Below are 288,358 nucleotides of genomic sequence, written 5' to 3'. Positions count from 1 at the left end.
TCTTGTCCTTTTCTGCCCAAGAGCTCTGGTTAGTTTTTGATGGGTACTGTAGGCAGAGATAGACTGTTCTAAATACTTGATTTATCAGGATCCCTGACCTTCCTGTCATCCTCTGCGGCTTGCATTACCTTTGGATATTGAAGCAAATAGAATCATTTCTCTGAAGTGCTGTGCAATTTAACTCCCACAACCTGTGCAAAAGGCACCAGATGTTTCTGAGGTCCCAGGTTTCCCATCTCTGCTTTGAACTCATCTCCCTCCCACATGGTTATTAAACTTTGGTTACAGCAACAACAGCTTCTTTTTGAAGGCAGTGACAGTGTTGTCTGATGCTCTTAAATTCTGGTTTAAAATACCATCTAAACCAGTTAAATGGGCAGCACATCAAAGCATGTCAGGAGCTGTAAAGGAAAGGCTGCTGCCTTTTAAGGCAAAATGATAGCAAGATTAGCATATTTATAAGCATAAATGTTTAGAGGACAGGGTTTTGTCCTCAGTTATAGCCCTGGAATAACTTTCTTTGTCATTCAAATCCGAAAAAAACATTCCAAATAGAGCAGCCTTAGGGGGGCCTAATTCAGGAGAATTAAATATCGGAGAGCTGAACCCACAGTTTTTTCTCAATATCCTATACCCATAATATGTTTCCTATTTCTTGCTAGAAATTGACTAGAAATGATCCATATTCCAAACTCTCTCTTTCTAATAATTGATTGCATTGAAAAATCTTTTCATCTGGGTGGCTGAAAAAGTGAATTCCCTGTGTTTTTTTCACTATGAAGCTTTAATTTTATCCTGTGACATTCCATATGTGAGTGATAATGATTTTCTATCTCACAGGGAGGAAAACAGCCAATAATAGATGCAACCATGCTTTTTAATGTATTTTCTTTAATATTAAGAATAAAAGATGGAACTAGAAAGAAAGAGGTCATTCATCTTCTGTCAAAAATATAAATGCAGGAAGAGAAGGAACATATATATATGTGATTTGGTTTTATATCAAAGATGAATGCAGCACAAATGCATAATAGATAATAATGCATACTTCACTGCAAAGTACTATGGAAAATCTACATTTTTCAGAAGTTTCCTATAATTCCAACTGCTTTTTACTGAAAAGTAGAGACCTGGAAAGCTTTTATGAACCAAGATGTTTACTACTGATATTATGAAAATTTCTTTTCACAGAAGTAATTTGCTTGAAAACTTGTATGTGAAATTTCTTCCTCTTTAGCTACTTTAGGCCAGAATGTAGCAAATTAAATTCAATAGGGAATAAAGGATAAAACAAGTGGTTTCTGTGTTCAAGATTGTTAGAGTAACCTTACTGCTCCAAGGAGGATATAAAAAAAGTAATTGTCTTTCCATTGCAAAAATTCTTCCCATGTAAGTGCCTCATTTTTCTTGAGAAGCACAGCATTGGTTGTTCACCTCTGCATCCATTAGCCACTTAAACATATTAAAGTGCTTTAAAAAAAAATTTACAATAAAATTTAGGCTTTTACTTGACATTGTTCATAACAGGTTGAAATAACCCTTTTTATTCTCTATGTATTTTCTTGTATTTCCCAGTTCTTATCTTTTGTGATAGAAAAAAGGTCACTCTTTTTAATGACATGAAGTAATAAAAATCAGAAGTTGAACCTGGGAGAATAAGTTCATAAACCTTGACTGTAAACCTTGTGAACATTAATGAGTATATTCTATGAAAAGAAAAATCTAAACAAAAAGAGATTACATGATAGTAAGATTTTTAGACTGCCACTCTTTACTATGAGTTAAATCTCAAGTGGTTTCTATGCTTCTTATCAGCATTACCAATGTTTTTACCTTCAGTTCTTGGACAATGTCATAGCAATTAGTAGAGCAGCAGTCTATGTGAGTGCCTTGGTAATTCCTGCTGGCAATAGGAGGATTATACATGCATTTCAAATTCAATTTAGCTTTAATCCAATTATTCTCAATTTGGGATTGAGTATCTGCGTTGTACAGGCACGAACAAACTTCAGGGTTCACCTGCCAGCTGAGCTGCTGGGAGTGAGTCTGGGCACACTTTGGGCTGTCCCCAGAGGTGACAAGAGCACTGCTTCTCTCTTTGTGCTCTGCCATCTGTGACCCAGGGGCTTTCAGCTCTCCCTGCAAGCAGTGACAAATCTGCTGCTCCTGGGGCTGCCTCGCTGCAGTCAAGTGTGCTGCTCTGCTCACTGCCTCCATGGATGTGCTTTTTGAGACAGCTTTCATCATATAGGGTTTTGCTATGGAAAAAGAAATAGTTGAAAGAGCAGTAGATAAGCTTGTAATTTCAAAGTTTATTGACACTTTGGTATTTTTCCTCTCTTCAATGTACTTAGGGGCTGAATGAGTACTACTGTTTGTGTTGGCTTCATGGAATCCTTTGTCAGAAAACTTTTCACTTCTTTCTCAGCATAATGGTACTGATGAGAGAGATGTGTAATTCTGGTGTCTTCATGGTCAATTAAATTCATATTCAAACATGAGCCAGTGTTACTCACTTTCCCACATAATTTGTAATTTTTAATATTTTGCACTTTGCTATGGTCAAAAAGGAGGTCAGAGGAGGTGATGGAATAACACAAAATTCATCAGAAATTCAGGCTAAAAATACCAATAAGAACTGGCATCTGAAAGCCCTTGCTCACATTATTAAATATTACTGATCTTCTGAGTGTCTCTTCCTTCTTTAATTCCCAGTGAAGTGATTTGGCTGTGAGAAACTGTGTGGGTGCTTTGTGTGGGAGAGCTGACACAGCACTCACAGAGCCCTGCTCCATGTCCCCACTGAGACACTAAGCCTGCTCCTGGTTTTGTATGGGCTGTCAATATTCTCCCATTCCAGCTCAGAGTGAGCAGTTTGTCCCACCTAAGCTCTCCCTGCATTGTCAGGCAGTGCTGGAAAAGCTGCTTTGGCTTGGCACCAGGAGCTGTCACACAGGTGGGTGAAGGGGTTGCCTTTTTCTGTCTTGCAGCTCTTCCTTGCTGCTGACAGATGAGATGCAGTGCTAGACTTTATGCTAAATTAAGTACAAAAGGAGCAGGATTCAGGAAGATCATGGAAAAGCTCTGGATTAGGGCCAACATCAGTCCAATTACTCAGCACAGAGTTTATCAGATAAAACATGTGTCTTGTGGTGTGCTCAAGTTTAAATGAACACTACTGTGTGAATCAAGAAGAGTATGCAGGTTAGCAATTATCAAGATAATATGAGCAAGGTAAGCATTTACCAAAATTCTAAGCAGGAAAAAAATCCAATATTTTCCAAAGGCCTTCTAATGTTTTTCTCTGTATGCTTTTTCCTTGACCTCAGCTGTCCTGTAAGTCACTGCCTTTTGTAAGAGGCAGTGGAATTCCTACTATAATCTATTGCACAGGTGCATGGATGCTCAATAATGCTTTTGCTGAACTTGCTGTTCAACACAAGCAAGGAATTGACAGGAAGGGTTCTTTTTGCTTAACAAGGATTAATGAGTTTTGATGTCTCTGACTGGGAGTAGTGCAGATATAAATTGTTTATTCAGCTTAGGGCATTCATTCCAAAATCAGAGATACACAGCCTTGAGACATCAACTCAGACTTGCATGTTCCCATCATATTTGTCATTTAATTGTCTTGATTAATATTCAGCTTGTCAGCCACATTATTTGCCCAAGCACTCCAAAAATCAGTAGCTATGGTCTGGTATGGCTAAAACTAAAGCAAGATTCTAGTATGAGCTGAAAGCATCTGCCATTTAAGTATATTCTGGTGTTCAGCAAAGCATGACCTGTCACCTTCGAGGTGTAGCTTTTATGTTTTCATTACTTGATAGTGATTTCTTCTCCCTTCAGCCTGCTTCAAGGCACCTAAGCAGAGGCTTGGAAATGTGAAAATATGAAGCTTTGGCAGTGCACTTGGAAGAGAAAGATTGCATGGAAAAGCGTTAAAAAGCACTGCACAGCTCCCTGGTCTCTTTTTCAGTCCTCTAGTTCTTTTGTGGTTTTCTATCATGCTTTATTTTTAGTCTTCCTCCTACCCCACCCTCCACTTTACTCTTTTGATAGCATTTAACATTTCCTACTGTCTTCCATAATTTCTCAGACAATCTTGTCCCTCTAGAATGAATAAGCCTTCCTTACCCTAGCACCTGTGGAGTTCTTCAAATTAAGCAGAAGTACAATTTAGCTGGAAGATTGATGTAGCAGCAGACAGGCAGAGTAAGATCACTTAAATTGCAATAAGTAGACACCTCCTAGCTAGAAGCAGGAAAGGGAATTTGTTATATGACAGTCATGAACTCGGGCACTTTGTAGTAATGGCATAAGGCTTATTCAGTGCATTTTTCCATGAGATAAAAGGGTGATGGGATTGATTGCATTAGCATTTACTAACTAAAGGGAGTTGGTTTGTTTTCTTCATATTTGGACTCAGATCCGTGGAGTACTGCAAATATTTGCTGTTGGGTCAGAAATGGCAAAGGCAAGGGATATTGCCCATAAGCTCCTACTGCCTTAGGGGGAAAACACCTACAATCATTTTAAAAACCTTGGGTGCTGCTGTAGCTGTGCAAAGATATTTTTCTCTACTCCAAACCGCTTCTGCTGTTACCAGTATGTGACAGGAAGCTTTGTAGCATTTGGGTCATCAAAGCCAAACTGATCAAACACATATAACAAAAAAAAGTGAGAGCATCTATAGTCTGTGTCTGGAATCTCAGGAGAGTTTTTGAGGGAGTTCTGTATAGCTGTCTCCAATGCTCCAGTCTACTCTTCACAAATTCAAAAAAGATTTATCTAGATAGGTCTGTTTGTGAGAATATAATCTGGTTTTACATGTGGGCAGTTTACAATAAAACGGGAAATGGAATCCTATTTTCTCATGTTCTTTGAAATGATGCCATTACACTCCACAGGAGTCTTGTTTCATGAAATAGAATGAATTCTCAGTTATGATGAAATTTGTATCAAGTTCAAGCTTGTAGCTATTTTGGTCTTTACTTCAGCATCTCTCAGAGTTTTCTGAGAAAAAAGTGGGTGGTGGTGATATATTATTAAGGCTATCCCAGTGCTTTAGTTCGTGGAGATTTATTTTACATTTTGTATATTGATGGGCCTGTGTGGACTGTACACAAAGAATTTTTGAGGAAACAAAAAAAAAAAAAACCCAAAAAACAACAAATAACCAAACCCAAACATTTCTATCCTTTGATTCCAAGGCACCTAGTTGTGAAATTTGGAGCTGCTTCCACAATCACAGTTACAAATCCAGAGGGTACAGTCAAACTACTTAAATTTCAGTGAGGCTTATAGAATATGTATGGTTTTTCCATTGAATATGAACATCTTTGTTGTCAGTATTTCATCTCATATTGGTTGTTCTTTATACTAAAGAGCCCTTCTATTTCAGCTTGTAGGCTAGGTAAAAAAAAAAAAAAAACAAAACATGTCACAGCTGTTCTTAAATGATTCTGTTTGGATTTGTATGGTTTTGTTTGCCAAGAATTTGCATTGGAAAGAGCAAAAGAGTTGGGAAGAAAACCCCTTATTTGGCTAGATTCATTCGTGCTGATCCCTTAGGAGGTTTCCTACTTTCTTCGCCAGATTCATTTTGTCAGAGGTCTCTGCTCTGACCCTATTCTGTCTCAAGCTGGTTGAGAACCTCAGTGAGCTCTCCTCCAGGTTTATGCTGTCTCTTCTTCTTTGCTGCCATTGAGCAATCCCATATGGAGCCTAATCCAAATGTCTCATCCAGTTGGAGTCAAGGGTTCTTTGTTTCCTGTTAGTTTCTGAGAAACTGATGATTTTTCATGTAAAATGATTTCAAAACAAGTTTTGTTTATGTGATTAAGAACATGGACAAGGTTCATCTTTTCCAGAATGAGCTTGTGTGGACCTAAGATTCTCTGAAAATTCCAGTGACAGAAAATATATTTCTTGAGTGAATGTAACCCCTACTATTCATCTGTCTGAGAGAATGTCTCTTATAAATAAAGGCTAAACAGTGTAATTTTTCTTTCTTGTCAATAGACACCTCATATTTTTCAATCCTGTGTGTTAAATGGATCACTTCAGAAGAGTTATAGTAAAAAAGCTGCTCTTTGCGTGTCATGAGCACAAAGATTTACTTGAAAAAAGTTTTGAAGGAACTTAGTCTGGGCATTAGTAGAAGAGGTTTGGAGGATTTTTTTTTTTGTCAAATGGAAATTTAATAATTTTCACTCTGAAATGGAATTCTAGTTTTTAAGATTTTGAAGTTCCTTATTTTATAAAAAAACTTCTGCCCTGGCCTGAAAATGTCATTCCTATTTAACTAAGTGGCTTAATGTGAGCTGGAAAAAGGAGAATGAGTCTGAGGGACTATCCAGTTGTGAGGCTTGCCACAAAAGTGGGAGGAAAAGCATCTAACTAAGCAATAAAAGTCTAATAATGAAATGTGTTTGTGTATTACACTTCTGTATGGCACTGTAAAGATGTAAAACACTGTGTAATTGTTGTGATTTATTAATGCATTTGTGTATTTTTGTAATAGCTCTAGTACTTTCTAATAACAACCAATACATTTATAAACAGATTGTTGGCAAAGCTGTTTTAGTCAACCAAGTACTTCTGAATTTATGTAATTTTTGAGACACTATTTTAGTATGCACTTTAGAGTTTTCTGCATATAAAAAGCTCCTAATTTCTTTTAAATGGGACCTTGAGGAATTCAAGCCTGGGAACAAGTTTATTTAATGGCTTAGTGAGTTGCTAACACACACTGGTTTATAGCTACTTGAAAGTAGTAGATGATTTCCCTTCTCTTTTATGAGATGGATTTCAGCTGTTTTCTTTTGTGGAACTCAAGGTTTAACAACCACCAGGTATCTTCCCCAAAGAAGTGTAACCTCAGAAAAGGGAAGTTGTTCAAGTGGGATAAACCCTGTAGTCTGCACAGACTGAGCAGAGTTGTTTTGTCCAGTTTTTCAGTGGAACTGAGCAGATTTCAGGCTGCTTTCCATTTCTCAAGCCCAGCAGGTTCAGCCTGGCACCAAACCCTGCTGTGGCAGCTGGAGGGTTTGCTCTGAGATCCCCAACAGCTTGTGACAAATGCACTCTCAGCAAAGCTGTGGTCACAGCACAGAGAAAAGAGCCAACTCTTCAGTATCTTCTCAACCAGTCAGTTAAATTTAAACAGAAGCAAAAATAATACCAAAACATTTTGGCATGAAAAAAATGGAAGCAATATTTCCATTTTGAGCACTAGCCTTATTGAGAGAAATCTGATGAACGCATTTCCCAGGTGTTCCTGGTGATTTTTGTTGTCGTGTTTATTTTTGGTAACTCTAGTATCTCCTTTCTGTAACATTTCAAATCTTGTTTTACCTATGTAATATTAGCTTTAAAACATGGACCTGTATTTCTACATTTAATCTCATTGCTAACTCCTCCGGAGATAGAGAAAACCTCTTTCTTCCCTGACAGATCTCTTGTAGTAGAACTTACACTCTTTTTTTCCTCTTGAAAAACAGATTGATGCTTACTAAAGCAAATTTACCAATCCATTCTTCTTTGGTCTGTGTTTTATGTTATTTTTTTTTTTTTTCCTGGGGAACAGGGTTAGCAAGATGTTAACAAAACCTTAAATGTTATCTCTAAAGGCACTTTAACCTAGAGATTTAGATCAAAGGGCATAGTCTGTAGCTTTAAAAGGTGTATTGGAATTGTGTTTTGACTCTTAGCTTGGCAATATGTAATAGGCTTATCAGAGTTGAATCCAGGAAAAAAATATCCGGAGGCCCATGTGTCTCTCTTTAAATGTTTCAAAATGAGTCCTATTTCTTTTCACATAAAGGTTGAAATGGGAAAAGAATTGAGTCTAGATGGGAAACTTTATTTAGACCATAAATTGAGATTTATTTTTTGTTCCTCTCCCTCTGTTCAAGATCTTGAATGTTCAACTACATTTGCTACAAGAGGTTTTGATTACTCTCTTCCAAAATAGGTTATAAAGAATGGTAAGGGAAATGGGATGTGATGTGTATTACAAATTATTTAGAAATGTGAAAAGCAGAAACCATTAGAAAATTCAGCCTGACTTGTCAGCTAGAGAGGAAAGAAGCTGTCCCAAAGCTGAGAATGATCTGGGGCTGATAGGCATGGCAGATGCAGGGGGCCTATCAGCTGCAATGTGCCAGTACAAGTTGCTAATTCTGGGCACATTAGTCTGAAGGAACAAAGGGCTGTGAAGTGCTAATTACACTTCAGGACACCTGCTCACACTCAGATAACTTCACCCCATTCCCATTTGTGGGATGACTTTTTGCTGCTATGCAAGTGTAGCTAAACATTGTCACAGAACATTCAATTGCTGTTTAGTGCTATCTGACATGATGTCATCTGACAGGATCACCTTTGGCCAAGTGAGAATTTGCTGTGTTGCTCAAGCCTCAAAATAAAAATTCATCCTTTGTATGTGCTGTACCTGCCAAGTTGGCTCCTTAACCTGAGTTAATTGTCCCTTCATATATAGCACAGTAACCATTCCATTTCAGAGACATTGGAACTGTAGCCAAAAGTTAATGCATCTAAATTACATAATGATCATTTTTCAGTGTACAAAAATGACCTTAATGAAATGGGATGAGTAAGAAATCTCCTTAACACAGTCTGTTCCCAGTTTCTTGCATAGGGCCCAGTGGAGGGACAGCACCCCAGGATGGGATCCCCTGGGGCCAGGTGTCTGTCCCAAGGAGGGTCCTGGCAGCTCCCTGTGCAAGGATACAGAGGGATGGAAACTCAGTGCCCTGCTGGGATGTCACCTCCACTCCAGCAGCAAGGGGGGGGGGGGTATTTACCCCACACCTCTGGCAAGACTCCCTTATTTGAAGGCTCATCTCCTTTCTTCCAAAGTAAGTGTTGTTGAGCCCTGCTTTTGAAGAAGGTGCAGATGGAGGAAGAGCAGAACATCTGGGATGAAAGCTCTGTTCTCCAGTGGAGGGGACTTGGCTCCTGTACCCACTAGGGGTGCTCAAACCAACCCCTCCTGGCCTCTGGGAGTGTGCTGAGCCCAAAGGGCTGGGTGCTCTGCCTCAGTGTTGAGCTGGGGTAGAGGGGTGCTGTTTGCGTTCTTTATGCTTTTGTGTCTCAAGAGCACTTCTTGCATATGCATTACTTTAGAAATTTCTTGTAAAAATATACTGAAGATAACCTGAAGGCTCTTGGCAGAGACTTTAGCTTCATAATAAATTATTTTTAAGACAAGAGGTGATATTGCATGCTATTTTAATAAATGTCAGTGAAGGCATAGCATCATGACAGAGGGGCTCTCAAGCTCTTGAGGTAAATGCTTCACCCTATGGAAATGTTGCTGTAGGAGTCCTGGTGATTTTCTGCACTCTGGAGGGACTTGCAGGCAGTTCTTTAGGGCTGAATATCTTTTCCAGCCCCAGTTAGTGAAAGCAAAGGCATTCCTTAGTCACAATTATCATGTTCAGGCCAGAGTGTGATGGTACTTTGAGCCTCTGATACGCTGAAATATGTTTTCACTAATGAATTGCTGAAAAAACTGAGCAGGCTCCAAACATCTCTGTGTCAACAGGATTGACAATAGGATCAATAGGATGTGACTAGGACAAAAAGAAACAGTATACAGAGCTTTCCTTGGAGTATTTATATAGTATTTTGTAGCAGTCCTCCATTTATTTTATGTGTTTCAGGGTCAAGAACATTTAGCTCCTGTCTTTGTGAGCAGAGGGCTCTTCTGCTTTTTGAGCAATGCCTGATGACATGGTGCAATGGTTATCACAAAATGATAAAAAGCACTAGCCATTGCAAAGCCCCAGACTCACTTAATAAAAGCAACTGTGAATAATTACAGCTTTATAAATGGTTTCTCAAGAAAAACAATTGTCAGAAGAATGAATGCAGGGAATCGCAGCAGAATATTCAAGTGTGTTTTCAATTTCTTTAGAAGTTATGATTAATAGAGTCAGCCCACAGAATCTTTTATATCTGTTCCTGGCCTGCAGAAAGCACAAGGCACCAGCATTGTCTGAAGCCATTTGAATTATGAGAACTGAACTCTGCATTTTACAAGACAAATGAACTTTACTTTTTAAATTGCTTTCAGTCTGAACTACTTCTTGTGTTTAACCACTGACTGCAGTGTCAGGGAAACAGGATATAGAGTTTGCCTCTAGAGTGACACAATGAATTTAGCAGAATTAGGTAGAAATTTGATTTGGTATTTCAGTATTTATCCCAAACTTGCAGATCCCAGTGGTTTTCTCCATTTTTCTCCCCTTGTTTTGAAATTTTGAGCAATTCCCATTGATAGAAATTTGAGTTTCAAATGCTTCTTTTTTTCCCATAATGTTTTGCTATTGACAGATAAAAATGAAAGAACCATTTCCTGAAATATTTTGTTTCATTTCTATTACTGAAAGGCTGAAGGGATTTTATTTAAACTCAAAAAAATTTAAAAAGAACATTGGACCAAAATTTCCCCTGTTCAACCATGAGTTATAGTTTAGAGAAAGGTAATATACAGTACAAGCTTGTACAAGCTGAGAAGGAACTTATTTCTTTCTCTTCATTAAAGTCAAGAAGAGACTTTGTTTATAGTCATAGAGTTGATTCAGATACTGAACTTCCTTCCTGATTAAATCACTGGGATTTGGCAAGTATTTGCAATTTCTTATCCAGCAGGTCTGTAATATTCAGAGCTGTATCAAAGTAATTAAAAATAAATATGTGTCTGAGGCTCAAGTGCTGCTATGTATACCTGAGTGTATGCACACTCTCAAAGTGAAAAACAGGACATGAAAAACATCTTTTACACAAAACTCTTGGTTATCTTGTGCCAGCGTCAGTTTTGTTAATGTTATTATTTCTATAACTTCAATGAGAACGTGGAGCAGTCTACTCTGAGAATGTATTCATCACTTTGTACACAGAAAAACAAAAACAATCCTAATAACTGATAGCCTGTTATTCTCAGTGGCAAAAAAGCCTAAAATATTGTAAGGTGGGTACCTAATTGATTTCACTCCATAGTTTGCTGATCTTTCTAAAATGAATGAACACTTTGGGAAATGTGCTGGCTGTTTAATGCATTTGGAAATGATTATGAATTGCAGCTTATTTTCCTAAAAGAAACAAGCTTGTGCAATTCTGTTCAATTAGAGTGATCCTATACCCAGTAGTTTCCAGTTAAGTAGTTTACAGAAATCTTTTCTCAGTTTTGGTTTCCAAGCATTGCCTCTATTTATCCTTCCCTCAAAGTTTATCTGAGTTATGAATTCTGGAAAGAAAAAAAAAATATCAGAAATCGGTAAAAAAATAATTTCCTCTTCCAACTAGGTAGCTTCTGTTCCTCCCCATCTTCAGCCAGGATCAGTTCTCTCATAATTTTCTGTTCTGATTTTGGCTGACTTATTCTTTCTGTTTCTGGCTCATGCGGACAAACAGGCCCCCAGATATTGCCCAGCTCTAGCAAAAATGCTGCTCCTGATTGCTCAGAGTTCAACTTTCCTCCTTGCTTGACAGAGAGCCCACAAGGCTAAGCAGGCAAGTTTGGTGGCTGTACAAACAGGGACAGGAGAAGGGGCTGTGACAGTCCAGGGACTTCACTGAGAGCACTGAGCTCTGTCCTCTTCTGCATCCACCAAAATCAGAACAGTTCCTGCTTGGGTACTGCCCTCCTGGCCACACCATTTGTTCCTTTACACCAGGATTTCACACAATTTCCAAAAGTCCAGATCTTGGTTTCCATGTCTCCCTGCAGTATTTAGTCAGAACATGAGTGTTTTTTTAGCAGGACCATCAAAACCAGGTGTCATTTCTTGTCATTTCATGCACACTTAGTCCCCTGAGCTAGAAAATCTCCAGAAAATCAGCAGCAGGTAGCAGAAGTCAGCAGCTCCTGGCTCAGGGAGAGAGCCACAATGGAGAAACCCCACCCTGCAATGCTCTGCCCTAGCCCAGGGAGCTGAGTCACTGCTTTCCATTTCTATTGTTTTCCTTTGTAATGCTGCTTGAATTCTCTCTTCCCAGATGTGTTTTGAGATGCAGTTTAGAAAACCCTGCTTTCCCAGCTGTTTGGCACTGTGGGAGCAGAACTATCTGCCCTGGGGCTGGCTCTGTTCATCTGTCACAGGCCCCTGAGACCGAGAAACTGAAAATTTCCTTTCAAACAGACTCTGTGTGGGGAATGCTCACATCAAAAATAAGAAAAAAATCTGGAGAAAAAAATTAATTTAGCCTAATGGTTGCTGTTTATGTGAAAGATCAATTTTTGTTAAAGACACAAGCTCACAAATGTCTGGTGAATGGCAAAAAGATTCTTATATTTAGGACATTTCTGCTTTTCTTGACCCTTCCCACAACAGTAGGTTTTCTAAACCCTTCTCTCTTTTTATTTACTTCTTCTGAATAAAACGAAATTTATTTCATTTCCTAGGTCTCCAGGCATTCCCAGGGCTGACTTTGTGTTAAGACAGATGCATTATACAGAAAAAAACTTGGGAATGAATACAGATGCATGAAACAATTCTTGTAATACAGGATCCCCTAATGCCAAACCAACACTCCATGAAAATTCTGAAATATCTAATTAAATAGCCTAATTCTGTCTACTTTCTGTCTCAGGTTCAGGCCAAAACAGAAATGTCATTGGAGTGGCTTTTCTCAAGATAACTTATATTTCAGTTTATTGGACTCATGAAGCTTGATACTGGGTGTCCAAATTAAACTTTAATTCACTACCTTTTAAGCTAAAGAAAACAGTTCTGAAAAATTTTGTAAGGCTTGTTTTGCTTTGTTTTTCCTTTATTCAAGAAATTTGTCTTCCCCTCTCCTCCAGAAAAGATTGTTTTAAAGAGAAATATTTCAATATTTTTGGTATAGTTCTCCACATTTTTATCATGCATACAAAGCTGAAAAAAATTCTATGAATGAATCCTCTAGTAAGGAATATCCAATATTTTTCTGGTTTACTAAAATATTTGAATCTGTGACCTGTTTATTAGTGTCTAGTGTGTGTTGAATGTGTGCCCAGTAGACTTCTTTTCAGTGTCCTGCTTTTTGGAGCAGATGGCACTGTCTTCATTTTCCCTGTAAAACAAACGAAGAACAAATTTGAATATAACAAATTTGTTGTATTCTTATAACAAATAAGTATAAATCATCTTAGAATGTATATTTTCAGTTTTTCATTACATAGCTTTCTCATTACAAATCAGACAGGGATAAGATAGCCGTAGGTTAATTTTCTTTTTAAAAATACTTAGGATTTCTGTACTTCACAGTCTTTTGATTTGAAGAAAATTAGAAAGAGGAACAGATTCTTTTCTTGGTGTATCTGAAGCTAACATTGATTTTGCAGGGAGCTCTCTCTTAGGGTATTAGTCCTGTATTGCCCCACCTCTTGAAAATGCTGAAGGTGTTCTGGTGAATTCTACTTTGTCATGGGGAAAATTAAATGCACTTGCCCACCTTGAGGCTTTAGAAATACTACAAGTATTTTTTGGTTCAGTGTTCCCAGTGGCAGATATATTTAAGGATAGTACCTAAAACAGGTACATTTATGTCATATCATATTTTATGAAAAATCCCTTCGCTAGGATTTTTCTGAGAAGCCTCAGAAAAGAAATGTAAAAAAAAAATAACTGATTTCTTGGAATGTGGTCTGGAAGTTGCTTACCAACAGGTGCATCTTTGATTGGTTCCATGTGAACTGTTTTTATGTAATGACCAATCCCAGTCCAGCTGTGTTGGGCTCACTGCCTCTGTCACAAGTTTTTATTATTCATTCTTTTCTAGCCTTCCGATGTCTCCTTTTTCTTTAGTATAGTTTTAGTATAGAATTTTCTTTTAATGTAATATAATATCATAAAATAATAAATCAGCCTTCTGAGAACTTGGAGTCAATTCTCATCTCTCACCTCGTGCTGGGGACCATCATAACACTGCAACAATTAATAACCACACATTCTGAAAAAAAGAAATCTATGGTTTTATCAAGGGCTGGATAAAACTCCTCTGGAGTCAACAAAATTCTTCTGTATAGCTCAATGGGACAGCAAGGTCAGGCCTTCAAAGAATAATTTGAATTTCTTGCATGCCCAGAAAGGCTCAGAGGGACCTTGTTCTGCTCAGTTAGGTTTAATGGGGGATGAGTAACTCTCTTGTTTTGCAGCCAGGTATCTGAGAGGACACGTATTACAAACTGTGGTGTTGCAGTGGGATGTGGAAGTTTCTGTGGAGCATGTGATGCATTGCAGGACATCAGTGCATCCCAGATATGCAGAGATGTAATTGATGCTGTTTCTTCCATGGATTTTGTACTTGTGGTGCTGCAAGGGAGAGGCTGAGTGTCTTTACTTCTGACCTTGCAGAATCTGCTCACAGTAAAGAGAGGAAAATGGCAGGGTCAGAGCCCGGGGGAGCCCTCTGTGGAAGAGTTGCTGAGGTGATGTTTCCTTAGCTAGGGGAGAGAAGCAGTGGAGCAGCAAGGGCTGGAAGCAAGGCAAAAGCACTGGAGACTGCAGGATGGAAATCCCTCACTGCCTGACAGCATCTGTGCAGAGCTAATGCTCAGGACAGCAAGTACTTTCAAAGATGATTTCCTTAGAAAAGAAGGTTTGATACCACTATAGATAAGTTCTGCTGAGATCAGTTCTGACATGAATTGGTGTTGGCTTTTCTTTCTCCATACAAGCAGGTTTCCTTTTTTCTCCCTATTGTTTAAGAGCAAAGTGCAGCTTTGGGGGATTCAGTTAATGCTGGCACTAAGAGCTCACCATATGGCAGTTCCATCACAGTTTACATTCCCTCCTACAGAACTCTCAGAAGAGGTGTTTTAAAAATTCAGTATTATGCTGTTATTCATCCCAAACAGCATTTTATTGTGTTGTCATGATAGTTTAAAAGAAGATATGTGTTCACTTATAATTAATGAAGAATGAAATTAATTTTTTAGCAGCACAGCAGTGAGAATCTTTCCACAGACTACAAAGTTCTCTCAAGCAATTCCTCATTTCAGTACTAGTTTGTGGTACTAGTTTTGCCATACTAAACCTAATGAGAAATAAGCAGCAGAGAACTGAAATTTTTATAAAGTAGATCTAAGCCATCTGGTTCCTCAGCCTGGGAGAAAATGAGCATAGAGCACTCCTGAAAATTCCATATCCACAGAGTACAAGAAAGAGAGGACTTTTCACATTCTAGAGGCATGAAAGGTTTCATAGCGAAACATTTCAGAGGTTTTATAATGAAAAATCTTCAAATAATTACAACTTCTATATATACTAAATTATTGTAAAATGTTTTTCACATAAATAAATCTCTTGTGCATGCACTGTTTGCTTCAAATCTCATTGATGGAAGTATTGATATCTTGGGGCCTAAATGCCAACTGTTGTGCTGCAGCCTTATAATTCACAGGGAAATCTAATGGAACCCAAACCTCGACCTCTTATTTAAAGACTACCACAAAGTTAAGGCAGCAGACAGAAGAACCTTTACACTGAAGAGAAACTTCCTCTTCATATGTCACATACAGAGAAATGTATGTTTCATTAATTTAACACAATAGTTTTCAAAGACCTGATAGTGATTTATTGACCATAAAGCTTGGTGTATGTATTTTAAAAGGGTAAATCTATGATTTATTTTTATCTCACTTGGTTCCCATTGTTTCTAAAGTACATGGTTCTTTTGTGGGTATTTTTTTTTCCTGAACATCACTACTGGATATGATCCATAAGCAAAAGCTATCTAAATTAAAGCAGAGTGTGTTCTGAGGTATGTATGGCTTCATGCATCCCTCTGAAGTCAGGAATATACACTTAGAAACCCTGAGCTAAGCTTTAAATTTATTATAAATGCTTTAGAGGAACTAGGAATAGCTGCTTTATGAAAAAATGAGAAAGTCCAAGAAGTCCAAGTTAATTTGGTTACAGAGCATATGAAGCATATCGAGTGTGCCTGTAAATCAAAAGAAAAAATTGCTAAAGCACATATATGGAGAGAACTTAAATCATAGGGAGTGATCATATTTAGAAAGTTGATTTCTCTCATTTCTGTGTTATATGTACTCTGTTGTTTGCAAAAAACCCTGCAAAACTCTCTCTTCATTCAAATAATTTACTGAAAACAATATTTCCGTAAAGTCTTGACCAATGCTAATGGATGGGTTATGAAAATTTTCTAGGGAGGAAAGGGGGGATTGGAAATTTATTTGTCTAAAATATGTTCAGGATTGACACCTGGACAGGTGGTGTTATGATCTTGATTTATTTGTTGGTCTGTGCATATGTATGAGTGACCACAACCAAAACACAACTTTAGACTAAATTACAATTTACAAAGCATTTCACCCTTTAAGAGAAAGCAGCTGGTTATGCTTTGGCCTATTCCACATTTTTCAAATAGAATTCCACCTAAAGGGTTAATTCATCATTGCACACTGGTTTCTAATTTTAGAATGATGGAGGGAGAGGGGGGTGGAATTTGATGTTAAACAGAATTGGAGGTATTTTTTTGACAGCTGTGTACTTTCATCTTGGAGGCTTTTCAAGTGATCTTTCAGTTCTTCTGCCTCTGATCTTGAATTTAAATCTGAGTAGTAGAGTATTAATACATAACATTTGCAATGGTTGTGTCCAAACTTTTGCATCAAATAACCTTCATGTTAATATTGTTAATTTATATATCTTCCCTTGAGGCTATACCATGAGAGATCCATATGAGTCAGTGAAGCACTTCTCAAAGTATTTTTCAGATTAATGTTGAAATTAATTAGCAATTAATAATGAGATCTCATTTCCAAGATTTTGAACAGCAGAAAAGAAAGAATTACACAGAACAGAGGAAAGATTCAAAATTTTATAAACACAGAAACCTCTTTGTTTCCACAGTGACGTGGTAGTACTTGGAGTGCAGCAATCTAAAAAGTAAGGAGTGTTAGACTAAAAGAAACAAATGAGACTGAAAAAAATCCACAGAATGTAAAAGTGGAAGTAAAATAATTATGTAGAGCCTTAGTGTAACTTCATCCCACAAGAGTCCAAAATTTAGTAACGTAATAGGTGCTTAAACAGGAAAAACATCAAGCAGCAGAATAATATGAAACCAATGCTCTGATTCATGTTATGCTTGTAAGCAGTAATTAAATTTGTATGAACATCTTACTTGGGTATCATTATGTAATAAATCATGAATTTTTCTCCTTGGAATAACATGATGATTTCTAGATACAACAGTATCCTCCTTTGTGTTCAGGGAAAATAAAATCCCCAATGAGGCTCCAGATCCAAACCATCCCAGTCCACCATTTTTAACCAGGTGAGTCTGAAACCAATTAGGAATGACAGACATAATTGAATAATTTAAGGTTTGCCCAGAAATTTAAGGGTAGGATTAATGAAAACAAAGTTTATTCCTTTGTTTTAGAAGTGACTTGGGTAGGAATGCTGTAAAATAAGGAATATATAAAGGTATGAGTTATATTTGAAATAACCAAGAAATTTTAGTACAGCCTTCAGAGAATTGTGACAACCTTTTAGATTAGCAGAAGTTGTCTAAACACTGAAAACAACACTGGATTTTAAATTCTCCATCTGAGAGCAGAGGGTTTATGCATCATCAAGAGGATGGCCAACCAACTCACCAAAACCCCCCCAACCAAAATGAAAGTAATATTCTAAATCTGGAGATAAAAGTGAAAGTATACCTCAAAAATGTAATTTCTTTTAGTCAACCATTATTTAGTAAACTAAAATCAAGAAAGATGTAGTTGGATATCCTTTAAATATAAGGATTGTAGAGAAGAAACACCACCAAAATAGAATTTTATTCTTTCCAAATAGAATAGTGCATGCTTGTTTGAGGAGTATGGCACTCACTAATCACTAAAATCCTTCTGGGAAGGGAAGCGTTACTGCCCAATTTAACAGAAGGAAAATAAAATCCTTTAGTGACAGAGTGCACTAATCCTTTATTCAAGCACTAATTCCAAACCCACAAGAACAATTCTTTTCAGTACATACTAAAACTTGGAGTCCTAAAGTCCTTGTATGGTCTGTGCTACATAAGTGCATCCCTTTTTTTCCATGGTGCTGTTGTTCCTCAGCACATCCTGCAAGTAAACAGAACCGAAAGTATGCTCCAAATGGAATTTAAGCCTGGATCTTTATTGACACTTTCCTGTCCTGCATTTACTCAGCATAAATCCTAGAGAAGCTTTAGAGCTGAGATGTTTAAATTGAAGACAGTTCCAACTTCCAGGAGTTTTCCTATGAAATGGTGTGTGTTTATGCTGCTGCCCTCTTGATTAGGCATGGTTTCAGAAGGATGAAAAAACTTCCCAGAATATTCTGATAAGAATATTTCAGTGGAACTGTTGCCAAAAGCTGACACTAAGGCTATCAAGTGTGAAATGAAAATTAGAAAGTCATTGGACATTGATTTGAATTAACTCATAATGACCTGGTTTATGTTTTTGGTCTCTGGAAAGATGATTAGAACATAAAAACAACTTTCTGTGAAGGGCATAGGAATATTAATGAACTATTCATGTGAATATGAGCAGGAAATGTCTTCTCTTAAGGTCCTCAGGAAACAATCACCTTGCTAAAAAGTTGAAGTAGACACTGGAATGGGATGGAAAAACCAGAAGAGTCTAAAAGGGAAATGCTTGAATTTCAGAAGCAGGAACAGTGGCTTATCTATATCAAAAGCTTTTTCAGCTTTAAAAAGTGTAACTTAATCATAAACTAAGAGATAAAGCAGCATATGGTATTGTGGATTGTATCATGTTGGTGCCTCTGCAAACTGACTGAAGGTCAGGCTGTAGGAGAGAGGCAATGAAATTCAGTGTTTTTCCATTTTAACACTCTTGGGTGCCCCCTATAAACATTTGTGTTGTCAGTGGTGCTGTAACAGTTGGTATGGACTGAAAATCTGTTATGTCATTGTGGCTGTGAGAACGTTATTCTTTGGATATTCTCTGTAGGAATTAAAACCTGAAAATCATTATGTACTCCTGGAGATATTCTCAAGAACTAAAGAGGAAATTGGGGTTTATTTATGGGCTGCACCACAAATTGCATTTCTTCAGTTTCATTATCTTTGCATTTGTTAGTGGAAAACTAACCAGCCTGAATGTAATGATAATCGAACTCTTAGGGCCAAGTGTCTAAACTGGATTTCTTTCTTCCATAGTATTCTAGCTTCGAGACGATAATGCTCTCAAGAAAGGGAGAAACAATAGAGAATTCAAATGCTGAAATAAACATGTAATTCTGATTATTTAAGTAGTGTCAAGCTTAGTTCCTTAAAAGCACCATCAGTTGTATTCATAGCTTCTTATTTGAGGGATGTTAGCCTAATTATTCTTCAACAGATTCCATGAAATCAGATTTTATAGAGACTATATACAGGCATTTTAGAATTTCATACATATGAATGCTTAGTTCTGTGTTTTCAGTGGATTTTGATGTAATTTTTATAGGATATTTTTATAAAATCTATATATTTCAGGAAAAAAATGAAATTTTAAAATTAATTTTAAATACGTGTAATATTTAGAAGAAAAGATGTTATGGTATCTGAGTTACAGTATATTTTGAAGGAAAGAACAGCAGCTTTGAAAAGCAAGGCAATCTTTATGGGATATTTCTTTTTAGATATTTGGCATTGATATGCTGTCACTAGGAGGGTCTTTATTTGAGAGAAGAAATGTTTGAAACTAATAGCCAAAACTTCTCTAATTGACCCCTGGTAATTATAATATTGATTGAATGTTAGTCATGTTAGTCATTCTGCTCTTCTTTTATTCATGAGTTATATGGTGAAAACAAGTGTTCCATGTAAATTTCTCCTTAACAGGCAATCCTTAGTGTTGAAGAATTTATATGTTATTGAGAGGATGTCTTTTCAGTACTTGCAATGGGTAAAAGCCCTTAAATCTCCAGCCCTGGCAACACCAGCTGGAGATTTAATTCTTGTGCTCTATAACCCTGAAGACCTTCTGGAACATTTCCTCTAGGTCACAATTCCCAACCAGAGCACTGGTGAGAGCTGTAAAAATCCAGGGGTATTGCTGAAGCTCCACTCTATAGTGAGCTGGTAAATCAGCCCCTCCTGTGATCAGAGCATCTTTAATGGACTAAATGATGTTTAGGATTTAGTTGTTAGAAAAAGTACCTGGTTTAAAGTGACAAGAAGTTCTGATAGTGGGGAAGTTCTTACCTGCAACTTAATGAGGCCTTTAGCACTTGGGGGTAGAATGGAGGGAGCAGGTGATTGTAAGAGAAAGGATGACTATACAAACATTCAAAATGTGGATTTAGAATGTTACTATCTTATGCTTTCCTTCTCTGGGTTCAGATTATGGCTCAGGATCTCTAGCAGAAGCTGACAAATTCATTTCACAGGTAGTAAATGTGGCTTAGTTGCAGTAAAGTCAGTTAGCTTAACTCAAACTGCTGATGTGCATTAAATGAACTAATCCAGCAGGATTTTGCATTGTTGTGGTGCTCTTGTGTTCTCTACTGCAAGCCTCCCCTGTGGGTGTTGTCAGATTGATGAGCAAGTAAATCATGAGCCAAGTTCTGATTTTTCTACCTAAATACTTCATAAAGCATCTGTAAATGCTAAGGTATTTAAAACTATTTTGGGTATATCTGTTCTAAGAAACAAACATCTTTTGAAGGGGAACTTCGGGTTTTAAAGTTTGTTTCTTTTGTGCAAGCCTCCAAGAAAAGAACATTCCAAATAGAAATAAGTATGCATTATGAATATTGGAAAATATGTGGAAATACACACAACATATATATATTGTTTGTGTGTGTGTGTGTCTCTACCAATACATGTTGAGGATGGTGTTATGTGATGGGGCATGGATTTCTCAGTGTGCCATTCTAAAATTAAAATTTCCAGAAGGGCTATTGGAAAAAACTATTCTCAAAATCAAGAAAATTTATTACAGACTGCACAGGATATTTCCATATACAAACATTACTGCAGAGTCTATCTAAACTGAGGCTCACTGTGCACATTTTATTAGACTTCTTTTAAAATAAGTAAGATCTTGAAAATGAAATCTTATTTCAAGACCAGCCAGTGGTGTATTTGTTTGTGATAAACAGGAGAAGAACACCCTGGGATGCTCTTTCTAGCACAATTTCTAAATATGTTGTGGCTGAAATTAGCAGGTGAGGTGCAAAGGTGGCTGAACAGGTGCAGGGTGCTCAAGAGCTCTGAGGTAGCAGCAGGGCTGCCAGGGCTGCAGGCATTTTGCCTGGTTGATGTCTCTTTATTAATAATGCCCAAAAGCTTAGGGAGATTCTGATTTCTCAAAGGTGAAATTTTCGATAGCCTAGAAATCTCTGCTGTATAATTCCCCACTTCTCTTTTTGGTGATGGTTTTTTCTCTTTAAAGATAATTTCATAATAGAAAGCTGATCTCTGTTCCTAGTTAGTTTTATTTTTGTGTGTTCATTTAGCAATGCAAGATTGCAAACTCTAAGAAACAAAAGCAATTGTAGGCACATCTTTGGGGGTTTATTTAACCTGATTTTTCATGGTGTTAATTCCTTAGTAAAGGCATCTCACCCTAACAGTGTACCTTGAAGAGAGGTTTTTCAGAAAGGCATAATCTAAAAACCATGTTTCTCTATTAGAATAATGACAAGAATGGAGGGAGGAGGCAGTTTTGTACTTTGGTTTGAGACCAGTAGAGCTTACAATTCCTAGGGCTAACTGTTCAACATGATGGCCATTTAAAAAAATTGATAGAATTCTCCTGCATTTACTCATAGGGTATTTATTTAGATAGTGACCTTGGATATTTATTTAGGAAATTTCCTCTGATATTTATTTAGGTATTTTCCTTTGTTGTTTATTTTAAAAAGGTATGGGCAATATTTTGTCTAGTAGTGCAGAATTGCATATAAGCCACCAACATAATGTTTAAAATGGCAATGGATGAATAACCTGAACAACCTGTTCCCCTGCTGTGCTAGTCAAGGTTTTGTACTTGGATAAAACTGAAATAAATACTGAAGATCTGCTACGAAATGAAGTCTAGGACCTAAAGGTGCTTACAGTAAAATATAAATTCAGTACAACCTAAATTATGTTCACCAAAACTTCTCTTACTCCAGATCTTCTTGGAGTGAAATTTCTTGTGCATCCTGGCTGAATTTCTCTTGGGAATTTGATCAAGCAACAAACTCACTAGAAAGACCATCAGTTCAAACTGAAATGGCACCTTCTGTGCAGAAGGTAACGATGATTCAATTTTAAGATAAACTGCCTGTTACATTAAAATAGCTGAGGGATATTTGGAGGAAGTAAAATATAGGATTTCAGCCAGGAGAAACAATTGGCTGCAGCATCAGGTGTGTGATGGTTCAGAGCTCTTGGTCCCGTGTAGGAAGGGCAGAGGCACTCCTCCCGTGTGAAATAACAAAGGTGGAGCTCTGAAGAGGCAGCTTTGGAGAGTCAGTATGGCTGAGAATACTCCTGACCTAGTCACCTAGTCAGGAGACTCTTCCACTGCAGGCCATGGCAAAAAATTGGGGTTTTCTCATTTTATGTGCAATGGATGCTGGTTGTGTTCCTTACTGGACACCATAAGGATACAGCTCCTGCACAAGGATTGTTCTCTGAAAGGGAAATTTCTACTTAATATAAAATACAACAATTCTAATGAACACTTGGGAAACTTTGCAGGTGCAATTCACTGTCTTTATCCTGATGCAGGGAGAAAGAGGAGCTGTTTAGTCTGTAGAAACTATTTGAGCTGGCACAGTTGGGAAAAGAAAAGTATGCAAACATCTATCCTTATTTATTGATAAATTCCTGACCTTGAAAGTTATTTTCTTTTTAAAACTCATAGTAACATTATAGCAACTTTAATCTGAATACTGTTTTGCTACAAAGTGGAAAATTTAAGGGAAATCTTGTTTGCAAAAACAGAAAGCATTATTTAACAAAAGAGTTTTCATTACTGAACCTTCAAAATATAGCCCAGAACTGTTAACTCACTGCTGGATGTTTTATTCCTCTGTATTTAAAAAATATGTGTTGTCTAAGTTATGGTAATTTTTTTTGTGTTATGGATGATATTGAGGTATCATTCTTTTATTTTTGTTTGGTTATTATTTCAGGGAGTAGACTTTACATAGTTCTCCTTTTTCTCTTTTAGAATTATTTGGTTGTCCAGTCAAGAAACTTGGAGGGATTTTGCAACTGCTATGAGTGACTCATGGCGAATATTTGTGGTGGGAGCATAGCACTGAAAGTAACCCATTTTGTATTGTATTCCAGAAGGGAGTGGGAAGGCAATGAAGGGAAAGGAACTTTGCCTGAAGGGAACTTTCCCTGAGGGGCAAAGTGAACTGATAAATGGAATTACTGTCTCAGAAAGGACATAAGGAAAATTACATGCAGCCCACAGAGGGAGATGTATCCCATAGAAAGCTAGATCTTAAAGGTTGAGGGACTATCAGAATTAAGCAATAATTGTCAAGAGAAAAACACAATTGTATTTTAGGAGGGAAATTAAAACTGATTGAATGATATTTTAGTCATAAGATAAAATGATGAGTTCATGTTTGGACAATAAGGGTGAGATTGGAGCTGATCAAGATATTGTGCCTGAACTAGAGGAATACATTACCTCAGTTTCCAGCCAGGGTGATAACATAGAGCACAAGGATGGAGGCAGGATAACTGCTGAAATGAAAATTACCATACCAGGAAAAATAGGAAATTAAGTGTCATTATAGGGATGAAGAGGAGATAGACGAATTCCATTCCAGAATACTGAAACTGCAATAAAACTGCTCTTTGAAAAAAAATAAAAAATAAATAAATCTATCAAACTGGATATAGTATTAGATAAAAATTTACTGAGGTAGGAAGTTATTGGTCTGGTTTATTGAAAACTGTAATATTATAACAAATACTTCAAGAAAAAAACTTAGACTGCAGTAAAGGATGAAAAGAGAATTACTGGAAGCTGATGATACAAGACTGCATGGATTGTAGATTGGACAGAAAATTAAAAAGTATGAATCTCATGCCAAAATACTTGACCTGCATTTTTCTGCTGAAATTGACTCTAGCATCTAATATCATCAGCCTACAAATCTGTAGAAAGGAATTCATTACCTAAGTAATGCATTATTTCATGTATACTTTCTCCCCCCATGCCTTTTAAATTATCTTAGGCTAAAAAAGAAATAGGGCCTTAATATATTTATGTTACATTTATGACTTGTTACATTTATGTTACATTTATGACTTGTTCTTATGCTTTGCAACTGTAGAACATAGCTGTGTTCTACATTTTACTACTGTAACTCTTTAGTTATTAAAATTATTTTCATTTTTCCAGGCTCTACTTATATATTTTTCTTTAGCACAGAGGCAGTTGTAGTTCTCAGAGCTGTGCTTGTGTAGAGCTATCTGCAATTATTAATTGCTGCAAGAATTAGATTTTTTTCTTTTTTGCGTCTCCATGTCAGTTTAACAAGTATGAAAAATAAAAGTAGTTTGTTGGGGGTTTGTAGAACAAGTGTATTACAAAACATGCAAAAGCTATTTTACTTTTTTTGTCAATAAAGGTGGTACCTCTCCAAAGGGAACAATTAACACACTTGTACTACAGAGAGCCAAGAGCAAGTCAGGCTTTTCAAACTGAACACAGCTGACTGCTGTATTTATTGTAGTAAATATTTTCTAATTTTTTCTCCTTATTCTATAACTAAATCTCACTTTTTTGTAGGAAGTTTTACTTTCCTTCTGAAGGAGGAAACCAAGGGAATCTATTTTCTTGACTATATCTCTTCCTTTTTACATTTGATCTTACAAACGCTGATTTTCCTTCATTTTGCATTACAGCTTTTCTGTTTTAAACAGACTTGTGGATTCTGTTTCTCTCAGAAGTTAAGATTTTACTAGTTAGAACAAATCAAATGGGGTTTTAGCTGTCTGATAGTACACAATTCTCTGCTTGGAGATTTCATGGTACCCAAGTGCTTGATTTGATGGTACCTTGGCATGTTGTGTTGGGCACACATGATATTAAACACATGGGGGAGTGTCTCCAGCACATTAATGCTTCTCCCAGGCTCTCATTCCAGAGCTGCTAATTTAACCATTCCATTTGCTTTGAGCTGCTGCTTGTTTTTCTGAGAAGCTCCAGCATGAACCACTGCAGTGAGACATTTCCAGTTGACCTTAAACCACATCACTCTTCATACTCCGTTTTCCTAAATACGTGGTATTTTATTTCTAATTGTGCTCAGTGGTGGCACTGTTCAAAGAGAACCCAACCCTGCCAACCACAACACTTCTGCAAACATTCTGCTGCACAGTGCAAGGCTCTGGTCCTGCTGGGGCCACCAGCACGGTGGCAATTAATGGCCCCATGGTGTTTCCTCAGAACTTGCTAAAAGGTGGGCTCACAAGGGCCCAGGACTGAGATATGGTGATGCACAGCTAAATATTTAATCTGCTGAATAGTTTATGCCTGCTGCAGAGCAATGGTTGTCAAGCAGACTCACTGCAGAGCAGAACTGCTGGACACTTCCAGTATATTCCTGGCATTTGTATTCATTTCAGCTCTCTGCACAATTTTTATTACATTGTCACCTGCTGTTTTTCAAATGACAATTTATTGGTAAGAAATTCATGTCCTGCTAAGCACCATCTCTCTCTCTTCTTCCTCCTCCACACTTGCACAACTTCTCATTTTTTTAATGTATCTTTTGATGTGATTTATAAGTTACATGTACATGTTGAGGAGAGCCAATCTGAAGTGGCTACAAAGCAGCAGCTGTAGCTGCAGCTGTTTCTTTCCTTGTTTACCATTGGTTTTTAATCTAGTGAAATTTAACTCAAAAAAATTGACAAATTAAATTAAATCTCCATTAATGAGTGCTCTATACTCACTTTCTAGTTCAGAGGGGTACATAAATATTCAAGCACATATTTTAAATTACTACCATGCATTACTTTTTAATTAATGACTCTGCAGCTGTTTAAATTTGAAACATCAGGTTCATGATTGTTTGACAGAGGAGTGTTAGCTTCAAGAGAGAGATCAATACATAAACAAGATTACCCAAATCCAGTATATCAGCCTGCTGATGAAACCAAAGTGGCAGCTGGTGGTTGGGTTGATTAGCAGTGTTCACAAGCCATGACTCCAGAATGTGTGTGAAAAGGATGAAAAAACCATCCACAGGGCAGATGACCAAACAATTAAAACAGGTTTTGTTTTTTCTTTCCCTCTGAAAGAAACCCAGATGAATGTTGAACTGATATCTGTTTGACAGAGGGGGGAACGTGGGGAAGCAGGAGTTTGTTTTTGTTTCGTACCATATGTGTACAGGGGGACAGCTGACAAGGTGCTCACAGGATCTCTGTGTAAAGCAATCTCTCAAGTCATGTTTTCACTCAGTCATTTATACAGGATTACTATTTCCAGTGTCTGAACAGCAAGAGAGTATCAGGGAAACTTCCAAGTAAAATAAAGACAGCTTATAAATAGCCAAGTTGTAGGGCGTGTTATCCATTTAGAAAAATCCTAGGAAATTTTTTTTGTTTGTGTTTTCCTAATTCCACTTCCCATCCAAGTGTCAGTTTTGTGCTGCTATGTCAGTGCAATTCCACAATTCTTATACTCATATGGGAGATTGCCACAGTCCTCGTGCCAACCTAGTTTTTAGTGGAAACTGTATCCAAGTAACCCAAATATCAATATTTTTCTGCAAACAGTGAGAAATAGGAAAAAATATTAAATCTATTAATGTACACATGTAGTATTTCTATTCTTCCTGGATAAGATACCATGAAAATTGAACAAATCACGAAACTGCAGTTGCCTGTTCAACCACCAGGAAAGTGTGTGTCAAGTGAAGAGACTGCTCCTATTGTCCTGAGCTTGCAGAGATTCTATGGCCCTGCCTAATCTGTGATGCCTCCAGTTTTCAAAACAATATTCTGGACAGATAAAGATTTACCTTCCTATTATAAAGAAAAAGATGGCCTAAGTGTTCTTGTGGAATTCATTTTGCTTGCTGCATTTATTCCAGCTGAATACAAAACTGAGGAGAGGGAATGGGATGTAGATTTTGGGGATCCAACACACATATCTATCCATACCATAGAGAGCATGAGACCATGCAGAGGCTGAAGCTTTTGGTTTGTGGCTTTATAGAATTAAAATCCATTCCATTTTCTAATAGTGCTTAGACACAGCTCTCCAAGCTACCTTCAGTCTATAACATGGGATTCTAAAGGGACTGAGTAAATGTGAATTGAAGTAGGAGAATTTGAGTTTGGTTTATTACAAAATATTAATGGAAACCAGCTCATTTAAGAACTTGCATATCATTAGACTAGTGTCTTCCCCTAGGCAATAGCCTGATTTTGCTGTGGATTAATAGCACTGCAAGCCTTTGCCAGTTTATCCCTGTTCCAAGCACCCCAGGTTAAATGAAACACCAGCCATATGCAGAATTATAAATCAGTACCTAAACATCTTCGATTTAAAAAGCCTATATTAACTTTAAATTTAAGTAATGCACTATTCTTTTTAGAGTTAGAATTTGAAAAGGGGAATAACATGATACAGTCTAACAATGTAATGTGCATCCCAAGAGGAATTGCACAAAAATTTAAATTGTGGATTAAGGCAATGTGATGAAATGTTTAGGTGCCTGTGTTCCATCTCTCTGCAGCTGTGTGGGTTAGATGGCAATTTCTATCTTCTGATTCAGCTGCTGATTCCTATGGCTTAAAGTGTGAATTTAGCTACAATTTTTCTCATGTGGATCAGCATGAATCACCAGCATGAGTAAATTAATACTTATGGCAGAAACACTCCAGTTATCTACTGTGTGAGCTAAATATTTAATAATATCATCTGTCAGTAAAGGACTGCTGTATCCTCACTGTGGATTAGCCAAGAAAAATTAATATATAGGATGTTGATTTGCTGAGTAAATTCACAGATATAACTTTGTTTCACATCATCATATCTGAGCACAAAGGCAAAACAATGACTTCTTAAGAAATTAAAATTAAACTAGTAGCTCTACAGACATAACATAGCAGATACCAGGTATATTTATTTGCTGGAATAAATGTCAGTATTCTTATTCCTTTTTCTGTACCAAAATTATTAGTAGCATCTTAATGTCCTTTAAAAGAAACAGAGAGAACAGGAAACTGATAATTCTTTTCTTAGGTGAAGTAGATAAGAATTTTCCTAGATTATAACCAGTGAGATTTAATGATCTGATTAGTTTGCCCTACGCTTACACCAATTACTTGGAAAGTGTCATGTGTTGAACACCACTGAAATCAGTCTGAAAGCATTAAGCCTTAGATTTTGGCTATGTTTTGTTTCAGAAGTATTATTTTTGCTCTACATGCAAGAAACAATCCTTAGAACCATCAGGTGGGAATGGTTATATGTAAGGCTGTATCATAAATGTAACAGAACAAAGTTTAAAATTACTTTATTTGACTTAACTAATCAGTACTAAGATGTTATAGAGTTTTTGTAACCTTGTCATGGAGAGATAGGACGTGTCTTTTAATACATGAAAAATTACTCTAACCTGGTTTGGTAATAAATGTTAAAGTTTTACTGTTTTCTTGGTATAGCTCAGCTATAACAGCTTTCAGTCTGCCTTAAGCTATTGAAAAAAATTACTGTCTTCCAGGGTTTGCAATCAACCCTGAGGTTTCCTGCAGCTCTGGAACATATCTCATGGAGTGGAGATTTGATCACATCCACCTGGTGTTTGCTGCTTCTCCAGGTATGGACACAGGCAGTAAGGCCACAGAGAAAGGGAATCCTGTGTGCCTTTCAGGGAACAAATATTTTTGGTTTGTTTGTTGTGGTAGGGTATCCCCCACAGTGTCCCTTAGCTGCTATGTAGCCCTTGATACGCAGCTGTAGTGTTGTTTTGATTTTTTAAGATTTTTTAAGCTTTTTGATGTTTACATTCTTGTAGCAAACTTTCTTACACACTTTCTGTAAATAACTTATTGTTTTGCATTCTTTTATACAAGAGGAGAAATTTGATAGACTGTTAGTTTGTCCAGTGTAATTGGAGAGATGGCACTTTCACCCTCCAATCCACTGTCACTCTTGGAAAACTATAAATGTTGGAGTCAGAAAATAAACTTCCCTTTTTTCTTCACCTTGAGAGCAGCAGTGTGTGCACTTGTGTTGTTTTCTGTCCTGTAGTGACACTGTAGCTCAAGATGAGCCCAAGATCCAAACCCTGTGCAAACTTGCTGTGCTGGTTTCACACTGGCCTTGCAGCAGCCCCAGCTTCCTCTAGCTCACTGAATCCATCAGCCTGCTGCAGCACAGAGTGCCCTCAACACAGCTGAATTAATTGGAAAAATCAAGTTATTAGTTCTGTTTACAGCAAAACCAGCAGAGTCTTGCCCTTGGTATGACTCTGAATTCCCAGTGAAAAACAAGATTGATGATTTTATAGAAAGGTTGAGTGTCTGAACAGAAGGGGTGGCCTGTACAGACAGACTTTTTAAGGAATATCTCTTCTGCAGACCAAAGCACATATCTGGATTCTTTTACTCAGAAGAGCTATTAGCTTGTTCCTGGAGTGTAGTTATTTGTTTGGAATGTGACTGCACATACGTTAAATACAACACCTGCCAGTTTCAGGTCCCTGCTGGATGTTCACAGCCCTCAGAGACTTGGAGTTATGGCACAGATACTGAAGGGAGAGCTGTGTATTATTTCTCCATGAGGCTCTTCTGATCTACTGTGATGACAGGAACATTACATTAAATTCTCCTCTCACTTTCAGTTTTCTGAGCTGTTTGAGAAACCTCAGTTATTGTTCAGAAAATTGGGGCTCAGTAGACAAGGAGCGACTACAACAGAGGAACATGCCAGGAGGTTATTCAAAAGGAAGCTTGTGATGGAGGATTTTATTATTATAAAGTACTTGCCTCAGAGATTTTTCTCAGCTCTCAAAGTTGCAGAAAAAGGGACTTTTGCTTGAGTTCATCCAAGGTAAAAAAAGGACAGCTTTGTGCACTTTATTTGCAAATAGTCTCATTTTCCATATTGAAATTTGGTCAATAACTCCATTTTTTTTTATTGTGCCCACTTTATGCTTTTACTCATATCTTCTGTTTAAAGTGCTGTGTGGAAAGACTGCTATTTATTTGGAAAACTGCATGGAATATAAGTGTGGTAGTCCAAACTCAAAGGTTATTTTTATACTAATGAATACATGTATTTTCAAACTATTGGTTTCACAATATCTGGCACAGTTACATACACAATTTCCAGTAAGCAAGTTGTACTGGTGTCATAAACTGCAGTTGTACATGGGCATCAAAAATTTCCAAAGCAAAAAAAACTCTTCTGTAAACTTATGCTCCATAGCAAAAACATTTTACCACCATTACAAGAATATGACTTGTGGAAAAGCTGCTAACACATATCTGGAAGAAAAATTTGCTCTTTAAAACTGAAGAAAAAAAATAGTGCTAAAGGATTTTGAAAGCTGAAGTGCAGCAATACATCATCCAACTTGCCTGCATAGTCTCCTTATTTAGAGAGGGAAATGAGGAAAAAAATAGATCAGTGTAAACAAGGATGGGAATTCTCATTTATTTCATGCAGAAAGTTTGTAGAGTCATTCCCAAAATCTTTGTGGGAATAATTATGTCTATCTTTTGTGATCAAAAAATGTAGGCACTTCAGTGAGAGATTTGCTGGCTCACAGCACAGGGAAGATGCTGCAATTATAAAATTTGAATTTAAAAAGCAGATATTTTAATCTTCGTGTATTAATGGATCGAGTTTTTTTCAGAACCAAGACAAAATGTGTTATTTTCCCAAATAACTTAAAGGAGCAACAATTAAAACAGTCATAGAGCTTATGGGAGGAAAAAAGTGTTGTCTCACAGGGTGTTTTGGGACTGGGAGAGTCATACCAGCAGGGATTCTGGAATTTCATTTGGTATGTATGTTTTGTTTGCATTTAAATACATTTAAACTAACCTATTTTTCCTATATACAACTATGTTTTTCAGTTTGGGCACTGGGAGGTGAATAGCAGGCTGAAATTAAGCAGGTTTTCTATCCTAAACAATCTTTTTAGAATCATAAATTGCCTGTTTGCATCATGGCTGTTTTGTATACTTTGGATGGTTTGTTTTCTGTGCATGACTATTTACACATGCTTTGTATGTCAAAAAATTCACTTTTTTTAACATTTTTTTTCTAAGTTTGAATTCATGTGCAAACCCTAATATTTTGTGTTGTTTTGTCTTCTTGGGATAGACTTGGGATATGTGCTCTCACTGACTTCATGGGAAAAGTTCAGCTTGAAAAGTGAGAGCTGCCCACACAGCAAACTTTGCCCTTCAGACAGGCAGTGTGAACACAGCCTTTTTCAACCTCCTGAATAAGCTGTTTTCACAATCACAGGAAAGAATGAAACCAGCACATTGGGGTAATTCTCTTATATTTTATTTGTCCAACTTGCACCTTAGTCAAAAGAAATTCTCCCTTGTGAATTTGACGGACTTTTTTTGTTTCCTTTGGGACTGGTTCTTTCTTCTTAACCATGTGTAAATATTGTTCTCTGACTCCTGAATTATAAGGTGCTACATTTCTTATTTAAGCTGTGGTGCTACTTTCAGAGAACTGGAATAAATGCTGTGTCTGCTTATGTACTAGTTTGAACTCATTTAAGAATATCCCAGCTGACATATTTTCAGAAATAAGAGAACTCTATTAGGAAAGGAGTTGCTGTTTTGGTACATGGGTGAACTGGTTTTTATTCTAGCCACCAGTCTGCCTTTTTTTATAGAATGACTTGGCTTGGAAAGGACCTTAAAGCCCTTCCATTTCCAACCACCTGCCCATGGGCAGAGACGCCTTCTGCTATCCCAGGTTGTTCCAAGCCCGTCCAACCTGGCCTTGAACACTTCCAGGGATGGAGCAGACACAGCTTCTCTGGCCAACCAGTTTCCTGAATATTTCTCAGGAGTCTGCTCTACTTCTCTTCTTGAGAGGTTTTTTGCACGTTTTGTGTGTTCTGTCAGCAGCTCAAATTGATGCAATAACTCTCTGTAGCCTAAAGTATTTATATTTTTTTGAGGTTTTGCAGCTCTTAAGGCAGAGTAGAAACAAGTCTCTTCTGAAATGACAGTATAACTAGGCAAACTCATAGAGTAAACCTCTGGCTGCCTTAAAATAAATTAATTATATAAATAAATAATTAAAGCTGCAAAATGGATAGCTTCATGGTGATGCTGATGAGCCAGTTGAGTGCAGTGTTTCAGCACTTGTGTGCTGCAGATGAACCTGATGACTTAAGGCTTTTCTCAGGCTTGTAGCTCTTCAGCTCTATACAACTTTTTCCAGTACCTCAAGACAATGCAAATAGTTTGCGCAAACTGATCCTTATAAATACTGCTCTAAAATACTTCTCTGTGCCCCTCAAATGGGACAGTTATTTAGCTGGTACATACAGATCCCCACCAGAGTCTGGCCCTGAGATTAGCTCAGGTGGTTAAAGCATGGTGCTATTAACAGAAAATTTGTGGGTTTGATCCCTCCATATGGGCCATTTATCAAGGACTTGATGGTCCCTGGGTGGCCTTCCAGCTCAGAACATTCTGTGGTTCTCTTCTGTACCAGCTGGGCTGTGTTGGTGGGTTTGAGCTTGAACAGCAGCTCCTGAAATCCCTACCAGGACAGGAAAAACCATGACACAGAGAGCTCCATTTGCAGTGCTAGAACTTCATTTTCATGGTCTCTCAGCAATATTGCTCAGTCTCACTGCACACAGTACATGTTCCTTTGAGAAACAGGCTGTAAAACTTCACTACAGATTCTCATCCTCTAGTGTGAAAGCTGGTCTTTCAGGCTTTTGATTATGTTACTTCTATGTCTTGCATTGAAGTTGAGTGATTGCTAAAATCCATTTTTATTAAATCTTGTGGTTTTCTCTAGAGCCAGATCCCTGGATTTTCCTGCCTGACCTCTTTGTAGGTTGTTATCTGGAACATTTAATAGTAGTCAATAGTTTTTTTCCCTAGTTTTTACAAAGGGGTACTTCATCCAGCTTTATTCAACTTCTCATTTGTTTCTGCTTACAGTAAATCAATTTATATCCTTGCTCAACTTTAAATTAGGCCTAATCTTAACTTGTAAGAGCAACTGCTTATAGGTAAACTCGGATTTCTCTATTCACCATATTCTGTCTGCATCCTTGAGTGTAGTGTTGGCAAACACTGTGTTTTCTTTCCCCAGTCTGTTTCGAGGCCAAGCCCACTGCCAGAGCTGAGTTCTGAGGACTAACAAAGAAATACTAATATCTCTTCAATCTGTTTTTACATTTTGTTTGTATCATTTTACCTTAAAGTCTGAACCAATGTTAGAGTGAAAACAAAAGTATACTTCCTTGGTGTCTGAGTTTCTTTAGTAGCCTAGGTAGTTTTGCGCTATATTTGCACTTATTCTGTTTTTAGTGCATGGAATGCAGTCATGATTCAGGTGTCAATAACATTATTTCAAATCAGAGACCTCAGAAAACGCAAGAAATAAAGTGAAATACAATTACTGAGCATCTAATGAGTTGTGCAATTCTGTATTAACTACCAAACCAACCAATTTAATTACTATCTCTTTACCTGTGGAGCACATTCTGCAGGTGATTGCAAAATATCCCAAGTATTAGCACCTAAAATTAGCCAAACCAGAAAGACTCCAAATAGAGTGGAGGTTTCAACCCCAAGTAAAATGCAAAATTTAGTGTAGTACAAATACATACCAGTAATTATCCTTATCATAATATCTTAATAATTTTAAATAAAATTTTTTGGTTTTCTCTTCATAATTATTTTTAATTAACCATCTGGTGCTTGGCCTGTGCTCTCTGCTGATGGTACTCTGTTTCTATTTTTAATTTTTCTGCTTACAGTAATGGGGTCTGGGTGTGTGTGAAGAGTTATAATAGGAGAATTGCTTTACTTGACACAAATAAATCACAAGTTCAACAGAATATGATGTTGATGTTGACTCAAAAGAAAAGATTCTTGAATTGTAACAGTTTTTAGAAAAGTTTGCAACTTATTTTAAGAGGTCAGCACTAACTTCTAGAGTGTGAAGTAGTCTGTGGTGGCCATGGAGATTTCTTATCACTTTCACACAGTTTTTTGCCTCATTATAACCTTTGTAGTTCAGTGCTCTCAAGAAATCGATGTGGATTTAAAAATGAATGTACATACCTTAATGAATCATTCAACTGTGTTTTAAAAGTTGTTTCACTTTCTTGTTTTTGTTTTTTTTTTTCCAAAAACATCTGTGTGATCTGAAACAAGAATTGTGGAGAAAAATAAAGTCAGCACAGGGAAGACTTTTATCATAAAGTTTTCAAAGTCCGCTTGGCTGAAGTAGGACAGAATTCCCCCCTGGGAGAAGCTGAGTTATTTCCCAAGGTCCATGCTGACTGCAGCTCTGCTTCTTTATGAGCCAGTCCTCATCAATCATATTTATTGTTTGCAATCCAAGCTGTGTGTGTAGTAAATTAACCTCTTTTCAATCCTCTTTGGCTAATCTTTTACAACACTATCTCAATGCATAAACTGGGTATTAAATAATATATATTTTAATTCTCAGGCTGAATCCTTACAAGATGCTGATGTCTTAAATCATACTTCTAAAAGCCTGTTGAAAAATATGTGATTTTTGAAAAGTAGCAGAAAACAATTGTTCCACTTTGCCTTTCCATATCACAGGAGGAGACAGTGATCATCTCTCTTTGGAGAGCACTTTCTGATTGCATTGGCTCCTGAGCACACCAGATGTCCTTTTGGATACCTAGTGGCAATAAAAATTAGCTGTTCACCTTCTTGAGAGAGAAGAAGTAAAAAATTGTGCTCCCAAGTTGTATGCTTCAAAATATTTCTGCATATCACAGACCTCTTACTATTTTCTCCAACTTCAAGACCCCCTAGGGTGGGTATTCCACCAGATTCCTACCACCCCTCCCATCAGTGAAAAAAGATTTATGATCAAGATAAATTCTTACAATAATGCTTGAAACCAAGTTAGGAAACTCATGGAAAGCCTTCCCATTCAACAAGTGTGCATCTGTGTGCCAGCAGCAGCTTTAGTGGAGTTTACCTGCCTAGAATTAGACAAAACTCTGAGTGATTAAAAAATATCTTCAAAGAAACCCTTGATATTCAAACTTGAATATCAAAAACTTGATTTTCAAAAATATCAAGTCATACCTTGAAAAGGCAAAACTGTAGATAGGCCTGAACCATCCATAATTTCCAATGCTCCCTGAAGCTGCCTTTTTACATTGGCTCTGTGTATAAAAATGGGCCAGGAACTCTAAAGTGGAGATCACTTTTAGCTCCCTCACAAACTCTTTCTCACAGTGTGATTCAGGTTTTGTTTCTCTCTCTTGGTTACTTGCATGGATTAATCTCTAACAAAAAGACTGAAAAGAGCAAGAAACCTTTCTTTTTGTTCTAGTAGGTGTGGCAAAATTCATGTTCTCCCCTCGCAAAAGCAGCTGAGATACATGTACCTGATATCACTGAAGGATTTTACCATTCCTCAACACAGTGCTACTTTTGGGAGCTGCTGAAGGAAATGGCACTACTTACAAATTGAAAACCTCTTTTTTCATTCTCACAGACAGCAAGGCTTGGCTTGCAGAAATGAGCTGGGACATGGGGAACCTTACCAACAAAGTGCTGCAAGTTTTCCTCACCAGTCGATTTCTCAAAGGATTCCTCTGTGTATTTCATGATCAAGGCCATTCCTATAGGGGGATGAATAAGCAGAAATACTGTGGAACAGCACCCACAGGTCTAAATTACAATTTAAATTAGTTTTAATTAGGTCTGGATAACATATGCATGTTATTTTTTTATCAATAGAAGGATGAGCAGGTGAATAGGAATCAACTCTTACTTTCCTTTCAGATGCAAAAAAACACCAAGATGCATTATGAATCCAGCTAATGAGAGATCCAGACAAATGGAGTCTGGTGGTCTTTAACATCACAGGTCTTTACCTGGGGAGGTCTATGTGGTTTGAGAGCAGGGTTGAGCTAGCAGGCTTCCTAACCTAGTATGCCTGTTCTCTGTGACAGACAACACCAACTTTTAAAGAAAATTCCATTATTAATTATAAGTTCTTTTGAAGCCCAAACTCCAATATCGAAGGCACACTTTCTTCCTATTTTTGTTTTGAAAATACAATTATATATGATATTGATCAATTCCAGTCTCTCAGTAGCTGACATTTAATTTCTTTTGTGTCTTTTGCAAAAGCATCAATACAGTGTTCAGCTCTGAGAAATGTAGTTCTTCAGATGGGCTCTGTTCTGCAGTTCTGAGCTATATAAGGTATTTTAGACAGCTTGATTTTTAATAAGCACATTTTGCTCAGATGTGGATGAATGAAAGAGCTGTAAAGAAAGACACTTTAGAATGCATGGGAGAATCATATCTCCATGAATTTGATAAGTTCTTTAAAGGAAGGCAAGATATTCTGTGACTTTTATATTTTAATTAAAATAAGGAGAGACCAAGGTCCGTCCTCCCTCTTGAGTCTTCTGTCAGCTGCCAGGTTTCATGAGACCAGTGAAGTTAACCCTTTCCTGGAGAGTCAATGACAGCTTCTTGAGGCTATCAGTATTGAATCTTTCTGAGTTCCTGAAGGGGACGGCTGGGGCAATAACTCACAATTTGCTTGAACTGCAGAGCTTGCATCTCTCACAAGAGCTTTTCTATAAGTGTGCCTGAAGCGAAGGTACTTGCAAAATGTTCGAAGAGGAGAGGCATAACTGCTCACAAAAGACCTCTGCCTTAGAGTACCCAAACATTCAGGATTCCTGTTCAGAAAGGAGCTGCCTAACCCCACCCAGATGTGCTGTGCAGCAGCACTGCTACAGCCAGACATAAATGAGCACAATGAAAAATGTCTGACACAGGCCATGTAATTAAACTCTGAAAGCCCAGATTTATTCACAGAAGGAAAACATGCATCAAAGAATGCCAGCTTACAAGGCCACTATCTCTGGCTGAGAATGATTGAGCTGAAGTTTGTCCAAGGCAGGAAATGTATCCTCCTGTATCAAAAATGTCATCTATTGAATGTCATATCACAGGTGAATACTATTCAAAGCAGTGCATTGCAAATGTTATTGAATTAGGACAGATCTTATTTTTCACTTTCCTACTTTTCAACATAAATTAAGATGATTATGAGACAAGTTTTTATATGGCATTATCATACCTGAGGCAGGCAGGGATCTCACAGTCATGGGTCACCACCCAAGGCAATAGGGACACCGTTCTTCAACAGTGTAATCTGACTTGTGACCTGCCATGAATTTGTGCTCACTTTCTCCAGAATATATATACTTCACTGTATATATTCTCCACTATATATAATGTACTTTATGTACAGAAATCAGAAAGTTTCATCATCTCTGTGACAGTGAGCTCCATGTCACCACTTCTTCTAAAAGCTGGTAAATTGAAGAGATGCAGTTTGATCCCATTTTATCTCTGCTTATGCTAGTGAAGGGTATTTTTTCTGATAAATCAGCTTCAGAGTGAGACCTCTGTTATTTTCTAGTGCAGTGTTTCATACATGCAATCACTTTAACATGTTTTTCCATTTGATTCATTAGCTGTTAAATATATCTGAGTAAATGCACCAATTTTCTCTAAAGCTTGAATCACACTCATTAAAAACCTGCAGTTTCCCATAAGCAGTTAGCAGGGATTGGTGAATTTGCAAGAAGCCCTTACAGTAATGTTTTGCACAAAACTGGTGACTGATAGCTGCTGAATAGAGGAACATTTTTAGTCCAAAGTTGTGATCAGTGCTTTCTGTTTCACAGGTTCTAAGAAAAACAAGATTATATGATCAAATAGAGGAAGGAACTGTGTTTAATTCAAGTATAGGAGGTTTTATATCCTTATTTACAGAAAGACACTGTAAAGTAGACAAAACCAAATTTGAAAAGGATCAAGCAAATCCTAGAAATAGAGGTTATTTTGCAGTATAAGTACATGATTTAAAAGTTGAATGTAACCCTCCAAGTCTCTTAGTAGTTGTAGATGCAATCCTAAAGCAATAAAAAAGTTGTTCCCAAGTCCAGAGCTAAATGTAATTTCAATATATAAATCTCACTCTTGGGGAATTTGCATGTTTTAATTGTTGTTATGCTTGCTTTGGATGAAGAGTGGGCAACTGATGCCAAGTTTTGTCTTCATATGGCACCAATTAAAAGAGAAAGGTTTTGGTGACCTAACAAGAATTACTCCCCCGAGTCTATACATACATTTGTTTATGCTGATTGGGGGGGAAAAAAAGTATTTTAATATAATAAACAGAATTTCTGATGTTCTTTCTCTTCATTACTAGAAGATAGGATGGTTGAGAGGGACAATTACTTGTAATGTAATTGTGTTACTTGAAATCACCACTTTTGCAGTGTCCTTAACACTGGAGCATCTAATAACACACAATTTATTGGATCTGAAGTTAAGTCAGCTGAGTGGTACTTGGGTAAAAACAGCCTCTTGAAAAGCCATAGTACATTATAAAAGCAGTAGAGTCAAGGGACACCTAACCAAAAAGCAAAGCTGTAACAAGTGATAAATTCACTTACAGGCTTTCATCCTCTTAGGGGTGTTTATGCACAAGAACAGAAGTTAAAATGCACAGGAACAGAGATTTGCCTGTAGTATGACATCAGACTCTCACCAAGAGTCACCCAACACACCACACTCAAGCCCTTGACTAAAACAAGACACTTGTCATCCCACAGGAGCAGTGTCTTCCACAGGCACTGTCACATCAAAGCCACTGTTGGAGCAGCCAAAAAAAGATCTGCTGAGCAGAGCTGAAATCCTACACAAGAGGGAATCTGGAGATGTCTGTGTCTGGGAAAATTGTCTTTTAGGAAATTTTTGGAGTGTGAATTCATGTGCTTACAGAATTGTTGTGGTTTTCATTATGTTTAATGAAGTTTAATTTTACTCTCCAGAAAAACAAAGAGAGATCAGTGTGAACTTTTGGCTTGTTCTTCAGTCATTACAATTTTGCTTGATCTTTATACGAAATGGTAGCTCTTAAATTTGATGCCACTGATGCTGATGTAAGATTTTAAATTACTTGGATTCAAACTATGGCTACTTGCATTTTCTGTGTGATTCTAGGGAAACTTTTTTACTCTCTATCTCAACTTATAGTCATAGTGCTGGCTTACTGACTTCTGGGGTATTTTCAAGCAGGATCGGATCTTCTGCTTGTTTTTAAAGTAGTTTCACTGGAGTAAGAATAGTCTTCATCATGTGAGGATATGGTTCTGTGTTATTAACCCTGTGCTGGGACAATGATTGAAATGCCTTGCTTTGAAGTGACAGTAAGATATCACCCAGCAACTTAGAAATGCATCTAAAATGATTTTAAGTGCATTCACCTTTCCTTTTCCTTTTTTTTTCTTTTCATACAAATCTAGGAATGTGCTCATGAGATACCATCCATTAAAGTGCTTTTGTACTATTTGACAGTAGAATTCCACTTTTTAAAAAAGCTTTCCTAAATGGAAGTGCTGGCATTTTTCTGATAGCTCTGGTGATGTGGAAATTGGAGCTGTTTTCTGCTCTCTCTCATCCCCTCACTATTCTAGTTATGCAAGAGCTAATTTGTGTGGAAATGAGAGAACTGATAGTCTAGCCAGCTCATTAGGTGCAATTAAAAGAAACCCATCCCTCAGGGCCAATGAAAATCACCACCAGAGAAATAATTGTTCATGTTAGAGGGCTGTCTTCCCTTAAGCACAATAATATTGTATTGGTGTGTATTTGTCATGCATTTCTTATGGCTCTACATGAAATAACACTTTCTTGCAAGGGTCATTTGAACCTGGCCTCTGTCTTTTCTTATAGGTAGAAGTTAACTGCCACAGATTGGCAAACTTCTTTAGGAAGGTGATTTTCCAACATCGCTTATGTAGTTTGATAATTCAAGTTTTTTATTAAACTTTTCTTTTCAATGAAAATTTCTGTTACAGAAAATAGAACATTAAAGAGTATAGTATAATAGCTGGGTGAAGTTAATGATTGTGTAGACTTACTGAAAGATAAAATTTTGCAGTATAGATTGTATTTGCAAAATACCCAATGCAATGATTGTTGAAATCATTCATCTGAAATGATTCTTCAAAACAAAATTATGGAAGCTATGCTGGGATCAATTATACTGAGACTTTCTTGTCTTCCAGCACAGGAGTATTTTGGAGCAGTGAATATTTCTGGATATGCAGATCAATCTGCTGCATCCATCCTTGAAACTCTGATGTGTGCCACAAGTGGCTGCTTATTTCTCTATTTTCTCAGATATTTAAAAACACAGCACTGATGCATTTTCATCATTACATTCAATATTGACTTGCTTGTTGTGATATGCTCTCAAGTGTTGATATTCTATCAGTTCTTGTTGAATGGGCTGCAGCCTTTTCTTCAGGGAGACTCTTTAGAATTTAGCAGATCTCAGCATTAGTAAAATATTCCCAGTGATCATCTTAAATGTTTCATTTGTTCTCTCTCACACTACTGCCTCAAAATTGTCTTCTTAGACCTTTGTCAGTGATGTCCAGAGATCTTCGGAAACAGCCCCAACTTTTTGGGTTTTTTAAAATCATAAAAGATGATACTCTTCTCTTATGATTGAAGATAATAATAAAGAGCATTATTCTAATTTCAGATTCTCCCCTTTTTCATGTTGTAATGCAGTATTTCACAGAAAGAAATGATAGGTAACTTTGAAGAACTGAAAATAATTGCTGTGATACATTAAATACTTCAGTATAATTGCCATCTGAAAGCCACAAGCAAACCTACTTCATTAGTTTCTTCTTTGCAACAAAAGACTGACACTTTCCAGAACATCAAGATGACTTAATTTGCTGTATAATAAAGAAAAACATTTGTAAATGACAGATTTCGGTTTTTTCCTATTGATCAAGGCTGCAATTACTAAAGCAATTAACTTTTTAGATCTCCATTAGGGTGCAAATGAAATCTAAAAAAGTTTTAACATGACAGGGAGTCATGTTATTTTTTTGAAATAAAATGGATTTTAATTTTCAGTTATTTTTTTGCAATAAAATGGAATAGCATTAGTTGTCAGGAAGTTTAGCAGTGAATCATGTTCTGATATGCAGACAGAAATCATTCTGTCCTTCCAAAATATATGTGTGCCAAGTACAGGAAATAGTATCTTGAGACATTATGTTACCATTTTTTGTGTTCTTCTATTGAAACTGAACCAATTGGTCTTCAGGTTCTTAATTTTTTATTCAGGTAAATCAGTTAACAGAATTTTACACAGCTGATGAATGGTCACATTTGACCTTAGTTTGCATTCATCAGTATCACTGTGCAAAAACTAAGTTCTGTGATTAATATTTTATAAGGCCCAATGTGTATTGTATTCAGGTGCTACATAAGTTTACAAAAAAGTAGCTTTAAAGGAGCAATGTGATGAAAAACAGAATGCTTTGCCCTCTATGTTGTCCAAGGTAAAGTAATTTGAATTTGATATTCTACTTTTGCTTGTGAGCATGAGGTTTAGTTCCACTGGCTCTGATTATCACAGATTTTCTCCTTCCAATCCTAAATGAGGGTTATCATGGAAACACTGAAACTAAGAAATGAAAAAAAAAACAACATCTTCTAAGAGAAATATGAATTACACTAAGAATGTCCATTAGCATCATTACCTTGAGTAGTTCTAAATAAGTGGTTTTCAGAATTAGGAAGAAATGTCAGCAGAATGCCTCATTCTGCTACTTACTTTGTAATTATAGATTAAGAGTAACAGTGTTACCCACCTTTCCTCATGCCATGATGTCTAGCAGGACTGTCCATTAGAACAATAAATATTAAATTAATGGGGGGAGGAGGAGAGAAGAGAACTAGGGAAAAAATTACCCAAGGATAATAAAAAAATGATATACTCATATGGATCTTATATGACCTTATGAGTGACACAACCTTCTATCACCTCTCAGCACCCAGGGGAATTTTCTGGTCAGAATCCCTGAAAAATAAGGATGTCTGTGTGATTATCATATATAACTTATTTGGAAGTATAATGGTGGCAATTTTTCTGATACCTTGATCACTTTTTTTACCTTATCTGTATCTCAGATGAAACTCATGGTGAAACTAACAAAATTTAGCACTTCTTGAAAAGGTTATTTAAAAGTTTGAGATAGAAAATGAGAACTAAATATTCTAATACAAGTAGAGAATGTATCTAGAAATGCAAAACAGTTGTTGAGACTGGAATGTGGTATTTTATGCTTTGCCAATGAACTGATTTGGTTTTTGAAGTGTTTCTTTAAATTCTTTTTATTAGTAACCAAATTCAGTTCACGTCACAGACACAAACCCAATATTTTGGCCCAAGAGTAAATCAGTCAGGAGTCAAAAAGATCACTGAGACAAATGAGAGGGAAAATTGAAATCCATTTAAATTATTTTTTTTCCTCTAAAAAATTATTACAGTACTAAAGAGTGACTGGAAGCTTTACAGTTTTGAGAATTCAGGCTACACCACATTAAGAGCCTTTGTAGTCTTAAATAAATGGGAATGAGAAAGAGGAGAAAAATGTAGGTAAACAGCAGCAGTAAAATTGAAAATTCAGCTACAGTAATTCAATAAATTAGTGGCAAAATGGGAAGTACAGATCTCACAATCACTAATGAGTCATTCATTAAAGTGAACTATATTTCAATTTTTATTTTTAGGTGAAACTCACACCTGAGTTATTTGTTGCTGTCAAACGTGTGCTTGTGTTCATTTCTGGCATTATTTTGGTTGAGCTGCCTCAGCTTTATCTGTAAGTAGTTTCTGAAATAAATGCCATTCTTCACAAACAGAGATACTGAAAGAAATGAAAATGCACATTCCTTGAGCTGCTGGTGCTGGTAGACAAAGGAATGGGAGAGGAGAAGTATGTAATGTATAAGGTCATTGAATTGAAATGACTCCCCAGTTGCTTAAATTTTTCTGGAAACCATCCCATGTATAAAAGAGATCAGTTATAATCTAAATGCTAAGGAATGGTTTCTATGGCCAAGAAAAATTTTTTTTCTTTAGTAACTAGGATGCTAAAGAGTAAATTTCCTTATGATTACTGATTAGCTACTTTGCCTTCTATCTAACTGGTTCTGTACTTCTAAGCTTTGCATATTTTAGTGAGGAAACAAACAGTACCATGGTAGCAGTAAGAACATTTTGTATTTCTATGATATTCTGTATATTTTCTTTCTGTGGTATCTTGTCTTTGGGCTTAAACTGCAAAAAGGCATTATCAGAACTACCATTATTAAAATGCATGCAAGTCTTCAGCTCTCAAGAGATGAATGAACCAGTTTCAGGAAACTGCTGAAACAAAGCAAGGAAAACTCACATGGAAAGCAGTGCTGGAGGCTCAGCATATGTCTGTGACAAAGGGTGTTTAGATTTGTTACAGTGTGTGTTACCTCTGCTTAGAGAAATTTATTGCTCTCAGGTAATGAGAGCTCCTTGGGAGCACAGGTTTAGTAATTGAGCCATAAAAGATTAAAGCATGAACAAACCCAAACCCTCTTACATTTTGTATTCTTTGTGACTTCCAAGTGACTGCCGCAGCAGTAACTGCCTTTTCCTTTCCTAATCTGAAAGAGTTTCTCAAGGATAAATCATACTAATCATCACATAACCATTCCCTGCATCCACTTCAAAACCAGCAAAGATGCTTTGATCACATCAATCAAACCTTAATGTTTGATTAAGGTTTTTGCATAACAATGCAGAATATTCAATTTTTGGTGAAGCAGAAAGCTGAGGCTTTTCGGTCTGTTGCCAAAAAAAAGCCTGGCATTTGCCTACCTGGGGAATCATCTTGTATTGGATATAAGCAGTCACAGGGCATATGGTAGTCTATAAATGAATTATTTTTCCAGACAGTTTCAACATAAAAAAGGTGAAAGACTGAGTGGCTTGAAGGAGGAGCTGTTGGTGCATGACCAGAGTTTTTAACTATGTGTTTCTCATCAAGATACTAAAATGGTTGTCCCACAGATGCCCATTAAATGCTTGTAGATACTTTGGAAGAATTCATTTTGGATTGAATTTTGCAAAAATGTGGATACTTGAGAAGAAACTCTTTTAAAAGGGAAAAAGGTTGTTTCTTTGTTATTGGATTCTCATCTGATAGTATCAGTCATGTCTTGTTGAAATAGACTCTGAGTGGGAAAAGTATTCAGTAAATTCTAGTTTTTTCCTCACATGGATACTAAAAAAGTCTATAATTTTTATTCTGACTGGCTATTTCTTCTCTTTAAGAATTAGGGGATCACTTTACTTTTGAATCTGTTCACAGCAGGTGAATCTGCTTTGGCTACCTATCCCATAAGAAAAAAATTCTGAAGTTGTTTTCTTTTCTTCATTATGGATAGCAAATTAAGAAACAAGTAACTTCAAATTCCTTATAATTACAATAAATATGATTTTTGTACCAGGGTTTTCTCATGTAAGACATAATTCTACTGTGTTTGTTTCCTGCCCTTAATTTGGTTATATTCTTTGTCTTACTATCAAAACGGTTCAATTGTAAGTGAAGAAGAGTCCTAGAAATTGCAAGGTCTTTTGAAGAGAACTTGCTGTGCTTTACTACAACAAGTAGTAACAAGCAGTGCTTGACCTCTTTGTATATAGCACAAGCTGGGGCAACAAAGTGGTAGCAAGATCTACGAATTATTGATATTTTTCCTGCTCTTTTTTCTTTTCTTTCTGTTAAAGCATTGATCTCCACACATGGAGATGTTCTGTTACTGCTGTATTGAAGGCAAATTACTTAAGAAACTGAAACTCTCTAGTTTGAGTCAGTGTTTTCCTTTTTTTGTTTTTAATTAGTCATTGCCAACAAAGATAGGGAGCAGGTGGTTATGGCAATGGAAACCACTAAAATATCTATTGTTCCTTTGTCTCTGTGCCAGGATCAACAATTGCTGGTACTGTTAAGAAGCCCATAAAAACATTTGCTCTGGGAAGAGGTTGGCAGTGAGAAAATATTAAGGTGAACTTTAAGCAGTGAAGAAGCTACTGAAAACCCTAAAATTAGCCTTAGTAGAACTGGAGACATTTTATGACTTAGTCTGTTTCTGCAGCGTATTTCCACTAAACTTTGTCTAATAACATGCTTTACTTTTCTTCCCTCACCTCCAATTTTAGTTCTGTTACAGAACACAGATGCATGCTCTAATAAATAGACAAAATTGATGCATAGATTTATTTCCTTTCTTATGTAACCTGGTTCTCATGTAATGCTTCTTATCACTTAGTCAGTCTTTTTACTCCACGTCCTTTCTGTTCCATGTCCCTGTGCTCACTTCTAGCCATTTATGAACTGGACAGAATTTAATACACAATGAAGTGGTTTGTGTTTATTAAAAGTATTTCAACCAATACACAATCAATTGAAATATTCAAGGTTAGGAGCAGTTGAGCAAAGAGTATTTATTCTACTCACTGGGCTAGGAGCAGAAAGTGCTCTTGAGAATTTACAATATGATTTCATGGAAGATTAGGAAAAGGGTAGCCACAATATCTGAATTCACCATATCCTCTATAAATTTAATGCAGATATAACAGCCTTTATGTTATTACTATAATTTCCCTTAATAGAATATTTAATTTAGTTATCCAAATAATACAGTAAAAAATTAGGAAGTTTAAATAATATTCATTGTGTCAAAAAAAACCCAAAATGTAGAAAATGTGTCTTAACCTACACAAAATAGTTATGATCTCAGTTAATAAGTCTGTGATGTCATCCTGAGTACCACAATAATTATTTACTCACTGCATTATCTACCATCTTGAAACACAATAAAATAATTCACTTTCTTGGCTTTTGTTTTGAAGTAAATAGTTTTCCATTACAACAAAAGAGGAACTTTCCCTTTTTCATGAATTATGGTCATTGGAGCGGACCTTAAAAGATCATTCTTATCTCTAATTGTGGAAAGTGAGATGGCTACTGCTGTTTTCATGCAGCATAAATACAGGTTTACTTCAGTCTAGGCAGAATTCAGGTTATACCAGATAAACAGTTTTGCACAAATTTGACCTATCCATTTTTCCTAATTTAAATTATTCACTTCAACTAGGTATTTAGTAGCTGATAATCACTTTAGAAAATGAAATTTTTACACGGTGTTGTTTTCCACCAAATAAATTCAAAGCCATATCAATTTGTACTCATTATACTGCATTTCTCTGCAACTGTCAGAAAGTTACTTAAGCATTTCAAGTTATACCAGCATTATGGTATTTAAAAAGTTATTCAAAACATGTACCATAATAGATTGTCATTCAATCTTTGATTAAAACTCTACAGAAGATTTTTTTTTCATGAGCTTACCAATGCACAAGAAACTTTTAATGCAAGTTTTCTTAAGCTCTGTCACCATCAGCTGCTCTTAGTTCCACATAATCTCAAAGGGTTTTGTATGGAACCAAGAAACTTCTCAAAATCAGCAGTTACAGGGCCTCCTCTGGGGGGGTGTTTCAGAAAAAGTTAATAAAGGAAGAGAACTGGTCAGCTGGTGGGATGAGCCCTTAGGAAGTGGCTTCCTTCAATCTGAGCATCACCTAATAAAGTCAAGGAAAATGGAAGGGTAAAAAAAAGAGCAATTAATGAAGCAATTGTGTATCTCAAGAACTCATGCTACCAAATAAAAAATCTGGGGAGATGACTTGGTGAATAATTCTGCAACAGCTGTAATTTCATCCTTCATATAGATAGTCCAATTATACAGGAGATCAATAACAATTAAAGGGTTATCAATAGTTCCTATGAAATCAATTGGACAAAAATGAGGAGCACTGTGAAAACAGGGTGAGGAGCACTGTGAAAACAGGGTGGTTCTTCCCCTCCATCATCTTCACAGAGAGAGAAGTCCTATTCCTTAAAACTAAAAGTCTAGCATCTTTGAGTGTTGTTTTCATTCCTGTTTCAAAGCATGATATGAAAATAGACAGTTCTATCTCTTCCCATTTTGTAGATTGTATTTATCACAAAATTAGATGATCTTGTTTTTACAGCACATGCCAAGTAATTTTATAATAACATTAACTCATCTTTCTTCCAGTGAAATATATGAATGGCACAAGCATTCTCTTCAAAGAGATGACATTCTCAGAGTAAAAGCAGTAATATCCAAACAATGCTGAGAAGGAATATGAAAGAGACCATTTGTATTTATTATTCTTTGTGTGAAATTAAAACTAGCAAACACAGCAAAAGCAGCCAGCTTAATGACAGTATCACATAATTAGGAAATGCTTGGTGAATGAATAAAATATATTTCCATTATACTCTGATCAAACTGTTCTGATGGTGAGCTCTGTGCATATAGAAGAGGAGAAGTAAATTAAAAATGTGGTTTTTCTTCACTCTTTTCCATGTGGCATTATTAGTGTTTTACCAGTAAATAGCCCTTACATTGTAGTACCAGTCTGGGTCCCATTGCAGCATTCTTTTACCTTTATTTCCACAGTACTGTTTCTACAAAGATATCAGCATTTCATTAGCATGAAACTACATAGATTTTTTCAGATTTGGAATAATGTGTGGGCTGATTGAGTTTAGTAGCTTTTAAACAATTTGGTTTTGTGATATGTCTTCTATCTAATGGAAACAAAATGACTGTTATGCTCCAGCTCAAAATGCTGGAGGCTGATAATCTTTCCTGGTTGTAATACCATTTAGGGATTCCTTGGACACCTCTCAAGATACCCAACAGATTTTAAGAAGCAGAATGTTAAGACTATGGAATCAAACTTGCAATTGGATTTGAAGGAAGGAAAGTGTTGGTAACTCCCTTGCTACTGCAGATATCATTAATACTCCTCCCTGCGTTTCTTTGTAGATGTTTAAAAAATACAGGAAAAACACCCTCAAATTAAACAGGGGGATTATACTGGATGTAAACCCAGGCTGGTAGCATAATTTTCATTAAACTCCTGGCCAGACTGAAAATAATTACATTATGCCACTGGTTTCCATGAGGGAAACAGAGTGCGCCCACACTGAGTAAGATTTTATAAAGAAAATAAATTAATAAAGCTCTTAGGACTCTGTGTACTTTGCATGTACTAAACTAACCTGGATTTTTTTTTCTTTGGTTTGTTTATTCATATGTTCATACATTATTTAACACTGGGACTAACAAGAATTGATGAATCTTGTCATGCTTTTCAGAGCCTGAGTTATGGGAAGTGACACCACTGAAAGTTATACTTGTTTTATGTGGCCTACAGGCTTCATGCAGAGTGCCATAATATATTTTACTCACATTTCTATAATATGACTGTAAACAAATACTAGTTATGAATGTGGTCCCTGAGAGGAGAATTTGTCTGGAGTCTGTGTGTGAAGGATTATTGATTCCTGCTAGAGCTGAAAGTGAGTAGCAGGTATGGTAAATAAATCAGGAATCCATTATACAGGTGCATTACTGTCAGAAACACTTGCTTGAATTTTTTTTTGTTGTTGTTTTTGAACACATAATTATTACCATCAAGATATTTTTCTTATTGCTTTTACAGTGTTTTCCACTCCTTCACCCTTGGGAGCAGCTGCAGAGTCCCCAGGGCAGGGCTTCATCTTCTGACCAGGAACAAGGCAGAGAACAGGGGTCCATGACTCTGATCAAATTTTCTAGGACTGGAGAAGTGATGGTACCAGAAGGAAAAATACAAATTAATTTCTTCCATCCTTCCAGAGTCTTCCTTCTGTGCTGCTCATTAAAGCAGCAAAAACCAAGGCACAAAAAGGAGGCATCTCTCACCCTGTCTAACAAAGCTGTCCACACTGCTCTGGCCTTCAAAGGGCTCCTCAGGTCCTGAGTATCAACCTTCTTTCTACTTCTTTGCTCTGTTTTCTTGAACATTTCCTCTCAGTCTCAGTCCCATATTTGTTCTTGTGCTGTAAGGATACAAAATAATAAAAAGGTTTAACTTGGGAGCTTAAGACTTTCTTTCTCAATTTTTTAGGAATTACTGCTTTTCTAAATGTAATTCAAAACTCTTGTTCCCAGGTGGTCTTGTAAAGTCTGTGAAGATTGTTTTCTTTCCTTGATGCAATGCTATTTTATTCTAACCTATCTCAAGTCATGAGGTAGAGCCCTTGACTCAGCTCTAGTGAATTTTACTTAGCACCCAGAGCAACTGTCAGCAGTGGTCAAGAAAGCTGCTTTGGCATTTCCTTCTGGGATCTTCATCCTGTCTCCTGCTTCATACACTTACCAGCTTAGACCCAGCCCCTCACACACTAACCTTCATCTTTTTTCAACTTTTCAGTGAAGATTTTCCTCAGCTTTTTGCTTCTCCACTCACTGCTCTTCCTTCAAGGGCTCTCTGTTTCATGCTACTCCTTCACCCAAAGGATTTGCTGGATTTCTCACCTGATTCTTCAGCCCTTTTTGCTCAGTGAATCAGCTGTCACACTCTTTGTGTCTACTTGTACCAGCTGTCCCCCAAATGCTCTTGTGAATAACTCGCTGTTTCCTGCCCAAACACAGTAGCAGTCCCTCAGCTCCTCCTGCTCAAACCATTCTGCTCACTGCAAACTCTTCTGGACTCTGCTGAGGAAACCCAGACCCTTCAGCTCTTCCCACTGATGTACCTCAGTGCCTCACCCAAACTCTGCTTCTGGAGGTAATCCACAGAAATTCCCACCAAAATCTTCTCAACAATCTGAAAATATTTTTGTTTGTGAATATGGAAATCAAGCCTTTGTTCAAGATCAAGGAACCTGTGAGTGTTATCTTTTTTTGTAGACTGAACAAGAGGATGTAGGGTAAAAACAGAGAAGGAAGTGAGCAAGGCAATTGTCTCCTTCATGTCATCTCCATTATTTTGGGGATCATCCTTCACAGGCATGGGAAATAATCAAGCCTAGGCACTGTTAAAAGTGGAGGAAGCAATAAGTGCTAAAGGGATTTTAAACATGAATGTAGTAGTTCAAGCACTGGATAAAATTAATTCTACTGAGTGGTATTTACCTATCTCTGGAATAATCCTCCACCAATCTGCTTCTAATCAGAGCTGGCTTGCATCAGAATGTACTTGAACACTACGAACAACCAGAGCATCTTGTGAGAATTCCACCTACGTAGTGGAGACAAACTGACTGCAAAGATGAACATAATGAGGTGTTTCTAGAGCCCCAAGAAATGTATGAAATCTAGTTATCAGAGCACTTCAACATTAGCACCAGTGTTTATCAGGCAGTGGAGGGCTGCAGCCCTCTGTGCTAAGTGCCGTCCCCTGGGATGTGTCTGGAGGAGCAGCGTGTGCTGGTTGGGGTGCTGATGTCTTGTCAGGTGAGCCCGTTGTGGCTCAGGCACTCAGGTGAAAGCAGTAACACCACGAGTCACTGAGCCACATCCAGAGCAGGGTGACTGCAATTGTAGTCTGCTCTCTCATTCTGTGTAAAACCTCTTTTCCACGTGTTTCAAAACAGTTTTGTGCTGATATTTGAAACCTTGATTCTTTGAAAAGTGACTCTTAATCCCGTGAGAAAGAGGTGTCTGGTTCGTTTTTGTTTTTGTTTTTTTTCTTTTTTTTTCCATATTTCCTGCTATTTGAGGACCATCACACCCTCCAGGTAAGGCAGTGCCGGTGTGTCCGGGGATGGGGGCTGTGGAGTCCTGTCTCCCTCAGGGACGGGCTCCGTCCCATCGTTCTTCCCTGAAGAAGGCAGTGCCGGGCCGGCCCCGGGCTAATTGCGGTGATTAATTGCAGGTGAGCTGCGCGCGGGCCAATCGCGGTGATTAATTGCAGGTGAGCTGCGCGAGGGGTTTGTGAGGCAGGCGGGGCCGGGGCGCTCCCCATCAGTCCCACGGCCGGCCCCAAACGGGGTTCTGCGGGAGCTGCTGCGCTTATCTCCCGATGAAAAGGTTCGGTTTGTGTTCTTTGTGTGCTTTTGGGTATTTTGTCGGGGTTTTTATTGGTTGTTTGTTTTGGTTTTTTTTTTTTTTTTGGGTTTTTTTTTGTTAGTTTAAGTAAAGAACGAGGGCGGCTCGAAGCCCAGCAATCTCCAGGTGAGCGCAGTCCTGTGGGAAGGAGCAGGGCTGAAGAGTGATTCACCAATATTGCCATCAACTTTTTACTAAGCACCTGAAAAAACTAATAATTTACTCACATGCCTTTATTTATTGTCTTTCCTCAGTGTTATCACTCAACACGTGCTGGTGGAGGAGCTGCTGGAACAGCCACAGCCGATGGGAAAAAGCCCATGGAAACCTCAGGAACCAGAGGTGCCGTGCCCGTTTTCAGGTCAGGTGTGCATGGAAATAAGGTTTTGTGAAATACTGCAAATGTTGGCTGCAACTTACTTTTACTGCCCTTTTTCCACCCTGACAGACTTTGCTAACTGTGCTCGGTGGCTCAGCTGATGAGGGTAGTAACTAATCAAATTCTTGAATAATTTGGAGTTGTTGCATCTGCTGCATCCTGATAGGAGAGGAAGCAGAACTGTGTGTGCCTGGGAATGAGTTATTAATGAAGTGGTTACAGAAACAATGGTTTTGTTCTGCTCTGTACCTCATGAAAGCTGTTAGCTTTTCTGAGGCAGGAGGAGGAGGAAAGAGATGGTTTCATTAGTAGCTGCCAGCATCCCAAAGTGCTCCTCGGGTATTGCAAAGCAGAACAGTATGAATTGCAGCAGAGATAAGGGATGGTAGAAGCCACACAAGTCTGCTCTGTGCTTCTCTAGATACCATCACAGTGTGTTATGAGTAAATTAGGGTAGCAGCATCTGTTTGCCACATATGTAAACTGCTAAGTAAACGCCTTGAAGGTAAGAAAAAAAATGCTTCTGTTTTGAGTATGAGAACAACTTTTTGTCTAGGTGTTAATATAATAAAAAAAAAAGAAAAATGAACAGTAACTCACATAAATATTTGAACAGTTTCATCACTTTAAGTAGGCTTTAGGGAGCATTTCTAGTAAATAGAGTAACTTTTGTGTTCATAAGCACAGTGCTACAACAGTCTGACCTCAGCCTGGGTTAATGGGAAATTATAGAACGAATGAAAATTTCAGTTCTAGCATCAGATGCAATATAAGGGGTGGTTTTATTCTCTACCTAGTCCTGAGAGACTGGATGTGAATACTGAGTGTGTTTAGCAGAACTGTGCATTGCATTCCAGTTAATCATTAGAATAGAGCAAAGCATTTATTATTTTCCGAGAGAAGAAGTAAAACCATTCATAGAATATTGATGAGACAATGTGTTTAAGGCTCAGGATTTTCTTTCCTGTGCAGTTTCCAAGACAGTCCATGAAAATCCCATTCCTTCCATCCAGTCTGGCCTGTGAAAGGCATTGCTGCTTCAACTTCCTCTTGTTCTTTGTGGTTACTGATGATGAAATGATTAGATAATTACAGGTTATCTTAGTAGAGTTCTCAAGAATTGTGCTGGACAAAGTTGTTAAAGGAGAAGTGTTGCATAGTGGTTGCTCATTTGTCTTTACCTATTTTTCCCTCACTATAAAAATACACAAAAATTGATAAACATTGACTTAATCACTTCTGACCAACCCCAAGGCCTGAGTGTGTGGACTGATCCTTTCTTTTGCTGTCCCTTGATGGAATCTTAACCAGTTAGGATGTTAGTGCTTTGCAGAATTAGGCATCAAAATTGGCCAGACTGACTAAAACGTGGATTTATAAAGTAGAAAGAAAAAAAAAAGGTTTTTCACCAGCTTTTATCTGGCTACATTTTTTTGTCTTGCTGGGGTTTGGTGTTCTATTGTCTCTTTGACAATAACCTTTTCAAGGCTTTTCAGAAAAAGGGCACATAAGCATTGGAAAGAGTTATTTGTTCACAGCAGTAACATGATTCAAGAAAAATAGGTATGTTACAGTTGGAGAGCAGAATTTTATTTGTATTTTAAGATAATGCCATGATAATTAATATGACTATTTCAATTTCAGCCTTTCTTCTACTTCAGTGCTGTGCTGCATTGCCATTAACAGGCAGGATTATGCCCAATAAGTTGGTTTGAACTAGAGTTCAAACTTTAGTCTGAGACTAATTCATTGGATAAGAGTGAAATCTGTCCAGCTTGTAACTTAATGAATAAATTCCATTTTTAAATTTGGTAAAATTGTTCTGTAGTGAACAGCACTTATTTTTGTTCTGTAATGACTTAGTAGAATGGTTTAAGAGGATTCATTGTCAAGCAGCCTCTGGTAGAAATGTGGTCTGTTTTTCTTGCAGTCAGTTTTGGTGTTCCCCTGCCTGAGGAATGAGAGTTTAACTCCCATGCCATGAATAACATTGTGAGGCAGTGTGAACTTGGGAAGAAATGGTACAACGTTTATATCTCTTAGTTAACATGTTTTTTTAAAATAAATACACAATGGTTGTATCACATTTAGAGAGCCTTTGTACCAGCTGATAGAGATTCCTTGATTGAGCAGCTGATTTCTATAAACAGCCCGTGTGTAGGCAGGGTAGCAGGAGGGCTGATGGGAGGAGTAGGATTTAGGTTTTTATTGCTGATCGTAATCATGTAGTGACTCTGGAGTGTGGGGGTGTGCAGAAAAGGCAGTGAAGAGTTCCATGGTATTTCTGAAAGCAATAAGAGAGAAAGAAACCTCCAAAAACCACTGGGGTAGTTACTATACAAGAGGAAACAAGGTGACAAAGGCAAGTTTGCTGGTCATTTTCAGCTGCAAGTGCATTTAAAACACTTTTGTTTGTTTTTAAAGGTTTTTATAGTGGCGATGAGGGCTTGCAGATTTGAGAATTAGCTAAAGGTAAATGGAGAATTTAGATGTGCTGTGAAAGAAGGAAACTTAAGGTGTTGCTGCTGAAACCTCACTACGTGATCCTCTCCCTTTTGTTTGAACAAGATTGTTGATTATCTTTACTGAGATCAGTGAGTTGGGTGAGGACAGCAGGGTGCATGTGATTGCTGGAAACAACAGGAAAAAGCAGAGTGTGGGAGGCTGGGAGATGTAGGAGGATGTCCAGCTTTGGGAGGCAGGGAGTTTTTAGACTGATGAGCATTTGAGCTGTGAAATGCAGCATGGCTGCAGAAAATGTATTGCATTGTTAGAAGGAAAAGGCAGGTTGTTCCCCAAGAGAAGAGAAACCAGGCACAGTAAGGCAGGCAAGGGAAGTGACAGCCCCACATTCCTGCCACTAGCAAGCAGGTTCAGAGGACATTGAAAAAGCAAGGAGTCAATGGAATATCCTGTCTGACCTGTCAGCAGTGAGAATTTCACAGATGAGATCACTGGATCTTTTATAACATGAAAAACAAGAGTTTAGTTAAAGCTTCAACTTCAGTGCTGATGGCTCAAATCTGGTTGCAGTTACTGTCTTGCTCTCCCTCAGCTTCTCAGATTAATGTCTACATTTGTGCCAGCTGCTTTCTTTTTCCACTCTAAGTGTATCTGGAGGTACAAAATGTAGTCCCCTGTCAGAGACTGTGCACACAAAATAGGCCAAATGAGGGGTTTGGGCATTTCACTTTTAGGGGTGGACTTGGAATGTAGCTGCCAGCTCAGAGTTGCCTTATTGCTAAACTAATAAAACACATTATTGAGCCAGGTTTCCAGCCTGGAATGGGATGGTTTGGGTTGGAGAGAAAGATCACCCAGTGGCCACTCCCCTGCAAAGGATCTTTCACCCTGTGTGGGTAGGAATGACCATACCACCCACCAGATCATTGTGATTACCTTACTAAACCTTCAAATGAAATGTGCCTCTAATGTTGTAAAATGAACCTGTCAAGTTCAACTGCAACTCTGAGTCAGTAGGGTTTTGAATTTTTATTTTTTTTTAATAATTTTGACTTAGATTTTCTGATTCTAGAGACAATCTTGAGCTACAATCCCAATACAAATACTTCATTACAAATGCCCGCATTTGGATGCATTGCTGTCTGCCTATGGAATGGTTGATCTGTGTCATATTATTCTGTAGCACTATACTTGTAAGTTTTCAAGTCCCTTCCCTAACAACTTGAATTAATCAAAATGTTGCCAAATAAGGCTCCCTTATCTAATCTAATGACTTGTTCATGTTAGTTTAAATACTTGCTGTGTAATCAAACTACTTAATAGAGATATAATTAAGTATAACTTTAAACATTAACCACAAGGTGTGATTTATGCTGTCAACCTTTTGCTGAGGGAGAGTAAAACTGCTCTTATTCTAAGGAATTCCACTTTTTTGCAGCTTCTTTAAGCAATTTAAATCAGTTTTCAACTCACTTCTGTGTTTACAGAAGTTTGCCAAAGATCAGAAAATAGATGGCAAACATTGCTTCTCTTGTTTCTCACAAGAATTAGTTTTCTCTACTAGTACCAATTTGTAATCCAATTTTTCCTACTAAAATGTGTGACCCAAGTCTGAGAAGACATTAGGAAGCAAAATTGAAGACTAACAATGCCCTCAAATTAAAAAGAACTCTGAGGAGAGGTCGATGAGGGAAGGATATATATATATATATATATATATATAGGGAAGGATTTTCCGAAGGAGATAATTGAGTTGTTCATCCTGTGCAGGCTTGCAACTTTTTTTAGTGAGATGGCCTGGAAAAAAAAATTATTTGTTTATATTTTCATTTCAAAATTAGGCCTGAATATCCCGGTATGTCTAGAGCAAGAGTCTGCCTTAGCTGTGAAGCAGCAGCATGGTCTCTGTGGATTTCATATCCTATTTTCAACTTGTCTGTGTGTGCTGCACTGCTTTACTGCATCCGAGTCACTTCACACTGGGTTTAAACTCCCAAATTAGCAACAAGGAAGCTGGAATGCCTGGAAGATGGTGGGGGGAAAAAGAAAACATGGATTACGTCTTAATCAAAAGAACATGCTGAGTGAAAGGGTGATGTACATCTTGTAGTGATGTACACCTCTACTTCCCATGCAAGCTATTTTTGTTTGCCTGTTTTCTGAAAGTAGCTTAAATTGGTAACTAAAGGAATGCAGGAATAAATATCAAATTTCATACTGCTTTTACAATTGTTTCCATTCTTTTAGGAACTTAATGTATCAGTCTTGTTTTTTTCCTCTTGTTGAGAGAAAAATTGAGGGGATAGACTGGAGAGGTGAGCATAGTTTTCTGTGTTTTGTGGGTTTTGTAATGAACAGAGGAAAAACACTTCTGTGACTTGCAGCTTATGGTGCAAGATGGAGAGGAAGTGTGGTGTTCTGCATGTTTTGACTTTTAAAATGGACAGCAATGTGTTCAGGGGCTAAGTATTCTCTTAACTTTCATGTTTTACGTCATTCAGTGGTTTTATGTGATAGGCATGAACCTTTGTTCAAAAACTTTGTAAGCATTTAAGTATTTATCCAAATTTTTGATGCCGTGTTTTTTCACTGTGCACTATTTATACTTTTAAAAATATATAAATATTAAATTTATCACTTGAACTTGTTTCATCTTTTACAAGGCAGAATACAATTTGGAAATTGTTGAGTTTTAGCATTACAGGAAATGGCTCAAGCTATGACTTTTACCATAAACTATGTTTGTAATCATTAGCACTTCAGTTTCTCTGTTAATAAGCACCAGTGTGGAATTACTATGTATTTTTTGAAACCAGAAAGTATGGATTCATCTGTTGCTGATTATCATGTTACCACATGTTAATTATGCCTGGCAAAAAATTTGTTCTTTTCCATTATATGTTTGTGGAGAAGCCAGTTAGTTCTGCTTCATTTCAGCAAACTGGGCTGATGCCCAGACAACTATTAGCAGCTTCATTGTCATTATTTATACTGAATGGCAAAATTTGTCATTATCAGGGTGAACTGTGCAACTTGAAAGGGAAATTCTTGGCCAAACATGTTTGTTTCTTTTCCTTTCTAGTTATGCCATGGTCAGGACAGCTATGTGTTCACAGGCCCTGTTGTTTTTATTGGGTATTTCCATCAATTAAAAAAAAAAACCCTTCATTTTTTGCCACTAGTCTTGGTTATAAGGCATCATGGCCATGTGAGGGAAATCTGTTAAGTACCTGAGGAAAACACCAGTAATGCACTCAAATTGTGATTCAGCTGTTTTTCCCTGGGGTGAATCTGCGCAGCCAGGAGTAAAACCCATCTTAGTGAGTAGCTGTGCTACAGTTACTCTGTGATTGTTGCTTTTTAAAGTAACAGTTGTATTTCAGCACCACCTATAGGTATTTAAAGGAAATCTATTTAGCTCAATGGCAGGATTCACAAATGGGTTCTGCATTAATTGAAAGCGAGGTTGTTTGTGACAATTGCATAGCTGCTGTTACATTTTTCATCTTTAACCTTGGCTCAAAAATGTAGTAGCATGCTATGTAATGCCTATGAGATACGCTATGACATTAAATTTGTTTGATTGAAGGAATATTTAGTATGAAACTGCATGATCAGAGGCCATCAGAGGAAGCTTCATGAGATGCAGTTTTCACAAATAGTGTGAGTTTTGCAGGTTTTGTCTTTTAATGTAACAAAGGACTGGGAGAAAAATTGAAGGTTTTTAATAATGTCAGATTTTCTCTGGATTCACAGGTGGGTTTTCTGTACTTTAGGAAGTGTTTTTATTGATTAAAACTAAAGAATCTGCCTTCATTGTTTAACTTACTCAAATATGGCTAAGATTTATAAGTACCTGGTACTTATAAAAATATAAATTTTATAAATTTATAAATTTTATAAATTTTTTGATCCAGTGTCTCTTTATGAGGAATGATTCAGTTTTTTGAATTGGGCATGAGTGGCAGAATTACTGGCCTTTTGAAAAAGAGAAGATATGAGATATAACCTGAGTTCTTACTCAGGTTGCCTGGTTTTCCCAGAGAAAGTATCTCAGAACTCACAAATGCATGAGATCTCTGAAGGCAAAGTGTCCCATTATGCCAGTGCCCCCTGAATTTCATTTTAATATTTTATGCAGAACCTTAAATTTACATATAGTTTAAACAAAGGGCTTGTGTTAGGTTTTATGGTTTTTTTCTGTGTGGTTTTTTTTTTTTTATTCTCTGTCTGTAATGGTTGCAAAGAGGACAGAAGTGTTTGTTCTTCCTAGTCAAGCACTATAGGCAGTAGAAAGAGAATTTGTCAGGACCGTAGAAGGAATTGTCCCTTTTATGACAGTGAACAAGACTGATGGCAGATGATATGAGGAAACATCATTGGCAGATCTTTGTGTTTTCTAGTAAGTGATATTTAGTTATATTAGCTGTTCCTGCAGCTTTCTGTAACAGAGACACCATTTGTTCCTGCAGGTATCTTTACAATTGTACAGATACTGTTCTTGTATTGTGCTTTATATTTGCCTTTGGACAAAAAAATTGCTGTAAATATTGCTACACAATCTTATGAATTGGGAAGGCATTGAAGAGACAGTGGAGAAAGGAAGAAACAAAAACATGAAAAATCTAAAAGAGGGATTGGCAGCCCCTGCTTGTTGTGGTTTTGTTTATTTTTAATAGATAAATACAGCGACAATGAGAAGTTAAGTGATCTCTCCAAGAACAGTCTAAAAAAGATATTATTGTCCAGAAAGAGTCTATGACATTCTGCAACCCAAACCAGAAGCACTCCTTTTGCTCAAGCTCTCCAGTGTGTAGTTAAGAGCAGATGTTGCTGTGGGTGGAGTGGGGAGGGTCCCAGTGAGGAGCCTGGCAGGATCAGACCTAGGTTATAAACCTTGGGCTGCAGTCCAAGACTGAGGAAGAGCAATGCTGGAGCCTTGGGCAGGAAATCTTCTGTTCTGCTCCTGCTTTAATGCCTTGGCATGAGTAAGACTTGAAAGATGATATTTCTGTTGTGGAGCTCCTCATGGCTTTGGTGCTGCAGGAGCCATAAACTGCCATAGATTGACACTCTCTCTTAGTGAGCTTTAGCTCTATTTCTGCAGGGTTTGTCAGTGCCTGCCCTTTCCTCAGATCATGGCAAGCAATGGTGCTTGTCTAATCGCTCTTTGAGGGTCACTGGGGCTCGTTATCTATAATGAAATGCCAAACAATTAAAACATACACGATTTTAAGGTCAGAGAGAAGTAAGTTGGTTTCTGGCCAATAAAGCTGCTACAACAGTGATTAGAGGAGTTTGCTCTCATTAATGGTGACAAGCAAGAACCAGAAAGACTTTGCTTCATAAATGTAATGTCTGCTGAAGTTTCCAGTATTTTTACTTAGATTATGTGAAAGAGCCAGCAAGGAGCTAAAGGAATTACCTTATAGTGTGGTTGTGTGTGAAGAATGTTGTTCTTGACATCCAGCCAGCAATGTGAGCACATTGTTCCAAACATGCTTTGTAAGAAAAGCCAGTTGGGGAAAATGGCCCTGCTCCCCTGCTCTGTGCTTCTGGAATAGAATGTGTGTTTTATGACCTTGGGGAGCTTGTGGAAAGGAATAACATACTGGTCCAATGCAAAAGCAAGTTTCCTGAAGCTGTGCTGCAGTTCCCCAGGACCATATCACTGTAAGCCTCCTCCCTTGGCTTGAGAGCTGTGGGGGCTCCAAGTGACTTCACTCCTTGGCCATCAAATTGCTGTTTCTAACCAGGAATGCTGAAAGCAGTGCAAGGGCTCACCCTCTGCACAGCAGCAGAGTTGAATTGCCTTGCTTTGGGCTTAGCTCCATCTACATCACGTCCTGTCTATGGATAAAATTGCTTAATAATGACTTCAATTTGCATATTTCACAGTGATTGAGAGCCTGTGGTACAATTCTTACTTTCAAATCCTGTTCATGCAATATAAGTCTGTTCTGTATTTTCACAGCAGCAGATAATGCTTGAAGGGCTAACTTCTTAATTCCCCAGAGGCTATAATTTCTACTTACCCTCTTATCAATGGTTATTTTCTTTTCTTATTTTCTCTCTCTGATTTATTTTGTCTTATAAAACTTTATATTGTATTAACAGACAGGATAACTTGTTCTATAGCTTGTTAAATAACTCTATCTTGCCGAAGTTAATCTTAATTAGGTCTGGAATTCAAAAGCCCTAAATTGATACACAGTTTCTGAAAGCCCCTGCATTATCCCTGGAAGCATGGAATGCTTAAACAGCTCATTTTGAAAAAAAAAGAAACATCAAGAAGTGAAAATGGATTCTAATTAAATGATTCACTTAATTTGTTGCTTCTTAAAATAGACTGCTGCAGACCCTTTTTTTTCAGTTATAGTATTTCTTTTTGCTTAGATTGTTCACAGAGATGTGTCTTTTCTAGAAGTTTACTCTGTGTATCACCTGGTTTACCTCCAGACAAAGAGCCTTTATAACTCAGACTTAGAAACCTGAACAAATAAACAAAATTAAAACTAGTCCAAAATTACAGTGACTGGGCTGGAAGAGGTTGAGCACTCAGCAACTAGGAAAACTTGTTCCTTGATCCCCTTTTATGTTTCAGTGGTGAGTTGGAAGTAGCTTGAATTCAAGTCATCATTGACCTTCTTTTGTAGCACATAAGTTGAAATCTTTCAGCTCTTTCTTATCCTAAGAAAATAAGTTATGCCATACGATATGCTCATACATTTTGGGGCAGGTTTTCTGCTGTTAATCCAGCAGCCGTGGATGAGCAGAGCGCCTCATACAAAATAAAAAAGATTCCATTCAGGTATTTATTTCTTCATCTCCTGTAGATGCAAAACCATGGGTAGGAACAGTTAGAAAAAGGTCATTCTACCAAGAGGTTTCTCTCTTTAATGGGAACAATAAAGCCTTTGTCAGCTACCAGATGTGCAGGCAAATTGAGAGGTGACCTGTGGATTGATCCTGCAAGACAAAAAGGGCTTCTATCTCCATTAGCTGCACCATTCATTTAGAGTTTTCTTTCTGTTGTCTTGGATTTAAATCATCATTTTGGAACAGAAATTTGACTAAAAATATGCTGGAAAAAAACCGTCTTTTATTCTGTACAGTAGGATTCACTGCTGTTAGATTAAGAAATTGTTTTCTTCTTTTGAAATGATTTAAGTGATTGACCTAGTGGATGTTCCATATGTGGGGGCTTTGTGTGTTTGTGTGTGCTTTCAAGAGCCATGAATTATAATTTGACATAATTTTGTAATTAGTCATGACATGTGCTTCATGTTTTCTTGCGGCATATTCCAAAGATCAAGTCTTTATAATCAGAAGCATTTGTTCAGGTAGGAAACTGCTCTGTGTAAAAAGCATTGACTGTATTGCAATGACTTTGATAACAACACAAATGTAGAGACAAATTTAGGACAGTGAGATAAATTTTTATAGAATTTTCTCGTGATACTGACCAAAGGAGTGAGTAACTGTTGTATTTCTAAAGAGGTACAGAAGTTCCCCTGGGAAGCTTTTTAAAGCAGTAAATATATTATTGAGTACTCCAGAACTCCAAGCAGAGCAAATGTGAGTTCTTTACTACTGAGGTCTGCAAAGATACCCAGTTTTCAGGTTCTGGTTTTTGTTTTCAAGGCCTTAAAGCTAATACCAACAGCAATAAGTAAAGTATAGTTTCCCATCAGGTTGTGTTATCTGTGTCATCCCACAAAAAAAAAATTGTATTCTAAATCCTGGCTAAAGCTTCTGCACACTTTAGGCTTTGAGATTAATAGGAACCCCTTGTGCACAGAGAAGTTGAACCTCACAGGTTTCTGTACGGTTCAGGTTACTGAAACACCTCTGCAATTCAATTAATGTGTTACTCCAAGAAGGTATAGAAAAAGCAAGTGAAAAAATGGAAACTAATGAGCATGTGAAACAAAACTGTAATGCATCACATGGTGGCCATGCAGTGACACAGCTGAATCCTTGGGAATGCTTCCTCCCCCTCTAGTGGTTAAACTGCTTTTCTGAGCAGTGGACTTCCAAAATCTGCCAGAGCCAAACACTTGCAGATGTGCCAGAGAACATTGGAGTATCTCCAACTGGGAGGTGGTAATTATTGAGCTTTCCACTTTGTTTCAAGTCTGCTTATTTTGGAGGAGAAGAGATGTTCTCACAAGTAGCCACTGTAATACCAGAGAATTAATGTGGTTCTTTACTGTACAAAAATATACTCACTGGAGGATTGACTTTTTTCCCCACAGCCATTGCTTGGTACCACATACAGAGAATATTTTCTGTGTCACCTATAAGTGGGGAAAAACAGTTGGCAGCTGGTGTTATGAGGTTTTATTTGTTGAGGGGTGTTTTTGCGAGTTTGTTTTTTGTTTGTTTGAATCCTTATATTTTAGAAAATCCAAGCATGTGAACAAAACAATCTTCACATATCCTACAGTGGGTAAACAAATCACCAATCCTATTTCCATCCAGAAACATGTTGTACTGTTTAACCTCAGATGTGTAGATTGTGTTGGGGCTGATGATGCTACACTGAGCAGGCTGTCCGCTTTCAAGGTGGTTTTGAAATGAAAAGTAATGGGATCTTTGCAGGCACAGCACAGGCATTGGTATAAAACATCAAGGTCCATCTGTGAGCTGGGGGAGAGCTCCAGGCTTGGTTTATAACCAGCCCTGCTGGTTACTGCAGAGCTGAAGGAACTTCCTTGGATTTCACAGGCACAAGGAGGAGTTGGACACAGCAGAGGAATAAATGCCATCTTCCCTCTTTGATAGCAGTAAAAACTACACCTAAGTCACAAATGATCCTGAGAAAACAGCAGCAAGTAATCAAATGGAATATTGTTAAGTTTAACCATTTTCACTAAAGAGCAGCAACAAGCCACCAGGAAACTCTTTCCATGTTTGGTGTTTTAAGCACCTGAGCCTTGATAGGCCTTAGAGCCATGCCAGGTCTTGACAATAGATCATTAATTGATTAATCAGCACTCCTTAATTTCATAAGTAGAAAGAGCTGGTAGTTTGTTATTCACACAAGTATTTGGGTTAAAATTTTTCAGCTGTCTCTTGTGAGAAAAGCATTGATAGTTGAGGATGATATTTTGGTCAGAAAAATGAGTATTCCCTTTAAAAATCAAAGGACCTTCTTTCAATGATGTGAATGTTTTGCAAAAAGAACTTTAGTTTCAGAAAAAATCCTCTTTACTGAGGGAATACATATTTTAGCATGATTTTTTTCCCCAGAAATACTTACAAAGTCACCCCAGGGATTCATCTTTAAATAAGTGTCTCTTGTTTGGAGCAATTAAAACTTTCTATTTTTTCTTTTTCTTCTGTTTTCCAGCTGGTCTGTCCACCTGCTTACAGTTTGTATCCAAAAAGCAAAGTTGAGAAACCCATAAGATCTTTCTGTTTTAAATGGAACAAAACAGTGATAATGCCTGTATTCTTCATTTATTTCTACAATGTTGACTTAATATGAAAAAAAGTAAACTAAAGCATACAAACCCAACCAAAAAAGCCCCAATTTGTATCCTGATTAATAGCACTAATTTAATTGTCATTGTTGTGTAAGAAAGAAATTCTATAGTAAATTCCAAGATGCCTATGTTGGAAATGGTTAATTATAATAGTACACATTCTCATGAATAATTTCTTTTTTCTCATGAGTAACTGATAACTCTGAAAGATATTCAACTTGGCTTTCTTGTTATTTTTGACCCTATCATCTGTTCCCTGCACTACAGTAATAGAAACAAAGAAACATCCTGAAATTTAAAAATACTTTTGCCTGTATATGTATTACTTCATATTCTGTGGAACAAGTCCTGAAAAACTTTATTTTCTCCTTCCATTTCAGGGTATGAACAATTCCAACCCTAGTCTGGGTCCGTAATCTCTTCAAGCCTCTTTTGCTTACAAAGCTACCGTACTTCTATCTTTGTCAGTTCAGTAGTAAGGACACTAAAAATAGGAGAGAAGTTTACCATTTGTCACTCTTGTGAAATGATTTAACCTCAAAACTTGACATCCTCTGTCCTGACCGAGTAGGAAATACTCTGTGTGCTATTACAACTCATTGTAAAATAAACCTGGAAGGAACAACTGAATGAACAGAGCCTTTTTAAAGGAAGCTGGTAATCACAATCTGTCCTTCTGCATATATAGTTCTTGTCTTAGTTTCCATTCCTGGCTGGAATCTAACCAGTGTATTCCAGAACTGCAGGGTGGCAGGGGAAGGATCGATCTATCTACTATACATGTTCCTCAAAATATTTTAAATTGGAAATATTTAAATCTATCTATTAATTGCATGCTTTCTTTTGCATCTAGCATCAAAGTAAGGTGCTGCTTCTATTTATTACCTTTGTTGTTTTTATTATCGTTACAAAGCATTTAAAGGAAAAAAATTAATTTGGTCAAATTATATGTGAATATCTTGATAGGATGAAAAGCCCCCATGAACACCTTGTATCTATCTAAGCAACAAATTTTTAAAATAGAATTGGAGGAATAAAATCTGTTGGGGGGAATATTTAAGCATCTTTAATTGAATGTGTTCCAACACAGCACTCTGATTGTAAAAAATCTGTGTTCAGCTAGTATTTAGCTATTGAGAAGAAACTGTTTCTGTGCTTGATTTACTGCAAGTAGCTTGTATTAAAAGCTTCTTTGAAACATAAGTGCCAGCAATTGTAGCTTGTTTTTGTGAGGGTTATCTGTCAAAGAAATTTATATGTGTCTATTAGAAGAGTTATCTGTGCATTAGAGCAGGGTGTGTGTATTACAATGTCTTAGCTCTGGGCAAATTTTCATACCCTGTGGTGTAAGCAAGCAAAAAATATCACCCCAGCTATCTCCCAGGCTGGAAAGTAATCAAATAAGCTGACAGGGTTCTGTCAGAATCTAGTGGAGATTTGTATAGTGTTAGAAATAGATTGCAGAGGATCAAAGAAAAATATTGAGTAATTCTTAATCTTCTTTTACCAATAGCACACAAGGTTTATGGAAAATCCTCCTTCGCTGCCTGTTTTCTTATTAAAACAGGCTAATTCAGGGAAGATGATGAGAATATTGCAGTGAGAGATTCTTGCCAGTTAAAAATTTGCCACTCAGCAAACTAGGATTTTACTATAACTGTTTGGATTTTCCCATAGGAGCCACACAGACTTCCATATGTTGTGAATACAGCTTTTGTAAGCATTCTGAACAGTCCTGTTAAACTCTGCTTTACTAAGGATGCACTTAGCACCCAGGAAACACCTTAAATACTGGGTTTCTTTCTTCTAATTCTAGCAGGATCTATTGCATTGTTCTCAGTCCCCCTGACTTCTCAGATTCTTTCTGATTTATCCTCTGGTAGCACTCTGAGTAAACCCAGCATGAGAGCCATCATTAGCTCATTTCTGTTAGAGCACTGCTGTGGATACAGTTTAAATTGCTTCATTCATCCAGTTACTGAGCAGAGCAACATGTCTGAACTTGCTGCAGGAGACAAGAATGCAGCATCAGGAAATTCCTCTGCAGCAACCTGTTGTGCTCTTCTCCTTTCAAAAGCACTGCCTTATTCCAGAGTTATGTTTAGAGTTAGGCACACACTTGAGAGACTTTGGCTGCTCAGCATTCCGGATGTTTACTCTTTGTTTTGAAACCAAAGTGCAAAACTCTTGTGGAAGGCATTATGTTCCATTTTCTGTCTCCTGGGGGAGGTGATCTTGCCAAGGATCTGTTTTGGTTTGCTGTTGTTTGGGGTGTTTGTCATGAAACAGTTGCATGGAAGAGATGTTTTGAATCCAGCATCTTCCTTGCAGTAATTTTGTTTCTGACGAAAGGAGGAAATGATTTTACCACTGACTAATTTGATGGATATCAGTCATCTAAGGTGGCTCTTGCCTAATGAGTTGGAAAGGGCTTTCCCACCTGGAGCAGTCTGACAGGACCTGTGACACACAACTTTTATCATGTCATAAAAGTTTCAATACCACAGTGTACAGAGTATTCCATGTTTGGCACAGTCTTCTCTTGATTGAATAGTTTGGGACTTCAAACAAGATTTTTTTTTCATTCATTTCTAATCCAGTACTTGTCCCTTTTTTGAACTGCAATCTGGTGTTTAGTCTTCTTCCACGTGTCCAGTCTCATTATTTATTATTTTCTATTGCCAGAAAAATAATATTAAATACTAAAAGAGTAAAAATCTTTTTCTCACTGCTAGGCAACATAAGCTTTGCTGAAGATGGATTGGTGCTCTGTCATCTATGAAACAAAATTGTTTCCAGTTTCTTGGAGGGCAGGAACTTGATAAAGGACTGGCAATTGTTCTGAGAGTTGTAAGCTGTGAGAAATGGATTTGTAAAGAATTTTTAGAACTTGATAGAAAGTTTATGCAGTTTTGAATATTTGTATATAAATATTGAGAATAAGGTGTGTTGATTTAGGAAGTAAATAATTTATGCTATTATTACTTAATAGCAGCATTGTGTGGTAAAAGCTAATAGGCTAAAAAACATTTTATAAAGTGTTGTAACCAAAGAAATAAGATAGCTTCTGATAGAATGGCATTGAGTTTTACATTTCTTGTGTCTCACTCTTCATCGAGACTGCTAATGGAATAAAATCTTTCAAAACACCTCTCAGTTGCCCCATCTATAAAAACGAAAGAAACCAGCAGTAAGCACTGTGTAAAGAGCCATTCCCTGGTGAGCATGTGCACTGCAGTAACTCTCACAGGAACAAGTGGCTGGGTTTAGCTGTCTAATGACTTCTTCTGAAATGTTGAAATGTTTGTTTTGCTTAGAGATGCTGTCTTAGATACTGGATAGCAACTGATAAGAGACAAAATTTGGGTGGTGTTTTCCAAAGGACTTTGCTGTCTCTGTGATTCCTAGAGAAGCCTTTTCCTCTCCAAATGGAACAGTGCAAGTCAGTGGTCTGGGGAGGCAGCAGCCAGCCTCAGGAAGGGCAGGTCTTTACCACAGTAGTTGTCGGTAATGCTTTATTTTGGATTTTAGCAGATTGGAAAACAGGTTTCCTGCTTGGGTGCCTGGGTTGCCTTCCTGTGTCTGGAGCATGAGCAGGCAGGAGGTGATGGAGCAGAAATGACAAGTGGGGCAGGGGTGCTGGGAGGCACTAGGGTACCACGGTGGGGCTGGGAGGAACAGAAGGCAGCAGGCCTGGCCCTGGGGCAGCTGGGGCTGGGTCCAGCTCTGTCTGCCAGGAAATGCCTGTCACGGGCTGCCCAGGCTCCCCAGAGCTGGCAGCACGTGGTGGTGTCCTCAGTTGCCACCTCCTTCACTTAACCAAACCCTTAAAATACTTCCCTGAAAATGTTCTGTGGGACTCCTGCTGCTGCTCCTTATGGCACGGCTTGTGCATCTCCTGCACCTGATTTATTCACCAGCCACCACGCAGGGGAAGGCTCAGCCTGGGGGAAACTGGCACAGTGCAAAACCCAAAATGACACACAAGGTGGCCGGGGTGCAGCCTGGAGGAGCAACTGTGACTAGTTCCTCCCAGTCACATCCTCTGAAAAGAAAATAACTTTCACTTCTATTCACCCTATGCCAAGACAAAACACAGGCATGCTCACAGCTTTCTGAGAAATCAGTAGAAAGTCCAATGAATGGGAAGTTCTGCTTGTTTTGTGGTTTTCTCTCTAAAAGCACAGTCTGTTTAATTTCAATTTGTTTCATTTAACCAAGAGTTAGAAACAGCTAAATAATACTGTCAGAGTATATCTCTAATTGGTGGTTTTGGTGCTGCTAGAATACATTTCAAGGAGGGTTGGAAAAACCCATATAAGGAGTCTCTGACAATGTAAGCTACTTATATACATGCTGAAGTTAGTCAATTTTCAACATTCTGAGCATGTAGAGTTGTGTTTCTTGTACTATTTAGCCTTTGCTCAGTTTTGTTAAAGCAAGAGATAGGTATTTTAGATAATGCAATAGTCAATCATTTAAATTTACAGCTTACGTGAACCTACCAGGAACTATTTTTGAATGATTAAGGAAATATTATATCAATTTCATCTGTATTCATAAATAAGTATATTATTCTGGTATGGTGTGGGTATGTATATATAAGTAATGGCAGGAATATGTATACTGTGCATACATAAAAAGATATACAGAAATAAATCTCTCATCAGAGCAGTGGAAATAAAAATGGGCACACAAATTTAAAAGGAAAGATTTTTAAAAGTTTAATGGAATATTTTCCCCTGAAAGCAGAAATTATCCTCAGGCCTGAATATTTATAAATATTTAACTTATGATAAAACTCACACTGACTGCAGCCTGATCAGGAATGCAAACCAATAATAGTAGTAATAAAGAATGCATAAATACAAATGTAGGTTCTGGCTGTTTCCACATAGAACACCAAAGCTCTCAGTGCTGCAACAGTGACATCCAGTGACTGAGGCAGCCAGTCCTGGGCTCAGGCTGCATTTGGAATGAGCACTAAAGGACATGGATAGGAAGGGATGTTTGTTTGCTAGGATCTTTAGTGCAACACTGGAATCATTAAGAGGATAATTGGAAATGCCATGGGAGAATGAACAGCATGATAAATAGGTAATCAAGAAAAATGATGTGTTGAATTAATCCATATCTGTTTCAGAAATAGGCATTTGCTGAGCCAAACAAGGAATGTATTGTTTTAAAACAAGTGCTTTATCCAGTGAGGCAATTTGTTCCATGAGCCTACACACACCCCCTTTTTTATTATGTAACAGAATTCAGTAGGTAACACTTCTACTCTGTTTTGCTGCAGATGTGATCTACCTCAGATCTAAATTCAGCTGTATGGTGGAAAGTTCTTTTGATTTTTCAAATAAATGAAATAAAAAGACCAAAAAGAAATAAGAAACCTGCCTTTTGTAGGGAAGGTAATAAAATGCTCACGGTCCTTTTACATAAGACATCATTTTCTCTGTTTTGGTTGAAGATATTGTGAGGTTTAATGAAATTCACACTTCATAAAGCTGCTGGCTCTAAAACTGAGTGGCATTTGATTCTGACCTGACCCCCTACTTCCTTACTTATCCTTTTTTTTTTTTCATTGGGTAGGAGTCTTGAAAATCTCCACGTTATTCCAAATGTCACATGATATCTGCTGTACTTTGATTCCTGTAATTGAACTACAGAAGTAGCTTATCTGTGGGCTTTTAAAAAAGGTAGTAATGGGAACTAATTTTTTAGGATTTCAACTTCAAAGCATGCTCCAAGCTGCCCACATTTTACTCTTAAGAAACTGAAGAGCTAAAAAAAGGTATATGAGTTATATAAGGTCATAAGCAAAAAGAAATGCACAGAAAAATGAATTAAAAGAATTACAAGGGAAACAGCTGCCCAGATGGAAACATGAAATGGGAAAGTTTCTCACATCTGTCTTCTACCAAGAGGCAGTAGTTTGATTGTGATACAGGAAAATAAGAGAAATTAAATCCTTAGGGTTACATTGCTTCTCCCTGCTTGTTCTAAACAATATTCAGATTATTAAATACGCTGGGTGTTTAATCCCTGATTCATCTGGTGTCAACAAATGCAATGTTATATTCTGGTGGTATGCTAATACTGGGTTTCTATAGGGTATAAGATGACATAGTGTTCTGCCTAATAGAAGGAGAGCCCTTTTGGCATTTTTTTAAGCCCTGGATTTGGTGGAGGGAAAATTTTATAAGTTCAACTTCTTTCAGGAAAAAGAACAACAGCACCAGCTGACAGCAGAACCTCTGTACTTCTGCTGGGCAAAGCAGAAATTTAATTTCAAGAGAACTGACTGCTCACCATAAGACAGCTGGGCTTAGAAATCAGAAAGGTAGATGCTGAAAGTATTCCTTGCTGCTGCTCAAAAGGTTGGGTAGCTCAGCTTGGGAAGATTTTCAACTAGTAAGAATTTGATCTGATAATCACTTTCCTCTCATCCATCACTCAGTTCCTCTTCTCACCCTTGAAGAAAAAAAGCACATTAGGATAGTCCACTTACCCAATTTACCTTTGATAGCCCTGTTAAAGATTTGACTTTCAAAGCACAAAACCCCAAGAAAAAAACCCAGCAAAAATAAATTTGAATGTTAAGTGTTGAAGATTCTCCCTTTTAAAGATGCTTAAATATTTAGATGTCTAAAATTTATTTTAAAGATGTTTACATACTACATTTCCATTAGTAATGGTATGTGTTATTTAGTTATCACTAGTTTGGAGTGAGGATAGAAACAAAGCCTGAATTTTTGTCCTCATTGTATTATCTCAATGTTCTGCTTTCAGGAAAAATAGTCACCTTCTATGTTCATTTCAGTTTCAGTCTTTAGAAAACCCTTGAGATAGCCATGGTTTTTAAATAAGATCAGAAAGTTACAGGAAAGAAACAATAAGAGTGGAGGAGTGCATCAGAGAGACAGCTCTTCCAGTCACAGCTGCTGGATTCTGATCTTGCTTTCACTAAAGGAAGATCTTTCATTTTCACTTCCATTCATGTGTTTTTAGTAAGCATTGAAATATTTATTACTACAGAGACCACTAAAATGGAACAAGTATAAACCAGTAATAGAACCATTTGTAAAACTCATGCTGAAAGGCAATTAAGCTATGTTCCTCTCTTTCTCTATGTTCCCCCTTTAGAAGCTAGCTAGGATTTTGTGTGGCCGTGGTGACAGTGACTGCCACATCTTGGCTCTCACTTTTAGGCTCTCTGGGCTGAGCCAGCTGTGCTGGTTGTGGTTCTCCTGCCAGATTGATCTCAGGTTCCTTATCCTTATGAGGATTCAGAAATGCCCGTGCTGTCCCATCTCCTAGCACCAGTAGGCGAATTAAGTTATGACTCAGTTTGTTGGAGCAGGAGGCAGACAGCTCTCAGCTCTGAGGAAATTTGTAGACCGAAGCAGTGGGAAAATCAAGTGGCATCGCTAGAGGGCAACAAGACATCACAGACTTTGTGTTGTTAAAGCTCGAGCAATGTCACACCCTCACCGAGGAACAGCTGTTTGAGGAGCAGCTTATGTAAACCTTTGTGTTTTCCCAACTGTGTGACATAGCGAATCTTGCTTCAGAAGTGATAGAGCTTAAAATATTAATTTTTTTATATCTGCACAAACAAAATTTATAAAATAATTTTGTGTTGCTTTACCTCTGTTCTGGCACAGTAAAACAATTACAAGATTGGATGTTTGTGCATAATTTTAATTTCTGAACAGCATATACTTAGGGCTATGGTGGAGTATAACATATTCTCCTAAAAACCCATGCACTATATACAAATAAAAATGTACAGGTTAGGAAAACTTGTATTTGTAGTTCACTGTCTTTCCCTCCATCCCTTTCAGTCAGCATGAGCACCAACCCTAACTGGTAACAGACATTGCAGGGGACGGTGCTCCTGCCCCAGGCCTCTACAGCTTTTAGGGTAGTTATTAGTTCTTACCTTCCATTTCCTGCTGGCACTAACAGCGTTGTCAGTGTAAAGCCAGCTTGCCACTCTGTGGTAGAAATGTAGGCTTGGAAGCATTTTGCACATGACAAGACTTTCAGCACTAGTATTGTCATCCTTGCCTACCTTGTGCAGGCCAGCAGTCAAGACAGAGCTCCAGGCTAGGGGTTTTTCTGGCATTGCACATTGCTCCTGTTCTGGCTCTTGGAAAGAGTGAGGCTGTCACCAGAAGCAGCTTCATTGTGAGAGCTCCCAGCTGACAACATGGAGTAAAGGGATTTTTCTGTGGTCAGAGGGTAGCTGGCAGTGTGTCTTTTTAAGCAGAGTCTGTTTGTTCATCAGGCTTGTAATGATGCTGACCTCTTCTACAGACCTTCCTTTTCTAATTCCCTCATCTCCCACCTTGTTGGGAATAATTCTATGCACTTTCAGAAGACTAAATTCTAATCACCTCAGCTTTGGACTCCTCAGAGCCAAGTACTGAGTACTGCAAGTACATAGAAACAATCTTTTTCATGGCACCTCTGCTTTAGTTGACTCTAGCTGAACTATTGTATCTATCTGCATATTCGTACCTCCTCAGGTAGGGGCGTTTTCCACTGTGGACAGACAAGAGTTATCAGCAGGCTTCAGGGCAAACCAGGGATTAGTGTGATTGTCTAGGCCAGGTCAGAGCTGACTGGAATTCTCTGTTCACACTAAAGGTTCAAATCAGTTTTGTTTTCGTCTTCAAAGTCTTATTCCAGTTTCAACTGAAACTTTTATGTTGCAGTGATAATACAAACTCAATTAGAAGGACAACTGAATTAATTCCTGGCAACTAAATTAGGAGGACTGCATGTGGGAGCTGGAGAGGCATCAACAGAATAGAAAGCAAAACTGCTTATCTGAAAATGAAATAGTTTTCTTGGAATTTTTCTTTTGAGTATGCATTCCTTGAGCACATGGTGGCATTTTTACTATCATCCCATTTTATTATTTTCCAAAGACATTTTTAGTCTAACTTTTAATCAAAATAAGGGTTTCATTCTCTTATATGTTATTTAAAGTACTTTTCTTTATATGTTTTTCTCCTCTTATTTAAAAATAAGATGTCAAATGTGTTTTAAACTGTAGCTTTTCCCTTTTATTTTTGCATGTCTGTGTGGACTATATCATTCAGAATTCCTTTGAGTTACCTGAATACGGTCTTGTGAGAAAAAGACTGTGTCAGTGAGTTAACATCAAACTATGAAATTTTTTTTTTGTGGGTGTTCATTAAAAAAAAAAGCTCATTAAAACAGCCACAAAAAATTTACTTGGAATTATGGCCAGGCCCGATCCCAAGATTTGAAATAAATTTGCATGGACTTGTAATTTCAGACTATTCAGCATCCAGTACAACTAAAACTAAAGCAGGTTTCTTTGGCAATTTCTTGTAGAGTGGAGCAGGTTTGAAACAATCCTCACAGATTCTTGTTCATCCATCTAGGCGCATTATCAAAGTGGAGAAGTATGTACATTTTTTGAAATCTATTGAGTTTTGTTTCTATTTCTACATTTCTAAAGGAATGTACAGACATTTCTTTAAAGTCATGGTGTAATTTTAGTGCATCTGCTTTGGACTGTCTTTCTTGTGACCCTCATGGATAGCACTGATAGACACTAATTCTTAACACAATGATTTTCATTTGCTGTGGTGTGACACAAATGACAGAGTGCCCATTTCCTTTTCACTGACCTCTGCAGCTGGCTTGCCTCTTGCTTTATCTGAGCTGGTAATTAGTAACTGCAGGGTAGAACCTGGCCCCCAGCATTTGAACTGTCCCTTTACTTTGGGAGTGCTTCTATTCCATTTCAGGACAGTTAATCCATCTGATTATTGACCCAGTTAATAGTAAGTAGACTCAGCTGACTACTGGCTTTGCTCTGAAAAGTATTACAGACATTTTTACAGTCAGGAACAACAGCCAGGAGATCCAAGGAGCTGCCAGGAGCCCTTCTGTTTGTGTCAGAGATAGTTAATCCATTAACTGGCCAGGACAAACTGCCAGTCTGTTTCAGGATGGTGATGAACAGCTGAACATAACCTTCAATGAAAGTGATTTAACTACCTGTTTGTCTTTGCCCAGAAATAATTAAAATGAGTTACAGCTACTGACTGTGTAGGTTATTGTGCTTCAGCTGCTATCTATGTCTCTTACTGTTTAATTCCTTACCTGGGAAGTTCCCATCCTGTGTGTCCAAGACTGAGATGCTGGATGTGTGTCTCTATATGCACAACTTAGAAGGTCCCTGAGGGTCCCCATCCCTATCATCAGCCACGGCACTCTTAATGACCCTAAAACTCGAGTTTTAGCACGTACTGGTGTGCTGTTTAAATAGATGGGATGTTGTATAGCTTTTGTGAACAGCTCCAGACAGCCGGGTGAGCAGCGTGGCTTCGTTTAAAAAGGATAAAATGCTGCAGTCCATCACGCCGCCTCCCTTAAACTCGCAGGGAATAAGAGGGCATCCTCACGGGCCGTGTCAGAGCCTGCCAGGGACAGCGACTGAATCGTCTCACAGTCCCTCACTGTGTCAAGGTGCGCTTCATTTCATCCCGTGCTGTTTGGCAAGCGGCTGCTCCCAGCCCCGGGCAGATGGAGCTCCCAAGGGGAAGCATTCCCGCCGCTCCTACCCGGGGATCTCTGCCCGCTGCCCGGAGCCAGCCCGTGTCGGAGCTGCGGCTCCAAACCGAGCTGCAGCAGCTGAGCGATCCATCCCCCGGCAGGCAGGCAGGCAGGCAGGAGCCCGCAGCGGGCAGATATCAGCTCGCAGCCCTGCCTGTGCAGCTCCACACCACACCCCTCCAACGTGGATCGCTAGGGGAGGATCACACTCAGCTCTGATTCAGGAATTCCCTCTTTCTTCAAGAGCTGTTGCTAGGAGTTGGGTGAGTACTTTGCAACAGACTTTCGGTTTTAACGGAGTAATTATTCTTCCTTTAGCTGTCGAAAGCACTCTCAGCTAGTGGCTTTTCTTTAGATGCAGTCGTCAGATGTTTAGATTCAAAGTCCAGCAAAGAGTGCTGTAAAAAGGGAGAGACTTCTTTTCCTTTGCAGATTTGAAACGGCAGGATAATGAATATACTTGCATGGTTAATACAACTAACATTTGGTTGCCATAATCTCAGTCTGAGGTATTTTAAGCTCTAAATCGGTTCTTGGAAAGGAAGCCATCCTAAATCTGAACAAGCTAATTCTGATCAATAGCTTGAGTTTGAAGAAAAGTTTTTGCTTTTTTATGGTGCATGTAAGAGAGGCTCGATTCAAGCAGACTGGTCTGCCAGGCTGTTTCAAATCAGTCTGAGGCACCCAACTTCTGAAGCAATTCATATTTTGAGAAGTACAGGAAGATTTTAGGAGAATCAAATTAAGCTGTTAAGACAGAAGCCAATTTCACTCACAGTATATTTGAAATTTACAAGAAACTAGTGAATGAGGCATCCAGTCGTATCAGTGTAACAAACACACTGCACTCCAAAAAACCAGAATATTTTTGGAGACTTTTGTAATATTTTACTTAGAATAATTGATGCAGACTTCATTTTTAGTAACTGTGTAAAACAAAGAAGTAATACTAGCCTGTATTTTAAAATATCGCTAGAATTGGCTAATATGTTAAGAAAATTGCAATTTTAATGAGGAAAAAGTTCATAACAATGGGAAATTAGAGGTAGGGAGAAAAACAGCAATTTGGACTGGGGGAGGAGTGTGTGGCTGGTCAGTCTGACTCAGTGCTCCAGGAATTAGCCATGAAAGTGTCATGGGAAACATGTAAAGATATAAACCTTCCTTCCTGAGTGTCTTATGGGCAGAGACAGGAAGTGCAGCTGTCAGTGCAGATAGGGACAGCAAGGGCCTGCTGGAAGAATTGCCAGGCACCTACTTGGGCAAAGCTGTCAGCCTTTGCCCTTTGGAACCTTCTGCCCATTATTTAATTTCACTAAGAGACATTTATTACTGTCTGTGAAGGCAGCGAGTATCTGTATCCACAGCAGATTCCTCTGAATTATTCTTTAAGCTGAATTTGAGAATTATAATCAAGTTTACTTTGGGTGTAGTGTACACAGAACACAGCTGAGGAGGTAAAGGTGATTAAAGCACATCCTGCTCTGGCCTTTTCTCCTGTCAGATAATGCCCCAAGGGAAATGGTTCATTAAAAAGCAGTCATGTGGCCAATTGCTTGATGAATCCATTTATTTGAAAATTTTATGACTTTTATGCCAGAGAGTCACAGACTGCCCTTTAAATTGCCTTTCAGTAATCTGTGTGTTTGTCCTCACATTGTGCATTTCCAAGTTTGTAATTTTTGAGTTTTAAAGCATTTCAGCTCTCTGGTGTAGCTATGTGACATTTAAGGAGCGTTAACTTTTTAGTGCAGTGCCCACTAATATTGCTCATGAAAACTTAATTGTTATTAATTCAGTAATATTTTAAGTGCTGAATTAGAGTATTATGTTTCTGACTCAAGACAGATAAACTCAATGCCATTAAATTTCTATTTATTCCTAATCTCATTGGAGAGCAATTTTGAAAGCCCAGTGGTAAAACTTTGGCTCTTTGGTGTCTATTTTAGATCTAAAGGGAAGTGAGGGACAGCACTCAAAAAGGAGGCAGTTTTCTGGGAAGAGGAAATTTCAATAAATAGGAGGAAAAGTGATCTCAGAAACAAAGCAAGGGTGTAAAAGAAGGAGCATCCTGGTAGACTCAGAATCTGTCCAGATCCACAGTTAGACAAGGAGAATTACTCAGCTCCAGTTCTACCTGCAAGGACTGTCTGTTTCTCAAATAACTCTTCCAAGTGCATAAACAGAAGCTGATCCTGGTACCCAGGTGTTCACCAGCACAGGACCACTGATATTTTTTATGCTATTCTGATTCTGTGCACCTTGGATCACTTTTAGGGCACAGAACACAGACTTTTCCCACTGATATATCAGTGGGATTAGGATTGTTTCTGGGAAAAAAAAAAAAAATCTCCTCTGGGGAAAAAAAAATACCGTTCCACAATCTTTCACATTCTGGAAAGTTACTTTAATATCTACATTTACTTTAAAAAGGTGATTCTGGCAGTAATTTTAGTCTGCATTGTAAGATAAGGTGATATCTGCTTTAAGTGCTTTTTTACTTTCATGATTTTGTTGTCATTCAGTTAATTCTGAGAATGTCTGCCAGAAGGACTCAAAACATTTGTATAGGGAAAAGAAAATAAATTTTTAAATTAAAAAAAAGAATATCAGTAGAACTTAATAGCATAGAGGTTTACATGACTGTCATATCTCAATTGTGGAGCAAAGTGTTTAAAATCTGTCAAATTCCATTAGTTACTGGTGTTTGTTTGGGCTGCATTCTGAACAGTCATATTTTATCTCTGGAGAGTCAGGAGAGGCTGATGGGCTCTTACCTATCTGCAGTTGTTCTTCACACTGAAACCAGAGAAAAACTGTCTTTAAAAACAGGGACAAATTATTCACTTCTGTGTGTTTGTCTTATGAAACCAATTTAACTTTACAATGGGGACAGAGTACCCCTGGGGACAGAATGAAGCAAAACCATATGGAGAATTGTATAATTCCTTTCCCCTCGTAGTTACTTCACAGCAAAATAGATTTATTTTGATCCTTTTCATTTTCTCTCACAACTCTGTTCAGTTCCTTAATTACTTCCTGTGCTGTTAATACAGATATTTATTTCCCATCCTTAGTATTGCTGCCACCTTCCCTGATGAATAACTGAGTGAAGCTCTGAATAAGGTAATTAGGTTTACAGTTTAGTGAGAAATTAAAATTAGGCTTACTCTAGGGTATGAGTTGGATCACAAGAAAGTTCAACTTTCTTTCAGAAAATTGAACCTTCCTTCAGAAAACAAAGCATTCCAAGGGAACTGATTTTAATGTAGCTACATTGAAAAGAGTAGTTGCAGCCAGTTAGAAATACAGATTTTATGTAAAGGAAGCACTCAGTTGGTATTTTTTTTTATGAAGGTCAAGGAAGCATGTTGGCATTTGCTCTATGTCCAGAGGAGCTGGCACGGTGGGAGATGAAGGGAATACAATCCTTTTTTTCTATGGCATTGTTATTTCATGTTGGTTTAAAGTGGCTATAGGCTGAGTCCTGGGTGATTCCCACTGAAGGCAGTTTCAGCATTTCTAACCTGTGTGACCATCACAAATCCACTGTAGGAAAAGTGTCTGTGGTGTCTCCAGCTGGGAAGCCAGAGCAGGTGAGCTCAACTTGCCTGACAGAGCAGGGAAATTTGGGTTTTGAACCTCTGTATGTGTGAAAATGTGATTGATGTGATGGTGAGGTTACAAAAGGTGAATGGGTATGAGCAAAACCAGTCACAAGAGGCATCACTGTGGCAGCAGTTTCCTCCTGTGCCTGCCTGTGGTATTTCCAGCACCTGAGTGTGTGCAAATGGGAAATTACACACCACTGGATTACCTATGTATGATATAGTGCTGAAATTCCTCTCCCCACTAGAAAAGCAGATTGTGCTAAGTTAATTGACACTAAATTCACTTCTGTTTATCCATAAGGACAGCTTAGACTTGAACACATGGGCTGGACTTTTCCAGTCCAAACTGCTAGGAAAAAAAACCCCAGGTTAGACACTTTATAGTGCTTAGATGTAACTAATACTGCTGCTTGTTTGTTTTGCTAGTGGATCCTGTGCTCTGGAGTGGTTTTTATTAGGATACTGAAAGCATTCCCTGTTTGAAAATAAGATCAGATGGCCAATATTTTTGCTACCAACGGGGAGTTTCTGTCTGAGCACTTCAGGCCCGAGTGTAGTGGGGTTGTTTTTTTTACTAAAATTTATGAAATTATGTAAGCAAGTTATTGCTTTAGTCCACATGTAAAAATATTTTGATAGGAGCAAAAGATTTCTTTTCCCTGTTGAAAGCTATATCAAAATGAAAATGAGATAGTTATGTGATTTGCTGCAGACAAACCCAGTGGTCCTGTGAAAAGTGCAGTTATTTTAACAAATCAGTCCTAATTTCAGAAGTTATAATTCCCTTTGACTGTTGCATCAGGTGCTCTGCACTGCTTGGTCAGAGAGGAAAATTGTTTACAGGCTTCTGTCGACAAGGGTTACTGCCCCTACAGCCCTGCCTAGCTGATTATATCCAGTTCCCTGCTCTTGGGTCATGGATACCATGGATGGGACACCTGACTGAGCCAGGCAAGAAGGAGAACTCGGGGGAGGAGGAGTTTAAGGTCTGGAGCTGTGTCACAAGAGAAGGTGAGTGGAGACATGATGGCAGAAGTACCTAGTGTCAGATGTGAACAGGCCAGCAGAAGGGAAAAAATAGGTCCTGGACCTAAGTTGGGAAAATGGAAAAGAGTTTTAAAGCAAGAGTGAAAGAAGCTAACAAGGAAAATGAAAAGGTAAGAGGTCCACAGGCATATAAGGAAGAAGGGACTCCTTGTGCTGGGTTTATTAATTAACTTGTTATTTTATATTTCCATTTCAAAATATGACAAGGTTTTTACTTTCTATTATTTTATCACATCTTCTTGAAAAGCAGCATTTATAACCTTCATAAAAGCAGAAAGAAGGTGGGAATTTAAATCTGAATCAGTGACATCAGGTTATACAACTTTTTAGCAAAAAAGCTAATAAAAACATTAGTTTTCTCCAAATTTTCTCCATAGTTCCCAGTTTTCACTTCACTTTCCAGTTCTCACTAGGTAATTTCAGAGACTGGAATAGTGCAGCAGCAAAGCATTTAAGCTAAATGGTGAAAGGCAGGTAACCAACCAAAATTCTCTTTCATGACAAGAAGGAATTTGAAGTTCTTGGAGGAAGCACATGGAGTCCCTGGTCCCAGGACTGACACAGACTGAAAGCTGCCACAGCAGGGCACAGATAAAGGGAGATAATTTGGGATGGGAGGTGGGGTTGCCATAGCTTTTGCTTTCAGTCAGTAATATTTGCATGCTCATGATTCACAGTGCACTCCTGAACTTTGAAAGCTGCTGTGCCAGCACAAGGCTCTGGTGGCAGTCAGTTTAATTGACAGCTCATCATTGACTCGGGTACCACCATCAGAACAGAGGTGGTGGAATTCCTGCTCACTCCATTCTTCGTATTTACAGCTGAGGGAATGGGAAAACAGCTCCAGACCAGCACATGTAATAAAATAATTTTAAAGAGAACACTGACTCTGCCAGCTGGGAGACAATGCTGCAAAGGAGACTGATGAGACCTGTGTCACACAAGTCCTAGGAGGCAGTGCAAGATATCAGAGGGCAAAGGCAATGCCTCTGAACTACAGTGACCTGAAAAGGGTCTGCTTTTATATCAGAAGTGCTATAATCCTGTCTAGTTAGACCTTTTAATCCTTCATTTTAGGCCGTGCTAAAATGGACCTCTGGCCATGCACATCCTACCTTCTGCTATTAATTCCTCTACTTAATTATATCCTCTGCCTTTTTGTGTGTGTGTGTTTCTGTTTCCTGGGCTGTCAGTGTGAATGAGTCACTTTTACCATCATTGCAATGTCACTTTAGGCCTTTTTCTAAGGATGTCTTTTTTTGGCTACTATGGGAAATGCTAGTTTTATTTTTCTTTTTCCAGTTAGTGTGTTAGAGATAAATGCTACACTGGAAAAAAAAAAAAAGTTTGTGACTAAACATTCAGGGAACTAGAGAAATTGGTGTTGAAGAGACTGCTAGGTTAAAAAAAAAAAAATAAAAGTCCTGTCTCCAAAGGCTGAAAACTGCATGAACAAGATATTCAGTTTTATACTTTTCTGGTTTTGGCAAAAAACATCTTGAGATCCTCTTTCTATTTTTGTTTTGGGTGTCAGGAGGAAAAAGTCTTGGCTATAAGGCCAGGTGTAGTGAAGATCTGTAACTGGGAGCTTCCTTGATGGCTTGTGGTCTGCCTTGGCTACCTGTGTTTCAGCCTGAGGGAAGCTAATGGCACCAAATGAAAGCGTTTAATTAAATCAGTGAACAAATCAGTGCCAATTATTATCCACCGACCTTTGATCTTCTTTGTCAAGTAAAATTCTTGTTGTCTGTTATAAAATGTCTCATTAAAAGGTGGGGGAGTTTGGGAGCAGTAGAATGCCAGTTCTTTAGGAGTTGTCTGTATGAAATATACATTAATGACACCATGATGGAGAATATTAATGCTGGACTGACACCTGGCTGTCCTAAGCTAGAGTCATTCTGAAGGAAAAGGCTTTATTTGCTCTCACAAGTTTTCAGAATGTGGCTGAAATAGTCAGACAGTTAAACATTACCTATTTAAAATTGAAACATTTCCTAGTTTTCTCATGACACACAGTTTTTCACCATTGTGTGGATTTATTTTACTAGCCAGATATGATAGTTAAAGTATTTTGAATTTTTTGCTCCATACAAATACAACAAAAACAAAAAATCAGAGTGCTTTAAAAAATATAAAAAAATTATAACAGTATCATAAGAGGCTTACAGCTTTAAAGTTCTGTTACTGGGCAGCTGAACATCCAGTCAGAAAACCTGTACTTTTTCTAGAGGGTTTGGGTTTTAATTGAAAATCCAGTGCCAAGTATGCTTTGATCTGGGATTTCATTCTTCCTTCAGGAATAATAAGAAATAATTAGACTATGGAAGGATTTAAGCATTTTATTACCAAAACCCTCACCCCACTCAGCCCACCCTCACCCAAACCTGACCCAATGTTCTGGGACTGTGTGGCCTGCTGGGAAGGATAGCAGGGAGATAAAGGAGGTTGTGTTTGCTCAGGAGGCTTTGCAGCAAGGCAGATATGCTGCTGCACAGCCTCCATCATTCCTGTTGGGAACTGGCCCAAGCATGGAGATGCCCAGCTTTTGACACACTTGTGACCCTTCCTTTTAGTGGAAATGTAGGAGTTGAGGGGAAGAATAGAAATACTGTACTCTGGGAAGGGTTTTGTTCTCTGTACAAATGCAGTCATTTGTCCTCATAAACACACAGTGACAATGCTGTATGGTAGCTCATGATGCACACAATTCTACTTCCAAATGGAAAAGAAAATAGGAACTTATTAAGGATTTCCATTTCTGCCTGATTGCCTGTGTTCTGCTTGGGGAAAAGCTTTTGAGAATATGGGATAACTGACTAAAAACTGATTACTAAATTTTGCAGTGTAAATCTATACTCTGTGGATTCCTGGAAGAAGGAACCAAAGCTTCAGTTTGAGTGATAAAAACCCAAATTCAAAGAGAGTTTTGCTGAACTAGTGAGAGTTTTGTGGCATGTTTGGAAAAACTCAAACATGGAAAATGAGGGCTCAGGGACAAACATCGAATTAATCCATGGGTTACTGAGGTTGTGGATAATTAGCAAGTTCCTTTATGAAGAGCCACAATTGGGCCAATGATTATTTCTAAGAAAAACAATGTGCTAGAAATTTGCTCTTTCCCATGTAATTCAAAAACTATAAATGTATTTTGTAACTTTTTATTCCAGTGACCTCACTGGAACCAGGCAGTTTGCAAGTTATTACTTTATATCTAAGTATCCAATCTGAATATTTGATGGTGTTTTTGCTTTAAGTGAGCCTAGACCATGTCAAATGATCGCCAAATTTTTTATATTGTAACGATAATTGTCTGTGCAGTTCTTTGAATTTTTTTACTTAATGTTTCTCCCCATATCATCTTTATTAGTTGTGGATTTATTTTAATTTCAGCTGATGTCAAACTAACATCACAAATCAGATGTCTCTCAAATCACAGAGACAGTCTTGGACACTTGGACAACTTCAGGTTGCCATGTACAGAGTTACTGTCCATTTTAAAGCATGACTAGACTTCTTATCAGGGGTGAATTAAAAGACTTCTTGTGACCCTTTTTTTTTTTAACATTTGGATAAAAATGCATAATTCCTCCAAGGTCAGGTATTACAAAACTTTGTATATAAAGGATTGTAAAACTGGAGTTTCAGTTGGAATTATGATAAAAAATGCTAATTTTATTTCTTTGAAAAATACTCTAGCTCTTGCTCATTTTTTCCATTTAGGGACTATTTCAAAACTTATGCATTGGTTTCTAATCCAGGAGAGGTTATTCTATCTCTGCTAGAAAAACAATGATTTCTGAATTTGTTCACAGAATTAAAAAATAGTTTTGAGGAAAGATTTTTATATCATGATTAAAAGCACAAAATGGGATCTATATTAGTTTGCAAAATGTTTTGCCAAACTGTATGTGGATAAAGCCTTTTATCCGTTCCTGTAGAAGTTAGGCTAAATAATTGAATCTAGAAGGAATCAAAGACATGAAATTTTTTGTTTGTTTTGGCAGGAATGCATTATGATGTGGAATTTACCATGGTCATATTTTCTGGCTAAAAAAGAAATTCCTTTAAAACCAAAACTCTTGTTCCATTATTAAAAAAAAAAAATATAAAAAAGGAAGAACTCTCAGTAGTTTTCCCTACATTATATACTGAAGCCTTCTAAAGGGCATTGTCAAATTAAAAATTACCTAAATAGTTAGTGCTGTTCATGATTTCAGCAAGTTATTTTTAAGAATTAATTTCCTTTTTATTACATGCTGCAAGCTGGGAAAACACTGAGTATGCAAGAGGGAAAAATTGGCAAGTTTTCTAGAGAGAAATGAGAATTGTGGCCCCGATTTGGTGAAGACCACTCTGTCTTCACAGGCATGTAAACAGAAACACTCAAGACCAAAGAGTGTCTGAAGGTTAGAAACTTCCTAGCCCTTAGATTTTAAGTTTTATTTACTTAATATTAATTAACATAGCAAAAAGAAATTCAGTACTGTACTTTAAGAGAAGAGGGTAGGGAACTCCCTTCTATTCCCTATTATGAATAGGGAATTGATCTGTTGGTAACAAAGAAGACATTGGATCTATTTTCTAATTAAAATCCAGAGACCCTTAAGGAACTTTTAGTTAGTTGGAAAATATGTATTTCTAAAAAAGTTAAAGCAAAAGTTTTCTGAAGTTAATTTCATGTGTGCGTGCATAACCTCGTCTTTAGCAACCTCAGCATGACAGCTGCCATGGGATAAAAGTGTTTTTCTTCTGTCAGTGATTGCACTGCTTCAAAGTGAAAAATAATAGCTCTGAACTCAAGTTTGGAGGTGAGGCTCTCAGTATTAAAGAGATGTACAAGATAGAAAATCCTGCAGAAGGCGCTGAAGCCTATGCTGCAAAAAGTTCACTGATTACTCTGAAATGGTATTTAGTAATTTGGGATCCTGCTAATTATAAAATGATTAAACATTTGTTTGAAAATCTTGTGGTAATGAATCTAGGTTCTGCAGATGGAATAAGACTTGGAATTATTTGACTTGGCAAGCAATGCTAATTGTGCAATTAGCATCAGGACATTAAAAGTACCAAGTGTTGTATTTTCTGTCATGATGTGTTCCAGGAGGTGATTTCAGTTGGGGCTTAGATTAAAACAGTAGCAGTGCCTCTAACCTGGATTGGAGATGGGACGGGAGACTTGCAATCCTTGTCTTGTGTTTCATTGTGCTGACAAGAGGTTTATGCTAAGAGAGCTCACATTATCTCCAAAGCTCCCAGTTTGTGTGTCTGCCCATAGGGCTGTGCACTGCCCTGCTAATAGCTTTTGCAGAATGCTCAAGGAATCTGACTGAATTTGTCAATTCTCACTTTTATGTTATGCAGGAGAAATGAAGGGAAGAAAGAAGGGACGTTCCTCACCTTCACCCTTTATCTTGCTGCTCTTCTGTATCGCCGAGCACGCGACTGCTGAGCTGGATGGCAGCAAAGAAGAGCATGTTGTTGGTAAGAGATCCTAGAAAACACCTAAAACTCAACCAACAAAAACCAAACGCTCAAACAACAACACCCACTATGTTAAAATGCACTGCAGGTGTAATTCTGTACTTGAGAACTTTTGTGGGAAACGTTTGAAATTAGGACTCAGCTAAAAATGGTGTCTAACTAGGAGAGAGATGCTTATAATTATCTATTAAGCTTTAGCAAAATTGCCTTCTGCTGGGGCTTCTGTTTACCAAGCTATTTGCAGCATCTAATCCTAATCAAACACTGGGTTAGATGTCAAGATGATTCCTTTAAAGCTCTGCTCTAGCAGCATGGAAAAGCTCAATATTCAGGCAAGGAAACATAGAGCGGGTTACTCAGGCTTTATTTCCTCACACAGAAAAAGCAAAAATATGATTAATACCGTTGTAGATTGATGTTGCTCTGTTCCATGCACAGATCTCTTGAGTCACAGTTAATTTTCAAAGTTGGCTTTAAAGATGATACAATTACTGTCCTGGTAGTTTTCCTGGGCCTTAAGGAAGGTCTTTGTATTGCCCAAGTGATTTGATATCACTGAATAAATAAAGGAATTGGACTTGATCCTTGTTAATTCCTTCCAACTCTGGATATTCTACAATTCTATGACTAAAAACTCACTAGCTGAAAATTTTTGTTAGAAAAGCAGTGTGACTGTTAGAAATGGGGATGTTCTTGATTTTTCACCGTGCTAAGATCATTGTTTACTTCACTGAAATTAAGATCTATCAGAATTCGCGACTGGCTATCATTGTGAAGGACATTTCAATTTCTTCCCAAACAATTCTGAGAAAGATGAGGGAAAAATACACTGCTGGGGCCACACTAAAATATTACTTTTTCCTTTGAGGAAGTGACTTGAAACTCTGACCACTTGCCCAAGTTGCAGAGGACTCTGAAGTGGATGCTTTTGTTTGACAAGTCTGATTTTGAAGCGCAAATGAAAGTGCAGCTAAGGGGAACCTTTTTGTTATGTTTTGTCCTATTTCCATCCAGATTATTTCTCTCTATCAGACTTTTGCAGCAGTGTTCTTTGAGACAGAAATAGTAGTTGGGCATAGTCATGGCTATACTAAGACAGGACTGTGTCACAATTAGTCACTAAAATTTAATATATGTGCTGTTCCAGGTTAAGTGTATGACTAGAATGGCTGTGTAGTAAAGACTGGTTCATGCAGAATAAATTGTTTCTTTTAAACTCTGAAGTACAAAAATGCCCTTTTTGTTTGAGGGCAAAGCCACATTTATCTTTGCCCCACAACTCTTAGTGCTGTATAAATTCTTAGCCAAGCTTGTAGGTCGTGGAGGCCAAACCAGCTTGCACACTTTGTCACCATAACAAAAAATCTGATGGCTTAATTTTTTCCTCTGTTTGCTTTGTTTATAAAAGAAAATGAGTAAATAATCTCAAGGAAATTAAATAGTCATTTTACTGGGGATTATTTTTCACTGGTTATTTTGCAACTGGTTACTTAGGATTATGTGACCACTAACTGATTTAGCAAGAGAAACAATTCTGAACTTCTGGCTTTAATTCTGAAGTAAAAACCCATCAGATGTGAGGCTTAGCTATTAAACTAGGATCCTGTTTTTGTGACTACTGAGGACTCGGTTGTAGTGTTTACAATAAAAAAGCTTTTGCTGTACTGTTTTCACTAAATATTTAGATTGTTGTTAATTAAAATTTTATTTGTGGTTTCTCAAGATTTAACTTCTGCACTCAGACTTTAAGTGTTGAAATTTTGTGGGTTGCAATATCATTGATAACATTTGTTTTTGAAGTTAGATGATTATAAAGCAATGACATTTTACCCCAGCATTCCATAAATTTCAGGTATTAAAGGATAAAATTAATTCTGTGCAGCCATTATTTTTAATGTCATACTTTTGGATCACATGGAGTAGAAGTGCTTTGTGAATTTAAGAAGTGGGCTTATGTCTATTTTAATTACAGTAATAATCAAGATTGCAGGGTCAAGCCCAATGTAATAAAAATATTTTTAATTTGTTCTCTTCCAACAAAATCTGTCATTTTTCCATCAATAGATAAGTGTAATAACAAAAATGAAGTATAAAAATAACCAGGTTATGCATATTGTTCATTCATCCCTTATGTGGTAGGCAGCACTGTAGCTGATGTTCCAAAGCCCGAAGAAAATGACTCACAAATTGAATGTGCTTTTTATTCATATGTGAAAGCTTGCCAAGAATAAATGTGCCTGCCTATAAAAAAATGTAGGAAACACAGGGTAGAAGAGCACTGAACAGTGTGTGGGTGGGAAGCTGTCAAATTGACAAAGATTGAGAGAAAAGAAACAGCTATTCATTAGTGACAAGGTGCTTAGTATTGATACCACTTATCAAAGGGAGACATTGCCAAGGAAGGCTGGAAAGATGACAGCATATCTTTATAATTAAGGATAACCATGGAAATTCTCATAAAGTAAAGAACACATAACCTAAGCAAACTAAAACAAAGTATTTTTACATAAAAATTCAGAAATACTTGTGATCTTTATTCTCCCAATTCATATCTCTGTTCTGAAAAGCAACTCCTCCATAACGCTTACCTTTCATACTAATCGTGCTTCAGGTGCAGTGTAGAAATCAGTTCATTTTCCTAATTAAAGGGAAGTCTTTTTTATCAAGCAGCCTTGCAGATTATCCACAAGAGTCTGAAAGCCAAATTAGAGTCTTTTGTTATGCCTACATCCAGAGGAAAGGTATTGTTTTCACTTGTACTAATGTAAGAGGATTAGAGGCCTCATTCACCACTCCTGCTTTTGTAGCACTGCCCTGCTTTCTAGTGAAGTGATAACAGGGCCTTGCCTGGATCACCTGTGCTCAGGGCTGCATCAGGGCTGGCTGCAGCTTATTAAAGCTCTTTCAGTGAAATGACTGCCCTGCAATGAGGAGTGGTGTCCCCTTGAGTGGCAAAAGTTGCCATGAGAGTGACAACAAAGGGGAGAATGTCTGTGCTGTATAGGAACAGTCCTGGCCCCATCTTGTTTGACAGATGCAAAAAGCAGGAAGGCTGAAGGACTGGAGGAAGAAAGGAATGGCAAAAAATACCTGCAAGGAGCTCATTGTCACTGTCAGCCATTTCATTCAGGGCACTTTGGTCTTAACACAGACTGGGGAGTGCAGTGGCTGTTAAACAGAGCAATGGGTGTTTAGTGCTCATGCAGCTAATGTAAGGAAGCCATTGCATTAAAAAGTTTAAAAAAGGGAGAGGAGATTTTGCTGGGGTTTTATTCCAGATATAGTATGGGAAATAATAACTTCTGTGTGACAGTGAATATCAGCTGTAATCATTATTTAATGTATTTATAACAAAATGTCTTGGTCTAGGCTAGTACAGTCCTATAATTATACAAGAATTCTTTATGTATCTGGACCAGGTGTCTAAATTGGATGAGTAATAAATATCCAACAGAACCAGATCTAACATGAGAGCTTAAATTAATTTTTAAAATGACACATGCAATGTGCTATACTTAAGAAGGAGAATTAATGCAATCATAAATACAAGATGGAATATTAATGTTGAAGCACCTGTATAACAAGGTTCTATTTGCTGGAAGGTCAATGGAAGTTACAGGGCGTTACAAAATTAATTCAATGTTAAAGTGATTAGTATTAAAATCAATGTCAAAAGGCAAGTGATTTTGTGATGGATTAAGGAAAAAACCAAAGGATAATTATTCCACTCTATTTGCCACTAGTAATGTGTCAGGTAGAGGATTATATTGAACTCTCAGCAGCACATTTTACCAGGAATCCAGACCAATAGGAATCATTCAAATAAGAGTTATGGGAGGATTAGAAAGCAAGGCCAACAAAAAGATGAGAAGAAAGGAGTTTATTTAGCATGGAGATAATTAAGAGGAGACAAAATCTTGCAATAAAAAGAGAGTAGGCAGAGGTTTGGGTTACAGAAGTGATACAGTGAGTGCAGGGCAGCTGCTGCACCGCCAAGGCTTCAAGCAGCCAGGGAAGCAACTGAACTTGGAGAGCCCAAAATCAAGCTGGAGAGTATAGGAAACAACCTTCTCTCCTGCAGCAGCCTTGAATTGCAAGACATAGAGGTGAATTGGAAAGTTGAAACTGATTTACCATGTGTGTATATATATGGGTTTAAATTATTTTGTCTATGCATGAAGTAAAAATCATTTAGTATTTAATAAAGAATAATGAGGCAGCATATTACCAAAAAAAAGGGCTGTCTTACACAAAGAGTAGTGAAATCCTAGAGCTGACTGCTTCAGATTGCTTGGAACTTTACTTCACTTGGATGAGAAACTCCATTAACATTCATTCAAGTGTTATCTTCCTCTGCTTCTGCTGAGGAATTTTCACTGACTTTCCTGACAGACATCTTCACTAAATGTCATATCCTATGCCTTTCACACCTAAAATGTAATAGCACTTTGTCCCACTGTTCAAGAGCAGAGGATGAGTCCTTACACTAGGAAGTACTTTTGTCAAGTTATATTCCACAAATGAAACAAGTACAGGCAGATGTGTGTCTGTGGGCAAATACTCCTGCTTGCCTTCTCATCTGCTGCTCTAATCTGAGAAGGAAAGCTAACTTTATATCATCTGTGTGAGTTAAGTGCTCCCAGGTGTAAAATAATGGGGAAGAATTCTTTCACTGTTTCCAGACAGAAGAATGATTCAGTTCCGACCAATCCCTTGGAGACCTCTTTCTTCAGAGTCACTTGGTTACTGTTTGGAGTTGGAGGGTTTGGCCCCTGGGGCTTTGACAGGGTACAGCTTTTACTCAAACTATGGCAGCTTTCTAGCATTCCTAGGAAACTGAGTGATTGCCAAGAAGTGTGACACAGTTAGTCATTATGTTCTCAGCAGATGTCAGGACATCTGACAGTGGTTAGCAGCATCCCTGTGACTGCAGGGGAAAGGCCTTAGGAGGTAACCAAAACAATGATTTTGTTCTGTGGGTCTGATGGGAAGTGGGCTAGGAGTGGAGAGCAGAAAGTTCCCAGGATGAACTCTGCTAAGCCCTTTGTTCATCCTCTTGGTGTAGTTTTGCAACAATGCTTGCATGCTGTTTTTGTTTGGATAGCCCACCACACTGGGGTGGTGCAATGCAGCAAGAAAACGAGCTGACATAACTGTGTGTCTGAAATGTCAGTGGTTAGGAAACCTGGTCAGTTTTCATAACCTCTTGTAGACTGAACTGGGTCACTGGCAGAGGTCACAGAGGGGATCTCATTTCTGGGTGCCAAGAAAATGACGTGCTCATAAACCAGCTGCCAGCCCTCACCACATCTGAGTTGGATTGGTTTCTGTGGAGCTCTGAGTGTTTGATTTTAACATTTCAGGAGTGAGTTCATAACTTACTGAAAACGTTGGTGTTTTTAAGGCATTTCTTTCCCTGGTACTGAGCAGGGGAAATCCAAAATTTCATTTTGCAATGCAGGATCCTCTCAACTTTTTAAGTTGAGCCTTTTTAAGTCCCTTCCAAAGGATTCCCATGCCTTTTGGAGAACTTTAGAGCCTTTGAAGTCCAACTTGGCATTTAATTTGACTTCTAAATACTAAGATGTTATGGACTCAGGAAGACCCAGTTAATGAAACCAGAAAGAAAAAACATTCTAAAAATCTTGTTCAGCAGGCTGAGCTCCACAGCAAGTTTACCAAATGTAACATCTCTTATAATTAGTAAGTTTATTTCATCAATATTTCCTATTGTATGGTCTTCAATAATATTTTCAAATCTATATACCCAACTTCAAAATCTAAAAATATACTTTCACCAATATGGCTTAATTTACAAACAATTTTGCGGACTGAATATTTAAATAGAATTTTGAAATTAGTCCTTTTTTATATGTATTTTAACACCAAATGGTCCACTTTTGGAAGATCTGACTGTGTGCTATGATTGTTCTGTTGGCAGTAATCATGTAATAGAGGTTGTTAGTTTTTCAAGGACTTAAATGCTATTCTTGAAAAGATTTTAGTGCTGAAATTTGTTTATTTTCTATAAGTTGGATAGTTATCAAATGTAATAAAATAAGTAAACTTCCATGGACCTCAGTACTTCTGAGGATTTATCTCAGCTCCTAGAATTTAATTCAAGAATTGTATAATAAGGTCAATTTTAGATGCTAAAATTAGATATCCACAGAGCAGGTGGGTAGTAAGTACACAAGGTCCCTTTTAACCATGTCATAAAGACTGATTTTCGTGGATTCTTTTAATTAAAACTGGAAATTTAAACTAGTAAGAGTAGGAGTCTGTAATGATTATGTGATCATGTAAACTCTTCTCTTCTTTTTTCTTTTGTCTCCTTCCTGGGCCACTGCAAAGAGCACAGATGTTTTGCATGTTTGCATGCAAGTTCTGAGACATCAATGTTCTAATTAGCTGTAGGATGAATGAATGAAAAACTTTAGATCTGTTCTTCTGGCTCCTATGGCATGCCCACAAGTTCTACAGAGCTTTCAGAACCCTCTAGGGTAAAATACTGCCTTGGAAAACAAAAAGAGAAAAAAAAAGTAAACCATATATTTGTAAGGGAACAGTATCAGGAACTGGATTGTTGGTCAGAATTTCTTTATAGACATTGACAGGGTGAAACTTTGGTAGTGTTCTTCACAATGCCTATGAAAATTTATATGGAACACTTCCTGACCTAATATATATTGAAAGACAGAAATGACACAATTTGAAAGCGTTCAGTCTTGTTTTGCCTTGACTTTCTAGCTGTTTGCTGTTGAAAGCTGTAATGCAAGAACAGTGAGATGAAAGGAAAAGGAGTCTGGTGCCGGTCAGTGGTGCCAGCAGGGTTTGTGTCCCTGTGAAGTGCCATCTGACAGGAGAGGGATGCCCTCTGCAGGCCTCTGGCCATCCCACACTGTTCCCTGGCAGCTCCTTTACGAGCCAAGTTCTCTGGGAGCAGTGCACGGAAGAGAGCCCAAGGAAACCTTTCTGCCCTGGTGGTCTTTGTGTCTTTGTGTGTTTTTGTTATTCGGCGTTGCACCCCAGCTCCTGTGACTCAGCCACACTCCATAACTGTTTAGAGGTTTGTGATGAGGAGTTGAAGTTTATACTGTGAGCTGTTTTGGTGGAAAATTGAAGCCACACATTTGAATTGATCGAATGGAATCTGTGTTCCAATGCAGATGATGTTTTTCTTTTTACATCTGTTCAGTGTGCTGGGAGCTCTGCAGTGCCTCTCTGGAAGAACACACAAGAAACCCCATCTGGGAGTAACACCCTGCAGTGTGCAGCAAACTAACTCAGCTCTTCTGCTTCTCCTCGGTGCTCCAGGTGCTGGTTTGCCACCACTGAAGCTGGTGCACTCCTTCTGTGCCATGAAAGCAGACGAAGGCCCATGCAAAGCCATCCACATCCGATATTTCTTCAGCATCAAGAGCCGCAAGTGTGAGGTGTTTGAGTATGGTGGATGCCATGGCAATGAGAACAACTTCCTGACACTGGAGGAATGCCAGGAGAAGTGTGTGCCAAAAGGCCAGTACCCATTCTCTCACCCTCCTACCAAGCCTTCATTTGTAGCTGTTATTTCTCATTCACAAACCACTTCAAATTGGGAAGTAGAAGCTCTCTTCAATTCCTATTATGACAGAAATACGATTCTTCTAATTATGTTCCCAAGTAGGTTGTAGTCATCTGAATTATTTTACATGGTGTGGAAAGACAGGTAGGTCTTGTAGTGTACCTCTGGAATAGAAACACCAAGGCAAGGAATCTTATTTTCTAGCTAGAGCCCTGTTTTGGATGAGTTCTTAAGAGAAATTGATTCTGAGGCTGGGCTAAGCTGGTGGGTAGCAAACAGGTTCTTTATTGCTTTTGGAATGTCTAACCCAGGTTTGTCCTTTACTTGAGAAGCTGATAGAAGTTGTCCACAATTTTGGCCATCTTCTCTGTTTCAGCATAATTACTACTACAGTAGTAGATAATTCTCATTAAAAATGCTAGTTATGGCCAATTTTTAACTTTGTTTCATTGAATCCTCCTCAGTTAATCATTGGAAAAAAAGAAAATGAGATCTAACATATGATACACAGCACAATGTGCACCAAGGGCTTTGCGAATGCTGGTTTTGCTATTAAAATTCAACCTTGTAATAAAGGTTTTCAGCATTGTACACATTCCTCACACAAATGGATGAAAATTAGAAGACTTGTATCTTCTAGGATTAGCATAGGCCACTTGCAAGCACAGCAAGTTCTTATGGGTTACAAAAAATACCTCCGAGAAATTTTGGATTAGAAAATTGATTTCAGAAGCTCCTATTTGGGTTTTCTGACCAAAGCTGATTGCCATATGTGACAAAGTAATTTATAGCTTCAGGTTTTGTCTGGCAACAAACGTAAATGTCTCTTAGCTATTTTTCCATCCCTTCCAGAATTTGTGTCTACATAGTGTTTAGATCAGGCTTTAAATCTGTTGCATTGTCTGCTTTTTACACATTTGTATTTCCTGATCAAAATTACTCTGCATCTTCTTGCTAAATTTATTTCGAAATCTCAAAGTAAGTATCTGTCTCCCACTGCAGTGTTACAATAATGGCTGGAGCTGGTTGCACATTACCCAAAGTAGTATTTCAAGAATGTTTGTTAGTTTTAATGCCTCTAATTTTATCAATCTACAAATGTTAGTGAGCCATTTCCATATACCTTGAAAGCATCCCTGGCCTCGACGCCTTTGGTCTTTCCCAAGAGGAGACTTCACACATTTTATTAACTCACCACGTATTAACTCAAGATATTGTTTACCTTTCAGATGTATTTTTCTGATCTGCTGGTGCCACCATAATTTCTCTTCAGTTAAGTTTTGCTTTTAAACAACTGTATGCTTATAAAGCTCTCTCTATCAGAATGAAAAAAAAAAAAACCCAAAACAAAACACTACAGAGTTTCACTAAGAACAGGGGCAGTCAAAAATCTTACTCCATTTTTTAAGGGGATGAAAATTTTCCAGTACATTTTACTCTAAGGATTAATTGGAAACTTAGCTTTTGATGGTTTTTGGATAGATCCTACTAATAAGCCTCAGAGACCAGAGGTGCTCCAGGGAAGAAGTAGGAAGGATCAGTCACAGCCTTGCTCTGTTTTCAGGTGCAATACATGGGTAAACACAGTGGTGATTATAGTAAAATAATATTAATTCTTAGAATGGCATCCCATCCAGAAAGAGGTATGTGGAAATCACAATTCTTTAGTTACTAAATAACATAATCCAGCATTTCAAGTAAAAAAAAAAGAAAAAAGGATGACATGAAGAAAAACATTTTGCCCTACATTCAAGCACACACAAATTTCAGGAACCTCTGTCCTAAGATCTGAAATGGATCTTAAGCAGAATCTTCCTGAAGTGGCTGGAAAGGGAAAGAACCTAATGAATTTCTATTTATGTTGAAGTTTCAGATACTTCCAGTAGTGCAGATTACTATTTTGGTGCTCACTTACCTGTATTTGGTATTTTAGCAATTGGCAAGGATAAAAGCTTCTCCAAAATATACTATTTGTGCCTTTGATTCATCATACCCAAGTTTAAAAAAAATACCAAAGTAAGATAGAATTCAAGTCATAGGCTTTAAAATCTTCCTTACAGACTATTGTATGGGAGCAGATCTCATTTCTGGGCAGAAAATCAAAGAAAGAAGGAATTCATTACAGATCATGAATCTGTTTCTAGTTATGACTCCACCAAATTTAAAAAGTAAAGTTTTTCAAGATAAAAAATTGAAAATTATTGTTTCCTTGAATAGCACTCAGTTTCAGAAAGACCTGGAGTCTTGGATGTGAATTAGCTGCTCTTTGACACCAGGCTGGCTCTTGGTGGTTTCCAGCTAGTATTTGGTTTGGGGTTTCAGCAGGACCCACAGCATCTTTACCATGCTTGCAGTGGGGTTATTTGCACCTGTCAGAATCTCAACCAAAACTTGGCACTTCCTGTCACAGGAAATTTGGACTGTTTGGCCTCAATTTCAGCTTAAAGGCTAGGACAAAGGAATAAAAAGGAAAAGGCTGGGCTAATGACCTCAATTTCAGTTTAAAGGCTAATACAGAAGAATAAAAAGAAAAGGCTGGGCTGATAGATGCAGAATTTGGAATTAAGTGTCCAAAAGTCATAATCAGGTGTCATGAGTGAAGATTTATCACATTATTTCTTCCATCTGATGCTGCTGTTTTCGGAGAATAAGCTGAGTTGGAAGGGACCCAGTGTTACTTTGATTCTGACACACATGTTGCATCTGGAACAGATCTTCTAGACCAAATCCTGTACTGGCATATATTTGGCATAACTCTATAGTATAAAACTGAAAGTTTTTTAAAATGAGAACTGGCTTAGTGTCTCCATCTTGGTACTCAGCCCATGAACACTTTTCTGTGAATGAGTAACAGTGATACAAGACTCTCCAAGAGCTGGATCTGCTTGGAGGTAGAGGAGAAACAAAGGCTCACGATCTCTGTATTCTCTGAATGGATAAGAGCAGATAAAATGATTTGGTGTTAGCTACAGTGTGCTGCAGACCATCAGGCATAAAGCAAAGCAAACCCTTAAATTAATCCCTTTTGCTAACACAATGCAGCAAAACCCTGTATAATTCTGTGAATTTTTGTTAACTCTAACTCGGTCTGTGCAGTATTGTAGTATATAATTGTATTCATCTTACTTACATTTCCAGTATTTATTTCTGTAGGAGATCACTATTTAGTGACTGTAGAAATGAGTCTGAAGAGAGTGTATTAGTGTCACAAAAGTGCTTAGAAATAAAGAAAAATCTGAAATACTAAACAATCACTTTGAAGAATGTGAAGACCAGTATTGATAAAAATAACCTCAAGAGCAGCTACCTAAAGTATGTAGAAATTCAAAAGAATTAATGCAATCAAAGTTTTTGATTTTCAATATTCAGCACAAATACACGAATAAATGAGCCAGCATGAGGGACTTACCAGATCAGGATAACTTGTTAACAGTTTGGAATCAATAAGCCACCAGGCAGAACTGATTGATGTCAGTACAACAGAGTTGAGAGAGCCCAGCTGTGTTCTGGCCACTCGAAGGCTCTCCAAGACAATGCTCAGATTCAAGATGAGTACTTCTGAATCAAACTTCCTAGAAATCAGCTGTATTTTTTGTTTCTTGTGCCCAGTACTCACAACTTCAGGGAATGAAAACGTACTTTCTAAGGGGAATTTGACTATAGGCTCTATTATTTTCTGGATATGAGTATAGTCCCAAATGTCATCACTCACACTAAGACCTTAATTTTCAAGGCCATGAATATAAATTTTACGCTACTTAAGCTTACTATTATTGGAAAATACCTGCTCTGATAAATGCTTCTGGTCACAATGGCAATTCTAATGTCTATTATTTAGAGTGGATCTACTAAAGAATACACTTTGTTTACAAAAAAAAAAACCAACTCAGATGTGGATTTGGATTTTTGACTGAAACCAGAAGCAAAAACAGTGCTGACATGGTACTAAGATTAAGATATTCTAGGCCTGTATCAAGTCACAATGAAATTTTCCCTTTCTCTGCCAGAAGAGTGGAGATCACATGCCAAAGTATGATTGCTGATTTTGCCCCGAAGGGGACAGCTGAGTGAGATTAGTGGAATGGCCTGACGTGCGTGTCCGCGTTTAGGTCATGGGTTTAAATGCTGAGGGCCAAGCCTCCTACTAATAGGAAAAACTGGAAACCTGTTCAAAGAAATGCTACATCACTCTGAAGTGCGTGCCATGCCTTTAATATTTTTTAAAGGGTAACAGCTGCATTGTCCCAGAGGTGGAAGGAAAAATGTGTCATGACAGAATTTCTACCCAATAGATCTGCTTTGAAAATATAACATCAGCACGTTTCCAGAGAAAACTAGGATAGAATTATGATACAAAAGGGCAGTAAAGTACAAAACAAGAATTATGAAGCAATGCAAATAAGGTGACTAAGGCAGAGTCCAGAAGCTGCTGGCCACCTTTCTCTCAGCTGTCAAAATATTGTTCGCCTTTCTCAGACATTGTACAGTCTGCTCTGCCCTTGGACTCCTTTGCAGTTTTATGATTAGACAGTCTCCTACAAGGAGAAGGTTTGTTTTCAATCTCTAAAAAGGAATTTGGGGTTGAATTAAGATACCCAATTTCTTGAGCTGATAAAACCCAGGCTCCTGCATTAAAAATGACAATAACAACTTTGCTGCAGATCGTGCACGGAGAGAACCATGCAGACCAAGTTTTCATCTCCAGCCCCCTGGGATACCTGGGGACACTTGGCCAGTTGCAGTTAATTAATATCATTAACTGGAGGAGGAAAGCTTCACTCAGGCCCTAGATGGCAGAGCAGAGGGAATTGGGTGGGATGAGGGAAGTCCTGCTGTCTCCCTCAGCCAGCTCCACAGCTATGAGCAGTATTAGTAGCTACAGCAGTTGGGTTGTTAGTCTGCTAATTAATTACTCCTCTTTTGAGGAGTGAGATTGCATGATGCAGGATCCTGGATCCAGTAGTAAGAGGGGTAATTTCCCTTTTCAATTCTAAATTGGCATAATTTGATTTCAGTACTTGCTATATTGTCAAGTTTCCAATACAGCAGGTCCTCCTATACAAGGAAAATAATACTTCCGTTCACTACAATGAGCTTTTGTGCTACTTCCTGAATAAAGAGAAAAAGGAAAAGGAAGAAATTCTGTTTTCTTGCTTCTCATTGCTCAGTGTCACTGCAAAACACACTGATATCACAGGTGAGACTTAACATGTATGCTTTTGCTAACTACTTTTATTTTTATTTATCTTGCAGAATTTCCTCAGAAGATGGCATTAGCAAAAAATAAGAAAGGTAATTATATTTACATCATAATTTAAGATTCTCTACACAATAAGGAATGTATTTTCTTCTTTTGTTAGCTCAGAACAATACGTAATTTATCTTCTAACAAAAAAAGCAATGTCAGTTTAAAATGAGTTCTTAGGCTGAATCTTCTTCTGTCTTCATCAAAGAATTTGAGGACAGTTGTGGTCACTGAAGATGGTAGCCGCAATCTCTCCTTCACAAAATAAATACATAATTTCTCTTTTTTTCTGTAAAAAGAGAAATTTAGCAGACATTCAAGCATGGTATAATTAGCCACGACGGGGAGCTCTTATCATGTATTTTGAGAACAAGCTAAATGCTTTGTACTAATGCCTCTTTACTTTTAGAAAAGTGGGAAAAAAATTGGTCTGAAACAGAACTCTTTAAGCATTGTCTGTGGAGGAGCTACCAGAGGTTAGGGCAGATGTCCTAATTGCAAATCAAACAGGGGAGCAAGTTTCCCATTCCTGGAGGGACAGACTTTTAACAGAACTTTAAATTCCTGATATCCCAGACCTCCAAAATAGCCAGTGCTAAAGTATTGGGAGTCCCTTACTGGAACACTGTTGGTCTGTTGAGAAAACTGATGTTCCTAACAAGAATATTTCACTTTAACACTGAGTAGAGCTTGTGAAGACTTAACCCTACCCTTCCCCTTTGCACATTGGAGACTCACCTGGATGGGGCCCACTGTGGGCAGCCAGAGGTCCAAAAACACAGACTTGAGTACACTTTGTCACAAGTCAGCTCCTCTTTTTGTGCTTCCTTTCCTTCATCCCTCCTTCCACTCAGCACTTCCTGAATGGGTGTGCTAGCAACTTGCAGAAATGCAAACATTTGCACATACATTTTGAAATAGACTATAATCAAGTCACCTATCTTTACAGAATGGTATTTGGAATATTTTCATATGAGATGACGGTTTTCTTTTCCTGTTTTCTACTGTATTTTCTCTTCTTAATGCATTTTTTAAAATTGTGATTATATGTGGAAGCTACTAGGGTTGATTTTCCACACATGCTGCAGACTTTGGCACTACTGCCTTTAAGGGCTGACCCTAATTCCCTGCTTTTAATGACAAACCAGAACATATCCTGTAAAATTCAGCCCATGGCTGTCATCAGCATTATTGCACATGCACTGTTGCTTCCACTAATGTAGTTTTGAATATTGAGCCTTTAGAGAAAGATGTGGCATTTAGCAGTACAGTACTGGTTTGTGTGGTTAGGATTATATTGCCTTCATGAACTCTCTCTTCAAAAGTAGCTATAAAAGTTAGCCATGAACTCAGCTAATTTGGACTTAATTTCATTTGCAAGAACCTGCAAGAATCATTTTAATATAAGACTATTCTAAATTAAAGACATCTGTTTTTAAGACTCTGTCATAATCCTGCAGCCTACTTTGCACACCCTTATTTTTACCTGCCTTCCTTTTTCAGTTAATATCTATCTAATAATCCCTTTGTGTTATTTTATGGTATTGTGCAATGTTTGATGTGAGAATTTTTTCTGTGGCTCCTGTTGTCTGTGAGCTCCTAGGAGATGGAACAGGTACACCTGGTGGAGCCCTGCCGCTCCCTGTCTGGGCACCTGCCTCACCTCTGTTTCCAGATGAAAGCACAGCACAGGCCTTGTGTTTCCCACATATTTCTCAAATTTCCCACATATTTCTCAAATTTATTTCTCTGTGTGGGCTTAGCTTTCTGAATTTGTGCACATCAACAGGTGCTCCCTTTGCATAGTGAGAGAGGTGAAGCACCTGAATGTGGATTACACTCACTGTCAGAGAATGAAATTTGTAATGAAGAATCAAAATTAAGCCATTCAGGAATGCTATAAACAGTTGATTTGGTTGCTTTATTCAAGAATATTTTAGTGATTGAATTTTGCATGTGATCTCTGAAAATTATTTTTTTCTGTTCATTAAGTATTATAAAAATTGAAATGCACTATATTGCCAATTCTTAGAAAAACACTTGTTATGAGCTATTATAATATTTTGTATAAATTCAACATGTGCATCAATAGCCTTTAATAATCATCTTGTTCTAGCAATGAATTTGAATATGTACCTACCTAAAATAGGTGTTACAGGATTAACTTCTTTGCAAGTTGATAACCTACTTCTAAAATGTTAGGAATTTCAAAGTAATTGTTTCACATATATATATATTGATGACAGCTAGCTGCACACCATTTTAGTCTCAATATTTTGTGAATTTTCACAGCTAAGGAAGGCATTTATATGTTACACCTGCTAGGTTTTTCTTATATGATGGTTAAGTAGACTTTTCTCAGCAAGTCAGCTCAGACAAGAATCATAATTCTAAATATCTGTTAGCAAGAATCTGAGAATTCCTCCACATATATTTCTGTATTGTTACCATGATTTTAAGCGTACTATTTAAAAAAAAATTAATATGGTGAGGAGTTGACTTCTGGGGATTGTCATATGGCTGTTTTTTTCTTCCCTGCCAAAGGATGTGATATCATGCTGTGATATTCAGTCAAATTATGCAATATTTATTTGTTAACTTGTCCTTGGTTGATATTGTAGTTACTGATTGCAAACTCAGAGGTAGGACTGAAATTATGTAGTATAGCTGCTCTGTCTCCCTGTTTCCTGTATCCTTTTACAAGGATAAACTGCCCTAGAAAAACTGCACTGCTAGATATTTTTTCTGTTCTATTTTAAAACTCCTTCCTTTTTTCTTCTATTTGAGAATTGCTTTGTCTTAACATTGAGGGAAACATAAATAACAAGGATGTGTACTTAGGTGCAAGTGATCCAGTTGATGTTCAGGTCTTCTTGAAAATCAGAATAAAAACTAATTTTTAACTTAGAGCCTCTATGTTTTGGAATTTTTAAGGACTCAAGATGTAGTTTAGTGGCTACTTGAACAGAGCAATAAATACCTCTATAATGTTCCAGTGTAAATATAAATAATTAAATAAAGAATAAAATAAATTAAATATTTACTATAACTAAATAATATATTATGATATAATGTATCTAATAATTATATTTAATAATATTTATAATTTTATTTACTAATTATTATAATATTTAATGTATTTAACTGTTTATTCATATAATTATTCAATTAAATATGATTATAATTAAATCTAGAAGAAAAACAGCACAAAAAAGCAGTAGTTATTTTACAGTTGGCCTTTAGCCCAAGGTCACAGGTTTATTTAGCAAACTTCCTCCAGATCTGCTGTTGTCTTGGGATGCATTTCAGTTTCTTTCTTCCCCCACTCTGTTCATCATTTAGCATTGTTTCTAGGACAGCCTGACTTCTGCTTCCACGCCCAAGAGCCCGGGGTCTGCCGAGGGTATTTTACCAGGTACTTCTACAACAAAGAGACAAAATTGTGTGAGGCATTCAAGTATGGTGGGTGCCTGGGAAACCAGAACAACTTCAGGAGTTTGGAGGAGTGCCAGAATACCTGCCAAGACAACTGTGAGTTGATGGTTTTACTCGCTCTTCGTTTTACACTTGTATAAAAACCGGTGTGTTTTGAAGGTATTTTGCATGGAAAAAAGGCAATTCAGGGTGCCCTGAGGTGGCAGTAATTTATACATGAAATTTACAGTAATTATACATATTTTTAAATGAAAGTACCAAAATTTAAAGTATGGAGTAAAAAATTGGTAGGTACTATTTAAGGAATGTTACATGACTCCTACATTTTAACTTTTCTCATGGCAGCTAACCTAAAATCTGCCATTTATTTGGCTTTATAATACCATAAAACACTTCTGTATGTTTTTAACCCATAGGTCTGCATATACTCCTTTCAAACCAAGTCTTGTAATGACAAGAGGTGCCCATGTAGGGATTTTTAACTCACTATGTATTGCTAGCTTGCAACCAAGATTCCTGGAACACCTGTGTGTCCCTTGGGAATGACTGTGCAGCTTAGGCTACCAAAGCCACTCAGACTGACCACAGACCAGTCATTTTCTTCCTTATCCTGCTCATTCCAACAAGTTGCTCTACATCAGGACATACAGAGACGTTCAGAGCTCCTCTCCCTTCACCAAGTGCCTCATTTTATTCATAATGTGAACACATTTTCCCACCGAGAGAGCCTCCAGACCTTTTTATCTTGCTTGTGTCTAGTGGGCCTTTTTCCAGCACTATTTCATAAGCTGTCATTTTGGCAAGGGGAACTCAAGCTTATTCACACTTAGAGTAGAAAAGACCCACTCTGCTTCTTTCTAAAGATTTTTTTTAATTATAAATTTAGAGCCATGTGCAGTTTCCCTCCTTTTGCTGAAGCATTTCTTCCTGGGCTGTGATTCCACTTGTACCTTCTGACTAAAAGGTGCAGAATAATCTTTTTCATGACTTTAGTCTAAAATAACACCTTCATGTAAATTTGCATGAACACCCAAGAAGAGAGGGTTGCTGTGGTCTAAATAGATTAAAGCTTTTTATTTTTTGATATATTGAATCGATACCAATTTTTGTTTGTTTTTTCTTAGCAGTTTTCACTATTTTTTTTAAATTTAACAAATTTATTGCCAGCTGTTACAGCTGAAGAGCATCCCAGCACTGTGAACAGCAGTTCCCCAGCAGAAGAGCATCCCAGCACTGTGAACAGCAGTTCCCCAGCAGAAGAGCATCCCAGCACTGTGAACAGCAGTTCCCCAACAGAAGCACCCAGCCAGACTCCTGGGATTTTTGGTAAGAATTTGCTTCTGCTGTTTATAATCAACCCTTTGTTGCTCCTTGGTTTGTGCACTGGTTTTTCCCCATTTATTTGTATGTCACTGGAAATACCTGAGCACAGGGAAGTCTTTGACATTAAAAGTAGCTTCAGAGCCACTTTCTTACCAGCAATACTTATTTTGCAAAAGGCTTACAATTGCGAAGGTTAGAATGTCTGCTGGCAATAAAAAAATAACCTTACCAAGCTGTGTACAATCTAAATTTTATGTCAGTAAAATTAAGGAAGAAAAAGGAACTCATTGCAGAGTTGTTTCAGCAGCCTGACTTTCCTGAGCCTTTGGGCCTTAGAGATGTTGCTTGGCAACTGGCATCAGCAGTGGGTTTGAGCAGGGCCAGCAGGTACCAATCACAGCTGATTTACAGAGCTTGGATGTGTCTACATATCCCACCCTTGAATCTTTCACACCCACTGTCTCTATTTTTTCTTTTAGGTAATGCACTGCCAGCTGCTCCAAATGAGAAGTCCAACACCCTGAACAGTAGTTCCCCAAAGGAGGAGGAGCCCAACCAGTTCCCCATCTTTTTTGGTAAGAATTAGCTTTTGCAGTTCTTATCTCTCAGTCTTTTATATGGATTGCATTTCCATTTCAACCCATTTTCTGACATACCTGAGACTAAAGAATGGGTTTTGATCTTTGCCAAAATATTTGATAAGCAGAGAAAGCCAAAGCAAAAGAATGTGCTACAACTTATGGATCTTTCATAAATATCAGCAAGTGGAAGACTGACCACTCTCTTTAAAAAGTGTGCACTTCCCAAAGGCCTGATTAATACAGAGCAAAAAAAAAAGAGCAAAAGCAGTGCTGCATAATTCTTTCAGTCTAAATTAATCATAAGGAATTGATTTCAATTCCCTTCATCTATTAAAAAAGAACAACATTTGGATTTTACAACGTAGCATAGTGTAATATATTTAATAGCAAAATGTTTGTATTTTCACTGTGACCATATTAAACTCATTTTTGGGTTGAGTATAATCACAGTGGGTATGAATTAATTTTAAATGCTTTCATTAATGTAATTAATTGTAATTTCATTAATTTAAAATGTCTCTCCAAGGTATTTTTGCACTATGTACTGTAATGCAGATGGGACTCTGGACCTTTATTGAGGAGGGATAAGCTTTGACAGTATCAGTAGCTGGACACTGTCCTCTGTAGGTGGCTGCTGCTTGCTCACACTGTTCAGGGTGATTGAATTTGAAGTATGTCATTTTTATGATCCACAGTTGTGCAAGAGGAAGCAACAAACAGTTGGAAAGAGCCTGAGTATTCTCACCAAGTATTTATGTTGGTTTTTTGCTTTTGCACTTGCTTGCGCTTCTGAGGACTGAGTGATGACTCGCTAAGGTTTTTGCATTTCATATGTTCTGTAGATAACGGTGTGTAGGTGGCATTCCTGTGCTCTTTGCTTAGAATGGAGTGCCCAATAAAGCATGAGTGTGTGTTGTACCCTGTTTTTTGCCTGCACTGTAATCTTCAAGCACTGCTGGTTTGATGTAAGTTTCTGTTCAGTTGTGTTGTCTACCACATGCAAAGCATCAATGCACTCTGTAATTTAAATGAATGAATATAAAACAGTAAAGCTTTTGGCAGCCTATTTTACTGAAAACTATGTGAATTACATCAGGTCTGGTAAAAAGTCTAGGGGCATTAAGGGGCAAGCACATTCCCTGAAGGTTTTTAGTCACAGTATGAATAACCCTCCAAACAGCTAACCTATACCAGGAAAGGAGCATGCTTCACTATGTTTTCTCAGAGGAAATTGAAGGGGTTTTGATTGTGTCAGCAACAGGGAATTTTCCTGCACAGCAGACTTTGAGGGTAAGAGAAAGAGAACTAAAGATTGATGGAACAAAGAGTCAGTGTAGCAGATGGATTGGGTGAGAAGCACACCATGGAAGGACCAGAGAATTTCAGTGCCATGTCTGAAGACCCAACATATTCTTCCTAATTGTGTGACCTTTGTCTTGCTCTTGTCTGCCTCATGCAGCCTCCTGTTCCTGTTCTGTTTATCAGCTTGTACCCTTCACACTGCTGGAATGGGCTAAAATCAGGTGATTTTGGCAATTCCACTAGAGGGGAAGGCCAAAGCTGACAGCTGATTTCTCCACAGTGGCATGGAGAACATTGTCTCCATTGCTGCTCTTTCTGGATGTGCAGCTGTAAAGTGAAGCTCCAAGGCAGAGACCGGTCACACAAACGTGCAGAGTAACTGTCTGTAGCTTTCTGTGAGGGACAGGAATTTGACTTCACATATGAGGTGAGGATCAGGGTGAACTGTTTGGGATGGAGTGGCTGATGTCCATCTCCTCAAGCACAGGCAAATTGATCTGCCATATCTATTTGCTATGTATATTGGCCTGGCTATATATCTTTTTCAAAGACCTTTTAAAAAATGAAATGTAATTTAGTTAATTTACACTAAAAAAAAATTAAAAGGAGTTGTCTCTTATAAAATACCTCACCTTACAACTGACATGCTATTTCATCTTGATTTTAAGAAAAAAAAGTTTTTTTGGTATGTGTAACTCTGTAATAATATCAGGCTTTTAGACTTACAATATAGTTGTTGATCTTCAGAAGATTAAAATGTTCTATGGCCAAATAAAGCAAACCATGGATACAGACATGAAGTTTCTAGCACTCTTAGCAATGAACTTTCTGCAGAGATTGAAGATTGCTCTGGCCTCACTCTGCTGAAACATCTATAATAACTTTTTCTCTCTGCAAACTAAGAGAGAGTGAGGCTAAGAATCGTGATCTATGGTACAAAATTGCAAGCACTATACCTACATTTAATTTGGGAGATTTGAGTGGGAGACAGGATCAGAAGTCAATTTTCAGCTCAGCAAATTTGGAATAGCACAAGGATGCAGGTCCTGTGAGTACAGAGTCAGGGTCATCTTTTGCTGATATAAATTGGCACAGTTCTATTTGCTTTAATGGATCTGCACCAATTTATACCTGTGGATTACTGTCAAGTGCAGATGACTCATTATTTTTGTAATAGCCTGTCCACTTGAAGACTCTTTTATTTTTGCTTTGCTGCAACCAGAAATGAGGAGCTGAAGTCTGCAGATATTGAAAATCTGGCAATAAACTTGAAGCTTCATGAATGTCACACACTTGTGTCTGGGGAGAAATAGTGCTCACTGCATTCCCTTTCCTCCCAAGATAATTTCAAACTTGTTTTCTAGTGTGAATAATTAGCAGTCTGTTGTCACACAAGCCCTGCAAAGCCTGAGGGATAAGGATTATTGTTGCAATGCAGAGTTGTGGTTCTTTCTGATAAATGTGAGTCTGTATCTGGATGTGCATTTTCCAGAGATTCTGAGTTTATGATTAATCTCTTATTTTTCAGAGATTATGATCATGTCATCTGTTTATACCTCAGAGGGATGGGATTCAATAAAGGGCTGTATGGTAGAAACTGAATCTTAAACCATACAGTATGTACCCCTACTTTCTAATGTGGTTTTGTGGCTTGTGGGACTTTTGCTTCTTTCATTTTCTTTTCTTCTTCATAAAAAAGCAGGAGAGAAAACTTTTCAACAACTCTCAGAAAAATGGGGTTGTAAAATAGAAACATTTGGGAGAGAAACTCAATAATAGACATAACAGCTCCATTTTCTGTTCCATCACATCCATAAATCCAGCATTAGGAACTGGAGCTGAACAGAGACCACTCACCTGCTGTAATGTCCTGGTGACATTGTTTACACACTGCCTCACAGGCTTTCACATTGTCCTGTCAGTAGACACAATGGGCATGACACAGAGAATGTTTTCTGCTTACCTGAAGTAATTTCTTTTAGTAATCAATACATTCAAAAAAAAATCATAATTTTTATGATCTTCAGCACAGAGGAAATTATGATAAGTCATTTAGTTTTATTTTAAAATACTGTTTTGTTGGAAAAAAATGGCTCCAGGTGGCAAAATTAAGAGGTTTTCTTCACAGGCTGGTTGCTTCTGTGAGTGAAGAACATGCAGGTATTTTGAAGATAAACAAGGAACAGTGTTTGGTATTTGGGGCATTTATCTGAAAATGATATAGGCAAGGAATAACATAATTTTAGGGAAGAATACAAGAGGGATTCTGAATAGCACCTGGCTCTCTGGTGCACTGTACATGCACAGGCAGTCCTTGTTGACCTCATCACTGGCTCCATGGTTCCCCCAAATCTTGCAGTCATTGGGAACTCCTTCCTGAGGGGACTGTGGACTCCCTGGAGAATTCTACACGGCAGATAAGTAATTTACATTAGAAGGTGTGTACTTGAATTCTGTTATAATTAACAAGCCTGTGCTGTTTGGCCCTTTGCTCACTGGCAAGCCTTTCTGCTCTGTTCTTTGTAGGCTCAGAAATTAGCAGGTTTAAATAGGCAAGCTATGCTGAACATATGCTTTAGGAACTAACCTCCTCTCCAGCTAGAGAGAGATGAAATTAGTTCCAGGCTCAACAGTTCTCAGAGCAGTACCAAAAGCATTGCCTTAGTTTATTTAACTACCATCTTCATTATACAAAAATGTAGTTTTAATATAGATTTTTTCACATTCTGGACTTCTACTCTGGACCCAGAGTGAAATTTGGTCTTGCAATTATGAAAAGAGGTTGTGGTTCTCATTTTATAACTTGAAACTAACTTAGTCTATCTCAAAAAAGTAACCCATTACTTGGGTTTTAAATTTCAGAATTTTTTTAATAGTATAATGTTGCTAACACATCATTCTATTTCTTTCCCAGCAATTTTTCGTACTTTTTCACCACAACTGTTCAGCAATTATACATTTCAGATGAACCTTTTTTTTAGCAGCTGTTCCATATGTAAGACACCTAAAATGTAGCATGTGCTTTTTGGATATTTTGTCAGCCTCCTGCATTGCCCAGGTTTTTAATGCGTTACTTCTTGCTTTCAGCAGCTCATTTGCTTCCCACTTTTGTGACCACAGGATGTCTTCAGCTTTGCTCTAAACTGAATGATTTCCTCAAATTTTTACTTTGATTTTCCACTGAACTCCTTCTGTGTGGCTTTGCATCTTCAAGAGTTCCATTTGACTGGCTTCACATGTGCATTTGTGCATTCATTTATTGCATTTATGCACCCAGTTCTGCTGCTTCCTGAGGAAAAATGGTCCTCTTTTGGGTCCCACCTAACTGGTGATGTAATGGCTCCCATTCAGCTCCTTGCAGCCTGTGCAGCAATTTTACCAGTTCCTATTTTGTGTATCAGTCACTCTTGGGTGAGAGATGATGGCGTTCTTCCAGGTTTGGGAATCCTGGCATGGATTTGCTTCTTGAACTTGTTCCAGTGCCCAGGTCCTTTGGCTACCCCAGGTTCATCCTCCAGTGTTTCAGTTCTCACTTGCAGCCACCCTGAAGGAGCAAACCACCAGCCTCTCCTTGGAATGGTAAAATCCTGCCAGCAGCACTAACACACCAGCATCTCCATTGATGTGTGCACTTGTTCTTCACATTCAGTGCTGTTTTTATTCTGCAAGTAGCAAGCTAGTGTTTTATAACTGCTCAATGGCTGCTGACAGACCCTGTTACTTAGGTCGAGTTTTCTGTAGTCATTCAACAAACTCAGCACTGAGGTATTGAATCTTACACTGGAAATGCTGGGTACTTTTACCTTCTCCTTGATTCCAGAATGTCTAGCAGTGATTTGCTCCATTCATTATTAGAAATAGTTACCATAATTGTTAAAGCTGTCCACGTTTATTTATTTCACGTCACTTTCTACAAATGCTTCACTTGAAACTCCTCAAAATGCATTTGTGTGCTCTCTCCTATGGCAGAAATGGCAATTTTACCACTAACAACACAAGTAAAGGAATAGCTTTCAGGTAAGCTTTTGCTGGCAATCCAAAGACAGGATGGCATTTTACTGTGCTTTTTTTTTTTGTAACCATAAAAGATGCTTATGCCAAGTATCTTGGATTTTCAGGGGAGCAGAATTCAATTTGACAGCAAAAAATTTCAAATAATATTGACATAAAACTGAAACACTGCAGTGTTGTCTCACCTTGTTTTTCTTGGTACTTCCAGAACCCCCTGCTCTCCCTTCCTTGTGCATGACCCCCATGGACAGAGGGCTTTGCAGAGCCAAAGAATTGAGATTTTTCTACAACTTCTCGACTGGAAGGTGTCGCCCCTTTAGCTACAGCGGTTGTGGTGGGAATGAGAATAATTTCATCTCCAGGAAGTCGTGTTTGAGGATCTGCAAGAAAGGTATGGGAAGTGCTACTGCCCCCAGCTATGGCTCAGAGGTAAATATTGTGCGGGTCAAAACCTTCTCTTGCCACTTTTGGTAGTAAGGATTGGACTGGTCAAATGTAACAGCTGGAAGTCTCAGGAAAGTGAGAATGGAAATCAGGAGAGATACAGAGCTAGAGAGAGAAGGAGGGACAGTAAGTGCAGTGTAAAAGAACAGCAAAAAGACAACTTGGCATTGGTCAGGCATATGAAGATTTTAGGTAAGACAATTTTTTTTTTTTTTTTTAAGATTAATTGAAACGAGCCTTGTCTCTTACTTCTGATAATCTTGGGTGTCTTCTAATGTTACTTTGTTAATTTTACCTTTAGGATTCAATAACAGAAAAGGTGAAAGAAGATTAATACGAATCAAGAAAAAAAGAAAGAAACAGCCAGTAAAGGCACTGGACATGGAAATCATCCCTGAAGCAATGCAACTTTGATTTTTATGGAAATGTGATGTAAACTGCTCTTCACCTGTGAATGAAAACCTTCAGTGTACACCATTAAAATATATTTACTGATTATTTTGATTATATATTACTAAGCTGCTTATATTTTTTTATGTATTCCTCAATCATGTTAATGAACATTACCTCTTACTTTGCTAAAGCCTTTTAAATTGCTGTTTGCTTGTATATAATTGTCAGAGCTTCAGCAGGACAATAAACTGTGTAAGTGAATGGTTAAAATGCAGAGAAAATTCAGATTTCTTACCTTATTCTTTTTGAATTCTATTTTTATACTAAAGAAAGCACAATACTTGTGAAAGAATAATCACTAGTCAAGCATGATTGTTTCAATCATCGATTAAAAGATAGGTGTATTGCTATAAAAAGGAAATAGGCACTGGATTTGTTTTAATCAGATTTACTTTAGGTTGTGCAGGCCTAGATTTAACTCCATTGAAGTGCATATAATTACAGTACTGTAAAATGAATATGAAATCAGAATTAACCCACAAAAATCCATAAAGGGAGTGTTAGAGCTGTAAAGATGTAAAGCAGAGTGGTAAATTTTTGGAAAGATTTAAAATTGTATGTGTTGTGGTCGTTGATTCTTATCCTTGTTACTGATCTAGACTCATGGCTAAGCTTTATTGCCGAAATTGTTAAAAAATTATGCATTCTAAATACCAGAATGGAGGGGATAAGTAAAATCAGATTTTTATACTGAAATTTTATCCAAATCTGTTTCCTGGTGCTTAAGTCCTTTCATGGCTCTTTCAATCTAGGATGCATTAATTCTGATTTGAAAGATTCTCAAGGAACAGGAGTGTACAGCAGAGAGCACTTTTGTAGAGCCTTGTCATGTGAGCACCACAGACTACCACTGCAATAACCACATAAATGAAGTGCAGTTCTGCCAGGGAACCTATAAACTCCACAGAATTGATTTGGCACATTTTGTCCCCTGGTTTCAGTTTCAATTTGCTGTCTTCCTGTTCTGGTTCCTCACTCTGCCCTTTCTCTTCAGGTTTTGCTGCCCTTCCTGCACCAGGAGTGGAGTGTGTAGGTGTGGGTGCCCTGCACAGGAGCAGAGCAGTAAGGGAAATACTCAGACCAGCTGGAATCCCTCCCTGCAGATAAGTGGAGAACCCATGGATTAAACTGCTCCCAGACCTCTCCATTTGTCCCATGGCACCTGCCTGAGCACAGCAGGTCATGTGGCCTCCCCAGGGCCAGGGGATTTAGGCACATTTGGGGTGGGGGGGTCAGGATTTGCCCTTATGCCATGGTTACCCTGCTTGTGTCTGCCTGGCCAAGGGATGCAGGTGAGGGCACAAATGTCTGCACCTCCCCTTGTCTGCATCTTATGGTCAAGTCAGTAAAATATCTGATCTTCCACTCTTAGCTGTAACCATTTCCCATGGGCTGCCAGTATTACAACTTAGCTAATTTCTAGATTACATGATGTACCTCAAAGGGAGGCAGAGCTGAAGTGACTGCATTAGACTAAAACATCTATGGCTTTCAGGTAAAAGACAAGGAAAATTATTAAGCTGTCCCACCAAGAACATGGAAAAGGATTTGTAAGTTTTGTGAGATTGATTAGACTACAAACTGGAATGATGAACTTTCTAAAACAGAATGTATTCATTTGAGACAATAGGTATAGAAGGATAGGAAAGAAAAGATGCATTTGTATGCAGATTGTCTTGTGATTCCTGTGTCATTTCATGACAGTCTCTCTCCTTCAGGTTTCCTCTTGTTCCAGCAACTTGTGCCTGGCTGCCGGGACTCAACACCTACAAAACCCACAGGGGAAAAAAATTGTAGGGAAAAAAATCATCCTTTCAGTCCCAGCAGAACCCTGTCTGTGTGGCTGCTCTCCACTTTATAAGCTTCCCTCTTGCTGAGCTCTACTGCCAACTGACAGGGTCTCGTCCCTGAGAGGGATCAGTTGCTCCCAGGACTGTGAGGCTCCTCCAGGACTGCTGTAGCTAGGACAGGACTGACAGGTACTCTCCCATCCTCTCCTACCGCACTCACACTGTACTGAGGAAACTTCTTGGGCTGCTGTGGTACATTCTGTAATAACAGCAATTAAGGGCTCCGGTGAGGTCTCTGTTGTGTCATTGTTGAGACAGAAGGGAATTTGTACCACTAGCATCTCAAGAGTTGCTCTGTTTCAACTGACTAAGAAAACATTTCACAGTGATTCATCTGTCAGGCTTGTTGCTTAGTGCAATGAGAATCAAGGCTGCAGTGTCACAGACTGTAAAAACCTGATTATAATCAGGATTTGATCAGAGAGTGCAGGCTGCTCTCAGCTGTGTGTGCACTCAGTTTGGCCACCACACCAGCCATCCAGCTGTTTCTGGTTTTGTTTAGCTCTACGGTACATAGAGCTATTTTTTTCCCATAAAAAGTCCAAACTGCAGTGTGATACGATCTTCAACATAACAAGAAGTTTCTTTTGTGCCCTTCTGCTTCATTCACTTCTCTTTGCTCCTGTACCTCCCATAGCTGCAGAGCTATGAAATCCAAGACTAAGAAAAAAAAAGATCTACGCATTTCCCAAAGACAACTAAAGGATGAGCAGGCGCAGAGTTGAGGCACCACACAGGAAAAGGTATGGATCAGGTGCCAGAATTCTGAAGCAGTCAGAACATGAGGCTGTGCTAAGGTATTAGAGTGACTGTACAGTTCCACTTGACTAGAGTCCATTCATCCAGTCATTTCATTCCAGAATTTTCTCCAGTTGCTTTGGAGAGGAAATGCAGAGTGCTGTGAAATTTCTCCCATGCTGTATGAAAACAGTCAACAAGCTGAAGCAGTTTCACGGAGGTTTGAGTTTCTATACCTCATCTGACCTGCAATAACTTGGTATGTGCCCTTAATCCATGCACATGGTAAAACAAAATATATTGGGAAATAATTTAATTTAGTTCAATTTTTTTTCTTACGATTTTACTGCTATGCCCTCCTTTTTCTCCTTTTTATTTTCTCCCTCCTGCTTCAGTTTTACTTTTGCATTTCTCCCTGCATCTCCAATCCACTTATTCTCTCAAAACTGATAGTTTTCTATTTACATTTTGAGCAAGTCTTCATCTTTCTAGCTTCTACCTTCTGAAACTTAGCGAAGGGGACCTAAAGGTTACCGGTTGTTTCAGTGTTTCTTCAGAGAAAGAGCGAGGTTCAGGTAAAGCAGGGTTGTACGCGTGTCGTTGGGGGGTGTTCATGCAGGGTAATTAATTCCTGAATCAATTAATTCCTGCATTAATTAATTCCTGAATTAATTAAGGGGGTAAATCCTCGTGCGCCGCTTCCGCGCCTGTGTTTATGCCCCGGGTGGCCGCGAGAGGGCGCCGGCGGCGCGGCGAGCGCCGGGCGGGCTGGCTCTGATGGAAAACGGGGAATTCCCTGGCTTTACTCTCTTTTCTCGCTTTTAAGCTTTTTGGTCCCAGTGCAGGTAGCTTGGCATATTTAGGTCCCTTTGAACTGCTCCCTTCTTCGCTGTCAGCAAGCAGGGCAGCCTGTAGGGTGTGATTTACGCTCCTCGCAGCCAGGGGACGGGGAGCTGCAGGGGAGGCACCGCGTTCAGAAGTGCAAACTGCACCAGCTGAGAGGTCTCAGTAGAGTACAAGTAAGTAAGTTTTAATGTTACCTAAATCAGTAGAATATAAAACTTTGTAAAAATAAACCCCAAAACCCCCCAGAGCAAGCAACCAAGTGAAAAAAAAAAAAATCCACCAAAACGCTCACACAAAACTCCACTGACTTTGATCAGCCAAATCAAACATGGCCTGTGTAATACGTGTCTAGCTAATTCAGGTGCCTGTCTTGGAGCTGTGAGCCTGGCTGGGATACACGGATTATTCTCTGAACTAGAGTGTGTAATGTACCTTGTTGCAATCTACAGCCTAGACCAAATTTGTCTAAAGCAATGCTGCCAGGATCACTCCTGATGAAATTCCTGTACCTGAGATGACACCACTCATTTAGAGAAGTTAATTTCCATCACTGTTCAGAATCAGAGCTAATCCCCAGTTTATATGTGTTTACATTGCCTAGAGGTTTAGAGTGCCAGTCCTTAGTTCTTCACTGATTATAAAACTCAAACATTCTCCTGTTGATGTGAGATCCTAGAAGCACATGTGCCAAATGAGTATCCAAGCCTGCTTTTTTGGTAACCCTGCAGTGGGATTTCAAAAATTTTATTGTCTAGGGGCCATTTGGATTTAAAGTATTCCTGGCCCTCTTTTCCCTCTTTAAATTTTTCCTGACCCTGGATTGGGACTGGGTTTTGTTTGAAGTTTTGTTTGTTTGTTTTATGGGGGTTCCCCCCCTTAGCTTTGTATTTCTTGCTGTTTTCCTTCTTGAGGAAAATGCTTTCAATGCCCAGGTTAACTCTTTCATTCAGTTCACAGTGTGTTCCACAAATGATTCTGCTGGGGAAAAAAACAAAAGTGGATAAGTGACAGGTAGCAAGAAGCAAACAAAATATTTTATGTTGTTTTATGAGCAAATTTAGTAGTATAATTTTGATAGATCCTTGTCACAATGTGGCTTTTGGGAGGCTCTTGTGGTGTTCCCTAAGGAGTACTGGTGTTACAGGTGTTCATATAATTTGAGTTTGATGCTCCATGAACTCCCCATTTCTTCAGCATAGTGTTCTTCTGTGCATACAGTAACTCATGATTAGTTTAGAGGGCACAGATTTGGTCTATAATGCTGGAATTGATTGTATAAAAACATTTTTAGTTTCTGGTACAATATTCTCTGAATATTCTTTCAAGAAAGAAAGTCATTCTTTCTTGTAGAAAGACTGCTACTCATTTTGTTTTGTCCTCTCTCATGGCAGTTTTCAAACCATTCATACTTGTGCTTTCAAATCACCAGTGCTTAGAAAAAGATAGCATAGAGATAGCAGTAACAATGTTCCTGTTGCTTTTTTTCCTACTCCTGATACTTCAAAGACTTATTTCTTTAATGCATTGCTTTGTACCCAAGAAAAAAATAGTGGTACTGTAAATTAATTCGGATCCGACCTTTGCAGCTGCTTTCCATCAGAGGAATAAAGGTATTTCTGTGCAGAGCTTTTCAGCCCTTAGGGTATGGGGTGCCATGCAGCCGCTGGCAGAGGGGCTGGGTCAGGTCAGGCTCACTGAGGAGGAAAGCAGCTCTCGAGTGCCCTTTGAATAAAGGTCCAAACTAATCTGTTTCTATGGGTCTGCCTGGAGGAGGAGGACGAATCTCAGTGGCTCGATACGTGAAAGGACAGGTCCCGTGCTCGTCTCCTCACCAGCAGGGCAGTGAGTGTTTGGCGAGCGCCGGCCGGAGCCCGTGCGGGCGAGCGAGCGGAGCCGCTCCGGGGCCAGGTGCGGGCAGAGGCCGGGAGCAGATGGCAGCGCCGGGGCTGGGATGCCCCGGGAGCCCGGCTTCCCCGGGACATGCCATTCGGGAGAGAAAAGTAACTCCAGGCGGCCGCAGGCGGGGTCGGTGATGTAACAGGAAGCTCTGATGTTTCGCTGCTGCCGCCGCCGCTCCGCGCTGCCCTCGGACACGCTCCCGGCGCTCCCGCAGCTCCGCCGGGAGGGACAGCCCAGCCCCGCTCGGGAATACACACACCGCGCTCCGCTGGATAGGGAGGCACCGGGCGAGCTTCGTCTGAGACAGCTCCGCACAGCTTTGTCTGAGAGAGCTCCGCACACTGAGACAGCTCCGCTCAGCTTTATCTGAGAGAGCTCCGCACGCTGAGACAGCTCCGCGCTCAGCTTTATCTGAGAGAGCTCCGCACACTGAGACAGCTCCGCACACTGAGACAGCTCCGCGCTCAGCTTTATCTGAGAGAGCTCCGCGCTCAGCTTTATCTGAGAGAGCTCCGCACACTGAGACAGCTCCGCGCTCAGCTTTATCTGAGAGAGCTCTGCACACTGAGACAGCTCCGCGCTCAGCTTTATCTGAGAGAGCTCTGCACACTGAGACAGCTCCGCGCTCAGCTTTATCTGAGAGAGCTCTGCACACTGAGACAGCTCCGCGCTCAGCTTTATCTGAGAGAGCTCTGCACACTGAGACAGATCCGCGCTCAGCTTTATCTGAGAGAGCTCTGCACACTGAGACAGATCCGCACGCAGCTTTATCAGAGAGAGATCCGCACACAGCTTTATCTGAGACAGCTTCGCGCTCAGTTTTATCCGAGACAGCTCCGCACAGCTGTATCTGGAAGCGCCCTGGCAGCAGGAGCCCGGCTGGTGAGTGCGGTTTCATTGTTTCTTCGCCCTCGGTGCCACCCGAGCGCAGCGGAGCCACGCGTGTGTGTGTCTGTGTGTGTGTGCTCTGGCTTTTCAGCCTCGGCGTGGGATGTGGAATCCGCGCCGGCACGGGCTCCGAGGAAAACCTTCCTTTAGTTTTAGCGAGCGAGGTATTGAGCTGATTTTATAACTGGTTTTGTTATCGTCTATGCATGGTAGGATAGATAGATTAGATAGATAGATTAGATAGATAGATAGAATGCCCGCGCTGTAAAGATTCTGCCTGAAACCTCAACCAAATTTCTCTTTGCATCTGGAGAGAATTAGAGGCTCATTGGCTTGAAAAGGGTCCTTAAGACTAGTTCAAGTACAACTGCAGCTCTTTCAATAGAGGCTGAATTAGGTGATAAAGTGGTGTAGCTTTGCTTACTCTGAGTATTTCTCTAAACTTACTGTACCAGAAAGAGGTCGTACTTGAGTTGTTTCATAATTAGGTTTTGTGTTGTAATTACACAACTTAAAAGATAAAGCTACTGTTTTGTCTGGGCTTTCTGTTTGGTTGAGGAAAAGTTGGGTTGCTCTGAAGCCTGTACGCGTGCCGGCGTGTTGCTGTTTGAGGTTTTTAACCGCGAACACCGAGCTGATTTATTGACAGCTGATTGCCCACTTTTCCTTTCCTCGAGAAACTACTGAATGGTGGCAAGTGTGTGATTCCGTGCCTTCGAGTGCCTGCTGATAGGCAGTTAGAAATCTTGCCACTCCTCAAGCTTTCCAAAACAGATGTGATACCCTCTGGTTTTACAAACGCGGTTGCTGTGTGTAAGCAGTGGAGCCATAGAACCAGAAATAAATCTTGTTAGGCTATAAATCACACCTGGATAAGATCTACAACGATTCCTTCAGTTATCCATGCAGTTTATAAGGGAAGAGAATGAAATAATTATAAAAATAACTGAGGTTTGTTTTTTTCCTCTTTGCCTTAATAAACTTACTCCAGTTGCCTTGGGAATGGACTTTGCTGCTCTTACAATTGTGCCAATGCGGTTTTCCCAGTCTTCCTGTGCCTGCTGGGGATCTTGTCCTTCCCTTGCACTGATAATGCTTCTAACAGCTGAAACCTGTTCAGGGATGTGCTCTGAATCTGAGCTCCTCTCGCTGCACTGGAAGAAGGCACTCTAGATCTAGATCAATAGAAGACCACATCTGAAAACATGTGTTTGTTTTAACACGCTATGGTACTGTCTGAAATTCTTAATTAAGAGTAATAATCTGCATTAGCATGGTGTTTTCTTCTCTAGTTTGCTTAAACTCTCATCTATTTCACTGCATAAAGGAGCAATCCCAAAGTCTTCATCCAGCTTTGGAAATCTTCCACACAAAAGGCACTTGGTGACACTAAGTCAATGGAGATGGCACTTCACATAAAAGGTGCTTATGTCGTTTTAATGATCAGTGCAGTGCGATCAACTGTGTTTAGAAGTACACCAGCTAAATGATTTAGATTCTTATTTGTTGTTCTTCACAAGCAGCTGGTGTAGGTTGAGGTGTGTGTGCCCACAGAGGATGTGGCAGGCATGTGCATGGTTGCAGGCTGGATGGCAGAATCTATGTTGTTTGCAGGTTAAAGCAGAGACAGTCAGGGCCTTGATATAGAACAGTGTGACTGAACTTTCCACTGGACAAAATGAAGTACCTGGCTATCTAAGATAGATTGCAAGTCCAAGAATTGCATTATGTGTGTCCTTTCAACTTCAAATGTTACTGCACCCTGAATTTCTGATCAGCTGGAGCCTTTCTCTGTGTTAAGAGATGTAGCACTTGTCCCTTTGAATGGGCTTTTCTTGCTAGAACACAACTGTTGAAATCCTGGCCCACTGAGAGCCTGTGGGAACTTTTCCACCGACTGTCAAAGGGCAAGACATTCCTAAATGTGGGTATTTTTCTTTTGAAGGAATTATACATAGATGGTCATCCATCCAGGCATGCACATTCTGCTGTCTGTTGGCAGCTGGGTTTTGGGTTTTTTTTTGGTAATTTGTGTAATTTTTGAGCACTTCAGTTGAAAAAGATGATCTGAAAAACAGATCACGCATGTGATCAGTTGAAAACCAGATCTGGATATGTCTCTCTGGGTGACTGATGCCTTACCTGGGTCAGTAAAGGCACTTACACAGGATTGTTCCATGGGCTAGCTGGGAATTGCTGTTCAGATTATAGACCAGGATAGAATTAAGAACAAAACTGAGGGAAGAAAGCACACTAAAATTTTCCTTTGACACCCATATATAATTTCTAACTTGCTGCTATATTCTGTGCATATGAGATAATCATCTTTCTCCAGTAGCATTCCTGGCTTGTGCTGGAGCTGGGTAGGATTGGTCCCACAGAATTCTATGAAGCCATGCAGTCATGCAATTAAAATGGGTTTGTGGTCATTTGGAAGAAATTATATGTTTTATACTGATAGATTTTTAATAATAACATGTATCCAGTGACATTTAGAATAAGTGAATCTAGTCACTGCTATAGTAAATGTTGGGCATAAGCTATCTATTAAAGCCATTGAGGAAAGTCCAAGCCTACAGTTAGGAAAACAAAGCAGGATTTCTCCTTTAGAAGCTGTTCCCATCTGTTGCCACTGTGTTTACGGTGTTCTTGACTTGGTACCAAAATCCCTTCAGTGCTGCTGCCCAGCTGCCACCCCTGTGGCACACACACACAGAGCATTTGCCTCCCCTCGGAGCCACCTCTGCTCCTGGGCAGCGCTGTCACCGAGTTCCATGTGCAGCAGTTTCCCCAGCCAAGCTTTATTGAAAACTTATTGAAAACAGCCTTCACTTGCTCGTGGAACTGCTCTGTCCCTGGGAAGTGTTTTCAGTGTTTGGTGTAGCAAATTGTCAGAGCTCTGGAATTAACTATATCCTTGGTACTGCTGTGTTGAGGAAGTAATGAATACTGCTACCATCAAAACAGATGCGAGTTGGCTTACAAATAACTTTTAGACAGTAAAATAGGTGTGGTTTAATATGTGTTTATGTGCATTAGACATATAATAACATATTTGGTATATTATTTCTGCATACAATGCATGCAGGTCTATTTCATGCTGACTTCCATTATTGCCAATGCAGCAAATAAAGAGAGAACCTAAATTTACAAAGAAACTTTCAAAGGAAAATTCACTCTAGACCTTATCCTTTGTTTGGAAAACTGGGAATCACACGTGCTAATATTCTGAATTGCATACATCTGAATGCTGCATCTTTCTAATGTTTGAAATAAAACAGAGAAAGCTTTCTGTATGTGGACACAACCTGTTATTTCTACTTTTTGTATTCACGTTGGCAGTTCTGATGTTTTCAGTGCAAGCAACTTGCACAAAGAGCAGCAGAAAACAGCCTTTTTCTTACCTGTTACCTTAATGGAGAATTCCACAGCCAGTGTGGTAAAATAGAAGGTCTTATAAAATTGGGTTCCATGAGAGCATTTCTCTTTAGCTGCACTTTTTGTTCTATTTTAGAATCTGGGCAGAGCTGAAAGGCTAAACTTTCACATTTTTAAAGTTTTAACAGTTGTCTCTCATGCTTCAGTCTCCCAAGTTTGTTTATACTGTTTACATTTTCCCAGCAAAGTCATCCTTTTTCTGCCCTAGCTCTGTGCAAACACTTTCAATCATTTCTGCAGTATATGCTGTCCTAAAGTCATCTATTTCGAGTTGCTTTTCTTTGGAAACATGCATTTGAAATGCACTTAACTTGTTCTAATGCACCAAAAAAGACTTTCCAGGAGAGAAGCCATGTTCTTCCTTCAAGAAAAAAAATCAGACTCTTGTGGTAAATTTACATGTGTGTCTGAGGCTGTTACCTTTTAGTATATCCTAAGTGTCGCTCAAGCCTCTTCTGGCAGTTTTGGCCATTTTTAAGTTGTAGCTCACCATTCTGACTGGATTTTAGAAAATAAAACAATGTTGAATTTTTGGTTTTATGTCTGGGACATACAGGCTACATTTGGAAAAACATCCCCCCAAAAGTTAGCGATGATTTTGTTTAATGAAGCCAATACCCATCTGACTTCCCCTGTAACACCATGAACAGGGAGCCAACCACAGAAATTAGTATTTTTTTTCTTTTAATTACGATGTTCAAAGCACCTACACCTAACTCATACACTGTTTACTGAATGTTTAGGCTGAATATCTTAGGTTCCTAAAAACTCTGCATCATCTTTTCCACCTATTCTTTGAAATTCTCAGCTTGAAAACTGCACTGCCTTGAATGTCTGCATGGGCACAAAGCATCACTCTTGGAATTGCCATTTAGATTTTCTCCTTACTTTTTTCCTCCCCCATTACAGTGGTAAAATCTCGCCAAACAACTTTAATAAATTTTATGTTATCCCATTACTGGCAATTCTGGTGGAGTTTTAGAGTTTCATTAAACTAAAACAAAGGATGTACTGCGAACATTTTGTTATACCCAAATTAATTTGTTTTAGGATTTAAAAGTATTTTTTCCATATCAGTATTTTCAGAAACAATATAATTTGTCACCAAATGTTATGTCCTAGAATCCTTCCTAGATAGAAGTTTAAAAATTTACTTTTCAGAAATGAGTAAGACTTTTAGACACTATACTTCCTTTTTCTATGGTTACAGCCATGTGTTTACTTAGTACCCTAAATGGAGGGAAAATATTCTACTCCACAGCCTTTTATTACTAAAATGGCACATTTTTGCAATTATTATCCTGAGATATTCTGTATAATGGCAATATCTGCCCTTTAGTTTCAGTTAGTGAAATCCAGCAGGTGTCACTCTGGGGATTAAATAAGAAATATTACACAAACAGAGATAATCTTTTAAAGAAGAATTTAGAAATATTTATTCTAATTCATTTTTCCAGAATAATTTTTTGACCAGGCATGCCTCCTTATGTCTGAAATTTGGGTTTTTTTAGTTATATGATATAATGTGTCTATTCATCTTTCTGTGTGTCCCCTTGAACACGAAAAAGGACAGTCAGAACCTGTACCCACAGGTGACGTGGCTGAAACATAAAGAGCTGTGACTCAGTTCAATATTGCCTTGATGATATTAGAAAAATGGTTTTATTATCTTTTTTGGGGAGCAAAATTGTTCTTTTTGTTGGTGAACATTCTCTTGCATGAGTGATGTGTTTTCAGTTGGGATGAAGTCAAGGAGGTGCTTCTGCAAGTGGCTTACGTTTTGAGACAGTCTGCACACGGTGTGTGTTTGACTTACCTGAAATGGATATGTGAGGTGGCTCATCATCCAAACTGTCACAGTAAAAAAGTTTGGAGAAGAGAAACTTTGCCGTGTGTCGCAGACTTTTGAGTAAAAGTCAATGTTGAATTTTTTGGTGTGGGGGAAAAAAAAAGAAAGACTAGTGTATTGCTTAGTGTTTCTTTAGGGAATGATGTAGGGATGTCGTATTGTGGTGGATTTTTATGTGAGTGTGGAGCTCCATATTCTGAGAGTTTCATATTGTGTGGAATAGGAATGTGATCCTTAAAAATTTATGGGTTTCTAGAGGGGATTGTTGTTTATTTCCCAGACCATTTTATTTCCACCTTAAACAGAAACAAATACCTCAGCAGGCATCTTTGGAAGGCAATCCACAAATACAAGTCTCTCTTTAAATGGAAAGAAGCTTTTTTTACAAATACATGCATATACCTTCATGTATTTTTATATATGCGTATATATTTTGGCAGATATCTATTTTATATGCGTATTTTAAAAATAATCTCATTCTAGAACTTGTAACCTCAGCCTACTTTAAACAATCCAGTTTCCTTTCTCTCACTTCTTTCTCCTGTTTAAGCCCCCATCCTGTTCCGTTTTTGATTCTATTCAACTTCCTTTCCTGTGATGACTCTGAGTGAGTCACTTTGCCAGGCATTAAGAATGTGGCCTGACAGTATTTCCAACAGCTTATCCTATGCTGCCTCATGCAGATGAAATTAACCTCTGCCTTATCCTTCCTCTCAAAGAAATGTCTGTCTTCACACGTCCAGTTTCTTGGAAGGGGAAGGTGGGGGTGGGAGCCCTTTCCATAAACGACCCTGTTGAACTTCAGAGTCATCTTCCTGGTACCATAACATCGCCATGGGGAACCTCTTCAGCATTGATTCACTGTGTTCTGGGCAAAAAGTTAGCTTCAGCAAGCTCAGGAAAGCCAAATTAAGGCTCATTCCTGAGCGCTATTCAAGTCCTCTCTGCGTGGCTACCCCTGCACATTCTTCATTCTTTACTAAAAGTGTTGTTTATTGCATTAAAATGCGCGGAGGGCCACCGGGGCTGCGCTGGGTTTGTGTGTGGCTGGCAGCAGCTGGGAAGAAAGCACATGCTAAGTAGGCACTTAAACGCTGAGCTGAGCTGCTGCCTTTCTTGTGGTTGTGTTCGTGCCAGCCCAGTGTGGGGCTTGCGGGGGAGGGTTTGTTTTTTTCCTTTGTTTTGGTTTGGGTTTTTGGTGTCTTTTTTTCTTTTTCCTCTCCAGTTTTAGAAGAAGTGGGTAAAGAGGGATTTAAAAAAATGGTTTTAATCTGTTAATTGTGTGTGTGTGTGTCAGGAAATGAAAGCCTTTCTGCTGAAAACAAACGGGAAATTATAGTCCTATAAAAGAAGAACTTTAGAAAGCAATATGCAAATAAGAGTAAGAATTCCCATCAAGTTAAACTCTGCTATTGCAGTCTTCTCCTTGTCCTACAGAACCTAAGGATCTCACCCTCCATCGTTTTTCCCTAGAGAAGGTGTGAAAGATTATATCAGATGTAATTTTCTGTGTGTTATGTCCTAAGTGCAATTAACGTTACCACAGATTACACACCGGGGAAAACAGATTTTTGTTTCATATTTATTTGCTGTCACATTGTAGGTTTTATCTAAAACAGGAGTAATGGTTACAATTGAAAGCTCAAACAATCCTGTCTGGAGTACAGTCGTATTCATTTGAAATTATTTTTAGTTTCTCATTCTGGAAATTCTTAATTTCTGACTAAAGGAGGTGATCTTGGTCCATCTTCAACTCTTTAAAGTGTCTTTATTGGGTTGATTATGGAAGTCACAGCATGGTCCTTTCAGAGCCTTTTGTTCCCCCAACCCTTGCTATATTAGCATTTAGAGAGTACCTAGGAAAGTCACTCAGATGTTTTTAACCTTTCAGCATGATCCACTGGGATAGCTGCTGGGCCTAGGTTTTCTTCTCCTTTTTCTCCCTCAGTTATTTCAGAAGAGTTTGCACAAGTAGAACTCTTTCTCTGCAGAAGATCCCTCTTCTGAAAACTGTGCATGCAATCCAGGGGGAGAATTCAGACAATGTAGTTTAACTGGACACTTTTTATTTAGGGCTGCAGGGATAAAATAGTCTGCTGACATGCTAAGCTTTTCCTAGAGTCACATTACAGACCAGTGAAGGACGTGGCAGTAATTCAGGGTTTGTTGGAAGGCTGGCAAAATACTTGTGCTGTCTTTGTGGGGGCACTGGGGCACCGGAGCATGGCAGTGGCTGCTGACACCTCCAGGGTACACAGCACCAAAAGAGCCCTGGTTCAAAGCAGATTTTAGGGACCAAAACCCTTTCTAAGTCAGCATAGGCAAGGGAAGAGAAGTTTATATTGTCCAGTGAAGACCAACTGGCATGACAGAGTTATGGGTGATAACTCAGCTTCCTCAGGGAATGCACATGTGCCAAACCAAAGTGTTCAAAAATAGCTTTACACCAAACAGGAATGTGGAAATTGTTAAGCCAGAGGTTTGTTTTGTTTTATTTTTACAACTTCTTTATCCCTGTGTTTCATAGAATTCTGAGCTTTTCTATTTCTAAACATTAACAGATTTTAAGCAGGACAGTGTCCAACTCCTCCTTCCTTGAGCACTAATTAACAGTAAGACAATGAAGCCTGGTAGCAAGGAAGACAAAGTGATGGAAGGAATAAGAAATGCACAAAGGAAAAAAAAAAGTCTGAACCTTAAAATGTTGTTTTCTTAGGCAAGTGAACTGAACAAATCAGTAAATGGAATGATGTTGCCTTTAGCATGACTCTTGCTGCAGAGACAGGGCTCAATCATGTGTCCTGTGGTCAGTCAGACTTTGATAAACAGCAAGATTCCTTTAACTGGTGAGAAACCACTGCTTGTCTGTGACATGAATTCACAGAATAGTTATGAAATCAGTTGTCTATTCAGGGTTTTAATTAGACAGCAAAACCAGATGCTTGGGTTTCAGTCCGTGGTCTAGTGAAGGTGTCAGTAACTGCAGTGCTCAGTTAGCTCATCTTTCCTCACACAGAGAGCAGGTGAGATACCCACTTCCCACACTTGGAAGATCTTTATTACCACCTTTCCTCTTCATCTGTGGAACAGAAGGACACCTCCTGTTTCTCCACAATGTATTGTCTGAAAGACTCCACGATCTCTCAGAATTTATGATTTTTCCACTATTAATTCCTGTTGTTCCTGTAGTTTACCCTTGACAGGTAAAAGGATTCTGCTCTCTTCTCAGTTTACAAACCATTCAGGCACTTACAGCTGAATATTTTTGTCTCGTTCGAGTTCTGCAGAGATGTGGGGTGGTTGTGCAGATCTCCACATGCAGTGAGCAGCATCCAGGAGTGCCAGGGCTGTCTCCTCACCTCCAGGATGGGCAGGATTTGTGCAGGTGCAGTCCCACGTTGCCTTGGTTCCTCCGCTGCCACGCATCCGCTATTAAAAAAAAACTGCTGAATGACAGTAATAGAGAGGAACAATGGGCTATTACAGGATGTTCAGACAGGGTCATTGCAGTATATTTTCTTGTGCAATCTTGTTATGAACAAGATTCATATTTACCAGCTTGTTTTATTTGTCAGCACCCTATTATTAATTGGTGTTGTAAGGCTCTGAACTGTTCATTTTCTACAAGAGGTCAATTTGATGAAATCAAGGTTTTTTTCTAATAGCTCTGTGCAAAGCTGCTTTGCAATATTTATGATAAATGTATGGATTTTTAAAGTATGGGGTAATTATCATAATTGAAAAAGGAAAGACAAAAGGAAGTTTTTCACCATCAAACTGCAAATTAACCTTAACATACTTAGCAAAATGATATCACAGAATCTTGTGATGGGGCTATTGAATTGGAAAACTTAGGTATATAATTTAAAAGAAAAATATGTTGCTTTTGAATTTTGAAAGGAAAGCAGCTTATTTGCAGCAGTGCTTTTTTGACATATAGGCTATTTTCCATGGTTTGCAACACTTGGAATCCAAATCAGTTCAGTTTTATTTGAAAGGCAAAGATGAAAAATAGCATCTAGTTGAAGCAAGAATTGTGGACTGTTTCTGTGTGCAGTTGAATTAACTTTCTGCCTGAAAGACACCTGCTAATGGGCATAGTTGGAAACATTGGAGAAGGTTCCCAGCTAATGTGAAATAAGGAGCTCAAGCAAGAGGGGATTCAGTCAAACTTGGGAAGACATGAATTTGGCATAGCGATCCAGGAATTAGTAGAATAGACTAGAAACCATAGAAACCATTCCACAGGGATTTGGGATGCTGATGAAAACTGCATTTGTTTTTGGCATTGTATGAAAACGTCTCAATTTTTTATCAAGACGCGTCACTTTCTTAGCTGTGAAAACGGTTGTCTTTGTGTTCCTGGAATAAACACAGCCCAATTTGGAATCCTGGGCTATATTTGCGTAAGAGAGGCTGAGGAATGGAAAACTGAGGGTACTGCAGGTCAGGGCTGAGGTTAGCAGGGCTGAGAGGGGAAGTCTGGCAGCCGAGGATCCCTCGGCGTGGCTGTGGCTGCGCCTTTGCACGCGAGCCGGCCGTGGCAGGGACCTTCCTGCAGGGGAACAAGGGACATATCCACGGGCACGAGGTGACAGTGGGGGACACTAGAATTAATGCTGCTCCTTGAAAGCTTTGGTAAGCTGTACAGCTTTTATCCAGTTTGACAAATGGCTCGTTAGAGACCAATCATTGTTCTTCAGCTCTCTGACTCCTTTTGAGTCTTCAATCCTACAAAATCCTTCAGGTTACAAGGAGCACGCTTACAGGGTCCATATCTTAGTGAGACTGTGTGGATGATGCTCACAGCATGAAGCAAGGCCAAAGGTATTGTAAATGCAGGCAACCCCGGTGAGGGGAGGGAATGATGATGCATCTGACTCCACGTTCTCAGAAGGCTCATTTATTACTTTATTATACTATTTTATATTAAAGAATACTATACGATACTAAAGAATACAGAAAGGATACTTACTGAATGCTAAAAAGATAATAATTGAAAAGTGGTGACTCTTTCCAGAGTCCCAACACAGCTTGGCCCCAATTGGCCAATGAGTCAAAACAACTCGCACTGGAGTCCAATCAAGCAATCACCTGTGGGTAAGCAATCTCCAAACACATTCCACATGAGCACAACACAGGAGAAGCAAATGAGATAAGAATTGTTTTCCTTTTTCTCTGGGGCCTCTCGCTGCCTTTCAGCTTCCCAGCAGAAAAAACCCTGGGTGAAGGTATTATGTTCAGAGCATGTGAATGCCACACAAAAGTTTGCAAATCCTTTAGAAGCAGTTAAAAAGGAGGGGGGAAAAAACTAGGGATGACCATGAAATATTGAAAAGTAAGTATGTGATGCTAAATTTCTTGTACATTGGGTGCACAGCAGTACTACTTTTAAAAGGTGAGATACGGAGGGTGCTCAGTAGTTATTTACTAATGTTACTTACATCTGTTTAAAAAATAAATTGATGTATCACTTAGTATAGGAAGGGCTGTGTACACTGCTTTTAGTGTAAAAATGAAGAAACTAATTACTGCCAATCAGCAGTATTTCTGTCTCAATTAACTGCAGAACAATAGCTAAAGTGTTCCTCCTAAAATACCACATGATCTTATGTGGATGAATGTTTTATTGAATTTTAAAAGCCCCAAGAAATACATGTGGATTTCCAGAATCCATTGGTAACCTTTTTAAACAAACATTTATATACTCAGAGCATTGAGCATGACAGAAGGATTACAGGTGATGATTTTTTTCATCAGTTTTCCTAGAGGGTGACCATTTCAAAGAGCACTAGTTTTTTTTTGGTAGATATCATTCCAGTAAGGTGACCACAAAGCAGGTTAAAACCAATTTCTTTTGGGTTTCCAGAGGGGAAACCTGCAAGTGACTGCTGAAAATGCTTCTTTTGATGAGAGAAGAGAGAGAAAGGTTGTAAACAAACTTTGATAGAAAATAAATTAGTTGCAGTCCCAGAGAGAGGGAAGAACTCAGTTTGTCACAGACAGATAGTTGTTTCCTGACGTTGGGCATTTGGTTAACAACTTCCAGTGTTTGATGATGTCATGGGTCATATGGATTCTGTGTGTTTGGGGCCCTTTTGGCTTAACAGGAAGGGCACCAATTTATCTGGCAACTTCTCTGTTTGAAGAGATTCAGCTGCCCTTCCTGCCCCACTTTGCAGAACCTGAGCTTTCAAAGACAAACCAGTGCTGCTCCTGGGAATTTGTTAATATCCAGACCTTTTTTCCCAGCTGAAAAGGTAAATACCCCAAGAGATGGAAGTAATTATTTTCATTCTGCTTTGTGTTCCTCAGATGCTATTGACTCTTCATCTGCCAGAATCTCTGTGTAATAACCGAATGTGTCTTCATTCCTCTTCCTGTGCTCCAAGAGTCTTGGGCTTTGCAAAGCTGCATTTCAAAGCTGTCTGTATCCACAAATGTCTAGTTAAAGGATTTCCACTTTTCTGCAACACTCTGGAGGAACTTACTGTTCTCTCCCCATAAAAACAGAGAGTATCTGTTGTAATAAAACAAAGTCAAAGAAGCAAACCTATGTCAATTAGACAAAGATGTTTGAGCCAGGAATCTCCTCTCCCAGAAGACCTTTTAACTTGTTTTGTCTTGACTGCACAAGAGCATGGTTTTCACAATGCCTGATTCTGTGTTGCATCTCTTGCAAAGAAGTGCATGATACATGTGTGGAAGTTGTGGTTATGTTTTTATTTTCAGGAATGAAACTGCCTCTAGTTTTGTTGCCAGCATTAAGGAGTAACAGAAAATCAGTTGTTACATTGCTTTTTTCCCCCCTCCAAAATGTAGTGAGCATGTTACTGCTGTTGCTGGTGGAAGATCCCTTTTCTCAGTCTTCCAACAATTTCAATATTTTCCTTGTTTTGTGTGAGGAAGGTAACCTTTGCAACATCCTGTTTTATTTACCAGCCATATCTGTAAGCTGCAGGAATCCTTCCTGTTCAGCTCAGAGCACAGTGCTCAGCACAGGAATCCTTGCTCTTCATTAGAAAACCATTTGGTAACAAACTGAATAGCACTGTGAGTCCTGTCAGGCCTTTGTTTTAAGTAGCATCAATTAATACTTTTTTCAAAACTGGAAAAGGCTGAAGTGAGTTGAATTAAATCAGACTTCTCTTGCATCTTCCCTAAAATTGCATCTTCCCTAAAACACCATATTGTGCCCTGGTCAGGAAAATGGAGGGTTTTGTGACTGATCCCTGTCTAAGTTTACACATCTCTGCAGTTCCTCCCCTTTTGCCGCAGTGTGAATGCAAGTACAAAACTACTATGGAAAAAGGCTGCTCTTGCATTTTTTCTGGCAGGCTTATAACCTGGGAGTATCTAAAATATCATCAGAAAGCCTGTTCTCATGAGAGTCCTGTCCAGATTTCCAACAACTCTGGAACATTATCCGAGGAAGTGTAGAAACCTACACAATCACACAGTTACAGCAGAGCTTGTGGTTGCCTTTCTTTGATGTGGTGTGGCTTTTTTGGGTGTGTGGTTTTGTTGGTTTTCTTTTTTGGCTTTTGGTTGAATTTTTTTCTTTTGGTTGCTATTCTTCCTTTATCACTTTGTATAAAAGGACTTTTGTATAATTTTAGCTTCTTTCTTTGTCCCCTTCCTATGTTTATGTTGTTTTTTTTTTTTTTAATTCAGATTTATCATTTTCCATTCTCTTACAAACAAGTGTAATCTTATGAACAAGAATCTCTTAAATTGGAGAGTGATGAAAGTTCTGCAGAATGAACTATAGAACCAGTTCATACTAATTTTCTAATTAAAACTGGATCGCTAATAAAGATTCACTCGAATTAGTGGGTGGATATTATTATATAAAATAGGGTTTATAATTTAGTTTCAGGTAGATATAGTGCAAAGTTTTATGCTAGTGGTATATCAGATTTTCCTTGTCCACAAATCTTTTTTAGATGTACATATTTCATAGTCTGACAGGGTCCACTCCTTAGTTCTAATGTTGCTCGAGATGTGCAGTGCATGCAGAACTAATTCTGGGAAGCTCTGCATGGAGGCAGTGAGCACCACGAGCAAAACTGGCTGGGCAAGGTGAAGCAACTGTCACTGCTGTGGCTGAGTTAATTACTTACCAGTAATTAATTCCATGGCCTGAGCAAGAGCACCCTGAGACCATGTTATCATTCCAGCACAGCCCTGCCAAGCAGCTGGTGCTGCTCCTTGTTTTTGTTTTCTTCTCAGGGAAGTAGGATTGAGCTCACTGGAAATGTTTGTCATCTTTCACTGATATGCATCAGTAAACATAATCACTCAAAGAAAAACACATTTGCCACACATTACCTGTGTGGACAAATAGATGTTTTCCAGTGCTGACTCCTATTTATGGTTCCTGCATTCTGTAATAGGTAAACTAATAAGATATGTGTGGTTTAAATTGTATTTATTTATTGGCATCCATATTCTCCTCAAATAAAGTTTGATAATCTGGTAAGTTTAAATTAATTAGCCTTTTAGGAGGAAACCATTATCTATGTGATGAATGTGAGGGAGGGAGAGCATTGGTCAGCATAACTTGTGGCTACAGAACAGTTTAGGGTGCTCTTTTAGAATTTATCATTATTTACTTACAGGTGTTTTTCTGGGGAGAAAATGCATTTTTCTAGCACCTACATACTGTTGCAGTGGCTCATGAAGACGTGTTAACAATATTCCTGCATTGGGTGAGACAGGAAAGTATATTCACTTCTGAGGGGGGAAATCCAGCTCTTGGTAAACTGGTAAGTGTTTTTGTACTAGCACCTTCCTATCAGCCTTAATTCAGCAAACATTATTAAGCTTAGTTTCAAATTGCTCTTATTAGATAAATTATTGTGGGTCTGTGCATTCTGTTCACAATATGATGGGGCTTGCAAGAACATTAAATATACAGAAGGCTACTTGGTTTATCCAGATATGTATTTGATTGCAGCTTCTTTTTTGAGGAGCTGAATTTGTTGATCCATTCCCAGTCTTTGGGCACCAGCCTCTGCAACAGTAGAAACAGCATATGAAACCACGTGTCTCTAAAATAAGTCAGGTCACAGAGGACTTGCTGCTAATAATCTGGTCTCAAGTCAAAAGTGGTTGTATTTGCTGATAAACTTGATTTTGTTTTCCTTTGCTCCTAATTTGTGAGTTGGCTATTGCACCTAACTGAGTAAGTAGTTTAGCTTTTACAAATTTTAAGTGGCTATTAGGTAACTTTTTTAACATAAGGGCCAGAAATTTTCAGGCTTGAATGGTTCCAAGGGGTCTGTATATGATCATGCTCTAAGTTCATACCATGTCCTGTGCATATTTGTACCTTGCAGCTGTAGCTGGAGAATGTTGTAAAACTGACAAATGTGCCAGGTTTCCAATGAGCTGGAGAAAATGTGCCAGTTTGTTTCCAGATACTGGGATTGAGCTCTTTCCCCATTGTGATATTCTGTCCCATCCTGATGTTTTTTTTCTCTTAAGTTTTTCAGAATTTGTCTCCACAACAAATTGCTCTTAGGACCAATTAATGTTGTGGAAACAGATGTTTTTGATTTGTTAGCAGTGACATGTTGTTTTCAGGGATCAGAATATTTCAGGGGTCAGGATATTATATTTTCATAATGCAATTAATGCTTTTCATTTATTTTAGAATACTTAATGTTGTTTCACAGGTGTAATTGAATTGGAACCTTTATGCTCAAGACATTGGATTTCCCATCTTGAATCAGACATAGACCAGTGAGCTTTAGTATCCTGCTTTTAATTTCTATATATACCTTAAGAAACTGAATTTATTTTTCAATGACTTGTTTACAGAAAAAATAATTTCTCCTTAATGGTCTTGGGAACTACTTAGTACTCTGAGACTCACATATCTTAAATCTAACTACACATTTAGCTAACAAAGATAGTATATAATATTATCCAAACTTGTCTGAAAGGAGTGCAGTATGACATCTTTAGTGTTTATGGAAGCCATATGCTGCACTATATAAAGTAACACAGTATTTTTATAATTATCAGCCATTAATTGTGTTGACTTCCTTCTCCTCCTAGAATTAGCACAGAAAGGAAGGCATGCTTGTGTTTTGTTTGAAGTCTTGATCAACAACAACTCCCTAACTTTCTTTTTTACTTTACTAAACTTGTGGCTCAAACGGACTCAGATTTTGTCAAAGTGACAACATTTTGTCAGTGACAAAATTCTTATTTGCCCCTTAAGCATTTGCTAAGAGTACAACTTCACTTCTCCAGGAATGGTGAGGAACTGTGAACAAAGACACTTTGAACATCTGGGTTATTGAGGGCAGGATCAATACTCACCACCTACTCGAACTGTCCTTCTTCTTTCATCCACAAGAAATTGGATTAATAATGTCAGCATCAAGCATTGTGCATTTTAATAATTTTTGATGCCCTCAATAAGTTAGTTACATTTCAGTGACTGTGTTTTGCCTCATGATAGTGCAAAGGCCAATGAAGTATGGAAAGAATAAATGAAATAAAATGACAGTTTCTGCAATGAAGAAGGTTGTCAGGGAAGAGCCAGGATCACACCCAGGTTTCTTCTGGGCAGGGAGGGCTGACAAGCCACAAGGCACTTCACAGGAGTAACCCTGCAGAAATGCCATGGAGCAGTTGGTTCCCAATGTGCCATCAAGCTGTGAGAAGTAGCCCAGGGAGAATGAAAAATGTGTGAAGACTCACATTTGTAGTTGTCTCAACAAGTCTGTCTCTGCAGCTAAATTAAAATACCTTAATTGAAATTAACTGCCAGGTGTACCAAAATGAGACAACTTAGAGAGTTTCACAGTTTTAAACAGTTCATAGCTCTTTGACTGTTGCATGGGATATAAATTTGTCTTAAGAGTGTAAAGATTTGCCTTTAGAAATTTTAGAGTTTTATAATTTAGGCAGTTCTGCTTTCTTATTTTCATGGGCTTCAGTAGAAATAGGAGCTGAATAACGTGCAATAACACAGAAGTTACTGAAGCATTTCATCCCTTGGACATAAATGCAGCAGAGTCTGAAACCCACAGCTCAGATACTGCAATAATTCCTCAGTTGTCCCTCTGGGGTGTAGATCCAGCTGGGACAAGGAATGCTGACAAACCTTAGGATGGGGCAGCAAGTACGTCATAACCACTTGTGCCAAGAAACCAATGCAGTCCCACGGAGATCATCTCCACTCTGTCACAGTCGTGCAGGAGAGGGGATGCTGCTGAGAGAAATGCATTTGAGCTATTTTATGGTAGAAAACAGCAGGAGATGCATAGGTTTGAGTTTAATACAAATTGGGTGGAGTTTTTGTCTTGTTTTGTTTTGGGTTTGGAATTTTTTTTTTTTGCCTCGAAGCCTAGAACAGACTGTCATAAAGAAAATTTTAAGTTACGCTAGTCAAGGTCAAATACAAATGAAAGTGAAGTTAGAAATACTTTCCACAGCCTAAATTGTGCAAATTGTGGAAATTGTTTTTCCCAATAAATATATTAAAATTACACAGTGTACCTTTCAAAGCTCACTACCTGAATTGAGAAATAAGAAGTAATTAAAAGTCGTAGATAGGTTTCTACTCTATGAAAATCCATCGCTTAAAGTGTAGTATCTTTCATAAAGAGAACAGTTTTAATAGCTAAAGCGGAATTATCAGGAGGCTCCATGAGCACACAGGGCGGTAATGAGGGATGTTCCTAACACAGTCCACCCAGTCCTGGCTGTTGGAAGCTGCATTGTTGGGCTGGGACTCAGGGTATCCCTTTCTGCTTTCACAAAAATCTCTTGGGCCCTTAATTTCCAGCTGAACCATCACCTAAAGGCCCATGGAAAAGACCTTGAGCAAAACTTAAACCTCACAGAGCAATGTGGATCCACTTTATTTATTTATCTATTTATTTATTTATAGTGCATGTTCTGTTTGAGTTTTTCAGCTCTTCCAGACGTGGTGAAAACACTTGAGAGGACTTATTAATTGTTCAAGGGACTATCTGGATTCACAGCCTGGTCTTATTTCAGTGCAGAATAGCATTTCTCCTTAAGTGTATAAATCTCTTTGCCAAATATTGTCTCTACAAAGCTACATTTCTTTGAGCTCCCTTGGGAAGCAGGGAAAGGGGCTCCTGTACTGCTTTTGTAAGGTTATAGCTTCAGAGCTGCTGTTTTTAGGGCTGCTTGGCAAAGCCCATCAGTGTCAATTACAGCCTCAGAAACAGGAGTCTAAGTTCAACAGGGAATGATATTTAAGTAAAAAATGATCTTTGATGGGAAAGAATACCACCCTTTCCTCCACCTCCTCTCCGTACTCAAGATCACTTGGCTCTTGGGTCCCTTCAGCCCTGGGAGGAGCTGTTTCCTGCAGAAAGGGCTGTGTAAACAGGACAGAGTAAGGGCAGCCCCCAGTGCCCATCTGTCCTGGGGCTGGGACTCTGCAGTCACTGCAAAACTGCTCCAGTTGTGTTCCAGATGCTGACAGCTCTGTGGTGGGAGCTCACCAAAAATTTTCATCCTGCTCTCCTGGCTCTTTCTGGGGTTTCTCCAAAAGTTGTGCTTAGCAAGGTGCCCTTTATTTGCAGTCCTTGGAGGTGGCCCAGTGTGTGTGACCCCCTTTCCTCAGGACCTTTGTTTCTGACTTGTTTGGTTCTGCTCTGGGCATGTAATGACTCAGTGACTTCAGTGAAACTGAACAGAATGCAAACGTGCTGTGTTTTTTGTTTTTTTGGTTTTTTTTTTATTTTTTATTCTTCATCAAATTTTAATTTTGATTTTTTTCTTTTTTTTTTTTTTGGTGTGGGTTTGGTTAGGAGGGGCTCTTTTTTAAAAATTATTATTATTATTATTATTATTTCTGTTCCTTCAGGTCAGCTTTTTGTAGGGGAAGGGTTTGTAGTGTTGCATGTGTAGGGTTGGATGGGATGACCCAGCAAGCACTCAGGCACCTGCTGCTTCCTGGGAAACCTACCAGGCCTGGCTCAGTCCATCAGGATGCAGCAGATCCATCAGGGCCAGGTTTGGCAAGTGTCTCTGACACCCTCAGGGCATCTCAGAGGGCACAGGAAGCTCTGTGCCAGGCAGGGAATTTAGCCTTTCATCTGTCTCCTGACCCACCCTGGTGAGGGGCGGCATTGGCAAATGTGTGCAGCTACAACTGAGTGCAACCATGGTGTAATGGAGGCTGTACTAGAGACTCTTTTGGTCTCAAACACCCCACCTGCAGATTTGAGCAAGAAAAATGAGAGACAGAGGTTTATTTCTAATGGTTTTGTGCTCTCTGCAATATTTGCATGTGTTGATCACCTTTTGCTATTGTAAAAGGTCGATTAAAAATAAAAAGGGTGATCCTGATTAGCTGGGCAGGTCCATTTCCACTGCAGCAGCATGTGTTGTGGGTGTCTCTGGGGTATTTTTTGGAAAGCAAAATAGTTGATGGTGCTGGGACTTAAAAAGCTCAATTTAGCTTCCGAAGTTAACACCCATTCAGTTCCTTTGTTTTGTTTGGAGTGCAGGGATTTGAGAATTCCTTGGTGTACTTTGACCACTGTGTATAAATTTCCCCAACTAAAAGGACTGTACAGTTGTTCAAAATCACCTTTAGTTTGAGTGTTTCAAAATCTGAGTGAAGGCTTGACTCTGATGTCTGCAGATTTTTTAAGTGATCCTCACTAATGGTAATTATCAGGTGCTGGATTTTGAATGTATGGTGGTGTTAAATGGATACCTAGCACTAACATATTACTCATGCTATTTTAAGGTGAGTTGTATTCTATTTTGCATTGTAGTGTTTTTCACATTTTTGTCTAGGAATACATTCTCCGACAAGCAATTTTCTCATGGTTCCTGTCCTTCCTTAACATTCTTGTCCCCTGTCAGGGTGGCCTGCTTCAGAGCTGTGGTTGCTTTGTGATTATGTCTAAAAGAGATTTCCAATTTCTCTTAGTAGACAATCTCCACCCTGCAGCTGGGAGCTGGAATTGCAGGTGGAACATGATGGGAGGCTGTACCAGTTTGGTTCTCAGAGGCAGTACTTCACAACTCCAGGTGAAAAACTGGTGTAGATGATAAATGACTGGTTATTTCCTAGCAGAAATATTGGTTTATATTTTCCTGACTTTTCATTTCTCTGCATTTTCTCTTAACCCAAGGAATTTTACTCTCTGCTTGCAGTCCTTCTGATGACAATCCCAAGAGAAATGAATGATAAATCGATTGCTAATTGCTGAATGGATATTTAAACCTCAGCTGTGGCACAGTGTGCAAAGTGGTGGTGGGCAAATTGCTTAAATTCCTTTCTTTTTTTTTTTTTCCTCCAGCACACTAAAAGTTTTATTACTTGTGGCCTTCAAAACTGTCAGTTTTTGTAGGCTTCTCAAAAACTGTAAGTCCAAGTGGACTGATCCTAAACACACTGCACTTCACACTGGTATTCACTCCTACAGAGAGTGAAAATTATATCTCTATTAGAAGCTGAAATTTATTTATATTCCACAGACTGTCTGTCAGACATGAGGCTGGTTAAAATACCACCCACAACAGATATGTCTGTAAGTGCCACACATGCCTTAAGAATTCTTTCAAAGAGCCCTTACTGAATATATCAAATGACTCTCAACTCTTTGATTTAGGATTAGGGGTTTTTTCAAATTCTCTTGCTCTTGTCTCTCCTTTACATTCTCTTCTGGTGCTTCTCTTTGACCTTACAGGAAAAACTGCATTGAAGGGCTATTTTTTATGATTTTCTTGCTAGAATTGAAACCATTTTCTTCACAGGATAATGATTCTACTGATAGCATTATGTGTTTTCAGTAGCTGACTTGGCTTCCACATTTGGATTAGACTGGACTTCCCATCAGTTTGGTAGTCTGATTCCCAACAGATCTCGTATTTCATGTGAAGTCTGACACTCAGAGATCACCAGCCAAGTGGGGTTCAGAGTTCAGATCTCTGGGTGATGGCCACTCCAGATTTAAAGTTCTCTGCTCCTTAAAAACACTCATAAAAAATTTCCTTCTGCTCTCCAAAGCTTTGTAAAGTGGTGTAATGAAGCAGCCTGAGGATCAACAATGATTACAAAGATAGGAGTTGTCTGGTGGCAGTGACATGAGTGTGGATTTACTTGTTCTGGTGGTTGCAAATAGTGCTTTCTGAAATCTCAGCATCTTACTGAATTAATAGTTGGGAAATGATGTCTTTTAGAATAGAAAACCCAAATACACATAAAGTTTTCAGTGTCCTTCTTAATCAAGGTTTTTATGTAATCCATTCTTGGCTTAGACAAAGCTAAAAGTACTTTTCTTCCTGCTCTATAAAACATTTATATGATATCTGGAATGAATAATGTCATCATTAAAATGCCACTAGGTTTGGAATGATGTTCAGGAAGTGTTTGGCACTGCAGAGTCAGTAGAGGCATGGGATATGACAAGGGAACACCAAGAATAAAAATGAATTTGTGATTTCTGTACCCTATACTCATCACTGAGTGCTAATCAAATAGACTTGTGCAGTTCTTGTTTTCTAATGCTCTCTTGAGAAAGGGAAATGTGTTTACTGGTTGGGGAGGAAACCAACCAGGCTTCATTCCTGAAAATTTGTATTTCTTTTGGAATCCTGGAGGAATTACAGCAATGAGAAGTTACCTCATGAAATGTTACCTGTTCTTGGTGTGGTGTAGGGCTTTATCAATTGCCAGGCAGTTTTGCTTCCATAAAATCTCTGACAGGGTCAGTAAGAGATGTACCTGTTAGGGAATTCACCTGCCAGCAAGACTTGTATCCAGTTAGAATTCAGCACAGAAATCCTGTCATGTCTTTTGGAAAAACACACAGCCAGTTGTTCTTAGAGCTTCAGAAGAGAACACCATTCTCTCTCCAGCATATATGCCAATTAATTGAGAATATCTCATTCATCACCTGCCTGTTTCAGCAAATATCCTGCTCTCTCAACAGCAGGAGGAAGCCAGTGCAGGAGAAATCTGGATTTCACCAAAGGAAGCTTGGCATAAGCTACCACGATAGAAATAAATGCAGGAGATGTTTTATTTGTGAATGGTTCCCTCGCTCGGGCGATGTTGTTTCCGTTGGCTCCAGCAATGTCAAGGCCATTGATGATGAAAGTTCTGAACTGTTTTTCCCCATTGCTTGGAAAATTGTCTCTCCTCCCTCCCTCCCTCTGTCCCTTCCCTCCCCAGCCAAATCTCTGCCAAGCAAGCAGCTGTGAGCAGAATTTCTCAGCAAGATGAATTTGAATTTTCACATGCTCTGTGGGACAGGATACACAAATAGAGCTTTGAGAGGGTCGCAGTTGAGGGGTGCAAGTCCAGGGTTTCTGCAGGTGCATCCAATGGGTGAGCCTTTGAGGTGTCTGATTCAGTTAAAAAATACAGGGAAAAAATTAAAAATGCATTCCAAGTGCATTTCTTAGTGACTTTTGGTACCTCAGTCTGAGGGAAGTAATGCCTGCAAGTTTGACGTCCCAGCTGTGCATCAAAGTCAAACTAATGCCTGTGAGTTCTGCACTGGTATCTGAGACACTGACTTAAGAATGGCAGGATCTGCTCTGTACAAGTACAAACCCAAATGATTCTTTTTTAACTTAATTTGGGTAGACATCCTTATAAAAGCTTCCCATCAAATTCCATGGATTTGGTTTTTGCCAAGGATTTTTTTTCTGGAGTGTGAAATTGGTCTGAGGCTTCTGTGAGGTTTATTTTTCTCAAGGAAAAAAAATGCAGGATGTGATTATGCAGAAAATATGGGCACCTATTTAAAGCCATATAATATTTTCCATGCTTGCAGGGAATATTTTCATTTGCTTGCAATTTTGACAAGCTTAAAACTGAGATTTTTCCGTTACATTTCCTGCCTTTTATATTATTGTTAATATTACATCTGGAGGGGAGAAAATGTGCTTAAATGTAAACATTTGCGTGCAAATAAAATTTGTATGCAATTCATGACCAGAATTGCTGTGCTTGATGCACTTTCCTTTGCTGCAGCTATAGTGCCTATAATAGCTACATTGTAATGTTTTATTACAAACTATTATAAACTTGTAATGTTTTATTACATTTGATATGTAGTATTTCATAGTCTTGTCCAAGTGAGACTCCAGTTTATCAAGGCAGAGATTTTTGTGTCTGATTTATGTACCATTTTTAACATCCACAGCATTTTATTTTGGTTTTCATTCAGGTAAGAGAGGGCGGAATACTGCAAAAGGATATGGAAAAGTCTGTTTGCAATTAAAGGAACACTAATTGCACTTCAGGGACCGTGTGTAAGATACACTGGTCTTTCCCACGGCCACACCCTGAGCATATGATCTTCAACTGAATTCATGGAAACATTCACGCTGCTTCCTACAGATTGCAGCTGGCACTGTCTGTGAAGCTGTGCCTGGCAGGAGCAGAGGGATTTCTGTGATAGTGTGGGATGCAGACGGGATGCGCCTGAGCAGAGCCAGGCACACAGGGCCAGCACAAGCGAGGGATGCGGCACTGCCCGTGGCTCCAGGCATGGCAGGGAGGGCTGTGCTGGCCCCCACATGTGTGGCTGTCAGACTGTGCCAGACAAATTTTCAGCTCCTCCAGCCACTGCTCCTGCTAGTTCAGGCTTTTCACAGCAGCAGAAGCTCTGCAAGCAGGATTGTTTCAGTGGCACAGAATCACTTCTCTGTTCACAGCATGGAAATGGAACAGGGTGTCTGCTGAAGTATATAGGCTGGTGCCTGTCCAGTTTTCAGCATGGTTGCTCTCTAGTATTTCAAAATGTGAATTAAGGCTTCAAGATGCGATTGCTAGAAAAATTTGAAAATTAGAAAAGGCTTAGCTTCCTATTTTTGGGTAAGGATTATATGCAATTTCAGGTAGAAGAAATTTTGCCTTAGTGGTATTTCAGAAAAGATATAGAAATGTATTATTTCAGTTAGTGCTAAAGATTTCTGCTTAGTGCTAAAGATTTCTACTTAGACTAAAAGACTGAGCTCAGGAAAAAATAAATTACTGTTTTAAAAGTAAGTGCACATTGACAATGATAGTTCATAATGATCAACACTCAGTAATGTTCTAGGTGGTTGAAAATGGCATTGCCTGTCCAAACAGTCATAAATGCCCTTTGGGGGATTGTATGTAGCAAAACAAGCTGAGTCTCGAGTTTATTTATACTGGTGCCAGTTATTTTTTGCCCTCTGTGTCCAGATCAGGATGAGATAGACTGAGAGGGGTTACTGCAGCCCCTGGGTAGCAGTTTGCATCTGTCCCAAGGAGCTCATTTTGTTAAGCTGGTTACTTACTTGCCCTGATCCTGTAATTGACTTTTAAACTGACAACATCTCTGGCCAAGTGTTTCTTTCTCCTGGATGCTTCAGCCTGTGTCAGAGTTTTGCTTAAGTTGATTTTCCTGTGGGTGTGGATGGAGCTGAAGGTAAATTCCCATTTAGAAGACTTAGAAACAACCATGGGTAATACTTTTCTCAGTTTGGCAAAGCTAATGTTAACTCAGATTGACAGAAAATAATGTTAATGCAAAATACCATTTGCTTTAGCAATATCTCAGAAGGAAATGTGGGCAGAGGATGGGAAAACCTATCATTGCCCACTTTATGGCTGCCTTAAGGTGATTTTCTGCAGTTAGTCTGTGAGGAGAAAGAGCAATATCTCCCTGTATAAATGATAAAAAGGAAGGCTCTGGTTCTAAATGTAAAGAGAAAAGCTTTGTTGTTGTTGTTGTTGTGTTCTTAGTTTGCCCTTTGGGGATATGCATCCATCATTTCTTCCCTTAGAGGTCATTCCCAAGCCTTTGCCCTCCTCTATGTGGACTTCAACAGGTGCACATACCAATATGCGGGCATAGAAAAGGATGCAGAAGGTAATTTCCTTCCATACTGTTGAGATTAACTACCTGTGGTTTAACTTTCTTGAGTCTCACAGACTCCTTTACAGCCTGTGTGAGCCCAGCTTAAACCATTTGCTGTTAAATTGACATTTTAGTGATGCAAAGACATAGGAAAGATGGGGAATATCTGTATCTAATTAAGGCAAAGGAGGCAAGCTGCACACCACTAGAATTCAAAAGTTTGGTTTTGGCTGCTGCTTGTTCTTGGCTTTTCTACAGGATGGATTAGAAGTTTTGATAATTTAGCACAGTATAACATGAATTGTCTAATATTCAAAGGGTGAAATATTCCAGAGCTTGCACTTTTGACTTCTGGCATGTGAAATTTTATATTTAAAAGGAAATGTTCTGAACTGTGGTGACTTAGCTTGACCTGGTAAAGGCTTTGAAGTAGCTGGTGGTTTATTTTGTTTTAAATAAGTACACCAAACTGAATTTTTCTAAAGCTGCCTTAAATTTACCTGAAGTTTTTTGGACTATTAAATGCATCAGAAATATCTAATGAGAGAAAATTTAAATATTTGGCATGAACTTTCCATCTGAAATTTCATCCTTAGCCAGACTAAAATTATTGCCAGTGAAAGCTGCCTTGGGGATATTTTACTTGTCTGTCCTGTGTTTTGGGGTTTTGTTGTTTGGGATTTTTAAGTAAAAGAAAGAAGTGCAACACAAAGTGAGAAGACTATAGTGCTTCTGACATTTCCATGAAGACTTTATTGCTGCACTTTGTTCCTCAGTTCTGGTCAAGTCATTGACCAAAGGTGAACCCAAAGCTGGGACACCAGTTCTGATGCAGTGGCTGCACCAGCACTTTGTTTATCCTGGCAAAAGCAGTTCCCTTTCCTGGCCACCTGCTCCCTCCCCATCCTGCTCTGAGCTGCTGCTGTGCCACAGTCCACCTGAAAATTAACAGTTGCATTAAAAAATCAAATTTTGAAACTTTATCGCTTTGCTTAGAACTGAATGAGAATATATTTATGTGTAAATATTCACACTTCTAAATTCTAAATTTACTGAATTCACATTTAGATTCTAAATGTGAATTCAAAGGAAACTGGTGTAAAACCTGTGAGTTTCATAGGATGTGCTCAGCTGCCAAACTGGGCTGGGGCCAATGAGAAAAAGCCTGAGTGGCAAACTGAAAAAAACAAAAGTCCTGGTACATTTTGCTTAGCCCATTTTCCCATTGCCTTGTTCTGACCTTGGGAAAAGTCTTTGAACTGTGGCAATACTGTTCTTGTAAAATTAGCATGTGTCAATGAAGAAATAACAAAAAACTTTTAAAACTCAGCCAGTTGAGAAAATTACTTCATGTCGTAAACATTTTCACAAAGAAACCTTTGGATCCCTTTTGGGTCATTACTTGGTAAACAGCATCAAGCAGAGTCATTCAGATAAAAAAGGCACTGCCTGAAAGGGGCACACAGAGCAGCAGTAGCTCTGCAGCTTTGAAACAGCAGGGGCTGGGAAGAAACCCCACTGCAGCATCTCAACCAGGGGTGTTACACAAGCCCCAAGGTCTGTCTGATGAATTCATAAATTCATGCTGCCTTTGCTTTAATTCAAAACAGAAATAATTTTGCCTGAAGGGGGAGAAATTTTCTTTGGAGGACTATACTGTGTTTTTCACATATTATTGTAGGGTTTCTGATGTTGAAAGGGACCATGAGGCTCATTGAGTGCATCTCTCTGCTTCTGCCAGGACTACTTGAAATTAAATCCTATGGCTAAGAGTATCATCCATATATAAATGTATCTAGGTAACAATACTTGCATACCTAGTAACAAGGTGGGAGCTCTCCAGCTTGCTCATACCATCAAATCCATGGAAAAGAACTAATGAGCTTTTTTTATTTATTCTCTTTTATTTAAAATAGCATGTTAATTGGAACACCCATGCCACATTACAGCAGTTGTTTTGGAAGAAGTAAAATTTCAGGGAAGTTTACTTGGATGTATTTCAACCCATTTTTTAAATTACTATAACAGGCATATAATACAGTTTTTAAAATTATAAAAGGGAAGAGCCAAAACTACATCACTTTGATCCATCAGCTATTAGACTTTATTAATTTACTATTCTGTCATACTAAATTATTCTTCCTTTCTGTTAATAGCTGTTTCTAGGATGTTTGATAGTGGATTTTTACAGATAACTTCATTCAGCAGAGCAGCCTCCCTTTAAAACTGCTTTGTGCTTGAGTGATTGCTCTGGAATTTCAGTGCTGTGGCTCCCAGAACTCTGAAGTGAGTTATGGGAACATGGTGAGTTATGCCTGGCAGCATATGTGGCTATGCTGATGGATTTTAGGCACAAGATACAGCTGGGTTAGGGCTATGGGGTGAAAAGGGTTAAGCTTGTAAAGTAAGGATAACAATGTGCTTACACAATAGTAGTCAAATAGCACTGGAAACTGGAGGCATTAAGAACTATAAACTGTTGGAAATCACAGTTGCATCTCTTGACAGCAAAGCCCCAGCAGTCTCTTGGTAAAGATTTTATTTTGCCTGAACCTCTCTTGCCTTCCTTTAACAACTAGTTCCTCAGGAGAGACAAATAATTTTACTTTGCATCAATATTTTTAAAATTCCTATGCTGCATTTCTTTGGCAGGGCTAGATACCCTGATGACTTGTAAAAGTGACCCTCAGTGAGTCCTGGCCATTCTTCCACATGGCATTGCACCATCTCTACTCCTGGCTTTCTATGTCCTGAAGTCAGTAGGAAGTTCATCATATTGGACAAGGAGGGACAGAGCTTTCATAATTTATAGGGATGGAATGGAAAGCACAAGGGCCAAGAGAAGACTCTTCAAATGTAAAATCAAGGAGGAAATACTCTTACTGTTTTTATCAGTGGAAATCCTGTTTTAAGGAGCCAAAATTGGTGTGATGGATTAAACCACAAAAAATCTGCTCTGCAGTCTGCTGTGTGGAGAGGACTAAGGTTGACCAAGGGCAGGAGTTGCAGAATATGCCAGGGGAAGAACCTTGTAGATATTCCCTCCTCCAAAATCTTATTTGGAGAGCTTTGTTGTGGTGGCACTTTTTGCTCAGGTTTTTGTTGGTTTTTTTTTGGTTGGTTTGGATTTTGCCTGGACCTCCTCAGAATAACTTGCAGTGTCATCCACACCTGTGAACTGCTCAAAAGAAGTGTTAGAAAATAGAGGAAAACTAGCAGCACCATCACTCAGTCATAGGTTCATACTACTTTAGGTGTTATTGGAACTGGCCATGAGTGTTGCCAATTACTGCTAGTAATTTCTCTTGGGTGCAGGTGACAAAACTTATCTGAATGGCTGCCAAAAGCTATTCATGGGAAGAAGCACCCAGGAGTAATTTAATCTGTGTAATCTCATATGCAGATGGTTCTGCAATCTCTGTGAGGCCTCTGACATGCAGCCAGAGCCATGCAAAAACAAAAGCAAAAATTGTGCTAATAAAGAGAATGCAAGATGTGAAACATCTCAGTGAGCCAGTCCAAATTTCCTGCTTGCACAGACCTGCACCATGAGCCCAGCACAGCCATGGCCCAGGAATTAAACAGGGAGGACTTTCTCCTGCTGAGCTGAGCTGCCACCTGCACAGGGAAGGTGCTGTAGAATAACTCAGGGATAAATTGACATGTGCCACTGTGTCTCTTTATTTCGTTTAGTCCCCAAGAAGACAGTAAATGCCATTGTGCCACAAATTCTTCCTAGGGAAACTCCTGGAAAGAAAGGTAGAGAAAGAATGTTTGTGTTTCATGAGGGAGAATGTTGTATTTTATTTACCTTTACTTTAAAGCTGCGTAATTATCAGGAGAATGGAGTAATTCCCACACATACAGCTGTGAGCAATTATGGGATACCATTGAGCAGTTTGTTCAAATCCTGGCAGAAGTGATTCTCTCAGAAAAAAGGCAGATTACCCAAATAGGAAGATTTCCAAACTGCCTTGCATTGTTCTCTAATGTAAGTGTGGAGATTTTGCAGTCCAGGACTCAGTGGATCCCGGTGTGTGTTACTGCTTGGCTGCTGCTGCCCACTTGTGAAGCCCTTTTAGTCAGAGAAGTATTTCCCAGAAGGTTTATGTGAGTGAATATGTGGAGGCTCTATCTGGAATTTCATTTGAGGCTACTAGTTTTGTTGATTTGGGGGAGTTGTTTTATTACCAGTACAGTTTGAACAGAAATTCAAATTACGGACACTTTGAAAAGCATTTTCCATCTTGTTGGTTTTGCCTTTATGCTGGGCTGAAACAACCAAACACTTCCTGAGGTTTTAAATACTTTAAGTTGTAGGCCTGCCTCCAAAAAGAACCAGAAGTAGCAAAGTGTCAAGAAAATACCCATCCTGACCCCATTTTCAGATGAAGGTTATATGTCTGTATGCAAACATGTTCAAGTCTGGTGTTACAAGGCTACAGCACACTGCAAGGTAAATAATTTACACAGCACAAGTTTTGTGGCTTTTTCCTTGTTGTCATTGGGAATGGTTGTGTTGTTGGCTTCTGGGCAAATGAAAGATTACCAATTAGTGAAAAATGTTGGGGCATTTTTGGACAGGCCTGCAGTGCCATAAGTAGGCTCTCCCTCCTGTCCCACTCCCACAGAGTTGCATTCTCACTTGAAGTCAGATTTGAGAACTGCTTGAGGTGAAAGCTGCCTGTGTTTTTTGTTTTTTACAAAATGTGGTGGTTTTCAAGTTCAAAAAATGATTTTTTTTTCTTTTTAATGACTGCTTTTTTTAACCCTTTTACTATATGGTTGAAAGGGGAAGTGTCTGGGGCTCAGCAAGGGTGCCGCTTACTCCTGGGAGGATGGGGAAAAGTTAAAAGTAGAAACAGCTGATGAGGCAGGATGGCTCTGTAGAGAAAGCAGGAGGAAGAGAAATGGGAACATCTGTTAAAGCTATACCAGTGACTATTTTGGCTAAGTCCAGTTTGCAGTTCCTTTTTAATTCCTCGTTCTTCAGTAGGTGTCACTGCAATCAGTGACAAACACAGCCTAGGCCTTGGCAGTACCATTACTGGCAGCTCCTTTTTTGTTGTTGTTTTGCTTTGTTTAATTTATCCCAGTCTTCACTAAATGCACAAACATGCACCAGAAATAAAAACGATATTTCAAAATCAGGAAGATCTGATTTACTGTTACAATTCCCCATTCTATTCTCTCTCATGTTGCCTTTTAGTGGGAAAATACTTCAGCCAGAGGACTCTCAGACTCAGTTTCAGTCAATACCTGCCTTGTAAATCCCAGCCCTGCTGGCTTTTGTGCAGATTCCCACTGTTGCTGAGTGGATTCATTCAGGACACTCAGGTTAATCTCAATCCAATACAATTCTTTTCTCTGCCCCATGATGGACTTGTCAGATTTACAACAGCAGAACAGCTGAGGAAGCATCATTATTTGAGGAAACCTAAGAATGGTCTCTTTTCACTATTAATTTCTTGTGTGCCTAATACCTCCCAGCTTTGAGAGGGAAAGAACTTCCAGAGAATTAGTCTTGGTTTGTGTCTCATCAGAGCAGATGATTAATAAAAGCAGCCTGACTTTCTTAGCAGCACTGGCTTGCTGCCTCAGTCAATGGAATATATTGCTGTCCATCCCTAAGAAAGTTCTTAATTTTCCTTGGAAAGGTCTTGTCCAGACTAACTGGAATAAATGTTGAGTGAATGAATTCATGTAGTGATGCAAGAGATGCTTTCCTGCAGTTCAAACAGGCATCTGAAGGACCTTCCTCCTGCATTTTGTAATTAAGTCCATAAGCAGTGATGTTTAGAAAAAGGCAGTGGTTGGGGTTGTTTTTTTTTTCCTCTCTATATGTTAGCAACTGAGAGGAATGAGTGGAAAGCACAGAGTGCATTATAGGCTTGACTTGACATTTTATCTCCTGGGAAGAGTTAACAATTTAGCAGCAGATACTGGAGCAGTTGATGGGAAATGTCTGCAGAGCTACTAGGTATGAAAAGACTTGGACCATTAAAGGAGCTGAGCTAAGAGATGACTTTTGATATTGTGAAACAGAAATAAACTTGGACTCTGAATCAAAGCAGATCATTTCTGCCTTTGTTTATATGATGTTGTATCTTCTAGATAAATTAAAATAAGCAAGGCTAAGTGAGAGCAATATGCAAACATGCATTTTAAATTTTTCATCCAACATTTGTTTTAGCATAAGGATTTTTGGAACTATTGTAGAGAAAATTATTTTGAACTCTTGTATACATGTATAGAAAAACATACACAAAATTATTGTTGCTATTTTCTAGTTGTGGTTCATCTCTTGGCTTGGCCTGTGTGCATCACTTGTGGGTTTTAACCCTGCACAGATGTGCTTCGTCATACTTGGGAGAGAAAATATTGGTGAATTACTTTACAGTAAGTTATTAATTCCAATTTCCTTAGAAGGTCAGGGTTTTTTCCCCTAGGAAAACAGACACAGCTTTAAATGAATGAAACATGTGATAAGTTTGAATTAATCACACTTGCCCCCAGTTTTCATGCAGAATTGAGCTCATATTGCCCTTCTGTTAATTTAGATATATTTTAGATATCTGGTTTTAGTCAAGCCTTAGTCACTGCACAAAGGTATTTAAATTTTTCTTTAGCTAGCAGATCAAGGTCTTTAAAATTATCTAGTCACTTTAGTTCTTAACATGTGGATTTTCCAGGCAATTAGTAGCTCAAAGCAAGGATATATTTCATATATGCTAATTGGTCTTCCTCTAAGTGTTTTAAGATCCTTCAGATTTGAATTTCAGAGCCTCACCTGTGCAATTTGCAGCAGTGTTCCAGGATTGCATGCCACTGGTAAAAATAGAAGGAAGATTATGGATACAACTTCAGTCTGGGTTAAACAGGCACAGCTGATTTTACAGCACATTTCTTGTCTTTGCAGCAGGCTGTGCAATAAACAGCAATAACTTCATATTTAGTAGTTCATATGTCCTGCAAGAAGCTGTTTATTGTACTATAGTTGTATTAGGAGGACCCAGTCCCAGCATAAAAGCAGAAGAGTTTGATGTTGAATGTTTGCTTTTTGTGACCAGGGCAGGGTTGAAATGAGCTTTTTGTACCATAACCTCTGCCTGTCAGTGTAGAGCCAATTGTTTGTCCTCCCCCATTCTCTCACAGCACATCACTGCAGGAAGGGAGAACTTCCAGAGGCAGAGCAGGGGTGCTGTGAGGGGGATATGGCTTGGCCAGGGTGCAGCTTTGTGTGTGGCACAGCACCCACTGCCCTCTGGATGCTCTGGCAGTGGGGTCTCTGGGCTGGTGTGCAAGGATTGTGTCTTTCATCACATTCTGAGAGCTGCAGTGCATTCATCTGTACCAGGGAGCTAAGCTCATGCACATGCTATTGCTTTTCTTTTAGCTGAGAATAGCTTCATAATGCTGCTGCAGTGAGATACTTGGATTTTTGAAATGTGCAGTTGTAATAACTAAACTGAGTTTTGCCACGATGCAATCAGAAGAAAAGGTCTTATCTCAGTTCCAGACTCAGCTTTGTGATCTTCTCAGGACACTTCAGGACACTGAAATATTAAAAGACAAAATTCCTTGACATTTCCCTTCCTTTTGAGGCAGTTGTTATGGCAGGGTTACACTGAATGGGTGGTTTACATGCTTCATAAATAATTGTGTATATTTTATGCTTGGGGAGAATTTTTCACTTCAAGAATCAATTCCAAGAAGAGTTTGCAGTGTAAGGTGGTCATACCTGGCTTGGGTATTTGTGTTTTCTTCTAATGACAGGTAAAGAAACTACAGATTCTGCAGATACAGGAACTATTTTACAGCTCACAATGAATTCTTGCATTGCTACTATCAACCTTGCAAAGCTGGAAGTTCAGGATGAAGTGGCTTCTCACTAGATCAGTTATTCCAGAAATGGCAAAATTAAATATCAGGAGGAAATGGGAGTAAAATGGGAAATAAATGTGTGTGTTTGAAAGCCTGAGTGTATTTGAGGGAACCAACTGCAGTTTGCTGTGGGCTCCCAAAGGCAGAGATGGCCAGAGTGCAGTTTGTGTCTGGGGCTGGTACAAACCCTCTGAAGGTGTTGGTGGAGGCACTGGAGGCACTGAGGAACTGAGTGCCTTGTTTTGGTGCATCCCTGTGTATTTCACATGGCATCACTATGCATGAATAGAAATAGAGAGCACCTCCATCAATTTGTTCTAGTTCAGAAATAAAATGTGAAACTCTTTTATCAGTGTTGGCTTTCATTAATTCCTAAATTTCTTTCCTTTTTTTTTTTTCTCCTATTGCAGTTTTAGTTCATTCAGCTACATATTGACTGCACCAGATATAAAAATGACAAAAATCTGGATCACATTTTTGCTGCTCTTCTCATTGGTTACTGTGGTGAGTCTTATGAATTTTTAAAATCACTTCCAGCTTTAACAACCCTGTAGAGGGTACCACAGAAATTATTAACATGGAAGCACAGAAAGAGCTAATCTTGTGTTCAGATGTAGCTCCTGCACAACAGGATCTTTATCTATCTTCTGTTATCTGTTAAATTCTGTTGGCAAAGGAACAGAAAGAGTTTTTACCTGTGCTGAATCCAGCATATTCTCTGCTGGCTCAGAACAGTAGCAGTGGACAAGTGACACAGAGGCAGTACCCTGCAGACCCCAGGAAGAGCAGGAGGAGACAACTGAGATTCAGAGACATCCTCAGAAACTGAAATTTTATCCCTTGTACAGCACTGGTACAGTATTTCAATCTGCAGCTTTGTTTTTCTGTGAAGCTTAGTAGCTTCCCATAAAATATTTAATTACTATTAAAAATGCACTTAAAAGGTTCAGTTTTTGGTCATGATCAACTTTCGTAAGATTTTTAAATTTTTAATTTTAATAACTATCAAAGTGGATGTCTTGTCTTTTGAATAACATTCTCTGTTCTGAGGGTTGACTTTATGGTTCACCTGACTACAGAGAAACCAAATAGCTCTGGACAAGCTAAATGCTTCAGTGCAAAAAATATATGGAAGATCATTTTTTGTAAAGGATCATTTTGGGCCTGACTGAAGCGTCTTTTAGACTAAACTTTGATATATTTCACTGGGTTTTAGAAAAGTTGTTCATATGCTTCTGACTATCTCAATGCTTTCTATGCTCGTTGCCATTCTTATTTACCAATCTTGCCAGTTGTTCCTACCCTATGCTCGTTCAGGAGATGTTTATCAAGATTCAGTAGTAAGAATTGCCAGAAAAACATAAAATCATATTGTCAGTAATAAGATTTAAAGATCACTCTCTTTCGGTAAAATAATATTTAACGTACAGTATTTGAAAAGATTAATGTTGAAAAAGTTTATGTTGGAGCTTGTACTTGTGGTTTGCTAAAAGAGGTGTTTTTACTCTTAGTTTTTTGCCACTGCTTCTCCAGCTGAGGGACAGCAGAACTCCACAATGGACTTTGCCCAGCTGAGTGTTACACGGAATAAAATCATGACAGCACAGTATGAATGCTACCAGAAGATCATGCAAGACCCTATTCACAAGAAAGAAGGTAGAGATTGCTTTCTCATCAGGCTTTGCTAATAAGTTGTCAACAGATATTATTACAGTAATTCAGGGTCCTTTGGTTATATTAATTTCTTACCTTGCTAGCAATTCTTTTTCAGGTTTTAACATTTTCTCAATTTTTTATAAACATCACTTTGGGATGCATGAAGTTATATGTTATACTATCTGCCCATAGCACCACTTCAGATAGAACACAAAGCTTTTCTTTCTGATGAAATAAGAAAATGTTAATTTAAGTAGATATCTACATTAAAAATCATGACTAATTAATCTTACCACCTTATTTCATTTCATGCTCTTTTTATACCTCTGTCTTCCTGGTCACATCAGCCTTTAAAAAATTGTAAGTACCTTAATCCACACAGTTTCCCTGCTCTGAGGGTTGTGCTGGTGTCATTACTGCTTTTCCTGATAAGTCACTCAGAGCTGACCTCAGCCACTCCACCTGCTGCTGTATTCACTTGGAAGCGTCTGGAAATGCTGAGTGGCCTTTGAGGCAAGGAAAGGTGAAATTGGGTTCTTCTACAAGGAGATTTTTTTCTTCTGAAATGTTTCTTTGGAGGAGCTGAGTGCCTGGAGGTCAGGAATGGATACAGACATGGCAGTGTAAGCTCATGCCCACAGCATAAGGGGCCCTCACAGCTTCAGAAGGATCTGCACAAATTGGAAAATCTTCAGATGAGGAGGAATTACACGATGTTAGAGAGCTGCAGCCTTTGAGATGGAGACATTAATCAGCCCTTAAAAGAAAACTGCAGCGAGATAATAAAAACATCGTGAAATTTGTAGGGAGGCACACAGAATGACTGCGTCATTGGCTTTTCGGAAAGAAGCTGTTTGTAAAATGCCAGCTCATTCTCAAGGAGGTTTATTTAGATGTTGAAATGTGTGTAGGCAATGAGGCATTGGAACAGGCTCTTGAGGGACACTGGATTCCCTGTTCCTGGGCACTTAGGGAAGTGTTTTCCACAGTGGCTGCTGCAGGCTCAGCCCAGCCTGAGGCAGAGCAGCTGGGGCTGCTTTCTCCTGCCTTCTGTGTTTTCTGTGAACAAGCAAACATATGTACAGGCTTGGTGTACATCCAAAACGTAGTAAAATTCAGTAAAGCTGTCTTTCAAGGAGTGAGGTTCTTGGCTAAGGTACATTATTAAGTATGAATCAATTTTTTTGCCCACCGTGTTCTAGATCTGAGGTTTGCCAGTTGTAGATGTAAGCCATTTCAAGGTGAAGGAGAGAAGATTTTGAAATGTATTCAAAGAAATGTATGTATAAGGAACTGCTATCTCTGTTAAGTGAAGTTTTAATCAACCACTGCCAAATTTTTTCTCTTTTTTTCCCCATTGCTGCAAACCTACCTTACCCAATCCTACATCTTACCTTTGAAAGAACATTCTGCAGCAAGAGTTACTTGATTCCCAGGTGTCTCTCTGTTTGCAGGTCCTTACTGCAACAGGACCTGGGATGGCTGGTTGTGCTGGAGTGATGTTGCTGCTGGAACCGTGTCGGTGCAGCGTTGTCCTGACTACTTTCAGGATTTCAACCCATCAGGTAGGAGTGCCTGGACTACTACAGCAATGCATTTCTCACTGAAATTAGAATCTGGGGGCTTGATGTCTCTTGTTTGCCTCACTCAAGTCATAAATGCTCCAGGATTTCAGAAACTCAAGATTCATTATTTGCATTTTCCTTCTATCTCATAGAAAACTGACAAGTTACAGCTTAGAAAAGAAAATAAGTGTCCTTGAGGGATTCTGTAGATTAGGCAGTCAGAATTTAAGTTAGATCACACTTTTTTCTTCTTAGAGATGAGCTTTTCTCTCAGACAAGAAGAAATACAACTTACTGCTTTACCTCAGTTTAACAGTTGAAGCTGACAAAGAGTTTCTCCCACTTTGATTCCTTTCCTGTTTCTGTGGGCAAAGCTTTGTGAGCATGTGGAAAATGTCACGGATTTCTTTGTATTTCCCAGGGTCTTTTCATGCTCTATTTGATGATAGAAATCATTGTTTTCCAGCAATTTTCCAGTTTTGCTATTTATGTTTCCCTGCCTGTCCAATACTAATTTATAGTGGTAGGATATTAGACTTCAGTTTCCATCTTAGATATTAAGCAAGCCATTTAAATATTTTTGTCACTTCATCTGGTAGTTCTCTAACAGTTAGTTCAATGTATTTTGATATTTAATGGATTGGAGAAGGAAAATCTATTTGTTTTCTTAAGGAGAATCACATCATCGGTCGCCCTTGCCAAGCAAAAGCAACGGCCTCAAGTTTCTCAGAATTCATAGTAACAAGCACAGTCTCTCTAGTCATATTAATAAAGCTGTCATGTGTTTGCCAATCTTTATTAAATGCTTGGCATCAGGAAAGAGAATTTCAGTGCTGACTGTTGTGTTTTTCTTTCACTTTTCTTCTTTTGTTTTTCGTTCCGTCAACTTTGATTGCAGAAAAAGTTACGAAGATCTGTGATCCAAATGGGAATTGGTTCAGACACCCAGAAAGCAACAGGACCTGGACAAACTACACTCAGTGCAATAGCTATACTCATGAAAAAGTGAAGGTAGGAGAGGAACGAGTGCATGGTACTCACGTCAAGAAACTGAACTGAGAATCTTCATAAGTTTCTATATATCAAAAGTAGGCTCTGTACTTGTGTGGGTCTGTGTATAGATGCTCTTTCTATAGACTTCAATTTATCTTGAACATGCCCATCCATTAAAAGATTTAGAAAAAGAAAAACTAAATCTTTAATGACCTCTTAGAGTTACTTTGTGATATGTGAGGATACAATGGACAATATTGCTTACCATTCCCCAACTCTGTGTCCACTAATATTCCTTATGTTTATGAAACATTCAGTCATGGGAAGAAGCAGTAAATTGAAACTGTGAATTCCCAAGAACCAGGAATACAAACCACAGACTAGGAGAGGCTTTCAATTAATTTGAACCTCATGTTTTAAGGGTTCAGTAGTAGCAGACTGTGTCAAGAAATCTGACCTGTAATAGTTTCTAACTGCCTGCACCATTGCTCTTGAAATGCCTTAGGGTTCTTACCTAAAAACCATATTGGGCAAAAGATGGTTACAGAGAATAAGGCACTTATTATTGCTTTTTCTCAAATCATGAGACTTTGATTTTGGTAATGGCAGTTTTATTCTATTAGCAGAATTGCCATAATTCATTGATTCTTACTAATACTGTGCTGAGAATGGAGGATATTACTCAGAAAGGAGCAGATCTATGACAATCCCCCTTTATGAATAGTGAGGTAGTTCCCCTCAGGCTGTTTTGCCAGCATATTTCAACTCTGTCGCAAATCTGAAGCCATTATATGGACTAACAGCTCCAAGGACAGCCTTGCTGCAGTTGTGTGTTGTTTTGCTCAGCAGCAGCATTTTCTCCTCAGTGTGCCTGGAAGGTGGGTGGGACACTGCACAGTAACTGGGGCTGTTGTGCTTTGTTAATTCTCATTTTTACTGCCCTCAGCAGTGCTCCCTGCTGTGCCACGCTCTTGTGCCCATTCTAAAGCGTGGGGCAATCTCCAAGTCCTGACAATGCACCTCTGCCTAGGTTGGCCACTGAGTGAGGGGGAGATACAGGATATGGACCTGTCCTAGAATGGCTGTTGTCATTTATACATCTCAAATTTTAGCATTTTGGGGTAACGCTCAATTTTTCTCACTCACAAATTGTTTGCTTTTCAAATTTCACAATAAGTTCCATTTATACCTATTGCATTGATGCTTGGTTTGTTTTTTTAAGGAAGCTATCTCATTTAAAAAAATAATTGTAGTTTGAAAATTTCTAGTGCACATCAAGAGTTACCCTTGTGTCATATTACAGCCTACTTAAAGCTTTACCTCTAATCTTTTTATCTTCTTTGTTAATCTCAAAAGTCAGTATATATAGCAAGCTGCAATTACTCTCTTCTAACTTGGAATGATAAGTTCAGGGGATGCACAGAGTTTGCAGTAGGTGAGCACTTGGATGCGTGCTCTAACTCTTCCTATGGAACCCAAAATTGTGCTTTATTGTGAGAGTATAAGGTTCAACCTGAAAATCTTCTTTTCCTCATGTGCCAAATGATACCCTTACATTTAATGCAGCAAGGGTTTTTCTGCAAGACAGATTCCATGACTAAGAGCAAAGGTTTGTTGTGTTCTGATAAAACTAATTAGTTAATTAATATATTAGCTACAAGAATTAATGATAACATGAACATATTCCAAATATTAAATCACCAGTTCTTTTTTTTTTTTACCTTTTGTACCTACCTAGATTTTCGTAATTCCATAATTGGCAGCAGGCTTATTTAACATAACATAATATTGAAACATAATTATGACTATTTAACATAATAGTCTTCACTATTTTTGAGTCATTGTCAATTTTTTTCATGCCCTTCCTGAAATGCTCAATAAAAACTGAATTTCCAGTACCATAATCATAGCTCACTTTGAAGGAAGGGTCTTTAAATGCTGAGAAAAGACTTGTTCCATCATTACCTGAAATGGGTTTTGTTTTGTTTGTCTTTTCCTTATCAGTACTGTAGTCACTTTGCAAGAAGAGATGTATAAATATGTGCTTTATCAGCAGTAGCTCTGTCAGAATCACTTGGCTTTGTTATTGTGTTGCAGACTGCTCTGAACCTGTATTACTTGGCCATCATCGGACATGGACTTTCAATTGCATCACTTCTGATTTCTCTTGGCATATTCTTTTATTTTAAGTAAGTACATTTAAAATCCATCATCAGTGGTTGCCACAGTGGGTCAGTGCTTTGGAACACCAGCCATCCAAATAAAATTAGATGGAGCAGGAAGGTGAAGAAAGCCAGTATATAGGTTTGCCATTGGACTTTATATTGTAACAAAAATGCAGGTTTCTTTTCTCAGAAATCTAAAATCAAAAACCTGCAAGCCAAAACCTGTAGAATATATTGAAAATAGGAAATAGGAAAAGGTTTGTTCATTTTGGGTTTTTGATGTCTGGATTTCTTTAGTGACAAATGACAGTATGATACTGGGAATTGGACACAGTGATCCTTGTGGGTCTCTTCCAAGTCCGGATGTTCTGTGATTCTGTGTTATGCCAAGCATCAACTGGACTAAAGAGCAAGTGGAAACCAAAATAGTGATGACATTTGCTAGGTACAGTAACATTCCAAAGTGGTACTCACAAAATATGACAACTGTAAGGGAAGTAAGGCTGAGAGCTACAGTAGAAATGGGAATAATAAGAATAATCCCATTTTTTGATTCACAGTATTGTGTATGACAGGCTTGTCATCTGCTGACTAACAATTATGTCACCTTCTTGAAAGGAAGTTTGAGCAGTGTCACCATTGTCCCAACAGCTCATAATACAATACACAGGCCTTTTAAAATTAGTCTTATTACTTCATATCTGGTGAACTTTCTTTGCTTCCCTATGAAAGACTCCTTTTCTTTTATTCTTCCTTTAAGAAGCTGCTGAGGCCTGGTGGAAAGGCGAACCCAGGAGTGTTGCCACATGGGCAGAGCTGAGAAAGACAAGTTGTTCCCTGTGCCAGCTGCTGCTGTGGCCAGAGCAGGCTGCCCTTGTCAGCCTGCTTTAATCATTTCATAAACACCTTCTCCTTGGCACTGCACATCTGCTCCTCACACTCTCCTGCTCCTGCCCCTGCTGCCTCCCTCCATTTCCTCCTGACATTTAAATAGCAATAGCAGGTACTGCCAGTGCCCATGGATGCTGCTCTTCTCATGCTGTGGGCTTTGATTAGGTGGAGGCAGCTGATAGCTGATATAAAAAAAAAAACCAACAAAAGTTCTTTTTAGCCTGTCTGAAAGCAGTGCTTCCACTCTAGCTGTGCATTATTTCCCCAGGCTTCTGCAGCATTTCTGCAAATCCCCCATAAACAGGAGGGTTTCAACTTTGTAGCCTTTCCTTTGAAAATCCAGTATTCAAGATGGTATTTCAGTTTTTTCTGACCTCGTTTCATGAGGAAAACACAAATAATTGGTTTTCAATCACTTTCTTTTTGTATTATCTGTAAAAACAATGCTTCTCCTTTCCAAATTCACTTTCCTTCCACAAACTGAATGTGTGAAATGGCTCTGAGTCATTATAAGAGCTTTGATTTTGCACAGAAATGGACAGTACTATTGCAATATATGTGACAAAGTTTAACAGACTAAATATCTAATGTGACAGGAAAAATGCTTTAACACATGGAAAAAGAAAAGGATTTGGAGTAGGAGATGATTTTATAAGTTCACAGAGAGTCAAGCATGATTTTTCTATACCATAATATGAAAACCAAAGTAATTTCATCTTTGCTTGTGGCACTTACAGCAAAAGCAGGTGGTCTGCTGTGCTGCCATCCTGTGTCATGTTTGTCTCACCATCCAGGGATTTTCTTCCCTGGGAGCAGGATCATCCATCCTCAGAGAACCACATGGAATGAATCCAGACCCACAAACCACATTTTCTAGACTGTGGTTATGTTGGGATGGAAAAGGAAATTACAAAATTCAAAGGAAGCTAAAGAAAGTCCTCTACAAGCTGTTCTCTTGGGATGTACAGTTCCTATAAAGTATTTTTAGTAGCAGAAGGGTATTTAAGGACCTAGATTAATACCAGGATGTATTATGTATCAGCTAAGGCTTGGATAATTATTCATAGCTTTAACAGGTGGACTTTTTTTTTTCCTATTGTGGGGGGTGTCTTTGAATTTGTCATTTCCAAAACATTTAATCTGTAAGTCAACTGACAGTTTCCAGACAACATTTTCTGGATTTCTGATCATTAGGGTATCTTTAGATCTGACTAGGAATTTGGAACTTTTCCTCAAAGGAAATATAAACTGTTTGGGATTTGAATTATTTTTAGGACTAAAATTTTTCTGCATCTTAAGTTTTATTTTTTCTTCATAAAATTTTCTCCTTGGAAATACTTGTCCAGCTTGTGACTTGTGTTCCCCAAGTGCATTGGAGTTCTTGATGTAACAGAATGAGATGGGTCATAAGCTTGGAACTCTGAACATCTCTGAAAACTCATCTATGAGACATAAAAGTAACTCCTTGCAGTGTCTCTGCTTTGTCATTCTGTAACGTACTCGAGATCATGCACGTGATGCAAATGTTAAAATAATTGCATGGTTGCCATAAAGAATGAAAAATGAGGCAAGAGAATAATTTAAAAAGCAGTGATTTAGGATAAAAGGGAGCTGCACTTTCAAAGGTGCCCCCACCTAAAAATCAAAGCAGACAAAAAAAACCCCAACAAACAAACCCACCTGAAACAATGGAGTTTTTGATCAAGTGTCATATCAAATCCCATGACAGCATTCACACAGGAGAGCAGCAGTGTATTAAAGAGAGAGTGGACAAAACACTGATTATTGGATTGTTATGGAGACAGAGCTACCTAAATCACTCAGTTAATGTCATCTGAACTGATAATTCCCCTTAGGTGCTTATGTGGATCTCACTGGTTGAGTTTTGCAGTATTGAAATACCTTAAAAACTTAGATCTCAAACCCACTTTGAGATGTCACCAAAAAAACCCATTTGAACATGTCACCCTTTTTTCTTTTGGAGAAATTAATTGTTCCCTAATTCCCAAGATATACAGGAGTAAAAAAATAAAAATAAAAAAAGAGGGGAAATAGATAATATAGTAGGAAGTCTCTTTTTATTTGAGGTTTAATTTGAGGGGTTTGTCATTCAAATGTACTTAGATCATAAACATGAGAATTAAGTGATTAAAGGATATTATGTCATTAAGAAAAACAGTGAGAATAAAGGACTATAGGAAGGATAACAGAAGAGAGAGGGTGGGGAAGCTTAGGAAAAATCTTTTTATTACCAAAAACATTCTTAGTTTTTAAATGTCATCAGTCTTGCTTTCTGTTCCTTGTCCGGTGATCCTCTCAGTCCTTTCATGCATGGGTGGAGGTGGGTGTGGATGGGTGTGTGTGAATATTCAACAGGAACAGCTGCGGGATGACCCGGAGCGATGGCCCCATTAGCTGTACGTGCTCTTCCTCGCCTGAGCCTTGAGTCTTAACAATAAGCAGACAGAATTCCAGAGCTGTTCAGGACTTGTTTACACAAAGACCTTCGCTGGAATCTAGCATTGTCTCTCTTTTCATATATAAAACATACAGGGGGGAAAAAAAAAACCATAGAAAAATACATTTGCAAAGAATGTAAGACCCTACATGTTATAATAATTAAATTTTATCCTTTTGGGGCATTAAAACAAGACTCAAATAAAATCTTAAAGAGCCTGATGGAATATATTTTTTCCTCAAACTCATATGCAACCCTGTTTTCCATATTTTGAAACTTTTTCTTTTGTGTTTTCTTCAGCCGAGTGACACGTGGCAACCAAAGTTTCCTGTAGGTCCCTGTTAAATGGCAGCACTGGTTTCTAGAGGGGTTTCCTTTTCCTTCCCCTGTTTTTAGTGCCATGGGCTTGGACTGTCTGTCTCAGGGCTTGCACAGTGAGTACCATGAGCTCAGTGCAGGCATCTGTGTGTGCTTTGTACCCTGCCCTTGTGAGAGCTGCAAGGATGCAGCCAAGGTCTGCCCTGTGGCCAGGCTTATGGGGCTGTCCTCTTTTTTTCTTTGGGCCACCTTGGTTGTTGTTTCATCTGTCAATATACTCCTCCAGCCTTTGTGAAGATTTCATATCTGCATCTCTCTGAAAAAGTGTAAAGGTCTCCCTTCTATCCTCTCAAATTAAAAATTAATCACCAATGTCCCTCCTTTATCTTTTTTTCCAGGCAAGCTATTTGAAGATGCCAGAAAACTTGATTTATTTTTTTTTCCCTTGGGTGACAGTTTAGACATGTCCCCTGCTGCCCTTTTGAATGTATTTCTGATTTCTCTCAGTGGCATGTGTGTAAGTGGTAGATTTTCTCCCGCAGTTGGTCATTCCCAAGGGTCAATCAGCTGCACTCCATCTCTCTGGCCATTACCTGGAGACAGGCAGGTGTGAGGACTCTGCAGCAACTCAGTGCTGTCTCTGAAGCAACCCAGGAATTCACTGAAAAACTTGAATGAGAAGTGGTCCCTCCTCCTTGATTACACTAAGTTATTCCTGCTTCCTCTAGAATGGCAGAAAAACAGAAAGTTGCTGCACCTAAGTTCAACATTCTTTGACATATTTGAATTTCTGTTTGTTTGGGGTTTTTTTTGTTTGTTTTATCTTCCAAAGATATTCTCTCTTTCATTTTATTGCAAGATTGAAAGCAAATTTTAGAAATTACCAAAATTAAATGCAGTTCTCGAGGGATTTTATAATTATGTCCTATAAATTGTTTATAACTTAGTTATACACAAAAGTCAGGGGAGATTTGCATTACTTTGCTTATTTAGATACTTCTCTAACTTTGGGCTGAAGGAAGAAAAATGACAAGGATGTGAGTAACAGGAATTACCCTCAAAAGTTCTGCACAGATTTGGGTAAATGGAAACAGGGTAAGACAGCTTCATCAAGCACTGGTGTGATAGGTAATTGGGAAATTCTTCAGGTACTAACCAAAAGAAAAGTAAATCTTCTGAAAATTATTATCAGCATTTAAATAATTTTCAGCTGGCCACTATAAGCATAACTATAAGCATATTGGATCTTTTTCCTTTTGCTGTATTAAATTTGCTCTGGACATGAAGAAAGGGTTGATGTAGGACTTGTTAGTAAAATCAAGAGCTCTAACATTTCCAAATGTCAGAGTTGTCCCCAAGTACACATAGTTGTCCTCCCATGTACTCATTTGTTCTTGTTTCTCTTTTCCAGGAGCTTGAGTTGCCAAAGGATTACCCTGCATAAAAATCTGTTTTTCTCTTTTGTTTGCAACTCTGTTGTAACAATAATTTCACTGACGGCCGTTGCCAACAACCAGGAATTAGTTGCAACCAACCCAGTAAGTGAAAGTGTGTTTGGCAAAGTCTGTTTGTTTGTAGGTGAGTGGCTCAGAGAGTGCTGCAGCAGAGGTGGGAGTGCTCAGCTGATGGAATGCTCTGTGCAGCAGATGTCTCACAGTGCCTGGCACGCTGCACTTTGCAGGCTGTGGAATGGTAAAAGTGGGACTGAGCTCACTGGATGCCTTTTCCCAGCTCCACAGAATGGCTTCTGCCCTGAAACAACTGCAGGAAAGCCTATTCTAGATGGTTGTGTTTTATTGTGAGAGTATAAGGTTCAGGGAGGCTGACAGCTGAGTTCACCAAGGAAGGGCAGGAAAAAAGGTTTTGCAAGGTGTTTTGGATCTGTCTTCTAATTTCTTATGGCTTTAACTTGGCCATCTTCAGTTAAATTAAGAATATTTTTGCAACACAATATTCTAAATATGAATTACATAAACAAACAAATCCCTAGCTCTGGCTTTATTGTTATTTAGACATGGAAGATAAATCTTAATTCTGTGGAAGTTAGGTTAAAAACTGCAGAAGCTGAATTGAGTAAAAAGCTAATTTCCTTTTCTCCTGTAGAAGCAGTCATCAGTGTGCTGGAAAACATACCTGAGATAGCTGCTAATTATCATCATCAAGTGAGTTAGGTAGCAGAAAATGGTAAAACAATATTGGGTTTTGGTTTGTTTTAAGCCAAGTGGCAGAAATAGAACAATCAGACAGCGATATTGGAAGGAGGGGGAAAAAAGGATTTAATGTGACCAAATCTGCAAGTTAACTGTTGATCCTTATTCACAACCTCAAATTTTAGACTTCCCAAAAAATTATTTTATAGCATTTGAACTGTAGAATATATTTTTAATGAAGCTAAATAGAAATAATAAATGCCAGGCTCCTCCAAAACCGACTGTGAGCTCTCAGTCCCTATGTGCAGTTAGGAGTAGGTTGAAACTGGAAGTATTATAAGCATTCTAAAAACATGAATTGTTCTCTGGGGTAGTTATATGTTGTGATGGGTAAACTGAGAGGGGATTACCCACATCAAAGTACATTTCTTGTGAGGTTACTATCAGATAATTTAAGGATTTGGAATGGTTAAGTGTGGCAATATTTGCAATAAGGCAAAATATCACAGCAGCATTCTGTCACACTGGAGGATCTCAGGGTCCTCTTGTTGGAATAATAAAAATCCAGACTCAGATATTAGTTTTATGTCACCATAAAGTAGGGGATTGCAATGTCATGAAAATTCTATTCTAAAAAGTAAATAAATATGTAATTGTATTGAAAAGCAGAATAAACATTATTTCCAGTGGTATTTTTTTCCACTTTGCAAATAAAGCTCTGAGATTTCTGCAAATCAAAAATTTATGTCATACTCTGCTCTTTTTTCCCTGCAGGTTAGTTGCAAAGTGTCACAGTTCATCTACCTGTACCTGATGGGTTGCAACTACTTTTGGATGCTGTGTGAAGGCATTTACCTGCACACACTGATTGTGGTGGCTGTTTTTGCTGAGAAGCAGCACTTGATGTGGTATTACCTTCTTGGCTGGGGTATGTGATTTCACCTTGTGCATTTTCAGGTCAATGCAGCCTCTTCTTCCTTCAAACACCCCTACCTTTGCCTCTCTGAGCTGCAGCTTTGAGTGACCATGGCACACCCCAATTCTTTGTCTGTAGCATTTTAGCAAGCTTAGAAATATTAATGTAGGAAGTTGTGTGTACCTCTGCTGAGAGAGAAAGATTATGCATTTCTGCAGTCAGGAAGTGACTCCTCCTTTGTATAGAGAAAATAGTCTCCTATTACAAAAAAGATCTTAAGAAGTAATTATTCATTGTTCCTCACCTCAGAGATGTTTATTCAGGAGTGAATGTTTGTTTTCAGAGAAGTCTCGCCGTGCCGAGGGTGGAGGGTCAGAGCTGAGTTGGAGATGGCCGAGGATTTATTTTTCCAGCACTTCCATTTGACCTGTATTGTTCACTAAGCAAACACAGAACAGCTGTAACTGAACGTCTCGAGTAGTATCAGTATCAAAACCAACAAGCCAAGCCCACTCACCTCAGACAGTGCACAAGGGCTTGTTCACAAAGTGAAAGTGAAGGCTCTGGCAGCCTCCCTGCACTGGCACACCCAGCTCCACTGTGATGGGTACCTGGGCCACTGTCCCACTGCAGGCACAGCTGGAAGCTCACAGGTGCTCAGCAGCTCCTGAAGATCAGGCACCACCAGAGTGTCAAGGGTCCCAGATTACTAATTTGCTTATTCGTTTTAATTTTTTTTTTCCATTTGGCCTAATTTCCTGAGTCTAATTTCAAAGTTTTTTTTAAATACAACAAGGTGTTGATACTTCATCCTCATACCAGTGAGAACATGATCACCACTGTTAAAGCTGTGCTCATGCATGCAACCACCATTTTAATATTACCTTCCTATTTGCTGTAACTGCAGATTGCAGCCTGAAAAGCATCTGTTAATGAAGATCACTTGTTGTGTTCTAAAAAGTTGATTTGCTTTTCCTGTGTGTTGCTGTGGATTTCTTGGCAAGTCGGTGGGAATAAGGTTTCACACAGCCCTCAGAATGTTTAAATTGGTCCATGTTAGTTTATTTTCTCTGCAGGTATATAGTTTGGGTGAGGAGAAAATACAGAAGATTCCTACAAAACATACAAGTTTGCTTAGTTATTAACCAGTTTTTTACTAATGAAGAAAATGCTGGTTTTTTTCTCACAGGTTTTCCACTGATCCCTGCCTGTATACATGCTGTTGCAAGAAGCTTATATTATAATGACAAGTAAGTAGCTTCAGCTTGCTTTGCAAAATTTTTATATTTTCTTTAAGGAAAAAAACCCAACAAAGCTAATAAATGCCTTTTTTTTTTTCTTTTCCTGTTTGTTTTCTGTAGTTGTTGGATCAGCTCTGACACTCATCTGCTTTACATCATCCATGGCCCTATTTGTGCTGCTCTCTTGGTAAGCATTTTTTAAATAATATTTTTGTTTTCTTGTGTTTGTTTTTCTGGCTGCTCTTGATGAGCTTACAAAGGTAAGAGCCTTAAGCTAACATTTAGAGGTCACTGTCACTTGTGAGTCTGCTGCTTAACCCAGCAGGTGCCTCAGACACACAAGGTACAAGAAGTCTTGGCCTTATTAAGGATCTGTGCTTCTGGTCCTTGGAGAAACTCAGGGTTTGCAATGTTGATTATTATTCCACTTAAATGTTAGAGACAAAGAAGGACTAAACCTTTCCTGGAGTACTGGAAGGGAATTTAAAATCCTTCCTTTAGCTGAGAATGCCTCTCATGGCCAGACTAATTGCCAGGTGGACCTTGCTAGGAGCCTCACTGTGTCACTGAGCTGTGGCCAAGCAGCCACCAGACTGTCTGAGGTTCAGGGAGAGGGGCTTTGGGTGCCAGGACTGACTGTGGCTGGGAATATGGGATGGAGAGAAATCACAGCAGGTGATTGTGAGAGAACCAGTGCAAATGGTTCTGCCGGTACCTGAGGCAGGCCCTGTTCTGATACTAATTTGGCACTGTCTGCTTTGGCCCCGGGGTACTGCAGCTCCTCTGTTTCTGGAGTGCTCAGGAAATCTCAGAGCATGCTGTTCTGCCTGACACCCCAAGTCAGTGCCAGCTCTATTCAGTGTTCACTACTAAATGAAATTCTGGGTGTGAGTAACTGAGGACATTACTGCATAAAAATCAATCTTTTTGGTCAGTTGCACTAGGACTGGATTTACCCTATGGAATTCAGGCAGTGGGTTGTTGCTAAATAGAAATAGGTGTGCACTTAAACAACTATCATAATTAACATAATTAGCATAGAAGCATTCCATATGTGATTAGCCCCTGACTGTGTATGACAGTCATTTGTTTTATTGAAGCAGAAACCTTTCAAGCTGATCTGGCCAAACTCCTGGGTCCATGGCTGCTGACTTTGCTCCCCACTTTTCAGTTCACAAAAAGAAGTTGATTAGGAATAAAAAACCTATATGGAAATTCCTTCCTAACTTTATGGAAATAATTCTAGTTTCTGATCTACACTTTGCCCTTCAGTTAACTTGTTAATGAATACCTTTGGAGGGCATTCAGTGCATGGAGGATTCTCTCAGAAGACCATTGCATAAATCCTGGGATTCTTGTGAATCCCTTTTTCATTCACAGTGAAATTAACTAGTGAAATTAAATTTTGAAGACTGTGGTGATACCATGACACACCTGAGCCCCTCTGTCTAGGCAGCCAGAGCAATGCCCATGGAGTTATGGAGAGCTGTGACCCTTGGGGTGTGAATTATTGCCGGTAATCTCTTGTCCTGTCAGACAGGTCTGCTCTATCTGTTCATGTAAGGATCAGCTGTGTTCTAATCTGTAAACTTAGACCCAGTTCTAGATCCTTTCAGGTTTTATTCTCTCTGCTTTACACAGAAGATGAAACCTGTTTTCACAGAAAAGTATAGGGGTTTTGTGGTGGATTGTTGCTCCCATTGTTCTGGTGTCTAGTCACAGATACATCACTTAAGTAAAACTCTTTCAAGCTGAACAATAATTTGTATTAGAATTTGCTTAAATAGCAACGTAAAAATTTGTGCAAAAGCTATAAAAGACTGTACTATCTTCCATGAAGTGACCTCATTTTAGGATGTAAGGTCATTTTTTCAGCCTTCTAAGCAGTGACCTCCACAAAATCACACTGAAAGTGGCCAGACTCCTGTGGGATTCAAATGCTCTGGATCCATCCCAAATGACCAAGTCCCAAGGCCACATTCAGAATGTTCTTTGATTTTACTGGAGGCATAATAATCATCTCTGTGGGGTTGGTCTGGACAGAGTCTTTGTCCATCCTCTTTGCAATTTACAACTTTGTTCACCTGATATTCCTATATTTTTCATGACCGAACTAAAAGTGTTTCTCTTGTATTTTTCTTGCCTCAGTACAATGAGTAAATTTATTTGGAAATCATCTAGGAATAACAGATTAAACTGTACATCTTGCCTGTAATGTGAAAGTACTTTAAAGGAGTTGCTTTCCTTTCTGGAAGCAAAAACAAGATTTTTTTTTGTTTCAATTCAGAAAAGACAAGGCAGGGCTAAAGATGTTAGATTAAATGCATGTGTTTAGGCTTTGTGAACAGAACCCTCATTTGCTTAAGCAGCTTGCTTGCCAGATACAATTTCCACACTTTACTAAGCATGACCTGCTTTAGTAGACGTTTAAGCAACAACATTAAACTGCAAATTAGATAACGAGGGGGAAGACACTGTTTCTATTTGCAGGAGCAGATCTCAAAGAAAGTGAAGGGGACTGTCAAGTGGGTGCCAGGGAGAATTGGCAGAAACCAATGGGAATTTAACTCTTATACACCACTGAAAATCCTACAATTACATAAAGTTAAAAACAACGCTTCTTTTATGGTCCCTGTTGTTACGTAACTGTGGTCAGTTCTTCTGCCAAAGAAACAGGAGCAGACATAGGTTGCACTTTGATTGGAATTGTCTTCAACTGACCATTAAATTACAACTGTCTGCCTAAGCAATCACAATTAAAGAAACAGAGTGGGAATGAGACAGCAGAGGGTGGTGTTAGTTTGCATGCTAGACAAATATTGATCAAAATTGAGGGGGGAGGGAAAAGGAATTGGTTTGCACTTCAGTGAAACCAGTAGTGATTTCCATGTAAAGTGCCAATGCTCTTGTGGTTTTCTTTGTTTGGGTGCCACTGGATTACTTAGCTATGCCACTTTTTAAAATAATGTTGTCACAGGGATGTTCCTTTCTCCCTGCAATGATGTTATTTATTGGTGTTGCAGTCTGACAGACCACTGCAGATGCAAGTTCTGAGTGAAGGTGTGCTAGAACGAAGCTCAGGTGCTCTCCTGTCTTTCATGTCCTTGTGTTTAATGACTTTAAGCTGAACTCCGTCATAGGCTTAGGAGTTTAGAAGCTGAATGCTCAATTGTGTCCAAGCAGGCAAAGATATGGAGCTGAACAACTGTACTAAAAGCCAGGCAGTGCCTATCAACTCATATCTAAAAATATCTGAGTGCCTTGAGTGAGAATCACCTGTTTATATCCTCCTAGGAAGAATTGAAACAGAATTTAAACTACAAGGATTACTATACTAAGTGCAAACTCAGCATTGAGAAAAGTAGAAATATCAGGGACATGAGGAGAGTTTAACTGAAAAACTGCAGCCCCTACTGACTTAGGAACTCGGCTTTAGTTCACTGCCACTCTCAAGCCAGACCCTAAATGCTCCTGAGTTTCCAGTATAGGCAGCAACACAATTTTTTGTGTTAGGATTGCCTTCTCTGCCTTTGTTTCTATTTTTGCTCAGTTGCCTTGTTCAATTTTCAGGTTACTGTGGAGCTGTTGCTATTTCACTCTGTGTTCATTGTGCAGATAGCACAACAGAGCTCCTTTGGGCTTTTCCAAACCATCACAGTCAATTTGATGATAATGTGCATACGAGGAGTTCCACTGCCCTACTTTTGCTTAAATGCAAAAATCTACTCAGCACCTTACTTAAAACCAGGAGCTACTTTCATCACTTGAATTAAAAATTCAGTTCATCCCAACCTCGCTCTTATTTTCTGACAGAAGAGATATTCATCAAACTTGGTGCTACATACTTGTACTGACATTCATCCTGTTCTACTCAGCTCTGTCTTCTGCTTTGCCTCCTCCCTTTCTGCTATTTGCAAACTCTTTGCATGCTTAATTTTGTGCATTTTAGTTTTGGTGGGTGAAACAAATAGAAAAACTCTGTGCATATTGTAAAAGAAACAGCTCATTGGGTGCTGCTATTTATGCCTGGCTGCTGCAGCTTTCATCTTCAGTTAGCACTTAAGAACAGTGTTGTACGAATTGGCCACACTACCAAAACATGAGAGGACAGAAAACTCAGTGTTTGAGATGTGTTAATGTTGAACAAGTAGGTTTGAGAAGGATTAAATTTAGAAATGGAGGAAGGACTCATTGTCTGCATGTACTATAGGAAGTTGGATAGGGATCGTGGGCTACATAAAATCTAAATAAATCCCTCGAGAAAGAATCAGAAGACCTTGGCCGTTTAAACAAAGCTTAAAGGTAGCTGGAGGCTTCCAGGAGAACTTCATGCAGTAGTTTCCTATGTAAAACAGCTTCCTGTTAGAGTTATTTAAATAGCATGTAAGTAGAATATAAATAACATCCCATATCTGTAAAGGACCATGTTGCTATAATAGCACACAGCTATTTATTCTGAAAGCCTGAACTGACAGAGAGAATTCTGCCAGGGCTGTGGAGCGTGACAGCCATGGTCTGAAATGCCTTCCCTGCTTGCACTTGTGCTACAGCAAGACAGAGAATTCCTCCTAGACCAGGAATTCTGATGTGTTTTAGAAGGGATTTGTCTGTCTGCCTGCCAGCTTCTTCCCCTTCCCCCTTTTGTTGGCAAGGGCAGACAATCCTATGGAGGCAGAGATAGGAGCAAAGACAAAGCCTCTGTCCCTTCCATAGCAGCTCCCCAGAGCACCTCTGTCTGTCTGTGCCTGGGACAAGGGCAGGGACTGGCTGAGCTCCCAGGCTCTCATCTGCCTGCAGCTCCCACCAGGGGCTGCACAGGAGATGAGGGTGGGCTGGGATCATCCCCAGGGCTGCTGAGGCTCCGGTGCCTCATCCCTGGGGGGTGTCTGTGTGTATCCATACTCACACCTGTGTATCTGTTTTGTGCTTGTTCATAATGACAGTTGGGATTCTTTTTCCTGGTCAAACCTGGAAAAAAAAACAGAGATAGACCATTTCTAACAAAAGAAAGCCTTAGTAACTATGGAAATAAACAAGTTCAGTAGTGCAAGGGAGTGATATAGAGCATCATCTCAGTGCTTGCTCCATGGGCAGCTCTGCTGAAAGAGTAAAAGATCCAACCATTGGCTACTGTAAGAATGCCAAATCCAATGTTTGGCTAGAGGAATACAGCTCCTTGTAGCAGCATTTTGGTGATTTTTTAATTATTATTCTGATTTTACCTTCTCTATAAATTTACTGAATTCACATTTGAAAAATAAAAAGTAGCTTTTTGAAGAACCATATTTAAATGCAAGGAGGGAAAAGCATCATCCTTCTTTCTTGACCAACTTGAAAAGACTCAATCCTTCACCCATGCACTGTTACTGGCATCAGAGAGAAAGGTGTATGGGTTATTACCACTGGCAGGTACTTTGCTTAGAGAGTTTGAGGAATGGATGTGGATAGTGGAAGTTAGAGCCACATCTCACTTACTTTAAGGTGCTTTCAAAGATGTTTATCTGATATCTCTTGTATAATCACAGGGTGATTATACAAGCAGTGAGAGTTTGCGTTGTCTGGTTTCCAGTCTCACAAGTCAGTGTGTGGGATTATTTTCCAGACCTCTTTCTCAGTGTCATTTCCTTTTCCGACAGGTGAACCTTTTCTTCCTGCTGAACATCGTTCGTGTTCTCATAACCAAGCTGAAAGACACCCACAAGGCTGAGTCCAACCTGTACATGAAGGCAGTGAGAGCCACCCTGATTCTTGTCCCCCTCCTTGGCATCGAGTTTGTGCTGTTCCCGTGGCGACCCGAGGGCCGCATCGCCGAGGAGGTGTACGACTACGTCATGCACATCCTCATGCACTACCAGGTGGGAGCAGCACGCAGCCCTGCCTCCCCTCAGCTCAGAGCAGCTGGCATGGCAATCAAATAAAAGAGAAATGGTTGTGTTATTGCAGTTTTTAAAGTAGTCTTTGATTTCTCAGTACGCTGGATTTTCATGTATTTGCCTTCCAGTTTACAAAGGAAGGAAACATGGTGGCAGAAAGATGGCCCCATGTTTTTAGTGGTCTGTTTTTAGAAGTAGTTCATCGTGTTTAGATTTGTCCTGCATTTCTGTGCTATCTATATCTGAATTTTATCAGAAACCTTTAATTATCTCACACCTGAAATAGCCCATATGCATATGAATTAAAGCAAAATCTTTGGTTTTATTTTACAGGGTCTACTGGTGGCTACAATTTTCTGCTTCTTCAATGGCGAGGTAGAGTAACAGCTTTTACTATATCTATAATAATTTTTCTTTTTTTGTTTCAGCAATTGAGGAGGTGGTAGTATTTTCTTTTTAGTTTTTAATTTTATGTCTAAATTTGTGTAAATTAAAATAAGAAAGCAAAGTATCAGGATGCTAAGAGCAGAGCTTGGAAAGGACTGTGGGATCATTCACGGCACCATTAAGTGTGTTAGGACTGATTCTTGGGTGCTGACCTATTACACATTTGTCTTGATTAAGAAATTGAAGAAAGTTGTTACTTTGCTATAAAGTCCAGATAGATATCATAACACTGAAAAGCAGTTCAACACCCAGAAGGCTTTTTTGGTCTGGAAAAACTCAGAAGGTGTATTTGTCTGTGTTGGAAGCTGTACAGATGTTATCCTGGAGAATCACTGCTTGGTCCTTCTGTAGCAGGAACAGGACCACACTGCACAGGTGTTGCTGGGCTGGGGTATGGCTGTACCCCATGGCAGGGGGCTGGAATTAGATGGTCACTAAGGTTTCTTCCAACCAAACTCCCTCTATGAGTCTGGGATTGTTTTATGAGGCTCTCTGGGAAAATTTTAGGCTGAGGTTTGGAAAAGTGTTTTTTAGCACAAGTGAAAAGCAACAGTCAGACCTTAACAGCTTGGTGCACTTGTAGCAGGAATTTGTGTGGATCACAAGTACGTGTTTAAGGCACCATGATCAGCCAGTTCCAAGGACAGACCTCATTCTGAAATTAGAGGATTGTGCCAGGTGTCAGCAATAGATGGTATTGATCCTGTTGAAGCTAACAAGCTTTGCTGTTATTTTGGCTAGCTCAAGGTCCCTGGAGTGCACAGGGTGACTTTCATGTAGAAACTCTTGCCCCAGGCTGTAGAGAGTACACTTTCAGAGGCTTAGTGTCAGAGATCAAAGTAGTAGGAAGGCTAAAAAAATATATCTGAAATTGTTAATGTTGCTCTTGTTTGCAAAAAAAATCTCAGCAACCCCAAACAAATGAACAAAACTACCCCCACCAAAAAAACTAACTGGTAATTTGCCAACACTTTTGGCAGAGGAACAATCACAGTCCTATACTTATTCCTACACATCTGTTTGCTCATTTGTTCTACATTTAGTGTGGTTACAGTGTAGGATGTAAGCAGAAATTTGGGAGTAACCAGATGTTTTCCTCAGACTGAACCCTTAGGGTTTTTTATCAGATGTTCTAAAATGGTGTCAGTATGGTTCTATAGTGTTATTAGGCCGTAATTTTTACTCAAAGGTAAATATTTCACTAATGCTAGAATTGATTAGTGTAGATTGCCCTTCCTTCTCTTCCCAAGTCCAAAGCTGACAGAATTGCAATGAGACTACCATGGGCTTTGAAGGTTTATTTGTGTGTCTTTGTTGTGCATCCCCCCACCCAAATGCATGAGCCTCACTGATTTTTTTTTTTTTTTTTTGCCAAGAAGCCAGAAAAGATGAAGATAGGCTTTGTCTGGGGGAGGGGCTTTGATCTGATTTTACCATAGACTAGATGCAGGTTCAAGTCTCTACTCATACATTTATTTCAAAACAAGAACATCATTAAGTGTTCTGGATTGGATCTGATCACTCGCCCTCACTCTGCATTGTCATTTCACACACTTTTTCCCTTCTACAGAGCAGAAAGTTCAGGATGCCTTCACAATGCCATAGTATAGTTCAGAATGCCTTCTAAAAACAGCTATTTTGAAAAAAATAAGTTTGTTCTGCTCCAGCAGAAAATTGAGGAGGGGTGGAAAACCGTGAAATTTCTGCAGTTTTTATGAAAAAATACTGTCCACTTCTCAGTTCTATCTTCATCCTTGTGCTTCTTCCAAGGCTGTTTTTAATTTTAAATTATGATTGATTTTGGAATCTATTCCTGTTGCTGTTAATATTTCATTGTTACAAACTCATATTTTTTAACATATCCTATTCTGCTGTGTAAGAAAAACCAAACCTGAGTCATGCCCTTAATTCACCATGGGCTCATCAGTGGTAAAAGATGAGCTCTTCCACAACTCCTGCAAATGCTAATAAGTGAATCACTGCTTGAATATCTACTGGCAGAACAATATTTAAAGGAAGACGTAGGTATTTTAACATTTATTAATTTAGGAGTTCAGTTTTTAGACCATAGACCTTGACTAAGTTAAAAATATATGTCTGTATTTGCTCTCTAGAGAGTGGAAATTTATTCTTTTTAAACCATTTTTGGGTTCAGTGATCACTATTTGCTTTTTTAAAAATTATTTTCAGTAAACCTTGATCAAGAAAGGACTTAGTGCTTTATGAACAACTGTATCAGTAAGGAAATGCAAAGAGGGAGAATGTAGGTAGGGAAAAATGCCCAGCACAGAAAAAATGTCTTTCCTTTTTCTCCTTTTTCTCCTAAAAGGTTCCAGCCCCAGCAAGTGGGACTGCAGGCTGAGGGTATTAGCAATTAAAAAATGCTAAAAGCACTAGTTTCTTTCTAAGTCTTAGCCTGTTACTGTACATTTTAGTGTGTACCAGATATCAGCAGCTAAATCCTGTTCAAGCAAGACACTTACTGGCTAAAAAGTGAAAGGAAGTGATCTGCTAGGTTAGAACTTCAGTGAAGTTGAATTAAGAAGTGTAAGAAAAATAGCTGGTATGTGCTGCTGGCTGTAGCCAAGGAACATCTCCAGTTTGCTGAGCAGAGCAGCCAGGGATGGCCTGTCAAATCCAGTTCTTGCAGGCACTGCAGCTGCTGGCCACAGAGCTCCTCCAGCCAGGGTGGATGTGCAAGCCCTTCAGCTTGGATTCTCTGTGGCAGGGCTTCCCCAAGGACACTCAGCCAGTCTGCTCATGGGCCAGCAGCCCACAGTGAGATGCTCTCAACACATCAGGTTTGCCAGCTTCAGATGGCCTGGAGTGGCTTTTGGGGTCATACAGGCTGTGCTCAGAGGAGAAGCTTGTCCCAGATCTCTGATCAACCAGTAGGAAGATTCCTGTTGAAATTTTAATAGCAGATGCTGTAATGACCTACACGATCTGTGTAAACCTTGTGGGGTTTGTTTGCTTTTTTCCCTTCATTTCCCTTCTGCTCCATAGAAATGTTGCCATGAAGATCATATTCTCAGGTTTGCAAGGTTATACAATCTGTTGTACAATAGATGAGATAGATGAGGCTGTGTTGTGGTTTGGTTTGGTTTTTTTTTTTTCTCCTGGTTGGCTACTGAGCTGTTTAATTTGTCTGGTATCCAGCATCAAGCTACCAGTGTTATAGGGCTGTCTGGAAGGAGTCCTTCCTGCAAACTCATCAAATCCAGCCATTATTTAGTTATAAGGTGAGAAAGAAAGAGAGACTCTTCCAGCTGGGACCAGCATCTCTGTTAATGACTGAGAAACACAATTATATTATTACAATATTTTTTCATTAAATGCTTTCCTTAATATCCTTTCTTGAAACAAATTTACAAAGTTCTGCCCCTCCTGAGCTGAATTTACAGCTCTGTGTCACTGCTCAAAGCTGAGGAGAAAGTGGTAAAAGTTCTATTCTCACTTTGTGAGCAGACACACATGTTGTTAAACAGAGTGTAAGTGATTTTCCCCATTTTTTTCTATAAATGGTTGGAAGGTTAGAGAAGACTGAAAGCCTCTCACAACAGATGAAATGATACAAGACCCTCCAAGAAGAGACACACCAGCAGGACAGGGGTGCAGTCCTGATTCAGCAGTATGGAGAGGCTTTGGGAAGAATGCCAGGAATAGGGGCTCAGTCAGAAATGCATGGAGAGAGCATGATGGGCACTGGGGCAGGCAGAGAGGAAATGCTCTTTGCCCACGCAGGAAACCCTTTTATAGCTCTGTCCCTGGCATGGGGCAGTTGGACTGCTTTGCCCTGGCACTAGCCCCAAGACACTTGTCTTGCAGGGATGCTGGTGGCTCTCAGGAGCTATGGAATGCTTTAGGATTGGTTAACCAATGCTATTAACAAGCAAGAATAAGATGAACAGTTGTTACTGAAGGAACCAGGAGAAGTGTGAGAGAGGAGTGGAGTGTGTAATTTGGCAAGCCTAGTTAATCTCCCAGCTCTGCCAAGAGACTTCTTTGACCTTGTTAAGCCATTTAGTTCCAGTTGCTGGCATTTTCCCCACCTCCAGTCTGTCTTGTCTACAGTGAAAATTGCTCAATGTGTAATTTTTTGCATGTGTGTCTACATTCAAACTCTGAACTTATTGAAATAACTGACTGTGAAAGGAGAGCAAATATCACATAGCTTAGTGATGAACACAGATTGATTGATTCCAAACTAAATTCCAAGCTTCCCTCTTGGAAAAGCTGGAATTTTGAATATGCTCCTTGTCTTGGCTTTATGATAGATTACAGGAGATGGATTCAAATTGTGCAAAGACTTAAGGTTCTGTATTTGCTCTATTCTAAGGTTCTATGCAATACATATACTGATTAATCAAAAGCTTCCCATGCTGAAACCAGAACTCAGCCTTTAGGCTCTAAATAAGTACACAATTTTGATATGAAAAGCAGTAAGATCTGAAACTCAAAATTATTAAGATAATTGATTTCTCAGTGTTTGAAGATTTGTGTTTAGATGTTTGGAGTGGATTAGAAAGTTTTTATGAACAGTAAGAAAGCACTTCCTTTGCCCTAAAATGCTAATTTGTAATGTTAATTGGTTGATACTTCTTTCCTTACTCTAACATTTCCTTGTGAAGGATTTGAAAATAATGAAGTCCTCCTTTAAACAGAGGTTTCTGATACCAGACTGCAGGAAGTCTAAAAACTACATCCCTTTTCTTGTATTTATTTTTATTTTTCATGATTAAAGCCAGAGTAAAATTAGACAAAAGGAGCCATTGTGTGAGGGAAATGGAAAGCAAACATAAGCCCTGAAGACATATGGAAAATCCTAAAAATATTTACCCACAATATCAACAATTAACTGGGGCAGTCACTGTTCACTGGTTAGCAGATAGGACTGCTTTCTGTACAAAGTTTGACTGAAAAGGAAATTAAATATGCATGACCTGTAGGCAGTTTTTTTAAGGTAGAAAAATGTTTGAAAAAGCAACAACGGGAGCTGTTACCATTGTTAGCATTCCCCACTTGGCATCTGCCCTGAAAGACTAATTCTGTGGGAATTTCATGAATGTGACACTTCATGGCTCCACTCTGCACAGGTGTTTAACCATATTGGAGGGGAGGAAGGCCATGACAAACATCACATCCTTTCAGTGGAGACATGTAAACCAATGGGGCCTTCAGCTATTTTATCAGCTTTATTTTTAACTCTGCTAGAAATGTGGAGTTCAGGAATTTGTCCTTCTTGTCATTTGCTTAAGGTATGGTCAGAAATTGGGAAAGACTGACTTGTGACCAAAATCATGTAATGACTTGTGCCAAAAGACCGACTTGTGCTAAAATCATGTAATGATTACAGCAAATGTAAATTATGGTTTGTTGAGAGTAAATTAATTTAAAGATACTGAGGATATGGCCTTTTGAAACTAATGATGAAAAGAAATTACCTTTTTTACCTCTGTTTCCAGTCTGGATTGCAGAGTCCTATTATGGATTGCAGTTCCCAGGGGAGGAAGCAGAAAATTGTGTGGCTGCTGTTCCTCCTGTAACCTGTGCTTTGTCTGAGCAGCTAGTACACTACAATTGTAAAGTACCATTACTTCACACCAAATTTGCTGAAAAATTGTGCTTACCTAAGTGGTGAATAATTCAGAATGCCTCAAGTGCTAAATGGCATGTAGGTAGGTATCCTTGCCCAGGATTCCTGAGCCTTGCTGCCCCATTTGCTGAGACAAAGAACAAAGAGACAAACGACCAAGCCCCTGAGCCGTGGTTTACGTGCATTTTGCTTTGTGTGGGGGCACAGGTGCAGGCAGTGCTGAGGAGGCACTGGAACCAGTACAAGATCCAGTTTGAGCACAGCTTCAGCCACTCGGACGCCATGCGCACGGCCTCCTACACCGTGTCCACCATCAGCGACGTGCAGGGCTACGGCTACGGCCACGACTGCGCCAGCGAGCACCTCAACGGCAAGGGCTACCACGACATGGACAGTCTCAAGACTGAGAAGCTCTATGGCTGAGGGGCTGCCCCCTCTCCCATGCCTTGTGCCAATCCACAGCTGATCCAGTGACTTCATGGCCAGAAGATCTCAGCTACCTTGGGGTATGTTCTTCTCCTAAACCGACATGTTTCTCATGTGTATGTGTGTGTGTGTGTATACACACGTGCATATATACTGCTGTTTGTGTTTGTGTATCTATACAGTATGGACATCTGTGCATATATATCTATATATGTATGTGCATTTATACAAGGATAAAAACTTTGCCTCTTCAGTTTCTACTGTGTAGACAAAGTTGGCAAATTTTTGTACAAAGGGAATCAATGAAGGATTTCTTATTTTCTTGGAAGTTTGTATAAGACTGTGCTGTGTTGAAGCCACTTCTTTTGCCTATAGAATCTTAGAGTGTAAATACCGTACTCTGTTGTCTTAATTCAACCTAAAATAGAGCAAAGCAAAATGGTTTAAGTAGGTGCAATAATAGCAAGAAGTTTTCCAGGTTCTTTTTTTGGTCCAGTATTTATTTGGCTGTCAAAAATCCTGACAGGTAGTCTGAGGTAACAGATTCAAAGATAGATACTGCTGTTTTGGGTAAAGAGATTGATGTTTTGCTTTGGTTTGGCCAGTTTGTTTTCTTCCCACTGTTTTACACCAAGCACAGAGACACCACTTCCAGTGTGAGCCTTCATGTACTTCTGTACTGCAATGTACTATCTTGCACCAAGATTTGAGCAATTTTATTGAAGCTATTTCAGGATATTCAGAAGTATCTCCTTCTCCTGAATTGTATGGAAGTTTCTTCTGGATTTAACAAAGACAAGACTGATGAGGCCTCACTGCCAGAGAGCAAAGGAGTAACCTGAGTCACTGTAAGTCCCTCCAGACACTCGTAGTAACTGCAGCTGGTGGAACTTTACTGTATGCTTAAGGAATTTACTCAACTGGAGAAGATCATGTACAGAATTCCTTGTGGCATTGTTCTGATTTTATTTTTATGTATTTCTCTGGCCATATGCTTGATAACTTATTCCTTCATTCTTGGGGCAAAGTTTTGGTTAATTTTGTGGCTGTTTCTGCTGTCTGAGGTGAGTGTGCAAGACTGAACACAGTGCACATGTTATACTACCTTTTAAGCCAGTATAAGACTCAGACTAACCAAGCAAACTAATGTTAGTTATTCTCATTATCTGGAAAATCCAGTATAAGTTTTGTATTACAAAGGTTCAAAACTTTATGGATTGAGAATTTCGATATTATTTCAGATTGGTTGATTCTGAATTTCTATCTCAGTTAATTAGCTAAGAACAGTACTTTATCTGTTGTTTCTTTGGTTTGGCTGGTGCATAAAGGTCTCACTGAAAACTAGGAGGTTGTCAGGAAGGTCTTGAGAAAATGTATCTTTATAGAAACTTATATTTTTCTTAAATCTTTATGCTTTAAAGAAATAGTAGTTTTGTTAAGTGAAATGACAAAAATGCTCAAGAATGAGGGCATGAAACGAGGTGAGTTCACTGAAAATTAAAAATGTAAGAAAAAATTTTATACATTTCATTTGCAGATAAATCTACTTGAAAAACCAAAATTAGGCAGAAGAAAAAGTAGATGCTGGAACTGTAACAGACTGTTTTGCTAATGAACATATTTCTGATGGATGTAGTCCAGTCAAAAAATTGGAAGACAGTTCTTTCTGAGACCAGTTTGAAATAATTTTGCATACAAAATTATTGTATACAAGCCACCTTGACTTTGACATTTAAACATTTTTGTCAGTAGCTTTTCTCTATGCTTCAAAAGTGTCTAGGTAATTTTCAGTGTTTATTACTTTGTGACTTCATAAGGAGTTTAGTGCTTTGTACTTACAAAGAAAACATTAGGAGGACATGGCAAGGTCCTACCACTTGCACCTTTCTTTAGTTTTTTTTACAGTTCTTATGTCTGGAAATTGAACATAGGAAGTGTTTTATTAATGATAGCGTTTCACAATATAGAATTTCAGCTAGGATGCACAAATGAAGATTTCTCCTTTTCTGCAGAACTGGTTGGTCAGTTGATGGAGATGATTTGAAGAATCTGTTGGATTGTGTAGAGTAGTGTGAGATCTGGCAATCAGATGTCACGGTCTCAAATTTTAAGAATGACAGCAACACTGTCTACTACAACATGACTAGAGGTTATTTACAACTCTGCTTGCTGATCTTTGTAGTGTTACTTAACATTTGTGTCATGTTCTGAAGATATCAGTGGTGCAGAAGAGCCCAGTGTAGCAGCTTTACATTTGTGGGACCAGATCATCAGCTGGTATAAATCTGTCTTGAGTTCCCTTTGCACAATCTGCAGGTACCACTGAGATTCAAAGTCCAGACAGGTGTCTGTCCATTTCAATGTGCTGTAAACCATTTATGGCACATTACTAGACAATTATTTCATGGTACCTGGTGGATTGTTGCTGTAATTAACACAGAGATGTTGGTTTAGAGTGTGATACAGTATTAGACTTTAATTAAGCTTCAATTTCAGAGAGGCAGTTCAAATTTAACAGACTACAGATTTTGTCATTTAATATATATTTCTATTAGAGAAATGTGTAATTATAATTTACGAGGGAAAATTGGTTTTATTCAGAAAGAACCCTAATTCTAGGTGGACAATCACAGCTTCCTTCTAGGCACATGCCCCCCCATTTTCACTTTGGAAAAGAAATACAGCCAGCTGGCGGTGCAAGAAAATCTTTCTGGCTGTGAAGGGTCACAGGGTATAGCAGAGCTGTATTCCCCTCTCCTGCTGAGGTTAGATAATCTAATTTGCATTGGAAAATACCAATTCCTTATTTTGTCTTCCTACCTCACCTTTTTTCAGTTTCTACATAGCTAAGAGAAGGGTCTGATTCTTAAAATGTTTTTCTGTCACCATAAGTTAAAATCAAATTTTTATGCTGATTTCTCATGGCTCTCTTCTACTTTACAGAATGTTGTAGTCCATGGCTGTCTTCTCTGGGATGGAAGTAAAATCTCTTTTGGTAGGGCTGTGAGATTCCTTTGAACATGCAGATTATTATTTGTTTAGTACCTGTTATTATTTGCTGTTTCTTTTTTTTATTTAGTGAGGATTTATTGTATCAATCTACCGGGGCTACAGCAATAGTTGTCTTATATTTTTTATCTGTAACACCAGCATGTTATGATTCAATGAGAGAAAATGTCTATTTTTAATGCTACTGTCTTCAATTAATAAATGGCTGCATTGCAGGGTCCCTCAGTAGGTTTTTTAATGTTGGCATTTATATTATTCAGTTTTTCAGGGTGGTGATCTACAAGAGTATTTGGCTGTAGAAATGCTGCAACATGTACTCCTTTTGATGTCAAGAAACATTTGGGCTGGCAACCAGGCAACATTCATTTATTGTACTATGTAAATAAGATTAATAGAAGCTATGGCATTGTATTTATTGCTTACACTAAGAAGAAAATGGAAAAAATGTGAAGTTATTTTTTTGGATGTTTCATTTTCACCTTGTTCATATGAATCATGCATTTTAATTGCTGAGAAAAGTATTGTTTCTGATCAATAAAATATTACTCAATTTATTCATCTCTCTTGTGCTGTAATATAACAAAGCTGATCTAAATTGGCTTTCACAGATGTCTTAACTCTGTGCTAGTTAAATATTAACCCAGGGAGAAAGTAATTACATAGAGTTACTAACAATTGTTGTGCTTTTAAGTGTTTTTCAATACTTATATTTAATACTAGAGAGATGAATTTCTGCAGGAAGTTTGTACAGATAATATAAGATGACTGGACATAAAATTATTTACCTGAAAGTTTAATATTCCTATTTCTTGTCTTCTTAATCCACCTTTTAATAAAAAGTTGTTAATACTTACTTACATTAAGCCCAAATGTCTGTTTCATCAGGAACTAACAGCAGAGACTAAATTGGGTGTGTCTGTCTTCTTAATCTCCTCAGTTGAGGAGGAAGTAGATAAGCAAACCTGAACTCAAATAAAAAACCCAAGGAATATTGAACAACACCAGGGGATCTTAAATACTGGGTGTTAATAATGCTGTGTGCCTGTTATCCCTATTTAAAGAGCCAATATCCATCCAAGAAATGCACAATCTCCTGCCTCACTTCATGACTCCTTCCTGTAATTGCAGTAGGTTTTTCTGATTCTCAGTTCCTGGGACCAAATGTCAGGCAGTGGAAATTGTTACAGACTCTTAAGTCACGTCTGTTCCTTCAGTTCTCTACCAATATTCCCCCGTTACTGATTCTCTGTAGGTACAGAGTTAGAACTGGTCCATTTAACAATTATACAAGTAATTGTAGAGAAGAAGTAAATCCAAAAGTTTCTCCTTACATTTTTTTTGTAACTCACACACAGCAGTAGAAAAGGAACATAAATGACAGTTACAGTAGCATTTTCCAGTGCAGTATATGCAGGTTCCCAATAGCAATTAAAAAGCAAAATTAAACCCAGCATCCTAACTCCCTCAGACTAAACTGTGATCCTTGCACTTCCTATATAATTTTATAGGGGAAGCATAAGATATTCAAACAAACTTAGCAATATCCTATCAATATTGGCACAGAATCCAGTTCCACTCTCTGCAAGATACAAAGATTACTGCCTTTGAAAATATTCCAATTACTCCAATAGTGTTTCTTGCACATTCTTGTTGTGGCAGTCACCATTAAAGTCACAGTTCTAAACCAAAGTTTTAGCTTTTGAAAATGATCTGACTCTGAACGTCCATGTGCCAACAAAATACAAAATTCATTCTGAACTAGAGATCCATTCCAAAGTGAGTCTGACTGCAAGTGCAGCAGTGACAGACCCCTGTTTATAATTACAATTATCTATCAATCACCCTACAGCTGGAGCTCTTTAACATCTTTTAAACCATACTCCCTAAATGAACAATTCCAATTCATCCACATGGAGTTCATGCTTCATTTGAGGCAAATAACATACAAGATTCTTTTTTAATTAAACTCAGTTTTATCACTGCCCCCTAAATATTAAATATATTTTCAGCCACTGCTTCTAATGACTACTTCAAAGTTTTCTTCCCCTCAACAAGATTCACCACTCTAAATACAAACTCTTAGAAAGAGAAAAGATCATATGATTATTGCTAATTCCTTTGAAGCGTAACTACAAATACAAAAAAAATTAAAGCCAGTTTTCTGAAAAGTGCTTGCACACTATTGTTAATTCCTGACTTAAGATGAACGATCTTTCCTGGAAATTCAGATTTCACAATCGGTATCAAAATGAAAAATTGCCACAAGGGAAAAAGTGCCCAGAGGTACTGGTGCTGTCTGGAGAATCCAAGTTTTATTGGTGGATTCAGGCAATCTAAATTGAGTTCTTCCCTGTGAAGGAGCCAGGAGCAAACCCTTCTATACAGAGAACTGGTTTGGAGCCAGTGGGCCCTTGGCCAGTGCTTGGGGCAGAGTCCAGCAGGGAATCCCAAAGCTGTACAGCAAATACATAATCATAAGCCATGCACAAATTATCAAAGGAGAAAACAGGCTTGAACACAAGTATTCATGTATTTGTTTGGTTCCTTACCTTGATATTTGCAAATGAAAGGTGACAAATGTTTGCCTGTAGCAGAGAAACTCCTCCCAAAGGCTCTCCATGCACTGGACAGGGATCACTGTAAAGTGCTGGTGTCTGACACAGTGAAGTCCATAGACAGCTGTTCCATTTTGTTCCATTTATCTCCAGTACCTTTGCATCTAAATATTTAAGAAAACAAAATACTGGATAAGCAGGGAACAATATTTAGATGCTACAAAAAATAGCTTGCACTAAACAGTAATATCTATCTGAGAGTTAACACAATAAATATGGTGATGATAAAAAAACATTGCTAGGTATGAGGGCATTAGAGCAAAGGGGACAAAAAGCAGAATAAACTGTTCTGTGCCTATTTTTTTAATGTGGTATAAAAGTTTTCAAAGCAGAGCATTTCTGCCTTTCAAACCACATATTTATAGACTTAGAGAAATTATAATGACTTTGTCCCTTACACTGCCCTGGATGTAGACCTGAAACATCAGAGAAGAGCTAGGAACACACATACTCCATCCCATTTTCCTTAGCTAACCTTGAACAGGAGGCAGATACTGCACACTTAGTAGAGATCCCCAAAGTGCATTTGGCAGGGCGTCCTGGAGGGATCTGCAGCCACAGAGCAGGGCCCATACCTGACCTGTTCCTGTTCCTCACCAGCAACTCCCATCCTGGGATGCCAACTGCCCTCCAGCAGCTGTCCTCAAGCACTGGCTCCTTCTGGCATAGTTTGGGCAGATGATTGCAGTAAAAATTTCCTTACTCCAGGGTTTGCTTCCAGAGCCTGCAGGCATTCAGCCACCAGAGATACTTCAGGATCTGCAACAAGAAAATTCACAGCAAGAGCTCTCGGTCTGAGATGACCTGAAAATTCCTCAAGTTTATTATTTATTTATTTATACTATTTTACTATTTTTTTCACTATTTATTTTTACTAGTTTATTATTTATTTATACTATTCCATTGGGTTATAGCACAGTGCACTGACAATGCCTTGATTTTCATATTTCCAACCCTCTTACAAAAAGCATCTCCATTTAACATAACTGGGATGCTCTTTATCCAGATGATGCAATGGGCTTGCTGTAAGAATTTAGAAAGTTAGAATATCAATGCCTTCAAAATGCCTTCTTACAAAAAGCATCTCTATTTAACATAACCGGGATACTCTTTATCCAGATGATGCAAGATAATTACTTGCTACAAGAATTTAGAAAGTTAGAATATCAAGGCCTTCAAAATTTTCATAGCAAATACCTGTAGTACAACTAGTTAAATTTCAGATAAATTCAAGGTATGGACTCTGAGCCAAACAGTCCTTTCCAGTCCAAGTGTGTATTTGGTATGAGGTGTAAAAATTGTTTTCCTTTCCTTCTGTCAGTGGAAAATGACAGCAGCTATTTTTCATGTAAAACTAATTACCTCTTATTTTTCCCCACATGGACTTGTTTCTAACAGTCAGGAGTGCTCTAAATAGTCTTCTCTAGCTGTAATTAAAATGCTTATTAGAATGATCTGCAATTCATGTGTAAAAAATTCTGAGAGAAGAAGGTTCAATCAGGAAGCTTTCACAGAAATAATGAAAATATTGAAAGCAAAAATAGAAACATGCTAGTAGCAAAACTCTCTAAATGTGTTTTTGTTGCAGACAACAACAGCACTACTTATAATTATGTTTTCATTATATAATTATGTTTTCATTATATAATGGAAAAAGATTTTTATCTTTTAAGCCACATAAAGTGAGGGTTTTTTTAGAAGTACAAGCATTTAAAGTGGTAAAATATATTTTCTATTTAAATTCCAGCAAAAAATTTTGAGTTTTACACCTTACTGCCTGTCCCAGCACCTCAGGTCTCAGTATTTCTCCAGCACTGCCACGATTTTTATTATTTCAAATAAAATCTTCCTCACATTTCTTAGTATTCACCAAAGGCCAGGCCCCAGCAGTAATCTGTGTTCTGCAAGATGCTTTCCTTTCCACCAGCCGTCCCCAAAGATGGAAACTGGAGATGGAAACTGCTCCAGCCCAGCATCCTTTCCCAGCTGTGCAGGAGTAGTGCAGGGGGGCAGTCACCAGCACTCCCTGAGTTTCATGGCACAGGGATGAAGGAAGTGCAGCCTCAGAGAGCCTTTACCTCACTCATTTGCCAGGCAAAGTTGTTCTGGCACTGGGAGTAACTGGCATTGCTCCTTCCTGCAAGGAAGAATGCACAGAGCTGGCTTCTGGCTGGACTCTCCCTGCTGAGCTGACTTTCTCCTCAAGCACTCCTTGTTTTTGCCTTTTAGTGCTGCTGAAACAACTGATGGGAGCAGGAATCCCCAACAGTTCCTAATGCAGTGATGGCTGCAAATTGAAAGCCAGGCAAATCTAGGAATTTATCCTATTCCCAATGCAGCAGAAGCATAAAATAAATAAAGCATAGAATTACTGAAATACAGAGCACACTGAGAGCAAATAACACCAAGGTCATGGGCTCAATCCCTGGACAGACCATTCCCTTTAGAGTTGGACCCAATGGTCCTTGTGGGTCCCTTCCAGCCCAGAACATTCTGTGGCTCTGACCAGAGACAGCATTAGCATGCAAAGCTTATAGAGCAGTGTTACAAAAACAAACAAAACAAACCAACCAAACAAAAAAAAAGCACAAACTAAAGAGAAAGTGAATAAAAGAGATGCTTGTACAGAAGGGGACTGTCTCTGATTGAAGAATTCTAAAAACAGTCTCTCTTCTGTCCTTGTAAAAGAATTGCAGTTTAGAATAAAGACAAATTGCACACCCATCTAGTTGCAGACAATGCCCACTGGTTTTCCAGACACAGACATGCTGATGAGAGGAAAAAAAAAAAAAGTAAGCCTGAGGCTTCCTCCATTAGCAGCAGTGGACACAGCCCACTTAGCAGAGAGGAAGGGACAGCAACTCCACACATCTCTTTTACCTTCTCTTTTTTTAATTTCCCTTCTTTTATGCTCAACATGATATCATCTGGCCTTATCTACAGTGATTCTACACGATGAATTCCTTAGCCATCCAGCCCAGTTCCCAACAAAGAGTGCCAAGACAAAGAAATCATTCTTATTTTGTTAAAGCAAGACTTACTGTCTGAGGTATTTACTGTAGAATTAAATACTATCTCTTTTGTCTAGGCTAGATAGGAAAGTTCCCATAGACTTAAGTGGAGCAGTTTGGATAAGACATCCAGACCATCCTAACAGTCCTGAACTGAGCACGACCTTTTTAAAGGTTGAAAATTCTTTCTTAATAAAGTCTCCCTTGGTTGCATCTGAAAGCAGTAATCTATAGAATGATTAGGCTAGTAGTGGTTCCTTCTGAACTGCAACTAACTAAATTGCAGAGGAGTAGTGTGAGTTTGGGTTAAATACAGGTGGGTGTGCACCATTAAATAAATAAAACTTAAGAAGCAAATTTTCCCTGCTTGCTTCCACGACTCCTTGAACTAGCACTGTTATCATTTTCACAAACCAGCAGCATCCATGCAGTCTGCCCATGGAACACTTTTGGCATGTTCCATTCACCAGCTTCTTAAAAATTACTGGGAAGAAGAAAATTACTGTTTTTCTTAACAACCACAAGTGAAGTCAGCTGGTCAAATGCAGAATGAGTCAGAATCTGTGGTTTTTCCAACTCATTTTGCATTTGACCAGCTGACTCTCTGTTCATTCTAACTCTCCTGTATGGGCTCTGTCCATATCTTTGCTGAAGTCCTATACATTTCTTTTACAGCACTTATTTGAAGCAGCCTCTGAAAGTGCATTATCACCTACAGGCAGGAAAACCATCAGATTTTAAAATTCCTGATAGGGGTGTGTCCTCTAATCAAGGGCAAGGTAGCTGTGCACTCTGATGGACATGCTGTGCGTTTAGCAAGGAACACTTAGAGAATCAAAATTTCCTTCAAGTCTCAAATAATTGACATCTACAGGAGAATGTGAATTACAACAAAGAGAGAAAATATGCTCTGAAGTACATTAAAATACACAATGAAAGAATCACGTTAATGATGCCTTTAAAAACTGACACTGAAATTACCACCTTTACCTGGCTTTTGCGTTATGTTCTCAGGCCCACAATGAACTGAAAGATGTGATGTACTGAAATCATTACATGTACATCTGGCTTCAGGGCACAATAGGAGAGAACACAGGGGTACCCAGCAAAAATGGGTCCCTTGTTGCTAAGATTAGAGGGTTTTTATCACTGCTGCCTCATTGCCATCATCATCAGGGTATTGCAGTGAATCTCCTTTTCTAGACCTAGTGTGATTTTGACCAGTGCATTATCTGCACTGTGTGATAATTACAGGTCCAAAATTACACTTCCTTGCATAAGAGAGATGTTTAAATTTAAAGGAGGATGCTGGCAGGCATTTCTGTATCACCATTTTTATACTCCATTTTTTAAACAAGGCAGCTCAAAGGACATACTAAAGATACATGAAATATCATCTAGTATGTTCTTTTGACTGCAGAGAAAGGCCCAACAGACTATTCCTCATGTGAAGTGTAAATAACTGTTTAAAAATTGAGAACAGGAAGATCCTCTCACTAACAAATGCATGGTGAGAACAACATGTTCTCATTTTAGTGATGACAGAAAATTCAGCAAAAAAGAATTTTCTTCTCCCCATTTGCTTTGATCTTGTCACTATATTTTTACAAGCTCCCTTTCTTATCCGTAAATACTCAGCATGGTCATGTGATATGAAATGACAATATTTTAGCCTCTCCAAGGATGTGTCAGTAAAATCGCAGCACTCTGCTTTGAGGCTCAGAGTTAATTCACCTGCAGATGAGCCTGAGTGCCTCTGAAGGCTGCACTCCCAAGGAGCTGTGAACCCCAGGCACACCCAGCCTCGCAGAGCTGCATCTGCCCTGCCAGAGCTCAGAGAGCAGGAGCTGAGCTCTCATGACAAGAGCCATTTTTACCTGTCAGTTCAGTGCAGGTCTCTGAGCACCCAGCCATCCTGGAAGTAAACTTGTTCAGGGGTCCCTTTTTAGCTGACACTGGATTATTCTCTTCTTTCCCATAAGCCATACAGGAACATCTGCAAGAGAAAAGCTCCTTGAGACCTTCACCTCTCCTGTGAATTTGAACAGGCCCAAACATATTCTGATCTTTTATTGTTTAAATATTTATTTCATTTAGCTATCTTGCTTGCTTTGAGTCTATCTTGGCTCTGTTCTAAGAGCCAAGATGTTCTTTTCAACAGCTAATTTAATTTTTAATATTTTGGTTTGTTTTTTAAATCTTTAGCAGTACCCATCAGCAAGTGCTCCCTTCATACACTGGCAGTTTAGCACAATAGCTATTCCAGACTAGCTACTCCCATTGAGAGCACTCTTCCTCCAGAATAAAAATAGGTTTGTGGAGTTTTTTACTTAAATTGCTTTATTTCTGTTGGAAGAAAATATTTTAAACCATGAAGTACTTTTTTCTGGAACATCTACTCTGGCAGACGTCCAAGCACAGTTGTCCCATCAGTAGCAAATGGGGAAGTAAAACAAAGCTCTCCAGCAGCCCAGGGAATATTTTGAATCTGTAAATCAGCATCTTCTAGTATTAGGTCCTTGTTTAATAATTTTGTGTCAAAAATTACTGTTCTTGTCCACTTACCACATGCCTCCATACCTGGTATGGCCCACAATTCAGCAAAGAGTCACAAATATAATTTTTCTAGGCAAAGACACTGAAGATATCTTGAAAGAATGAAAAAAAAAAAAGGTGCTAGAGAAAGCTTATAAGCCTTCAAGAACTGTCTCACTCAAGATCTGTGTGAGTGGGTGAACGTGCATTTTGCAAATGCACAAAAGCACAGACATTGGCAATAAAACAAATGCTACAGACTAAACTCCATTTCTACTATGAAATACAGTAACTAAACTCCCCTCTAAGAAAATCAGCCAACTACCTTTTTTTAAAATTCTTTACAGAATTATAGTTTCCAAATATTAAGGAAATAGTGAAGGAAATAATTGTTTACTTTTACAACAAGTAGAAATTTTTCATTAAGAATTTGTTTTGTAAGGAAAAGGTTCATTATTTTGAAAAGGCTAGGATAAAATACAGAACAGAAAATCAAAATATTTTGTACATCCAGAATACAGAATATGAAAAGCAAAACTGTGAAATGCTAAAATTTATCATATTCTTTTCTCTCTGGTCTTGTCATTTAGACCAATATATGTCATATGCCATTTAGACCTATATATATAGGGTTTTTTCATCCCTAACATTTTCCTTTTGTCAACACACAGCATCATTTCAAGCACAGTGGATTAAATCTACTCTCATCACCATTTACTGGTGCAGAGCCCAGTTTTTAGTGCCCTGCCTCGCGGTGTGGCTCTCCCTGATGATAACACGGTCCTGTCTAGAACTCAGATCTGCTCTAACACAAACTACAGCTGCCTCCTTCAGCTTCCAGAGGCTTTGCCTGGAGCTGCTTCCTGCCCTTCCTTCCTTCCAGCAGCCTGTTGGAGCTTTAGGAGCAGCCTGGAATAGCAGTGTTGAGTCAGCTCTGAGGCTCCTCTGTGCCTCTTGTAGTGCCCACAGGGATGGGGCAGCCACAGCTTCTCTTCCTAATATCTAATCTAAGGATTAGATATTTCTTCCTAATATCTAATCTAATCTTGCCTTCTCTCACTTTAAATACATTTCAAGAGATAACAGCACACTGACTTAATATCTTTAATGTTATTTTGTATCTTCTTACCTTGAACAATAATCCTAGATTTAAAAAAAAAAAATAATATGCTATTCATATTTGGGGCAAAATAAGAAAGCTGCAGGTTTTTTTCATGTTTTCTGATGTCACTCAAAGCAGAGATGCTTTGGGCTTTGTCCTTTTAGTCAGTACATTCAAATCCTTAAAACATTCCAGGTTTATATTCAATTTGTGAGTCATGCTTTATATCTAAAACACTCATCTGTCTGCTCTTGGAAATGAGAGGAATTTGCCAAGATAATTTTTGCAAAAGAATTTTTTTTGTCTTTTCAGACAATTTCAAACAATGTGGCTTGTCCATGACTCCAGACTTTCTTTCCCCCAGCCCAAGCTAATTAGATTATAAATATTTTCTCCATCTGATCACAACAGCACTAAGATTTGTTCGTGCCTATGATGCACAGGCTGCACGAGTCCGGTTCTGCTCCCAGCTGGACTGTGCCAGTATTCTCCTTGGGAAGGCCTGCACACAGCTGAAGTTTACCCCTGTTGTCCCAGTAACAAAACCACTCAGCCTGCTCACCAGGAGCTCGGCCCAGCTCTCATCCCTCCAAAGCAGCAGTGGCAGATTGCTGATTCATGCAGCTCCCTTGGGCACAAACCTCCACCAGGGCTCCCTTCCAAGGGAACCACTGCGCCGGCAGCCGGGGCAGCGACACCGCTGGGACCACCACAAATCTGCATGCTGAGAAACCTGCAAATCTGCTTGTAAAGAAATCTGCATGCTCAGAAATCTGCATGATGAGAAATTTGCATGCTGAGGAACCAGCAAATCTGCGTGTAAAGAAATCTGCATGCTAAGAAACATGCATGCTCAGAAATCTGAAATCTGCATGCTCACAAATCTGCTAATCTGCACACTCAGATATCTGCACACTCAGATGTCTGGAAATCTGCAGACTCCCAAATCTGCATGCTCAGAAACCTGCAAATCTGCACACTTAGAAATCTACACACTCAAAATCTGCACCCTCAGAAATCTGCACACTCAGGAATCTGCAAATCTGCATGCTCAGAAACCTACATGCTCTGAAACCTGCAAATCTGCACACTTAGAAATCTACACACTCAAAATCTGCACACTCAGAAATCTGCAAATCTGCATGCTCAGAAACCTGCACACTCAAGATATCTGCAAATCTGCATGCTCAGAAACCTGCACACTCAGAAATCTGCAAATCTCCACACTCAGAAACCTGCATGCTCAGAATCCTGCAAATCTGCGCACTCAGACATCTGCAAATCTGCATGCTCACAAATCTGCTAATCTGCACACTCAGATATCTGCACACTCAGATGTCTGGAAATCTGCAGACTCCCAAATCTGCATGCTCAGAAACCTGCAAATCTGCACACTTAGAAATCTACACACTCAAAATCTGCACCCTCAGAAATCTGCACACTCAGGAATCTGCAAATCTGCATGCTCAGAAACCTACATGCTCTGAAACCTGCAAATCTGCACACTTAGAAATCTACACACTCAAAATCTGCACACTCAGAAATCTGCAAATCTGCATGCTCAGAAACCTGCACACTCAAGATATCTGCAAATCTGCATGCTCAGAAACCTGCACACTCAGAAATCTGCAAATCTCCACACTCAGAAACCTGCATGCTCAGAATCCTGCAAATCTGCGCACTCAGACATCTGCAAATCTGCATGCTCAGAAATCTGCAGGGTCACAAACCTGCAGGGTCACCTCTTTCCCCAGATCCTGATATTCAGTAACACCAAATCCTTTAGCTACCTGGTGGAACCCTGGATGCTGAGAATTTTGGGCTTTCTGTGCTGAGGGGTGCAGACTCACAGGAGAGCACTGCATTTGACGTTGGGCTGTAGAGAGGGGTTCCAAAATAGATTGATAGCATTGGGATTATGGGTGTGTAGTTGGTTAGAAGTGTGTAATATCACAGGGTGGAAAACTTAGAGTTTGGGGTTTTAGAATATAGTAATAAATATGAAGCAAGACAGAGGTTTTAGGGTGGAGACGGTTGTTCTTTACCTTCTTCTTCCTTCTTCTTCATGGGTTTGGGTGATATTTTGTAATTGGACAGAAAAGTCCACACTGCAGGCTTCAAGTGATCAGTTATTGGATTAAAAGGGAAGATAATTTAGGTGTCATTTTTTAATTGGATAGTTAAGCCTTAAAAGACCTTGTAGCAAGAGATGGTTAGGCATTTTATGCCTTGCTAATCAAAGACTTAATAAGGCTGTGAGTCTGTGACACTGATAAGAACAATAAGCACCTGAGTGTGAACATGAACCATCGTCTTGAGTGCCTTCAATCCTGACCCCAACAGAGGTAGAAAAAGCAAGCAGAGAACCCACACTGTGGATTGACATTCCTGCTTCTTGCCAGTGTTGGCCCAAGCCTCTGCAATTATCTGTTTCCTCTTTCAGGTTCCTGAATAAATCCCCACACTCTCATGGTGGTGAACACAGGGCAAACGTATCTGAAGTGGAGAAGTTGGCAAATCACAGCCTGCTGCAAGAGAGAGTCCAAAAAGACACAAATTGGTATTCTGCCTGTTTCTTTAAAGTCGTACAACAAAACACTAACTGTTGGAAAGATATCTGACATACCATCTTTCAAATCCTAGTTTTAAACAAGGGAAAATCTTCCCTTTCTTACTTACGTAATTGTTTTAAATAATCTGTTCATACAACACAGCCCTTTGGATAAATGTGTTCTCTCCTACAACTAAGTGCCCATTCTTGTTTCTCTGTATTTCTGCCCAGAATGATCAATGTCCAGCTGTGGATACAGGAGTTCTAGGCTCAGCTTACAGCTTTCTTCATGTTACCTGCAGCATGGCTACTTCACACACTTTGCTGGCCCATTGCTGAGCATGCATGAAAAGCACATTGTGGAGGTTATGTACTCTGAACCACAAAAAACACTAGAGGGTCCCTCTGCTATAAATTGATATTAAAAAAATGAGAAGCTCTTTCCAACTTTTGCAATACAAATGGTGATCTTCCATCAGGGAGTTGCATGTTGAAGCCATGCACAGCACTCAAAGCAGAGTGAAGATGTCTTGTCTTCCTGAATAAAAATACAGCTGAATTTGACACTGGTCTTTTCCAACCTAATGTATGGATAGTTCTTTTTTGTGAATTTATATGTGTGAAATTAAGACAGTAAAGACCATAAAAAAATAACTCACAGCCATCTGAAGTTTTCTCCAAAGCTAGATTTTCTCTTAGGAGTGATAATTCAGTTGCCTGTCATGCAATATTGTGAATTTAGTCTTATATTAATTTTTTCCTTCTCACTGAGAGCAAAAGAGTGTGAACTTTGACCAGTGACTGTGAAATGCTCTGAACACTCTCCAATCCTTATAATTATTTCAGTTTCTTAAAACGTATTAACAACAATATTCAGAAGACACGTTACAATTTCAGCAATCCAAACTGAGTTTTTCACAAAGAGCAGGAGCTGCCCTGAGGGCAAAATGGTTCCTAAGCTGGAGATTTTCTAATTGCTTGTCTTAAGGTGATCAGGAGCAAAGGGTAAAAGGCCCAGGGGCTGAAGGAATTTCCTCCAAACAGATAACTGAGCTATTCCTCCTGGAAATGGTCTCACTGCCTACAAGGCAATGATACATTTTTAGGTCATGTTAGAATTTTTCATTCTCCTCCTCCCACCCTCCATGACAGATAAGCATTCTGGGGTGAATCATGCTGCATGTAACATAATGAGTTATCACAGACAAGAAGCTGCAAATAAATGTTTTTCTTACATTGAGTTCATATGCATTTTCTTGGAAGGGTAAGAAAAGGAGTGCTTGATAATTGAATTACTGTGCTTCCTTACTGAAGTCACTTCCTGATAAGCAGCCAAACTAATTGGCTAAAATGAATGAGAGAGCTTGAATAACCCAGTCATGGCCAGTCACAACTGGTGCAGTATTATACTAAACCAACATATGTTGTGTACTTCTAAACAATATGTACCAGCCCAATAAAAAGGTTATGAATTTCTTATAGCATTCATATTTCTACATTCAAAAAGGTAAAGCCGTTTATAAGAAACCACTGTCAAAGATCTTAACGCTATCTTAAACCTCAACCTTTGTTTTTATTTTCTTTCCCAGAATCAAGTGCTCACATGAGCAGCTTTTACACTGTATTTTCATTAAAAAAGTTTTAAACCATCTGTTTATGAAAACCCCAAGAAACACAAACTTTCATCTGAAACTCACAATGAAATAAGCATAAGAATATTCCCATGGAAATTAAAGAGTTCTGTTATGCTATCTATAGACTATAAGTCTAAGCAGTTCTGAATATATTTACAGAACCTTTTAATATACCTTAAATCAAGAGAACACGCACGTTCAAAATATCCCAAAAAACTTTTTTGAGAGTTCTATTAAAGTCATTCCAGCTGTGTTATTGAAAGTAGCTCCAATGCTTAATGCAGTTCTTTCATGTCCCGCCACCATGTCAACGACCCTTTGTAATCAGTGCTTTGTCTTCTATAAGAAACCAAGCCATAGAAAGCAGCTTTCTTTGTTCCACTTTTCTAGTTACTACTTTTTCAATGTTATGACCTTAATTCAGAACATTTGGTTGCATTTGAAAAATGCTCATTTAATTTAGAGCAACAAGCTTGAAAACTTTCTGAGAAGTTCTGCTGACTAGAAATTGTTCTGTTTCCACCTATTAGAGTTCTTAGCTACACAGTTAGGACTGATAATTAATCTAATCCTTAAAAGTTGTCTATCCTTTACTGGCAGCACCCTTAAATTAACAACTTTTGTGCTGCTGGAATTTATGAATTCTAGAGTGGAAGTAATAAGATTTACAAATGTTCTTTACCAAACCTCCCACCCTCTTGGCCCTTTTCCTGCTGAAAATGTTTCAGTGGTTACCTGAGTGCCTTTAGCCACAAAGTCTGAGCCTGGTTACACAAATTAAACTTCTTTAAACTTACCTTCTTTGCCATGAAGTTCTTGAAGAGCGTATCCACATGAGCAGAATGCTCCATGGAGGGGCTGTTTGTATTTGACACAGTACAGTAACAACATATTTCATTCTCATTGCAATCTGCAATGCTGGAAATCTTCACAGTGTAAATGTGGGGTTTTGTTAATGAAAATACAAACATGAGAGGGGCTCTCCATGGCATCAGGCTGCAGTGAAAACAACTAGGGGTCATTGGTCACAAAAGCCCCTAAATGATTATGACTCAACAGTTTTTATACATATTATTGCCTACTAAACAAGTGTTTTCCAGAACTAAAAAACTGATATTCCATGAAGGAGCTGGTTTCACTAACATAAAAAAATGTTATGCATAAAGCTCTTGGAAAACCTACAATATTCATGATATTTGGTATAGTGGACCTGATATCAAACAGTGCATGGAAGCAAGCACAGGCACTGAGTTTGGTACTGAAAACTGAACCCTGAAAGAGGCAGCAGCATCCAAATTGAAGTTAGTTAAGCCTTATCCTAAAATAGCACTTACTTTTGGTGATTACTTTGAAGGATGGAAAGGCTGTTCCCAGCTTCTTCACGCGCTGTGTCCTGGACCTGACCAGCTTGGTACTGGAAGCTGGAGGATTTGAATGTAGAAGTGTCTCTGCCTTTAGCACTAACTTCAGGCCATCCCCAGCTGCCTTGTTCTGGCTGTGCCTCAGGGGTTATGGTGAAAGCCTGTGGGCAGCTTGCAGTGGTTGGGGGAAGGTGTCAATGGAGTTTTAGAGAGAGGATGACCCTGTTAGGGTGCTGCAAAGTAATAAAGCGTATTTCAGAGAACATAAGGGAATGAACAAACCCACCAATAGATTTCATGTACAAACCTCTGTAGAAATAATTTCCTTCCTAACCACATGTGGAAGTCTTAATGATTTCACTGTGTATGAAACAGTTGGATATTGCCAGTTATGAAACAGGATATTAAAAAACTCTACCAATGAAAACCAACATCCTGCATTAATGGCAGCCAAGGTGCGCAGGGAATTCTAAACCATCAAAAGTTAAAATATTCTGCAACCAAGTTCATGCTTTAAAGCAGATGAGCACTTAACATCACTGCACGGAAAAATGATTACCCTTGAATTCATTACCTTCTCATCTAAATTTCAGACCACTCTAAGACACCTTCACAAACCCTATGAATTTAATTTACTAAGAATGCAAAGTAGATTTTAACATATAGAAAGTGCAGACTCTTTATGGCAAATTTTAAATGATTTTTCCATTCAGTTGAAAGTACAGGGTGTAAATTTCTGTTTATAGAATGCAATTTAATCTATGACATCATGAATAGTCTAGTGACCACTCTGTCACACTGTGTACTGTGACTAAGAAAAAGGAACCAACCCAAAAATGACACAAACATCCAGTGGCAATTTTCAAAATTACACCTACATGTGATATCTGAATTACTCTGAGACCACTTCCATGAATATTATACACATATGCCTGAGTAAAACAATCATTGCAAGGTAATACTGTGCAATAAGTAATAATTACTAAGCATTTCTTGTACTTTCTCCTCTTTCCTTTACCCTTTTTCTTCCTGGGGCAAAAGTTCACAAACACAGGACTGTCCCATCTGTTTGCAAGATGACTGTTACCACTTACACGCTCAGCAACTTCAGTTTACAAATATTTGGCTGCAGTAAGAGATGATGTGCTTTTCATTGTTCCATCTTTTTTCACCCAGACTGAACTCTCACACAAAACTCCACCTTAAGACTGATAATTGGTGCTTGAACAAGCATATTATTTAATATAATGATTTCTTTTTACTCTGCAATATTCAAAACTCCATAAAGGATCAGGACTAACTGCAGGAGCAATCTAGAGAGGCAATGCTGCTACACTGAAGGATTTACACTTTTAACAGAAAACAAACTTCCCCCAAACACCACCCTCTCTTAAGAAAAAGAAAATAAATAAATAAAAAACAGCCAGCACAAAGCCCTGAAGCCCCACAGTAGCACAAAGCAACAGCACTGAGTGCTGGGAAGAGAGAAAAAACTCTTCTCAGTTGGGATGCTCAACCCTCAACACTTGGATTTTATGATGGACACTCTGAGTGAGGATGTATCACAGCCTAAATTGCACATTCCTTTCACAGTTAGTGGAAACATTGTTTGTGGCCAAGATGATCACAGTGTGCATGAACACCAGGACATGAAACACACCAAAATACCTTCTTCTGTGTAGAATACCTCCTTCAGTGCAAACATAGATTGCTTTGGAATGTTCAGGGAAGTGTCTTTAAAAGGTTTGGCTCAAAGGTACTGATCAGTGGATTTTACCAACCAACATGTGAAAGGCCAGAGTTAGTGCCTTACATTAACCCTGTTATATTTATATGGGGATTCCAAAGGATTTAATTCTAAATATACGTACTGCTCAATATGTCATGAGACCCAAATTAAGCATGAACTGTTTCTGTCAAAGGATGACCAAGAATGTACCCATAGCACTGAGCAATGTCTGAAAAGTCTCTCCTTTGCTGTAACCTTGGGGATGAGCCTGTGAACATTCACGAGCTCTTAGTAACTGTGGGAAACTCACAAAGTTATCCCACAGAAAAATAGGGCTTTATGTGCCATATAAAGCTCTCAACCCATTTTTTGACAAAAGCTAGTAGGGTTTGCTAGATGGACTTTTTAGCAACTGAATTGTGGATTTTTAAAGACTTTAGGTGAATTGTTCCCTAGCCATAGGTCTAACTAAACAAAAGTCAAGGTGAATTTTCGTTTGCTATCCTACTTAAAGAGGAAAATGTAATTTTATAAGATGAAGACTGATCTTTCATCAACTGACAATTCCCAAGTCTTTCTTCAGAATTCATTTAGAAATATGCTTGATGTGAAATACTAAATCAACTGGAAGCCAGCTGTAAAGTGAAAGGGAAGCCAGGAATGCTGTGAAAAACACCATGGTTTCTAAACTCCAATTTCACCACTTGCTTTCACAGCACAATTGTTATATTAAAAATATGCACTTCTCAAATGTTGGAATTTAACTTTGGGACTCATTTCTCTTTGTCAAAAGTATTTTTATTTTGTGCAAACTTTGCCTGTTTGCTGAAGAAGAAATTTGCAAGACTTTTCCAGGAACCAGATGATTCTTACGTTTTTGAAAACTCAAAACTGCCCAACATAGAATTCTTAGGGAAAAAAAAATCTTTTTACTGATTCTCCTGAGTATTTATTAAGCAACAAATTCCACAGATCAATTTATTTTTCCTGATAAGAATAAAAGAAGAATTTATAATCTTAGTTGATCCAATTAATAAAGAGTAAGGGAAAGAAGAAGTAAGGTACAACAACAGAATTACAGGATCTCATGCACTGCCACCAAAGCGTGTAATCCATTAATAAATGTGTTAATTTACTGTTTAAATAGTTACTATATATTTGGGGAGAACAGGACTCTGATGAGGAACCTGAATGTTGGAGTAGCTAAAAGTGGCATCAAATGCTGGAAGAAAAGAGATTTGTTTAGAAAAACCCCGGTGGAAAACAAGATATTTTGGACAGTTGGTCAGGAGTTGTGCTCTCAAATACACTCAAAAAAACTACAGTGGGTTGGTTATTTCTTGTATTGCTGTTTATGTTACCCATTGTCAGACATTTTGACGCACCAGAATGAGAAAATTCTAACAATATTATCTGAAAAAAAATCTGAGAATTAATCACTGTGGTTTTGAATTATAATCACAGTGATTTCCTTTGAATCATTCACCAAAAAGACTGGGAATTCTGTGACTGTTGTGATTTCTTCAGTCCTTTAAATTTTACAGCGGCACCTCAATGCCCCACTGCATGAGTTGTGTATATCCAGGAGACTTTTCAAATAATCTCCAAGACAAGTTAAAATTATAAAATTTAAAGGCATTTATGTGCTGCTGAAAAGAAGAGAATTGTTTAAGAAAAAGAAGGAAAGCAAAAATTTCACAGGTGACTCCTGCTCATGTTAGGTTGCTATAGATATATATAAGAGATTAATCTCACTTGGAACAGCAGACTTGAACCCTGAGGTTTTATTTTTATCATTTTTATAATTTTCAAGTCTTATAAATCAATGTAAGTTTTCAGTGAATAATCCTAAACAACAAAAACATCCATTCTTGAATAACAGAGAAAATAGCTTTGAGAGAGAGCTGATGGAACAGGGGGAAAATTGAACATAAGAAACTTCATCAAAATCCAAGTACTGCAAATAGATTCCTACTGTGGTCTAATTTCTACACAGTGGGCAGGCAGGAGGGAGAGCTCCTAACTGGCAGCACCCTGGCTCAAACCACAGAGAGTGGTTTGCAAAATAGTCTTTACATCTGTTTTTCAAAGAGGTGTCCCACATTTTCCCTCTTCAAACCAGCCAGCACACCAAGGACTCAGCTCTAACACCCTGATTGTCTTCTCCCTCCTGTTACCTGCTGAGAACCTTGTTCCACATCTACTTTTCTCCACAACCAAGCCTCCAGCCAAGCACTGAGTGGAACTCCTGCTGCCACAGGGTGACTTCTCCTCCCAGTGCCAGCCAGCACCATGAGGGATGGCCAGAAGGGTGTTTGAAGTAGATTGTTTCATGGCAGTAACATTAAAAAGCACAGAAAGATCTCTCTTCCTTACCCTCACATTGTAAGAAAACCTTTAGAGCTGTATTTAAATGGTGAGGGTTGTACCCACCTGCACACGCAGTGTTCAGGCAGCAGTGCCTCCCTGACAGCAGCTGAGGAAGCAGACTCCTAAAGAAAAAACAGAACATTCTGAAACAGATTGAGGTACAGATGGCCAGGCTAAGAGCTTCCCAGTACGTTAAAATATCAGTTTATTATCCATAGGCTTGTTACACTTGGATATTAAACTAATGACATTAAATATGACTTTTTCCATTTTTTTTTAAATTTTGGATTTTTTCTTAGACACAAAGAACTATACAATTAAGAATGTCGTTCCAGTACAATATTAAATTTTGCATAATTTGTATTAGACAAATACAGTAATACAAAGCAAGGGTAGAAGCCAGATTTGCTGAAATTCAGTTATCTTACATCAAACAATATTTAAATTGAACTATTTTTCCTGCTTTATTAGAAAAACAAATTACAGAAGTATGGGGATTTTTCTTGTTTTAAAACCAAAGAAAATCCAGAGTTGTTCTAATTTTAAACATTTTTAAAGAGGTCACTACACTGTTGATTCTGATGCTCAGAGGTAGAAATTCATTATCAGATGTTACATGTTCACATCACTTCTTCTGAAGAAGACAAAATATTCTGCTAAAATATTTCAAAATGTTTCAAAATTAATTCCTATTCAATAATTTCTCTACAAGATTGACATAAAATGCCACAACAGCAAAGCCAGCTAAATTCAGCTTCCATAGAGGTAGAAGTTCTAATCTTCAGTTCATAATGCTTTGGAGCAACCTCCAGTAAGGAAGCAGACAGGTTTTATGGTTTCAGATTAAAGCCTCTGAACTTCCCTATATCTGAAAGTTTTTACAGAAAAATATTTCAACATGAGCTGCTTTACAATGCTAGGTCACTCTCACATGTCTGCTAAAACTGAAATTAGAGATAACTGACAGTAAAGTCAGGATTGAATCCAGGGAAACTGTTCAAATGAATAAGGAGAGAGGTAACCCTCTGCACAAAGCCAAGTTTTGGGTGGCAGGTGTCCTAGTAACAAATATGAAAAGTTCCTGAATTCACCAGCAGAAGAAAGAAGGAATTTTTCTCCTTTGCTATAATGCCCTTGAAATGATGTATTACCTGCATTCATGTTATAGTCTCCCCAATGTTCTTCCTAGTGAATTACTGTGGTCCCTCAATTTATTGCTCCAGAACTTTTTTGCCCTTAGTGCTGCGCAAGGAGGAAACAAAAAGAGAGCTCTTGCCCCAGAAGCTTTAATTACCATGAAGATGAAGTCTCTGCTGGAAGACAGTAAGCCTTAGGAAAATCAATTTATAGTCCTTCAAACCCGTGGTCACTTTCCTCCTTTAAAGAGCAGCGAGCATTTCTCTTTTCTTCCCCTACCCAGTGCTGTTAAATGCATCTCTGAAAATTCATATCTCTGCCTTGAATTTAACAATTTATAGCTCTGCTTCTTCATGTGGAATAACCAGAGAGCCTGCTTCTAAATTAAGAACTACTTCAATTATCTTATTGCTAGCTGCATGTTCGCAGCATTTAAATTAATGAGAAGAGCATTCATTAAAGATAGCTCTGGGACATGTCTGGGAATGCATAATGTGCAAGCTCCAGCTTTTGTCACAGTTACTGTACTAAGTAAAGAAAGTTCCACTTCAACCCCCATTCCTACAGATTGTACCATTCACCCTTCTACACTCCTTCTATGGAGTTAAGCAACGTATTTCTTGTCTTTTGTGAGTCCTTTTTGTGCTCTAAACATTGATTTGATTTCATTTTAGGTAATTTCCTTTTACCAACTTGTCTATCTCTCAGACTAAAGTCTACCCAATTCAGCCTCCAGCAGGGCTGGGATTCTAATTTACAAATGAAGAATGGATTTTATAGAGGTAGACTGTAAGAACATTTCTTTAGGACATGCACTGCTATATCGCTGTGGTTGGTTTTAAAGGAGTTTTCTGCAGTACACACTAGATAATGCTAAGTCCAAAAAAATGGAATTTTGCATATATATTTTAAATAATTTTTGAGGCAGCAGATTTATATTTGCTCCTTCTGACTTAGACCATGTGTTTTGGGGTTAAATGTTAACAAGGGTGGCTTAGGAAGAACAGAAATCCTGTGCAGCATTTTCTGGTGCTTATTGCCTGAAAGATAAACACCAGTGTCTTCTGACATGATACAGTCACTTTGCTTAGAAAGAAATATCATTACAGTAGTGACACACTGAACCTATAAATCATTTATAATCAGTGAGTTTCACTGTGGATGCTTTTAGAAAATACCATCATCATGGTAAAAGACAATTCACTAAATCAAATACACAGCGTGTGTTTCACCAAATCCAGGCTGTTAAACAGGTAGCCCTCACTTATTTCTCAAGGAGGAGAGAAAGGCAATCTGTTTAATGCTCTGCATGGGGAGTCAGGCAGTCTGGATTCTGTTCCCAGCTCAGACCTACACCATTAGTCAAGTCACATCATTGCTCTGCTCTTCATCCCACATTCTTAAATGAGATAATAACATTTCTCTTATTATTTGGTCCCTTCCAAGTATAAGTTCACCATGACAGAAGCCCATTCCTACTATATATGTATGTCTGACTCCCCTGTGCCTTGGATTTTGTTGGGGTTTTCTACGCGATTCCTTGTTTTACTAATGACAATGGAATTCATTGCAGTATTCATTTTTAAGGCTAAAACTTCCAATAAAGTCCCTAAAGCTGCCTAAATAAGAAAGCAATAGATACCCATAAAAACAGGTAAAAGAAAAAGAAGATAATTCAAACTTAGAGGAAAATTTCCTTCTTATCAGCAAAATTACTCACTTTCTGTTGCAACTTGACAGCCCAAAGCATCAAAGAGGACAGTAAATCAGTGCAATTATGATCTGGCTCTTCAGAACAATGAGGAAACAGATTTACTTTCAAAATTTAAAATGTTTAAATAAACTACTGGGTTTTTTTTTCTTTTTCTGCACCTGCTTACCCTTTGTTTCTTATTTTGTTTTGGTTCTTTAGTTGTTTTTTCCTATTCTGCAGTGAGTTTTTCTTTTGCTAACAATAGCTCTCATTCAGGCCTCTTTCTTTAATCCCTTCATGGTTACACATATTACAAACAAACACAAAGTTGTATTCACTCAAGAACACATTCTCAGAATTGTCTTCATCATCTGCTTTTCTTCAGAGCATGCCTACTTTTGCTTCATGTGAACCCTAGTAAGGCCTTCCTGCCTGCACTGAGAACCTGTAAAGAATTGAGGACCCCTCAGGACACACAGGAATCCTAATTCTGCTTGCAGTTAATGTATCTCCACTATGGATCCTGTCAGTAGCCTTAAGGAACATCAGACTGAGCACACAAAAGATGCTGGTGTCTTCATGGGCTAACACTCCCAGTGGGAAATCTGATTAAAATTAGTGGAAGCTCCAATTAAGATATTTCATTAGAGCCTTGTTCAGGGGATTAGTAGAGGTGTATACATCAGCTCTTTTTACAGCTGACACACTGCCCACAAGCAAAGCCAAAGCAGTGGAGCAGCACCTGATCTGTATTCTGGGCCAGACACTGCCATCAAGGATTAGCCCTGCAAGGCTTCAGCACAAAGCCACTCACACAGATTGTGGCTTTCAGGCAGGAAAAAGGGCTCATGTTGGTCCCTCTGTTGTGAGAACATTCACTCAGTTTCTCACACTGCACAAGCACACAGGCAAGTTTTAGTTTTGGTGAAGAAAACAGGGTCAACCTTCACAACTGGGATTTTCAGGTTGCAGTTGGACTGACTTTAGTTTATATTTTACTGCTTGCTCTGCTGTCCTACTGAGCCAGAATCACAGAATCAGGAGGTTGGAAGAGACCTCTAAGATCATTGAGTCCAACCTATGCCCTAACACCTCAACTAGGCTACAGCACCAAGTGCCATATCCAATCTTTTTTTAAACGCATCCAGAGATGGTGATTCTACCACCTCCCTGGGAAGAGCATTCCAGCACTTGAGTATTTTTTCAGTGAAAATTTTTTTCCTCCTATCCAACCTATACCTTCCCTGCTCTGTGACTGAACAAGGTTCCTGCCTCACAGGGCACAAAATTCCTGTCTTTAGGGACTACAGCTTGGAGCAGGAAAGATTTGACTTTTGTCCTCTCATGCCAATTTAAGCACTGCTGATGTGACTTCACTGCCACACATAAAATATTAAATAGGAATTGAGATGAGATCAGCACATAAAATGATAAGATACAGCCCAGTGCAGGAACAAGTGAACTGGCCTGCTAGAAACTGGTTTTAAATATAAGCACAACAAATTTTCTCTGTCCAATATCAATCTAGGAGAAGGAGGGTTTTGTCTATGAAGCACTGTTTCCTAACAGGATACTGTGTTTATCCCTTATTGCCCCTGCCTTTCCCTGGGATTTGCAGTTATAGCTTACTGTATAGTGTGTGTTTCACACTGGGAAAATTCAATCAGAAAGGAAAAAATGACAAAAGCTAAAATCAGCCACAAATCCAAAAACAATGGTTGCATAAAAATTGTTGGAATTTGTTTTCTGTAGCAATAAAATCATTAGCTCGTCTTCCAAAACTTTGAATACAAACCAAGAACCACAAAAACAGAGTGCAATAAATACTTCAGAAGAAAAATCTAATTCTGGGGAAAAAGAATTCATTGTACCTAATGCAATGAAGAATTTGAGAGCAGCACATTTTCTAATAAACAGCTGTACCTCAGGATAACTTGGTGAACTCTAGTAGAGATTCCAAATTTAATGTCATTTTTAGACCATGACTGGTCTGGTCTAGTAAGTCTCCAGAGTGAGGAAACAGAGCATGAAAAGGCAAAGGAAGGAACTGTTCCTTCCACAGATTAAATTCTGTGTCTGCAACTAGAAAGAAGATTTAACTCTCTCCCCAGCTTCTGCATTGCCTTTTCACTGGCTCTACATTTAGATAAAAAAAAAAAGGAACAAATGCCATGATCTTTAAAAAATTAAAGAAACAAAATATATTCATAAAACTTGGTCTGTTTAGGAAGTTTCAGGCAGTAGGTACAGATTGGTTTAATGCTGCAGCACCACTCAGTTCTGAAAATTAACTTCTCTCTGCAATTCCAGTTTAAAATGTAAGTTTTTATCCATCATAAGAAAGTTGACAATATTATTTGAATTTAAACCTACATTATAAATTCTAAATTATTTCCTCAGCCTTCCTAATGAAGGAGAAGGTCATAATATCATATCATAACATAATCATAAAATATAATTTGCTTTATAAATGATATTTTAATGGAAAAGTACACTATATTAATATTAATCATGCTGTGTTATTTTTAAGGCTGTAGAAAATGTAAAATATTTACTTCACTGATAGTAAACTGCCGCAATAAGCAGTTCTGAATGAAAACGATTTCCCTTTATTTTGGTCACAAGTCAAACCAAACTTGCATCTTCTTAAAGTTGTATTTACTTTGAATAATTCATTAATTTCAGGAAATTTTTGCTCAAATAGTAGGATTTTCACAATAGTAAAAATAAACACAAATGTTGCTACATTTTCACATATTTGGTTGGACCAAATATGCTTTTTTCCTAATCTTTAATGTGAAAAATTCCTCTAACATTGAAATGATGAAAATAGTCAAATGAACTTCTAGTAAGCCTAGAAAAATTATAATGTTATATATATAACTTAGAACAGTGGAAAGAAAGATTTTCTGAAACAAGAGTTCAAAGTAATTCTCCAGAGATCAACAGAATTTCATGGGGGAAATATTTCTTCCCTTGTTTTTAGCACACGATCTATACATACTTTGGGCAATCCCAAAAACTGGGCAATCCCAGTGACAATAATTTATGCTAAAAGTAAAAGTGGCATGAGAAACACTCCTCTTTTTCTCTATGAAGTACAGAAATTATAAAAAGCAGTTTAAGAAGGGCAAATCATATATGGGTGTGTGTTAGTGGAGAAAGATAGAGAGACTGAAGCAGGATGCAAAAAAAATTGCTGGAGAAATAATTTGAAGAAGTTTGATTAGATTGATTCCCTTGGTATATTTAAAACTTAGTATAGTTAAAACTCATGCTTGTCCTGCTGAATCAATTGCAGCTGAGGTTAACATGATTTTAAGTCCAGATGTAATAAGAAATGCTAGAAACAGAGGAATACAAAATCCCAGAAAGTGACTGAAAAATCCTAATTTTGTGCAAGCCATTAAAGGCAGAGAATTGTTAAGACCACTGCAAGAGGGCTGTACAACTGAAATTGCAGGAAAGGAACTGGTACAAGAGGAAAATAAATCAAAGGCTAAACAAAACCTTTGCATAGAAGAAAAAAAGAGAAATCAATCTAGAAGCTGTCAAGGAACTTGGAGAATGTAATGTACTGAATGAGGCAATGGCACAAGGAAACAAATGTGGAAAGAGATAAGAAAAGTGATGATGAGAATGCAATAGGAAAAGCGTCGAAGAGTGACATAACTGATGAAGTAAAACAAGAAAACATGGGCAATAGGATGGGACATATGTCAGCTGGGAGATCATCAGGGAATGCTGCAGATCCTTTTCATAGCAAGAAGGAACCTGCCCCAAAAGCAAAGATTTCCACAGATTCTCATTTAAGTTCAGTCACATACCTTGCATGTATTTTTCAAAATACCTGAGAAGTGGTGCTCTCCAATTACACAACAACTGCCACACCATAATGGAAGTCTCTGCATTCTGAATAAGTGATTAGTTATTTAGAAACAGAAATATTATCAAGGAGAAAAAGTTTAGGATCTAGTTGGGGATGAAGAGTACTGATATTTAGTAAAGCCAGAACAAACCAAATAACATCAAGAACATGATAGTTTCTATGCTATTTAAACTATATGGAGTCAAGTCATTCCAATTTCAAGCTGAGGTAGGAGATACTCACTTTTGTTGCTGAAACTAGAGGGGTTTGCACATTGACACAAGTGACGGGTTTCTGTGTCCAGCTCCAGAACATCCACAGTTCAGAGCAGCTTCTTCCTCACTTTCAACACAGTGGGCACCTAACAAAAGTTAGGAATCAGAAATTAAATGTTTTTTTCATAATTTCTGACATTTGGCTTTCATTTTGACATTTCTTCAAGATGTTTTTATTTTGTGGGAGGTTGTCCTTATGGCTAGAGTCTACTTTGAGAATTTAATTCTCAGGCAGAACTATGCCATGAACACTCTAGCCCTTGCACATGTAAGTTAGTACTAAAAGCAAGTCTCAATCTTTTTATCTCCTCAGAAATATATTGTAACTTTTTTACTTTGAGCTAAAAGGCTAATTTAGAGATGTGAAGACTTACTTCTGCTTGTTTTATTTCCAGTGAGATTAACTTTGACATGCATATGCAACCCCATAATCCTGTGTAATAGAGCTCCAGATTAGTCCTGAAGTTTTGTTAATACATATCATTTGTCATAAAATAAATACAATGGTGTTTTGGAAGGAGAAAGGCTACTGCTTGGCTTTGTTTAAAAGTCAGAAGTAATACCAGACAATTGCAATTGTCTTTAAAGCAAGCAGAGTTCCTTCAGACAAGAGTTAAGAATAGTAGATGAAAAAGACAGTGGAATTGGAAGTCAGCAAAAAAGGCAGAGTAATGAAAAACATATTTAATTTGCAGAACAGCAAATTATTTCAAGCCACAGAAACCTTGTTTTTTAGAAATTAGTATTTTATACATTAAAAATATATAACAATAGTACCATTCATTAAAAATGGTTGGCTGAATTGAATTCAATAAAGTATTATATTATTTTCTTTTAGTACCCAGAATTATGCCTTGACATTGTCTTGACAACATGTGCAAATGATATGTGTATTCAGGTTGTCTGGTTTACTGATGAAAACAACACAACCCATCACTTCCAACTCTGCAAGCACCCCAAGATCTGAAACTCCAGCTGGGTGCAGCCTCATGTCTTTCAGCACTAGTAAAGGTGCTGAAGATAAAAATGTTTTTCATAGAAATATCCCCAGTGTGTTCTGATTGCTAGCACTGCAGATTCCAATAAAAATTACAAAATCTGAAGAACAACTATCAGCTGAGATTTGGCACTAGAATGAGCTACATTAGAACAAACTTCACATTTGCTCCACCCTACATTGCCTTGGATATACACAACACACACTGCTCTGTCTACCTGCATTATTTTATATGTATATATATACACGCATATATACACATGTATATTTACATATATATATATACATACATATATATATATATATATATATATATATCAGCACAGGCCTACAGTGGAGAAGAGATAATGGGTAAATTTAAAGACCCAAGATGGGAAGTCAATTATTTTAAAAGTATAATTATTCTTATTCTTTGGTCTTTAATAGGTGTAGGAGCTCCCAGTATTAGATAGACATTGAAGCATTGGCATGAAATTAAGTTTCATAAAATGCTTTTATTTTAAAGATATACTCTGTGTCCTTTACCAACTATTAAAAAAAAAGAACAAGTATTCTGCTGCATTTATTGCCATTTGTGCTAGAGAATAAATAGAAAAGCAGGTGGAACTGGTGAAGAGAAAGTCAAAGCTAAAAAATCATAATAAAGATTCTTAGCAAAGGTATGTTTAAATAAAAAAGGGCTTAAAAACTTCATATCCACAGACTCATTTAAGTGCCAGGGCAATTTGCACCAAATGTACAATTGAATGTACAAAATCAATATGATGGGAAAGGTACTGAATAAGAGTAGATATAAAAAATGAAATAATGTTCTCATATTCCTCCCACACACTTACATGGGAAGCTGAACTGAAATTTCCCATAAAACCCCCCACATTATATTTGCAGGCTGAATCATAAAGACTTAATTGCATTACAATGAGTATAATAAATAAAATCCACATATTATCTAATTTCCTAGTAAGCCTCAGTGTGCAATAATGAAATAAAATGCTAAGACAAGCAAAGGAATCTGTAAGAACTCTAATTCCAAGATTCCCATTAGCAATTTCAGGGCCTTCTGCAGTGTATTGCCTCAGCAAGAACTCCTCCTGCTCTAGCAGTAGCTGTGAGCTACAAAGCATGTCTTTGTACACACCTTTTCCATCCTCAGAGCCTCACACCCTCAAAACAGGTTTTTATGTCACAGTAAAATCATTATTTGCAAACTTAAGGACATCTTCTAATCAGAACTTCTGCTGGCAAACCTTAAGGCCATTTTTGTTGGAATCAAGTAATCAGGGCATAACATACTAGTCACTATTGTGACTAGAGCCAAGCATCTTTGAACAAGGAATTATTAAAAAAATAATTTACTACCTACAAGAAACTTGGGGGATTTATTTTTCTGTAATGCATAACATAATACATTGCCTTGAGTTAAGTAGAACAATTAATTATTTTTGATTTCCAGTGGCATTGAAACCCTCTCTACATTTTCTAGGAAACAAACAAATTGCAAATATTTGGTCAGTTTTCCTCATGAAGAATGTATAGCAATTATTCTCCATATGAACTTCTAAAGGTAGTTTCCATCAAAAAATCAAGTTTTCTAATAACTGCATTATGTCAACCACTTTGGTGATTCTAAGATTAGGACAAGGCTATCAGCAGCTCTGAGTTTTAAGCCATATGATATTAGCTTTTACAGCAGAAATATAATTTAGCTGTCTAGCTGGAAAGACAGAGCTGTGTCTTCTGAATGGCATCTGGTTGCAGACATGATCTGCAATTTCATCTTCACTTTAGAAAAATCAGTACACTGTAATATTTCCTAGGTGTGTCCCACAGGGAAAACAGAGCAATAAAATACATTCTTTTCTTGTCCTTAGGTTTACATCTGAAAAAAATAGAAATGTTCTTGTAGTCATTGTCCCATTGTATCTCTGCTAGATCAGATAAAGTGGGCATGTTCTTTCTGCCTTTGAAGTTCCACCACTCATCTCAGTGATAGAGGGATTTGAGCTGTTTATTTAGACAGCCTCTAAACAAAGAGCTTGAAAGGCATTGTATTTAGTTTATGCAGTAATATCCACCTCTCATTTGTAAGTACAAGATATCTTGTTCTATTATGAAAGTACATGAATTAATAGAATGATCACTGAAAAGCTCACAATCATAAGATCTTTACCATTAGACGGCATTGTTTCTTATCAGCAGTTTTTCCTGTCCCATGGGAACACTGTTTAAATTTAAACAACTAGCCATTGAATAACCGTGGCAGGGGTTTTTAAGATACATTAGAATTCCTATTCTTCCTAAAGGCATTAAAATTTTGCTGAGACACAGCATCCTGGGGGAAAAAAAATCTGATTTATTTTATTAAAGAAAAGGCAAAGTGGCTCAATAAGTTATCTAAGCCTGGTATCAGCTGATTCTCAAGGGTACTTAAAATTGTAACACAAGTCTGGCCAAAATGAATGTGTGGGAACTCACTCATTTAACAAATATAAGGAAATGAACTTCTTTGCTGTACACTTCCTACAGTTCCCCCTTTCTTTCTCAGTCCCATTTGAGTTTCCACCTCTTGCACCACTGCCTAAAGGGATTTTCCTATCTCTGCCACACATATTCTCTTGAAAATCCAATGATGGAAAAATTGCAGGGCTCACCCACCAGGTGTTGATGCTGTCAGGATGTGGAAAAAAATTATTGCACAGCCTGTTGAAGCAAAGTGGTGGAAATGTTCCTTGGGTAAAGTAAATTCAAATGTTCTGTCAAATCTACTTCTGAAGAGTCTTTGTGTACACAAACTGAGCTCACAAAACCCTCACCAAACTCCATTTTTATGAAATAAAAACTTAGGTGAAAATCCTGAGTATTTAGAATGTTTCTGTTTCTGTTGTCTTAATTACACTCCAGGATTTGTTGTATTTAAGGCAAGTTTGTACACACTAATGGGAAATTTAAAAATTGGAAAGAAATTTATCAGTATAACTGCATATATACTGTCTCCTGATATGAAATATGTTAGGTATTATGTTTTTTCTCTTTAGTAACCTTTATTACTCTAACTTGAAATAGGTTTGGGCTCCCAAAGTACCTGAAATACTGAACTTTGATTACATGCATGTGAGTACCTTCCAAACATAACTCCCAATTGCTGTTGAAGGAGGGAAGAAGGGAGAGGAAATCTCCTCTGACAATTATAACATTAACCAATAAAAAAAAGTTAAAAATTGTAAATTGTAACCTACTTTGAAATGCTCAGGTAGTCAATAAACCATCCACAAAAGAAAAGAAAAGTCTTGATAGAGTTTGAGATGATAGAAAATAGCAGCAGTTCCCAATTTTATTTACCTGTGTTTATTGTTATCAGAAGGATGACTGTGCTCATTAGAAGGAAACTAAAGCTGCCTCTCTGGGCTTGGTCCTCCTCTCACTTTGACTTGTGTGAGCAGAAATAAATGTATTCCACAGTCATGAAGTCTCCAAATCACACGTTCACCACACCTCAGACTAGAGATTCTATTTCAATGAAAAACAAGACTTCTCTTGGTTAATAATTACATAGACATCTCAGGAAAGGGAGTGTTGGGGGGGGTAGGAGGAAATTGGGTTTTCCTCCCTTTTCCTTTGATATATTGGAAAATAATACATGATTTGTTACCAAGGACTACCTATTGTCTCCATTAGTAAAGCAATTTACAGTACTAAATGAGCACCTGTAGACTGTAACATAAAAGAAGAAACCTCAGAGACACACTTTAGCAACATGATATCCTGCAACACGTGTGAATGTGTGTTAGGAGAGAAGCCACTGCCTAAGCATTCCTAGACCATTCAAGAAGCCTTTTCCCTGAGGTATTAACAAGCCTAACTGTTCTTAAATATGAATATAAAAGCACTGCCCTGCTCCAAGCACCACTCATGGTCACAGCAGTGCACACTGAACCCAAAGGCACCATGAATTTCTGGTTCTGTGTCTCTGAGCTGTGCCAGTCACAGGACAGACGTGGTAGCCCATTTGTGTCACTGCACAGCCCCAGTGACTGGACACTGCTGGGGCTCTCCACTGGCTTTGCACAATGCACTGCCGGTGTTATTTTGATTGCTTTTCACCTTTCACAGTTTTACGTGGAAGACAAGCCTAATGACCCCCTCCACCCGAGCCAGGTATTTCCTGGTAATTAATTAATGGCAGTTAAGGGATTTTAGATTTTCTGTTGGCACTCAACTTAATGAATTATCCACCATCAGGAAATACCCTCCCTACTTATCCTATCTGCCAAATCACTAATTAAGCATCTAATGCTGAAAAGCAAACAACATTTTTATGTTGTTAGTTTCATGCATTTCAATTAAATTAATCAATTAAATCTTGTAGTGCCTAAAATCTGAACAATAGACAATTTGCACTGTGTAGCAGTGACCACTTTTATTGGTGGAAACAGACTATAAAATAACATAAAAATATAAATGACGTAATAGAAGAGATGGGTAACTCTGTCTACAATGCCTGTCTTTATTAAATTAACTATTCACTACAGGTATGTATAATATATTCATAAATATTACTTATATCCAACTTCTCACAATAATCTAACAGCTGAATATAAATGCTGAAAGGCCAAAAATTTAACTGACAATATTAATATGTTTGCTTTTTATTTGCTGAATATAAAGAAAGATGTAAAGAAAATGAGAGAGAAGAGAGAAAGGAGGGAAGAAAGGAGAGGAGGAGTGTAGGCAAAGTGTTGAAATTTGTCTCATTTTGAGGAAATAGTTTCACAAAACTATTTTAAAAAATGAAAGCAAAGTGTTGGTGTTCACCTTGCACATACAACTCAAAGATCAAATGGCACAGCCAGAATATTTGGGACCTCAGGTCAGCGTCTCTCTGCACGAGTCAGAACAAATATTTCAATAAAATAATCCTCTTGAGCTGTTGGTCTCCTACAGGAGATTCTTATACTCTGCAGTACACACTCAAAGAAGCAATCCCTCCTGAAGAAATTATTCTATTTTAGATAAAATGAAAAGACATTCATTACACCAAAGAATGAAAGCAGGAGCATTAATGCAGACACCAAGTCTCAGGCACCCCAACCATCCCATCAACCACGTGTGTTCCGCACTTAAGACAGAAGGAAGTGCCCCTGACTGCTGGGTTTTGAGCAGCATCTTCAGTTCTATTGCAGCTGGCTGAACTGGGCATTAAAAAACATAGAAACTTTAGCAAAACATTAACATTTATGGGAAATAAACTTTTGCTTTCATTAAAACAAAATCAGTCTGTGGGAGTAAGTCATATTTTTACAGCCCACTCATTTAAAAGAAGTTACTCTCAGGTCTCACTGTTGCAAATGTCCAGCCCACTTTACTTAGGCCCTGCATTTATGTCTCCTGCAGAGATCAAACCTAGTCTTAATTCTGATTGCCCAAGAGATGTGCTCAGCCATGCTGGGGACTGGGTGAGAAAATCCTCAAAACCTCTTTGGATTTTCTTACGACTTCCAGTCTCTTTCAGAAACGTGGGGCTCTTGAAAATGTTCATCCTGACAAGCCTTAGTGCCAATGATCATCACCTGACATCAGCAGCAGAGCAAGAACAATGGGAGCAGTTTCCGGGAATGCTGAGGAAGCCTTTGTTTGGATTATCCCTTGGTGCAGTGGCTGCCGTGGCACAGCATCTTAAGCAGTAGGTAATTGCTCATTTTTAGCCTCTTTCCTTCTCTACAATGTCATTACAAGAAATAAAGCTTTGATAACCTTAAAGCAGACACCATCTCTTGCTTCAGCATAAGCTTGACTTACACCAAATCAAGTGTTATAAGAGAAGTTAAAGAAAGAGGTATATTTTTTACATTATTTTTGCAAAAATGGATAAGAATTAGATTTATCAAACATTACTCATTTCCCTTAGTTATCCAACATTTCAAAAAGTGAGATCTCCTGATAGAAAAAGTACACTTTTTTATAAGATTGCCTTAATTAATTGTAAAAAATACTTTCTAAGCACAAATCACGTGTTCTTTACATGCTTAATTAGTAGGAGCCTGCAACAGTGCCTAGGCAGTCAGTGAAAGACCTTGAACTGAAGGCACTTAATGAACCAAAGCTTTTGTTGTTTTTCATCAAGTCTAATAGGTTTTTCGAGTTGCAAAGGAAAAAAAAAATGAGGGGTTGACAAACATACAATTCCATTTCTTTTAAATAATTTTCTTTTCATCTTTCCAGGGAGATTTTCAAAAGCTGTTGATAAGACACTTTTTAAATTTCAGCTGAAATAGGAGACAAACTTCCTTTCAGCTTTAGTAGAAGTTATTTTTAATAACCCTAAATTCTCTTCAATATTCTGCCTGTAAATTTATATTTGTGCCTTAGCTACAGGTCAAGCAATGTTTTGCAGCTGCAGTAACAAAACCTCTGAGTCAGTGGAATTGAATCTTTTGGGGCCAGCAGGTACTTAGCACATGTACTGTAATAAGAGCCAATATTATGTTAAGAAACAAAGTTGATATATAGGATATACTAATATTTAACAATTTTACACTATAAAGACTAATGCGCATAAATATTAGGTTGGACTGCAGTTCATTTTTCTGTTAAAATGAACTGTCTTTTATTCTAGAGTAACTGAACCCCAGAAAATGCCTTTCTCAGAACTTCTTTTCGTGTCAAAAGTCTGCACCCATCTACTTTTTTTTTAAGAACCATGTCCTTCTAGATAACAAGTTTCACCTTTAAAACCACCACATGAAAGTAAAGCTACAATTAACAGAAGCCAAGTTTTAAATGATTCTAGAACTCTACATGCTTCTAAATGAAAGTTCTTACTTTCAAATATATTGGAATTCATTTTTGAGCACATTTTTTTATGCACACTGAGCAGCAAGGTTTTATTCAAAGCATTTTTATTATTGGGTACTCTACTACTCATTATGCTGTTATGATGATTCACGTTATCATTATGATATTATGATTATCATGTTATTATGATTCAAAGTATTGTCATTATAACTAGAAAGTGGAGCCACACACAGAATAAAACAAATATCTCTATCCCTATTTCACACGACTACTGTCCTTCTACCTTAACCCAAAAACTGCTCTGATTTCCAGCAGCAGTCAATGGCTCCAAAGAGCTGAAACTGCAGGAAAAACAGGATGAAACATCTTGGCCATTTTCCTTGTGAAGATTAGCAAGGCAATCAAGAGAACATAGGGAAAGGAGACAGCACTGGTGAGGTACAAACAAGTGCAACTTTTCTCTGAGGCACAAATACCAAAAAAAGAGAGTACATTTATCTCCAGAAATCCTCCCATTTACATCAAGGTTGCATCTGCCTATGCATCTAGTACAGGATTTTATAATAAAATACATCAATGCCAGAACTGACAGACCCATAAATTCCTCTGTTAAACCAACTTATGTCCAAGTTTAGGCATGTGGATGAATCCAGATTTTGTTTTTCCTTTCCCAGCTTTAGAGAGAGCTGCCAGGAGCCAGTGCATGCAAGCAGCACATACCTAAAGGTATCCTACACTGGATGCCAACATTAAATGCAGTGACCCACAAACAATGCCTTGATGAGGCTTGCACTGCCTGTGCACCGCTTGCTCCAAGCTCAGCCTCAAGCCCTTGCAGGGAGCACCAAGTGCTTGTTCTCAGGACTGGGTAGGGATGACTGTGCATCCACTCCACCCAGCCTATGGGGTCTGAGAGGGCTCCCACGGGAAGCAGAATTCCCTGGATGCTGAGGGGCTCATGCCACACAAGTGAGGTTACAGAGCTCCTGGCCAGAAGTGCCTCACATCGGCCCACTGAGCACACAGGGAGGGCAGATTATAACAGCTTGATCTTGTACTCTCACACAGGTAGGCTATTTCAGCCTTTCTCAAAACACTCATACAACTTCCATATCTCTTCAGGCTTTGAACCGGATAGGAAGATGATTTTAGGCAGGGAGGAAGTAGTTTTAATAAGCAATAGTCCACTTTGTCATCAATAAGGGATCATAATCCTTGTTTAACTACTTGAGTATCCACTGAATGTTTGCATAGGAAACCAGTGAATCAAACATTAAACAAACTCAACAATCAAAATGAAATATCTATTCAAAGGCACCTAGATGTGGTAAAGCACATCAAAATGCATATATGTATATTTTCAATTCAGTTAATTGCCCATAGCACAAGTTCAACACATGATCTATTGTGGCTGCAATAAACAGGTGTGAGTTCTAAGCCCTATAATTGCATGATTTTCAGATGGGCAGAAACATACAAAGTCAATATAGAAACAAGCAACAAAGCAGTGGGACTAAAAACCTGTGAAATAGAGACAGATAGTCCCACAATATTTGTTGATTATCCACTTGTTTTTATAAACATTTACCAAGTATAAAATGTTTGTAAACAAAAATCCTTCAACACCAGAATTCATGAAGGTGCTAGTAGGCTGCAAAAGAAGTCTACAGCACTGAGCCAAATACTACATCATAAAACAGTAAAAAAATACACAAGTAAAAGTGTACACATACAAACAAGCTTCTTTGCTGAAAAATGTCATCATGTTTCCAGCCTTTCCAGAAAGTAACTTAAAAACACGGTCCTAGATCTTTTGGATCAGCCTGTAGGACTTCAAGGTCAGAGAAACAAGCTGCAATTGGAAAGGGTGTAATGAGGTAAGGTCATGAAAAATGAATAGGATGATGACCCAGCAGCACAGAGCAGTGAGGTACAAAAACAAAGGGGATGGGAAGGCGCCAGCCAGCAGGCCTTCCTATCTAATCAGCTGTGCCTCTGATAAAGGAGGAAGTAAGTTAAGGGAGGGATTCTTCAGCACTTAAAACAATCCCCAAGATTTCCATTTCTGCACTGGTAATGTAGTGTCTTTAGGATGCAGGCCAAAAGCATAACTGAAAGGAAGCTTAGCAATCACAAATTGTCAGCTACATATTTGTTCGTGGATAATAATGACCCGTTTGAACCAGGACAGCAGATATGGCTTTTCCCAAGTTGCTCGGCACTGCCAACACAGAGCTGCAGTCTCTGAAACCTCACAGAACAACATGATACCCATCTCTACCCTGGCAGGGCTGTGCAGGTGCATTAGAGCACCCACTCCTGTGCTGATTTTCACACTTCAGTTCTCATATTAAACATCCAATGACACTTCAAGTGCGCTGTTCTCATTCGTCACTTTGGTAACATTCACACGGTCACTCTGTTCTCGGAGAAATCTGGCTGAATCTGAGCTGTGAAGAAGTAATGTTTCTTCAGATTTCTCCAAATGCTGTGAAGAGATCTCAGATTCAATTAAATTAAGAGGTGATGAAGCCAGCTTTACTGCAGCTATGCAGGTTAACTAAGACCTGCCATCCACCCTGCATGAGGATGCACAGGCAACAGAGCCCACAAGAACCAGACATACACTTGCTATTCTCTGTAGGCTAGCATTTAGGGCAAACTGATCACTAACACATTTCCATGGCTGAATACCTGTAGTTTTACTTTTGTAACAAAAAAAAAAGTGTGTTCCAACAGAAAAAAATCCCAGCAAGTCTTGCACTGTAGAGACAAATGAATGGAGAAATCATTACTCATAAGCTATTTCATTGTTCCTTGCTGTTCCTAATTTGCATTTAATTTTGCTATTATTTTTCCCTTGTCAGCTTCCAGATGTTGTGGTTTGCTACACTTATCTCTTATTTTAGTGTCTTTACCCTCCTGTGTTCCAGACAATCCCTGATGCTATTACTTGCGTACTGAAAGCCAGGATACTTACTATTGCCTTCACTGGGCTTTCAGCAGTAAGCATGTATGAGATTCAAATGATGGCAAAGATCTTTAAGAAAATTTCTTATTCCAGTTATGCCATAAAAAGCACAATCTACATAAGCCTGCCTATGCGCAACTGGAAAGAAGTGTTTTTGGACTGCTGCTATCAAAAAAGGAGGAGTAATGAATGACAGAAAAAGTTTGGGTATTTCAAAGACTAAACCCTTCTTTCTTGTGAACATGCTTGCTTTTTCTACATATGACTTGTTTTAAGACTCTTGATCTCTTTCAATACTGCCTATAAATCTGAAAATGTATGAGTTAATTGCACATGCTGCTGTTGGGTGTCAGTTTCCGAACTAGCTGCGTGCTTTGGGAGAGGCTGATTTCTGTTGTCAGGGAGCAAGTTGTTTTGTTTCTTGTGTGGAGAGGCATAGTTTTCTATTGCTGTACAAATTAAACAGAGCAGTGAAAAAGATTGGTCCATCAGTGTCCTCAGCCTTCTCTTCCCATCATCTTAAAGGTATCCCTTTACTGGGATTCTGTGCCTATTACCTGGCCAGTTTTGAAGAGGAACAACAGCAAATTTTTTTCCATCCCTCACAGGATATTTTCATACCAAATTGTCTGCATTCAGCACCTGAGGAAATTTTACCTGAAGTGTTGCAGTTTGCTCTGCATCTCCTCCAAAGAGACAGAATTATACCTGGAGCAGGCAGCAGGAAACTTTCTTGCTGCATGGCTCTCCAGGATCTCTGCCTCAAGGAACCAAAGGTGACCAGCAAAGGAAGAGGGTAACTTGCAAACAAACACAAAACTTCTGTCCAAATGTCCTGATACATATAAGGATTCTCTAGGCAGCCTCCAAATTCTTTTGAGAATTCATTGGTAAGTATATTTCAGAGCTCTGCTGCATTGATTCTGAGCAGCACACAAGAGCAGAACTGCAACATATTTGAAACAATTGCCTTGGCTTTGATTCAATAATTACTTTAATGAGAAAAGTGAGCTGTTTATATTAAGATATCTTGCTTACATAAGACAAGCTGCTTCACCAGAGCCAGAATTGATTAATCATTATTAAAACTGGTATACAGAAAATTACAGGCTCCAGCTTCCCAGGATTAGGTATTTTTAAAGGCTTTTAAGCAAAGTAGCTCATTCATTTGCATGCAGAGCAAACATGTTCATGAGAATTGATTTGAAAAACACTAATGTATTTGCCTCTTCAGCTCTAAAAGCAAGTGATTGAAATAAGCTATTTGAACATTTCAAAGTTAATGAGAAAGTTGGTTCAACTGAATATTCCACTAAATTCCAGATTATATTCGCATCCCAATAATTGTTTTCTGTTGTAGCCTGGATAAAAATATTCTGAGATGAGTTCTATGGTTTGCTCAGTTCCATGTGATCCACTATTATCATTTTATAGTCAAGTGTAAAACATCTTTTGAAAAACAATCAACTTGACAGTATTCCACATTTCAAAATAGCTTAAAACATGTTAGAACAACAAAACTAAAATCCAGACAAGAAAAAACTTCCAAAAGTTTATAATATGATGAGTAAAAATGTTAGAAATAATTAAGAAATAAAATTATGTATTTAACTCTTTTCCTAAGTCTCAGTATGAATTTTAAGAAGACTTGTTCTAAATATTTACTTGAAGTGTAAAGGCAATATTCATAAATTATTAGGCTGCATGTGAGGCTGCCCAGCCTAGCATTTCTCTTTCAGCCAACGAGCCTCTCCTTTCACAGAGAGGATTATGAGCTAGGAATTATCTTGGGAAAGGCTTGCTCATGAGTTTTTATTTGTTGCTACAGTCATTTTATTTATTTTTCTTTGCCTTCCCAGCCAAGTAAATGACTGTCTTGATGTTCTCTGGATCACTTCACAACTAGAACATCTCAAAATATTTCGACAGCAGAGCTATTTTTTTCTTTCTTCTTATTATAGAGAAAGGAGGAGCCCTAATATTCCTTAGGAACAAAAGAGAAATTTCATAAACTAGAAAAGGAAATTTCAGATTGTCATGACATGTCTATACAAAGGATGTTTTGAACCAGACAAAAGTCTCTACTGTTCATATTCTGACGTCCTTATTATTTCAAACTAGGATGGAAAAAGCACAAGAAATAATAGTTTCTTTCTCTGAAATGAGATTCCTGGAGAGTAAAAATCAGGCAGTGAAGAATGACAGCTCTAATTTCCAACTTTAAGCACATGGCATAAATCAGCTGATGTGCTGGAAAGCCAAGCTCTCCACTCTGGGCAAGAAGAGGGCCAGGCAGAAGAATAAAAATCAGTCCCAAACAAGGAAACAGACTTGCTTTCTGCCTCTGGTTTGGATAACAGGATGGGGTTAATTGTGTCAGAAGATGTGGCACTGTGAGACACTTCCTCACAGGGTAAGAAAGGGAATCAGTTGACCAAAGAGGGAGGCAAAAGACTTAAGTTGCTTTCATAGCTGTTGGCTTCTAGCACATGTGATACAGAACCCAGCCCAAAAGAACAAAGTAGGCTGGATTACTGAGGCACTGATGCTGGAGAAGCCTTTTCACTCTGTCGGAGCACCTCTTCCACAGTTCCTGCTTCCCCAGAAACTGCAGGGAGATGCTTACTGTACAGCCTTCTTGCAACAATCACTGCAAGCTTGTTATTTTTGACCACATAATTTCATATTTACCAATCAACTATTCCTTAAATAATGGCTTGCCCCAGACAAACTGGTGTGATTCTACAGTCTGCTTCTGAATGCCTTCCTTGATGAACTCCTCCTGGTTTGAAGCCTTTCACCACGACAGGAACTGATCTATTTATTCCAAATGGCAGAAATAATGGCAGCTCTTGGGATCATAACCTTCAAAAATTGTGCTCAGTAACTGAGGTTTTAATGTCTGCAACCAATGCATAACTATGCCAGCATTTCCAATGATATGCAATTTATGTAATTTTTGGAAAAGAAACAAAAACTACTGTTCCTTGATTTACTGCTTCCTTTGATAACCCCTTGTCTATGCAATTAATCATCAGTCATGAAATACAACCACAAGTTACAAATAATGTGATGCAGAGACTTCTCCAAGCATATAAGTCACTTTTCTAACAGCAAGTTCTTGCTTGGTATGAGGTTTTTGGGCTTTTCTGAATTAAGATAAAGAAAAAATAGGCACTTGACCTGTCAGCCAAGAGGCCATGAAACTCTTGATTAAACAAGCAAAGATGCAGCTGGTGAACTTGCTCTTCATATATTTCAAAACAAATTAGTCAAAGGATTTATTAAATAACAATTGTTTTGTGAGTCTTTTCTACATTATTTTTTCCACATGTGCCTTAGTTGTGGTTCCAAAAGGAGGTTTTTTTCTCAGCAAGAGCACATCTGCTCCGGGGGCCTATTTCTCAACCAAAATAAGAGCCCATGATAAGCTGTATTAAAATTAATTACTATGTAAATGATTCTGTTTTGACAAACATGATTTAATGAGGGGAATAAGTAGTCCTCAAGAACTAATTGCTTCTTTGTAAACAGACATAACTTTCATTCAACCAAACATAAAAAGAAGGATTAAATCTGAATACCTAATTTTATTTCACATCTAACATTTGTGCTTGCTATTTAACTATTCTCCATCTCACTTATACCCTTCAGGGATAAGAGTTAGGTACAGAGAAGCCCTACCAAATTAAAATTAGGTGTAAATGGATTTTCAGAGTTTTTTTTAAAAGCCCCAACAGCTTTTTTACACATTTGGATTACTAAATATTGAAACGTGCATTGGCAATAACTAGCACAGAATGGGCATATTTTAGAAATTCAGAGATTTGCTTACATATAATAAATTAAACTGAAATGTTAGTGGGCTGAAGGTTTTAAATCCACCCCCTCACCACTATAAGTTGTTTGTTTTTTTTTAAATTTGGATAATAATAGGAGGATGAATAAGGAGACCTTTACTTTTTCCTTCTATTTGCATCTATATACTTCTATTTTCACCTTTAACATTCTATTCTAATTTATAGAAATTTAATCAGAATTGGATTCTGAAAAGGCATGTCCCATTTGAAGTAAAATCAAAATACATGTCAAACGCTCTCCTAAATATACAGAGACCCAAAAAGAAAGTTTCAGGTCAGAACAGCAAACATCTCTTTCCAAATATTCAGGATTTTAGATTATTCTTCAGTCTGGAGACAGTCAGCTATTCTTCTGGGACCTTTCTTAGGGCATTGCACACAGTGTGATGATCTGTGATTATAAAACTGCCATGCTAAGGGTGATCAAATCCTGATTGAATATTCTTGAACCACCATTCCAGAGAGGCCACTGAGGCCTCACAGTCCTGAGGGGCTCAATTGTCCCTTCCTCTGCTCACTATTCCTTTAAATACATCCTTTTGTCCTTCTCATTTGTAGTTCTATACTGCAGGCCAACAGCATATACAACCATGTCATGAGCCTTGTTGGCTATTACCATTAAGGGATTTTCCCCAGGGAAAGAAGAGACCAATTGCACATATATGAGAGTTCTGAAATTTCTCCTCTACCAGGATGGCACAAACTGGTGGAAAATCCTAGCTTGACATTACAACCTTAGCAACATATTTTAACCACAAAATACAACAGGTATGTCTCATTGTTGCACATAACACCTACAAAACCAACAGTTAACAAATCTATCACCTGCAGAACTTGAATTTTATCTCCCAGTTTGCTATGACTAATTTATTTTGCAGGGGCCTTTTTTCAAAATCATTTATCTTGAAAAAAACCAAACCAAACAAACAACAAACCTTCTCAGTCACTGGTTTGTATATTTGCAAATGTGGGGCTTTGCAAACCTGATCTCATAGTGGCATAATTACAATATTGGTTTCATGACTCACTCAGTGATTACATGCTAAATACTAACTGGCCACTCCTTGTCACTCACTATTTGCCAGCACAGTGTTTATCTAAACCAGAGTGTGCTGACCAAAAAGCACATGTTGTTAAAAATGCACTTAAATTAAATCATGAAGTTGCTTTTTCTATTTTTTTTAATATCCCAGTGTAATTTTTGCATGCGTAACACAAACACTGAAGTTGTGCATCCCTTACGCTGTAAAATCAAAATGGGATTTGGTTTAGTTTCAATTATTTTCTATTACATTTATAGCCAGAGGGAAGAACAACCATAAAAAAGACTCAGTGCCTTCAGATCTGTACTGCCTTTGGAGCAATAATATCTTCCTAAGCCCATCCCTGAAGTGTGTTACCACAGCTCTGACAACAAAGGGTGAGTTTCTCCCTAGAACTGACACAAAGCCCTACACACTTCCCATTTTTCTGCTGAAGAAGGGAGGAATGAGGGGAGAGAGAGAAGGAGATTGCTGGATCTTTATCAAATCACTGCCATGATTTGCCTGCCGTGTGCCAGTCCCCACAGGGTGGACAAGTGGCCTTTCTTCCCTGCTCCCTGCTTTCCCCCAGGCTGTGCCAGGTGAGCTCAAGTGCACAGCAACAACTCAAGCTCTTCTTGAGCAGAGCCACCCAAAGCTTTCCCAGGCCAAGGCCCTCCCCTGGGACATTCCAACCCTCTTTCTGTGTGAGGCCACACAAGTGAGCCCCACAGCAGTCACACATTAAGGACTTCTCATCTCCTATCATATCAGGCCAAAATATTGAAGCTTAACGAAACCAGTTCCCGTGTTTATAGTACAACTGTGTAATCTCAAGATACTTGGAAAGTTCACATAATGACTAAGTACAAATAAACAGCAAAATCGGGTGCTTTTGGGAAATTGAATTCAACTTCCTGTAGCTAGTAAAGCAAGGCCAAGCTGGAGCAGGATGAAAAATTTTTAAAAACCCAGAAATATTGTTCAAACAATACTTAAATACTGAATTTATCATTGATGCAAGGGCTACAAATGGCTGCTTGTAAAACAATTTAACTTAGGCCAGTCTACTGGCTGCATATAGTTGCCATACACTGCTTGATCTACACCATACTGTTCAACTGCAAAACTAACAGAGCTTTGCTACAAATATGTGCTGAGTGGTGCAGAATCCATGTTCTTTGTCAAGAGATTCACAGGTGATAGACCAGCTCCCAGTATTTCATTTAGATTTACTTCCTTATTTTCAGCCACCGGAACACTGGAACAGGCTGCTCAGAGAGTTTGTAGTCTCCATCCTTGGACACAAAGAGGGGCTGGCCCTGCACAACCTGCTCTGGTTGATGCTGCCTCTGAGTGATGCCTTTCCCTGGTCTTAAAAAATTGAGAGCCAGACATGGTTAAGGGATAAGGAGTTTTTTATCTCAGGATTTTAACAAGGGTCCTTCTTGGTGCAACTCTTGGCCAAGGTGGGATGCACCGCAATGCACACACACGATAGATCACCTCTACAACTTATAGACCTCACAAATTAGCAGATCTAACAAGGGTGCCCCAATGGGAGGTCTGGATGAATGGCAGGACATTCCCCCAACAATGGAATTCCCCCCAGATGTGCCAAATCTCTGGTTTACAGGATATGTTCTAGAGAGAACCTTGGTTTCCCAAGTTAGTGTAGGGTTTTCCAGCCTCCTACTAGGAGGCCTTTAGGATGTTTGGTCTCCTGGTCTAAAAGAATACCAGGAGAATGCTAAATTATCAGACTTAACAAATTACAAGTATGCATGCTAAGAATACTGAAGATACATGAAAGTTATGTAAAAGAAAAGGTAAAAAATAATCTTTGCGTTATGAATAGGGACATGTAACTAAGTAATCTCAACAGGTCCCTTGCAACCTCAACCGCTCTGCAATTCTAAAGGAAGGGCTCTCAGACACCAAATCCAGAACAGTGGAGACTTTTATGTTTCACTGAGTCCTAAAAATGCTAATAGCCTCTTCCCCCCGCCCCGCCATTTCCCTTTGGCTCTTTTTGAACTAGAACTTCTAGACACAAGTATAAAAACCCTAGTGAGACCAATCTTTGTGTTTGATATGCCTACTATAATGATAGCTTTATCTTCATTTATGACCTCAAAATGACCTGACATGCATTACAGTACATGTGAAAATATATTTTTCTAAAAAACTCCATGCTGGGGAAAAAACAAAACACAACATGAACAAAACACAAAACATGAAGGAAATGGCTCCTCTCACATTTCCATTTTTAGCACTAAGCTTGACATGACCTTGAATTTCCCATGTTATAATCAGACTTAAATAAGCACATTTACTGATAAAATTTTTCTTATTATTGGGGAGGATAGGTCATGTACCTTTGTAGTCTGATTTTACCCTTATAGTTTTCTAGATGCATTTTTTCTTTTTTAAATCCTCAAACCTGATGTATTCCACACATACAAATGCCCCACACTTTCTATGTATATATTCAGTTCTGTCTCTATATATATATTCATCTTGAGTTATATCTAGAATATTAAGGTTAATTTTTTTTAAAAAATCCATTCTAGATGACGTATCAACCTAAAGAAGACCCATGACATGACAGTGCTCTAGGTGGATTGACTGTCACACTGACAGAAATATTTCAGAGCATATGAAACCTCTGATTTAGTTTTTCCTTTGGTGCATGTCAGGCAGAGGATGAAACAAGCATTCTTCTCAATAGTGAGGATTCCCCATGCTGAAGGAGCAAGTATAATTACGGCTTAAGAATATTTTTTTATTCAAGAAAATTAAAACAAAAGAAATATTTCCTTGTGATTCAGAATGCAGAGCAAAATAAGTTATCTATAGATACTGGTAAAATTCTGGTGCTGGTCAAAGAATATTTTTAATTTCACCACAAACTGATAGCTGAGCTGAAGATTAAGAGATAAGTTCCTTATTGTTCAGTTCAGCTGTAGGAGTTTCTCAGCTTTTTATATAAATAACCTATACAAGGTAAGGACTTAAAGGTTCTAAAATGTAAAGAACTCCCCGATTCTTCTCCATTGTGAATATCACTCATACGACAGCTTTATAAATCATTAACTTTTGATCTGATTTAAAAAATGCTCTTTAAAAGTCCATGGGAAGCTCTATTGCCCATTCCTGTTCACCAATAAACAAAGGTCATTGTAAAGGACAGTTAATGATCCAAAAGTCAAAAGCAATGGCAAGTAGTCATAGCAGAAAGAAGCATTTAGGGATTCTCTTAAAATATTTTTAAACTCAAGTGTTGTGAGTAGAAGAGGCTCGTGGATCAGCAATTCAGAACTCAGTTTAGTAGCTGATAGCCAATTTATAAATAAAATTGATAACAATATCATTTCTGACACACTAGCAGCAATCAACTTACAGCTTTCTACCTCTGACTTGGTGGGTTCAGCTTTAAGTATCTGAAGGATTCAAGTTTGGTTCTTGGTAAGGATGGCTAATTTTGGTTCTTAGTAAGAGTGGCTGATTTTTGCAAACTAAGAGGAAACTATACAAGTAACTTAAAATAGTCAAAGCAGAAAACCAGTATATACAACTATGCATAAATTATCACAACTCTGTACAAGAAAGCACTTTTTGATGTTATTTTTTCAGACATTCTTATTGCTCAGTAACCCAGTAAACCATTTTTACTATCAAATTAGCACAACCCAAGGTATAGACCCACTGGTCTTATGGTCTATTACAAAGCAAATGAGATAAGCAATAAAAATATTCTATTCATGGAGGCTGTCTCTATGCAGGAAACTTATTCATCTACATTAAGAACAAAACACTTCTGATACTGTCAAAAACAGGATGCTAGGAAAATAGGATGTAATATTTTGGACATGTGTCTAGGGATATTCACTTTCATTTGAACAACTTCCATGGAAGCAGAAAACAGAAGGTTGAGATTGTTTATGAAATACATGTGTCTGAGGCTCAAATTTCGACACAGGTTGGAAGAGTCATGCCATGGCATCAACAAATCAGTCATGCCTCACCTAACTAAGGCTGCTTAAATCCCATACCTGCTCCCTTATCAAGCAGTCCATCCCGCCATGAGCAGTCACCACCAGGAATGTTGATATGAATCAGGGAGCTCAGCCCCATGAGTCACATCAGTGACCAGAGCAGCACCTGCACCTGAGGATTTTACTGCAAGATCAGAAGTTATTCAAAGATCACTTCTGAAATTAACCATGAGAGACATTAGCAGCAGCATAAGAGACAATGACTCCACACACAACAAATAATAAAATATGATTAACAAAATGTAGAGCTGAAACCATTCAGTTATACCTGGGAAATATCTGAAAAATACTATATAACCATATAGTTTTATATATATATGTATACACACACTTTCTGCTGTAATCTGGAAAATACTAGATTATGTTAGGCCTGCATAATTAAAAGATATAGTGAAGTCTGATCAAAAGAACTGTTCCTTCTCTCCCACACAACCCATCTTGGTCCAACTGTCCAATTCCAGTGAAACTGCTAGTTTCACTTTGAATTTTAGGTGGTTTATATTCCTCAAAGTGTATTTTAGATGTGTTCTACAGACACAGGATATAGGGCACAATTCATTCCTTCCTTAATCGCCCACCTTCTCTAATATACTAGAAAAAGGGAAAGCATTAAGTGCATTTGAAAACTGACTTATCAAGAAACCAGCAAAAATTCTTGCCATCTTAAGCAACATAAGGAAAGTGAAGCCTCAAGCTGTCACTTTTCTTTGCAGTTATGGGATGGAAAGAAACCAACTTGTCTGTTAATTGTTATTTCACACTTTTTGTCAGGTTTCAACAGTTAGTATCAAACCTAGAGGAGCCCACCCCAGCCAGCTATATATTTCTTTTCCTGTAACTCCTTCCCTCCAAGTATCCTCATTTGCCTCACTATATTCATTTTGGGTAAGGATACCAAGAAGATGCACTCAGAGCTCCAGGCTCTGGTGGGGGAGTGTGATCTGTAGGATGTTATTGTAAGAGATTTTGCAGGGATAACTTGCCTTTTCCCCACTCTCTTTAACTTTTGCCTCCCACCACTCTGCTGTTGCTGGCATCAGCCAATATTTCCCTGAGCAAAGCCTCAGGCACTCTTTGGCAGAACTTCTTGGGCAAAGGTCTGAGCTTAATCTGTTGCAACAGGCTGAAAAATCTGTAGTAACTTTATTTAAATTTGTCTCCATGTTTCCCCATTTATAAGTAATCTGAAGAGAAATATATCAGACATTTTGGAACTAATGAAAAACTGAAGAAAGGCACCTCTTCCTAACTTCTGTATTTCAACTCCTTAGACTTTTCTCATTCCAATTAGAAGAGACATTTCTCAGTGCTATTCCACACCAGTCAGTCCATGGTGGTAGAGATTTAAGCTTAGCTCAGAAACACCACCTTTATCTAAGAATCAGTGCAAACCCTGACTCTTTATCTGTGCAAACCTCTCATGCAAAGCCCAACCAAACCCATACAAGACTCAGAAGCAAGAGGGTTACATTAAACATTAATCCTGAAAATCCAGGCATCAAAAATAAATTCAAAATACTTCTGAATAGTCTATTTGTCTTCCCTCATGAGTTCTGGTACTGCTCTCATTTTGCCCAGAGTCTGATACTGAAAATAGGAGTTTGGAATGGGGGAGTTTTAGAAAAATAAAATTAAAGAAAGCAAAATATATGTTTCTTATTTTGGTGATACTTCTAGAAGAGGAATGATGAAAATTAATATTTAGCTGAATCTAAAGACAAGCAATTATGGTTTTAAAAATAATTATTCCAATTTTTTTAAGTATACTGTGTTTCAAAATACTGGAAATCAATATAAAAACTGCTTAAAATTGTAACTTTTTAATATCCTTGAAAGAAAAAAAAAACACTGTCAGAACTAGCATCCTCTTTACCTAAATTTACCAGACACAGTGCAACTCTTACATTTAATGGCTATTTAATTGATGCAGTGCTAAAGTGAACTTCAACTGAAGAGACCATTTAAAATACATGCAGAAAGAAGAGTGAAGGATATCCCAAGATTAAAATTACACCAGTGGCCAAAAGACACATTGTGAAGGAATATTAAAATTACTGTCAGTAGTGACTAGTGAGAATCTGTCATTTCCTTCTTTTAATAATGTTTATACAGGTCACAGTATTTCCACTGAGACAGCCAACTCACAAGGTAACTTGTCAAACTTTTAATAACAGAATTCTTAAAAAACATACTAACATCAAGATCTCACAATAAAACATTATATTCAGACAACTTAAATGCTTAGGTTCAGGTCCATAAATTACATGCATCAACCATTTTTGTTCTATTCCTCCTGGATTTAGTATTAAATAACGAACAAAATTAGACCAATTATGACAATTAGCAAATAGCACCCTCTATTAGCACGCTTTTGCTTTCCAAAGCATTACTGAAAGACATGTCCATTATTGCAATTTCCAAGGGCATCTCTACAGGCTCTCCTTTTGTGCAAAGGTAAGTCACTAATTATGTTTTTTGGGCAGTATTTCAGGTTCAAGGCTAAGCATGTTAAAATAGGGTGTATGAAAAGAGGAATTGTGGCCTTCATACAAAGATGTCTCTATAAAGGCCCCTCTGAGAGGATAGCACCTCAAATATCTTGGACATGGGAACTGTGAAGGTAAAGCCATTGGATGGTAAAATGTTACCATGTTTTACCAATGAAATTTTTACTTACTTTTCCATCTCTGTCACATTTCTTTTATGCATAACACCAGATGCACAGTGCAAGGATCACATGTAATTTCACATATTCCTGTGCAGGGAAAAATAATAATTTAATTATGCAGAAAAAAAAACAAAACACACAGATGTACGGAATGGTTGAGGTTGGAAGGGACTTATGAAGATCATTTAAGTTCAATAATCCTATAAAAGCAACATAAACAGAGTATGCTGTCCAGGGCCTTGTCTGGCTGGGTTTTGCCCATCTCCAAGGCTGCATAATCCACAGATTCAAGACTTCACTTTACTCAGCTAAAGTCACCTGGACCTGGCACAAATTTAGATTTAAGATGCCTATAATTCAGCATTTTGCTTTGCTGGGTTCAAAGTTTTGACAATGACACATCTTCACAACCATGATCTGAGGATTAAGTACTGAGAGAAAAGGAAATTTCTCTTACTCTGGCTACTAAATCTGTCACTTAAAGCAGGAATTATGTGAGTTTATAGGTCCAACTTTTTTTGCTGTGAGGGTTCAGTCTGAGATAAGAGCGTTTACACATGTTATCAAATAAATTAACATCTTCAAGTTACTTTGGGGTTATCAAGGTATCAAATTTTCTTAAATGATTTTAAAACAGTCATAAATAATTCTTTGTTATTTGGGTGGTGTGTGAAGAGTTGTTATTTTTTTTTGTTTTCTGAAAATGAAACATTACATATGGGACTAAGATCTGCTCATAGCAACAGTTCCCACAAATACAGAAAGTAGTTGTGTCATCCCCAGTGTTCTGTCCCTACACATTGGGTGGAAAATTTGGAAAAGAAATCTCTTGAACCTGAATAATCAGTGCATTGGGTGGAGCACTCACTTTGCAGCACTGAATATTCACCTCTGGAACTCAGTTCAAATCCAAGTCAAACTGATGTAACAGAAAATTCTCCAAACAGAGCATTAATAACAAAATATCTTGTCAGAAATCAGCTTCAGAAAGATAATGCCTACAGCAAGTTTTTTTGTTTGGTTGGGGTTTTTTTGTGTTTTTTTTTTTTTTTTGTTTGGTTTTTTGGGTTTTTTGTTTGTTTGGTTTTTTTTTTATTTACTGTTGAACATTATGGTCAGGGTATTATAAAGCTGTGGTCTGAAAGATAAATCCTTAATACTTTGTTGCGCCTTTCAAGATTGCAACTGCTAAATTAGATACTAAGTTTGTTGAAACTTTAGGTCGTTGTTTGGATCTCTGAAAGATTTATCAACTGCAAATTCAATTTCACAGTGAAAAGTTCCAAGCCAAGAGGCCAAAGAATACATATTCAAACCAAATTCCCATAAGACCAGGTTTTGGGGCACAGGAAAATACACCAGTATCTCATCCTTTTCTGATAGTAATTATTTTCCCTATCTGGAGAAATCAACTCTGTCTGAGTGAGGCTGAGGAATCCCAAAAGACAGGAAGGTACAGAAGTGCTGTTGAGTGTTACCTCACCATACTTTTCACATTTACTAGATCCAAACAGTATCAGCAGTGCAATATCTTGAGAGAGGTGGTGTTCGGTGTATTTCTGATTTTGGCAGAAAAAAAAATAATTCCAGAAATCCTGCTGAATTCCCAACCAGAACTGCCCAACCACAGGCTCTCAACAGTTAGCTGTACTCTTAAATGTTAACCTGTGATTAAAAATGCCTTTAATATTCATTCAGCTTCATAGCAGTACAATTTTTTGTTTACTTTTGCTAATAACAATAATGCAAAAGTCATCATGAGACTGCCTCAGAGGTATTCTGAACATCAGGGCAGCCACAGGTGACCTCCCTGAGTACTAAATGTCTCCAAGTCTCATCACTACAGAAACATGAGACAGATAACAGCCAAGTATGCAACATTTATTCTCTAACTCCAGCCTTGAATAAAGCTTTAGGTCAGCACACTGGCACCTGTGAGACAATGACTTCAGTGTAACAGGTGACACAGAGATGTATTTCCAAACCCCCAGGCACAATGGCTATGAAACAAGATGACTTAACCTCCAAAATTAAAATGTTAGAGGAGTTTCATCAAAACTACACTGTCCCCTCAGTGATATCTGGTCCCCCTCTTCTGAAATTTAAAGATAAAAAAGCTCTGCTGTAGAACAGTGGTACTATCAAAAAAGACTTGTGGCACCACTGTTCATATTTGGCCTATAGGATGAGGAAATGAAGTATTAATTTGCAGTATTAATTGCCCATGTATTGGGAAATGCTCCAGGAAAAAGGCAGATGAAAGAACCCAGTTTCTCCCTACTGTCTACTATAAGGATTTCCATTAAAATAATTAAGAAGAAGTGGTTTAAAAAACTTTTCCCCTTTCATCCACCTCATGGAGGCTTTTTTTTTTTAATTTGAAGCAGCAAAGAAAAATAAGAAGTGAATATTTTTTGACCAACCTTTGTGATAAAATGAAGCGTAAGGCAAAGTACTGCTGCAGGCCTGGCACAAAATGAGCCCAGGTAACCCAGCTGAGCTCACAGAACCATGCTTTCCCTCTGATTAATATTAAATCTGGCTCTGAGGAAAAGTACTTACCTAACCAGCTGATTTTCTGTGAGAGGGAACAGTGCAAACATGGGAAGGAAATGCTTCAATTTCAGAAAAAATATTTTCAAAGAAGTGTTTTAGAAACATATGTATTTTCTTAGGATCTGAAACTTTCAGCTCAGAGCCTGAATGGAAAGGCAGAGGTCATCAATAAGCCTCAGGCTTATCCTGCCAGCAAAGCTTTACATTTCCCATTCCTTACTCTGATATTTTCTTGCTAGCTGTCCTCTGAGATAATAAAGCAGCAGGTCACAGGCAGATGATTTCAAGGAGGATTTGGATCAGATGCTGCTTCTTAGATGCAGCATTTCACATTTATATTAAAAGGCATTAGAGTTCACAGCAGAATCACAAAAGGCTTTTTTTTTAAGGTACCAGTTTTCCAACTAATGTGAAGCAGTGCTAATGAATGAAATAATTAATTTTAAGGCTCATTTCAATAACCTCTGTTCTGGAAAAGTCTTCTATATTCTTTCATTATACATTCCATTCCTGCCTAGGAGGACAAAGAGGAATTACAGAATCCTCAGAAGCTGCAGAATCAGGTTTTTAAAATTTATTACTATCCACATTTTTTTTCCAAAATTGTTACTGGTAAGTTACACTGACAGTGGGGTTATTCTATTAGTATCAAAGCTTTGATGCTTGACAAAAAGAGATGCAGAATGTGTAAACATGTGAAATTATACCTGACATTTTCAAGTTATGCAGGATCTCTAGGTTGCCATTTTATTTTTCTTAGTTTTATTTGAAACATGCATTTCAAAAAGAGTGCCTGTAAAGATATTGTAAGGTTCACAGTGTTCTGAGAAAGTGCTATTTTCCCTGTGAAGAGATCCTCGTTAATAAATACTGTGTAATGATTTAAACTGTTTGGTACAGCACAGAGAGCAGGCAGTCTCACAGCTCCTGAAATCACCATCAGGAACAGAGTTCAACTGCTTGAAGCTCTGGGAATCATATTCTAATGGCCTGAACCTCTTTTTGTCAATACCTACTCTCAATCAATCTACAAATACATCATGAAATGCTTCCATGTGTGAAGTCACAGATAAAACACATTCCTCTCTATGGAAAACAACTTGTCTTAGGCTACAAAAATATTCCTACAAGCACTGTGGAAACACACTGGGAAACACTTGAGATCAACAGGAATTTCTGTTATCTCAATGAAAACAGGATAAAGTCCTAAGGAATATTTGCTTGCTCTGATCAGCAATATATCCAAAGAGTACGGAAAACCAAGATATTATAAAGGGCATTTTTTATGTCCATCAAAATTTATTCTGAAGTATGTTCCAAGATCTTCCATCTTTCTGACTCAATGATTCTGGGTGCTTCCTCATTTGCACTGGTTTTGGACTTTTGCATCTGCTAATTAATGAATTATGATTAATTAAATACATTATATTTGCTAAATATGTGCTGGGAAATGCAAAAATACAACTAAGATGACAATTTGTCACAGTTAAAAACATATCAGTGAAGATTCCCAATGTCTATCACATCTATTAATAATTGAAAAAACTTTAAAACACTTCAGTACTACTTTTACTATTCATATTTCACTAAAATAGCAATGAGGACTTTGTAGGATTCAGGCTTATTTCAAAAGAAATACAGCAGGAAAAATAGCTGGGCTTATAGGAACTTTGATCCAAAAACATGATCAACTGTGATTAGTTATATGTTTCTGATTTCTACAACCCCCTCTCAACATAGTCAAACACTAAATTAAAAAAATATCAAACTTCATTTGTACAATGACAATACCTGCCAAGAGCCCTTCTTATCTAAGGTTTAATCGTGCTGGGAAAATTTAAAAATCACCTAACAAAGAAATGAAAGTTTTAAACTCAAAATTACATCTGCATAACTTTGTAATTAAAAGCTATTTCACAGCAAAACAATCTACATTTCAAAACAGACAGAATAAGTGGTAAGAGTTGAAAAAAAATCCTCAGAGTATTTTATTACAAAATTAACCAACACTAGGTTGCTCCAAGCTCACTACTGAAGCATCAATAATTACAAAACTCAAATATCACACAAACTGGATGGAGAGGAAGAAACTAAATATGTTGTTGACTTCCAGAGGAAAAAAATCCTCAGAGCACAGCTCTCACTGTACTTTCATAAGCAATAGATTTTAGTGCAGTCACTGTTTTACAAAAGAATTTCCCAAGAAAGGCAAAATATCAACATAGTGATTTATGACAATGGTAGGAAGTGCCCTTGGAGCTGGGGCTGCTCCCAGAATTTTTGCAAGTATAGCACAAAAAAGTCTCTTCAATACAATTGACTTATATGGGTGAGTATATCATAAACACAGCATTCTGTGGCCCCATGAATTGACAACAAAGAGCTGACTTCAATCACTTTAAAACTTTTGGAAAGATTCATTAGTACCTTAAAATAGGCAAAATTGCTTACAAGAGTAGTTAAGATTTCTACTGGAAACTAAGCTATTTCTCATAGCCATCAGTTTCTGACAGGGATTCATCTCTTGGATTATAATTTACTTTCTGATTTTCATTTTTCATGCTTTCCATGGTAAATGTAATTAGCTTAGCCCTGTGACTGAAGAGTATTTTCTTCTTTATATTATTTGGAATTTATATTCCTTATAATCATATCCAGCTTGTCTTTGTTTTGAGAAACCATGAGAAAAAAATTCTTATGCATAAAGCTGGAAGTTTTGATAGATAACATTCAGCTGATATGTAGATCTTCCTCATTTCTCTTACAGTTGTTCCCAAGGTCCAAAATTTCTTAGAATCAGAGCCCTAGTGACTGTACAGTCCATCTGCTAATATTAAAAACAAGCATTCAAGTAGGAAACAGAAATTAAATAGAAAGAATACCCCAAATAACACCTATTCAGTTTCCCAGTAGTTGAAGTCTGCATACGAGGCATTACAGATAAGGTCTAGGAGGAATTCTCTGGGAATAAAGGCCATCCTTTTATTCTGTCATTACATTGACTTATCAAAGGGAATCTGTAGCAGCCACTCACCAACGCTGATGTTGTGCCAAAAAAGCAAAAGATGAAATAACAGCAACAAAAGTTTAAACTGAATATTTTTGAAAGGTTCTTAGGATAACTAATTACAAAGGATCCTGCAGCAAGGACAAGATTTGTAAGGACAGTAGAATTTGTAAGGTATTTGAAAACATCTTCTTTTAACTCTGGTATTAAACAGAACACTTTGTCTAGTTTGGTTGATTGTAAGGATTTCTCCCTCGAGATTCAGAGTGATTTCATCACTTATCAGCCAAAAGATGCATCAGAACTGTTTTAATGAAATTAACTTTCTCCAAGGCAGAAGTTTAAAACTGAAATAGGCAGTTCACAATTCACTTTCAGGAAAGAAGAAACAGTAATAACATTTAACTAATTTAATTTTGATATCAAGTTGTAGAAGAGTTTTATAATGAAATAATACAGAAGAAATCTACTCTTGGAACTAAGATAAGATCTATTACTTGACAGATTATACAGGATTTATAGAGGCATCACAGAAATATGACATTATTCTTTTTAATGAATGGTCCCAACACAAATTAGGAAAGCACAAGACACCGAGAAAGTCCTGTATAAACTCTGTTAATGATATTGATGTCTTCAAGAAATCCACTGGTATATTTATTATATTCTAAATATTATGTTCTAAATCCAAAGTGACTTTTCAAAGCAGTTACAGTAGTGGATTCTTTATTTTCCTGTCACACATTAATTCAAAGCAAAATCCTACAAGTCAGTCAGAAGCATCATAATGTCTTCATGCTATGGCCAGTGGCCAAAAGGCAGTAAGTGGCAGCCACCAGAAACAGTTAAATCACTACTCCTGAGCAGCAGTGGAGAAGAAAACTTGAGGTCTTTTGTCTCACAAAGGATATTTCAGCAGATATTTCACCCATGGGGCCTGGGTGCACAGACAGCAGAACAAGCACAGAGAAGCCGTTGTTGTGAAGTACGGTGCAGTGAGCTCTGGATAAAAGCACCCCAAGGAGCCAAGGCAGCACAGGGGGCACAGAGAGCACAGCTCTCCCCAGGCACTGGGCAGTGCCCAGGGGGCACAGAGAGCACTGGGCAGTGCACAGGGGGCACAGAGAGCACTGGGCAGTGCCCAGCGGGCACAGAGAGCACTGGGCAGTGCCCAGGGGGCACAGAGAGCACTGGGCAGTGCCCAGGGGGCACAGAGAGCACTGGGCAGTGCCCAGGGGGCACAGAGAGCACTGGGCAGTGCCCAGGGGGCACAGAGAGCACTGGGCAGTGCCCAGGGGGCACAGAGAGCACAGCTCTCCCCAGGCACTGGGCAGTGCACAGGGGGCACAGAAAGCAGAGTTCTCCCAAGCACTGGGCAGTGCACAGAGAGCACAGCTCTCCCCAAGCACAGGGCAGTGCCCAGGGGCACAGAAAGCAGAGTTCCTCCCAGGCACTGGGCAGTGCCCTGCCCTTGGGGTTGCCCACACACTGGAGTGCACCAACACAGCTGTACAGCCCCATGTCTGTCCCCAGATGCAAAGTTCAGAACAAGCTATTAAGCAACAAAGTACAGCAGACTTCATGTCCCCATGAAACACTCACTAAAAGAGATATCCAAAATTTACTTACATAGTGAACTGTTCACACTCTGGGTTTTGGAAGGCCATGTGAGTAGAGCAAAGGTAAGGAAACACTGCTCAGCACTTGGCTTCTCTGATGTATTATTTGACAACTGAGTCACAAAGATGCCTTATGCCCTCAAAACTGCTGTTTTAGCACACTTGAACAAAAATGAAAAGGGAAAGACAAAAGAAAATTCAAATGTTTTCCAATTATTTTTAAATCATTCTGTAATTATTCTTTTCCTTCTGAGCCAAAACACTTAAGTCAGAAAAGGATTTTCTTGGAGGTATTAGAGTCAGATGCAAACAGGACCTCTTTAGCCCAGAGCATCCTCAACAAAGGAGTGGTGCTGTGCTATATGTGTGGATCTACACAGAGAAGCAATTCAGACTAGGGTCATATAGGCTTCTTTGACCCATATTCATAGTTATATAGCAAAGGAGAAATACTACTACTACTAGGAGTAAGTACTGCTTAAAAGTGTTTCATATTTCCTTAATAAAAATCCTATCTACAAAAGTTGTTTCCCTGAAAATAAACAAGAGAAGATATTTGTTACTCAATGTTCACACCACTTTTTCAGCCTTTGAATTACCTGAAAAGCTGCCAGCTTTTCCACGAAAACAGAGCATAGTGTCTCTGTGCTATTTTCTTTGAATAGGCTCTTGGTTTATCCAGTAAAAAAAACATGTACCTCTCCAGCAAAATATTCTGAGCCATTTGCTGCAACTTTGGCTGTAGCTTTGGCAGCCTTCCAGGGCTATCCACTCAGCATGTTTCAAAGCAACCCAGAATCAGCAAGCAAGTCGAAAAGTTCTCAGCCCCTCCTTGGGTTCACATATTGGCCTCAAAATGGTTATACAAATGTAAACACAATAGTAATTTTTTCCAGTGTGCTTCTGAAGCACGTTTTGCATTTTATTTTTTTTTTTTGTTTGGCATTGGTTGCTCTGCAGTATGAGCCATTGCACAGTAAGGGTGAAAAAGGGAGATTCACTTCAAAACCACATTCCTGATCTAAAGCAAAGACTTGGTGAAGATGCACTCCCTTTTTATGTCTTTACAGAGACTTGAATACTTGTACCAAGTTTTCCTGTTAGAGCTGAGATTATATCTGGTTATTTCCTTGAATATTTAACCAAAGTGAGCATCACCCAAGATATGGGCTGTTGTTCAGTCCTCAGACTGGCCAGCCAGACAGTTGGAACCCTTTTCTGGTGATAGCTCTTCTAAGAAATCTGCAAGACTCTCACCTGCTGAAGTCAGGGCCACCCTTGCTGCAGAAAGGGAGTAACTGGTCAAAAAAGACATTATTTAAAGGTAGGGATATAGGCAGAGATAGGACTTTGCCTACCTTTCCACAATAAAGTTTTCCCTTGTTTTATTTGAAGTATAACATTTTCTCCTCTTTCCTGAGAGCAGTTTTTTTACATCTAGAGAGTTACAAAAGTTACAACTGATCAAAACACCAAGATTCTATTTTTACAATTAACAAATCATTAAATTATAAGCTATTTTTACATTGGGGATCAAAGTAAGAAGCTAAAAAGCAGAAAATTATACCTCTTCTGATATTTCAAAGACTTGGTGATATTTACTACAGTAAGTACCAGTTTTATGGCTGTTCTGACTAATTAGCAATGATACTACATAGATGCACTTTACATTTAGCAAGACTTTTGTAGATTTTATATCATAAAATCGAAGATTATATAGTTCATTCTCTAGTCTTTTAAATGGGGATGAGATGGTAAGAAATCTTACTCCTTAAAAACATAACTTTATTAGACCTTTAAGCCATTCACAACACGGCTTATATTAAGATTTCACACTTGAAATTCTTGTTAAATATACTCAATTTGTGAATTACTGGCATGACATTTACTATGGTCAAGATAAAAATCCTTTTGCAGTGGGAAGAAAACAATCTGACACCTAAGGAAATATGCATTCATGTTAAAGTTAAGAACTCTCAAACACAAACATTCAAATCCTATCATCACCTCCAACTGCACTGTGTTTCCATGTTCTGGGAAAGCTTCCTCTACTTCTGTCAGCATATACCAACACTTGTTTTTTCTGCAGTGCAGCCTCTTTGTATTGTTTATCTTCTGCAAAATGAATTTATTATTTTTTCCTGTACAAGGAGTTTCTATGCAATCTTAAGGAATAGATTAATAAATCTATTTTAAAATCAAGTGTATTCATTTTTGTTACTAACAACCATCTGAGTTTTAGCAAATTTCATAGTGAATGTTATGAATTAAAACTTGGTAAGCAAAAGGTGGTGTCCTGACTGAAAAGACTTCTTGGATTACTTTGAGTGTGTTCATACTTTTCTCAAAGGCTTTTCATCATGTGTCTCACACGCTGAAGACTTTTTAATCTTACTATTTCAATTTGCTCCAAAAAAATCTCAATTCACAAAAGACTGTAGCCAGTGTTGCAAGACTGAACAATACAGATGAGGTTTCTAGAATGGAACAGGTCATATGAAGCAGAACTCCTGGTTTTGTACTTGCCTCCAGGCACAACAGCACATATTTAATGAACAGATGCTGAATTGCCCAACCACCCTTTGTCTGCAAGAACAAACACAGATTTATGTTCTTTTTTTGCAGGTGCAGTACTAGGAGTTTTAGCCAAATGAAAATTCAGTTTTTATAATCTTCAACACAAAGCAAAGTTCTTTATATAATGTTGTGCCTATCACAACATTATAAAATTAATGAGCTATGAAATTAATGTTTCTTGAAGTTCTTAATAAAACCAAATGTTACATCTCTTTTAAGTATTCTAAAATGTATTTCAAAACTTGACATTTTATTCTAAAAAGTAACCCAACAAAATTTTGTTGGCTTTCTGTTCTAAATGTATTGATTTTCTATAAAAAGATAATCTGCAGTGTATTTTAACCTCTAAACAAAAGGTAAGCACTGTCATGCAAATATTATAGATGTAAAAGCTAACCAGAATAACCCAGTTTTAATCTGGATGTTCAAATCCCACCCATTTTAAAATCTGGGGTTTAGGCTGTTAAAAACTTAATATTTAGTGTAGAAATTTTCTATTCTTTTCAAATTACATAAACCACTCTTTTTTTCATAATTATAATTCACAATAGCAGTTTGTGGAACTCAAGAGGCACTCAAATCTGCTGTTCAAGCTTTCACCATTTTGCTCTGAGGTTTATTTTACTCTAAAACACAGCAAATAAAAGAGAAATACTTGGAGAACACATGGCAAGGGAACACACACACATATGTTGCCTTTCATCTGAACTTCTTAGGGAAACTTGTAATGAAACAGACAAAAACAGTGACAAAGGGGAAAATGAGGATATATAATATAGATTTTCTTTTTTTTTTCCTGAAAACAGAGATAGTGTCTTGATGCCTTGACCCTGCTACAAGTGCCCCTCCCCATCTCAGCTTATGCAATAAGTGAGTGAAGGTTATGAAAGCTTCGCCCATGTCAGCCTGTGAGGCTGAGCTCATCCAGTTACACTGAATGCACAGATTTCCCTTTAAACCTCCTGCAAGCAAGGAGAACACCCAGACCAGTCACCACTTACTCCCTCCACACAGCACAGCTGACAAATGAAGGTGAGTGTGGTTTGTGACCTTTAACAGCTTTGTTTTTTCTAAAACCAAAATTTCTGTGAATCACAGTCACATGAAGATTATTTTAGGGAAAGCACCATTTCTGGCACAGGCAGACTCCCAGACAACAATAGTTTAGTTTGGGCTTTTTTATGAGTCTCTCAGAAGAGCGCTGTATTAAACAGGACAAGCAAAAAGTGACACTAAACTGTAGAAAAAAGTGTTTCATATCTTTTTGGGGCTGTGATGATACCAAAAATATTTAATAATAATTGGACTCTATAGCCAGTACAAAATGTTGACAAAAAGGGCTTGAAATTCTCCTAGTTTTAAGGCAGAATACTTAAAACCTCTAACAGCTAAACAAAGCTCCACATCTTCTCATAAAATTTCCCTTTTTTTTAGTATTGCTAATTTGTTTTTTTCTGAGTGAAAAGGTCTTTGTCTCTTTTCTGTCTGTCCCAAATGAATTACAGTAACCAAGTAAAATCTTAAACCATCTTGCTCACCACACACATCCATCATAGGAAGATCTGAATGTGAATTAATCCCATGTCAGATTAGGAGAAAAACAACCACAGATGTTCTTAGGACACATGATACAGTGAGAAATATGCCTGAATACCTGTCTAGTATCAAATATATTTGGAAATATTCTGGAACAAAAGTGAACACAGTACTGAACTCATGAGGCTTCACCAAGGAAACAGAGTTAATTCACAGCAACCTGGGATATGTTCTCTTAAAGAATCCAAGTGCCCCCATGGAGTATTTAACATTTCCTAGACTTTCTTAGCCTTTAATGGCAATTTATCCTGGAATTGTTCAAACTGCTGCAGCTACAGATTGAACCATGTAAAAAAACCAGAGCCTCAAATAAACAATTTAATCTATATAACTAATTTTTTATAGTTTGTGTCTCTAAAACCATAGACTATGGTTATTTCTTTCAGCTTTTCTAAAGAATGAATTTCATAACAAAAATTACCCTATGGGTGTAATAATTTGAAATCCAACTGGAAACACAATTATCATAGTTAAGGAAGGTGGGGGTGGGAGGGCAGCTCTCGAGAAGTAGGAAATACTTGACTATGGAGTAGAAGTAACAATTTGTGAAACATAATCAATTTTAAAAATAACTTTGTCTTTTCCATCCATTGTGCAGTTGAAAATTCTTATTTGTGATGTTATAAGGCTATAAATCAAACAAAATAGGAAGTGTCTCCTCAAGCCCTCAACAAACAGAGAACCAGCTGCAATAATAGTATTGTGGAATTAAAGCTTTGCTATATTCAATTTTAAAAAGCTTGAAACATTAACAGCCATTATTCTAATTGTGTTTTATTGTGCAATAATAAAGTACTGTTCTACTTGGCAGCTCCCAAGTTTAAGTAGATAAATTAAATATATTTTAGAATTGTTTACATTTAATTTTAGATTAGCCAAGATTGGTTGTGTGACCCTAGTCCCAGGTCAAATAACAGACCTTCTACCATATTATGTGATTTAAAGCAAAGTCCCATCTGAGCTAAAATAAGGAAGCTGCAAAGGGAAAAGGAAGCAAGTTCAGGCACCCTCCAACACGACTGATTGTAATAAATTATCTGAACAGAAAAGTGAAAAAATATTCTTCCTAAGATACAGGCAGGATGTTTGTCCAGCTTCATAAAACCATGCTTGATTACTGCATGAGCAGTTTTACCCTTGTGCATGTTAATTCTTACTTTTAATGGGTTTATTCTTAGAAAAAAAGATTAGACAATTATATCTTTTCCAGCTGGTCTTTAAACTAAAGATCAAAAAGCAAGTGACATGCTTCTGTCATTTGAAACTCATCCCAGTAATCATCAGCGCTCAGCTGCCACACAAGGAGAACAAAGTTCCACCCCAAAGCCAAGCTAGGATTTCCTAGTGAATTAATTGGGAAGAGAATGAACAGTTACTTCCACAGAGATTTCACCTGGAATGGAGAATAAACACATGAGAACATTTGAGAGAGAGAAAAGAGAAAAGACATATGGCAGTTATAGAATAACTCTCATGGCCAAGTCTTTAATAACCTTATTAAAAATAAGGCCCCTGGGCATGTTACTTGGAAGCCTTTTTCATTTTCCTTTTTTAACTTTAAAGTTTGTTTGTAATTTGGCATTGAAACTTCTCTATTCAAGAGAAACTTCTTTCCACTTATGAAGATCAAGTCCATAAACCTAAAATCTAGACACAGATTTCAAGTCCTCTAATCCAGATTCTTTTGTTTCCCCTCCTCAAAATTAGCCAAAGAACTTTGATACAAGCCCATTTTCAACATCAGGCTGTCAAATGATCATGCTATTTTCCTAAGATCCCTGAAATATCTGTTAGGAGCAATATAAAATAATACAACTTTTCAATATGGAATACAATTAAAGACTGAACAAGTCAGTCCGTTCTGTGCTGAAACAACTTACTAAGAGCTGAGATACCAAATATGTTGTGCCATGAAGCATGCAAATGAATTAATGTACTCTTTCTCTGACATTTTAATGACTGTTCTTGTCTACATCCCTCAGAAATGATTGAATCAAAAAAATAAGTGTGTAAAGAAAATATCCTAGCAGACACACATTGCTTCAAAGTACAGAGTAGGCTTTTACTACAGGTCTCTAGAGAATTCCAAATGTTCTGAAAAGCATCAATCTTATCTAAGTTATTGTCTAGGGAACAGCTGCCAGATGGGTGGTAAATATGCCTTTGTACACTTATATTTCACATGTCACAGCCACCTTTGATTTAGAAATGCTGTAAACCTGCTCAAAGTAGGTGCATTTTTTTATGCTCAGAAGGTTGCCACTCCCAGCTAGATACCCAAAGTAAATGCACATAGTGCTCAATATCTGTATAAATTATTGGAATGATGGAATTGAAGGCACCCAGTGCAAATCTGGGTGTGACACTGAGCTAGAAGGAGAGGTAGATACAGCAGAGACAAGAACCTCCTTAGGGAGAGAAAGCAGAGCAGGCTGGAGGTCTGGCTTAAGAAGAAAAGCACCAGCTTTAGCAAAAATAGGTGTAAAGTTCCAAGTGTTCAGCAGATCAAGGGAGGTCATGATTCCACCCTGCCATACTCAGAACACTGGGTCTTCCTTGGAATTACCCCACTGAGAGGCACTGGCAACATGCAGAGGGCCATGGAGGGCCAAAGAGATGGCTTGGGAACTGCAGGCATGGGGAGAGGCTGAAGGAAAGAGGTTTGCTCAGCCAAAAGAAATGAAGGTTTGGAGGCTCTGATCAAACTTGTGATGTTTCAAAGGTTTTATGGAGACGGGAGAGATGCTCCCTTCATGAGGATAATGGACAGGACAAGAGGAAACAGAAAAAACCTTCAGGAAGAAATCCATACATGCTTAAGTAAAAAATCATCATGAGAAGAACTCAACATTGCAACAAATTGCACAGAAAAGTGGGAGAATCCCTTCAATTCAAGCTGCACCCTATAGAAAACCTTTCTCTTGTTACAATACCCACTCCTGGAAAAATTTGAAGTGGTTTTAAAAATTAAACCCACCATAATTTCTAAATATTAAATTTTTTTTGCTACCTAGACTTTTGGTGAGACTGGTGGACTGCTGGTTAATTCTGGTGGATGTTCAGTTAATTCTCTGTTTATGTGTTTAAAGTGTAATTTTCTTCCTTCACATGAACTACTATAAAGTTTGTCTCCATTAATTCTGTGGAAATCTAAACTGCAATTGAAATGCAACATTCAATAAATACAAAAAAATAAACTTTCCCAAAAGGTTTCTAGATGAAACACTCATGTGAAAGTCGCTCAACAGAGTTCAAACTGAAATTATTTTTTTTTCTCCCAACATACACTCTGAGGCTTTTCAGATGTTTACAAGCTATCCATGGGGTTTTTTGTTAATGAAAACTTATTTATGTGCTGGCAAAATGGAGATATTTAAGCAGCCAGGCTCCAAAATTGAACTTCATGTCATGAAGTCCATCTCTTTTTATCAGCATCCATTAAAATAACATTTATTTAAATCATATAGTAGTGGCTTAACAAGCTGAAATAAATTAAAGTCAAATCAAAGCCAAACTCTGCTGGAAGCATTCCAAACACACTGTTTGGCCATACATATAAAGAGTCCCATTTGTAATGTGCACTAGGGGAATACTGGCCTGACCTACAGCATAGATAAATTTGCAGAAATTTAACTGACATGTTGGGCTTTGGATTAGCCCCATGTGTATTTGTTTACATTAATAAATAATCCAGTTTATCCCATGTTAAAAAGGAAATTATACTCAATGTAAAGAAATGCTCTGCACCATTTTCAAATGTTATCAAATCTAGGCAAGACTTTGCCTTTTTCTGTAAACCACCCCTCTAGCATGAGCTTTTACTGTATTATAAACAACTTCAAAGATCAGGAAACATGAGTAGATATTAGTGAATACTTCAGTGTTCTAATAAGTATGATATTAGTTAATGGTTTAATTCTGGGTTTTATACATATCCCTTTGAGAATTATCACACTGTATTCCTGATTTTGTCTCTAATTTCCATAACAGCTTCAGAACTGGAGGCTGAGATTTTTCAAATTTCATTTAACCAGGCTTTCAACTTGCAATGATACCAAGCAACAGTTTTCCAATCCTTTATTTAGGTTTTTCAGAACCTACTTTTGGACTGTCAGAGTCATGCCACATCCAGATTTGGTCTCTATCCAATACAAACATGAAAAATAGAACAATAGAGATACAAACTGAAAGCAAAGCGGAAAAAAGATCCTTCCCAGTGACTGACCATGCCAACACAGCATTGATTTAAATTGATACAACCTATCCATCTGCAATCATGACTCTAATATTATTGATAAGAAGTCAGAAGGATCCAAGTTAAAGCTCTGCATTGAGCAAGATGGGGAAGAGGGTAAAAAGAGATTCATCAAATCACCAAGGCTTGTCTCATGTAAACAATCCTGAATATATCCCTGTTCACAAACTATTCCTAATGCATCTTAAAAACTAAGTTGGGACATTCTCTCTCCATTAATTAGATGATGGTTAGAAACCAGCTAATTTAGACCTGAAATTTGTTCATGGATAGCATATTTATCTGACCATTATCAACATGCAATTTAGTTTAGATAATACTACTCTCAACAGCTACATGAAGGGAAAGAGAGATTTAGAGTAACAAAAAAGAGAAATCCATGCATTTTTTTTCCAGATTAAGCTTTGGTGGTCTCTCTTTGTAGGCTAGAAAATAGCAGACACAATAAAACTGAACCCTTAAATCAATTTTTCAAACCCATTTAAAAGTTAGTCATAGTATTGCATGGTTTGAAAATACAAAATATGTGACCTAAAATCCTGACTGACAATTTAAAGGATAGGAAACCTAAAATCTGTGGGAGCAAAATGCAGCTCATGGAGGAAGGGCTTTCTCCAGTAAATTAAGAGGACTGATTTATCTGATGACAGAAGCATGGCCAGTTTTCAAAAACGTATTTACCAACAGAATATACTTGATGTTTTACACCAGTAAAATTCCAAGATTGCTATTTTAAGACAAAAGGCCTTCAAGCCTTGGTTTACTGAGCTTAATAACCCATGGGGAACCAATACTCCAGGTTATCAGTTAAGAAATTTGGAGGCAATGAGTGTGGTGGCTAAGGTGACTTCTGTATCAAATGTATTCTAAGCAGCATTCAGAGGTAAAACAAAAATTCACTTACACTCTTAAAACTAACTAAAATAATATTTTTCAAGCACTACACATTAAATATTTGTGAATCTTTGGCTCGTTGTAATCCCAGAAAGCCGGGTCTAAGGTCTCAGCACTTCAAAGCCCCTCATCTTAAAATCTTCTGTAATGATAAGTTTATAGGTCCATAGAGACTAATCACATTTGTAATCTCCTATCATTCTGAAGAAATTTATTAAAAGCTGCTTTTCATTTTGATGGTGAATATTTCTCTATAGTTTTTGCCCTGCCCTTGTGTATTAAATCCTACAATGTGTCCACAAGCAAACAAAAATATATTAAGGAGGTTTAAAATGTTAGTATTAAGCTCTGTGGGATTTCACATTAGATATTTTTGTCTCATATGGGGGCAGTGTCAACACAATGATTTGTAGTTAGGCTGCAAAATTAGCTCAGAATTTTACTGGTGCAACTGCTGGACATCAAGGCTGTCCTTGAACACAGCACAAAACATCTTCCTCTCTCACCACTCCCTTCTCCCAAAACCAGAGAAGCAACAGGAAAACCTGATGTATAGACCCCTTCTTAGAAATACAGTGGCTCAACTGAAATAGGAACTTTCTGAACTGAAATATTGCTTTCACTGCCTTTGCAAAGGGGAAACCTGTACTGCCCAGCAAACAAGCCTGAACCATTCTGATCCACTGTTACCCTGCATCATGTACCTGGCAGCAGAAATTGGGTGTGACTCCTCATGTCCAGTTCCAACAGATTTAGGGATATTTTAAAAGGTCTATTCTGTCTCACATCTGTCATATTAAATCACATTCCATTCATAAAAATTAATCCTTCCCTATGCCTTGACTGCAGATTTTTCCCGTGCCTTGCTTCCATGTCCAAATACACCTCATTTCAAACCTGACAGCTGAGATTTCAGGTTATATTCTCTCCTCCCACTTAGGAGCAGCAGAACAGGATTGAATTCCCAAGAAATCAGTAGAGACCTCCAAGAGTAAGCAATGCTAAACAACACAGTGTTTCTGCTTCTTGACAAAGAATCACTGTATATTAATTTCCCAATGTCCCCGCCAACTACATACATGCATTACTATCACACTAGAAAAAATATGGCTTCAATCCTAAGGGCCTTGCATCTGACATCTTTAACACCTGATCAGCATTGAAAAAATATTTGAACATGATTTTTTATTCAGAGGTGTGTAGCCACAATTCTGCATGTGAAAAACTCAGCACTGAATATTGTGCCACAGAAGAATCGCAGGAATATAACAAAATATATAATTGGTCATGAAACATAAACCAGTCTTGTTTTAGCTGTTCACTAACCAGGATTAAAAAGCTCCTCAAAATTTGTGTTTCTTGAGAAAAAAACAAGCCATTTTCACTCAAGGAGCTCCTTGTGCCTATACATAACTGCAGAGGGTCAGTGGGCCTCCCATTCAGGCACAATCAGCTCTGCCAGCTAAAACAAGACCTATGTGCTCCTTTCCTTTTGAAACAAAGCTCACTGCACTTCTTTGCTGTTTTCACTTGTACCTAAATAAAAGTTAAAGGAACACACTGATGTTTTGTAATATCTGGGACATCAAATTATTCTCTTTAAGAAAAACTGATTCTGTATTATGTGTCTCTGTCACTAGAGTGGTGAATAGTCTACTTGAAAGAGCAATAATCCAGGCTTTTTTCTGAGACCAGTTTGGGGTCAATTGAATTTACACTATACAGACACCAGGCTAGTAGGGAAAGACCTTTTCTGCTTCTGAGTAGAGCTAAAGATTTTTTTTTTTAATTTGTTACAGTATTAGCTCAGGATTTTCCCTTGCATGAGGAAATAACACTAGTCTAGGTACAGAAACCTTCTGATTTTGTAATACAAGTACTTACCACATTTTTTCATTACTTAAATTGGGACTATCACATGTAACTTTATTTATACCATTTTAAATTAAAACCTGTTATGCTTCATCTGATTTTTATAGCACATAATGCACCACAAACACTGTTTAATTCTACAATTACTTATGCAGTTTAGTTTTTGTTCTTTCAGTTTAAGGAACTATTATTATATTCTAGAAACCCAGACAACTGTTCAAATGATACAAATAAACTTAATTCCCATTACATTTGGAAATGCTGTCCCTTGTTACATTTAAATGCAATTTCAGACAGCATAATGAGAAGTGACTAAATCTTTCAGAAAATGGCAACTGCTTTTTTTTATTTTAAAATCCTCCTTCTTTTGGGTGGACATCTGGCACTTACTTCTGTTTAAATTGTCTTTCAAAGCAATAATAACAATAATGCATCTGTGTTTGCTAATAGGAATCTTATAATTCCTTCCTGCTATTGTAAAATGTTTCTGCTAATTTTTCTCTACAAGAGCTCTACTGACATTTCAAAGGTCTCAGCATAGTCTGTGAGGAAAAAATCAGGCCTAAGATCAGCCATGAGCTTATCAGGGCCCATTTTCATTTCACTATGGAACAAATCCATCCAATTTATCCAGAGAATGAAGAAAAGACAAAACTGGGGCATGCTTTTAAGCAGTAGAATGGAGTGATTCCAGAATGATGTGGTATGACTGTATATTCACAAACACCAAGTTTCAGGGCTACCAACTAATTAGCCCAATGTTTATTTGACTTTGTTGTTTATACTGGAAATTTGAACCCCTCTCACTCTGGTGATCCCTTTCCAATGCCCGTCATTTATTCCTCCACTGTTTCACTTCACAATAATATCCCTCTGAGGTTCAGAGACTCACTTCTGCTCTGGCAAGTGAAAACCATACCTATTGGCCCTACACTTGCTCCCTTGTCCAAGTCCTCCAAAGTTTTCCATCTCAACAGCTCTGTCAGCTCACCCATCATCACCATGATTTATTTGCAAGCTGCTGCTTCTGCCATATCTTACCTTGGTAAGAACCTCTTAATGTAGCTAACTGCTTCCACACATACTCTGATTTTTCATTATCCAGATTACTAACTATATCATCAGGAAAGCTCTAGATTTCCAATTAATATAGTAGATATCCACTTTCACCAACTGGGAAGCGGCATTGACATGAGTTTAATCTGTAATTAAATCTCTGGAGCTAAATGTGGAACTACCATTTAAGTTAGCATAGGATACATGCAATGCAACTACCAAGAGTGGTTCCAGACTGGGAAGGTATCCTTTAGGACAAGTGGTAAAGATCAGCTATTTGGTACCAAGAAAACCAGCAGTCAGAAAGTTAAAATACCAAATTGCAAACAGGAAACATCACCATACCTAAGCATTTCAAGATTTAATTCTACTGACAATCTGTGGAAGAGAGACTGCATCCTTGCAAAACAGAGGACAAAGCCTTGGCTTTTATTTGAATGTAAACACAAAATACCAAGTTTAGACATTATCCACATGAAATGTTTGCTCTGCATTTTGACATCTGCAGAGGGATTAATATGAAAAGGGTGCTGCCTTTATTAACCTACATTTCTAAGGATTACTTGGTTTTGAAACAGTAGAAGAAACAGTATTTAAGTAGCAAGGTCATGATCTAACCAGCACTATCAAATCCAAAATAGAGGCTCTGTTTTGTTGTTACAGGGCAGAGTCAACAATCAAAAGACAGGAAAGTAATTAAAGATTTGGCTTTAGACCAGGCCTACAGCAGTTTTAGGAGCCTGGAGGTATTGTTTTCTAGGACACTATTAAATAAATGTAAGGGACGTTCACACAGCCAAGAGGCTCCAAATTCAGGGAAATAATTTCCCAGTCCTGCTCTACTGTCTTGACATCATGGCCCTTCTGCTTGTGTGAAAGAGACATCCAACAGATCTCTTAGGAAAGGTATCCAAGAAGAAGCTGCAGTGTCAGAGCTTTTCCCCAGCTCCCTGGGAACCAGCTGCAATTCAACCAGTAGAGTTCACCAAGGTCTTCCTTCAGTGTTTATTCTGGACCCAGGGAGGCAGTTGATTCATGTACCAACAGTTCTGCGCTGCAGCTGATCAAGTGGCTGTTCAAGAGAACATCTGATCAGGATTTCATTTGGCCTGAGCCAGTGCCTGCTCGGCTCCTCCCTGTCTGCTGCTTTACAGGCACTGATCTCACCAGCACACTGAAAATGCTGGTAAGGCAGGAAAAGGTAGAGGGGGGAGCACAAAACAAAATGAAAATAGCACTAGAAATTCCCTCTCCTACAAATTCTCAGAATTTGCCATCACCATCTCTTCTCCTACTTCCTCTGATTTCCACCTTCTCGAACAAAGAAGCTAAACAAAACTCTTTTGCCTTTGGGATAGCTACCTGTAGTTTTAGGAAGGTAAAAGAATTGCCTTTGCTCCCCACTGAAACTTCTTCACAGAAAGGAATAATCAAACATGGGATTTGAAAATTGTCATTGAAATAAGAGAAAAAGAGGTTTATCATTGATTTGCAAGGGGGGAAATGTCAGGGGAAAAAAAAGAATACTGACAAAGGTAAAACATTAATGCAACAAGAAATGAGAGTGAAAATAAACAATAAAGATAAGTGAAGGCCAAGACAAATAGAGGAGAGTGATCAACAGAGAAAAAAGTAAATGAAAGAACCACAGACAAATAGGAAAAAAGAGACAAAGGGATGCAGGAGTACAAAATGAAGTACCATAGGTAGAGGGAAGGAGAGGGAAATCCCATCCATGCTCATCAGCTACAAACTAAGTAAAAATTGCAATCTAAAGATGTAAATTTGAACCCTCTACTTCACATCTTTCAAATCCAGCTGCTTTAATGCAGAAAAATGGTTATTTTCATGCAAAACTGGATTAAAGATTCCTCAGTTACTGCACTTTCCCTATGTGCCTTTATCATGTGCTTGTTTTTCAAGCAAAAAAAGAAATACTCTCTCACTGATATGCTACAATATCATAGACCTTCAAAATTGACAGCATGAAATGGTTAAGACTACCTAGCAGTGAAAAGGTTAAGGCAGCATATATGAGCGTGTTGTCAGAGACAAAAAGTAAGCAAACTGGGAGTGAGGAATTTTAGTTTTCTCTAACTATTATTTTTAAAGTACTGTTATATGTTAAAGCAATAAGTTAATGCAATATGAGGGGGAGAAAATACATGATTTCCAATTTTCATTCTGTTAATAGTGGTGAAGGAATGAACCTACTGAGAGAAAAAGAAGAAAAATAAAACCAAACTCAAGTTAAAATATGAACCTATTTTGTTTGTAAAATCTGCTTCAAATTAATTTCTTCTCTCCACTGTCCTCCTTTAACAAGGAGTAAATCCTTGTTCATTTATTAATCCTTTAACAAAGATTAAAAAGAGAAGCGTGCTTCAGATCTCACAGAAATTACCAGCAGCAGCTTTGCATTTATGCTTCATTCCTGAAAGCCTCTACACCTGCAAGTGTTTTAATCAAGGAATCCCATGGGATCACACTTCACAATTAACATCATAAAATCCTCACTTCCTACAGGTAGCGGGGTGGGAGCAAACTTAATAATAAAAATAATGCCACGTCAACTTCTCAAAAAAATTGTTCTGTTTTGAATCTCCACCTGTTCTGCTGATGTGCCAAGATGGAATCTGCTTCTCATAATGGCAATTTATTTGTGAGGATATCTGCTTCCAAGTGTTCACAGTCCCACAAACAGAAAAGGAGCCACAGTGCACCCAGCAAATGCTGAGAATATAAAACCAATGCCAAGAAAGATACTGCTCCCTACTGGCTCATCTAGATAAGAACAGAGAGCAATTCCCTCACATATTTCTCAAAGTAAAAAAAAATCTTAGTCCGCAGATAAACCATGGTTTTGATCTATAAAACAAGTATCCCTTAAAACATTTGCTGGAAGTTAATTTTAAAAGTTGATTAGATAAAGCACAAAGAAAAGGAAAACAAAGTGAGAAGAATGTCAAAAACCTCTAAAGTAATTCTTCATTACCTTGAAGGCTTTATAAAGAGAAAATTAAAAAAAAATCCACACAAACAGTAAAAAATAAACAAACTAGCTAGGATATAACAATGATTTCTGTCCCAGAGTAAGGATCCTAAATCCTTAGCAACACTTACAGTTCTTTTACTTATTTTCAGCTTTGTCTTCATGTAACTTTTCACTCCCCTCCCTAACTTCGACTGAGATGTGAAAGCGGAAACCTGGAATTGTGCCACTGCAGATTAGCTCTGATTCCTTGTGTTTCAAAGACTTTGCACAGAAAAACACCAGCAACGATCTCAGGGGCTTGACAGTGTGCAAAACCTAATGAGATCCATACCTTGATTCCCACACATCAAAACAATCTCATTTAAGGGCTTGCCTCGGCAGAGAAATGCAAAACAAGCTGGAATGTCAGTCTTGAGCTAAGAGCTCTTCTCTACTGACATCCCTCAGGGTCACTCACTGAGAGGTGAACTGGTCATTCTGTGGGTTCAGCTCTTTCCAAAGGCACTGGCATTCAACCACTTGGAAATGCTTGTGGCTCACTGCTAAGAAGATTGGAAGAACTGTCAGCTTTTCATTAAGAAACTTTTGCCATTTTCTTTTGCAGACTCTATTGATTTAAATTTTGGAGGAAAAAAATCCAAACCAAAACAATAGAACTTCTGAGCATTTACCCAAAGCAGACTTGAGATATTTTAGTTGTCTAGCTTGGATAGGCCTCTCACCTGGGGTGGTGAAAGAAAGGCCTGGTTTTCCCCAGTCTGCACAGACAGGAGAGGGGATTTTTTCCTACTTCTAACTATAGATCTATAGAGTTTTTCTTCCAAAAATTCTGATCTGTGAACTCTGGGCTAAATTTGGCATTGCAATCCAGAAATTGTGTTTATATTTCTGCCTTAAATTTACACACTCAAATAACTCTAAGCCCTATAAATGTACCCACTCAATTCCAAACAGTGCTTTACACTAACAGAATAGTTACCTCGAGATACCTTCTCCAAGGTGAAACAGAATTGTTGCCTGTTTGCTATTTTCAGTAGTGTGCAGCTGAAAGGATTTGAGCTGTGTTTTATTCCCTGCAGTAAGATAGCAGATATCCCTCTTGCACCGTGCTTTGGACACATACAGAAGATACCAACAGTTCAGCAGTGTTTTCAAGTTGCTAAGCAAAAGTAGGCTAAGGAATGGCTGAACACCAAACACCCATCTGATAAACTTTAATCCTACTGTGCAATTGTCAAAAATAACAGAGTGGGTTTGCAGGAGAATGGCAATACAATTCTTCTTTCCATGAAAGGAGAGAGATTTAAATTCTTGCTGCTCAGTTGGCTGTCCAGTATCATATACTGCTGTAAAATTCCATTATCAATGAAGATGTCACAGTTTATCACATGCCCCCTCCCTCTGGCAACAAATAGGTAACAAATGCAATTAAGAGTTTCAGGATCCTGCCTTTTCTCAGCTATGCACATATCTTCTTCAGCTTAAGGTAGAACAATTGCAGGAAATGGTGGAATTAGAACTTCTTTTTTTTTTTCCCCTAGAAGGGGACTTTGAAACTTAGAAAAGAAACACCTATCAGTGCTCCACTTACACAACCATGAATTGGAGGAAACTGGTTGCATCAAGTGGATTTAAGCTGACTGACATGACAGAGAACTAGATTGTCACTTCCTAAAAGGGATGGGCAAATACCCTCCCCGGATGCACCTTCCTCTAACATTTCCTGTGCTTTTCCCTATTAACCCACTCATGGTATTCCACAGAAACTGTATTATGTGAGCATAAAAATAGGCACCCAAAAATCCTCCAAATATATTCAGTGCAACAGATAAGAGCTGTTGCATGGAAATGCTATAAATACAGGAAGAGAAAATGTGGAAAGGAGATATATAAGACACCCATTATGGAAATCAACTGAACTCCTAACAAGCTCACTGCCTGAAGATACAAAACTATTACTGAATGCCCCAGTATGGGGCTAAATTCTTTAGAGTTAATACAAACCCTCACCTTCACAAGTTATTTATAATAGAAAGGTCATTAAGTGCTAAGAACATAGGGATCAAATGCTATATTTTATTGCAAGCCATTACTTCATACAGAAAAGTAATTATTAACAAGATCTTAAGACACAGTTGAAACCTTAACAAGAAAACTTTCAGCTGAGGAGTAGTGATTGAAGGGCAAGGCATTGCCTGGGGATTAATGACTGCCTGGTGAGAGCTGATGGCACCTAGCTCAGCTTCAGCTGATCCCAGCTGATCTCTGAGTCCCAGGAAATGTCTTGAATCTCAATCTCTTATTCCTGTTGTAATATGACAACTAAATATGAACACGCATGCACACACACTACAGCGTTCTAACATGGGACTTGCTGTTTCCTCTGCTATTCTCCAGGACATGGCTGCAGAATTAGAGCTCTGTAAATTAGCCAGCTTGAATCATTTCTCAACATGCCATTCATCTTATAATAGATTACACATGGTATTGCCACTTGTCAGGCTGCAGCACAGACATTTTGCATCTATTTCTACATGTCTTCCTGTTTTAAATGTCTGCTCACAGAAATAAAATCTCTGGTCAGAACTAGATTTCCTCCTTTAATCACATTCAGCCAGACATACCAGTTCTGAATTTAGTCTGGAAGTTTAGCTGAGTGTGCTTTACCTCTTAAATTGTTGTTTCCAATACATGTAATCTGCTCTCTTTCTAAATTTACACGGGTCTAGAATAATATTCTATGCTCCCAATATTAATATTTCACCTTTATAAACTACAGAGGCTGACACTGCAATGCACAAATCCTATAATGCCCACAATAAACAACAGAGTACTTTGGATGTGCATATCCTAAATGTGACTTTAACATTCCCTAATTTAAGGCACAATGACCTAATCCTAATGCAGGAGGAATAAAACTGATAATTTTGTTCAGTTGTTCCATGCTCAGCACGATGCTAATTGACTTTTTTCTATTAGAAACAACAGCAACAACAGATATTAAAGATGGAATAGCAGACTTTCACCTCATCAATGAGCTTTAGGGAGTCAGCAGCAATACTTCTCCAAAGCTTTCACATAGCCAGGCTATGCTCATCACCAGAAGGACTACTAGGCATTTATATGCTGCAAGCATTTAACAGGTGAGCACAGCTTAGTTATCAATCATTAATAAATAAATGATAGCAAAAATAATTAGGCATTAGCATACTTCGCATATTTATCAATAAAGTCACTTTGCATTTTAGCAGTACTTTTGCATTCCAGGCTCCAGATGCACTCTCATACCCAGAGAAAATCTCACTTTTATGCTTATGATAAAGAATTTGAGGCAGAAATGCAGAGGTTAAGTCTCATACAAGGCCACATATTAAGGACTGGGAACAGAGGTCAACAATTATGATTTTTCAGTCCCCTTAAATACACAACTCCTGGAGAGCAGCTCATTCCACAGGAATTCTCACAACAGCAACCAGCCAGAAACTGCCTTGAAAATGAGCTTCACAATCTACTGGTTCATTATTAATGTGTGATCAACATGGAACAGTAAACCAACACAAAATGAAGATATTTTTGTGAGTTCATGGTTATGTTTCATGACAAGTGCTGCTCCCACACAATTAAAACTAAAATATATCAATAATCCAATTGGTTTTTTTTCTCCTTAATTTTCACTAAACACTGACAAAAGGACCCTACTGAAGAGCTCCTTATATTCATATTTCTGCATTGGGAAGAGGCAGCAGCTACACAAACACTTCTAAATGGGCAGCAGATTGCTCTCCCAGTCTGTTAGCAGTGATGGGGCACCCGTGGCATGTGGCTACAGCTACACAGCACTGCTCAGAGCTCAGGCTTCCCTTCCTCCAGTGGGCTGGGTGGAGTTTTCCCCCTCTTGGCTAGAGCTTAATAGCCGAGCATAGTGTAACTCTCCCACCAGGTGTGGCCCAGAATGCTGAAAAAACATCTGCAGACAAGATTTGTCTCCTTCTTATGCCATGAGCAATGAAGTGAAATGTTGCCTTTTTGCTCTCTGAGGAGAGCTCTGGGACTAATTCAATTGCAGATTTTTCCTTTTTCTCCTGCCTAACACAGACCCTGTTCTAATCTAATGACTAATACTTGGGCCAGAAAGGGAACAAGTTTATCCCAGCAGGAACAAAACCTCAGGATGAAATGAAGGAGCTATTTTGTACAATGCTATGCAACTAAGGAGTCAATTGAAAAAAAAAATCATGTTAGAATTGGTTACTTCATACACAGTAGTACTGTTTTGTTCCTGTCTTAACCATACTGCATGATTTGCTTACATGCAAAAAGAATCTGAAGGGAAATTCCATATGAATTTTTGTTTCCAAACTTCTTCTCTGCTAGTATCTCAAACTATTAACTACAGAAATCATAAAACACACTGTGCTTCAAAGAAATGTCAAGAAAATTATTAAATGAAAAGAGAAAATGAAAAATGTGAAAACTGGAGGATATGAGAAACAAAATCATGTGGCATTGCACCATTTGTCTCTTCTTCACAGCCAAGCAATCAAACCAAACCGGGGATATTGGGTCCAGATTTGGCATCTCTCAGTGGTAAATCCAAACCAGATCCAAACTAAAAAGCAACAAAGGATGACAGAGCACTGTGGTTGCCGATGGATTTGTCCATGGTGTTGCCCCACCCTCTCAGTTTTCAGAGACAGAAGTGAGACTGTTTTGCTGCCAGAAGCAGCAGCTACCAAACCAACATGCACAATGAACTGCAATTTACAGAGAAGAGGATGGCTGTTACCTGTAGTATGCTGAAATATCAGCTACTACAAAAGCAGAGAGAGAATGCAGACTAAGTGGTTAAGGATGCTCAGAGCTGTCTGGGAAAAGAGCTGGGTGTTACTAGAATACATTTGTTTTCTGCTTCAGCAGAAAGTCTTTGCACAATCATAACTACCTATTGATTCTTGGAACAAAGTTTTCAATGCTACAGCCCCATGCTCTCTGTAAACACTAGAATTGTATATCCAAATATCCTGGCTAAACGGAGCCACTAAACTGCTAATAAGAGAGCAGTTTTTCCAGAAACTTCAGCAGACACAGACATCTACCACCGGGGTGGCAAATACATGTCAACTATCAGCATGAAAATCTCTGAAACAAATGAAGGTAACTGTGTACAAACATCCAAGAAGTTTCTGAGATTCCAGGATTTCTATTTAAGGATTTATTGAGTACTCTATAGCCATCCCAATTATCCAGAAAAAAAAAACCAATAAAGAACAAAGTAGGTTTGTCTCTTGTTCTCTTGTGTGCTTTTTACATTGTTACCACATCCTTTGGCATTTATGAGCAACAGTGTAATGCTCCAGTTTGTTTTCATATAGCCCTTCCAAAGCACGGGTATTACACTTTTTTTAGTCAGATAAATCTCACTTCAGAGTTCAGTGACTCAATTTAATCATCCACTGAAGGAGATGGTTAATCCATTTTATGGGGGGGTGCAAGCAGCTGTTGAATGAAGCCTCCAATAACCACCTTTTATGAAGGGATATAAATAAACAGAGTGGCTTCTATTTATAAGCTTCTAGTTCTGAGCCAATGTTCCTTTCAATTCTGCTGCCAGGCTCAGAAAGGAGATGCAAGAATTGAACTGACAAGAGACAAAAGTTGACCTTCAGCAGTTGTGGGAAGTTGGGATGCAGGTCTGAATTTGAATGCCAAAACTTTGGGGATTGTTTTTATCTGATTCACATCTTGAGATCACTTCTCAGAATAACCAAGACCTTCAGGTAACTAGCCCTAACAGAGCTATGGATTTTTAAATACTAACAGAGATCTCTGAACATCCACCCACATTTATGCCAAAGGATGGCAACCGCATGATGATTCTGTGAATATACATGAAGCCCTTTTCTGAAATCCAGTGTTGGAAGAACACTTCTCCATGCAACTGCACTGATTTCAGTGAAAACTGGGGTATTAATTCAAAACAGAAACCACCAGAATCAGATCTACAACTGATTTCTTGACACTGCATATTTTGAAAAATATTTTTTAAAAAATATTCCTTTTTCTGATCAGTCCATTCTTCATGTGAGGGACATCAAGGGGAAAAAAAACAAACCCCCCAAACCACAAATGATACATCAGCTACAGTCACAGACTAAGAAAATCATTATGTTCTAAAGAAACATTTATATTTACTTACAATTTACTATGCTCCATGTGAGGTACGTTATAAACTCCAGGTTATGTACCTTTGCTAAAGAAACAGAGGACAGATAAAGTATACAAGTCATGGACTGTAAAATGACTATAAAAAAGGCAGCCTGGACTAGACAGGAGGGAAAAAATGACACCCTGTCTATCATTAAAATATTTATGCAAGAACAGCAGGCTGTATGACTTTTTAAATTCTGTGAAAAACTATGAACTAAGCTCTAATGAGAAGCAGATAACCTGACTCTTTATCACAAGCCTGAAAGTCTGAAGAAACAGACTCTCTTGATACTTTCCTCTATTTATTATGAACTGCAGTGTTCTGAACAGCTGATGTTTTTTGAATCCAAAAGGCAGACACGTCAGCAGATGAACTATAGTACACCCAGTTATGTCAGTATTTTGCATGGCCTTTATCACTGGGTGTGAGCAGTAACTTCCAGGCGTGTGAAACTCAGAATCAGATGCAGTTCTCAGACAATCATAGTAACAAAAATTCCTCATGCTTAAAAAGTAATTTGTACATGGAAAATTATTGCCTTTTTGTTATTGTTGTTTTGGTTTTGTTTGTTTTTATTTTTGTTTTAATACTCTGTATAAAATCAACCATCTTTGCAGAAAAATTGTTTTTATGCTCCCTTGCTAAAACCAGAATTGTTTTACCATGTTGCTCATTGTGTGTTCAGAGAAATTTTGAATAATCAAGTTCCCTTGGTTATTTTCTTTTGACATGTTACAGTCCAATGAAAAAATATTTTCAAATTATGCATTTCTGTGATTATTCATGCTTTTACTAGAAATAAGAATTATAAATTTTTCATAACAGATAGCCATGTTTCAAGATTATTATTCCATTTTACAGAAAATTAGTATCCAAGTGAGAAGATTTATATGTTTAAGGAGGAATAGGCTCTATAATATGCACACAACTCCTCTAGGCTGTCCTTGTGCAACCTTAGATATTCTCAAGGATTTGAATTACAATCTGTGTCAATGATTCCCAGATTTCTTTCCTCCTCACTCACTTCCCTTTTGTTCACACTTGTAATTCAAACTGCTTCTACAGAATCTTCTCCAGATGTCCTCTTGCCAAATGAAAACCAATGTGTCAAAACCATCTCTTCTCTCCTCCCAGCTCCTTCCCTCCTGTTTTGCTGTAACTGTCAACAATTCCACCATCCCCCTACCCCACAAGCCTTTTAATACTGGTATCATTTACAGCTCTTCTCCACTTGCAAAGCCCAACACACCCAAGCACATGTTTAATGTTTACTGCCTGCCCTAAAATCTCTCTGCAGCAAAGTTTCAAAATAGGCATCAAATAAACATCAAGTGCCACAGACTGTCTGAAGGAAATGAGGATTTACCAGCCACAGAAAGCATTACCTAAATCTCACAAATGAGAAAATGAAAATCCAGCCAAAACTGGCTGCATTTGCTTGCTCATATCAATTATTAATCTTCTGGTTTTCTAAACACAGGTATAGAAAAATGCGAATGATATACAATGCAAAATAATCATTAGGAGGACAACAACAATTTAAGCACTTACTAAAAAAGAAAATGCCATCTGTCCTAAGCAAGCCTGCCTCCTGTGAAAGTCTTAACACAATATCTTACACAACTCCTATTTCAAAGTTTGAAGACAGTTATGTCTTTATAATAGAACATGTGAGTAAACTAGCCCCTATCACTGGAGTTGTTCAGCCACTTACTCATCTTAGTTCTTTTTACTTTTCACACAACTTTTCTTGGCACATGGGCACAAGCCCTTTGATTAAAACCTTTAGATTTAACCTTAGAACATAACTAAGAGAAAAGCCTGTCTTTCAGATGTGATTTTCAAGGTCATTTTATCTTTTGAATAAGAGAAAAAAAAATCCACAGCAGAAACTCAATTGTATTTTTACTCCATTTCAGAGTGCCTGAACTTCATTTCAGTGGCATCTTCTTGAAGTGGCATCATCTTCAAATATTTTCCTAGGCAAGAATACCATGCACTTGTACATAGGGCTAAAGAAAAAACTACACTGTATGCAGCATGAAAGATAAGAGATTTAATCCTTTTTGTTTCCTCTGGTCCATCTTAATTCAACACAAACATGTGAAAGACACTTCCCTCTGTTGAGGCAATAAAGGGATCCATTGTGATCTTTATGATTTAAGAAATTCTCTAAATCAAGAAAGTGTATTGTATACTGTGCATTATGAAATGTTAAAGCTGAAAGAGCCTATCCTAGTTTTCACATATAAGTAACATTTTCAAATACAAGAGACAATCTACTACAGATATTTTAAATTAAAAAAAAAACATTTCCTCAAGCATCTTATGCAAATTGCCTGAAATAAGATGACCAAGCCTTAACACCTAATAAAATCTTCACTTTCTAAAGTTAGAATTTGCTCTCATTTTCTAATCTGGCTACTGCAATTTTGCATGCAGCAGTGCACTTCAGAACCACAGCATGAAACAGAGAGGGGTTTTATGAAATTAACCAACAGAAAATGTTAAGAAATTCAAACCCACTTTTCAGGAAACTGATAAAGACAAAGAAAGCAAACAAACCCCCACCAGACAGTGACAGTTCATTTTATTTCAGGTAAGCACCATCAAGCTTGTCCCAGATTTCTTAGTTATTTTTATATAAAACTGTATGTTATTCACTGACTGTCAAGAAAGCTGAAATATGTTATAGATATGTAAAACTTATCTAGTATCAATGGGAAAAATCTTGCCTAATCTCAGTATTTCTCAACCATTAAGCAATATAATTCCCTCAGCACAGATTACAAAAAAAAAAATCCATTAAAATATTTTCAACTTACAGGATATGATCACTCCTGAGTGGTGCACTTGACTGATGATTTTTGACTGAGAAAATAGTTTCCAGAAGGAGATGATTCATGTAAACCCAAAATTTCATGGAATATAGCACAAGGGTTTTTTGAGAGGGGGGAAGAAACACATTCTCAAGAGATTAAGTGTTGTTTTCACTGCCTTTGAACTTATCATCTCCCTAGTTAAAGGATGTTTTCATTGTCTGCTGCTCACATCTTTATAAGGACCATCTGAGATGTCATTTTGCAGGCTATCTTCCCCTCCGTGACTCGGTGAGTTCTGTCTGACAGTTCAGCTCATAAATAGGGCAAACAAGAACAGAGCCATATGGGAATATAAGTACAACTAATTACTGACTTGTTTTAGTTTCAGCCAAACCTGGATTTCATCCTAGTATTTTCCTCACATAAGCCATCATGTCACATGTTACAGCAAAGTAAGGAACATTTATTTTCTAAACATTAAAAGGGCCTAATAATGACTTAGCTGTCCAATTCCCCAGTTTTTACTGCTGGCATTTACACCCACGTTTCCTACCAGGGAGCCCATTTGACTCAAGCTTGATAATTGGTGGCATGAAGAGGTGGCGCAGAGCCAGTCTCAGCCCCAGCCTGTACACAGGATCCATTTTTTTGAAAACAGGCAGTGGTTCAGAAGACACTGCACTCACTCCATGTCAGCACAGTGCTGATCATAGGTCAGAAATTGATCTCTGCTTAACTGAGAAAAGCCTTCCTTCAGGCACAATTGCTCAGGCAGCAGTTCCACACATAGATTTTGCAGCAGAGCAGGTATAAGTGACAGCACACTAACTCACCCTGGCAAGATGATGTGCTGGAAAACCACAACAGTGACCACCATGAGCAAAGCCCTCACTAATACAGTTTAAAAAACCCTTTGTATGTTGTTTGCTGGTCAGTCTTGAAGAGTCAAAACCTGCTTTTCTATTTATTTAGGGTGGTGGAGTTGGCTTGCTGTTTCTTTCCAGTTGGTTTTGGGGCTCTTTTTGAAAACAGCTCTTTCTTTTGCTTTCCTTGCAGGTGGTTGGTACAGAAGGTAAACAAAAGCCTTTCAGAACCCTCATACCCCATTTAAGGATCATTCAAAGAAATTCCAAAGACACAACTGCAAAGGATATGAAGGCAGTGCACTGAAAAAACCCAAAACTTCTGGGACAGCAGCAGACAAACTAAAGAGTAAGAGTACTAGAGAGCAAAACACAAATCAAAATTTTTAAATTTGCAAAAAGACATGACAAAATGAAGAGTCACATGGAGTAATTATTCTTTTACTACTTTGATCCACTGTGAAGAGAATGCTTATATCTAAGTGAAGCTTGTGCTTGGTTTTGGTTGTTGAATTTTGGTTGCTTCTGCAGGACATTCATATGCTGACAAAATTTTAGAGCCTTACTTCTTCCAATTTAAATAATGGTCTTATCATTCAAATGCATTTTAATTTGTTGTATTTTTAGGCTTTATATACTAACAACTCTCACAACCATTTCAAAGTTTCATTAATTGAGGCACAAGCCTGTATTAGAGGAGTACAATGCTAGACAGCCTGGAAACACATATTCTCCTAAATTTCAGAGTTGTGTTCTTTTATTCAAAATCTTTTCAGTGTCAGCACAAAGAAACAGCCCAGCTTTCTCAACTTCGATCATCTGGACAAGCTCATGATTTCACTCAGCACAATAGCATCCACATAAATAAAAAAAATTCAAATCCCTTCAAACCAAGTACATTACAAAATCAAGGAAGATAATAGCATTTGTGTAGAAACAAACAACTGAACACAATACTTGGCTTTTTTTCCCTTGCTAGATTTGTTGAGAAGGTAGAAGCCAAAATTATTTTCTTGTTGTTGTTGTTGGTTTTGTTTTAATTTAATGCCAATATCCAGAAAAAACATCTGGTTATTCTACACAATGTTAAAACTAAAATTGCCAGAGAACAGAACATCTTTCATAAAGAGTACTGAATGTACCTCTCAACTTTCTCAGGTTTTATTTTCAAAGTTATTTGGGCTGTTTGCTGCTTTCTTTAATGTCTTTCCATAGAGAGGAAATTCTAGTACACTAATTAGTCTTGGATCTAAATCACCTACTCTTACCATCCACTCACTGACACCAAAGTCTCATTTTTTTTGAGGGACATAATTACTTTTAATTTACCTAGATTGTAGAGAATCACTTAAATATCTAGGCTTTGAGAAACACTGAGATCTGAAAGGTGTTTTGAAGTATATTTTCTTGGTGGTATATTGTAATACATATGCCATGGCACAAGAAGAACAAAAAATGAAAAAAAAAAACCCAAACCAACCAGAATTCTCCACCCTGGATTTTCCTACAGGATGCAGCCATCATCAGGATCAGTCTAGTTTTGAAACAGCAGTTGAATTCATCTGGATCATCCTGTAAGATTTTTGTGTAACTCAATGCTTACACTATTTTGTTATAAATTGTGACAAATAACTGATGACTTAATCTCAATTAGATTGCAAAGTAAAGCTCAAAATTCCATATGCATGAAAAAGAAAATCACATACAGGAATATATTTCCTTTTCATTATGTCAACATAGATTACAGATTGCAGCTGCTAAAACATGGAAATTGCAGCACAATTTTCAGGATTAGTATCAGATCAAAAATAAAGGAGGGAAGATATCTAGAGATCACAGTTATTTTAGCCATTTTTTAAAAAACATTCTGGGGTTTACTATATTAAACAGCTTTTATTAATATTTATTATTTTTCCTCTTTTTCCCCTTACATTTAACTCTCCATCAAAATGAATTTCAAAAAAAAATAACATTAATAATTTTATTGTAGGTTCCTTTGAATGTCTGAGAACAAGTAGTTCAATTTAAGAGACCCATTCCCCAGCTGGTATGCATCATTAAAATACTACTGATTGCACTGGAGCAATGCCATTAACATCTAACAAGTCCTTGAACTAGGAAAATTCATAACAAATGAGAAAGCTACCAGATTAACAAGCAGAGTAGGTCAGTGAAATATTGAAGAAAATCTGTACAAATGGTCATGCTATATTTATTTGCAATTTGGCAAAAAGTCCTGAGAACTTAGAAATATCCGACAGCCTGTGCTGAGGGACAAGTTGCCCTTACAAGTAGAAGCACTATATTTTATAAGTTCTGCAGTGTTACAAGAGTAGCAAAAGCTTTTTGTCCTGGTAAGCTGTTGCTCCAATGCAGCATCTGCTGCAAACATGCAAAAAATCAGATGAATATGGAACAGCAGGAAGGCAGCCCATTACCCACACAAAGTATAAAACAAGAAAATTCAGTAGCTACTGTGTCCAGCAGTGTCTACACACCACATGAATCCTTCTGAAGATTAATCCCTCTTGACACAACTCATAAATAAAATAATTCTCCTATCGGTTTTGCTTGAGGCAGTGGCAAAATATAGGTTCAATTTATGGCAATAATCCTTTCATCTTACAACCTAACACTATGTGTCCAGATGTAAATACAAAAGCAAAAATGCTTAAGGAGTTTAAGTCTGTTTACCTGCAGGACTTGTAGTTAAGGGGGTTTCACATTTGCCCAATACTGGGGTTTTTTTGTAATAGCTTCACATTTTTAAGAATTTGATTTTAAAATGACAAGCTAATAAATCAGGAAACAGATAATTTTTTTTTATGTACCTACATAGAAATGCTAGCAAATAGGAGGGAGCAGAGAATAAATTAACTTGGGTGTGATCCTAGAATAGTACTTCACCTGAAATAGCAATAGAGCAAGGGAAAGGCTTCACTGTCCTTGGCTGCCAGCTCTCTGGGTCTGGCAGGGTATGACAGTGGTCTCAGCACACGCTGACAGTCAGGATGACTGTTCCACTCAATGGCCAAACTTCTTTCAGCTTTGTCAGGCTAACTTTTCATCTCTTACCATAGCTGGATACCTCTGATGTCATATATGATACCCATGTGATATGATTAATTATAAACCACAGTTTAATGTGATTCAACAAAATGTCTAAGTGAAAAAGGTTTTATGAAAGGTTCTTCCATGAAATGTTCTCTCCCTTTATTCATTAGAGTACATCACTGCAAACATTTTATGTGACTGAGGCTTGTTCCAAATGTGACAGGAAATTTTATTTGCTGTACCGTGCTATACTTGTCATCACTTAATTAATTAATTCTAATGGAAAGGGGGAAAAAAACCCTCTAAATATATCCTTCTTATACCACCTTAGTTAGAAATAGTTCCAGGAATGCATGCATTAAACACTTCAAGTATTACCTCTTCAGGGATTTTGCTTCTTGATTCATGCCCATGTGCTCCCTCTTTTGACAAACATCACAAACAATCTTAGTTGTACTGATTAAACAGCAAGCACATAAACAATTAAATTGTGGCTCTACAAGTGGATACATGAACATAAATCTGCAATTTGCACGGATCTTGCTTTATGCTGTTAAGTTACTAAAGAAATTAAGATGTCACAGGCCTGGAGTTGTCTTCTACTGTCTTTCCCTAAAGCATAAAACACAGAGACTAAAGGCCAATTCTCAGGACAGAAAAGGGTCAGAGGTATACACAAGTGAGTGGGCAGGAGAAGGCATTTTTCTCTTATTGATCAATGACCTGGAGAAGGGAGAGTTTCCCAGTCTGTGGATATCACCATACTCTTTCATGCAGCTAAATGCCATGCCCTGCCAAGCAGCTCAAATCACCCAACTCTGTGAACAGGGGAAATCACACCACAAAAACTTCCTTGTTATTAAGGGGAATAGAAGACACTGCAGGGAAGGGAGTGGGAAGCATGGATAGGGTGGAGGCAGAGACAATCTAAAACATGCCATGATGACACTGAAATTGGGACTGGCAGTTACAGCTTAAGGAAAAGGACACTGGAATCATCACTGGCTTTTCTCTGAAATCAGTGACTCAGACAGTGACAGCCAAAAAAATGAACAGATCATCAGATGTCATTCAGAAAGGGTATGAAAAACAAGTTCTTCATTTTGTGACTGTAAAAATCTTGCTATATATCCACATCCTGAGTGTATTTCTGGTCATCTTGGAGAAGAAGAACTAAGAAAAGGATGCAATAACCTTAGAAGAGGCCCATTAAAGGCAGCTGAAAGTACCAAGTGGATGCAATAATTGCCTTATAAGGACAGACCTAAACAGGCTGGGAAAATTTAGGGGCAAAAGGGAAGACTGGAAGGGTACAAATATAATCAAGGTTTGGAGAAACCTTGGACAAATTTATGATGTGCAACCCAGAAACAGAGATAGGATAGAGTTGTAGTAGCTAAGATGCCAAAACAACAGTTCTGAATGCTGAGGAAGGAGGGAGAGCATTCTGTCATAGGAAAAAAGAAAAAAATAAAAGGTTGTGGAATTCCAAACAATTTAATTGATTGTGAATTAACAACAGTTCCTTTTGCTTTGCTGCTCCTCAGTTCTTAATCTACTACTTTGGTGTGAGTTCCTCCATACCACGAAGGTGCGGCACCTTCTCCTGTGCTTTCTCTGAAGTCCTGTTCAGAGAGGTTTTCATTGCTGCCCTGCTCAGACACCCCCTCTAGACCTTGCATCTCTCCTGTTTCTCCTCCTTTCTTTGACATCTCTTGTTCTCTACTCCTCCTGCCCAGTTGTGCTTCTTGTTTCTCCTTTCCCCTGCTCAGGAGTCCCTCCTGCCCTGGCATTCTCTCTTGCATCTCATGTTTCTTTTGCCAAGGGGAAAGTGTCTGGCACAGACAGCCCCGACCCACACACAGAGAGGTCTCCCTGCAGTGTCCCTGCTACCAAACTCCTGTCCAAGGCACAGAGAGCAGGAATTTTCCCATCTGCGGTCATTCTCACTGCACACTGCTGTGTCCTGTGAGAATCCAGTCCACTCACTCTCCTCGACACTGCTGGAGACACCCATGGGCTTTACACAATAATTTTTTGGGTTTGACTATGCTGTCAGCCATGGAATATTTCAAGGCTCCTTTAAATCAAAACCATGGCCTGAGGCAAATAGGAGCATATGTATTTGTTCAGAGCTTTGATGACATCTCGATTTCACATATGAAGTTTCTGCAAAATCCATTTATCTACATTTGCCTTACCTAAGTGTGAATGCTGACCCCACAAGAATTTTAAATGGCTGGGGAAATTAGCATTTTAAAAATCCAAAAGAAATGGTTATCCCTTAAAACAGAATTGTAATATTCTTTCTTACCAAGTTTTGAACATCTCAGTTACTCTTCTCCAGAAGGATTTGTCAGTTGCCAGCCTTGAAATAGCATTTGAATTTCCACCAGCACACAACCTCAATTTGAACTCAAATTAAATAAAAATACATTTGTAAAGTAGCGTAGCTAAAACCATCTTATTTTCTACCTTTTAACATAGTTTAACAAAATAACTTGCTTCAATGTCTATTTTAAAGATTTACCAAAGCACTCATGATAGAAGTTCCCATAGCTATAAATTTCCTTAAGATATATTTCAATAGTTTTCTCATCTAAAAGAAAACTTGCAGCTGTTGTGTTTTGAAAAATTTTGGCAGGGATGTATTTGTATGTTGTGAATGATGTCACCATCTTGTGACAAGCTACAGAATGCTTTTGGCTGGGTCAGATTTTGTCTAGGCCACAATTATCTACATTTATTTTAAACTCTTAATTGAAATATGTCTTCGAAATGAACGTGCATGCAGACATACAGCAATGAAAAGTAATCCCTTTTGCTTGCTGCATTTGAGTAATAATTCATGATAGCAAACAATACCATATGCTTCTTCTCAATAGAAGCATTTAATTAACACATGGGATCAGACAGATTTACATGGAAGCTGGGTTTTCATCTTCACCTCCTGAGAAATATTTTCCCAGCACACATTGTGTCTCAAATAATTGTTTTCTGCAAGGAGAATTGTGTTCTGAACAGGGCTGATCCGCTGTATCAGTTTTAACAGTCAGCAAAGACATTTGCATAAGGTCTCAAATAGGACAGGAAAAATCACCATAAAAGCAGAGGCTGTGTGAGAAGCTCAGGGGAAAAAAGACCATGCAGCTGTCAGGCATCCCTCCAAAAGGGCTGGGCATAAGAAAGGAGAAGTGAAGCACAGAGAAGGGGAGGCTGAAGATTGACCAGGCTGCCACCTCTGCAGAATTGAATTTTGCCATCTCCAGGCCTGAGGACTAAATAAGTTAATTCAATTTGTTTAATGAGCTGGAAAGCTTCTAACAAACCCTGCTTTTAAATGTCTGGTCAGGAATACAGAAATCTCTCCAAAGCATTAAATCTGCTACTTGCAGAGAAGAGGAAATGTTCCCTTGGGATAACAATTAAGGGTGGCAAGGGACAGAAAAGGACAGAGTCCTGCAGGAACCTTAGCAAGGCCAAGTGTTTTTCATGGGAGTACCCAGGGTTTCAGAAATGTTAATTACCTTTCCCGTCTCCAGACACACTCTGCCCTATTTGGGAGCGATCCAGGTAGGAGGCCGGAAAACAAGTTTCCACTTACAAGGGTGTTTACGGATTTTTTTCCCAAAGTTTTGATTTATTTTCTTGGAGCACTAGATGAGGATTCTGCCCTCAGACTATTTTCCCCTTAAAAGATAACCATGAAGGAAAAACGTAAATCAATCTGATGTTGTTATATACAAGGAATCCCTCGGTATTTTTCTCAAAGTTTGTTTCTGCCCAAAAAATTCTAATCTTTTTTATTTTAAAAGACATTTATAGTTGCTTTAAAACTCACTGCAGGTATATACTAATCTTAGACTTTGAATAGAAGCCTTGCTTCACTTCTATTCCAACTATTGTATGAATCTTGACAAATACAATTTTTGAAAGCATATAGAATATTACACAGAATTTTAATAAAATGTTCTGTATTTTTATTTTTCTTTCCTGAAGTGAGGGAGATTTTAACATTATATTTGACTCTCAGGAGTTTCGACAAATAACAGTTCCAAACAGAATATTTGATTTCCATCTACCAGATTATGTTCCTCTCTGCACATTATCTGTTGTCTTCTAAAACAACAAATATTCTTGAGGAATTTATTTTAAAATATACTTGACTATCCAAGTTCCAGTTTTATTTGTACTCTTTCAACTTGGACTCTTTCAACTTGGCACAGCAATAGGGAAAAAAGCAGACTCCACTATATAATTCAGAATTAATTATCCTTAGAAAAGAAAAGTGATAATACAGAACATATTTCATATTCCAACAAATACTCAATGTCCTTGAAACTTTTTTCTAATAGAGTTAAAGCTATTGGTATGGGTTTGAACAGTGCAGATGGACTAAAACAAAGGTGAAATACCTCTTTTCCCACCCCCAAACAAAACAAGTTCTGTGCTGTAAACCAGCAGGGCACTTCTGGCAACCAAATTCCATATTCTCAAATGCTTTGGGTTTCTCCAGTGAAGAAGCCTCTCAAAGAAAAGAGAAGAAAAAAGGAACCAACTTTCTCCTTTCTTTTACTTTTGATTTTAAAAATATGCTATTTCTAGTAATATCACACTTGATGAGATGGAGAATGAAAAAAAAAAAACAAACAAGTCCCACAGTTCTTAATAAAGAACTCCAAATGCAGCATTTCTATGAAGTCAGGATTATGGAAAACTCAGCCTAGCTAAATATTTACAGCTGATCAATAAGACAGAACATAATTTCTTTGTACATTACAAGTCAGTTCTGTGGTTCTGCAAATGTGCAAACCATTCAAAGCTGCCTGCTCTTCCTTTTCAACATTACTAAGCCTCATCTCCCAAAACACTGTAACAGAGTAGCTCTCAAGTCTTGGAAGCAGCATATAGGATCTTTTCCATAAACCAATTCTCACTTTCTGTGACATGACTTTCCTGGTAACACACTACACCCAGGAGCTGGAACCCAGCAGGAGTTACAACAAGACACTGCCCAGTGCTTTTCAGCAAACAGAAACTGGGCCACCTTGGTAAAATGGTCTCCTGGTTGCTGATACAGCCCAAACTCCAAGGGGATTAACCACAACAGGGCATAAATAATGCTGCAGGAGTTGACCTTCTATCAGACATTTAACGGTGAAAATGAGCAACTGATCCTCTCTGCTGAAAAGACAAGTTGAAAATGCTCTATTTTTATTCAACTCTGCCTGGTATGATAACAGCCCTGATAGAACCCACTGAAATGATACCAGCCCTTTTTTCTGGCCAGATGCAAGAGAAACCATTCTGCTTGCAGGCACAAAATGAGGCTGCCAACTGCTTACCTCTGTTGGTGCTCTGATGTACCTGAATTACAAGAGAATTATTAACTGCTGTGCTAAGAGATAGGGAAGGAAAAAACTGCTTTAGAATTCTATTGGAAGACATTTTAGCTGTGAATGCTATTAGCATTAGTAACCACGATCATTAAGATTTTGCACAGAAAAATGTATTTCTTTATCAATTAGTGAAAAAATGGCAATTGATGCTGTTCGTGCCATTCCATTTTAAGATTTCAGATACAGATATTTGATAAAGAAAATATAAAACCCTGCCCTACGTCCTAACTTTATTTGCTACATTGCAATTTTTTCAAGCTTAATTCCACTCTATTTTCCTGTAACATATAGACTAAAATCACTCCTCATTTCAGTAGTTTCTAACTTCTGTCTCATTGTGCCTGCTGCAAGAACTATAAGTAATCAAAGCTCAGGCCTCTCCATCACCTTCAATTTTTCCTCAAATTGCCCCATGAGGGTGACTTATTTGATCCAGCAGTGTTGCTGGGAAGTATGGAATGTGCGTAACTTTACTATTCAGTCAGCATTAGGAACCATTTGTTGAAAATTGCTACAGCAAGATATTCTTGCTGTAAAAATAAAACCTTTTTCTAGAAAACAGAGCTTTAGAAAATGAATACAAAATTCTAAAAACCCAGAATATCTAGTTTTTTGAAAGTGAAAATACCATGAAGAAAAATTATTTAAAGCTTTTGCCGTTTGCATTTTCTTATTCGTTTGTCTTTTCATTTTGCTTGATGCCAAGTAGCACTTTGAGACTTCACAGTTAAAAACATTATTAGCTTTCAGTGCATTCCACCTTTTTTTTTCCTTTTGGATTGATTCATTTTTCTGATGCCATGGGAAACCCAGAACTGTAGTACCAGGAATTTGTCCTTATTTCTTATTGTAATACAGAGAGAACAATGGCTAAATTTCTCAAACACTTAAACCACTTCAGAGTGTTCCGATCCCTTATTAAATGCAGTGATTAATCCCCCAGATATTATGGCATAAGCAAATATTTTTAACTTCCAGCCCCTTGTGGGACATTTGACATTGACCTGGGGAAGGAAAGGGCACAGGCAGGGCAACTCCAATCACCAGGAAATCTTTGAAGGAAATCAATTCTCTATTGCATAAACACAGAAAAGCTGCTTTCTGATAAAACAGCTTGGAAACTTGAATTTTCTTCTCTCTTTCCATGGCAGAAGCAAAGGCTAGATTAAAACCCAGGTGTGATAGTGCAGCCTGCTAGAGCTGCAGAGCTGTGACAGAAAAGCACACTGCTCCTAAGAGCATCCCTGACCTGCACTGGGCTTGAATGCAGGGTTGCATTTAAAACACAGCAGAGATCTACTCTTGGCTGCAATAAAAATCATGGCATTTTCATCTGTCTGCTGTCCAACACACACTGCTGTGGTTCTTTGAAAACACAGAATAATAACTAAAATAATAAGACATTATTTTGAGGAAGGTGTTTGAAAAAGCCAGCTGTATGCTGTGCAAGTTGAAAATTTAGAGACCTTAGTCACTTATTGATGGTCATCTCTTCTGAAATGTGGGGAAAAAATAAAAACAAACCCTAGAAATCATTTTTCCTCCCACATCTTTCACCTGGTTTTCTTTAAACTTGAATCAATTTCCAAATATTAAAAAAACCAAACAATATGTCATTATTACAAATCTGTTATGTATCAGAACAATTACTGTCACATCTGTTAACATTTAATTTTCCCCAGCTCTTCATCCTGTCCCCCTAGATTATGGTTTCTTTGATATGAGACTAATTGGTTATGATGGGTTTTCTCTTTGCAGGTGTTCCTATGATGCCCAACACCTTGATCCAATTTTCTTAGAGCAGGCAGCCTTTTGGTCATGAGCAAAGTTCTGCTCATGATGATTACATGTGCAATGCACTAAATTGCTCCAGACAGCTTTGCTTGGAAATGCATGAAAAATAAGGTCTCACATGGGAGAAATGCTAAGAAAAACAATCTCAACTTTTCACTAAAGTGACAGACGTTAAATCCCCAATGAGAATCAACAAATTTCTTAAAATAATGAAAATCACTAACCACTTAATCTCTCTATGCAGTTAATTTCCTCCATGTTCCCTATATCTCTAAATACATACCAGACTCATCTGTCTTAAAAAAATCCACAAACAAACCAAAATGCCCCACAAGAACACTCAAATTGAAAAATCAGTAAGAATTCACTGATTTCCCCTAGAATTTTAGCCCAAATATACAATGATTCAGGTAAGCATTAAAGAATCACCAGCTATTTCAATATAACTATATATTTTGACACATAAGGAAAACTTTTGGTAGGTTTTGTTACTGATTTCCATGGGAACAAAATACCCTGAAATAGGTATTATGATTGTTAATTAGACTCATTGAGGGGAAGAACTTGTTCCATACTCACAAAAGAAGCAAGAACAATTATTAGCTAAGCCTAAGCTGGAAATCTGTACGATAAGTCCAAATATCATGTAAGAATAATTAGGTTAAGCCAAATATGATTTATTCCAAAACAATCTCTTATGTTTGTGATGCCCAATGCTTCCAGTCTGAGCAAATAACACGAACTTATTTGGATCTTATTTTGAAATAAGGCAATTCTATAAGCATTTGTATGTTTTTATCTCTTGCAAAATTATTTTAAAATAGTATGGTTTTGTTATCAGGCTGAAGTTCATCATAAGAAGCCAAAAATGTATTAATAATGAAAAAAGAGAGTTGTTTACAGGTCTTGTCCTACAGTGCACTACAAAATCTTGTTAGGAAATACATCTTTATAAAGCTAATGCATAATTGATAGCCATATGAGGATCTTTTACTTTTTCTGACCCAAGTCCTAACAAATGTTAGTTGTTAGCCTAGAATCCATCCAGGTTAAACACAAGATTAACTATGTGAATGCAATTAGGGCAAGGGAACTGGCTTGAAAGAAATGTCTCGAATTTCCCTCAGTTTTTCACCCTGCAATCATCCTCTTTTAAACGTCAGATACTGACAAATTTTACAAAATATTAATCATACAAATGGTGAACATCAGGAGGTTTTGTTAGGTTCTTTATGCTTTTGTTATATTTTTGTTAATTTGATTCAATAAACACAATTAAATTTTCATGGTTTTCCTATGGAAGCTGTCTATTTGAATTCCATTATCCATGATTTTTAAACTTATTTGAGAGCAGTGCAGCTCTTTGTATCTAACAAGCTCAGTCACCATTGTAGCACCAGAGTGGCTTTCTGAAATTCATTACAGTTTATCCTCACAGCAGCCCAGCAAGGTCAGGATATACCATCCCTATTTTTAAAGTGGCAAACTGACATCCTGAGTAAACTGAATTTTTGGGAGGACTAGAATCCAGCATAACTGCTCTGACATTGTGCTGCCCAACTAGCAAAAGCAAACCTTTCTCATTCTGGGTTGTCTTCCACCCCCTGCCCTCCTCCAAGGTGCTCCTTACACATGTCAGCCTTGATCACAAGGTGCTGACCATGTGCTTATTCTGCCATGTGCACCAAGATCTGTCACTATACTAAACCATGCTTCTCATCCTTAAGAGGTTTTTTATTAGTTATAAGAGTTATTTTATGATCTACAACAGGTATTGCTTAGCTCTGGTCATCTGTGCCTTTATTAAGCAAAGGCATTAAAAGCCTAATTATTACTTTTGTTTTTCTGTACCCTTGTTCCTCTCTAGTTTGGGATCTTTTGAGTGAGAACTGTGATGCACTATGAGAAAGGCTCAAACTTCCAGTAATTCTAAAAGCAGGAAATACCAGTGAAAACCTGTTTCTCAGGGGACACCCAGCCTAAATACTTGGTTCTGAAAAATTCAGATAGTTAAAAAAGAATCTATTGCTTGGGTGTTCAGCTATAATGGGATTTTGGAGCACATTTTGTACCATATATTTGATAGGTTATGGTCAGGTCCAGAAGTGATTTAGACAATCCCTTCAGAATGTAAATTAAAATATACAATATCTACATTACATTGAGGCTTTTATCTCAAGTAAGACATTATTCTACTTACCTTGAACTTTGTGAACTACTGAACTATCACCTTAAGCAGTTCAGGCTTCAGATCCCAGGAACAACTTCTTGACTCTTATTTCTCTAATAATACTTGTCCAGTAAGAAAAAAAAAAATCATTTATTGCAGAAATAAAAAACAAAATTACCCCTGTGGTATCCAAGAATGCTTTGTACTCCAGGGATGCCTTTTCCTACACAAGGCATTTCATTTTTCCACCAAACTCATCTAGTGTATCTTAATTATCATCTACCCATTTTCTCATTATATTCTCTTTACTGGCTGAAGGAGACCTATATTAGAAACCTTAATTTTTAGTTGAACATAGAAGCAGACATTCAGACTCTCCTGTGCAATAATGAAATTTCTAGATCATTATGATATTCATAATTTCTACAATATCTCTAAAATTTTATTGCCTATTTCTGAACAGCAAATATATAAGTTGATTTTTCAGTGAAACACTGGAAATGTGACCAGAACTTATAAAATAATAGGAGATCAAAATGAGACGGTACTGATTTGATTTCTCTCTTCAATAAAGCCATTTCAGGGTAATCTATCTTTATCTTGGCACACCAGGAAGTCAGGCATCCTTCAGTTTTTACAATTTACTTAAATAGCACAGGATTAACAATGAATATTCTATTCTTCAAACTGCAATCAGCCTCAACTCCTCACTCCAGAAATATTTCCTTTGACTACAGTGAACTGTAGAAAAATAATTCTGTGCATCAAAACCAGAAATTTTCAACACAGTGATTATCAATCACCAGCTGCTTTCATGATTGAGAATATGTTTTTCATTGGCTATTCAAGACTGGACGTGCACACAGACAAATCCTCCTCATTGCTCCCGTTCCACAAAAAAAACCCCAAAGCAAACCAAACACCACCACAAAAAAAACCAAAAAAAACCCCCCCCAAAAAAACCCAAAAAACCTACACCACATAAAAAGCTTTGATTTCTTTCACTGTGCATTGTTGAAATAAAGAATGTGTGTTCCTCCACTGATTCAATGCAGCTTTTAAAGAAACAGAAACAAAGGGTGAACAACACCTCTTTTTGAATGTATCCAAAGGAATGGCTAATACAAACATGTTCAAATAAAGAAATGCTTAAAACAGCTATTTAAAATCTACTGAAATCATGTGCATTTTGCTTTATACTATTCAAGTGGATTTCAGGAACTCATGTTATAGCTTTGCACAGGAATTCTCTCCAAGGTAATATGTAATTGCCTCTCTATACTAAGTAATTTAGGCAACATTCTTTTCATCAGACATGATTCACGTTAAATATCACATATATATATATATATATATAGCTTATATCACAGGATATAAATTCCACAGGATTCACTTTTTTGACCAATATTTAATATTTAATGTTTATATAATTCCATCAATTCTACCTTTTAAATCTTACCTTTAAAATCTGTCATTTCTTTCAAATCAATTAGTCCCTTAACATCAACTTCTTATTAACACATCATGAATAAATAATTCATATTTAGTATTTCAATAATTCACTTGGATCCACATGAGCAATAAAAAGCTGTTGTCTTGAATCAGAGAGGGCAGCGTGTCATGGCCATGAGTACTTGGCCTATCTACTCCCAACAGGGGCAGCTAAAAGCTAGATGGGAACATTTTTTTTTTTGGTTTTTCAATTTAAAACCAAATTCTGCCCATTCACAGTGGGCAGTTATGAAGCAGATGCTCAATGACAAAGCGTGAATAAACCAACAATTTGCTAACATTGAACCTAACATTTTCTGCTTTGTTTTTTGCATGCCAAAAAAGTGTCAGAGTAGACATTACCTATCAATGCCAAACAGCTTAAGACAAACTCCTGATGCTAGCAAAAAAGCACTTATTCTCAAGATCTGATTAATTACCAGTCATTACAATAATTTCTGTGTTTCCATGGACCTTCTGCCATCACCAGCCTTTTCCTCTGCGTGCTGTTTATTGCCCAAGGCACTGCAGCCCCTTTGTGGCATTCAAGAGAGGCTCCCACTGATATTCACAAAGATCACCTCACTAAGTCAGTTCCTCAGCCATTAGTGCAGTTTCTTGAGACTACTCCAGCTGAGGCACTGTTTCCTATAATTTGATTTGTACTGCTTTTCAGAAAAACAATATGTGAAAAATAGTTCTATATTCAGGCCAAAGAATAAAAGCTTAGTCTTTAGTCACCCATGTTCAGGCATAGAGGGATAAAAAGGGAAAAATTTTCAAAGGAAAAGAACAGTAGCTTAAAATATAACACTCATTTATTAGCATTTGTCTCTAAGTAGGAGTCCAGTTGTTCTAAGAGTACAACACAATTAGTTTCATGTTTTGCTTGAATTCATCATTGCTACTTCATATAACTTCTGCATAAAAGCACAATTATGGGGGAAAAAAATCACTTTTGACTGAGAAATAGGATTTCTCTCAAGAAGAAAGACATACCATTAGCTAAGTTGCAACTTCATACTGAAAAACTTCACATTCTGCTTCAAACTATTAAAAACCTTGTGTTTCTTAGAAGCTGTTAGCCTAAAATCTCCTGCATGTGTCATCCAAGTGCCAACAAAGCAGACAAGCAGAGTAAAAGCAGCGAGGCAGGATCTGGGAGCCCCAAACAAATGAAGGGTGAGACATGAGCCTTTATTAAGAGCAAAAGGCAAAGCTCAGAGCTGGCTCATTTCACTAGATTGTCATAGCTGGCACTGGCAGGAAGGGATTCCACTTTTTATTGGGCAACAGCTTATATTACAGAGGCTTTACTGACTACTATCTATAGGAAGCTATGGCAGATTCCATCAGCAGAAGTTGACACAGAGCCAGCCTCCAATTTTACACTTTGCCAGAAGTCAAGAGACATCAGACACCTACTGACAAACAGCAACTCTTTGGGAGTTTAATACACTTAAACTCACAAATGCTTCTGAGATGGCTTATCTCTTTTGGAAGTGTAAGAGACATTTATGGCTCTTCAAGACAGTATTTTACAAATTCTAGCAATGCTACTTGCCTTTCAGTCTAGGTTATTGCCTTTGTGCAAAGAATACAAGCTGGTGGTTGACAGTATATTTTCTCTATGCATTTATTTCATTCAAATTCACAGAGATGCCTTGTTTGTTCATGTTTCAGAAAGTAATTAAGTATTGGACCTCAAAATAACAGCAGAAAGAATGGGATTCTTTGCTCAAAGAGGACTTCCTGTTACCAGGAAATTAAATGTTTCTTCTGGCAGACAGTAAAGTACACACAGAAATAAAAATTAATCTGTAGGCTTACACTTACATGCTTTCTCAAAGTTAATTAAGAAGAAAGGTTACCCAAGGTTCAATGAATGAGGCAATGCCAACTTAGGAAGTGATCTCAACTTACAAGTGAGCAAAAATACAAAATTTCAATTGTTGGGCAGATGGAATAGGTGCTTGTATTCTCTGATTTTCTGAACTGTGACTGAACTCCTGTATCAATGCAGGTGAGGTTTACACAGAGAAACACACTCCCAAAGATGAATAACAAAACGAAAAAATATTGGATAATTAACACAGAAACAGGGTAGGTCCTGTCTGCTTATTAGTCTGATTTGCCTAGATATCAAGAACACACAGAGGGAAAACCAGCTCCCAGTTCATGCACAGGCAATTCAAGAACTGAAATTCCACAGGTGAAAAAATGGCCCAAGTTTTCATGTCAGTAAAAAGAATAATTTAAAAAAAGATCAATTGCTTTAACACTATCAGTGCTATAAAAAAGGGGAAAAATTGATACTATTTTGGGGGTGACCTTCCTTTCTCAATCATCCTGTAATTGGTGACTTTTCCAAGGATTAACTTGTGGAAGTGTTTTACCATTGTACTTGTCATTTTCACCCCAAGATAGAACTTAAGAGTGAAGTACAAACCTAGTAGCAGATTTACTTGATTTAAGGGAAGGGAAGGAGGGTAAAGACTTGAGAATTATTTTTCTGACAGTCATTCTAACTGGCTGCACTATTAAAGCTTTGGTCTTCAAATGAAATCCAAAACAACATATTTATCACTTCTTGCAACCCCATTTTTGCAGAAAGCACATTGATACTTGGAGAAGTGAAGAACCCACTTCTCAATGATAGCTTGGACTATGAATCTTAGAAATTGGTAGTACAGAAACAACGCACCCTGTGAGTGTAAATCTAATTAGGAAATCAGGACTAATATAACCCTAGAGACTAAAAATACCTGGGATGTAGGATTTAGCTCTTCTAAGAACAGTGTGACAGGAGGCCATGAGGGGGCATTCTGCTAGATTTGGTCACACAAATGTAGCCAGAATAAAAAATTCTACACTATAACATTTGCAGTCCTGTTTCAGTTAAGGTGCTTTCTGAAACACACTATTACTCATTTTCAAATCTGTCTCTGTCACCATCCAAAACATTGGTCTAGGAAAAGAATTTGAAATACTTATATTAATTTCACTTAATTCCTGTAAGCAATGACTAGAAAAGAGGAGCACACACTTTCTGGAAATCTACATCAGAATTACCCTTCAATGCCATACATTCATTAAAATCTAGGATAAAGCAATCTAATAGATCACCAATGATACTTTAAGGCATTTTTTGAAGTTCACATGTTTTGGAAATGCTATAATTAAAGTACCATCCATGCAGAGAGAGTAACAGTTCATTGCTTTCTAACATAGTTAAGGCTCCAACTAGGCACAGAAACTTTCTTATGCCATTTTCATGCTCACAGCCCTGAGATCAGGACTCAATTGTTAAGAAAACTTCAAAACTTTAACAGCTTCAACTCAGGACAGAGCTGCACAACTCATTCCTAGATTCATTTTCCCTAATGTTTTTGTATAATGCATAGGCTCTAAAAATACTCCACAAAAGCTGAAAAGCATAAAAAGCTAGCTAATCTTTATGGCAGGACAAGTTATTTTTGTCATACACTAAGAAGAAGATTTATGTATATGGTAGAAACACAAAATAGATTTGCTTTACTGTAAAAGACTTTGCTGTTTTATTTTGACCTTTTAAAATGTTTAGATAAGGTCAGAGTAAAATTAACAGGCAGTAATCACCCTCTCCAAAGTAATTCTAAGTAAATCCATACTGCTTCTCCATTAAGAATTCCATAGGCCACTGCATACAAATTTAGGAATTCCAGTGGGTCATTGAATGCTTGCTCCAAAAATCAGTTTGGAGCCACTTTTATCAAATGCCAGGAATAAGGAGTGAACTCCTTCATGTTTACTCCATGTTGCTCTGGCAGGGAGCCAACAATAGCAAAGGAACTTGGAACTGCAGGACTAAATCCCCATTTGTCTCACCCTCGTAGTCATAAAACTGTTTATGCAGATAAAAGGACTGACAATCGTATCAAGTGCAGTGCACTGAATTACTGAAAGCTTCCAAACACCCTTTCTTAAAGAAACTTATAGCCTAAGTAATCAGCTTCTTAACAGACAGCATGAGAATTTTTGACACAAGTAAAATACAGGTAAAATATGGTGAATTTGTTGTTTTGTGGTAGAGTATGATTCTTACTTTGCATGAGAAATACAATCTCAGAGTTACCAGCCTTATATTACACAAGAAGAAATATAATCTAGAAGATTCACAGTTTTTGTATCAAGAAAAGAAGAAATTATGCATGCAATGTGGAAGGAAAAAATAAGAATGACAGGTGGCAGACTCAAAATTATTTTAACACAAGTTCTGTGGCTACACCAACTGCTGTGGAGAAGGCTAAAACAAGCAGGGAATAGAAATATGTTTTAATTGCTGCACTATTTACTTTTATAAGCAATGTGACAGTAGTCACATTTAAAGCATCAGACTAAGTAAAAGCAAAAGAATTTAGAAAGCTAAGTTGGAAGAATTTTTGATTGATTCTTCACATTTCTCCTAAAAAGTTTTTTCTCACATCAGAAATATTATTAAGAATCTATAATTGGCCTCTGATATGGTCTTCCCATGCAGAGCATACAAGAAGTGCTGTCATGGTTAATTTGGTACATTCTAGACATATGGTTCCAAAAGAGGAAACAGTAGGGAAATCATCACAGGGTGCTCCTGCTCCCCACAGAGTCCATGATTCCCTTAAGCCAGTTGATTTTGACAGAAACATTGGCCCACCGTGTCAAGGGGAAGCAGCAAGGGCAGGGTTGGTAGATGGAAAGAGTGCTCTAAACTGGTTCTAGCACTAAATTCTTCAAAATTAATGACCCAGGCACCCAGCAGGTAGATAATAGAAATGCCAGCTTCAGCAGTCTTCCCTGGTGCTCACAGCCTTCCCACATTTACCCCATTTTCTTACTCCCACTTGTTTATGCCAGAATAACTAGTATAATTAAAAGGCTAAAATGTACAGGGTTAAAAAATGTAAATTCTTCTTTCTTTATGTGCTGCTTTCACCTTGAATTAATTCAGACATTCAATTTACCAAGTTCTACAGAAACACTTTTTCTGAAAGACCTGGAGCAAGGAGAACTGTGATCACATTTTTAAGACAGCTTTGCTACAAGAAAGGCATCTCATGGAACTAAAAAGACCACAGGGGAGAAAACAAGTCCTGCATTACAGCTTTGTTGCTCTGCACAGCTGGTGACATTTCCCACAGATGTCCCTACTAAACATCAATAAAATGGAACAGCACAGAAAAAACCAAAAGATAAATTACATATGTCATTTGGCATGGGTCATACCTCAGGTGACAATGCTTCTAGTATCAGTGCAGCAGGAAAATAATAGCAATGAACTTGGAAGAGATAAAACAGAGAAGAAAATTTTAAGTCCCATGAACATACATAACAATCTACAGGATTTTGTCAAGGATTTTCAGCCTCCAGTAGTCTAAAGAAAAAAAAAAAATCAAGATTCTAAATACGGATTTAGAAACCTTACCAGAGAATAGAATAAGCAAATATATCAGCATTCAACAGCTCTTACAAATTAAAAGACTGCAAAGAGCATGCAAGGGCCCTAAGAGGGTCTGTCCTGGAGGTTTGTCTGCCTGGGCTGGAGGCCAAGGCAGGGAGTGCAGCTGCAGCCTGTCCAGGCTGTCCCCCTCCCTTCCCTGCACAGCCTGGGCCAAAGCCCCTTCCCGTGGGACTTGCAGTTCAGCTGAGCCTCTACCATCAGCCCTCCTGCTCATCCTGGGTCCTGTTTATGCAGCCCACAGTACCCAAGAGCCTGGCCTGGGCTCAGTGGCCCGGCCTGGCCATCCCAAGGCTGTGCTTGCCCCCTGCTCCCCTCACTTGGGTGCTGCTGTTTGCTTTATCACCCTCGTCTCCTGGCTCAGCCTCTCTCAGGGAGCAGCTAGCCCCCACTGCTTCATGTCTGTCAAATGTTCTTTTCCTCTCGTATTCATGAAGGAATAGAAATGACAGGACATGATTTATACTGGTCTAATTACAACTGAAATAACTCTTATCCAGCTAGCTTGACAAAATAAAGCTGAGAGGAAAATATACAATAAATTTATTAGGTCTATCTGACATTTGTTGTAGGCAAATATTCCTTATGAAAATTAGACTCTGTGGTCACATGATTTCAAGATGAATATGGAAAGGATGGTGTCTGTCACCACTGACATGACAGGAAAACTTGACCTTTGACTAGAAATTTAAATAACTGGCTGGCAATCCTTGCATATGGTTAAAATCAACTGTGATGAAACAAGAGGATATCAATTGAAACACTGAAGTTTAAAGGGAGCAGATTTTTCCATAAACTTTATAAACATAATTTGGAAATGGTTAACATTTAAAACTCTAGGATGAGCAGTAGACTAATTTGGACAGCCTTCAAGAGAAAGGTGGTGTTTTGGTAGTTCTAACCATAAAATGTTTAAATTTATTCAAGTCACATAGCTCTTCCCCAAGATATTCTGTCAAGTGACAGGCCTGCACTCACTGTCTCAATTTCCCATTCTTTAGAATGGGACCACTTATATTACACTACCAGATGCAGTTCCATCTGTTAGAAATGAAAAATCAAGATACTCCACGGAATTATATTCCAGAGAATCTTTGTTCTGCTATCAGGTTAGTTTTAACATATTAAATTTCTTTAAAGCTGCTTGCCATCAGGGACACAGTCCATTTCATACAGGTCTCCAAATTGCAATATCATCTTTCCATCAATACTTGTGCTAGAAAGAATAGACTTCTTTAACTAAGAGCTTCTCGAAGACAAGACAAAATGCAAAGCAAACTAGCAACCCAGTACTTGGCCTGACATAATCCTTCCAAAAAACAGTCACTGCTGCTAGAGGCAGGGAGAAAGAAAGAAGTCTGTATTTACAATTAATGAGAAATTAATTTTCTGATTAGTATCATTCATGCATATCCCTAATCTGGGAAAAGCCTGATCTCTCTTCACCTTAGAAGGAATTACATATCCCCAAGGTCAGGCTATCTGCTGGATCTAATAATTACTGGGTAACCAGAGACATGGGATTAGAACAGAACTGTTCCAAACAACTTCTGTTGTGCCAGTTTTCTGACAAAAGGAGCTTTTCTTGTAAATTCCACTGGCAACTAATGGTGCTGGATCCCTACACCAGCAGGAATCATAGGAAAGCAATGCCACAGCTGTAACTTGTTCTTCCATTAAAACCAACTGGGATCATGGAAAGCTGATCCTGAGCTTTTGCAGAGAGTCAGCACGTTATCACATTAGCAGGGTTCTGATGTACATGAGCATCCACACCGAGTTACAGCAGGAGAAACCAAAACAGGGGGTTAAAAAATGAAAAAGAAATGAAACTCTTCTATATATGTTCAGTTCTGCAGCAAGACAGAAAAGAGGATAAGTAACCAAATACGGACAAAAATAAAGTGAAAAATAGAAGGGTGGGAATATTAAAGTGATTAGGAAACAGAATGCAAAAGAAATAAACTATAAGGGAGATAAAAGAAGTTCATGGAACAAAAAGTAAGAAATGGAAGAAGCTGAGCATGCATAAATATTAATTATGGAGAATTCAGATTCCTTCAGCTCCAGATTTTTGTTAGCGATAACATTGACTGATTCAGTTACAGATATTAAAAATTAATTAAGAACTCATAAACTCAGACAAAACTAACAAATTCCTGCCTATGACTGAATTGGGTTGAGCACATAAAGCTGGTAATCAATTTGGCCCTGAAAACCTTCCTGGTTAAACACTGGCAAGAATTACTAGCTTGACAGTTTAGGGGTGATTCACAACCAGCTTGACTACCATTCCTCATTGAAATTGATTAACACAAGTAGACATGAAAATATCTGCATCTTGACAAGTGAAACATGCAGTTTTACATAAAACTTTCAAGGGATTCAGAAAACATGTGTGTGTTGGCAATAAAATATGTTTTCCATGTAGAACTACTACTTATAGCCCTCTAAAGCCACAATAGAAATCATGTCTGGCTGCACACAGAAAGATGTAGCTCAGCAGGCAATTCCTTAAACATGTAAAACATACAGTGGATCCAATTTCTGCCATAACAAACAGCATTTACCTTTGGTTCTGCTTAGGAAAACTAGCAAAAGAAGTCTTTCCCTAAAGCTAAGCTGGGAAACTGTTACAAGGACCAAAAAAAAAAAAAAAAAAAAAAGAAATAGAATAAATAGTTACCTCTTAATCCAATGGGTTCAGCAGCACAAAGGGGAATGATTTGCAGCTGGGGCAAGGTGCACCACTATTTGCCCCTCCTAGAGAGAGACTGGCCTGACACAGGAGTTCTTAATAAGCCCTAAATGAGTCAGCTTGATTATCTACAGGCAGAGACCAGAGAAATCGCACCTGCACACTTCTCACAGTTATATACTCATTTTAGCACCCCACTCTGAAAAATGCAGGGTAAGCAGAATGTACAGAAATAGCAGAGCTAGAGGTACTGCAGGGTGTGCTCTTACCACCATTTGTTTTGTCTTTACTGATTTCTGTTTGTCTGCTTTGTGTTTGTAAGTTAGAAGGAAAATTAGTCCACGCAGGTTATTGGTGTTCCACAAAAAGCCTACCAAAAACACACTGCAAAAATCCCCACACATGCCAGCAAACAAAAAATATGAAGAAATAGAGGTAACAAGGGAACTTCAAAGCTTAAGCATATTTAATTTGGCTAGAAATGTAAGCCATTGTGACAGACAACACAAGAGATTCTGATACTGTTTAAAAAAAATGGTATGTTTTTAATTTTTAATCACATCTCTCAGGATCAGTGTATCTTCATACAAACAGTATGACTTGAATATGTAGTTTCAATACTCAGAGGTTCAGCTGCCTAAAAAATGAGATCAATTTATTGTAGCATCCCATCCCAAGCATTTAAATCAATTTTTTAATCTCCTTACCAGTAATATCTGTTGTAAAATACATTCTTTTTCTTTCTTTCTTTTTCTGGTGTGCAGAGCCATGTCCCAGCTCCTACTCCAACTGCAACCTCTCCCCGTGTGAGTGGAAAGAACGGTGCAGCTCCCAGCAGGTAATTAATTGGCTGTGAGGGGTCATTTTAGAGAGATTGAAAACACCTGAGTGGGAGGAACAGCTGTGGGGCTGCTGGCAGAGCAGACACTTGTTCCCACACACTCAGGGCTTAAATGACAAAGTCCTAAGAGCTCTGCACTACCTTGGAAATTTAAAATGCTTATGTGAGGTAGGACTAAATGTCTCAGTGCTCTCTCACCTTGTAGGATGCAGCCTCTTCTCTATTGAAAGAGGGAGAGAAGAGCAAAGAGGGTCTCAGCAGGAGGACACACCCGTAGCCAGCACAGTCAGGTGCCCTCTTCCACTTTTCTTCCCTCTCAACTCTTTTCAGGTGTGATTTATCTCTTGGGGGAAAAAATGGTATTGAGGGACTGAGGCAAATGATTCCAATGTGTTCAGGAGAAAACAGGAGACTCAGAACCTCAATTATAAGAACCATGTTGGAGAATAAAAAAGAAAAAAATGTTCTCTGCTTTGGAAAAATGTACAGTCAAACCTCTTCTGACCTCAATAGTGTAATATTACAGTCAATACTTGTGTCAGTGCCTTTTCAGGTTTATTCAATTTATTTTGGGAAAGTTCACAGCAAAAATCACATTCACTTCTCATGTGGCTCAGACAAAATGTGCATTACTCCAACACAGGCACTACAGGTAACCTGGAAAATTTAAATAATCCCAATGATGAAGAGTCATGATGCTGATTAAAAAATTCTGATAATGTATTTCTGTCCCCTCACAAATTAAAACTAGAAAACAATCTAATTACAATGTGAAAAGGGTCTAATTAAATTACTTTACTAATTAAATTACTTTGCACAGATGTCTATATTTTATTTTAATGTATTAATAAAGACCATATTATAGGTATTTTTCTGCATTATTTTGTCACATCAATACCATGCCTTATAAATTTAAATTACTTTGCAAAGATGAGGATTAAAAAAAAGTGATAAAATATGACTAGAAGCCAAAACTAACTGTCAATCCAATACTAAATATAATCTTAGCATGCCAGAAACAATTTCTTTTCTTGATATTGCATTTATTCCACCTGGAGTGGTTAGATTTTCACTTCCTGAAGAACCCTGCATGACTGCCCCACTTCAGTAAAAAGAATCAAAGGAATTCCATCAGATTTTATGTTTATTCTATGTTAAAGTGCCATAACTACTTTTATCTTCCTTATGAAAAAAAGGAAACCAGACATTCCAATTGACTATCTAATTTCTTGCTACTCTTTATTTCTTTTCATTAATGATTTACATACAAAATGTTCTTTGATTTCTGTGCTTTTAAACTACCCAAGGTAAGGAGACTTGGAGAAACAGATCAGATTTAGCAGTTGTAAATGATCAGTACATTCTCTTCCTTCTAGAAACTTGCATATGGACGAGAAACCACCCCACTGGCTATTTTAAAGTGAAACTGGTCATATTTAAAGACTTCCAGAGAAACAGATGGATAAAAGGTTTAGTGAGGAAATATTAAATCAGAAGAGATTTGGTAAATTAATCTGTAAATGAATCCTTGCATGTGTGCTCTTTTCATTACAGAGAAGCAATATCCCTGCTGCCAATCATTTCCCAGCATTTTTAGTTCCAAAGTGCACCTTACCCCACATTGCCCCACCAGACTTCACTGTTTTAGCAACAGCCTCCTACACTTACAGACCAGGTAATACAACCTTTTACATTAAAACAAAACCCAACCACCATTTCTTCCCACCAAACTTCCCATTTTGACTCCCCTAAGGATTCCCAGGAAAGATTCTGCTTCTAGAGGTTGTTGATGGGCAAAATCCAGAGGTTACCCAATATGGGAGTTGTAGTGTGGTTTTGATGTTCCAGACACAAATGATCTGGGGGTATGTGTCTAATCTTACAATTCAGTGAAGTAAGCAAAATAAAAGAATAAAGGTCAGTTTTTAACTGGCTGTATTGTCTTCCAAAATAAAATCTCATCAGACTGTTATTAAAAATAGTCTGTTATTAATATTATTATACTACTATATATTACTATTATAGTACTGGTTATTTTCAAACCTGTTCTATAATGACCTAAATTCACATCATAGCAATACCTTACAAGCCTCACCATAATGTTAGCTTTTGAGTATTTATAGCTCCACTCTTTATATCAGAGGAAAAGTATGCAGGGTCTTATACTCTGGCAAGCAGAGATCACAGTGTCAGGCAACTCTATAGTCACTTTGCTATAGTGCAGGAGCTTCAACAAATAATAAAACACAAGCCTTAAAAAGGCAAAGCATCCAGTGTGTGGAACATCTTAATCTATTGCAGAAGAATTATTTAACCAAGTGGTAATGATTTCACATTGGTGAAATCATTCTTGTCAGTATACTCATAATTTATATGTAATTCTGAATACAAATCAAGGCTGAAATGACTGTTTGAAACTCTAGACAACTTTTCTTTCCAGCCCTTCCTGAGCCTATAAAATGGAACAGGTGTTGCAGTAACTGGACTTGTTACTTTCCCCTTGAGGTAACTCTGTGCCACAAAGAAATCAAGAAGTTCTTGCCTGCATTTCTCCAAGCATATTAAAGAAGGCTTCACTGTGAAAATATTTGATAGAAATAATAACACTAATTTACTGCTATTCACCACAGCTGCCTTCCATCCACTTCACACTGAAACATAATTATGCCTGTGACATGCCTTTAGGGGAACCTCCCTAACTCACCATACCTATAGCATTAAAGGAACTAATTTTTGGGGAAGGTACAACATAACTATTCCAAAACAAGTAGGTGGTTCTATGTCTAAATTGCTCCATTGTGACAACTGCATTTCATCATTTGTGTGTACTACTCTAAAAAATATTTTTATATTAGAAATCCAGTTGAGAGAGATCTCTCAGGGTTAAGTAGAAAGATTTATATCCTTTCTCAGACTTCCAAATCTTTAGGAAGGATGCTTTTTCTGCCTCCAAAGAATGAAATGTAATTATTTAAAATCCTGTTGGGATTTGTTTACACAACTATAAATTTTGGTATTTTGTATACTCCAAGCCTGGTATGACTTTAAATAAACAGTACAGTTGCTGTACTTCTCCACCTAAATATTATACCTTATCTCTGATATAAATGTAAATGTATATTCATAGATGGAAGAAGAACATCTTCCATCTCTGCATGTTCTTGGCACACAAAGATGACCAGAGACATTTGAATTTTGCTGCCAGTTTATCCTCAAGCTTTTCAGAAAAAGGAAAATGTTCAAATCCTCAGCTGGTATGAATTGAATTTTCAAAGGAATAGGAGTGACTATTATAACTATTCATATCAGCCTCTATTCCTGTCCCTTTAAAATCCTTAATACAGCTTTTTAATGATAAAGTTATCATTACTCTTTAAAGTTTAAGTATGTTCAATTAATATCATATCATACCTGCAACCTCCAGATATAGTCCTAAAAATAAGAAAGCACAGGGCCAAACAGGCATTAAAATGAATGGTGCTTCATCTTTTAAAAAATAGCTCAGGCTCATTTGCAGCATACACTTTCTGGAATTATATGTTAAGAACATATAATTGTCTTCTAGAGAATTCTCATTAGATGAAGCTAGGAAACTTCAGGATACTGGTATTTGACTTAAATATCCAGGAGCCTGAGCAGCCCTGAATCACAGTTCTCCATCCTGTTGCCAGCTATGGGCTAATCATTCATACCTTAACCTCAGTTTGACTTGTTCTACTGACAGCAATGTGGAAATATGTGATTTATGAGGTAAAGCAAGTTTAATCCATTAGAAGAAAACTACTAAGTCAAGCACACCACATTGTGGATTAAGAGGTAAAAGGCTCATTCCCATTAGAGATTCATTCCTTTCTGGATCTAACCCTTCTTAGTTAGCAACTGCCCACCCACATTGATTATAAAGGATTGTGTCAACCTAAATCTTAATGTAACATTAAGAGAGAAAATTGAATGTTTTCTGCTGGCTTCTCAAAATTTCATCCAGAATGTAAATCAGATTTTTTATAAGATTCATTCTGTTTCAGGCTATTACCTAATAATTTCTAATGCTGTCAGAAAGATTATGGAACAAACAGATTTTGTCAGGGGGATCGCCTAAATGGTTTCTTCAGACTTCTTCCAACCCTATTTTTCTACATTCCTGTAATTTTGGAAAGATGCTAAAATTTTCATACTGTAGCTGGAATCTGAACCAGAGTATTGCTTCACTACCCTGAATGGCAAATGTGGAGCCTGAACACCAGACCATCAAAGCTGAGCATTAAACTCCATGACATACAACAGAGGAAATGTTCCATCCAACTCCCCTGTGCCCTTGCTGGAATTCTTGAAAATCCTGGCATTGTTTCTCTTTTCAGACAATCCTGTTAACATTAGGAAACCACAAAAGTCCAAAGAACCACACAGCAATATGATTAGTAAGATACTTGGTACACTGCACAGAGAGTAAGGAACACAGAATGCAGTAAAAGCAGTGTTCTAGTGCATGTGTCCTTGGGGCTTGAACAGAGGAGAGGGAACTAAACTCCTGAAACTCCTGGGATCATTTTGAGCAAATTATTCAAGCTGAGCCTAGAATGCTATTTTGTTATTTTGGAGTGGTTCTGTGCTCTTAGTCAATTGGCTTTCCTTCTCCATGTTCCAAACCCATCCCAAAGAAGAGTCCACACCACTATACCTTGATCTTCTATGGAGCCAGAGCCACCAGGAGTATCCTCACTGCTCATTCTTTCAGGACATCCCTGGGCTGAGACATTCAAACTCCAAACCTGAAGCTGTAATAGATATATTGACTTGAGAAATAGTGTTAGTGAGTGCTGCAGAAGGGCTATAACAAGACAACTGTATCATTTCCAAGACCCCAGGTGGTATTTCTAATAGCTTTATGCTGCATATTTCCATAAGACAATTTAGTCAAGCTGTCTGGGGATCTCAGGACTGTTCTGTACTGTGTAATGTAACCAGACCCTTTTATAGTCTAGTTCTGCATCTAACACAGCACCAGTATTCCCTTCTTTATAAAAATGTAACTGCAAGAAACATTCACAAAAAGTATTGTGACATCCAGGTACTAAATTATTGGGAGTGAAGAGAAATACACTAGAATGAAGTAAGTGGAATAGTGTCATTAAAAAAAAACCATGATTTTGAGTGGGATAGATATGTATCTCCAAAACAAAGCAGAACCACAGCAACTCCACAGCTCTAGATAAGAGAGAGACAGGTTCTCTAAAAAAGTATTAAGAATGCCTTTGTCAACAGAGGATCAAATTATCACAGAGGGGGGACAGGTTAGCCAATTATTGCTGGTTTAGTGCACCATAAAGAATGTCCACATCTAAAGCTCTCTTTACTATACCTCTAACTAAGACTCTGGAAAAACAGGTAGTGTGTTCATGCCAGGCTTATGTTTTACCTCTAGGCAACAAAACATTGCAGAAATGTTTTTAAAGCTGAGCAAATCTAGAAAATGCAACATTTTGATCAAACTAGGCTCCCTCTAACCATAGCTAAAGCCACAAGAATCTTAAAAAAAACAAGAAGAAAAGAGGGATTAAAGAAGGGGATTGGGCTTTATATGAATGCATACACCTCTAAATGAGATAGAACACCCACCTCTGATTTCTGAGACTTCATAATGCAACATTAAAACTGTAGCGTTGTGAACAGATTGATAAAGCTCTGCTGGGATTGCTTACAGAGTGTAAATACACTGAAATAAATCAGAACCTCTTTGCACTTCAAAATGTGTTTCTCTGCAGTGTAGACAGCCCTAATAAGTAAAGCAGCCCAACCCAGCTGACATACTTCAGCAATTCTAAACCACAATTATCCTTTTGTGTAACTGGTATGTGCATAAAGGACTTTTTAAAAAAACTTGCAAAACACAAAATACTCCTTCCCAGAAGGGAAACTGTATAGTCAGAACATCTCATTGCTCTTCGAAAGAAGACAGTTATGAATAATATGATGGGAACTTTCAGAACATACTGCATCAATCAAGTTCTGCATGAGTAATTATAATAATGTTTTGTAACATCATTAATTTTGTTGACAGAACATGTCTCAGGTTTCTGAAATACAAGATTTTTTCCCCCAAAGGACATTGGCCCTCAGCATAAGCTCCTGGCTAATTTCTGTGATTCTGCTGAGAACATCTGAGGAGTAAAGAAACATTTGTTTTCTGGGCTAGGATTTGGGTGCTGAGGTCACAGAAGGTATTGTCTGCAAGCTGGCTTTTTCCTTCTATGGCAATTGTTGTTTTGAAAGATTTCACAAAAATGTCCAAGCTGTTAGGTGTAAGAAGGATTGTGTCAGTAAGCATTAAAATTCCTTCTTCTTCCAGTGGGAAGCCAGCTCACTTCCTTATCTTTACTGCTTCTCAAATGAGAATCTATCTATGTTTTATGGCTTTCTCTTCAGATTTCAAGTGGCTGTTTTGTTTTTCTTTTTGATGTTAGTATCAAAAAGAAAGGAATTAATTTCTCTTCAAAAGTCGACAGGTTGAGAATAGCTTTACTGTTATAAAAAACAACAAGATTAAGGCTTACCTTGAAAGGGCAGAAATTGGAAAACTGAGTTAAAGGACTAGTTTGTTACAGATCACATAAATTTACAGTAAATTCAGAAATTATTACAAGTGTTCATATAAGCAATGATCCTTCAAGCATTTTATAAAAGTAGTGAGAAAGAAAAGATAGACTTTTAAAAAAGGCCAGCAGTTGCCCAGGTAAGATATTTGGAGGAAAACAGATTTAGAACCAAAATGGGGAAGAGAGGACTAGAAAGGAACTAATTATTTGAACTGACAACATCTCCATGGGAGATACCAGAAATGGATTCTACCAGAAATTGTCAGTAACAATATGACCCTAAGATAGTTTTTTAGCAAGACAGTCATGTAACAAAGCCCTCTGTTTTCTGTCACAAATCTGCTTCTGCTTACTTTATGTGGGTCTGTCTCACCACACAAGAGGTACAGCCCAGCTTCCAGGACACTTGTGAAATTAAATTCCTTTTTAATGAGGAATCACAGTAAGTCTTTTGTAAATTACACCATTTTGAGTTAAACCAGGTCTGAATTAACAATTTCACCAGAGTTAACAAGCAACGCTTTACAAACCATGAACTGTTTAGTCCTATTTTTCGTAAGGAATTTGAAAGTGTTCTGTTTCAAATGCAAAACAAGTCAGATGAGATGGCGAGAATGAGATTTGTCCTAACCTGTTGCAAGAAATTCAGTGTGAATATAATAATTTCTCCTTCCAAGAAAATAAAGTAATATACAGGATTATCGTTTTCCTCAATTTTGTTGTATTTCCTTACCTTCCCATCTATTCATACCTGTTCCTTGTCTCTCCCCTACCATTGCACTACATCCCAAAGACATCTTATGGTGCATATATTAATTTGAAAGTTCATTAACATGAGAGTGCAAAATCTTTATACCTTTTTTACTTTTTTCATTTCAGCCATAAATTTTGCTGATATTCAGTCTGATGATTTATTAAACATTTCTCTACTAACCATGATTTCTATTGCTATCTTCCTACTTGCTGTGTTTCACAATAGTCCAAATTCTTCTTGAGACATAACTAACACCTGGGGAATAGAATGCATCCTTGCATTCTCTATGCCTTCAAACCTCCTATGCATCACAAAGAAATCAAGAAAATCAGACTCTTGTGCAGCTGTATAATAAATACACTCTTCATGGAACAGCATGTCCTAATAAATGACAGTGACATGAAACTTGTCTCATGATGTATAGGTCTTCTGTATTCCAAGTTCATAAGAAATTCAGCTCTGCTCTTCTTAGGTAAGTTTGAACTGTAAGATTACCAGTGCAATATTTTAAAATAATATAAGATGATCTTCTGAATGTAAGCATACTCTATAATTCCTAATGCCCTTTAATTGCTCTCACTTGGAAAAATTGAATCAATAAATGAGCTAATACTATAGCATTTACATCCTTTACCTATTATTCTTCTCTTGCTCTGTATATTGTTGATCATTTTACATGAAAACGAGCTTTTTAAATCAAATATTGAGGCATCTGTGTAACTTGAAAAACATAAATGTTCAGGTTTGAGGTTCTCCATGTGACGGCTGACTTCTAAATTTAGAAAAGGAGGAAAGACAATTTTTACACCTGCAAGTCACAAAGTTTTCACATTGTCTATCTGCTACACCTGTGCAAGAATAGAGATGGGAGATATAAACCAAGCAGGTGTGTTTGTATCACCTTACTGCCCAGGCTCTGGTCACAACCCCTACAAGCAAATGCTTTGTTTATAAAATAGTTCCCTCAGAATGCATGCTGGAAGGCAATACCAAGAGATTCAAATGATATTTAGGCCTAATATTTTCCTTAAAAGGATATAAGGCTCA

At 38.1% G+C, this 288,358-nt stretch overlaps 2 protein-coding genes across 11 annotated transcripts; both read left to right on the top strand.

Annotated features, from left to right (window-relative positions):
* The first annotated feature begins 50,762 nt into the window (after nt 1-50,762).
* Nucleotides 50,763-108,732, top strand: TFPI (tissue factor pathway inhibitor). 9 transcript variants are annotated; one of them, XR_010783963.1, is made up of 11 exons: nt 78,543-78,644; nt 84,045-84,164; nt 91,482-91,682; nt 96,982-97,020; nt 100,316-100,504; nt 101,576-101,734; nt 102,211-102,306; nt 103,008-103,060; nt 105,143-105,230; nt 107,584-107,631; nt 107,834-107,941. XR_010783963.1 is itself a non-coding variant. In XM_066553977.1 (10 exons), exons 2-10 carry the CDS (start codon nt 51,394-51,396, stop codon nt 108,481-108,483), a joined length of 1,155 nt encoding a protein of 384 aa, XP_066410074.1. In that variant the 5' UTR covers nt 50,763-50,777; nt 51,342-51,393; the 3' UTR covers nt 108,484-108,732. The 9 variants fall into 9 exon arrangements, 7 of the variants coding, with proteins under 7 accessions (XP_066410074.1, XP_066410076.1, XP_066410073.1 ...); XM_066553977.1 differs by lacking the exons at nt 78,543-78,644; nt 103,008-103,060; nt 105,143-105,230; nt 107,584-107,631 and adding exons at nt 50,763-50,777; nt 51,342-51,448; nt 108,371-108,732 and having other exon boundaries at nt 107,834-108,016; XR_010783962.1 differs by lacking the exon at nt 107,584-107,631 and having other exon boundaries at nt 107,834-107,948.
* A 5,342-nt stretch (nt 108,733-114,074) lies between these two features.
* CALCRL (calcitonin receptor like receptor) lies at nt 114,075-177,026 on the top strand. 2 transcript variants are annotated; one of them, XM_066553714.1, is made up of 13 exons: nt 114,075-114,737; nt 147,179-147,272; nt 148,280-148,424; nt 149,879-149,989; nt 150,888-151,000; nt 153,080-153,171; nt 158,226-158,352; nt 159,739-159,892; nt 161,070-161,130; nt 161,242-161,308; nt 166,758-166,976; nt 167,328-167,369; nt 173,245-177,026. In XM_066553714.1, the coding sequence occupies exons 2-13, from the start codon at nt 147,222-147,224 to the stop codon at nt 173,458-173,460; spliced, it is 1,398 nt and encodes a 465-aa protein (XP_066409811.1). In that variant the 5' UTR covers nt 114,075-114,737; nt 147,179-147,221; the 3' UTR covers nt 173,461-177,026. The 2 variants fall into 2 exon arrangements, with proteins under 2 accessions (XP_066409811.1, XP_066409812.1); XM_066553715.1 differs by lacking the exon at nt 114,075-114,737 and adding an exon at nt 128,705-128,798.
* The last annotated feature ends 111,332 nt before the right edge of the window (nt 177,027-288,358 follow it).

Source organism: Molothrus aeneus, chromosome 7 (assembly GCF_037042795.1).
Source record: "Molothrus aeneus isolate 106 chromosome 7, BPBGC_Maene_1.0, whole genome shotgun sequence".
Taxonomy (NCBI): Eukaryota; Metazoa; Chordata; class Aves; order Passeriformes; family Icteridae; genus Molothrus; species Molothrus aeneus.
Note: the sequence above shows the minus strand (reverse complement) of the source record. Positions and strands in the feature narration are given on the sequence as shown.

Bases quoted from the DNA above. Each gene is read 5' to 3' on its own strand.
- TFPI (XM_066553975.1), top strand. From the start codon at position 78,563: ATGGGACACCTGACTGAGCCAGGCAAGAAGGAGAACTCGGGGGAGGAG. The intron at 91,683-96,981 runs GCCAGTACCCAT...TTTATCTTGCAG, and splicing joins GGAGAAGTGTGTGCCAAAAG to AATTTCCTCAGAAGATGGCA. The intron at 97,021-100,315 runs GTAATTATATTT...TTCATCATTTAG, and splicing joins ATTAGCAAAAAATAAGAAAG to CATTGTTTCTAGGACAGCCT.
- CALCRL (XM_066553714.1), top strand. From the start codon at position 147,222: ATGACAAAAATCTGGATCACATTTTTGCTGCTCTTCTCATTGGTTACT. The intron at 148,425-149,878 runs GTAGAGATTGCT...CTCTGTTTGCAG, and splicing joins CCCTATTCACAAGAAAGAAG to GTCCTTACTGCAACAGGACC. The intron at 158,353-159,738 runs GTAAGTGAAAGT...TTTTCCCTGCAG, and splicing joins AATTAGTTGCAACCAACCCA to GTTAGTTGCAAAGTGTCACA.